We start from the raw sequence: 262,023 nt of genomic DNA, 5'->3' as shown, positions 1-262,023 counted from the left end.
CTATTCGATTAAATTCTTCCTGGATAACTTTATCAGAATATGAGTCTTAGGAAAGATACTGTACCAACCCTCAACAATTACATGCTTATAAAAATAAAGAAATCATGCTTCTGAAGCAATGTTTACAAACACTACCTATTCCCTGAGTGTTTGAAATGCATTGCTGTTCATAGACAGATATGTACCTTTTTTAGACTCAATTTAACAATCCAAACCCTTGTTAAACAAAATAAACTTTTCAAAAAAATTAATTCCTAAATTCCACAAAAAGTGCCCATAATCTTCTCAAACGTTCACAACACCGTAACACAAATTTGAGCTCTGAATTTATACCTTTGGCTCAGCCTCGTTCTCCTCCGTCGGATCCCAAGGTTTGGCATCGCCTTTCATGGTTCCTCTCTTCAGTTCTCCTGCCCTCTTCGTCAGTCCCTCAGCGGAAACTAGGCTCTGTAAAAGTCACAGAAACACTGGAGTTGATTTGGGCAAGGTGGCCCATGTCCCAAACGGGGAGGCGGATTTTGTTTAACTAAGACGCTGTCCGTCGGTGTCATAGAAGCTGCACTTTTTCGTGACTAAGTCAGCTACGCAATGTATATGATTGTAATAACTGGCTATTGAAAAATCAAAGCATAAGCCCTGTCACAGACAGCTGTGCCACCCCGTAAGATTGTTGGCATCAGAAAATACAGTATTAAAACCTGACTATGCAAAGGTCGCTCCTGTAAAACCCTAGTATTAACCACTTTATTATAGTTTACACGTGTGACATGCAGTCAAACACACCACAGACTAATAATACTTTTGTGTGCCGCACACCTACGGTGTCTAACACTGCAACCGCACATGCTGTACTACATTGACGCTGCAAAAGCTGAGGTTTGAATAAACTTTATCGACATTCACTGTTCACTACCCCTTAAATATCTTACTTGATTGAGCCCCATTACCAATTAAAAATGTGGATGACGTTGCACAGCGGTTATAAAAGACAAAAATGTTAATTATCCAAACTATTCCAGTTATTAGAGGATTCAAATACCTTACAGTTTGTGCAATTCTTCCTGACGAAATAAAATAATAATGTAATCCTGAAGGACAAGTTCTGGTTTTCTTGAATTAGGAAGAGGGCCTGATCACCTTTCTTTAGCCTTTCTCAAAGCTAAAGAAATATGACAAACCAAGCTTAAGCTCTCTACTGTAACAATAGACTCATGAGCTTCAGCTATGAGTCTGCTGACTCTGACCACTCCATCTAAAAGGGAACTTGCATTATGACAGACACGTCTACCTATTTATAATATAGGAAAATATTTGTGGAGTTTGGCAAATTTTATGTATCGGCTACACTAACAGGAATATGCTCGTCCAAACTACCATCATCCCTTACAGCTCTGTACTATACAAGGTGGAGTAGTTTTCTTACACCTTGGATGCAGGATGTTTATTCACATACAGTGATTTAATTTTTACATTTTTTTGTAAACATGATATCTTATTCGCATTGTATTGCATTGAATGTAATTTCATATATCTGTGCACCATTAAATGAACAAGATGCATGCCTGTAATTAGGAATAATCCTTGACTCGTCCTTGCAGTGCTGATCTGTGTCGGTAGTTACATCTCTCGCGCTCAGTTTGTAATTTGCACACAGGTAAATCTTCAGGTATTCCCATTCATAACGCAAATGTTCAGGTGACAATACCGCCATCACAAAGGATGACGCTCACTGCCACCCGCACTTTCCTCACCGTGCTGGAGTCCCACGCGGTCACTCCCTTGTGCCTGAAGGTCCTCATCGTGGCACACTGCATTGTGGGACGATAAACGGTCAAATCTCTCTCTCAATAACGCTCGGCCGCAAAATGATGGCGGTGGCGCTGTACGCGGTACTCCCAGACTCCCCGGTCTCCTACGCGCTTATACAGACTGCTGTCTCCGGCCAGGTCGCCGACGCAGTGCTAGAGGAGACTGCGCAACAACAACAGCTCACCAGCTGCTGTCATCGCCGTGAGCGTAAGGCCGTGCATCATAGGCCTTTGTGCCAAAAAAAACAATAATTCACCTGGATCCGTTTAAGCCGCGACACGTTTCGAGTTCTGCATCGTAATTGAAGCTTCTGTGTTGCGGCGTTTAAGTACTGTTTATTCATTTCCCTCAGAAAAAAAAAAGAGGTGACGTGGTTCTTGGCTGTGGCCAGCTCGAAGGCAGTCACCTGTAGGGAAGACCAGCAGCTGAATGCATTCACTGTCCCATGGCTCAAAAAGCTGAAATTTTAATATCATTGAGCCTGATTTTCCTTTCTGGGAGAGTTTTTATTTATTTATTTTATTTTATTTTTGAAGATTGACTGACAATTACCAGATTAAAGAGAAAATGGCAATTTACCAAATGTGGTAAATATAACAAATTACTAGCACGTTGGGTACACGTACTAATTTACCACACGCAGGTGTATACTACAATTAAAAAGGGAAACTGCTCCAGCTGTCTGATAATCCCTGTGATTCTGGTCTATGACGTAACTGTTTTCCAACTGGCCTCGAGTGATTTTGCTGAGGATCTGTCAGAAAACTGCTATGTTTCGTTGCCGACTCAGCAGAAGTCTGCGTTAGGTTTGGTGAGGACCGTTCCCTGCAAATCCAATCTTGCCGCGCGGGGTCAGGGCTGAAAATAGAAGTCTATGGTCTGAGACAGACGAGTACAGACACAGATTATACCGTTTAAAAAGTAAAAGTGAGTGTGAACGTGATATTAAGATCTCGGCAATGTCAAACATTGCCGTCTCATTTCTATCCAGAATCTGGAAATGACTGGTCGTTTTCTTTACTGAGTTTTGGATAATTGTTTTGAGACATCTCCATAATTTAATGCATTAGGTTTTAAGTAGATTGTTCTAAACCACCTGTTCATTTTGCGACAGATGTTATTGATACGTTTTAGCCACCCAAAAAAAAAAAAAGAAAATAGATAGGAAGTAAAATGCAGCTGTTGGTACTCCAAGCAGCTGCAGCAGTGGATGGGGTTAGGTCACACACTGCCAGACAAGGTAATGTAGCTCAGCTTAAAATACAGTGACTTTATCACAGGCATTATGGGCCTGCACAGGACGTGCACATTTTATCTTTTTTTTCGTCCCCTGTGGCGTACGTCTCGCTGAATGAAATTCGCAGCCGCCGATTCGGATTTGGCGAGCGCCCTGCCGCTACCTACGGCCTTTGAAGTTCAACACGGACCATCAGCTCACCTCACCTGAGGGGGGGGGGAGGACATGAAAAGAGTGGATTTTATGGATCAGGACACCAGCTGTCTCTGCTCTCGACATTAAAGTGCAGCTCCCAGCTGAATACGTGTCTGAATCTGTGCGTATCGCGGCCCAGCGAAAGCCGCGATTCAGTGCCGTCCCCGGGCCCTTAAAAGGCGATGGACTTAAAAGACCGCAACCTGAAATGTTCCGCTTGCCATGAGAGGATTTTTTTTTTTATGCTTCACTTTCAATTTTGTAGGGCAGCAGCGACTCTAAAAATCACAGTCAATGCAAACGGTGACTTCATGAACAGGTGGTGAAGGTCGGTTTGAGGAGATGACTGCATCTTTTGTCTGTTATTTTAAACTAGACTTAAGCTATTAATTTAGCCATAAGTTCATACATGACTAAACGTAACAATCCATGTGTCAGAATTGATTTTAAACTGGTCATCAGAAAGAAGTTTAAGATTAATTATTGCAGGCCTTATTTCAGTTTGTGTGTGTGTGCGTGCGGGCGTGCGTGCTTGCGTGCTTGCGTGAGTGTGTGTGTGTGCAAAAAGGCTTAAAATATACTTACACCAATCCTCAGTTATTTGAGTTCCCTTTTTTGCCATGTGTTCTCCTTGAATTCAGACACTAGACAGAGGAAGTGACTGCAGATTGTGCGTGAGAATCAGTCAGCATGTTATGGTGTGGTGGGAAAGTGGAAAATCAAGACAGACACAGCAACACAAAACCAAAGATATGACAATACAAGAGCGAATCAATACTATGCCATTTCATCACTGAGATTAGTAAATGTCAATGCAATGCAGTGGATCATATGAGCTTATAATGTTGTTTATGTGCAGTCTTCACCACTAGGTGGCCCTCTCCACATTGGCAAGTGTGAACCATTATGAGTATTCTGAACAGGAGATGCCCCAACAATCAACAACTTTATTTTCTTTACGTTATCTTTAATGAGGCATTGGTGTGCTTATTTTTTTAATGAGTAGGCCAGCATTAAAATCATATATTTTCACTCTCCATAAAGACAAATCTTGTCAAAGGTGTACACCCACAACGCGTTCAATTGCCCCGCAGATCTGAACACGCACTTGCTGTGTGTGCACTACCAATGATTAAATACACCGATGCATTCGCTGCCTGCAAGTCATGGTAAAATTGTACATCCTGAACATTTTTTTTTTTAAATGTTAAGACAGAGCAAAAAAAAAAAAACCTTTTCTTTGAGGAACTTGAGATAAAGCTGCTGTAAATTAAAATGAAAGCACTTTCATTCATCATTTCACTCTTGCCCTTTGAGAAGTGGCCTGACACACGGTAGATTAGACGGAACTTCGCACATAAAGGTTGCTCCGGATTGCTTTTTAGTGCTGCAATTTTGTCTTACGTCAGGTAGTTGTAATCACTAGTAATTTTACTTTCTTTATAATTTCTCCACTTTCGTAACTTAAAAAAAATAAAATTGCTAAGACTGGATGACTGTTAAAAAAAGAAATCTGAAATTCAAAAAGGTCCCTTCAGAAAAGATTTTTCATGCACTTCATTGAAAAAGGATGTCCCGGTGTTTCAGGAAAACAAAGCAAATATTATAGTCAGAAGCAGAACACACACTCTGGGAAGATCTGCTCCATCAAATATTCTGGTGGGAGAAATTAAAAAATAATATTTAATGCATTTTATTGCTCCACATAATTGATTGAGTGCCATCTTTATAGTACGGTTTACGGCCATTTTAAACATTTGTATAGCGAAGGTTTGACTTCAGTTTTCTCCCTGTCTTTTCTGTTTGATGTATCACACCCGAGTTTGAAAAGGCGCTATTATCTAGGGTGAAACCTTTTAATGAATAAAGCCTTGTTAAATACATTCAACTATTTGGCTTGCGAATACCTCAGCGTGTTTTTCACATTGACACTTCCAGTTTCCATGCTTCCTTTGAGACCACAACACATCAGTATGTGGGAAGATTTCCCGCTGCCTTTCAATCAAGAATAGATACATTGGCTTGTTGTTTTGTGAAAAAAAAAATTGAATGAATGCGTCATAATTATAATCACATTGGGAAATAAATAACTCCTGAAATGTATAATCAGAGGGAAAGATCACGCTGTTCGTGAATGATCATGAGAGAAACAATATTCTGATTAAGGGGACATATTCAGTCTTCAGGTATTAAGACATCAACAACAACAAAAATAACTAACGAAACATACTTGCAAACAAAGTCAAATGTTCAGCGTGAAATAAACTTCAACAGAATACACATATGGTTCCTATTGAACTCACATGTACTCTGTTATATATGGGGTGTGAGTGTGTGTGTGTGTATTATCAATAAAAGTGTTCTACCTGGTATTGCATCTGATTGGAACTGGTTGCTGTGCTCAGGTTAAAATTGCGCTTTCTGAAAACGACATTAGCGGTGGGTTTGGCGTTAAGGTGAAGGACAGTTGTGTTGAAGAGGACACCGTACCTGAGTGAAATATGGTGGATATTTGATGGGGGGATCTACTAGCCCTGGGGCTACCGAAGGTCAGGTGAATCGTGACCTCCAGTGAGTACCAAGACATTTTGCTTATTAAACTGCATGATGAATCTGGGGACCAAATAGATAGTTCTGGAATATTTAAAATGTATTCTCAGGGTCCTGTTCCTGCCTCTGAGCCGTTTCTTGACGCACCTGCTGCATAAACAACTATCCTGGAGTGTGTGTGCCAAACAACTTGCATTCTTGGGGGTCGGTGTCTCATACAAGTCTGTGGTATTGGCATTCTTGTGGTACAGTTTAAATGGAATTATTAATTTAAAAAATGCTGTTGAGCTAAAACATCATTATATCAACTAATATATAGGCTGTAGAATTCATAATTTGTAATTCAGAAATATAATCAGTAAAAGAATAATGATTAGTAGTACTTTCTAATTCCATTATTATAATTTAATAATTGAATGGAACTTATGTCCATTTTTTTTTCTGACACAGCTCGCATATTATTTGAATATATGCTACGTAGTCTTATCAAACACCAATGCCTCTTCTCCCTTTACCTTGTGTTCTGAATTTCACGTCTGATTCCATATCCTTCACTATCTCCTTGTTTGTTCTTCTCTGGTGGAACCTCCCTGGAACCAGGTCAGTAGGCCACGCAGATGACGCTATCTCTGAGAGACAACCACGTCATCCTATCACGTTGCCGGGGTAATGACCCCAAATCTTCCTTTGTTGTTGCTTGTCGACCTCTCCATAGTAATGGGCTATAGAAATGAGCAGCATGCCATTGGTTCTACGGTAGGGTAACGAGCATCTCATTGTAAAAAAAAAAAGAAGAAAGATAGTTTTTTAAATGCACGTACCTTAATGTATGAGTGCCTGCAGCTCCTATTAAAAATAAGTGGGAGAGTGAATGAAATAGCCTGGCAGGAAAGATGACAGAAATATCTTTAAGAGTCAATGTGCTGCATGCTGTATGACGCCACTCAAAAGAGATGAAAGAGGTCACCTAGCAACCAAACAGGCTCATCTTTTTGCAAATGCAGATTACTACCCGTGATAACAGTGGATGAGTGGAACTAGCCATCTTCACTACTCTTGCAGAAAAGCTAATTGATTTTTAATAATATCACACACACACACATCCTGTACAATCTTAGGCTGTTTACTCTTAATCCAGGTGGGTATCCCAGTGTATTGGAGAAATGGAAAATTAATGGTACAGTATTATCTACAGCAACAATGCAATTAAAAATGGACTCTTAATTACACTTCTGGGAGGAAGGAAATTCAAATAAGAGCCAGACAATACTTTTATGTGCTGTAATTCATTTAACAGGTTTTGTCTACTCATGAGGCACTGTTCTTTGTTTCAGACAGTATACACTTCACCAATGGCATGAAAAGTGATTGGTGCCAAACAACATGCACGCTACAAGACTTTATTTCTCCTTCCAAAATATTGCAGCGGGTCGATAAAAATAATCCTACTCTCAAATGTATTTACTGCTGTAAAATTTGCTGATATGTAGAAATGTGAGCTGTAGGTTAGCAGTAAGAATATAAGAAAAATAAATAAGGATAAATAATATGTGGCATCAAACTCATTATTGTTTTTTTTTTTTAAGTTGAGAGCAACATAGGTGATGAAGGACAAAGCAGCAATCTACTGTAGTAAAACTGTAGTTTTCTACTTGTGGAATAGGTCCCAGGAATGCATTAATGTGAATGTCTTTCATTAATTGAAACCACAAGGCAAGACAGGAAAGCAAGGGGTAATCAAACATGTTGATGATCTAAAATTCTATCAAGGGAGTTTATATTTATAAACACATTATGTTATATAATTTTAAATTTGCTGTTAGATTACAATTTAATTAAAATGTTTGAGAACTAAGTGGAAACTTCATATACAGCTATCATAAGTTCCGATGTGCCATCAAGTGATGTGTGTGTGTGTGTGTGTGTGTGTGTGCGTGTGTGTGTGTGCATTTAAGTTATGCAAATATGGGTAATTATGGAAGTGCCTGGTGTCTACTTTGTGGCTTGGTCACAGAACAATGGTTGCCGTAAATTGATTTTCTCGAGCTTGTCTTTGATGAATAACGTATTCCACGCTGATTCATTTGTATTCTAATTCGAGGGCACACAATCCATGGACCATCCATTAAGCCTCAAACTGCATTCATGTGGAGTTATTAAAACAGAACGTTTCCGCGTCCCTCTTCGCGGCCTACCCATTGTCATTTTGTTCATTTGTCCGCTTAATTACCAAAATTCCATTAATTGCCAATTAATTACTGTCCCGGTTGAATTATTGAAGTACTGGAACTTGCCAGATGAGCTCAGATTAATCGCCCAGCGATCTGAGAACATCCAACGTTCACCTCAAGCGCCAACATCCATATCACACTAAATGCAGAAATAAATAATTGAATCCTACTGCATATAACCTCTTGCAAACGCTCTTCGAAACAGATGTTGACAGCTCTTATGCAGAAAGACACTGTCTACATTACGTTCACACGTTGCGTGTGCATGCGATCACTTCCACTTGAACCAACGCGAGACAAGGAATTCAGGTACAAAATGCTATCGGGAGATAATTATGAAACCAGCATGAACCATCTGACATTTTTTTTGACCCCCACTCCCCATCCACCGACTGAATAAAAGACATGCAATTAAAATAAACATTCAATGTTCTCATATGCCACTCTAATATTAGATCACTAATGTAAAATTGATCTGTCATATTCAATATTTCAGAGCAATGCTGCATTGTCAGTAGTTGGACTACTTCTAAAATTAATTTATTGAATATTTATCAATCAAATTTCTTTACCGCTATTTCACTTGCTGAGTAAAACTGGTTGGACAAGGATATTTGGCACGAAATTACCATTCAGTTTGATTTGCGTTTCTTATTAGTGCGAATAGATAGCTAGCCTGTTGCAATATTTATATATTAATATTTATGAATATGCTTTTATCTAAGAATATATTTCCATCCAACCTGGCTGTTATCTGAAACATATTAACAATGTCACATCTCATAGCATGCTTGTGAAATACGAATGGGCCATATTAGATTTTTTTTTTTTTTTTTAATGACAGCAGTCATTTTATTTCTACGCATTTTTGAGGAATTCTATCCCTCTGTCACTCTGGGTATTAATATCTGTTTTTCGCTAACTGGTGAACGGGAGAGAGGATAATAACAAGGTGGCAGTCTTGATTAGCGTATCTTTCAGTCCCTATTATCAGCCAAGTAATTAGAATTGGATTGGGGTTCTCTACCATAAAGAATTATAATGAAATGTATTGACAGACCCTGACAAAGATGCAATTGTGCTCCTGACACACAGCTGGTATAGGACTTTATAGATCGGTGTTCACACACACACACACACACACATACTGTACATGTAAGTTTGTCTCAATGAAACTGCACATTCTACTTCTGAATTGGTAGCTGATTTATATATGATGTCAGAACAGTATGAGCTGCCACTATGCCTGATTGCGTCAAAGCCTGGAATAGTCCATAAATCCAGAATAATATGCCAAATCACAAGGACCTGATTTAAAAATGTAAATGCCTGATCTCATATGGAAAGGGCCCCAGCTATTCCTGAAATATCACCTCACTTCAGGTTGGAGCTAAAAATGACAAAGATGTGGCACAGACAAAATAGCAACAGGGCGGTTTGTCAGGTACTGATAACTGACAATTGACTATAGGGGCTTTTTTTCATGAAGTGTGACACTACTGACCATACATGGAGACGTCGGAACATTCAGAATAGAATTAAAGTTCATGTGACTGTCTTTGGAATCGAAGATGAGTACTGTACATGACGAGAGGCCTGTGACAGCCCTGTGATGTCAAAGGTAATTGCACGTGTGCGAATGATCGTAAACCCCCGTCAGCACCCTGCTCAAGAGGTTTCCCGGTCAATTTTCCACAATTTAGAGAAATGAGCGTCTGTCTATAATAATTTGGATCGAAAGAAAATGAGCCCTGCAAAAAAGCATGAGGCACAAAGTGTTCAAAATCGATGCATGAGAAAGAGAGAGAGAGAGAGAGAGAGAGAGAGAGAGAGAGAGAGAGAGACAGAGAGAGAGAGATAGCTGGCTTTGTCACTGGCATTTTTGATCAAAAGAATTCTCTGATAAAGTTATCAAGGAGGAATTTGATCCAGAGATCATTGGCTTGCTGTCTCTATTTTTGAACAAATGAATTTTCTGATAACTTTATCAAGGAGGGATTTAACCCGATAGACAGCTCATTGGCTCGCTGTCTCTGTTTTTAACAGCACATGGAGGAGAAACACAGACCAGCACTAAACACAGCACAGCCTGTGCCAAACCCTATGACTCCTGCCCATGTCCACCAAGGAGCCTACTTGCCTCCATCATAACCAAAGGAATTGGTTCACATCATGAGCTTCTCTGGTTGCTGAAAGAAAATGGTTCTCTGCTAAAAGGTTCTCTTAGTGAAAACTGATGCATGTTTGGGGCATTCATGTTGTTTCTGTATGTGTGCATGCGTGCGCGTGTGTGCATGTGCGTGTGTGCTGCGTGCGTGCGCGTGCGCGCGTGTGTGTGTGTGTGTGTGTGCGTGCATGCGTGTGTGTGTGTGTGTGTGTGTGTGTGTGTGTGTGTGTGTGTGCGTGCGTGTGTGTGTGCGTGTGTGTGTGTGTGTGCGTGTGTGTGTGTGTGCGTGTGTGCGTGCGAAGAGCAGGGCTCTAAATTTCTCCACCTCGTAGCTTGCTGACTGCGAGCCACACGAGATTCACACTCTGCTTATTCCATTTTTGGCTATGCACAGCTATCCAAACGACCGGACCTATTAACGAAACCCCTACAAATCACAGCTGAACTATAAACACGTTTTATGGAGAGAGCAGAGAGCATAAATCAGATGATTCCTGGATACCATCTTCCCAGGGTGCCTCTGGGTGCTCTCCCGCTGACACCTAACTGAAATGAAAGCATATTTAATTTTCCCTGCATAATCCCATTTATTACTCCGCAGTTTTCATGTATTGGCCGAAGAAATGCAGGCGTGGGGAAGGAGAAGGGGCGTTAACAAATGAGAAAAAAGCCTTCCTGGATCGCTCTGTTTGTTGGATAATAAAATTCCACAAATTAATGGCTAAACCGTGTTACGTATGACAAAGTGTATGGAAATCGGGACACTGATTGTCGTCCATCCGAAGGTTCATCACAGCAGTAATCATCCTGACACCATATCCCAACAAAACCAGATGTTTGTACTGTTACTTTACTAAAATTGATAAACTCCAAGGTGGAATATTCCAATTCTGAACATTATTTTATTTTATTTTATTTTATTTTATTTTATTTTATTTTATTTTATTTTATTGTAAATGCAGTCTTGCACAATCTGTGGTAAATCCTGAACAATAGTCAAAGTGTTTGGCTGTGGGACTGGAATATTGCAGGTTGAAATATTATACTAGCCGAGGGTTGCTGCTTTCTTCTCAAGCATGGAAATGAATCTCCGTTTTTTCAGTGAGGGGGTCCTGCTGAAAATGCACAGACTGCATATAAAACAATTTATTCTGTCAAAGACATCGTACATAACAGAGTCTGTGGGGCTAATGGAAAGCAAATGAGGAAATGCATTGCCAAGCTTTTCCCTCAAGTTCTGAAAAAACTAAAACTAAAACTAACTAACTAAATAAATAAATAAATAAATAAATAAATAAATTGCATGCGCTATACCCAAGGGGGACCCGTAGACTTTAATTTTCTTCCTAACACGTGAGGAGAACAGCTATGCAATTACTGGGTGATAATGGACCCTTTCATTTCACCAGCGTCTCTGGTAAAAAAAAGTCTTTCACTGTGCGCATGCTTTTGTCATGTAGCTGTAACACCAGCTGTCCTTTCCACAAAGGCTCGCTGTGCTTTAAAAACCAGGAGGTGAGGTCGCCAAGGAACTGCTGACCTCTCCAATAGACCTCTCACCATTCGATATCTGTCTACGATGTCATGAAGACTCTGTTGTCTTCTTGAACAAGGTGCCCCCCCGTAACATTGCCCCCTGCCCAAACAAAGCTTTTGTCTCCTCCTCACCGCGTTTCAATACCTTCAAGGGTGCGATGACATTTTTGGTGGCAGCTGTTGTCTTCTGCCTGGAAAAAAAGATTGATTGATTAACTTGTTTATCACTTCTCCTTTCAGCGTTGCCATTTTTTAAAAGCTAATGCAGTTCACCTGAGACTAAACAGGAGATTTCCACAGAGTATTTCAGGGCAAAGCGATGATTAAAAATGAACAAAGACACTAACCCTGTGAAATACATCCAATGAGTGAAATGGTTCCTCTCTAGCTTTGAAATATCAATTTTTCTTTTGCTCAGAAAAGCTACAACAACAACAACAACAACAACAACAATAATGATGATAATAATAATAATAATAATAATAATAATAATAATAGTAATAATAACAGCAAAAAAACCTCTTTGGAATTATACATCCACCCATACAGAGAGACTGCCTAATATTACAAACAACTACTGGCACCAAACACAGAAAAATGTGCAGAATACTTTCTCAAGCATGTCACGCTTACTCATATTTATATAAAATATATAGTTTTCTTACAAAATCTGAACCATTTTAACAACACGACTGTGTGGAGTGCAGTTTTGCCACAAATATTGTGTCGTAGTGCCTCAATAGCTTATTTTTACTGACTGCTTAAAAGATAATAACAAATCAATAACTACTAGATACTTTATCAAAGAGCCCCATGCAAAGTCTAATTTAGTCAGCAATATTTTCTGCAGCTGTGAATCAGAAAACAAAAAGCAGCAGGCTTCCTTTATGGAAAAGGATGTTTGTGTTAGTAATCCTGCCGGTGTTGCCCTGTGGACCGTTGCACATTTTATATTACATGAGTGTACCCACGTGGGTAGACTTCATCAGTGCACCATTAAGACACTGTGACCCACAGGCCCTGTTGTCTAAACGTGCTCAGCGAACCAAAAAAAAAAAAAAAAATGCCTGAGGATGACCAGAGAGGAAAGGATCAGAGGTAAAACAATAATGAAAAAGAGGAGAGAGAAGAAGAAGAGGAAGAAATGAACAGCCTCCCTTCAATTTCCTGGACAAAGTATTATACTTTCCCGAGATTCAAAAAGGAACGGTTATCCGAGAGTGACAGAGGAAAGCGAACCCTGCCATTTTTTAAGGCTTATCTGTGAATTGCACCTGTTGAAGAACAACCCATATCTGATCCCGAAGGAATTTCCTCTCGGATATTAGGAAATATGCTGAAAATGATGGGCACGGAAACCAAATTCAGGGTGTTTGTTCCTGAAAAATATTTCATAAAAAAAACAGTTACAGCAGTTAGACACATAAAGTGCCTGGCAGACGTGCATTCACTGGGTTTACAAAGGCCTGCAAAGAGACGTGAAAAAGTATTTGGACCCTTCCCGGTCTCCTCTATTACTGCATATGTGTCACACTGAATGGTTTTCAGATCTTTAGACAAAATGTAATATTAGACAAGGGGAACCTGAGTGAGTGCGTATTTTTTAAATTATAATTTAATTTACTTAATGAAAAAAGTTAACAAACACCCATATAACCCATGTGAAAATGTAATTGCTGCCTTAAATTTAATTACTAGTTGCGCCACTAATAACTGCAAGCAAACACATCCTATTATTTGATTCCAGTCTTTCACTTTCATTGTGGAAGAATTCCAGCACACTCTTCTTTGCAGATCTGCTTTAATTACACAATTTACACAAATCGGTAGGCTTTTGAGCATTAACTAGTTGTTTCAGATCCTGACACAGCATCTCTGTTGGGTTCAAGACAGGATTTGATTCTAAAGATATGAAACCATTCTGTGTGACATATATGCAATCACTTTTTTATATTACTGTATTTCAATGAGGATTTATACTACTACTACTACTACTATTACTTCTACTACCATTACTACTACTTCTACTACTAATAATAATAATAATAATGATAGTATTAGTCATTATCATCATGACAATCATTTTCAGACACACTAGTATTGAATACATTATGCAGTCTCTGTATTTTCAGAAAAAAAAGTCTGCTGTATCAATAGTCATAAAAGCCCCTAGACAGAAATGGAAGCTTTAGACTACATGCATTGTCACGGGTGATTGTGCACACAGCTGTCATGTTAGGGTTAGGGTTAGGGTTAGGAATAATCATCGAACACCTCCAAGCTCTCACCGCTGATTTGCCATAAAACGTTTCTATCTTGGGCATTTAGTTCTCTCTTACAGGGTTTTACTTTTATTAAGCCTTTTGTGAAATGAAACGCTATTTCATACTATTTTTTGAGTCAACATTCTTTCTAGTGAAAGAATATGAAACTATATGTTGGCCTTTTTATACCATAGTTGCAACACTTATTTATTCCTTATGCTTGTCCTGTTTCATTCTTTTTTTATATACACAAAACATTCCTACAACAAAAAAATAATTTTCACGATGTACTTAGGTTAGTGACAATGTAAACACACACACATACACACATACACATGCACACACACACACACACACACTCTCTCTCTCTCTCTCACACACACACACACACACAAACACACACACTCAGGATGGCTTCTATGCAAATTCCCACCTTCTCACTACGCGTAATGTCACCAGCCCCTGGGATAACCTGTTTTTCACTGACAGATTCACGAGTGAAATTTCAGCCTTTAATTGAGGGGAAAATAAGCTGTTCCTATCGCAGAAATCCCAAACATTCATTTACCATAAATGGCATTTATTTATTATTCATATGGGATATAATACGGCTTACGCTTTGAAGGGGGTAGGGGGTTATGTAATGTTCTTTTTTTCCCATTTTTTGTACATCCCTGTACATCTTAAAATAATGAAGATAACTTTGATTTCTACAGTATGCCTTTGAAAGCTGTTGAACTGCCTTTTTCTGATTTTTCTTCCACTGGGATAAATACAATATATGACTTTTTACTTTTGAGAGTCTTCGAATGTTTCCTCAATTCTGTTTCTTTTCATGAATAACTTGATAAAATATTTGCTATGAAGTTGATTTATTGACTCTAAATATTCATGTTAGAGTAGCAGGCTAATCAGATAAACCAGTCTTTGAGTTTGTCCATTCAATTTGCACGCAGCCATTTGCATGATTAATAAAGATTTAGTGACCGCACTGAATTGTGGGCAACATCCCAGATTGTTTTTTCCACCAGATGTACTGCCTACAGCAAAGTCTGAGTACGCTTTGTGTCAAACATTGTACAATGTAAAAAGTGGTTGAATTTATTCTTGAGACATTAAGGATCCTTTTTTAAAAATTTTATGGCATTCTGTCTGCCTCGTGCTACAGAATGAGCTTTGAAGCGGGAAGGCTGGAGAGGCAGTCTCTTAGAAGCCTGCATCTCATTTCTGAGCCGCTGTTTCGGCCTCCAGCTGAATGCATCATTGACATCTTTAAGTATCTAAGAAGGGGATCCATTCAGTTCTCAAGAACAGGCGTATATTAAATGATTCAATCAATGACAGCCTGCTGTAGTTTGATAAAACATTATTCAGTCCACCATGACTGATTTAGTACGAGAATTTGTTCACATAGCATCATTCACTTTTAAAGAAAGGAGTCCATATTGTGATTTTTAAAATTTTATTCTAAACATTATAGGTGTTGCATGTTCATTTAAATAAAATATTATTTAATGCCTGCAGAACAGATTGCCTCAGGTGACACACTCCCTCACCCCAGTGTGACTGTGTTACAGTATGTAAACTTATTTCTACAACTTACCTTTTCTATTTCTCATGTAGAGCTGCTACTTCACATTTTTGAAAATAAACAAGGAAGAAATCTTAGTTTCTGAGACAATTTACACACCTTTATTCAACAAATGTCTGAAACGACACGTAACATTAAGATCCACAGTGACACATTTACCGTACATACCGTAAAACTATTTAACACTGATTACAATGGAGCGATGCATGACAATTCAGTTAACGCATTGCTAACAACAACAATGTCATGTGATCAAGACAGGATTGGTTAGGTACAGCAGCCACGAGCTTGTGATGACCCCTTTCTCCTGAGACAAATGTAACAAGCCTTTACTTTTAAGGTCTTGTTAATCTCCTCTCCTCCTCCTGCGATGCTTGCTATTGACATACACCATTTTGACACAGAGAGTATTTAGTTACACACCCATTTTGTATACTGTAAAACTGAGACTTTGATTGTCCCAAATATCTTCTTCATATTTTCTTTCTGACCCTGTATGATTTAGGACCTACACCGGAAGCAAAAGCATCTTTTAAAAGAGAATATCTTGGGAGATCAATCCTCAGAAACTCAAAAGCTTAGGTTTGAAAGTGATGTTGCTTCACAAACCCACTCTGACGCAAACCAAAGCTCGTGGCAGCCAGCGAGCCGTGTTTCAGACTGGTGTTAAGGGATTATCTTATTTAAACACACGTATGCAGTCAGTTATTTTGCCTCACCGGGGAAAGCTTTATGAATCAGCCTTGGGTGAGGCGCATGCCTGTATTACAGCCAGACTAGAGATGCCTCATTCACGTGGGATGTTTCTGAGCGTCCTTAGCTGCAAAGATACTGCTCCTTATTACCCATGACAGTGCTATTGATTTCAAGTTCTGATTGGAAAAAAGCTGCAAAAAACCTCCATAAAAATGATTCAAACACAGCAATGAATAGTATTTTCATCACAGGAAACTGTTACTTTAGACATTACTTATGTACATGCACAATTTGTTTAAATGACCTTCTAATTATTATTCTCAATGAGATAACAAATATTAATACATTTTTTGCACATCACGTTTCAAAATATTGACAGATGTGAGAAGCGAATGAGCAAAGGAAAATAAGCTTGCTGACATGTCATACAACATGTTTCTTCAAGAACAATCCAAGACATGACCAGTGAACTGTTTGAATGAGTATCCAAGTACATGCAAAACATGATTTTACTATACATTCAATGTTGTAACAATACTTCCAAGAATATGGACTCAAAATAGCATCTATTTGCATAAATCAAAACCATATTATGTATATGATGCAAAAGACTTTCTTGTTCCTTCTCGTTGCTTCTGATTAATTCTACATATATATTTATGTACAATATAAACATGCTGACCATTACTTCTGTAGTATATGACCGATGGCAGCAAATAAAGAACAAATGTATTTGATACATTTTTTAATTAATATGTAAAATATGTAAATTCACATTTATTCAAAAATAAGTATTGTACATCTTCAAAATAGCTGAATTCTAACTTAATTCCTGGTGTGGTCCATGTCCATTTGCTCTGAACCACCCACTAAGATTAATTGATAAAGATTTGTATTCAATCAAGATTTTTGTGCATGTGTTCATTCATTCTTTCCCTCACAAACATAGTTTGATCGATTTAATCATCAACACAATTGACCAAGGAGAAAAAATAGGCACCTATCTTGGGTTAGTTTGGGCCATTGTACTGACAGCAAGAGCAATTTCCCAAGAATTGTTTCATTTTCTTTATCTTAGCATCCTGTTTTTGGCTCACACAAAAGACACTTAGAGGTGTCTTTATCGAAAATCCATAACGACATTTCATTGAATGATATGGAGTAAACAGCACTATGGGTTTTAGAATCACAGTAAAGACCTACAGCACACCAGAAATTGCACACAATTAACTGACAATAAAAGCAGTCTGTAGTATTTCTTTAAATGTTCTTGAATAGGGTACTTATTAAAAATATTACATCACATTGTTCACATTGCACTGAGGTAATGAATCATTAATAAAACATCTAGATATGAAATAAGCTGTACATATACTTCCCCTTTGGCTAGAATACATGCAAACTGTAAGTTTAAAAAATTCCAGTGAGAAAATAAGGGAAAATACTAAAATAGTGGCTTGTGATGGGGAACACCAAATGTGCTCTTAGCAGGTGAGAAAGATGCTTCTTCAAAACTCCATCTTAGGACCCAGTCCTGGTGTCCAGTTCTGGCTTCTCTTGAGCCGGTGATTATATTGCTGGACTTAAAACCTGCTTATTTGGAGTGATATAGTTGATAAAGGCTTTTGCCTCAGTCTACATGCAGTGCACGGTAGTCTTACGGTAGGACTGATGAGGTGTGTTAGAGACAGACCAGATGTAATCCGACCTTTTCTATATAATTCCAGTCATCTTGCAGTCTAAACATTAGTTCCATTCCACAAAATAATTAAATTACCTAGAATAATAGCTCATTGAAAATTTTGATATAGAAAATATGATACTACAGTTCTTTTTGTTGGGGGGGGGGGGGTGTTATTATTTGCATATTTAATTTCAAATCTAATCATGGATATACATATCTTAATCAGAACAGCGGCTGTTCAGTAAGCCAAACATGTACTCCTATTGCCAATCATTATGACAAGTTAACTTTTTTACATATCAGAATCTTACAATGTTCAATCAGACATTCAGTATCGTGCTGGGAGATCACAGAGAGGTTTGAGAGCTTCGTTTTTGAAGTTTTGCTTTTTTAATCCTTTACAACCATCACTTCCAAACACAGACACCTTTACCCCCTTTCTACTTTGGTCTTTATTTAATCCTTTACATTTATTTACTTTAATTTCATTTTGAAATTTAATCATTTGATTTTTTATCATTTTATTTTTTATCTCCAAGTTTTACTATGTTTCCACAGTTTCACCCACTGTGGGCTTTTATTTATTACTTATTTTTAGTTTCGTAACTTGACTTTGTAAGTTTTCTCCAACATGGGCATCTGCTTATTTATTATTTATTTATACTTTTTTTTTTATTTTTAAGTAACTGTTGAAGTCCAAATAGTTTAGCCCAGAAAGCATCAGTGTTCAGCTGCTATTATTATTATTATTATTATTATTATTATCATTATTATTATTATTATTACTATTAATTGAGGGAGGTTGAGGATATAGAAAGGGAAGCTGAACTGAAGGAAGGCTGGATATCCACCACACCAGCGGCCTAAACACCGCACCGCACCTCGCTCGTCTACCGGAGCCCAGCAGCCTAGGTGGATGACTCGTGAGGACCATCCCCCTCTCCCCTCCTCCCTCCACCTCAGCTCCGACCCTGCGCTCGTGGTGGGCTCATCCAACATTCAGTACATATTCATCCCTCAAGCACATACGCTTTGCTTTCCAGGGTGTCCAAGTCCAAGGCATTAATTCCAGAATGCCATCGCATCAGCGGGAACACCAATTGGCGTCCGCTCTATAGCCGTCAACGTGGGATTAAAATGACATCAGGCTTTAGGAATCGGAGAAACTCAAGGATGAGTTTCATCACTCTTAGTCATGCTCTCCTGGATTCTGGTAAACAGCGCACCACTGCAGTTATTACTCTGGCCAAGTAAAGTTCAGCCAAATCTGCCAACTTCACATCTGGTGAAAAGAACACTGTGGCCCTCCCAAGTTTACACCTTTTGGACAATTTCACTTTCAATAGGGAACTTTTTTAAGTAGATGGTCTATACCCCAACTCAGCTGGTTCCCATCTTTTAGCTATGAACATAGAGCTGACTTTAGACTTCAGCTAGTCATTCTGCATCTGACTGCCAGTGGGTACAATGTGTTCACATTAATTAAACATTTACTCCTTAACTCCCCATAGACGATATAAATATCATGCTCCTATGTGCAGAAATCTTTCTAATTTAATTGCAGTTCAAATGGTAACAGTCCATCTCCAGTCTGTGCTGCCTGTAAATTGTGTCAACAGTCTAACTGACCCCCTTACATTCAAAAGCAGAAACAAGGTTTAGGTTTATCACATATCAATGCCAGAAGCGTACGCAGTCATTCTTGTTTCTAAACGGATCTCGATGTCTTTATTATCACTGAACCCTGGCTAAAGAAAACTGATGATTTAATTGTAACTATAAATGTCTATGACATAAAACTAGTAAAGGAGGTGGTGTGGCCGTCTATATAAGGCGATGCTATTCAGTTACAGTCGTAAATTCCATCTCAGTGGCCAAATACTTTGAATTTGTTTCATTGAAGCTTGATGTGTGGTAAAATAACTATCGTTGTGATTGGGGTCTACAGACCTCCCTCAGCTTCAGCTTCAGCTGTGACAGTGTCGCCGTGCAAATGGGCAATTATTTCACATTGAAAGTAGTTGAACTGCAGCACAGCTACCTTGAAGAGAAATGTAGCTGGCAAAACTGCAGTTACTCAAAAAAGAGTAGTTCAAACTACTACTACCACTGTAAAAAAAAAAAAAAAAAAAAAAAAAAAAAAAAGATCAAATAATAGTCATTATCATGGTCCCCAGAAATGCTTTCTTTTTGCACTAGGGGAGAATTATACAGCTCATTAGGGAAAACCAGCAATGTATGGCAATTTTCTGTTGACTGATGGTAACCATAGTGGAGTGGTGTGCAACTCACTAATCAGGATTGCAGTATAAAGAGAGAGAGGAGGCGGTATTTGCTTAAACGGGTTTGGAAAAGAATACATTATAGGGCTAAAAGTAGTTGGACTTAACCTGTGGATAACCACGCCTCAAAATGACAAAAAAAGTAATTAACTACTTCAACTTCCAGACAAATTTGAATGTAGTTGAACTACTAACAAACTGCTGCAATATGTAATTAAAACTACTAATTTACCTAAATGTAGTTAACTCCCCAATTACAAGTAATGACTGTGACATCAGCTGGCAAATAAAATAGCAAATAAACACTTGTGTGCAATGGTCATCATCGTCATCCATGTTCTTGTTTTCTGTACACTAACACTGAAACACTGGGTATGTCCATTTTATACCCAGCAGTTTCTGAACACATGCACAACACACTTCACACAGCCTCATCTCCCCGGCGCGCACAGCTCCTTATCCGTGCGCTTATTCGCCGTGGGTTTGGCGAGGGAACCTTCCGGTCTTCAGGGGAACTCTTTAGCGGGAGCACCGCGAGGGCCGTAGAGGCCGGAGCTCCCAGAAGCCCTCAGGCCGCCGCCGGGGCAGCCGTTGGCGCCGCCGTGGAGGGACGGGCAGCTCTTCTGCCGCGCCTGGCGGGCGCCGGGGTTGTCCGCGTCGGAGGGGTCGAAGGTCGCGGCGGCGGCCACGCTGGACTCCAGGCGGGTGACGGTGTACATGCTGCTCTGGCGGGCGGGGTGGAAGCGCGCCATCTGGAGCTCCAGCTCGTCGTAGGTGGACACCTTGATGAAGGGGCACCAGCGGAACGCCCGCTTGAACCCGGCTCGGAATCTGAGAGAGAGAGAGAGGGGAGGAGAGAGAGAGGGGGGGAGAGAGAGGGGAGGAGAGAGAGAGGAGAGAGAGAGCGAGAGAGAGGAGGAGAGAGAGAGATAGTGGAGGGGGAGAGGGAGAGGGAGAGAGTGGGGGAGAGAGAGAAAGAGGGAGAGGGAGAGAGAGGGGGGGAGAGAGAGAGAGAGAGAGAGGGGAGGAGAGAGAGAGAGAGAGAGAGAGGGGGAGAGAGAGAGAGAGGGGGGGAGAGAGAGAGATAGTGGAGGGGGAGAGGGAGAGGGAGAGAGTGGGGGAGAGAGTGAGAAAGAGGGAGAGGGAGAGAGAGGGGGGGAGAGGAGAGAGAGAAAGAGAGAGATAGAGAATGAGAGAGAGAAAGATGGAGAGAGAGAGAGAGAGAGAATGAGAGAGAGAGAGAGAGAGAGAGAGAGAGAGAGAGCTGGCTTTGTAGCTGGCATTTATGATCAAATTAATTCTGATGAAGTCATCAAGGAGGAATTTGATCCAGTAGAGTGAGATCACCGTCTCTATTTTTGAACAAATTAATTTCCTGACATTTGAAACATACAGGGTGCATCCCACTGCTTTTCACTCCTCACCATCTTTCCTCCACTCCATCACTACCACTCGTCTCCCACCCGGAAGTATGTGGAGGAAAGGAACAGGAGGAGACGAGTTTGGAGGGAGGGAGGATACTAAGATGGGTTTCCGAGGGGAGGAGAAGACAGAAGAGGAAAGAAGGTTGCATTTGAGTATTGGGACGCACCCACATCTCAAATGGACAGGAAGAGCCTCTCACTTCCTCTCCAGGTTCATTAGGATCTGCGGTTAATCCCAACACTGGAGCTCAGTACAAAAGTACATTCAGAGCTTGAATTAAGAGGAAAATTGAAAGAAAATAATACTGTTTTCACTCCTCCGCTCAAGATAATTGAATTCCCCTGAGGCTGACTACACAAGCATTTGAGTTTCATAAAGTCATAGAACGCAAAGCAGGCTGCAGGGACACATTCTGTTTACTGAACTGCAGTGGAATTAATGCCGAAGATCTGTCGGTTCTCGCACAAGATATTCTAATCATGTTATTGTACGGTTTGGTGATCACATAACTCAAATTTAAAAAATATTCCACCTTCATTAGTACGAGTGGGGATTCATTACCAAATCAGCAACTCTCATGTAAAAAAGACATAACCAAAAAGTCTTTATGACACACATTCCTCCTCTTCAAAGTCATGCATAAGTGCCTTGTGAAGACATTACATAACAGTACATTAGAGGCATTTAGCAGATGATCTTATCCAGAGCGACATACACAACTTTTTACATTTTCATTGCATCCATTTACGCAGTTGGATACATACTGTAGCAATGCAGGTTAAGTACACTGCTCAAGGGTACAACGGCAGTGCCCTACCTGGGAATCGAACCTGTGACCTTTAGGCTACAAGACCAGCTCCTTACCCATTATACTACACTGCCCCCCGCAAGCTGAAGACCAGCTGTACCCACCTGCTGTTGACGCAGCAGTAGATGATGGGGTTGTACATGGTGGAGCTCATGGCCAGCCACATCACTGAGAGGTAGACCTGCTGGATGTACTTCCACTTGGTGAGCAGCTTGTTAAGTCCAGTGACGATGAAGTAGATGTGATAAGGCATCCAGCAAAATGCGAAGGTCAGCACCACGATGATCATCATCTTCACCACCTGCAACAGGTAAAATAATTAACAGAATTGTACATTACATGTACTATGTTATAGTTGAATTAACACTGGACATTTTACTGTGTGCGTACGTGATGCAGTAGTTGTGAACTTAAATAAATCTATTGATTTAACAGAACTAATTATTGTTTCAATTCTTGGTTCGTTGCGCACTGTTTTTTCAGGAACATGTATTGCTGACTTCATAGTAAGCTGCCAGGGATCTTTCCAATAACACCAAAAAAAAAATGTGACTTAAATGTCACATTAATTCATATTTGCATTATTGCGTGGGACATATAAAATAAATCAAACTTTGAGTCATCATGTCATATTAATATGCCTGAAAAGGATCTAATGAAATCTATTTCTTATGAAAGCCAAACATCTAAATGTGGTCGGGAAGAAGAAGAAGATTCCTTATGCAAGTCAGACATCCACATGAATTCGAAGCAGCGAAGCGTGGAGCCGTTGAGCACTGGAAAGGGTATTGGAATATTCTGTGTGCTGCATTTCTCCATCAAATGACCTCATCATTAATGTCCTCTCAGTCTGCATTTGCAAGTTTACTGATTTCATAATGTCACTCTCAGAAGCTGCATACCCGTCCAGAAAGAAGAAGAAGAAGAATAAGTTTTATTTTGATTCCACATATAGAGCCAAATCATTCAAATTTATTAGCTTTATTATTTTTAAATAATCTTTTTTTTTCAGAGCAGCCAGAATAATTTGGGCTTATACTCTGAAAATTTGGTGGCGAGTGTTAGGTCAACTCTTACAGAGCACATAAAGTCCCTGTTGGACTCATATGTACTCTGATAGAGCTGAATAAAAACTGCACATTTTACTGACTCACAATACTTACTCACAATAACAATAACCGAAGGAGACAGTGCGTGAAAGACTAACAAGGATTGATGTTCAACAATGCGCTCCACTTAATTATCAAGAGTGCTGAAATATAAATATTCTAAAAGTCTCATAAATTTTTAATATATTAAATATTCATAAGCAGCAGCTGGTGAATCCGACTAGAATGAATCATTTTGCTGTGAAGCGCTAAATATGATTATTTTATATGAAATGGCACTGATTAATGTGTAAATTATTTAAAATGTAAAAACAAACACAATAAAATAAATCATTAAAAAAAATAAAATATAAATTTAAAAAAATGACTTCCTTTGATTTTGTGGATGATAAGAAATAGCTTCCATAGCATATCACTATTTGAGTTTAGCCGAGGATAGATCTTATTCACCCTTTCTTTGAAGTCAGTGTCCACAGCTTGAAGGAGCCTGCTTTAAAGTTTTAAAACCGGCCCGCTCTGGTTCTAGTTTGAATTGCAGTCAGCTGAAGGCTGCAATGCGCAGAAAACTTGCATTAAAACTTTATTCCCGGGACAAACGTGTAAATTTTACATCAGTAGCACAAGTCTGGGCTTTAACAAATGTCCAGCTTTGGCAGGGGTAGGTGTTCAGCTGGGGGGTAACGCTGACTGCTGCAGTAATTCAAGCTTCCTGCTTCTTCTTCTTTTGATTTATATTTCAATCATTACATTTGGACTTCAATGCATTTTTGTTTCGAGCAAACAAATCAATAAGAGAACACATTTCTCCATCTGAAAAAATATTTTTTTCCTGGCTTTGCCTCGTCCATTTTACAAGAAACCGAGCCAGTTCCGCAGTATGCAAATTAGGAGGTAACACTTTCGTGCAACGGACTTTGCATATGAACATCTGTCGTAAGTAGTCATCCCTGCCAGTGTCTAGTTGATGTGACCAACCTCTCTTGGGCCTATATTACATTACAGGCATTTATCCAGAGCAGCACAATAGCTGAATGTATACTGAAGCAATGAGGTTATGTACCTCGCTCAAGGGTACAACAATGGTGCAACAACGGCAGTCGAACCTGTTACCACAGGGAAGCAAACCTGTGACTTTTAGGTTACCAGACCAGCTCAATACACATTATACTAGACAGCCGTCTATGCCCAAAATAAGTAGAGACTAACAATGTCAGGCGTTTATGCAACTTTGTATCACTTAACACAACCTCAAACCCTGCTTCAACAATCATAATCAGAAAATCTAGTTGTGTAATCATGTGTATGGTTTTATAACATTTCCAGGATTATTTATTATCCCAAAAAAAGTTGAAGGTGATAGGGAAAAGGTTAGGTACAGTGCATTGCCATTTAAACAGCCTGTATTGTCGTTTACATTGTTGTCAACTGCAAGCATGACTAAAAGAATGCTTTATGTGAAATTTGGTGAAAAAAAAAATGCAGAGGCTGGATGCATAAATGATGGATGGGTTGCTAAATATTTTAGCGTTGTGTCTTAGGCCCCACATCATGAGCTAATAAGATAAACCCTCAACAACCATATTAGCAGATATGAATAAAATATCAGCTGCATTATACTTTCATATGTGCATGTAAACAGGCTCAGCGTATATACATAAACAGTGGAGTCCGTAAGCATTTGCACAGTGACACAATTTTGATTCTTTTGGCTCTGCACTCCAGCACCCTGGATTTGAAGACTGTCAGCTTTAATTAAAGGGTATTTATGTTCACATCAGGTACATTCTTACTGTATTTTCGTTGTCTAGCTGCCCCTTCAAAACTGCAGGGTCAATGTTGTATATGGTTAATGATTATGTCTTTAGCAATGAAAAATAAAATAAAATCTACAGAAATAATCTAGTACATTATAAGCATTCATCTGACGCCAGAACAACACAACATTTCACATAGCATTTTACATTGCATCCATTTACACAGCTGGACATACAATGAAGCAATGCAGGTTAAGTACCTCGCTTAAGGGAACAACAGCAGTGTCCTACTTGGGAATCTAACCAGTGACCTTTAGGTTACAAGGCCAGCTCCTTACCCATTATACTACACTGCCGCCGATAGTACAAGCATGTATCACAGTAGTTCATGTTGTTCAAGCAACTGATGGTATTATGCCAACATTCTTGTTCAATCAACAAAATGCAATACTTTCTATCCATTTATTCCACATACCGAAGCAGGGTTGGCTTAGTCGGAGTTACTAACCCTAACCCTAACCCTAACCCTAGCATTAACCCTAACCCTAACCCTAACCCTAGCTGTAACCCTAACCCAAACCCTAGCTGTATCCCTAACCCTAAACCTAACCTTAACCCTAGCTGTAACCCTAACCCTAACGCAAGCTGTAACCCTAACCCTAACCCTAGCTGTAACCCTAACCCTAACCCTAGCAGTAACCGTAACCCTAGCCCTAGATGTAACCCTAACCCTACCCCTAACCCTAGCTCTAACCCTAACCCTAGCTGTAACTCGCACCCTAACTCTAACTCTAGCTGTAACCCTAACCCTAACCTTGACCTAGCTCTAACCTAAACCCTAGCTTTATCTCAAACCCTAACTCGAACTCTAGCTGTAACCCTAACCCTAACCCTAACACTATCTGTAATCCTAAGCCTAACCATAGCTGTATCCCTAACCCTAACCCTAGCTGTAACCCTAACCCTAGCTGTAAACCTAACACTAACCCTAACCCTAGCTGAAACCCTAACCCTAACCCTAACCCTAGCTGTAACCCTAACCCTAACTCTAGCTGTAACCCTAATCCTAACCCTAGCTGTAACCTTAACCCTAACCCTAACCCTAGCTGTAACCCTAACCCTAACCCTAACCCTAGATGAAACCGTAACCCTAACCCTAACCCTTTCTTTAACCCTATCACTAATCCTAGCTTTAACCCTAACCCTAACCCTAGCTGTAACCCTAACCCTAACCCTAGCTGTAACCCTAACCCTAATCATAACCCTAGCTGTAACCCTAACCCTAACCCAAGCTGTAAGCCTAACCCTAACCCTAGCTGTAACCCTAACCCTAACCCTAGCTGTATCCCTAACCCTAACCCTAGCTGTAACCCTAACCCTAACCATAACCCTAGCAGTAACCCTAACCCTAACCCAAGCTGTAACCCTAACCCTAACCCTAGCTGTAACCCTAACCCTAACCCTAAACCTAGCTGTATCCGTAAACCTAGCCCCAGCTGTAACCCTAGACCTAACCTTTATGCTAGCAGTAACCCTAACCCTAACCCTAGCTGTAACCCTAACCCTAACCCTAGCTCTAACCCTAACCCTAACCCTAACCCTAGCTCTAACCCTAACCCTAACCCTAGCTCTAACCCTAACCCTAACTCTAGCTATAACCCTAACCCTAACCCCAGCTGTAACCCTAACCCTAACCCTAACCCTAGCTGTAATCCTAACCCTAATATTAACCCTAGATGAATCCCTAACCCTAGCCTTAACCCTAAACCTTACTTTAACCCTATCCCTAATCCTAGCTTTAACCCTAACCCTAGCTGTAACCCTAACCCTAACCCTAACCCTAACTGTAACCCTAACCCTAACCCTAGCTGTATCCCTAGCCCTAACCCTAGCTGTAACCGTAACCCTAACCTTAACCCTAGCTGAAACCCTAACCCTAACCTGAATTGTAACCCTAACCCTAGCAGTAACCGTAACCCTAGCCCTAGATGTACCCCTAACCCTAACCCTAACCCCAGCTCTAAACTTAACCCCAGCTGTAACCCTAACCCTAACCCTAGCAATAACCCTAACCCTAACCCTAGCTGTAACCCTAACCCTAACCCTAACCCTAGCTGTAACCCTAACCCTAACCCTAGCTGTAACCCTAGCCCTAACCCTAACCCTAGCAGTAACCATAACCCTAGCCCTAGATGTTACCCTAACCCTAACCCTAACCCTAGCAGTAACCCCAACCCTAACCCTAGCTGTAACCCTAACCATAACCCTAGCTGTAAACCTAACCCTAACCCTAGCTGAAACCCTAACCCTAACCCTAACCCTAGCTGTAACCCTAACCCTAACTCTAGCTGTAACCCTAACCCTAACCCTAGCTGTAACCCTAACCCTAACCCTAACCCTAGCTGTAATCCTAACCCTAACCCTAGATGAAACCCTAACCCTAACCCTTGCTTTAACCCTAACCCTAACCCTAACCCTAACCCTAACCCTAGCTCTAACCCTAACCCTAACCCTAACCCTAGCTCTAACCCTAACCCTAACTCTAGCTGTAACCCTAACCCTAACCCTAGCTGTAACCCTAACCCTAACCCTAACCCTAGCTGTAACCCTAACCCTAATGCTAACCCTAGATGAATCCCTAATCCTAGCTTTAACCCTAACCCTTGCTTTAACCCTAGCTGTAACCCTAACCCAAACCCTAGCTGTATCCCTAACCCTAAACCTAACCTTAAGCCTAGCTGTAACCCTAACCCTAACGGAAGCTGTAACCCTAACCCTAACCCTAGCTGTAACCCTAACCCTAACCCTAGCAGTAACCGTAACCCTAGCCCTAGATGTAACCCTAACCCTACCCCTAACCCTAACCCTAACCCTAACCCTAGCTGTAACCCTAACCCTAACCCTAGCCCTAGATGTTACCCTAACCCGAACCCTAACCCTAGCAGTAACCCTAACCCTAACCCTTGCTGTAACCCTAACCCTAACCCTAGCTGTAACCCTAACCCTAACCCTAACCCTAGCAGTAACCGTAACCCTAGCCTTAGATGTAACCCTAACCCTAACGTTAACCCTAACCCTAACCCTAGCTGTATCCCTAACCCTAACCCTAGCTGTAACCCTAACCCTAACCCTAACCCAAGCTGTAAGCCTAACCCTAACCCTAGCTGTAACCCTAACCCTAACCCTAGCTGTATCCCTAACCCTAACCCTAGCTGTAACCCTAACCCTAATGCTAACCCTAGATGAATCCCTAATCCTAGCTTTAACCCTAACCCTTGCTTTAACCCTAGCTGTAACCCTAACCCAAACCCTAGCTGTATCCCTAACCCTAAACCTAACCTTAACCCTAGCTGTAACCCTAACCCTAACGCAAGCTGTAACCCTAACCCTAACCCTAGCTGTAACCCTAACCCTAACCCTAGCAGTAACCGTAACCCTAGCCCTAGATGTAACCCTAACCCTACCCCTAACCCTAGCTCTAACCCTAACCCTAGCTGTAACTCGCACCCTAACTCTAACTCTAGCTGTAACCCTAACCCTAACCTTGACCCTAGCTTTAACCTAAACCCTAGCTTTATCTCAAACCCTAACTCGAACTCTAGCTGTAACCCTAACCCTAACCCTAACACTATCTGTAATCCTAACCCTAACCATAGCTGTATCCCTAACCCTAACCCTAGCTGTAACCCTAACCCTAGCTGTAAACCTAACACTAACCCTAACCCTAGCTGAAACCCTAACCCTACCCTAACCCTAGCTGTAACCCTAACCCTAACTCTAGCTGTAACCCTAATCCTAACCCTAGCTGTAACCTTAACCCTAACCCTAACCCTAGCTGTAACCCTAACCCTAACCCTAACCCTAGATGAAACCCTAACCCTAACCCAAACCCTTTCTTTAACCCTATCACTAATCCTAGCTTTAACCGTAACCCGAACCCTAGCTGTAACCCTAACCCTAACCCTAGCTGTAACCCTAACCCTAATCATAACCCTAGCTGTAACCCTAACCCTAACCCAAGCTGTAAGCCTAACCCTAACCCTAGCTGTAACCCTAACCCTAACCCTAGCTGTATCCCTAACCCTAACCCTAGCTGTAACCCTAACCCTAACCATAACCCTAGCAGTAACCCTAACCCTAACCCAAGCTGTAACCCTAACCCTAACCCTAGCTGTAACCCTAACCCTAACCCTAAACCTAGCTGTATCCGTAAACCTAGCCCCAGCTGTAACCCTAGACCTAACCTTTATGCTAGCAGTAACCCTAACCCTAACCCTAGCTGTAACCCTAACCCTAACCCTAGCTCTAACCCTAACCCTAACCCTAACCCTAGCTCTAACCCTAACCCTAACCCTAGCTCTAACCCTAACCCTAACTCTAGCTGTAACCCTAACCCTAACCCCTGCTGTAACCCTAACCCTAACCCTAACCCTAGCTGTAATCCTAACCCTAATATTAACCCTAGATGAATCCCTAACCCTAGCCTTAACCCTAAACCTTACTTTAACCCTATCCCTAATCCTAGCTTTAACCCTAACCCTAGCTGTAACCCTAACCCTAACCCTAACCCTAACTGTAACCCTAACCCTAACCCTAGCTGTATCCCTAGCCCTAACCCTAGCTGTAACCGTAACCATAACCTTAACCCTAGCTGAAACCCTAACCCTAACCTGAACTGTAACCCTAACCCTAGCAGTAACCGTAACCCTAGCCCTAGATGTACCCCTAACCCTAACCCTAACCCCAGCTCTAAACTTAACCCCAGCTGTAACCCTAACCCTAACCCTAGCAATAACCCTAACCCTAACCCTAGCTGTAACCCTAACCCTAACCCTAACCCTAGCTGTAACCCTAACCCTAACCCTAGCTGTAACCCTAGCCCTAACCCTAACCCTAGCAGTAACCATAACCCTAGCCCTAGATTTTACCCTAACCCTAACCCTAACCCTAGCAGTAACCCCAACCCTAACCCTAGCTGTAACCCTAACCATAACCCTAGCTGTAAACCTAACCCTAACCCTAGCTGAAACCCTAACCCTAACCCTAACCCTAGCTGTAACCCTAACCCTAACTCTAGCTGTAACCCTAACCCTAACCCTAGCTGTAACCCTAACCCTAACCCTAACCCTAGCTGTAATCCTAACCCTAACCCTAGATGAAACCCTAACCCTAACCCTTGCTTTAACCCTAACCCTAACCCTAACCCTAACCCTAGCTCTAACCCTAACCCTAACCCTAACCCTAGCTCTAACCCTAACCCTAACTCTAGCTGTAACCCTAACCCTAACCCTAGCTGTAACCCTAACCCTAACCCTAACCCTAGCTGTAACCCTAACCCTAATGCTAACCCTAGATGAATCCCTAATCCTAGCTTTAACCCTAACCCTTGCTTTAACCCTAGCTGTAACCCTAACCCAAACCCTAGCTGTATCCCTAACCCTAAACCTAACCTTAAGCCTAGCTGTAACCCTAACCCTAACGCAAGCTGTAACCCTAACCCTAACCCTAGCTGTAACCCTAACCCTAACCCTAGCAGTAACCGTAACCCTAGCCCTAGATGTAACCCTAACCCTACCCCTAACCCTAACCCTAACCCTAACCCTAGCTGTAACCCTAACCCTAACCCTAGCCCTAGATGTTACCCTAACCCTAACCCTAACCCTAGCAGTAACCCTAACCCTAACTCTTGCTGTAACCCTAACCCTAACCCTAGCTGTAACCCTAACCCTAACCCTAACCCTAGCAGTAACCGTAACCCTAGCCTTAGATGTAACCCTAACCCTAACGTTAACCCTAACCCTAACCCTAGCTGTATACCTAACCCTAACCCTAGCTGTAACCCTAACCCTAACCCTAACCCAAGCTGTAAGCCTAACCCTAACCCTAGCTGTAACCCTAACCCTAACCCTAGCTGTATCCCTAACCCTAACCCTAGCTGTAACCCTAACACTAACCATAACCCTAGCAGTAACCCTAACCATAACCCAAGCTGTAATCCTAACCCTAACCCTAGCTGTAACCCTAACCCTAACCCTAAACCTAGCTGTATCCGTAAACCTAGCCCCAGCTGTAACCCTAGACCTAACCTTTATGCTAGCAGTAACCCTAACCCTAACCCTAGCTGTAACCCTAACCCTAACCCTAGCTCTAACCCTAACCCTAACCCTAACCCTAGCTCTAACCCTAACCCTAACCCTAACTCTAGCTGTAACCCTAACCCTAACCCCAGCTGTAACCCTAACCCTAACCCTCACCCTAGCTGTAATCCTAACCCTAATGCTAACCCTAGATGAATCCCTAACCATAGCCTTAACCCTAAACCTTACTTTAACCCTATCCCTAATCCTAGCTTTAACCCTAACCCTAGCTGTAACCCTAACCCTAACCCTAACCCTAACTGTATCCCTAGCCCTAACCCTAGCTGTAACCGTAACCCTAACCTTAACCCTAGCTGAAACCCTAACCCTAACCTGAACTGTAACCCTAACCCTAGCAGTAACCGTAACCCTAGCCCTAGATGTACCCCTAACCCTAACGCTAACCCCAGCTCTAAACTTAACCCCAGCTGTAACCCTAACCCTAACCCTAGCAATAACCCTAACCCTAAACCTAGCTGTAACCCTAACCCTAACCCTAACCCTAGCTGTAACCCTAACCCTAACCCTAGCTGTAACCCTAGCCCTAACCCTAACCCTAGCAGTAACCATAACCCTAGCCCTAGATGTTACCCTAACCCTAACCCTAACCCTAGCAGTAACCCCAACCCTAACCCTAGCTGTAACCCTAACCATAACCCTAGCTGTAAACCTAACCCTAACCCTAGCTGAAACCCTAACCCTAACCCTAACCCTAGCTGTAACCCTAACCCTAACTCTAGCTGTAACCCTAACCCTAACCCTAGCTGTAACCCTAACCCTAACCCTAACCCTAGCTGTAATCCTAACCCTAACCCTAGATGAAACCCTAACCCTAACCCTAGCTGTAACCCTAACCCTAACCCTAACCCTAACCCTAACCCTAGCTCTAACCCTAACCCTAACCCTAACCCTAGCTCTAACTCTAACCCTAACTCTAGCTGTAACCCTAACCCTAACCCTAGCTGTAACCCTAACCCTAACCCTAACCCTAGCTGTAACCCTAACCCTAATGCTAACCCTAGATGAATCCCTAATCCTAGCTTTAACCCTAACCCTTGCTTTAACCCTAGCTGTAACCCTAACCCAAACCCTAGCTGTATCCCTAACCCTAAACCTAACCTTAAGCCTAGCTGTAACCCTAACCCTAACGCAAGCTGTAACCCTAACCCTAACCCTAGCTGTAACCCTAACCCTAACCCTAGCAGTTACCGTAACCCTAGCCCTAGATGTAACCCTAACCCTACCCCTAACCCTAACCCTAGCTGTAACCCTAACCCTAACCCTAGCCCTAGATGTTACCCTAACCCTAACCCTAACCCTAGCAGTAACCCTAACCCTAACCCTTGCTGTAACCCTAACCCTAACCCTAGCTGTAACCCTAACCCTAACCCTAACCCTAGCAGTAACCGTAACCCTAGCCTTAGATGTAACCCTAACCCTAACGTTAACCCTAACCCTAACCCTAGCTGTATCCCTAACCCTAACCCTAGCTGTAACCCTAACCCTAACCCTAACCCAAGCTGTAAGCCTAACCCTAACCCTAGCTGTAACCCTAACCCTAACCCTAGCTGTATCCCTAACCCTAACCCTAGCTGTAACCCTAACCCTAACCATAACCCTAGCAGTAACCGTAACCATAACCCAAGCTGTAATCCTAACCCTAACCCTAAACCTAGCTGTATCCGTAAACCTAGCCCCAGCTGTAACCCTAGACCTAACCTTTATGCTAGCAGTAACCCTAACCCTAACCCTAGCTGTAACCCGAACCCTAACCCTAGCTCTAACCCTAACCCTAACCCTAACCCTAGCTCTAACCCTAACCCTAACCCTAGCTCTAACCCTAATCCTAACTCTAGCTGTAACCCTAACCCTAACCCCAGCTGTAACCCTAACCCTAACCCTCACCCTAGCTGTAATCCTAACCCTAATGCTAACCCTAGATGAATCCCTAACCCTAGCCTTAACCCTAAACCTTACTTTAACCCTATCCCTAATCCTAGCTTTAACCCAAACCCTAGCTGTAACCCTAACCCTAACCCTAACCCTAACTGTAACCCTAACCCTAACCCTAGCTGTATCCCTAGCCCTAACCCTAGCTGTAACCGTAACCCTAACCTTAACCCTAGCTGAAACTCTAACCCTAACCTGAACTGTAACCCTAACCCTAACCCTAACCCTAGCAGTAACCGTAACCCTAGCCCTAGATGTACCCCTAACCCTAACCCTAACCCCAGCTCTAAACTTAACCCCAGCTGTAACCCTAACCCTAACCCTAGCAATAACCCTAACCCTAACCCTAGCTGTAACCCTAACCCTAACCCTAACCCTAGCTGTAACCCTAACCCTAACCCTAGCTGTAACCCTAGCCCTAACCCTAACCCTAGCAGTAACCATAACCCTAGCCCTAGATGTTACCCTAACCCTAACCCTAACCCTAACCCTAGCAGTAACCCCAACCCTAACCCTAGCTGTAACCCTAACCATAACCCTAGCTGTAAACCTAACCCTAACCCTAGCTGAAACCCTAACCCTAACCCTAACCCTAGCTGTAACCCTAACCCTAACTCTAGCTGTAACCCTAACCCTAACCCTAGCTGTAACCCTAACCCTAACCCTAACCCTAGCTGTAACCCTAACCCTAACCCTAGATGAAACCCTAACCCTAACCCTTGCTTTAACCCTAACCCTAACCCTAACCCTAACCCTAACCCTAGCTCTAACCCTAACCCTAACCCTAACCCTAGCTCTAACCCTAACCCTAACTCTAGCTGTAACCCTAACCCTAACCCTAGCTGTAACCCTAACCCTAACCCTAACCCTAGCTGTAACCCTAACCCTAATGCTAACCCTAGAAGAATCCCTAATCCTAGCATTAACCCTAACCCTTGCTTTAACCCTAGCTGTAACCCTAACCCAAACCCTAGCTGTATCCCTAACCCTAAACCTAACCTTAAGCCTAGCTGTAACCCTAACCCTAACGCAAGCTGTAACCCTAACCCTAACCCTAGCTGTAACCCTAACCCTAACCCTAGCAGTAACCGTAACCCTAGCCCTAGATGTAACCCTAACCTTACCCCTAACCCTAACCCTAACCCTAACCCTAGCTGTAACCCTAACCCTAACGCAAGCTGTAACCCTAACCCTAACCCTAGCTGTAACCCTAACCCTAACCCTAGCAGTAACCGTAACCCTAGCCCTAGATGTAACCCTAACCTTACCCCTAACCCTAACCCTAACCCTAACCCTAGCTGTAACCCTAACCCTAACCCTAGCCCTAGATGTTACCCTAACCCTAACCCTAACCCTAGCAGTAACCCTAACCCTAACCCTTGCTGTAACCCTAACCCTAACCCTAGCTGTAACCCTAACCCTAACCCTAACCCTAGCAGTAACCGTAACCCTAGCCTTAGATGTAACCCTAACCCTAACCTTAACCCTAACCCTAACCCTAGCTGTATCCCTAACACTAACCCTAGCTGTAACCCTAACCCTAACCCTAACCCTAGCTGTAAACCTAACCCTAACCCTTGCTGTAACCCTAACCCTAACCCTAGCTGTATCCCTAACCCTAAACCTAACCTTAACCCTAGCTGTAACCCTAACCCTAACCCTAACCCTAGCTGTAACCCTAACCCTAACCCTAGATGAAACCCTAACCCTAACCCTTGCTTTAACCCTAACCCTAACCCTAACCCTTACCCTAACCCTAGCTCTAACCCTAACCCTAACCCGAACCCTAGCTCTAACCCTAACCCTAACCCTAGCTCTAACCCTAACCCTAACTCTAGCTGTAACCCTAACCCTAACCCTAGCTGTAACCCTAACCCTAACCCTAACCCTAGCTGTAACCCTAACCCTAATGCTAACCCTAGATGAATCCCTAATCCTAGCTTTAACCCTAACCCTTGCTTTAACCCTAGCTGTAACCCTAACCCAAACCCTAGCTGTATCCCTAACCCTAAACCTAACCTTAACCCTAGCTGTAACCCTAACCCTAACGCAAGCTGTAACCCTAACCCTAACCCTAGCTGTATCCCTAACCCTAACCCTAGCAGTAACCGTAACCCTAGCCCTAGATGTAACCCTAACCTTACCCCTAACCCTAACCCTAACCCTAACCCTAGCTGTAACCCTAACCCTAACGCAAGCTGTAACCCTAACCCTAACCCTAGCTGTAACCCTAACCCTAACCCTAGCAGTAACCGTAACCCTAGCCCTAGATGTAACCCTAACCTTACCCCTAACCCTAACCCTAACCCTAACCCTAGCTGTAACCCTAACCCTAACCCTAGCCCTAGATGTTACCCTAACCCTAACCCTAACCCTAGCAGTAACCCTAACCCTAACCCTTGCTGTAACCCTAACCCTAACCCTAGCTGTAACCCTAACCCTAACCCTAACCCTAGCAGTAACCGTAACCCTAGCCTTAGATGTAACCCTAACCCTAACCTTAACCCTAACCCTAACCCTAGCTGTATCCCTAACACTAACCCTAGCTGTAACCCTAACCCTAACCCTAACCCTAGCTGTAAACCTAACCCTAACCCTTTCTGTAACCCTAACCCTAACCCTAGCTGTAACCCTAACCCTAACCCTAGCCCTAGCTGTATCCCTAACCCTAAACCTAGCTGTAACCCTAACCCTAACCCTAACCCTAGCTGTATCCCTAACCCTAACCCTAGCTGTAACCCTAACCCTATCCCTAACCCTAGCTGTAAACCTAACCCTAACCCTAACCCTAGCTCTAACCCTAACCCTAACCCGAACCCTAGCTCTAACCCTAACCCTAACCCTAGCTCTAACCCTAACCCTAACTCTAGCTGTAACCCTAACCCTAACCCTAGCTGTAACCCTAACCCTAACCCTAACCCTAGCTGTAACCCTAACCCTAATGCTAACCCTAGATGAATCCCTAATCCTAGCATTAACCCTAACCCTTGCTTTAACCCTAGCTGTAACCCTAACCCAAACCCTAGCTGTATCCCTAACCCTAAACCTAACCTTAACCCTAGCTGTAACCCTAACCCTAACGCAAGCTGTAACCCTAACCCTAACCCTAGCTGTAACCCTAACCCTAACCCTAGCAGTAACCGTAACCCTAGCCCTAGATGTAACCCTAAGCCTACCCCTAACCCTAACCCTAACCCTAACCTTAGCTGTAACCCTAACCCTAACCCTAGCTGTAACCCTAACCCTAACCCTTGCCCTAGATGTTACCCTAACCCTAACCCTAACCCTAGCAGTAACCCTAACCCTAACCCTTGCTGTAACCCTAACCCTAACCCTAGCTGTAACCCTAACCCTAACCCTAGCCCTAGATGTTACCCTAACCCTAACCCTAACCCTAGCAGTAACCCTAACCCTAACCCTTGCTGTAACCCTAACCCTAACCCTAGCTGTAACCCTAACCCTAACCCTAACCCTAACCCTAGCAGTAACCGTAACCCTAGCCTTAGATGTAACCCTAACCCTAACCTTAACCCTAACCCTAACCCTTGCTGTATCCTTAACCCTAACCCTAGCTGTAACCCTAACACTAACCCTAACCCTAGCTGTAAACCTAACCCTAACCCTAACCCTTGCTGTAACCCTAACCCTAACCCTAACCCTAACCCTAGCTGTAACCCTAACCCTAACCCGAGCCCTAGCTGTATCCCTAACCCTAAACCTAGCTGTAACCCTAACCCTAACCCTAACCCTAGCTGTATCCCTAACCCTAACCCTAGCTGTAACCCTAACCCTATCCCTAACCCTAGCTGTAAACCTAACCCTAACCCTAACCCTAGCTGTAACCCTAACCCTAACCCTAACCCTAGCAGTAACCCTAACCCTAACCCTAACCCTTGCTGTAACCCTAACCCTAACCCTAACCCTAACCCTAGCTGTAACCCTAACCCTAACCCGAGCCCTAGCTGTATCCCTAACCCTAAACCTAGCTGTAACCCTAACCCTAACCCTAACCCTAGCTGTATCCCTAACCCTAACCCTAGCTGTAACCCTAACCCTAACCCTAACCCTAGCTGTAAACCTAACCCTAACCCTAACCCTAACCCTAGCAGTAACCCTAACCCTAACCCTAACCCTTGCTGTAACCCTAACCCTAACCCTAACCCTAACCCTTGCTGTAACCCTAACCCTAACCCGAGCCCTAGCTGTATCCCTAACCCTAAACCTAGCTGTAACCCTAACCCTAACCCTAACCCTAGCTGTATCCCTAACCCTAACCCTTGCTGTAACCCTAACCCTAACCCTAGTTGTAACCCTAACCCTAACCCTAACCCTAGCAGTAACCGTAACCCTAGCCTTAGATGTAACCCTAACCCTAACCTTAACCCTAACCCTAACCCTAGCTGTATCCCTAACCCTAACCCTAGCTGTAACCCTAACCCTAACCCTAACCCTAGCTGTAAACCTAACCCTAACCCTAACCCTTGCTGTAACCCTAACCCTAACCCTAACCCTAACCCTAGCTGTAACCCTAACCCTAACCCGAGCCCTAGCTGTATCCCTAACCCTAAACCTAGCTGTAACCCTAACCCTAACCCTAACCCTAGCTGTATCCCTAACCCTAACCCTAGCTGTAACCCTAACCCTATCCCTAACCCTAGCTGTAAACCTAACCCTAACCCTAACCCTAGCTGTAACCCTAACCCTAACCCTAACCCTAGCAGTAACCCTAACCCTAACCCTAGCTGTAACTCTAACCCTAACCCTAGCTGTTACCCTAACCCTAACCCTAGCTGCAACCCTAACCCTAACCCTAACCCTAGATGTAACCCTAACCCTAACCATAACCCTAGCTGTAACCCTAACCTTAACCCTAACCCTAGATGAAACCCTAACCCTAACCCTAACCCTTGCTTTTACCCTATCCCTAATCCTATCTTTAACCCTAACCCTAACCCAAGCTGTAACCCTAACCCTAACCCTAGCTGTAACCCTAACCCTAACCCTAACCCTAGCAGTAACCGTAACCCTAGCCCTAGATGTAACTCTAACCCTAACCTTAACCCTAGCTCTAACCCTAACCCTAGCTGTAACTCTAACCCTAACTCTAACTCTAGCTGTTACCCTAACCCTAACCTTAACCCTAGCTCTAACCCTAACCCTAGCTGTAACTCTAACCCTAACTCTAACTCTAGCTGTAACCCTAACCCTAACCCTAACCATAGATAAAACCCTAACCCTAACCCTAACCCTAACCCTAGCTGTAACCCTAACCCTTACCCTAACCCTAGCTGTAAACCTAACCCTAACCCTAACCCTAGCTGTAACCCTAACCCTAACCCTAACCCTAGTAGTAACCCTAACCCTAACCCTAACCCTAGCTGTAACCCTAGCCCTAACCCTAGCTGTAACTCTAACCCTAACCCTAGCTGTTACCCTAACCCTAAACCTAACCTTAGCTGTAACCTTAACCCTAACCCTAACCCTAGCTGTAACCCTAACCCTAACCCAAGCTGTAATGCTAACCCTAACCCTAACCCTAGCTGTAAACCTAACCCTAACCCTAGCTATAACCCTATCCCTAACCGTAGCTGTAACACTAACCATAGCTCTAACCCTAACCCTAGCTGTACCCCTAACCCTAGCAACTGCATACAACACCCTAGCATCCACCTAGAACTCCATAGCAACCACCTTGAAACTTCCTAGCAACTGCCTTGAACTCCATAGCAACCACCTTGAAACTTCCTAGCAACTGCCTTGAACTCCATACAAACATCTAGCAAAACCCTAGCAACTGCCTAGAACTCCATACAACCACCTAGCAGAACCCTAGCAACCACCTTGAACTCCATAGCAACCAACTAGCAATACCCTAGCAACCACTTTGGACACCCAAGCAACCACCTAGAACACCCTAGCAACTGCCTAGAATTCCATAGCAACCACCTAGCACACCCTTGCAACTGCCTAGAAATCCATAGCAACCAGCTAGCAACACCCCAGCAACCACCTAGAACACCTTAGCAACTGTCTTGAACTCCATAGCAACCACCTAGCAACACCATAGCAACCACCTAGATCACCCTAGCAACCGCATATAGTGAGTAAAACACTGAGATACCATATTTTGATGAAGAGTTCATTTAGCTCCTTATATATGTGTCACAAATCAACTCGTTGCCATGATGTTATAGCACATACACAGTACTCTGTCTCTGCTCATACTACAGACACTGTTTGCTCTGTTCAGCACAAAGTTGACTTTGCATTGGCAGCAACCACACTTCACAATTTCTGCAGGAATTGTCTAGTTATTATAATTTTTCACTTCTTACCTTCCTCTTTGCTGTAAGCTGCCCATGGTAATTTTTATTTGTATCTCCTGGAATCTCCCCTCCCCACAAAGTTATTCCAATGATGGTGTAGGCGATTCCCATCACCACTAGGGGCAGTACATATACCAGTACAGTCACAATGATGTGGTACCTGCACAAACAAGAGAGAACATCATAGGAAAACTTTATACATGCTAATGAGCATAAAGGGAATTGAAAAAGAAAATATTTAGCACAAATATTTATGGGTTCATTAAACACGTATAAATTATGGCACAGCACATTAAAGTAAGTGCTGTTAGTTTGGATTTTTATTATTAAGCTTCTTTAGACTCTAGAGTGCCTGGTTTATCCCCCTGTATTATACGCCTGACAAAAGCAGTGCAGTTCTGAACGATAACCCCGCCCACTTTTTATGATGTAACCACCATTTTCTAGCAAATCACACAAACATTTGGGTTCAGTCAGGGTAGAGGTTGAAGAGAGAGAGAGAGAGAGAGAGGTGTCTGTAAAACGTCACACTTCTACAAACCTCCCCCTGAAAATCTCATCAATTTCTCAGTCAGCACATGCCCACTGTGTCTGACTCTGCTACAGTAAGGGTTCTTCTCAGATGTTGAGAGGATTTTGGAGTTTTCCAGCTGTCTGGGTTCTGAGACTATGGCTTCTACGCAGCCATGGCTGCTAAAACAACTGCAGCGTCCGCAAACCTCTGCAGGGTTTTAGGGTAGTGACCATTTTAAAGCGATCTGGCAAGAGTACTTTTTTTTTCTTTTATTTTCCTTTTTTTTTTAGAATGTTTGTTTAGTGGAAAGCGTGACATTTTACACTGACAATTTTCAGCAGCATCCTTTATCCCCCTCGGTTGCAAAGGAGAAAAATCAGAAACGCGCGCCCTCCAGTTCCTGAACATTCTGTACCGCCGCTCGGGGAAAGGACAGACTTCAGAGAAGAAGAAGAAGAAGAAGAAGGGAGAGAAGGAGGAAGAGAAGGAGGGAGATGCTCACATGAAGGAGTCCTCTGAAGATCGGGGCCAGTTCACGAAGCACAGCGTCCTCCGGGGGATGGTCGTGGTGGTGGAGTAGAAGCAGAGGGGGAAGGCCAGCACGATGGCCAGTGACCAGATGCAGACGATGACCACCCGGGTCGCCTTCGCCGACAGCCTGGGTTGCAGAGGGTGGATGAAGGCCATGTACCTTCACAGCGCGGACAAAAGCGCCATTAAGATCGTTTTCGCTTTCTCAAAAGGACAAAGAAATAATTATAATAATAATAATAGTCATTTTGAAAAATGCTGTCGTGGTTGTGATTCCCCTCGATTTTCTTTTCTAGTTTTGTTGAAAAATACATGATATTAAACCTTCAGCAGCCAAATTGGTTTTCAGTAAGATATTAAATTAGACCTAAATTTTGTACATTTTCTTGGCTATTGTAGTTACTCGGTATGAAGTGATGAAAACATGCCCTGCCATTCTGGCTACAAATATCCCTTCCCCTTCTCATTCAAGCAAAGCAGGCATGTTCACAGCTCAAGAACCAGAACATGCCTCATTCTATGCTAGGTAGTATAGTCCTATGCATTCACGTCATTCACAATAGAAAATATACATTTTAATTCACATGCTGGCCTTCAATTCACAAAACAAAAACTACATCATGAGTTTCAAACTTTTTAATGTGTTCCTTCAAAACAAATAGCACTTAAAATTATTTCATCATATTCACATTATGGACACTCTTAAGCATCGGGCATTACTGTATAAAAGGTTGCATTTTATACAGTGCAGTCTGTATGTATTTGGATAATGTCATAATTTTTGTTGTTTTGGTTCTGCACTACTGCACATTGGATTTGAAATGAAACAGTGAGGTCAAAGGGCAAACTGTCAGCTTTAACTTGTGTTTACATCCATGTGTCAGTGTTTACATCCAAATCATGTGAACTTTGTAGGAACTACAGCCCTTTTTATACATAGGTAGATACTGCAGCATTGGTTAGATGGATCACAGTTATAGCATTATGTAATGAAACTAATTAATGAAGGAGAAAGTGGAGTTTAAAAAATCTTTGTGAATTATTCGATTTCTATATTATAGGCTAAAGGGTGATTTTTGCAATTCAAGTAGTTTTTTAAGCATATCTTAAAAATATTGATATATTGTTTGAATTAAATATAGCCGCACAGCCACAAGGACCTCCATAAGCACTGGAACCCTCAGAAATGGAGAACAATTTAAACCACAGAGCCATTTATTATAATGCCAGCAAGGCTCATTTCAATTTAAATTTCAATGTGAGAGAGAGAGAGGGAGGGAGGGGGGGAGAAGGGAGAGAGAGAGAGAGAGAGAGAGAGAGAGAGGAAAGGAGGGAGGGAGACAGAGAAAGAGAGAGCTTCACATCACTTCCTTCATCATGAAATATGACGATGGCATTTCAAAAGCACCAAAAGTTGATCAATCTGCTGAACCACCCCTGCTTTTTGCCTTACTGTAATTATTCCTCCTGACAAATGGGTATACTGTATAAACAAAAGGAAATGGATGGATATATACATATATACTGTATATAAATACATACATACATACATATCATGCAAGGTTTATTAGCATGATAATGATGATGATGATGATGATGATGGTGATGATGATGATGATGATGATGATGATTATGATTATTATTATTATTATTATTATTATTATTATTATTATACTACATCTGGATATAAGCCAACTGATAAAGAAAATGTCGAATTATAAATGTCAAGAAAAATTATTTCACACAATATTACGCGTTGCCTGTAGGGGTACGATATCAATTGACGGATTAGATAACATGTTCGAGACTTTGCGTCTTCTAACTAAAAGCTGCACACTACCCAGAGTTTTACATTTCTGGACATCTTCGTAATAATGCAATGTAATGCATATCATCGTGACAGAGATTTTATGTTTCAATAAAACATTATGGAGAAACAGAATGTCTTACCTGTCAACGGCTATGGCTGTCATTGAATATATGCTGGAAAAGACAGCGGTGACAGGAAAGAAGTTGTGGAACTTGCAGTAAGAGTCACCAAAGTACCATTCACCATTTACAGCGTATATGAAATTAATAAGAGTGTTAAAGGCAGCCTTTGAAGCATCAGAAAAAGCCAAATTAAGCAGAAAGTAGTTGGTGACAGTGCGCATTCGCTTGTGTGCCAGGATTATCCAAATCACAATCAGGTTTCCGAAGACCGCCACGACTAATACGAAGCTGTAGGCGACTGACCACAAGGCGATTCGCCACGGCGGCTGAACAAACTGATTGGTAAAATTCCCCGTCACATTAGATCCATTACTTGGCGATGACATTTTAGAATATAGTTCAGGTTTCAAGGTGTATAAAGAGAATGTGAGCACCGGAGTGTCTGGCGCTGTTTCTGGCGATGCGCAAAACTGGAGAACACGCACTCCGTAGCGTACAGCAGGTGTCGGGTAAGAGAATCCTGAGCACAGAATTATTAAGAACAATCCGTCTACCGTGGTAGGTGGTATATCTGATGAATCCCATTTAGTTGCAGAAATGGCACCTTGCGCAAGATCAGCCTCTGAAGGCTGGGTATTACGCTTCTGTTCGCAAAAGGGCAATCCAAAACGGTGAGCCCACCCACTCAAGTGCGAAAGCACACCACTACTAGCCCACTGCTCCACTAGGATTGCGTTTTGCAGTTTGCCTGTAACGACTTCTCTTGTTTAACCATGCGCGTTACTACTCAAAAAGTCTGTGAATTGGCATCACTAATTGAAACCTAATTTCACATAGTTTCGGAGATGATCGAAGTTGAAGTAATCGCAGGCCACCGTCAAAAGGATATTTATATATATACGTACTAGTGGGATGTCTGCTTAATTACTACAACTACTTCACACTCTTTAATCATGTTTAATTCACTGACAAATAAAAAATAAAAAGCAGTCACTGGTGCTCATGACGAAAAAAATCTGGAAAAATTACAAATCAGTCTAAAAGGTGCTCATTGAAAAAAGGGCAGAAATACAAAAAAATACATAAAAATATAAAACTAGCATAGAAGAATGCTATGGGGAATTGGTGTAGAATTGGCCTAACTACAATAAAGTTCAAGTTTTTGAACTTGAAAAGCCATTTTAATGCATTGCTTTTTCTTACCAGAATGCCTTGCCATTTATTGATGTAAGGTCATACTCATGCACTGTGGCATTTTTCTATGCCACGGTTTCTTATTTATTTTGTAGGGTTTGTATATTGCTTCAATATATTTGTATATAACTTTCAAGATCAATTTCATACGCCTGTGAACAAGGAATTGTTATTCTGATCTAGTCTGCATTCCTGCACTGGAATAGCAGCTGCTGAATTTCAAGCAGACTTAAACATTCTATTATGCACCTCTTCTCTTTTTGCAGAAATCAAAACTGAAGACAGAAAACTCCAATTTGTCACCATCTACTGGAAAGGAAAAGAACATGAAAAAAGTAAAATCGATTTGTTAAGAGGGAGACATTCATCAACTTGTTTCAGTGATAAATGTGCTGGGAGATTGTTTTTGCTTTCAAGGGCAGAACCACAGATGGTTGGGATCCAGGACTGGAACTCTGGAAAACTGTCTCTCCATGAATTGGACCCAGAGGCCAGGCAGAACAGAGCTGGGCCCGTAATCAGAGTGAGCTCAACAAGACTTCTCTGGGTCGCTGAGGTCCTAGAGCTGGCCTCACATATTTAACTGTGCAGGGCGGAGAAACGGTTTTCAATCAAGCCAATCTTTCTTTTTCAGAGTGGGATGCACTATTAGATTGTCGCAAAATATGTCAAGAAGGCAATATTTTATGCATGAAATAAAAATAAAAATTTTAAAAGGCTAAAAATATATAAAAAATATATATTTTAAGCAGCATTGGGGGAAATAAATTGGCAATCAAGTGTCAATTGAATATTATGTCTGACTAGAAAGTGGAATATTTCTCATTAGTAAGGGAGTGCCCTCACAGGTTAAAAGGGACTTCTTGTGTGTATATTATTTTTCTTGGACGACAAAGGGTGTGGCATCGCAGACTGCATTTTGCCATGAAAAACAGAATAACCAGCCATTATATGTTTAGTTGCATTTTGCTGGGAGGTACAAATCAGAGAAGGACTAAAAATGAGAAAATAATAGTTGGCTTACCTGACATGCATGCATTTTAGGTGCGCTCCTGCAGGTGCCCTTGACGAAGGCACTGGCCTCAGAACTGGAGTTGGCCCCTGGGCGCAGCACAAGAGAGGCAGCTGCCCACTGCTCCTAAGTAACTAGGGGTCAAATGCAGAGGACAAATTACCCCACGGGGTTCAATAAAGTATATATTTTATCTTATCTTATCTTATCTTATCTTATCTGACCACATCAATGCCAGAACTTTCTGAACCAATCAGATTGGAGGACACCAGTCTCAATTATCATAACTTCCCTTTCCTGGCTCTTCAGAAGCTGTAAGTAAATGAGTGTATCATTTTATGTAAAATAAGTTTTAAAATATTAGGGAAAATAACATTCCATAAAACAATTATGTACCAGAAAACATGCCATGTTATCATGTGAGACTAAACAGCAAAAGATTCAGCAACAGTGCATTGCACGTGGTATGTTTAACCAAGTTCAAAAGGAATCAGTTTATTTATTTATTCATTCACTTGCTTTTTTTTTGCTTGAAGGTAGAGTTATGATCAGAAATAGGCTACCAGATGTCAATAGTGAGAATGGGTTTTCACAAATAAATAGCTTATCTTCTCCCGCAAAGTGGTTTCCAGCTGTGTCAATTTTAATATTTCCCACGGGACCTCATCTTGTGATACTATTGAAATAGCGAAATAAGATGGGGGTAAAGACCACAAATTCAATTTATCCAAAATGGAGATAGGTCGTTGTTTTGGCCATTTTATAATCGAGTGTAGTGATGACAAGAGGAAAAAAAGCAAATGTTGATAATCCGCAGTCAATTGTATTGTGCCAGATAATAAACAAATCTCCTTTTTTTCATTATGGAAAGCAAAACTTCAAACATAAACAACTTTAAAACTGAAAGGAGGATTGTCAAAAAAGGCTTTCTCTTACAGGGTGCTAATCCTTGAGCTGTTGGCTAATTAATTTGTTATGAATATTGATGAATATTCTGTGTACTAGAATGCTGCTTTTACCATATCTTGCAGTGCATTGCATGGCATTAGTGTTCAATACTTGGTCCTTTTTTCCAAGCAAATCTTCACAAAGAGAACCGAAATATGTAAACCTTTTTAAACAATCTCTTTTTAAGGTTAAACTTTTTTTTTTTTTGCTGCCTGTCTTTTCATTTTTATGCATTTTGTAAACGTATTTTTCGGCATATTATCGCTTATTGCTTTGTGATGATAGCTTTTAGCAGTTTGAATCACTGTATTTCTCAGCTCATTTGTTCAGCTCTGTTTATTCCCTGCACTTGTAATAGTTTTGCCACCGCTTGCAAATTAAAGGCATCATGGAGTAGGATGTAACTGCCATAAATCGATTGTTGGACAGCCTTCTTCAAAGTATAGAAGCTTTTTTAACAGCATTGCTTTATATTGTCGAATATTGCTCGGGCACATTTGGGCTTCAGTCTGGCAGCCATAGATTCTCCATTGTTGAGTGTGAATAATGAAGGCTGGGGAGTCTGTAGGAAAACAACACAGCGACTGATTCAAATCTGCATTCCTAATGTCGAAAGCGAGCCCCAGCTGTCCTGTGTGGTCAATAAATAGTCGCGAATTGTGCTATCGGAAACTCAGTTTTCATCAGCCAGTGTGACAGTGCCTTCTGGCAACCCACGGCTCCAGTGACAGTGATCCCGTCCTTCTCTTTCAGACTTACAAACTCAGAGGAGGAAAGTTACTTTTCTGCTTCGTTCACTAAATATGGACTTCCTGTGTAGGCAAGATGAAGTGATTTAAAGACATTTTTTAAAGTTTGTTTTGTCTGAAGGAGGGTGACATAGTGGTAAGAGGTTTTCTCAGTAAGAAAGCTTATGTTGTCAGGTTATAAAACACAGTACCAATAAGTTGGTATCCTGTGGTTAATTGATTAAAACAAAACACCTGCATACATACCGGACCACCATGACCAGAATTGCCCACCCGTTACTGCTTTGATGCCTCATGTTATTTGGGGCTTTTTTGCATGCTGTCCCTAATTCCACACGCTGATGATTTCCACTCTACCTCTGGGCAGGTCTTTCCGTCACAAACGCAACAGCAACTTTGCATTTTCTCTTCAAAACCCATATTAATTGACAGCCAAAACTATGAAGATTACATAGCTGTCATTTTCAATTTCACTAGGCTAGAATTTCGACCAGCTACTGCGTTGCATTTCCATTAAGTATTTTGTAGTATTTCCTTTATACGGATAATATCATTTTTGTAAGCTTATTTGATCTACATTTTACTATGAACAAAACTTGATGGCTGGCAGTAATTTGTCAAAAAAGAAGGACAACAGAGTATTCATGAATGAAGAATTAATGAGGTAACAGTGAACATTGTAAGGTTTCGCTCTAGTCAGTGGCGTAGGTTTCGTTTGAACATTGGGGGGGACACATTAAGCGGGGGGGTCTGGTGGTCCTCCCCCAGGAAATTTTGAGTGTTAAACACTTCATTTCCTGCATTCTGGTGAATTTTTTATGCACCAATTTGTGCCTTTTCTGTATCAATTCATGGTGGAAATGTCTTTATTTATGTAAAGGAAAACACAAACTTCAGTTTTTATTGGGGGGGACAAATGCACGTGTTCTAAATATTGAGGGGGATGTATCCCCTGCGACCCCCAAAATCTACGCCTATGGCTGTAGTTAGCCATAGGCGTAGACGTTGGTCTCACCGCAGAGAAGCAACAGGGAATGGAAAAAAATTAAAAATAAAATTAAAATTAAAAAAACAAGTTTAAAAAGCTTCTCATTTTGACTTTAAGGCTTCAGGCACTGAAACCGTGTACTTCAGCAACCTGGCACAGGTCACTACACAGCATGGTTGTCATGGTTACTTTGCTCTTGTTTAGCATAAGTTCCATGTTACACTGTCTTTCAGACCAAACACTGGTGTTGTGCAACCACACCCTAAAATGTTTAGCGATACAAGAAGAAGAAAAAAAAAAACTAAACAATAGGGTAGTTTCACATTATCTCTCTCCTCACCTGTGGACCTAACACATTATTATCGTAAATGAACCACTCAATATTCCTGCAGTCAAAGTTCTCAACAGCTCAACATCAGAAGGAACATTGGCGGATGGTGACATCACACCAGCTAATGTGTGAATATGTGTGAATATGATCTGGGATTTCCTTTCTGGTAGTGCTAGTGCAGAGTCACAGAACCAGCCAGGTCTTCCGTTTAATTTACCAACTTGCTAAAAACACAGTAGCTCGATATCAATGGTTTTTTAGGGAGTGACTTTGATCCCAGCACATATAGCAGGAACAGATATTAAACTAGTGCCGGTACTCATCTTGTTGATAAAAGAAAGCAGCCAGGAAAGGTAAATCTAGCCATGGGCTGTGCTTGAAAATGCCAAACTGTGGCTCCGTAATACGAGTGTCTAAAAAAATCAGCGTCTCACAGATGACCTTTAACCCCTCAAGAAAACTCCTTTTCTGCAGAGGTAACCCAGGGTTCCTGACCACCCTGTGGTTTTGAGAGTTCAGCATTATACAGACGAAACCATTTAATCATTACATTACAGTACATTAGAGGCATTTAACATTTAACACTCTTATCCAGAGTGACAGAACTTTATACTGTGCATAGCATTTACCTCGCGTCCATTTATACAACTGGATATATACAGAAGCAATGTAGGTTAAGTACCTTGCTCAAGGGTACAACTGCAGTGTTCTACCCAGGAATTGAACCTGTGACCTTTAGGTTACAGAAACGATTCCTTACCCATTATACTACACTGCAAACCCACCATTCCCATCCGCTTGATACTGTGAGAAAGTCATGGCACCAAACCATGGCCTGAATCTTAGTCAGGTCTGCACCATCCTCAGCCTGTGATCCTCAGGCGTCTAGCTATTCACACACCCACTATCTACCGCGTTTCATCCATACTGGTGAATATTTGATTAGTAAACCTCACTTTTTTTTTGGAGGTGGGACACAAAACAAGACTTGCATTGTGGAAACCCTGTGACCCAATCACAACTTGAATGGCCGAATCTCAGAGAAATCACTAGCGGAAGAAACGCCAAGACTACAGTAAAGCATATGAATCCCTGAACGGTGTGTGTGTGAAAGAACTACTTCCCGCAGGTGAAAAATTGAAGTGGTGATACAATTAAGTGAGAGGACTTGCATTCTGCCAAGAGAGGAATGACCCTGTGGAAACATGGCTGGTCCCCGAACACAGGCTTAACAGAAGCAACGCAAAGCCTAAGAGTAACCGAATCCCTGAACTGAGGGTGTGTGAGGGCACCTTTACCCCCACCGGCAGAGCAGAAAACAGGTGTTAAATAAAGCAGGGACTATCCTAAAACTAGAAGCGGGAATACAAATAATTGAGACGACTCGCGTACTGCATAGATAGGAATGACCCTACGGTATCAAGAAAGATAGATCCACAAATTTATATTTTAACAGGATCAATACTAAGACTAAAAACTAAAAGAATCACTGAACTGCAGCAGCGTAGGTGAAGTATTTTCAGCGAAAGGAAAACTACGGTTAAATAAAAAACCCTGAAGCTTAATCAAAAAATGATACACGAATCGAATAATAACCCTGCTTTCATTTTCGAGACTTCCTAAGGCGGCTGAAATTATTTTCTGACGGCTCAAGCAGCATTAAGCGTCAGGAGACATCTTGGCCCGCCGATTCGGAGGAAAATTAACAGGTAGGAGCCTCAGCGATCTACCTCCAGTGAAAGGAGAAACACCCATGTGCATCTCGTCCAGCATTTCTGACACCCTATTTCTGCTGCAATTTTCATGTTCTGTAATGAACAATCAGGACTGACAGGATATGTTCTGATTTTACTGGGGGGGGGGGGGCGGAGGGGCGGCATCGGGGGCACCCCACAATCAGGACTGGCAGGATACGCTTTGATTTTACTGGGAGGGGGGGTGTGGGGGGGCATGAGGGGCACCCCCTAAATAATAAAAAGCATGCAATCACAAAAGCAAAAGACATGCTGCAGCAGTCAGACTGTGTCCTGCTGTGTACGGTGCATGTGTGACATTACAAATGAGGAGCAAAAATTGATTTGAGATTCAGAGTCAAGTCACGCATGTATGCTTTGTAATTACTTGTAGTTACTTTGTTTTTTTTCTTAAAACCGAAGTAGGGCAATTAAACCAAAACAACATTATGGTATTATAAAGAAGCAAGAGGAACAAGACATAACTGCATCAGCAGATAATTGGAATGACCAGTAACACATTTCCTTTTCCTGATGTGATGATGTTTAAATTTACCTTTGTCTGTGTCACTTGCAATGAGCATTGAGCTGAAGGAAAATTTCCATTTTATTTTATATTTAATGGACAATGTTTTTTTCTATTCTATTCTAAAATAAATATAAATAATATTCATAGATTATTATTATTATTAATTAATGACCATTATCAGTTCATTTTTACAGGCTAGCACAGAGGCGGGCAATGTGGGCTGTGGGCTCATTCTCTGGTTTTAATGCTGACTTTTGGCCTCAGTTACATAATTATCCCTAACCTTTGTGCAAGCTGACATTTCAGCTGCATTTCTTGATAAGTGCACGAATGACAGCTGAAGGCGTTCTACTGTGAACTGACCCAGGAGTGAGCCGGAGTCGGGGTCAGGCAGCCAATTAGCTCGTTTAGCCAGGGTAACCGGTGGAAACAAAAACCAGCCGGCCCTCCAGGACCGGAACAGGACCCACCCATGGGTGTAGTGCAATGCTAGTTTTTGTTTGTTTGAATTTTAACAAGCTGTTACTTTTTTTTATTAATTATGTGCTTTTCATGTCTAGGGGGGTTCATTTACATAATAGTGCTTAAGATGGTAAGCAATACCTATAAATATAAAAACCACCCAATTAAGAAAAATCAACAGTTTGTTAAAATCCTGGGATTGGTTGGAACAAAAACCAGCATACACAGGGGGTTCCCAGGACCAAGGTTGGGAACCACTGGTCTAGTGTGTTTGGACAAGAGTCAAGACCCCAAAATGGTAACATACTGCCACCAAGTGGTAGTCTTTGTGTAGTGTACCTCAGGGAAAAATTTGTTAAAGAAAACATGTCCTTTCTGTTATTCACACAAAATACATAATTTCATTGTTCATATATACCTTTTTTCAAATATAAATTTCTTAATAATGATTATTATCAAGACAGTTGTGTTCACAAAGTTTATTATTTGATAGAAATTAAGTCTGGTATGCTTGCCATAAATGCACCTGCTTATACATTTTGCCTTTTCAAATCAGATTGTCATTTACAATTGAAATAATAACAAAACTGTAAAAATACCAAAGTCATGTTTGAGACTAAAACAGTTCATGTGCGCACATACAAAAAGCAGTATAAAAATACTTTAGAAAATTACAAACAACAAGTCTTTACATGGAATGTTACACTGAAACATTTAAGCATAAGAGTACGCATGTACTCATCGATACAGACATACACAAACACACACACACATACAGAAACACACCCAGGTACACGCCCACACCCACACGCACACACACTCACGTGCCCACAAGTGCACACGACACAGGTACTAATATCAACATCGTCTCTTTGAAGAGAAGAATAGTAGTTTCCACACAAGTACGTGCTGTATACACACAGAAGTAACAAAAAAGCATTTAGACTTTGGCGTAAGCCATCCAGTTGTCTTGGGCACACATAGCATTGCTGCTAACGTCGCGTACGGATTTTCAAACACAACTGAATGAATGTACTAGATGGATAATGAAACTTTGATTAAAACATTTCTATTTGCAATACTGCCGATAGCTGCACTGGTGGTGAATACTGAGACATGTGATACACTTCTGAAAATTGGCACTCACAGTTCTAATAAAGAATTAGCTATGCTGTGCTACTAAACTAGCTTATCTCACCTTTGCTTGATATAAACTTTGTTCGCTTGCTTAGCTTCTACAATTATAATTTTGTACAATCTGTTATATACTGTATGTGCATGACCAAAGGGATGAATTCATAATGTATATATTTGGTCATTCAATGGTTCATATGTAAGACCCCAATATGCAGACTTATCTGTAGTCATTGTCTGTTGTTTTGCCTGTCCTTTAAAGCAATACGTGGGTGTTATACAAACAGATTCAAAGACACCAAGCAACACTTCATGTGCAGGTTGTCTAAAATGTAAAAAAAATAAAATTTAAATACAAATATTTACGTATTACTGAAAAAAAGGTGCAAAGACAATATACTTTAGAGCTAGTCTGTTCACACACTGAGTCCATTTTCTGCTGAAACATTTTTCCTTCTATGAGCAATTCTAACAAACGTAGGAAGTCCATTCTGATATTTAAATATGTGATATTGATCTTTAAATGTAAAACATTTGACCTAAAAACAGCATGTTCCGATTTTCTATCGCAAAAGAGTTCTCATCTGTCAAGATAATAAGCAATGAAAATGTAATTTCAGTAGTTTTCTCAAATTATTACTGTTTGGGGGGGGGGGGGGGGGGGGGGGGTTGTACTGAAAAGCTGACATATTTGTGAATGAAGACATGTCATGAAACACTGCATTTAATATGAACTAATAAGAAGTCAATGTGCTATTTCATTTATGAATCTGGGATTCAGATACACTCAGGCTCAGAGGCAGATAGCAGCTATTTACGTGTAAAAAAAAATGATAACAGTCACTCAACTGTGTGCAAAAGAGAAACAAATGGCACATATTTATCATTTTGTCTTCATAAAGGCTTTCAGAAGGTCTCCTATATTACTATACATTTTATGCTAGACCAAAATTAAGCCAAAAGTACCCCTCTGTCCAGGGGTTATTAAAAATCAAAACTGTTTTTGTACTTTTATGTAATATGATACCCAGAAAAAAAATGTAAAAATCAACATTTTAGGATAAATTAGCTTTACTAAGAGTACCTGACTCTTTAAAAAAAATGTCTCCACACATACAAGATTACCTGTAGCCATGAATCTAGTGTGTATTTGTATAAAGTTTGTGGTGATCATTCTGACATAAAATGTCTTGTGTATCCTCCAAATGGATGAAACATGTTGTTGGTTGAGGTTAGTTGAGCTTCCCTCATTCACTGTAAAGTGTGAAAGGTTTTATACAAACATAAATAATAATTTAATTATTGTTATCATTATCATTATCTGTGTTTAGCATGTACACGGTGTGTGACAGTTTTAACATTGTGATTTAAAACACAGGATACACGCTTCACTTCTATTCCCTGTTAGAGCGGGACCTCTTTCACAATTTTATGCCTTGGTGTAAATGTCGCGCTAAATTAAGTTTCTGAATTGGAAAACCGTCATTTACATATTCTTGTGCTTCCTCCTTTTGCCTTTTCTTGATTCAATGACTCACTCACACCCACACACATGCACGCGCACACGCATAATGCACACATGCACACACAGACAAACACACATCCTGTTTATATCCTGTTTATATATAGTATGCATGTGTGTGTGTGTGTGTGCGTGGGTAGGTGGGTGTGATGTGTGGGTGTGCGTGTGTGCATAAGTGTGTGTGCGTGGGTAGGTGGGTGTGGTGCGTGGGTGTGCGTGTGTGGGTAGGTGGGTGTGGTGTGTGGGTGTGCGTGTGTGTGCGTGTGTGGGTAGGTGGGTGTGGTGTGTGTGCATACGCGTGTGTGTGTGCGTGGGTAGGTGGGTGTGGTGTGTGGGTGTGTGTGCGTGGGTAGGTGGGTGTGTGTGCATGGGTGTGCGTGTGTGCATACGCGTGTGTGTGTGCGTGGGTAGGTGGGTGTGGTGCGTGTGACTCAGTCACAGGGAGACAGCAGCCCAGACGCTGCCGTACTGTGGAATGCACGACAGGTCTGATGCATTTACACAGCTGGCTCGCAGCGTTCAGAGAGACAGAACAACGACTAAGACGACCAGAGCGTCCGGCGGGCGTTTCCTCCTGGAATGGCCTCGGAACACAGTGACGGGGATCGCGCAAGTCCCGAAATCTCCCCTTCCTGGGAACAACCAGAGGAGAGCCGCACCCTAACTTTCGGGGTTCCGCCCCTCTCTTACCAGCAACCCTGCCTTCAGGCCCACAGAGGAGGGGGACAGCGATCTCCCGGCCGGTTCCGCTCACGTCCCCTTCGACCCGCGCCTAAAGAAAGAGAGCGGGAAGCGACGGACCTCCCCGGCGCCGCGCGGCCCGGCTAGGTGAGCTGGAACGTGTGCAGGTAGATCTGTCTCTCGATCCACTCCACAAAGTGGGTCACGTTGCTGTAGACGCCGGGCCCCAGGACTTTGGAGAAGCAGACGGACCCCCAGGAGGTGAGCCCGTACAGACTCCAGCGCCCCCCCGGCTCCTGGCACACGAGCGGCCCCCCACTGTCCCCCTACAGCACAACATGGAACACGTTATACAAGCAGCCATCTTGGTTTCCTTCCACTATACAAAAAAAAAACATATTTTTTATTTTATGAAACAATCTTGAAGCACTGGTTTTGTTATTGCTGGCTGTGTAAAAAGCTAACATGGTAGTTAACCGAGTGTATATTTTTTCGTTAAGTGTGCTTAGTGACTAAAACTGATTTTTCTAAATTGAATTAATCAATTAATCTCCCTAACACAATGTTAAGAAGCTTTGTGTTACTTGCCGATTGATTAGTCAGATTTTTGGCATGCTTCTTAATCAAGGAAAATGAATAAAAACAGGTTGAGACCAATAACCTGATTAAAGGAAAGATTTCCAGCCCAGCTATTTTCAGTTCACCAACTACTGCTTGCTGGGAGTCAATGTATAATTAACAATTTGGACTATCATCAAATGTTTCAGCCAAAGTGACTTTAAGGGACAAAATGTGGCTTGTTGGTGTTTGGTCCTACTGCTGCTGATGGCTTGGATATAAATTTTGTTCTCTTATTTTTTACATTTTACTGTCAAATATTCCATAAGCAGGAACGGTTGCATTCGGTACAGCTGTCTCCACAGTGGGTGTGTGAAAACCAGCACCTGCCGTCTGTGCATCTCAGATGAAATTATATATGGGGAGAGTAGGAGGAAGGGGAGCCGTCTGTCAGAGGAAGAGTGCGTGCACAGGAAAAGGGTAAAAAAAGGATAATTCATGAATACGGTATTTTGGTACTTATAGACTGTACCTTGGCTGTGGATAAACACCCCAATCAGAAGAACAGCACACAAGCTGAATGTGACACATTGTGTATGAAATACTGTTTCAATAATTTTGCTTCCACAAGAGGGCACTATTGAAACTATATTTACAGTTCTGAGTTTGAACAAATTAGAAGCGTTTTTTTTTTTTTTTTTTAACAGTCAATGGGTGAGTCACATTAAAAAAAAGTGCTCACCATGCAGGAGTCCACAGTCCCTGACTCGTACCCGGCGCACAGCATCCGGGAGGTGATGGTCTTCATGTCAAAGTAAGACTGACACTGGTCCAGGGAGATGATCCTCACTTCCCCCTCCTGCAGCTTGAATGGCACTAACCACAGAGGAAGAAACAGAAACAGGAAGTCAGACACTCCCACTTGGAGGGGCGGAGCGAAGAGGTCGCCGTGGTTACACAGGCAGACAAGTTCTCAAACTCACTCCGGTTGCCCATGTGACCCCAGCCTGTGATGTAGCAGTAGGTGTCGGGTTTGGGCAGCTGACCCCGGTGGGGGAGACAGACCGGGCGTACGTAGCTGGTCTCCTCCACCTCGCGGTCCAGCTCCACCACGCTGATGTCGTAGTCCACCACGGCGCGGTTGTAGCGCGGGTGAACGATCACGTTCTTCACCTTCCTGGTCTGCATGAAGGGCGACGGGTGGTCCAGGTTGTTGATTCCAGAGACCACCTTCCACACATCCGCGCTCTCCCGGCTGAGGGATGGTTTGTTTAGAGACAAGAGTTACACTTCCAACTGAGAGTACCGACAGAGGGTACATTCCAACAGAACTCACACACAGTAAGAAAGTGATACATAATTCAGGAGATTTAGGATTACTGACATGCACTCCATGCTTGATTAGAAAGGAAAAAGCATGTTCAAAGATGTGACTGACATCTATTGTCTAATCACAAAACATTTATGGAACCTCATGATAGAGTATAGATTATGTTACCATTATTATTATTATTATTATTATTGTTGTTGTTGTTATTATTTCTTTGACTCTGTGAAGTTGCCTTTTTGGCTCTTTCAGGGCTGTAAAATGTATTTTTTTAACTCTGGGAGGCACACGGACACTAGCAGGCGACTCACCCTTCGAAGCAGTGCGCCACCGTAAGTGCCCACTTCCGGCCAATCAGCACGCAGCCGCAGATGTGCCCGCTTGGGTCGCTCTGCAGCGAGCACTGCCACGGCCAGCGCCCCGGCCGGCTCGTTCGCCCGCCCAGAATCCGCTTCGACATGCGCGCTGCCGGGCGACGCCCACAGTCTGGGGGGGGGGGAGGGGAGAGGGGGAGAGAGGGAGGGGGAGGGAGAGAGAGGGGGGGAGAGAGGGAGAGAGGGAGGGGGAGGGAGAGAGAGAGGGAGTGTGGGAGACAGAGAGAGAGTGAGAGATAGAGAGAGAGAGACCATTTTATCGACTCATACATCACAATGGGAATTTTTATGCACTAACTTTTTTCAGTCCTGCTTGATTTATTTAATTGGTACACAAGATTTTGTTCATTAAGTTCAGATATCCATTCTGGGACTCATGCAAAACTCCAATCGCATTTATATAGTTGTTCTTGTAGACAGTGTTGACACACACACACAAACACATATGCACACACACACACACACACTCACACACACTTACCTTCTTTGGAGCAATGGAGGGATACTTTCGTACGTGAATGACACGGGTGTCTATAAAAAAAGAAGGAATTTTTTCATTTTTCCATGATGAACACAGTCTGAATCTGACACTTAGCACATACATAAATCTCTTTATTCTCTTTAGTGCACTCTTTGCATTCCTCAGGGAAAAGCATTAGCATGCAGGCAGTTTTACAGGACATTACCGATGAACGAGGGGCATAAAACGCCAACGTTTGTTTAAAAATGTGAGAATGGGACAGTAAAAAAGGAGGAATGCCAGACCAACACTTTTTATGTGCAAGGCCAGAAAGACTCACAGAATTTGTTAGGCCTTTAAGTTGTGAGGTCACAAACATGTCATCAGAATGTTCTTAGCTGGATGTTCTAATGCTGATGTCACAATCACTGCTGGTGACTGCTGGTGAGTGGAGTTCTAGAATGCTGACTTAAGAATTTTGAATTTTAAAAAAACATTCCAAACAAACCTACTCTTCAAAAGGGTTAAAGGCACAAAGCACAGCTCTCACTGCTGCTGCATTAGTGCTCTGCACTGGGGTTCAGGTGCGAGGACCCTACCCTCTCTTCTCCAGCATGGCTTGCAGCGCCGACCCATTCTTCTGCAACCAATCAGGACGCACGTGGAGCCACCGCCTGCGACCCGGCTGGCTGGGCTCATCCAATAGCATCTCAGCGGCAGTCGGGACTCTGGAAAGCAGCAACGCACACAAGAGGGCCCACATGACAAGGGTGCGCACATCTTCCCTGTGAAGACTGGAGCACTGAAGCTAGCGTACCCAACTCAAACAGAAAAAGAGGAAAAACACACAAAGGAGTTCAGCGTGACTGCACTCGAAAACCTTCTCATGATGTCAGACCTGGGTGAAATACGTATTTGTTTTGGATTCAAGCGCTTTCCTAGGCTTCACTGATCTTGTAGCGGCCGCCATCGTGACCACACACAGCATGCAGGGCTCCACCCAGTTAGCAGCAGGTGCTCTGCCAGCTACTGACCTTACCCTAAACCCATCTGCCCGCAGGCCAGCCGACTCAGCGCCGGATGCCAGTCGTCCGCGCACACCTGGTACTCCGACGCCGTCCTGCGCACGGTCAGCGCCGCGGAGCTGCCATTGGACAGGGACACTGCGGAGACAGAAAAAAACGGCCAATCAGCAACCAGGGAGGAACGCCAACAATCACAGGCCCGCACAGGTACAGGTCTGTACATGTAGGCCGGGGTTACTATGAATGAAAGGCTGCGGGTGTTCCAGGTGGGTGTTTACGGAGAAGGTCCTATGCGTCAGAAATTAGCGGTTTGTTGCCATGGATACAGTGGACTTAAGAATGCGATCTATAACGTCGAAAATTATTTTTAAGTCATTTTAACAATTTAATAATGCTTCCTGGTTAGCTGTTTTGAAAAATGTTCAGACATTTTTTAAAAGCTATAGCCAGTAACAAAACATATCTGATTAAAATAACGCGTTTCACGGTTTCTGTTCACTGCCTGCAGTAGCTAGTCGTATTGAAATGCTGCCCCCTGGTGGCCGTTCTTACCGCAGTCCCACTCATCAGAGCTGTCGGAGCAGTGCTTTCTCCCGTCGCACCACAGCGTGCGGTGGACACACTCGTGATTGTTGCACGCGAGCTCATTATCATCGCAGATAGCTGCGGGATTAAAACACACAGAGTACAGCGCAATTAATAAGACATCTGAAAACCTATCCATGCAGAAACTCCCTTTATCAACTCAGCGTGTATTCACCAGTGACACTAAGGTTATTTTATACAGACAGAAAAGCTTCCTATGCTCTGAAATTTAAGTTCAAGTTAAATACGACTTAAATATGACCGTGTGTGTGTGTGTGTGCATGTGTGAGTCTGTGTGTGTGTGTGTGCATTCGTGTGTGTGTGTGTGTGTGTGCACGTACATGTGGCGTCTAATCAGAGATACCTCCCTCAAGCTAACCAGCCTGGGTGTGCACCCTCACTGGTACAGCAAGCCCCAGGACTTTAGTGAATGTGACATCCCGCCAGGCTTCAGGGCCACAGAGCGCGGGGGGCACCGTGTGTGACCTCGCCCGCGGCTCCCTCCCCACGGACGCACACTCACTGCAGTTCCTCTCGTCCGCTAGGTCCGGGCAGTCTGGGAATCCGTCGCAGATCATTGTGTGCTTGATGCAGGCTTTGTTGCTGGGGCATTCCCACAATCCCCTCTCCTTACAACCTGGTAACAGGGAAAGGTCAGTGAATGCTCTGTCCTCTTGCAGGCAAAAAAAAAAATGGACGTGTGGTCTCTCTGTGACTCACATTTCTCAATAATTCAGAAGCATTCAGTTGCTTTTCATCGCCAAGCATAAAAACCAAAAACCAAGCATAGCAACCTGCAATGATTTAAATTAAAATTAAGTTAAAATTTTGTTAAATTAAGGTTATTTGTTCAGACGCTGCTGCTGAAACAGTCGCCCCACGTGCAGCTACTCCTGAAGGAACAGGGTGACATTGGCCCCCAGCAGACCGCGTTCAAGAAGGAGAAAATGTGCCGCTCTCCTGCGTATTAGCATTAGCGAGCGGAGAGCGAAGCCGGCCGCTTAGCATTCTACGAGCACCAGGCGTCCTCTGATAATATCATTAGTCTGGGTCAATTCAATTCTGAGTCGGCGCAGTCCGGTGTGACTGTCTGGAGAACTTTCTTGTCAAAGATGATTTGTGTCTCTCCCAAAAGACGCCCTGGGAAAGTATCACGGTGCCTTCGTAAAGTAAACCGTAAATCTATTTACACAAACAATAAATCCTATTATAGAAACTCAACTGCCCCCCGCCCCCCATCCCCCACCCCCCGGGCAGGGTCAACTATTCTCTGTTTCAAGATATGCTGGGACCCATTCTAATTTCTCTCATTTGTCTCGTCCCGTCTTGTTGGCCCCATGCAGGAACAAAACGAAAAGACACGAGACAAGGTGAACCGGCAGCTGGAGAAGAGAAATGATGAGACGAGCCAAACCCTCCCCCCACCCCCGCCAGAATGTGACACGGCAGTCTGCTCTCTCACCGCAGTGCTCTTCATCGCTGTCATCGTCGCAGTCCATCCGTCCGTCACATCTCTTGGAGGACAGGACACACCTCCCCGACCGGCACTTGAAGTGACTCGGGGAGCACTCTGTTCACACACACAGACAGCATCGAGATCAGAGGGGGGCGGGGCAGTTCCAGCTCGGGAGGGGCATTAACACAGCGTCACTGTAAATGAGTAAGCATGCTCAGTCAACCTACCCTGTACAAATAACGGGTTAAAATAAAACACATTAAATAAATAAAATTACATTATGCTAAGGCAGTTGTGGACAATTCCGATTCCTCAAGTCCACTTAGCTAAGTCTAGCCAAACGCTTGTAACTCTAGAGTTTTATCTAAACTGCAAAAACTACTGACAAAGGCACAACAGCTTGTTGTGTTTTTGTTTCTTTCGTTTGTTCTGAATATGCTGAAATAACCACGTAGCCCTTCTTGATGAATAGAGACACAATCAACATCTTCGTTTGCAGAGACTGAACTGCGCTTGTTAGCACCTGCTTTATCCTTGATAGCGCAGACAGCGAGATCTTTCTCACCCTAAATACATCCACGTATCTGAGCACCTGCCATGTATTGTGGCATTTTCACACATCATGACAGCTTGATAAAGCCAAGAATAAAAAAAGAAGGAAGTCAGCAAGTTACTCCGGATTCGTAGAACATGAATAGGAGAACACAGGCCATTTGGTGAACGTTGAACAAAAACAAAGGAGAAAAGTAGATCAGTAAATTTTACTGTTTACTGTGGTCTAGTACGTTAGGCTAAAACAGCACTAATTATGCTAACCTTCGCATCCCACAACACATTTAGAAAATGTGTGCTTTCATTTGGTGGATTCATAATCCCCTTTTTTTTCCTTTTAGAACCTTTGTCTCTTTCTCCTTAGCCAAAGTCATTTTGAAGAGGTAAACAGAAAAGGGGATGGGCGGCAGTGTAGTATAATGGGTAAGGAAAAGGTCCCAGGTACAATTGCCGGGTAGGACATCGCCGTTGTACCCTTGAGCAAGGTATTTGACCTGCATTGCTTCAGTATATATCCAGCTGTATAAATGAATGCAATTTAAATGCTGTGTAAAAATGCTGTGTAAGTCGCTCTGGATTAAAGTGTCGGCCAAATGCCTGTAATGTAATGTAATGTAATGCTTCAGCTGTCACACATTTTGGCAGCTGACCGGCGTAATTTGGTGGTCACCCAGTAGAACATAAAACACTGACCGTCTACGTCCGGGTCGGGCAGCAGACAGGTAGTGTTCCCCTGGCCGTCCTCGGGGAACTGCGTGCAGTCAGTGTCCTCGGGCCACTGCAATCCCACAATGCCGAGCACGGACTCGCACCGCTCCTTGGAGTTTCGGCACAGAGACCTGAACACAGACGGACACACAACATGGCGACTTCCTGTGTGCAACCGCAGACACTTTACAAACCGCTAAAACTGAATACGTCTATGGTTTTCTACAGTTACTATAGCAACAAAAACCCAATATATTTTTAGCTATCAACTGCAGAATTTAAGGTTTTTTAAGGTTGTTTTTAAATGAGTAAATTTAATCAGGGCGGCACATCATCATTGGGATAATTAATTGTTTGACCAACACACTGTATAAAAAACACACCACGCTTTCCTACTGAACGGTGGAGAAGACACAATGTTCTCGTTTTTTGTCAATTTCTCCCACTCTAATTCTTCCCCTGTTAATTTATGCTCTTTTCAGCCACTGCTAAATCAACAGCTCTTAAAAGTAGCCAATTAATTTATATTCGGAACAGTTATGTTAACATGGCAATGGCAGGTTTGTCCAAAATAGCAAGTATTTGTACAAAATGAATTTTAAATTATATGTATCCATAAATATAAGCACACAATGCATAAACGAGCAGATAAAAATGTGCATGGTTCAGGTGGACACAGTGGTCATTACATTACAGGCATTTAGCAGACCCTCTTATCCAGAGCGACTTACATTGTATCCAATTATACAGCCGGAGCAATGCAAGTTAGGTACCTTGCTCAAGGGTACAATGGCAGTGTCCTACCGGGGAATCGAACCTGTGACCTTTAGGTTACAAGACCAACTCCTTGGCCATTACACCACACTGCCGCCCCAAATGATCAATAATGAGTCACAGCAGTTGTAAAAAAAAGAGCTACTGTACCGGCAAGGAGGTACTTTCTGATGGCTCTCCGGGTCGCACTTGGGCACCAGGATGGTGCAGGCGAAGAACATGAGGTACTTGTAGCAGTTGGTCTGGACCAGAGCCGGGAAGAGAGAAGACTCCCAGCTGATGGACGTCTCCTTCTGGGTCTGGTGGCCCAGGTAGTTGGGGAAGCTGGTGGTGTTGTAAGGCAGATTCATACAGAGCTCCAGCGTGATGGGCTCACACTGACCTGGAGAGACAAACGCAAACCGGGGTCAACTGGGGGGTGGAGAAGTGCGTCCTGTAAAACAGTATTTATGACATTAAATCACATACCAGGCAACCTTGTCCAGGGTGACGTGAATAGCTTATGTTTGTGCATTTTACTACGCGTTTGCCCAGCCGGATGTTTAGCTGAAGCAATTCCAGTTAAGTGGATTGTCCAAGGGTAAAATGGCTGTGACCGAGCTGGAATGTGAACTCGCAACCTCCCGAGTCACAAGCCCGGAACCTAAATCATTGCGCTACACAGCACAGGTTCCTGGCTGTTGCAAACGTCTGACCCACTGCTAACACCTTTCTTACAGAACAAATCTGTAATTTGCCAATAGACTTTTGATGCTGTACAAGAGCAAAATACCTAACAATCAAACTTAAAAAAGCCAAATGCTTTTGAAGTTCTCACGGCTCTGTTGTAGCACATTTGGGGACTTATTTGTCCTCACAGGCAATCCAGTTTTTTTTTTTATTCAAATGTTGAGAAAGAGTCGCCAATTTTGGAGTCACACTTACTACAGTTGGAGCCGTTGGTGCGGCTGTCACAGGGAGTATTTCCATGGCAACCGTGAGTACATGTGGTGGAGATGCAGCTCGGTTGTCCAGGACTACATGTGCTCTGGCCTGTAAAAAGATTCCTTTTGAGATTTGTGCCGAAATAACAGCGAATAGATCCGAAGACACGCGGATTCTAATCAGGGTAGCATATTAGCAGTTGCTGAATATAACACGTTCATATTTCATAGGCGGCATGGCATGATCCAGCCCCAAATATGTAACATGAAAAGCTGTATTTGGATTCAGACTAAATGTTTCAAGCCCCATTGTCACTACCGTTTTTTCAGCCTTCGAAAAGCAATAAATCATTATGGTACACAAACAAACAGAGCTTTCCACATAATTTTAAGGGCCAGAAGTCGTGGGACCATTAATGTTCTCAAAACCAGCACTGCACACAAAACAAGCTTTTTCTCATCAACTGGAGGAGGTTTGCTTTTTTTAGGTGTTCAGTACGTCATTGAATCAATCAATTCTGCATGTCAGTATTTGATACCATGACATGTAAAGTTTTAAATATCTGTCCAGATTTTAAAATAATAATCTTCAAAAACATTCAAGATTTATGCACTTACAGATACATGGACAGGACCCTGCTCCCCCAACTTTGGGAAAACATGTTTTCCCAAAAGAAAAAAAAACCTTAAAAAAACTTTCCTGTTTGTCTCCCCCCACCCCCACCGAAAGGCTGAAATGAGATCTACATCCTTGTACACCAGGGGTGGCCAACCCAGGTCCTGGAGAGATGCAGGGTCTGCCGGTTTTTGTTTGTCGCTCTGCACTTAATCGATCAATTAAAGCAGCCCATTTCACAGTTAACTCACCTCGCCTGGTTTCTTTGGCCTAAGTGGTTATTTGTTATTTGTGGTGAAAACAAAAAACAGCAGACCCTGCAGCTCCCCAGGACCAGGGGTGGCCACAGCTGTTGTACACAGTATATTGACTATCTACCACTTTAGGAAAGACTCAAATTAAAAACAGTCAGGTGAGGGCTATTGAGAAGAATCAGTCGTGGATTTCTCTGACGTAACTCAAGCGTTCAGGCACAGTAGTGACCCAACGCGTGGAGTGCCCCGAGACAGTCAGGCGTTGCGCTCACTCTGATGCTGGGTGCAGTTGCCTTCGTCGCTGCCGTCCTTGCAGTCTTCCTCTCCGTCGCAGACGAAGGCGGTGGGGATGCACTGGCCGCTGCGGCACTCGTGGAGACCCTGGCTCTTACACGCTGGGGAAAAACCAAGAGGAGCAAAGTCCAATCAAATCAAAATGTATTTATATAGCGCATTTCACCAACAATTGTCACAATATACTTCACAGACAACCCTGGCCTAAACCCCCACAGGAGCAAGCCTATAGCAACAGTGGCAAGGAAAAACTCCCTGTGTCAGATGGGAAAGCAGGTCATCTCACCAAAATAGATTATGGCTTATGAAATATTACTTATGTTAAGATATAAATGTATGTGGCCTTTATTCTAAGGGGTGCTACATACATTTAAAACAAGAACTACTTGGATTCAGTTGATGAAACTTTTCAGAGCTCTGCAAGTAAAGCACACAGCAGGCTGGTGGTTTGCCGATCACATGATTAGGGTTAATCACATGACTGTGCAGAACGCGTGTGACTCACAGCAGTTGACCTCGTCGCTCTTGTCGATGCAGTCGTGGTCTCCGTCGCACAGCCAGTCTCGGGTGACGCACCGCCCGTCCCCACACCTGTGCTCCTTGGCCGGGTCGCACACTGAAACGCAGCCCTCAGATGTCAGCCAGAGACAGCTCTGAATGCTTTCACAGCCTAAAATACCTATGGAGATGTATATTTAAGTAATGCACAAACCATAAAACTCTCCATACACCCACAGAACAGATGTGGCAGATGTAAAAAAAAAAGAAAAAAAAAAAAAAAAAAAAAAAAGAAAAGGAAAGAAAAGGTATTTTCAGGGTGCATAAAAGTACCTTGGCTGTGGAGGCATAATATAATATTCTCATTTCTGTTTTTTATCTGCAGAATAAGGGAGCTGGTTATCAGAAAATAGTACCGGTACCAGCTATTAGGATCACCCTAAGATTGCAAATCAATAATCACTTAAACTTATGTAAAAGGAAAAATTTAAAAAGTTGACAAATGAGAACTGCGATAAAGAAACAATACTCAAAAACAATAGTCAAAAGAATGCGCGGTTGTGATAATAACAATGACCCTGCCGCAGAATGGCAGTCGTGTGAGCAGCCAGCGTTCCCGAAATGCCGTTTCCGCGCAACTGTCGCCTGTCTCCGCGGCTTTCGTCCACGTGCGCACAGCCCAACGTCAGCCAGGGGGCGCCGAGCGTGACTCACTCCCGCGCCACGTCCGCTGTGACTCAGGAGACCGTCGCTACAACTGCCTGGGATTAAGGCCTAGAGCCTGGGCGCCCAGGGTCCCATTCCCTTGCTGTGTCGCACGCTGAGCATTGTGGGAGTTGCAGTCCTACAGCAGCCACTGTAAGGTCAGGAGGTCGTGGGAAGCTTCTAGAATTATCTAAAATATCCTATATTGCATACAAAAAAACTGTCTGGGCCAATCCAAAACATGAGAAATAAAACATTGAAAAAACAGAAACTGAACTACCCTTATAAAATGAGATCCTATCACCTTATTGAGACATTAATACACAGTGAAAGGGTTGTATGTGGACGAGAACGAAACAGTGGGCGCTACTGTAGTTCTACAATCAATTTCTCAAGGTCTATGTTTTTTCGACCCACGCTGTGCTCAGTTAGCAGGTCAAATGTAAGACCTATTACAGCAGGCTGGAGGTGGGCAGGGCCTGGATTTCTAACCGTAGGCGATGGGACTGTCGCATCCGTCAAAAATAGACCACAGTTGTCTATTTCAGAAATGCGATGGACAGGCGTGCGGGGGACTGGAAAGCACCACAGCCCCACGTAGACCGCCTTTCCCGTAGTCGTAATGGAATGCTCTGTGCTTTCATCTGTTCCACATGCCATTTTGAACGAGTGCGCAGTTGTGTATGGACTGTGGAGCGTCGCTAGGCTGTGGAGAGAGGACTGGAGAAACCGTGCACGAGGATAGGCTTTCAAACGTGAGTAGCAGAACGAACGTGGGAGGAGTGGGAAGCTGTTAGCAGGCTGAAGCGTTGTTGTTAGATAACAAAGCTCGGGTGCCGGGGAAACAATGGGCATCCCTCTCCGGCTCCTCACGCCCAACGGTTTCTCCCCCCCCCCCCGCCACCCCCCCAGCCCCCACCGGAAAGTTCCGGAATAATCGCTCATCCCGGAGGATGAGGATGATCAGCGGGGGTCGACCACGTGCCGTGCCGGAAAGACGTGGGCAAGGTGGGGGTTGGGGGATTGAGAGAGGGGAGGGGACGGGGGATGGGGGGGGGTGAGAGAAATGACACTCGCCGCAGTTCTGTTGGGGGATTGGGGGAGGGGTGGCGGGGGCTGGGTAATGAGGCTCACCGCAGTTTAGTTGGGGGATTGGGATTTGGGGAGAAACGAGACTCACCGCAGTTCTGCTCGTCGCTCAGGTCTCCACAGTCGTCGTACCCGTCGCACACGAACCCGTGGCCCAGGCAGCGCCCCGTCCCGCACCGAAACTGGTCGGCCTCGCAAGCTGGAGACAGAGGAAGAGCATGGCGGGGGGTTAGCTGCACGCGCGGGGGGGGGGGGGGGGGGGGGGGCTAACTTGGCTCCAGGGCCCTGCGCATGTTAAAAACCGGCTTCGCCTCGCCTCGCTCCCTGAATGAGGGGCTGAGGGAGAGAGGGAGCGGTGTTGACTCATCCACGGCATTATGCTCGCATCTCAAAGAATTCACTTGAAGCAGAACCCAGCAAAACACAGAAGCCTCTCTTAGCAACCGTGAGAAAAAGAAAATAAAATGGTGGCTTTCAAAGATGAGTAACCCCTTTTAAGGGTTGACTTGGGGACCGTATACATTTGATGTGGACTCAGTTACTGCCAGCGAGTGGGTTTTGTAACGCTGGACAGAGCTGGAAAGGAAAACTGCAGCACAATTCCTGTCCAATATCAAAGAATCGCTCTTTATTTCAATGCCCACTTCCTCTGAAATAGAAGAACACCAATAATTTCCTTCTCCTCTTCCTCGTCCTCTCGGAGAAGAAGAAGCCGCTTGGCAGCAGCTGCCGCGAAACGCTGAAATCCAATCGCGGCAGACATTAAGACCGTCGGCACGGAAACGCAGCGGGCCGTGTGCCACGGAGATCTGTCAGTTCTGAATTTAAGACAGTACAGTAGGACGGGACGCCGAGGACGTGGAGCGTTGCTATTTTAATACGCCCTTGAGGGTCGGGGCACTCGTACGCCATTTTAACTGGATTTACCGGGCGCCTGAATCCTCTCGTTAATCAGACGGAAGAGCTCGCAGGAGCACTGGCATCGTAAATACTGCCTGTAATCGTGTGACAAACCGAATCCCTCGCATCTCCCGATACCGGCACTCCGCCGGCACTCCACCGGCGCTAATTAAAGGAAGACACATTTCTCAGGCAGCGTTCTGTCTGCCGAAGACGAGCCGGAAAAAAGTATCAGGACTAATTATTTCCCCTCAGACTGGCTTGTCCGAAAAACTTGGCTTCCCTTAGAGGGCAGGGGTGCGTAACTACGACCCATCCCATACCGGTGTTTGCACTGATTCAGATGGTGACGGAGTTAACGGGTTGAGATTTTCGGCAGTGAATAAGGTCCCGCTCAGTCCAGAACATTCCGGCAGGGGCAGGAGACAGGCTCTGACTTGCTCCCCCCCCTGGCTTTAGTCAGGGAGGGGTGACCTCGGTGCTTGACTTTTTCACACCAGCGTCAGGGATGATATTTGCAGTCTGGCAGAGGCATCCAGGGGTGCGGGGGGGTGGAGGGGGTTGGGGTGGGGGTGGGTGGGGACAGGGGTTTAAGGTCTAATCTTCAGAAACGAAGCTCAAGATCTGCAATGCCAGGTCAGAGCTCAGCACCGCCACAGTCGACTGGCGCGCGCGCGCGGGGGGGGGGGGGGGGGGGGCAATTGCAAAATAATTATTAACAATTACAGAGTGGAAAAATGGCATGCGCCTCTGGGTGACAGGAAAATTGGGATTTGATTCTAATGTCAACTTATCAATCGCAGAGCTGTCAGGACCGAGTCCCATCACAACGCCACAATCACACAAAAACAATGGCGCGTTCGCAGCGTGTCATTTGGGTTGTGTCACATGAAGCCCAAAGAATGGAGGGAAGAACGTCAACCCATATGAACCTGGTGTTCATCAATTTATGTTTTTAATTACCAGGGTTCTAGATACTGAAAACCTTTTGGTTCTCAAACTCGGTCCTGGAGGACGAGTGTATGCTGGTTTTCTTTCCAACTGTAATCTGGGGTCCCCAGTCTTATCCAGAAAGGGCTAGTGTGGGTGCACACACCTGATTCTGCTCATCAACCACTAGAGTCCGCACTGGCCCTTTCTGGATAAGGCATTTAGTCGTAATATTAACTTGGTTTTTTGCAGTGTGGATGACACCTGGTGAACTCCCCGGGTTAAGCTGGGATATAGAAGGAGCCGTTGTCATGGAGACAGGATGGGGAGGGCACAAGGATGGGGATGGGGGGGTGGGGGGGGGTACACTTACTGCACTCTGCCTCATCGCTCCAGTCGTCACAGTCGTTGTACCCGTTGCACACCAGCTTCCTGGGGATGCAGATTCCTGTCGAGCACAGGAAGTGATCTCGTCCTCCACACAGAGCTGGAGAATTAAAACCGACAGCAACAACAAACACACCATTTATATTTATGGGCCACTTCACCCTGCCAAAGCAGACAATAAAAAGATTAAATCAATTATAATAGATTTGTTTTTTTTTTAGCAGCGTAACCTGCCCACATGATATCCATGGTTTTGCAAGATAAACGGAATGAATCACAAACAATATGAATCATTGTTTAAACCCAGCACAAAACACAATTAACACATTAACAGTGCTGACTCCATGTAACCTCAGTTCTGCATCTTTTTTTAGCCAGTAGTAAACAACAAGGAATTTTTTTTCTGTTTGAGGTTTTCTTTGAGGTCTAAAATGCACTGCCATCAATCTACAGTTGCTATGACTAGTCACCAGCTAAAAAATGATATTAACCTAGAGGTTAATTTGTGTTCTGCGACTGACTGTGCACGTTCTGAATTGTTCTTTAAAGCTTTGTTGTGCGTGCAGCGTGGGGTGGTATCTTTCAGTTTAAGAGCCAAGAAAACACATAATAATTACATATAAGGAAATCAAAAAGAAAAAGATGAAATTTTTATATTAATTGTATGGATATAAGCTGCACGTAACTATTTTTTTTTTAACTAACAGGGATGCTAATACAGATACTTTCAAGTACATTAAATATTCTAAAAAATATAACCCCAAATTGAACTGAAGCACAATGAGACACTTGTGCTAATTCGCGGGTACGCAGCCGTGACGTCACCCGTCAGAAAAAGGAAAACAGAAATTTAAAAACACAAACAAACAGGCGGGTGGCACAGGACCGAGAGAGCGGTGTGTCCAAGGCCGCTACCCACAATCCCAAAGCCGCGGGAACGCCGCGGTCTGGCGCTCTGACGTCAACGGGCCGCTCCTGAAGGCAGCCGACAGATTTTGCGGTGGAAAAACAAACCGGTTAATTCAGTAAAGGCTGGCGTACCTTTCCGCCTTTCCCTCCGCCTGTAAGCACCACCGCTGGACACATGGCTAAGGCACGCGAAGGTAGCTTTATTTTGCTAACTTCCCTTTGCTGAAAACCTGGAGCGCTTCCAAACATTTAGCGTTCAGATAACGCTTTATTGCTACCGCACTGAAATTGCCTTTGAGTGTCGCCCATGGCGATGTGGGTACAGTGTGGGAGAATGCGAGAATGCCATAGAAATGTTTGATATGAAAGACCGATCGGAGACACAGCAGAATGGGTCCTCAGATGGTATCGCTGTACTCGGTTGATTTGAGTTGGCCAATTTCCGACATTTTTTTTTTACCCCCTCTTTCTCGACCAGCTGGCAATCTGTTATCTAAAGACCCTTTTGGAACAAGGGGCCGTTTGTAGTCAGGCCAGATTTTAATACCTCAGTATGGTCATAAGTGTGTTAGTACATGACCTCAGGTCTGGGCCTAACCACAGCACACCCCGACACAGCGGGGCCTACTCAAGCAGGAGCTTTTCCACACATTGTAGCGGTTACTCTAAGTGCTCGTTCGTGGGAAGGTGCTGGACAGACGCACGTTCATGGCCACCGCCCATTCCCGCCATTCACCGGTCTTAACGGGTTTAATAGTCTTTTACCCAACGCCGTGCTCAATCAGGCACTCACAGAAGAGCAGTCAGGCACTCACAGATGGGAAGTTGGGCACTCGCAGACAGGAAGTCGGGCACTCACAGACAGGAAGTCGGGTACTCACAGACAGGAAGTCGGGCACTCACAGACAGCAAGTCGGGTACTCACAGACAGGAAGTCGGGCACTCACAGACAGGAAGTCAGGCACGCACGGGTCTTACCTTTGTCGTGTTTGGGGCTGTAGCAGACCGCGGCGGTGGCACCTCTGTCCGACGCGGCCGAGCCGTTGGTGAACTGGGAGCAGCGCAGGAAGTCGGGCCAGGACGCGTTGAACATCTGGAGCACGGGCTCGCACCCCTCCCGCGCCGCCTCGCAGAAGGACATGCAGGGGAACACCAGCCGCCTTCGTGCAGGAACAACGGGAGAGCGGTCAGCGGTGGGGGGTGGGGGGGCGGGGGGGGAGGGGGGAGGGGGTTGTGTGCCCACGGATGGCGAGACTAATCACACACGATGAGTCAGCGGGGTCACACAAGGCTTTTAGCAGCACGTTTCTACGGATTATTGTGGGTGTGAGCAGGTATAAGTAAAAATATGTGTATGTGCACGTGAGCAGGGTTTATTATTCTCCTCAATTGTTGCCATTGTCACGGGTGTTCCAGCAGTTTTGGTAACCATCTTAGCACACAACTCTGTCAAACGTTCATCTAAATGGAAATTATTTAGACTGACTGTAGTTGATTTAGGATACACGTGCACATAGAAAGCGCAGTGCTCAAAAAAATATTCACGACAGCGCTTTGTCCAGTGGCCGTCGACGTGTGGACCTTGGGTGTGGGTTTGCAGCGCTGGGGAATCCCGGGCGCTGTACGGGAGTCTGAACGCGCCGCGCCGCGCGTCTTCCCCGGGCGCTAACGGGGGCACGCGTTTCAGTGACTCACTGCGTTATTTTCAGCGAGCGCAAAGCTCCTCTTGGACGGCAGTTCTGCTTGATGGCCAAAAAACCAGTGGAGCCCCCCCCCCCCCCCCGCCCCCCTCGCTCACAATGAGGCACGCGGCTCAAGTGTGATTAAAATATTATCAGGTTCTGCTTCCGCGATTAGCCACAAGCCGGGGTTTTAACCGCGTCGCAAAAAATACGCATCTGAGAATTACAGGGAGCAAGCCTTTTGGACTTCCCATTAGAGAAATGGAATACACTGCAATATATTGCATACATGTGAACTATTTTTGAAAAATGTATGGATAAATCCAACTTACAGCACAGTATTGTAGTATATTTAAATACCAGAAAATGGCAATAACTGGTATATTTCCCATAAATTGTTGTGAAGTGAGTACAATATCTTGATAATGAGCAGTGAATTAATTTTTTTGTTATTAATGTCTTTCACATTTCAGGCTGCCACCAAATTCCTCTCTTAAATCAGCATATCTCCTTCTGGGTGGGGGGGTGGAGCGGCGGTCACATGACCTCTCCTCAACAAGGGGCCAAAGGCCAAGCGGGAGGGGGGGGGGGGGGGAGGTTGGGGGTCAAGGGTCACCTATTTGCATACCTTTCCTCGCCCTCGCTGATGCATTCTGGGAGGGCTAGGCTGCAGCCAAACAGCATGATGTGGCGGTAGCAGCTGAGGCGGTAGAGATAGCTGAAGAACTTGAGGAACATCTCCACCTCAATGCTCTTCACGATGGCACTGCTGGACGACTGGCTGGTCTGGTTGTAGGGCAGCATGTGGCACTGGCTCTCGCTGACGTCCGAACAGGCATCTGGAAGCCACAGGAAAACCATTAAAAGGCCGCCATTTCATGAATGCGCATTGCTTCCCCAGCAGGGCACTCATCCGAGAACCACAGAGTGCTAGGTTAACATGAGCAGAGAAGATGCTAGGAAGCCAATGTCAATATCAAATGTCATAAAAAGCAACTCAGGCTGCAAGTCAGCAGCCAGACCGCCCTGTATATTTCTCCTGCCTGGTGGGGTAAGCTAAGTAGGGCTGGGCTCAGATACTGCTTGGATGGGAGACCTGACAAAACTAGCTCAGTGCTGGAAGTGGCATTAGTGGGTAGGCAGTCTTCCCCAAAGACAAGGAGAGGAAAGAAACCAATGCCTCAGTGAAACCATGGGAACGCCGTGCTGTAGGAATTAGACAGCCAAGATCCTGACTTTACTGGTCATCAAAGATCTCCAAGCATTCTCGACAAAGAGATTGGGTTGCCTAGTATCAAACAAATGTGTGGGAAGCACCCTGGCCCAGAATGGCAGGTGTTCATGAAGTTCACAGATTAGTGGCAGTTCAGGTGTGTTTGCCCCTTCACTTTAAAGCATTTTTGAGAGACTGAGAAGAAATAAAATGAAATATGACAATTAGGCTTTTCTTCCTTAACTTAGCACTGTCATGAAACACTGTATTTTTTAAGCAAAATCATTTAGTGGGTAAACAAAATATCTATAACATCATGCACCTCTTGCAAATGCACTGGAATGTCAGTTCAAAGCGACAGCATTCTTGTAAGATTACAATACTTACAGGCTTAAGAATTTAATACAACATAGTTTGCCTCTGCTTGGTAATGTAATTCAGTTCATCATATCAGTGCACACTACAGAGTTAATGGTCCTTGGAAATGCCTTCTTTTTGTTCATTTGCATAAGCATCTCCACCCAGTGCAAGACGTATGAGCAAACCATTAAAACACATTCCTGAACCACTGCGTCTGTTCAATTGACCGTGATAATGGTTCTTCCCAGTGGATTGCAGCTATGAAATCCAATGATTCATTCTTCAGATCATAACAGAACACAGAAAATCTCTTTGAACATTTACCCTGTATGGGGCAAAGTGTTAGATGTGATTCATCTATCCATTTTTTCATTAAAAACAAAACTGCCTTTTTAAATGCTAGTGCACTGCTTTGAGCCAGACCACAGACATATATAAATAAAATTCAGTCCATACAACAGATTGCAAACAACACTGAAAACACAACTAAATCATTAACTGTACACACTTCTGATCTGTATTGATTTGATTAATCCTGTCAGCAGGCCCGAAGCAAAAGAAAGTAAAACACAAATGGAGCGCTTAAAAATGTGACAGTTCTGACTTTCTAACCGCTCCTGTAAATTTCATCTAAAAGGAAGCTTTAGCTCTCTCACAAGTAGCAGTTAGCGCCTAGCCTGACGGGTTCATTGTAATTCTCCGGATATTTCGCTGCCCTCAGAGCAGGGAATGATTCAGGAATATTTGCGCTGTGATTTATCTTTATGGCGCTTGGACCGGCCCGTGGAAGCAGCCTGTTCTTCCCTTCACCAAGGGGGGGGGGGGGGGGGGGGGGGGGGGGGGGGGGGGGGGGGGGGGGGGGGGGGTCAGCGCTGGAGGACAACGCGGGGGTGCTGTATCAGGATTCCAGTCACTCCCGCTTTGCAAAGGACACACGCTGAAACCGTGCAATGATAACTGCGCCGGCCGTAGCTTCCATTAGCCGAGCAGAACAAACACAAAACGGAAATCAAATTTAAGGCAAGAGGAAGGATTAAAATGGCAAAGAGTAACTGTATTTTTTTTATTTCTTTCTTAAAGTCAGATAGAAGAAATGCCACATTCAATTAATTCAATTTCATTCCTTTTTTTTCCCCCATTCCAACCTTCCATAGATGTGTAAACACACAACAGGGAAAATGTATGGCATTATTATTGCAGTACCATTGGGAAAGATCCATGTTTTTACTAGCAAGGCCAAAGAAAGAAACTGAACTGTTCTTTTGCTCCCCGGGTCTAGGTTTAAAAAATGCACATACGCAGTCTTGGTCGTTAAGGCCTCAAATTTGTGCAGGTAAGGCGAGAGCAGCGATACGCTGGAATGTGCCTGAGGGCTAACCCGGCTAATTCGGCCTGCGCCCCCCCGGCCATACCCCAGGCCCTTACCCTGGTCCACAGAGGGGGTGACTCTGTCCCGGGGGGTGGCCAGTGCCGGTGGACCCAGCGTGGACAGGGAGGTCACCCACTCCGGGGTGCTGGTGGATGCGTCTCGGGGTGGGGGGGTCAGCGGGGGGTCAGAGGTCGTCCGGGAAGAGTCGTCGGGGCGGGGCTTCCAGCGACCCCAGCCCTGGGCGGTCTGGTCACGGCCGGCGTCCAGCGACGCGGACTGCGTGCTAGGCTCCGCCCCAACCCTCGCGGTCGCCCCCGGCGATGCCGTGTTGAGCAGGGTGAAGGGAACACCGGTGGTGAGGGCACCTTCGCTGGTCGACAGCGTCTCGCTGCTCTCCAGGATTCCATTTCCGATTATACCTGCATTCACATCAGGGGATTCAGCGCTTTTATTTATTATTTCATTTTATCATTTTATAAACATTTATGTACTGCTTATGAAGGAGATAAGAAGCTCTTATGAAGGGCTATTCATAGAAAGTGATGCCCTAGAGCAGGGCTGCCCAATCCTGTAACTGGAGATCTACCGTCCTGCAGGTCTTCACTCTAACCCTAACAAAGCACTCCTCATTCAAACAGCTAGAGCAAGGCTGCCCAAACCTGTTCCTGGAGATCTACCATCCTGTAGGTTTTCATTCCGACCTTAACCTCATTCTTCAGCCAGCGACCAGATTAGAGCTGCAAAGTAAACCTACAGGACAGTTCATCTCCAGGAACAAGATAGGGCAGCCCTGTTATAAAGCATTAGCTAAAATCAATTCAAGAAACAAACAGCTGTAAACAACAGTACACAAGTGCTTACTTTCAGTTCCCCCAATAACCTACCACATAAAGCCAGACCAGGGATATTAAAAGTGCACGTATACATTTTTGTACGGACGTGTCTAAATATAAATATTCCGACAGCTGTGTCTAAAAACACCAGTGACCAGAACAAGACTTATAAATACCACGCCATGCGTGCCTGAAAAAAAAAAGAAAAGAAAGAGGAGCCCTGACTGACAGCATCTGTTGAATTACTCACTGTTCTGGAAGGCGGTGTATTTATTTGTTTTGTAATGACGAATTTGAGTTTGTCCAATTAAAAAAATATATGTAAAAAATGTACTGCCTTTATGTCCTCAACATGCCTCATAACAGACACTTACAAATGGAACAACATTTTATTATTTTATTATTATAAGCTATTATGACTTGGGGGGGGGAGGGGGGGTAGTTGTTTACAAAAGCAGATAAGAGAGCCCACATTCAAAACAAAAAATATATATATCATAGGTATCTTGGCAACATAGTTCCTTTTCAGCTCTTTGTTGTGGGCACTGAAGAAAAATATGTTTTGGCCTCAGCTACTCTCAGTGTTTTTACAACGCCCTGTTGTCTGCACAACAGACGTGCACTTTCTGTCACTGTATCCTACTTCGTAAGTCTGATAGCAAAGGTGAACTGGAGGACTGGTCAGTCCTTCATTCTAGTGCTGACAGTAATCAGTCTTCCAGTCACTGGCATATGCCCCTTCCACAAAACGACAAAATAGAGAAAATAGGAGGTAATCAGACAGCTAACGGCCAACTGTGACAGGTTGATAAAGATGCATGACTCATGGGGGGGGGGGGGGGGTGAAGGGTTCAAATCTCTTCAGGGAAAGTGAAGCTGTACCTTCGAGAAAGGTATCCATTTCAATCCGGAATGCTGAGTCAACAAGAAGGTTACAGGGGAAACGGGACAGAGCTCAGACAAGAATTAACCCTTTGAAGAGTAGGATTTTCTTTTCTTTTTTTTGGAATGTTCTTTTCAAAATTTCAAGTCAGTGTTCTAGAACTCCACGGCTTAGAGCTGCCAGTATTGATTGCTACATCAGCATTAGAATGTTCAGTTAAGAACATTCTAATCACATATTTTGTGCTCTCACGCCTTAAAGGGTTAAACAAGTCCCACATTGGAAACACTCACACACCCTTTTGACCGCTGCCATTTCGCGGGATGTGTGTGTGTGTGTTCCTATGAAAACAGTGCTTTTCTCAGGGAGACAAATCAGTGAGGAGCTTATAGTTTCCATACATGATTGGCTGAACTGGCTGCGATAAAGGGAAGTGGGCACTGCTCTTTCAGCAGAACAGGAATGCGGCCCAAACAGCAGGACGTGCCTTTAGATGTCCAGACCCACACCCTCCAGGGAGTCTGTTTGGGCTTTTTTGTAGTTTTTTTTATTTTTTATTCCACTAAACTGACCTCCCACCGCCTTCCTCTTAAGACCCACAGCTGCGGAGCTGTAAAACCATCCATGTTTACGGCCCACCTAAGAAAAATGTTAGCTTGCATTCCTGTAGCATGGCAATAGCCAAAACAGAATGACTTCAAACATATATTTTCTTTATACATAGATGTCAAGACTAGAGAAATGTGGTGCATTATTATTATTATTATTATTATTATTATTATTAGAACAAATGTAAAAGGGGTGTGATGATAGATTACTTTTTGAAAGCTGTTGGATGTTGAGTGGGGACGCAGAGCATGCTGTGCAGTAAAATGTTTGTGCTCCATGTACTGAGCAATGGAGATGCCTTTTGGTTCCAGCTTTAGGAGCCACTTGTTTGCCCTGCGGATAAGGGCTGTTGATGCCTCCTTCTGAAGCACTTGTTTTTGCTGGGCAGGGACGCACTCACGGGCCAGTGCGGAATTTGTTGTGGTGCCAGCAGTGACTAAACTAGCGTACAGCTGGCCACAGCATTTCACAAGGGCAGAGAGGGAGAGTTTTATTTGACAGGGGTTTCGTTTGTCCCGTCTTACTGAACAAGGGCGGCTCCTCCGGTTGATAAGGCGTCTGCCGTCTCCCTGTGGCAAAAAGCACACGCCACTGCAATTTCAAACGACCGCACACTCTGCATTGTCAAAGTAAAACATTCCACTGCGACATATCCCGTCTGAACGAAAGAGCATGATTTAGACGTGTGTGTGCCCGGCAGAACTCCAGACACCTGAGGTGTCCATTTATGGCCTAAAGCCTAATAAACACACAGTTCCTCGAGTGCTGACTTGTGTCCAACAACACATACAGCAGACTGGTGGTCTGAAGAAATGTGTCCTTGTTTCAGAGAGAAAGAAAAAGGCCTGTCGCTTTTGAAGTATGCCATGCATAGAATCTTCAAGGGAGAAGAGGACACATTTCATCTCGGGCAATTTTGGTACATTTGGGCAGAGAAATACAAACAACAGAAGCATTGTTTGCCACTATTGTAAGAGAACACATTTGGTGTGAAAGGGTCTTATCCTAATGTGATGGGAAACAACAGATGCCCTGGTCTGTATTAATGGGCCATGGAAAGCACATGTCAACAGGCCAGTCATTACACTGCTCGTGTCTGTAACCAAATATAACCTTAGCGCTACACAAACTGGCCACAGTGAACAACCGAAAACACCCTCTTAAAAGTCGGCAAGATGAAGTCGAACGCAGTACTCCACGGATAAAGAAGGACGATTATACAGAAAGCTCAAGATTCTTTGTTTTAAAAAAAAAGAAAAAAGAAAATAAAGCTTGACTAATTTCATCCTCGTGTTGTTAATTCTCCCGAGGTCGCTTTTAATCTGCCAATGCTTCGATCCGCGTTGCCGTGGGAATACAAATGGCCGCCTCCTCGTTTTGTAAGTTTTGTGTGTATGCCGCGAGTGAGTCACACGCTTCTGCTGACATAATTAGATATCTGGAGCTTATATTCAAAGCCTGCGAGTCAATGCCATCTGTGGATGACAGCAAAGGAAATGGGGGAGGGGGGGGGGAAAAGTTTCTTCTGCATAATAATGACACACAGAGGAAATGACAAATATGGTCATTAGCAATGTCATTTTCGTCTAACATGTAGCGCTGAATGCCAAAAAAAAAAAAAAAAAAAACGCTTTTACAATATGAAGCATGTGAAATGCATTCGCAGAGGAATGTTTGCTTCTTTCTGTCTCTACACAGCTTTGAAACTCATGCCCTGTCTTTGTGAGACACGCCCACCTACCTCCGCACTGATCCAGCTGAAATCGAGCAGGATAAAGACATTTAAATACACCCTCTCTGAAGCTACGAAGTGCCCATGCCTGCCAAACTATATTTATAAATGCAGCTCACAATATCTAATTAAGACCAAAAAAGACTCGCACGCAATTGATTTAATTATAAGCTGTCAGAGCACACCAGTGTGTTAAATTAATGCTTACAACCATCTGAGATTCTCGCCCTATTTTTTATTTATTTTTATATTTTGTTTACCATCTGCAGATTCCTGACCATGAAACAGAGAAAAGGATTAACCCACAGTATGGAAAACAAAAGATGAAGAAGAGTCACACATTGCATGTGGTTATTTTTGGTCATTTCTGTCTATAAAAAAGCAAGTTAAATTTAATTTGGTTCAGAAGCAGCTGAGTCCAATTTTGCATACACAATGTGCACATGCTCCACATTGACCTGTAATTCACTGAGTGCTTGAAAAGAAAATACAACAGTTGATTGATTATATGACGTATTGAGTATGATACAGTACGATTCTAAGTCTACATGTTATTACACAATGTCTCTGCTCTGAACTTCGCCAATGATTGTTACCCCAGTGTCATAAATATGAATAGTCAAAACACTGTTCCCTGGGGAAAAATATTTCAGTTTCCCCCAGAGAACATGGAGCAGTTTTCAGTTAAATACTGGAACACACTAACAACAGCAAGTGATCACATTAAAGATTCAAATTTTGTTTGCTGGTGTTGATGTTTTTTTTTCTTTTTTTTAAGAATATGATTGACTTCTACGGTTGAATGACCCTTCTTCCAAAGCCAGAGATGGATTTGGAATATAAAATCCTGCAAATTCTCTGCCACCCACCAGAGAGTAGGAGGGGGGAAAAGAGAATGACTCCAGCATATGACAAAGCAACATAACGCTGGTGATATTTCAGTGAAAACGCGCGCCACATCTCAATGCACTCACTTCCTGACGCACCACACGTTTTTGTTCTTTCAAAGAAAGGATGCTTTTTTTCGGTTTCTTACGTTTGAATGTACGCCACATATTTTGCTTCATAATTTTATTAAAACCAGGAATTGGAAATTTCACACTATATAAACTCACGTGTGGCATTAAGTGCATAATGTGCATTTTACTTGATTAGCCAAACCTATAGATCGGACATTCATTGACAAACTTAAAGCACAGCAATGTTAGTATCACAGTACTGTTAATGTACTGTAGTTTTGCACGTACACAAATATGAACTTGTTGAAATGTCTACCCCACAGACACATCACAAGACTCATTCCAAGGCATTCAGTTTTCCAAACTTTGACGTACATCTAATCCAAAGGTATTTCCTCCACCTTCGTTTCTTCACACAAGATGTATTGAGAGGTGTCACTATAAAACTAGCCATACAGTCAAGACCTTCCCATTTCCTTCACATGATACCATTCATGCTGCTTTGATTGTGCTCTCTGCTGCAAACTGTAACACGGAAAGCAAGCTATAAAAAAATTTATGAAAATCCCTCTCTCCTTCATCATAAGTTATAGCAGTGAGTAGAGATACCGACCAAGAGATACACATGTATAATGAGAGGAATATGTAAGTCAGGGCTGCTTACCCACAAAAGCCAGGAGGATGACCAGCAAGCAGATGAGGGCACAAATGCAGGGGATCAGGATGAACAGGAGGAGCCGGAGGTACTTGGTAGATCCCAGCTTTTGAGAACAAGCATCCCCCATATTGTCTTCATCTGTCCCCAACACCTGTTTCAGGCAGGTTGCAAACACTCAAACCAAGGAGATGATCACACAACTATCAGCTGCAAAGCAGGGTTTAAAACAAACTCTGATTGTGCCCAGGGACGTTAAACGTGATACATTACGATGACAGGCTAAGATCCCTTAGGCTACCCGTGCTCTATTTTAATACAGTGAGGCTAATTCAGTCAAGTTAGGACGCGACGGGGGGACGGGGGGGACGGGGGACGGGGGGGTGCGAAATTATACAAAACTTCATTTGTGAACAACGGCAATCGAATACAGAATTAAGTCGCAATGTGTTAAGACCCATGAAAAAAAACAATTATAAGGACCCCGAAGAGCTGAAGCATGAACCTCAGTGGTTCCTTTAGATAGATTACTGTACGACAAAGTTACTGGCACAGAAAACAAATAATGATACCAACATGTCAACAACATTATTATTAATAATAATAATAATAATAATAATAATAAAATTGAGCAAGTGGAAAAATCACTTACGATTAGACAGCTTACCTGGCAGCAATGCCACAGCAACAAACCTTTACTCTTTCACGCGTTTTTATTAGAACAACCTTCAATAACGCACCGTAGCGTTTAAGCGATAGGCTAACGTGGTTATAGTTTTAAAACTTACATTGAAGGAGACTTTTGGGAAGCAGTAAAGGGCATGATTCGGATTTCAGCAGAAGGCAACCAGTGCCTCTCTATCTCTGATAACGAGTTTTAAGAGAGATGTTCCTAACGTTGTCAAAGCTGAGCGGTATGCCGCAGGGTCCTAGAGCGAGCATTGCATATGTAACAGTGCTATTTCGCATCTCTTGATGTTTTTTTATCTTATTTATTTATTTTTATATATGTAAATAAACCCCATTGTAGGCCAACTATGAAATTACGTTGGCGACTGAACACTCTCCCCACAGTGTGCATCATCATACTGTTAAGGATAGAATTTATTTATAGATAAGGCCCTAGGTGAGCTACTAACATGACCAACGTAAGTGGATTGTTTCCTGTCGTTTTCAACACCAGGGCAAATCATGGTAAAACACCTGATGACACAGCTGATGGGGTTAGGTACCCTCGTCCTGTATAGCCTACAGATCATTTACACTGACGAAAAATATAACAAATATCTTTGAAACAACTTGCATATAAAGAATTCGCTAATGAGACAGGTAGGACGTCACGATTCAACATTTAGCGCAATACAACATGCAATTGCACGCTTGACGCGTGCTGCTATGCGGTCCCTACCATAGACACATGCCTATGGTCCCTACAACCTGTGCGTTTGCGCTAGGACCCAGTACCATAGTACCACGGTCCCCTGCGTCCTGTGAGACCCGTCTCGCCGTCTATTTTTAAACAGGTATTTTTCACTTCAGACTTTCCATTCCAATGACAGTGGCACTATACAGCATGAGGGTCTGAAATCTCATCTTGGGAAGAGGAATATTTTTAGCTCGTGGAGGGGAATCGGAGCTCGTGTCTCCGCTAGGTGTGAGGTGGTGGTACAGTGAGGAGACGAAGCTCCACGCCCCCCCCCCCCCCCCCCCCCCCCTGTTTAAAATAGCTTCACACAATTCAAAACAATTCACCGGATTTAACCTTCCGAGCTATGGGACTTTCGGAAACACAATATGCTGTTAATGAACTACTACGTCAGCAAAGAGAGACACATAGGAATGCAAACGCATGCATCTCTATGGCTGTGGGTTTCATTTTACCGTGTGCCACTGAAATAAACTTTTAAAAACTTTCCGCTAACGTTGAATTTCCATTCAGAAATACAGAGCTATACATTATCATTCATAACAAGAAAACACTCGGAACCAAATTCTTAAAAATGAAAACGGAATAAACCTGGCAAAATCATTGCTCAGTTTGAGAGAGTTTAAGAATTCAGTCATTGTAAATTGATGTGGTCAAAGCCGCCAACGAAACAGCGATTATCGGCCCTTTAGAGGTTTAAAAACAATTTATAAAACCAAAATAACTAGATGTCACAATTTTATTTATAATTCTTCAAAACACGAAAATACACAACCGTATAAACGTATAAAACAAACTGGCCAAAGCTTAGAAAATAAAATACACAAAATATAAACACCACCAAATAGTTTACCACTTCTAGTCTGTGAAACTGATTCCTATAGGCTACTGTACGCAGAAAAGTAGATTCTTGTAAAGAAAAAAAAAGTTATAGAAAGCCCCATGTCAATCATTTAGTGAAGAAGCTGACCGATGTGACATAATGAATATGTGGAAAATGTATTGCATGATCTTACCGCGCTATTGAGACCGACGTGTGGGCATTGCTCTCCAGAGTCCTGAGAAAACTGTTGCATTGATAACATGACAAGGCGGCTCTCGTCAATGCATTTCGCTCCCGCTTTCCCCCTGCCCTCCCGCGTCATGAGATTTCAGGGGACTGGGTATCTGCAAATATACCACAATTTGCACTCTGCCGGTTCATGAGGCTCGCGGGGGTCTCTTTCTCGTGCATTATCCTAAACTCCACCCTCGCAGGACAATTTCAGACCCAACCCACATATTTTGCCAACATTCTTCTATTATTGTGTGTGGGGGGGGGGGGGGGGGGGGAGGGGGGGGGGGGGGGGAGGGGTAAATAAATAAACTCTAAAAAGTGTAACCTGTTAGCGTCTTTGAAAATCGCATACATCGAGAAATAAGTACGTACCACTGGTCACAAAAAAATGTTTTCCGCTAATAACTATCCTCCCCACCCAAAAGTTGAGCAAGTGGGGGGGAGGGAAATTATAAATAAAATAAAAAGTAAGATTTACTAGGACCTTAATAATTCTTAATTCCCTGAACAGTTGAGTTTATGTTAAGAAAGCGGTGTGTGACCACAATTAAAACCAAAAAAAAAAAACAAACAAAAAAAACCGAGGACCAAGAACTCAGGCTTAGACTTGTTTTATTAACCCCCAGAGATAAGATACATTTCTAAACAGCCAACATTTCAGTCAGTGTTCCTCTCTCTCCGTTTTTACAAAAAAATGATAACAGCTCCAATGGATAAGCTGCAAAAAAAAAGTAAAAATTTTAAACAATTTTACCAAACAATTACAGGGAATAAAATATCATTATGCTCCCATATCAAGCAGACTGACACATGTCACTCAAACTGAAAAGTTGATGGCAGTGAAAGATTTTATGAAATGCTGCCAAGTTCACAAACTGTCTCCAGGTATGCCAAGTGGAGATGCAGAACTTCCGAGTAATTCATTAAAGTGAAAATTAGTCAGCTGGGTTGCGAGTACATGGTCTTAATTAAAACACTCCACATTTCATAGATCAGCACTCAAGGGGGTAGGTACAATATAACAACACTGTGTGTGCTTAGAGAAAGAAAAAAAGTAATTCAATTCAATCAAGGTTTAAGTCAGTAAATCTACTCACAAAACAATTAATGTAAACTCAATATAATGGATATTCTTCATAAGGTCAGCTCAGCATTACAATGTTTTTTCTTGATTTGGCCTAGTACTCCACAAATTTAGATATGTAATTAAAGCACATATTTAATACATTTTGGTTTCACCATGTAGAAATTACAGGGCCTATCAGGGCACCAAAAAAAAAAAGACTTCACAGGTGTTCCTGATTAGTATTGTGTTCAATTACTTCCTTATTGCAGGCATAAGAGTGTGTTCAGTATTCAATCTTGATTTTAGGCTTGCGATTGCTTTTGGAGTCTGTTACTGGTGTTTGTCAACATTTGGATCAGGGTTGTGCCAAGGCATGAAAGTCAAGGAAGTCATTATAAGGCTGAGAGAAAAAGAAAAAAAGTCAAGAGACATTGGCCAAACCTTAGGCTTACCAAAATCAACCGCTAGGAAAATAGTTAAGAATTAAAAAGAGCACTGATAAGCTCAGTAATCGCAAAGGGCCTGGCAGGCTAAGGAAGACCTCTACAGCTGATAACCGAAGAATGCTCACCCACAGTGAACACCCATCCAACAGATCAGAAACACTCTTCAGGAGGGCAGGCATGGATGTGTTAGTGCCTACTGCCCCCAGAAGACTCAGGAAAACTGCAGGAAATGTGACAAAGTACTAAAAATACTTTCATTTATAAAGCATTAATATGTCCCAAACATGCTGATGCCCTGAAATAGGGGGACCATTTATGAAAAGGGCTGTAATTTCTACAGGGTGAAATTACGTGAAGTGTATAAAATACTCTTAAATAAAAGCTGAGAATGTGCACCTTAATCACATGTCTATCGCTTCATTACAAATCTAAAATTATGGAGTACAGAGCCAAATAAATAATAATAATAATAATAATTTTGTCTGTATCTATAAGAAATATAATACCATGTCACCTAACTAATTTCTTAGTTTCATGTTATCTATTCAGATAACTTCTACTTGACAAGGTGGAAGTACTCTTTACAATCAAATAAACATAATGAATGAATATCAGAAATAACAAAAAAGGAGTTTATCCAGAACATCGTTTCGTCTCTCTCCTCATAGTCATTAAAATGATCACACAGATTGGTTTTTAAAGATGCACTTGACATCATCAGCGCTCGCTATGTTGGTTTTCCAGCCTGATGCATCCAGAGGGGCTTATTGCATATGCTACAGTACCCTAATGGAGACCCTGGATCTAACACAATAGCACGATACGATACGTTTCATCCAGCCGGGTACCCCGAGGCCTCCCAGGACGGCGACTCTAAGGAGCACGCGTCCGAGGGTGGCGCGGGACAGGAAGCAGGAAGTGATGTTTAGCTGGTCTGAAGTAGATAGAACGTGGCCACGGCCAGAAGAGCGCCACACACTGGCACCATGAGGAACTTCTTGTACTTCTGCCAGGCGCTCTCCTCAGCCTCCACCTCCGCGGTTCGGCGGCCTTTCTTACGACGGCCCTTCTGCCTCTTCTCAAAGGCCTCCAGCTCCGCCTGCACCGCAAACACACACACGCACACAAACAGAGACACACACACACACACACACAAACACAGGGACACACACACACACGCACACAAACAGAGACACACACACACACACACAAACACAGGGACACACACACACACGCACACAAACAGAAACACACACACACGCACACAAACACAGAGACACACACACACGCACAGAGACACACACACGCAAACACACACACGCACACACGCACAGAGACACACACACGCAAACACACACACGCACACAAACACAGACACACACACACGAACGCACATGCACACACACACACACACGCAAACACACACACGCACACAAACACAGAGACACACACACACACGAACGCACACGCACACAAACACAGAGACACACACACACACGCACACAGACACAGAGACACACACACACGCACAGAGACACACACACACGCACAGAGACACACACACACTTAACAGCTTCCATTGCCTGCTCTGTCCCTCCTGCCCTCCTCCTCCTGTACCCCTCTAGAAGGACCCGTCTGACCAACTCCACCTCCTCCACCACCTCCCACCGCCCACCTCCCTCCTCCTCCCTTCCCCTCCCTCACAGCGTGGAATGCTAGTTAATTTCATTTGATAAAAACGCAAAGTGAAGTGTTTGGGGAAGGGCACTGGCAGGGGAGCTGCTAAATTAGAAGGCGGGGAACTCGCGTGACAATGCCGATTGGTGGAGGTTTACACAACCCACCGAGTCACGAAAACTCAGCAAGGCTGAAGTTCAGCTTTTCCACTTTCATTTCAGATTTATTTCAAAAAATGAAATAAATGGAAATGAAATAATGGAGGCATTCCAATTGGTTAAAAAAACATTTTTAAAGTATACTTTAGTTTTCCGTTTCAGACATTAGTGATTATTATGCTGAAACGCTGCTTTTGAAGAACCGAATGGCAGTTTTACAGTTAGGGATGGCTTCACAGTGGTTAGAGTTGGGCACGTTACAGCATTCTGTAGCACTAGCCTCCAAACAGCTGGATGGCGCCTTTAGAGGGATTTCTGTGTCAGCGAAACGAGCAGAGGGATCAGTTCAGTCAGGGGAACCGCTTCAGAAAGCCCCAGCAGCTCCCTGCCACGCCGCTGCTTCCACAAACAGGCACGGGAAAGAAAACTGTGTATCCTTTTACCGATTCCCACCGAGGAAGGAGGGGAAAAAAAAACACACACATCTGGCATTCCCTGAAAGCACGGGTCACTCACAGCCACTGCTACCAATGCGGCCTGCTGGCCTGCCCACAGGGCCAAAGCAACAGGCCCAGTGCTACTTTTAAAACAAGTTTCAGTCGACAGAACCTGCGGTGGAATCTGGCGATGTGGACTTATTGGCTGGGATCGGCCGGGTATGAAAACTATGGTCAGCGCGACAGGCCAATATGACAACGCAACAGGACCCTGCCAGAGGGGTCAGGCGTTTGAGGCAACACTGATGTCGTAAATCATGGGAAAACGTCACGCGAAACTCAATAGATCTGCGGCCTCATGCACTTTGCTCTATAATAAAGCAAGCCGAAATATTTCGTTATACAAATAAAGACATCGGTACCCTCCAACGTCTTCCGTTAATGTGGAAACTTGGTTGCTGTGTACTTTTGTGCTATAATGATGAATACTGTAACACATTTATATACTTGCTTACTGTAAAAGTAGAGATGCTGAAATTATATATTTATATACATCATACAATAGACTCTATATATGTTTCCTTAGGTGATAATAATAAGGTTTTCTTACAAATCTACTGACAGTTTTGCCATGATTAATCTGAATTTCAAAAGGGAGAAATCTGTCTACTTAATCTGAACATAAACAGTCGGTCCGCAATTAGGGCTGTGGGTATGACAGATCCTGCATACCACAGGCTTAAAGCGGATTCAACACTCAAACACGACGGCAGCAACGCAAGCGCTTGCGTGCACCGAATTTTCCATGAGCATTTTCTTTCCACCGCTCAGTTAAAGTGGACAGTACTTTAAAAAAAAAAAAAAAAGGAAATAGCCTTCTCCGAGTTTGTTCTGTGTAACACTGAGGAGGGACAGGAGACTAAGATTTTAGCCACAGACGTGAAACTCACTTGCTGCTTCTTCCGCTCTTCCTCAAGCAAGGCCTTTTCTTCAGCTTCTTTTATCTGTCGAGAAAATATCGTTTAAATTGTGGAAACGTTAAGACGAGCAGCCTCTCGGCCTATCAGATCCTCTCGGCCTATCAGAGCCTCCGGGCCTGTCAGAGCCTCTCGGCCTATCAGAGCCTCCAGGCCTGTCAGAGCCTCTCGGCCTATCAGAGCCTCCAGGCCTGTCAGAGCCTCTCGGCCTATCAGAGCCTCCGGGCCTGTCAGAGCCTCTCGGCCTATCAGAGCCTCTCGGCCTGTCAGAGCCTCTCGGCCTATCAGAGCCTCTCGGCCTGTCAGAGCCTCTCGGCCTGTCAGAGCCTCTCGAAGCCCGTCGAGCTCGTTACCCTCACACGTCCGAGCCCACCGCCAGGCCGCGAACCCGTGAGCCACAGGAGAGCTCGCGCTTTTAACCCCAGCCAATCAGAGACCGGCATCAGTGACACGTGCACACGGAGGTGAACAGGTTTACCTCCAACGCCTTTTTCTGCAGCTCTCTGCACACCTCGTCGCACGCGACCGACGGCTGGTCCTGGCGCACCTTCGAGCACGGGTACTCCTACGGGAAACGCACAGGCGGAGAAACATCAGACTCTTACGCACACGGAGCGACCTTGGCCAGCCGCCCCGCAGGTACGTACAGAAGCCCTTATGCCTCAGGCGGGGATTTCCAGCATTTCCTGCGGGGGACTGAACTGATCTGGGGTCACTTAATCACATGGTGTTCACCTTATTATGTGATAAACCATTTACCAGAAAAAATAAACACAAAAAACAACAGTGCCACCAAATAAAAAGCGAAACATAACTGGATACCTTTTTAATACGCTTGCACGGGCATTTCAGCTTGACCTTCTGGTTGCAGGTCTCCACACAGTCACCTGGGTGACATATCTCCCGGCAACGGTGGCCACAGGTGAGCTGAAAGGTAAGAGAATAACATGCTAGGTGGAGACTTAACACCAAGACCCCCCACCCACACGTGTTTAATATAAAGGCCAGGCCAGCTTCTGTGGAGAGGACATGTGCAGAACACTGTTGCCAATATCCAATCAGCACTGGCTTTAGTGATACCACATGATACCACTGCTTACACTGGCATGACTGCCAACCTTGATTACAGAAGGGAGCAAATTAAAGGGCTCATTTCAAATGGTCCTGCACTGGAGAACCAAACCAATACTGAAAAACATGCACATCAGGTATGCTTTAGCAGCTGGATGCAGAGTAAAGTAATACAGACAACCAATCACATCACAGAAAAGAAAAAACAAAAGGGGAGGGGGGGGGATCTGCAGAAAATCTGGTGCCATGTGTTTGGAATCAGACGCAGGAGCTGATCTGAGTTACTGTGGCACAACAGCCCATTGTACTCACCAGAGAAAAATCACAACTCTACTTTCTCTGAAGCTGCTCACATCTTGCAGCCATGAGGGCAAACATGACTGGAGCCTTGTTTCCCGTAATATTCATTTCATCTGATCTTACATGTTGTGTGCGATACTTTTCAGGAACTATTAACCACCGCTAGCCTTAAAGACTTAAGTGAGCGTAATGGACCTAAATTATTGAGAATTCGGGGACAGGATTGTTTGTACTGTGTGTGTGTGTGTGCAAGTGCATGTGTGTGTTTGTGTGAGAGTGTGTTTGTGCGTGTGAGAGCATGTGTGTGTGTGAGAGAGTGAATGTGCGTGCATGTGTGTGTGTGTGTGTGTGTGGGCTCTTGATTAATCCAACACTACCCTGCTTCCTCTCTTCATGGACCCACATTTTTACCGTGTAATTTAAAAATATTTAGTTTCGACAAAGGAACACACTCCAGTCCAGAAATGTGGCAGTGGAATTAATGACCAGCATACAGTCAGATTACCTGGCACTATCAGCACACTGACACTGTAAGACGGGACAGTGTGTGAAATGAATGCGAGCCAGTTAGAACAGACAGATGAATGTACTGCATTTCCTTCACTTCGTTATACATTTGGCAATTTCACTCAAATTATACTGTGCACAGTGGAATACCTTCCAAGAATCTTCCAGGATAATAATATTTAGTGGGAACCTCGTCTACAGAAGGAAGTAACAGAAAGGGGTCTGATGGGGAGACAGCTGAACCTTCATTTTCCTTACACAGGTCGGGGAGGGGGGGGGGGGCACTGAAACATGTCCCGTGAGAACGGTGGGAACGTAAGCAAATATGTGCTGACTGGGGTCTGGAAACACGCATCATAAATAGACCAGCGCAACGAGTTCAGACCTCCCCCCCCTCACCCCTACAAACCTGCTTGGGACACTGGTTATTACAGGAGCCCAGGAGTCTCCTTGAGTCTTCATCAGTCGTGGTCAACTTCCTGAAGACAGAGAGGACAAACGAGGACAGCGTCAGGCGCAACGCAGTGCTCATGTTTTATTCAGGAGATGTTTCATCACACAGACACCGTTTGGGCTCAGCCAAACACCCACACCGCCGTCCCCACAGAAACACCTCCAGAGATCTGCATATTAACGCCGCCCGTGTGGGAAATACTGAGCTGCGCAAACAGGCCCCCGGGACGCGTTCGCACACACTGAGCGCTCTCTCACAAAACCCCAAAACCGGCAAAAGCAGCGGCAAGTCTAGCAGTGTGTGGTGCTGGGTCGTGTAGGACGCTGGGTTGTGTGCAGCGCTTGGTTGTGTAATGTGCAGGGTTGTGTGTAGGGTGCTAGGCAGTGTGTGGGGCTCTGGGTTGCATGGGGAGCTGGGTTGTGTGCGGCAGCTGGGTTGGGTGTGTGGCGCTGGGCTGTGTGTGGGCCGCTGGGTCATGCACAGGCTGTGCTGGGTTGTGTGCGGAGCTGGGCCATGTGTGGGGCGCTGGGTTGTGTGTGGCCCTGGGCCGTGCTGAGTTGTGTGTGGGCCGCTGGGTCATGCACAGGCTGTGCTGGGTTGTGTGTGGGTGGCGCTGGGTTGTGTGTGGCCCTGGGCCGTGCTGGGTTGTGTGTGGGCCGCTGGGTTGCGCGGATGGCGTTCAGACTCACAGGCACTCGATGAACAGGGTGGTGATTTTGCAGTGGCATTTGAGCCGGACCATCTGGGTGCAGGGCGGGCAGGCCGCAGGGTGGCAGGGCAGGGGGCACGGGTGCGGGCATCCCGAGGGGCGGGGGTGAACGCAGCCCTCCTCACACCGCGGGCACTCCTTCCCCGCCTGAGGAGGAGGAAGAGGAGGAGGAGGAGGAGGAGGAGGAGGAGAGAGAGAGCATGACCACCGGAAGACTGACACAGAGCGGTCACAGTGGAGACAGGAGGCCAGGCAGCTCCCAGAATGCACCGCAACAAACAACAACCAAGCGTATATATGCCCAGCATTTAAGCACTGAACACGTTTAACGGAAGCAATTTCATCCACGTTTACAAAACCAGGGTTCTGTTAGTTCTGACTGATGCACTGTTTTTTTTTTTGATGAGGCTCATGTTTTATTCTCACTGCTATCCTCCGTGCGGTCTGGGGAAAAGCTCCGCCCATCAAAATAGTGTCTCAAACCTGGCCAGCTAAGGGAAACTTTCGATTGTGCCTGACTGGAATATCGCCTGAGACCCAAAAGAGCGACTGGAGCATTCTGTTCCGCTCTGGAGGGGGAGCGGGGGGGTGTTCCTGATGGTTAAGGGGCGGGGGGGGGGGGGGGGTTGGGGTTCCTGATGATTGCGAGCCGGATGCGTGCGATTCCAGTTCCATGACGACCAGAGTTAATCTCGGCGCCCCAAATCCGGTCCTTCCGCTCGCCATCCTCCTGCCGATGTCCGGCGGTCCAATCACGGTCGAGACGCTTGCGATCTCGCCACCTAGCTGCCTCCGGTGGGGCCGGGGGGGGCGAGCTGTAATTTCAGAAGGTGTGGGGGCTCGGCCGGACTGCTCGGACAGAACCACGTGGTGGGTGTAATGACTTTCCCTCCTGGAACGCCATCTCACAGGAATATTCCACAGTGTCTTTTTCCACTCGATGGGTGGGGGGGGACACTGTCGTGCAATGAACTGCCAAAATAGCTCTACAGGTAACAACCACCAAACAGACTCCAGTCAGAACTGAGCATTGTGTTCATGTGTTCTCTCTGACTGGCTTGGTGACTGGTTAAGTGACAGAACATTATTCCATTTTCTCTTCATTGATGACTGAGTCGCAAGGCAACATTCGATGATTCTATACATATATACGTGTGTGTGTGTGTCTGTGTGTGCGTGTGTGAAAAATGTAACTCTCCAGTCATTACGTTACCTGGCTTGTAAAATTAAACCGGGAAACATCACCGTAAGTGCTGACAGTCCTTTTTTAAGCGCAACGTCGGAGGTGTTTTTCCAACAGGTCCCCTGGCAGGGTCACATTTTCTCATAATCAGAGAACGTCTCTGTAAGTACTGCCACCCACTCCTGAGCTCTGATACGGCAGAGCTAGCACCGCACAGGCGATACGGCACGGCTCCACGCGGCTCGGCTCGGACGTGTCGGGCGAAGGCGACGCCGCAGACGAGGCGGGGCCGCTGGATAAGACGGGGCCAGGCGCCGTTAAAACATGGCGTCCCCTCCTGACACGTTCTAAATCGGGAAGGCGAGGCCTGCGTTGGGTCTGGAGCTATTTGAGCGGAGTTATTTCCTCAGCAACCTCGTGTTTGTGTCAGAGAGACGGACCCGTCCCCCCCCCACCTCAGGAGACGACAGGGGGACGCAGGGGCGAACCCGTCGAGCCGCAGCGGACCCCGCCAGCGCTGAAAACTTCAGCACAACGAAGACGATCAGATCGGCGGGGAGGCCGCGGAAGCTAGCAATACGGTTTCTGAAACCAGACTGCGCACCGATTCAAAACGCACGACTTTTCAAAACCAATAAAACAGCCCCAAATGTGACGTGAACAGAACAGGGACTGGGAGCAAGCTATGAAACTGGAATAAACAAGCATATTGTTTCTTTTACATAAAGTGCATAATGTTCTTGGTTCTCCAGATTAAAGACAGGCGTCTGTAGAGGCACATTGTCTTAATTCCCCCTTTGTTAGAAGGGGATTGAAACTGAGGGAGGCCCATAGGGCTGACGCCATGGCGACGGCGGGGTTATTCGGGCGCGGGACGCTACCTGCTGCGGGTCGCCCGTCCCGTCGGGCGGGGTGACTCTGTGGCACTGCCGGCTGCAGGCGTGGTTCCCGCAGGCCAGGAGCCGCCCGCACGGCCTGCCGCAGGAGAAGGGCCCACGAGCGTGACACGGGACAGGGGACACCTGCAACAGAACCCTGAGCGTGAGGGGGGGGGGGACACCTGCAACAGAACCGTGAGCGTGAGGGGGGGGGGACACCTGCAACAGAACCGTGAGCGTGAGGGGGGGGGGGGGGACACCTGCAACAGAACCATGAGCGTGAGGGGGGGACACCTGCAACAGAACCGTGAGCGTGAGGGACACACACAGACACACCTGCAACAGAACCATGAGCGTGAGGGGGGGGGGGGGACACCTGCAACAGAACCATGAAAGTGAGCGGGGACACCTGCAACTCAAGGGCTGTGAGTGCACATGCACATGCACACGCACTCACACACAGACACTCACACACAGACACTCACACTCACACTCACACTCACACTCACACTCACACTCACACTCACACTCTCTCACACACACACACACACACACACACACACACACACACACACACACACACACACACAAACACACAAACACACACACACACACACACACACACACACACACACACACACACACACACACACAGACACAGACACAGACAAGGACACCCTGGCGCAGCACTGAAAGCACACACACACGCGGAGCTGTGCTGGTTTTGCTGTGTGTGGTTATGACTCCTTATGACAGTGGTTTTCACAGCCTGTGTAAACAGGTTGAGACAGAGGACGCTGCGCCTTCCCAGGCCACCAGAGAGAGAGAGGACATGGAAGGTGAGCGGGTCCACAGTGCTGGATCCTTCTACAACGTCCCTGGCAACTGCTTACCGACTTAAACCCAAAGGCCTTTAAAAGAGCAACGACAAAAAAGTTCATTTTTCCATGTCGGACGGCAGCTTTTACCGAAATTTGTTTTCTTTTTTTTACAGCGCTATCAACCTTCAGCAACAGGCAGCAGGGGCATTAGACCTTCCATTCCAGGGATGCTGCACTCTGGCCAATCGCGCGCTGCCATTGGGAACAGGGGCATGTGACAGGTTAAACAGTAGCAGTCAGGGGGCCTCCAGTGGCGCAGCCCATAGAGCGCTTTCCTCATGCTCGTTGCGAGCCGCGGTGTCTGCGGTTCGAGTCCGACCGCCGACCTTTGTCACACATCTCTCCCTCTCTCGCCTCCTAGCTCTTCCTGTCTCTCTGCACTATCCTGTCTAATAAAGCTGAAAAAAGCTCCCAGGAAAAAAAAAGTATCAGTCAGTCACATACTGTCCTTCCCACAAAAAAGGGCTGGTGACAGCCCTTCTGTGTCCGACTAATTAAGCCTTCAGTGAAGTAAAACAAGCCCCCATCGTTCTTTATTAACTTCTGAATGTTTGAACCTTGCACTGACCCCGCCCAGATGCTGAAATCTAGGACACTGCAGCTGTGGGAAAGTTTCTAGCTGACGCACATTAAGTGCGCGTACGTGCTGAAGAAGCACTAAGGGGTTTTCATGCCCAAAAGAAAACACCACTTCTAATTCAACCCTTCAGGTCGCCCTGACGAGAGAGCACTTAATGTTCTGCAGAGTCTTCATGCCGATCCTGTTTGCTCTGTCGTCTTGGATACCAAGATGGATTTGATGGAGTTTAATGGATAATTCTTATATATCCATAAAACTATAAAAATGGTTGGCTGGACCAGGCAGAAGAAACCAATCTGGGTCTACTCATGAGGGTAGAAACGTATCACATCAGGATAATGCTTTCTACAGTGCTGCATTCTAGCCCGTAACTACAAATCCTCAAATGCAGACTGTTATGCATAGCTGGCAACACATCACTGACAGACGGGTTCAAGTTCCAGGCCAATCTATTGCCACTTGTTTGACAGAACAGACAGTTAATCTGAGCTAAATGCCGTTAATCAAGAGGTGAGACCCAGGAACCCAGTTAAACCCTTTTCCACCTCCTGGATATGCAAGAGGCTAGATGTTCGATGGAAGTGACTCATCTTCAGTAGATTTCCTCCGATCTGCTCCAAGCGTGGGGATTAGGAGGACTGGAGGGCCAAACTGGAGGAGCACCGTGCCCAAGAATCCCCATTTTCTGCTTCCACTTTTACTGAGGTCCCATGTGCTTACAATTAAAATGCACGTATCAAAGCAAAAGATTCAAAACTGACCAAAACACAAGGCACTTCTGCAGCCCAACTCCGTCCCCTGGAGATGACATTTCAGATTCACGAACGCGATCGGAACAAAAAAAAAAAAAAAAAGCCGAATCTACTGTTATGCGGGCGGCTGCTCGTTGATGAAAAGCCTGAAAGGCGGGCGGTGACCTTTCTCTTATCGGAGGCACGCGCAGCAGACCTCGCTCGCTATCTCCGCCGCTGCATTGTGGCGCTGTCGGCGGGCCGTGGCGAGGGCGAGGGACGGCTCGCGGCCCCTCGGCGAACCGGCGGCGTGGGGATCTTATCGCCGCGCTCCCCTTTGACTCCTCATCACCACGCGCTGCCGCTGCCGCCACTGCACTTCAGCCCGGACGCCTTCCCCAGCGCCGCACGAGGCTCAGCACAGCCAGGCCTCACACCTCCATGGGGGGGTGGGGGGGGCGGGGGGGGCTACGCAGTGTCCCCACCTCCATTTTAGGGTTTATCAATCAACATCACTGCATGTTCAGCACGGGCTATCAAAAGAGCGAAGCCAATGTCAGCTACGGCAGCATTAGTTTGGCCAAAAACAAACTCGGACCTCAAACACTTCCACTGTCTTCGGAAACTTTTCCCAAGAAAATGGGCAATTTGTAGTTGAAAGCCTTCAATAAACAGCATGGGGGTAACAGCATTCCGAAGGTTCAACTTGATGAGACTCTCCTGCCAACTAGCCTTACAGTACGCCCCTCTGAAAACAAGTTACGTGTACGAAACGCGTACGATTAGACTTACTAGGTAAAAAAAGGAGAAGGAAAACAGCCTTCTGAACATTAATACATGGAATGTTTACAGCAAAAGCTGGAACATGTTAAAAACCTCAGCACAGGGAAAAAAGAAGGAGAAAAAAAACAGACATTAAACATGTACATTTACGCTACGACAGCCAGGTTTAATTACAGATATCCGGAGGAGAAAAAGACGAGAGAAGAGCACAGTTTATTGAATTATCTTTAAACAGTTTGGCAGACAGACTACTTTTACAGCTTCAGCTAGCGAGCGAGTGAGTGAGTGAGAGAGAGGGAGGGAGAGAAAGCGATGGACATTCCAGAGGGATAAGGCAAACCTGGCCGTCCGCTGAGCGCATGCTACATCGTGCTAACGGTACGCCACACGGCCAGGCGTTACAGAGCCTGCTTATGATGACATCTGCAGAGCGCAAGGCAATCGCTGCTTTTGTCTTGTAGTTCAAAGACTTGCTTTTTCTTTCTAAGTCATCTAAAAAGACACTAAGCGCGTATTAAAGCCTGCACGTGAAAAAGTACGCTCACAAAAACTATGTGAACGATTCTCCAACGTCAGCGGCTGAATCTGACGGACTGTGAATGTTTGACATTTACAGAGATCTTTGCATGGTTCCACGCGTCAGCGACTTCCCTCAAAGCTGCACCTAAAGAAGCTGTGTTTACATTAGACCCGCAGTGCAGCCCCGCGTGCGGACCGGGTCTGAAGGAGGCCCTGTTAAACGGTCCCTGTGCTGCCCTGTGCTGCCCTGTGCTGCCCTGTGGTTGGGATTGTTTTGACAGTGCTGACTGGATGGCTCTCGCACACGCACGCACGCACGCACACACACACTCTCTCTCTCTCTCTCACACACACACACTCTCTCTCTCTCTCTCGCACACACGCACGTACACACACATACTCTCTCTCTCTCTCTCACGCGCACACACTCTCGCAAACACACAGGCACGCACGCACACACGTGCACACATACACACACTAACTCTCTCACACACACACACACACACACACACACACACACACACACACACACACACACACACACACACACACACCACACACACACACACACACACACACACACACACACACACACACACACACACACACACACACACACACACACACACACACACACACACACACACACACACACACACACACACACACGTCCTCGGACTCACCTCGTGTTTCCCAAGACAGGCCCTGTGGAGAGAAAACACAAAGGCTGCTTTAGCTCACGGCAGGGGGCATTTCTGCACAGCCCACACAAGGAGCGCACACACACGCGCACACACACACACAGATACACACAGATACACACACACAGAAGCGCAAACATGAACGCCCGCACACACACAAACGCACATGCGCACACACGCGCATGTACACGTGCACGCGCGCACACACACAAAAAAAAAATAAAACAAAACGGAAGACTCTACTGATGAGTAAGACAGCGATGCATATGACAGCCCACACAGTGAGAGGAATCACACTGAGGTCCTGGCAACACCTTAACATAAACGCCTAATCAAAACAGCCATTGTGCTCTCTGTATAAAAAGCTGGAGTGGTCTTTATTTGTGTTATTCGTGACTTCACAAGTGAGACGTGGGATGCCGTGTTTTGATTCGCCTTTCTCCTCTCCAGTAAAACGGCGCTTTCTCTCCCCCCCCCCTCCCCCCCCCCCCCCCCCGAGGGCGTAGCGGTCAGAACCGAAGCCAGGACTCCATCTGCTCTACGCCGCCCCCGCCAGAAATGTCACCTCTCCTGCGGTGACTTTTTAAGGTGGCGCTTATCGCACGACGGTAATGAGAGCCCCCGGTAATCTCGCTTCTCGCGCTGAGAAACACCGCCAACGTGCACCAGGACAGAGTCGAGAGCGCTGCACCGAATCCTCACAGCTTGGGCAAGGTAGAGGGACAGGACAGCAGCTCGTCTCTTCTAAAATGTCTCCTGAATTTCCCTCCCTGCAGTCAGGCCCAAAATACTGCTTCTCACCCAAAAGGACCTGAACTGGGAACTGAGATGACAAAGCTGTTTTTGCAGCAGATAATGTTCTTTCCACTGCCATGCACAGCTGTAAAATTAAACACCTGCACCTCAGTAGTTCCAGTAGTAGTTGTGGCGTGTGGTGAACACATTTGAATTCCATATTTGCACGTTAATGTAATGGCAGTATTAATGTGTTCGCTCTACAGGCTGCAGGCCTAGAAAGCAAGGGACGTGCTAACGGCTAACGCAGAGGCTGCCCTGTGAAAGGGGATACAGGTGAGCTGGGGGGGGGGTCACTCACGTGGGTATGGGCACCAGGCAGGGGGGGCAGGGAAGGGCTTTGCAGACGAAGGCCGGCTCTGACGGCTGCTCCCACGGACCCGCGAGCTGGGCCTAAAACAGAGGCAGCGTGAGCTCACTGTACACTATGACATCACCAGCATGAGCTCACTCTATACCGTATGACATCACCAGCCAACCAGAGGTCACTCTACACCGCATGACATCACTATGGCTAGAGACACATCAACACTGCCCGTGCTGACGGTAAAGCAGAGCTCTAGCAACTCAATTCCATTTGTTCAGCGCTTTTCACTGTGGAAGCCAAAAGACCAAAAGAACATGATGTTTCCGAATGACAGTGTGGAAGATTATGAGAAGAGGTGATTTGTACACACGACAATAATGTTTAACCAACACATTCCGTAATCATGTGACTGATGCAAAAACAAAAACATCTGAACTAAAGAGTTGAAAATACAGGAAAATTGTGCTGACGATTGTTTTGAAGAAACTGGACTATGTACCCTGTTTTTAAACTTGTTTTTTACCCATTTGACCAGTTTGCATGAAGCTGCGCATTTGACTGCATACTAAAAGGTATTTTTTCCTGCTTGGCAGAGTGCCAGCTGATCTCCTTCGGGGATTGTACCTCTCTATGCTGCACAAATAAACATTGTGGATTTAGAAACTACCCTAAACTCAGTGTTCATTCAGCAGGACATTACAAAGGGCTTTGGCACAAAGCAGCTCTAAAGATCAGGGACTGAAGCCCCCCTAGAACAGCCCTGGGCTGACAGGGGGCAGGGGAAATCTCCCAGGCTGGTAACAGGAAGAAACCCAGAGCAGAACCTGACTCAGAGAGGGGGGGGGGGGGGGGCAACTGCTGCTGGCTGGTACCGGTTAATTGGGAAAAGGCTGGTTACATAATAAATGTATAATAAAGAGGAAAATGACACATGAAAGTCAAACAAAGGCCGAGCAGAGTGCAGAGTCAGCACACGCTCAGTGAAAACAGGCGCACCTCGCCTTCAACTCCGACCACTTCAGGTACTCAAGTTCTATTGGCTGAGAGAAGTTAAGAGTCACACTCGTTCGCGGTTAACCCAACAGGAACGCGGCCAGCGGCCCTCAGGACAGGCGGGTAGCGTGCGCGGTCCGTGCGTGTGACACTGCGACCCCGCCCCTCCCCCTTACCCTGTCGGCCGTCTTCACCATGACCTCGTCGTGGCAGGGGGCGGGGCAGGCGTGCCCGCAGGCGCCCAGGGCGCGCCGGCAGGGCAGGCGGCAGGGCGGGCAGGCCCCGGGGTGGCAGCGGTGCCCCTCGCGGACGGGGTGGTGACACGTGGGCGGCGTCCTGTGCGGGAACGAGAGGCAGAGAGGCGTTCTGAGGACACGGTGGTCACCGCGGCGACCGGGACGCCAGCATCCCCCCCCCCCCACAGCAGCACAAGCGCCCCCCCGCCCTGCCCACCCCCCCCCGGCCCGCCCCAGCAGCACGGGCACTCCCCCGCCCCGCCCCCCCCGGCCCGCCCCAGCAGCACGGGCACTCCCCCGCCCGCCGCCGCGCCTCGCGTGATGAACGATGAACCCGTAAAGATGGGGCGATAAATCACACCGTCACTCGGGACATTTTAAGGGCGGCCTGTCTCCCCCACAGCGCTGCCCTTGGGACGCGCGCCGGCCCACAATGCCTCTAATTATCCGCCGGATCCGCGGCCGAGGGCACGGCAACCTTCAGGAACCACAGCTCCTCTTCCTCACTAAGCCAGCAGCCCTGGATTCCCTAAAAATCGATGCACAGTGAATTTCTCTCTCATTGTCTTGTTTTGCTTAAAAACCGTATTATTCTTATTCGGGCTATACAAGGTCGGGGCGGTACGGGGGTGTGGCGGTACGGGGGTGGGGCGGTACGGGGGTGGGGCGGTACGGGGGTCAGGTGGTATGTGGGTGGGGCGATACAGGGGTGTGGAGGTACGGGGGTGGGGGGATACGAGTTTGGGGCGATACAGGGGTGTGGCGGTAGGGGGGTCAGGTGGTATGTGGGTGGGGCGATACGGGTTTGGGGCGGTACGGGGGTGGGGCGGTACGGGGGTCAGGTGGTATGTGGGTGGGGCGATACAGGGGTGTGGAGGTACGGGGGTGGGGGGATACGGGTTTGGGGCGATACAGGGGTGTGGCGGTACGGGGGTCAGGTGGTGTGTGGGTGGGACCCACGCCAGGCCGGAGCCTCACCTGCACAGCTCCTTGCAGCGGGGGGGCTTGGTGCTCCTCTCTCGCCCGCACGGCACCATCAAGGCCGTGGAGCCGCACTGGCACTTCACCTCCACCGTCTCCGGGCACGGGTAGCAGCTGCCTGTCAAAGCAAACCAATCAGCATCTGAGGAGTGAGGTTACAAAGGCCTGATTGGAATGCTCTCAACTGAATATTCCAATGATGATGTCACAATCACTGCTGGGAACTGAGAGCAGGGGAGTTCTAGAACACTGACTCAGAATTATGAAAAAAATCTTACAAGAAAATCTATTCCTCAAAGGGTTAATAAACCTGTCAATCAAAGCTCATTCCAGGTTCACTCGACCATATGAACCCAAAGTAACCCAAAGTGACCCAAACACAATGCGAATATACAAAGTTGGCTGTAGGGTCACCTATCACACCATCAGAAATAACCCTCGAAACTGAGCTAGTTATTCAAGTGTGTATCCATTTTCCCCTTTAAATGTATTCATTTTTATTTCATTGAAATGTTCACGACAAAGGTGATTTCACCAATATCCCTACAATCAATAACCCTTTAAATATTGCCACCAAATTCAGAGAAACATAATGTGGAAGATTATAACCCAGGAAACATCAATGTTAATATCAAATATTAATGTACAAGTGGCATTTTGTTAGCTGGGAACAAAACATTTCTTTAACAGTTTGCCCTTTCACACATCTACAGACCTGACAGAGAAGAGAATGGGTTAGCCCCGTGGTCCACCATCCTAACAATTAACAATCCTTTTCATTTTGCCAGAGAAGCCATCTAGTTCAGGCAAGCACAGCAAAAGGTCAATAAATTAAATATCACATGAAATATAAATGAGCCAGTCCTATTCATACTTTTCCCTTTATCTGCAAACTGAATATTCATCGCGACTCTGGGAAGCAATCCATTATTTACGGTTTTTGTCCGAGAAGCAACAGCAAACCAAAACACCGAAGATAGGAATCGCCGTTGTCTAGACGGGTCTCAACGTCCGACCCCCGGACTTCTATCTTCTCAAAGAAAGGATCCAGAACAATCAAGACATGTGATGCCTATCTTGAAAAATCAGAGAACCTTTATTCTTATACTTTAATACAGGGCCGTCCATGTCTTCATGTTAACCAGCACGAGAGTGGAACACTAGCCTCACTTCCGCGCTGAAACCCTGGCCCAAATCCCGCGCAATCCGCCGCTAACTGTGCCAGATTAGCGCTCTCTGCCAGCTGGCCCGCTCGGGGCGGGACGGGGGACTTCCGCCGGCCTTCAGCGGGACCGGCCAACGAGGACAGAGGTTGGCGTCCCGGGGCGACGGAGCCGAAGCTCTGCGGGGCGTGGCCGTCTCTTGACCTATCGGCTTCCGGCGCTTTCTGGGCCGCCGTTCAAACCAGCAGGTGGGGGCCGGTCGGGACGGGGACGGGCCCAGAGCCAAACCCCCCCAAAAAACCCCCAAAAAAACCAGTCCCTGAAGTGTGACAATGCACACTGCAGGAAGCATGTCTGATGCAGCCGCCTGGTGACAGACAGAAGTGCATGCCCAACACACCCGCCATCTTACCCTGGTGACAGACAGACGGGCACACCCGCCATCTTACCCTGGTGACAGACAGACGGGCACACCCGCCATCTTACCCTGGTGACAGACAGACGGGCACACCCGCCATCTTACCCTGGTGACAGACAGACGGGCACACCCGCCATCTTACCCTGGTGACAGACAGACGGGCACACCCGCCATCTTACCCTGGTGACAGACAGACGGGCACTTGTGGTTCCTGCAGCCCAGGGTTCGTCCGCAGTTGAGGTCACATGGGGGGCAGTTCCCGGGGCAGCACTGCAGAACACAAACACAGTGAGTGCACTCACACCCACACGCCCCTGCTCAATCACTTCCCAGGTTCAGGCGGCACTGTAAATCAGAGAAGCTGCATTTAATTAGCCGGAAAAGCCTACAGACACAAGGCCTGAGAGAACAGTCTCTATGTCAACAGACAAGCCTGTTTAATAATAATAATAATAATAACTGTACACACAGGCAGATGATCAGGGGTTGACATAAGTGGTGTGTAAATACACATGCACAGCAAAAAGATTAGAATGTGCTGCAATTTCACGTCATAACGAAAAGCCCACCAAAAATAGCCACATAATCCATGTATATATCCAGATATTTACTGAAGCAGTTCAGTCAACAGGACGCCAGCAAACACCCTGTTTACTGTGTGTGGCACAGACCCAGCATCTGAAGGCTGCAGACGCAGTGCCCCAACTGGGAATCAAACCTGCAACCCCTGAGCTGCTGAGCTGATTTCCTCTGCACTGCCACCCCTCAGTGCCGGGCGCTTCCCAGAGAAGGGCGCAGTCATGCCACACTGCCAGCCCTCAGTGCCGGGCGCTTCCCAGAGACGGGCACAGTCATGCCACACTGCCACGGCGTCCCGCTCACTCACCTTCCTCTTGCACTGGTGGCGCTGGCAGCCGCGGGTCTTGGCGCACTTGGACTCGCAGAGGTACTCCCTGTGGCACGGCATGCGCCTGGTGTACCTCCCGCAGCGGCACTGCTTCTCCACCTCCTGCGCGGGGAAAACGTGCACATTTACTGCATTAAGCACATCAACCGCATTTACTGCATCAACCGCATAAACTACATTAACCACATTAACAGCATAAACTGCATTAGACGCATAAACTACATTAACCACATTAACGGCATGAACTACATTAGACGCATTAACTACATTAACAACGACAAAAACCTGACTCCAGAGGAAGACATGCAATGCATCATCAGCATCATTGCATGAGAGGTACTCCTGTAAAGTGCCGTACAAGAGGAAGGGGCCTCAAAATAACGCAGCCGAGCAGAACCGCAAACACAAACTTTCACAAACAACACCAGAGAAAACTGTCCAGTGTTTTACACTCAGGTGTTTGACGGCTGTATACAAACAGATGATATTAACAGCTCAGTTTTTGAAGGTTCGAGGAGCAAACAGCCATTCCATTGTAAGCTCTAAGAAACTCTTTACAGTATGCTCTCAGTACTTTTCAAACATTTCCACATACAATGAAGACCGAGGCCAAATGGGTACTCAGGTTGTTTACAGGTTTATTACAATTTAACAACAGTTTGAGATCTGAGAACAGCATCCCTGTAATTAAATATACAATGAAACACACAGTCCTGAGGCAGGCATCTTGATGGTGGCGATTATTTGACCGTAACTTAGCCTCTCCAGCTCTAGGGGTTTTTATGACCCTATTAAACGCACTCTAAGTCCAGCTGGCTGAAAGCATCCATCCAATGAGTAACTTGTAAAATATAAGTCTTAAGAAAAAAAAAGGCTGGTGTAAAAAGCAGGCGCTCAGGGATATTGCACCGCCTAGTGGTTTGAGATAAAAGTGCGCTGTATAACTGCTGCGAAGCAGAGATGCATGCTCCATGGGGAGGAACGAGGGGGAGGAAAAAGGTATAAAATAAATCACTACCCTCAAATAATGAGGGTGAATGAACAACCAGAGGGTCACTGTTCACCTTAAGAGCAGATTGTTAATGAACAAAATGTTTTTTAACGCGGTTTCCAAACTTTTTCAGCCTGTGGACCCGCAAGGCTGAGTCTCAAAGTCTCAGGGACCGCCACACATCGCCAGGGCAACAACACCGTGCGTTCCATTATGACTGACTGCAAGTGCTGGGGACCGGCGGCCATGATGCTATTAGGGACCGGCGGCCATGATGTTATTAGGGACTGGCGCCGGTGCACAGACCAGCGTTTGGGTCCCACGGCTCTAACAGAAATCCGTCGATCAGAAAGTTTTTTTTTTTTTTTTAACTCTCACCTGTCTGCAGGTCTCGCACGCCCCCCGGTGGCAGCGCATGGAACAGGTGTGGAGCCCGCAGTCCAGGTCTCTGTCGCAGGTGTCGCCGCACGTCGGCACTTCCTCCGTGCAGGGCAGCGAGCACTCTAAACGCAGCGGGGTCACAGACAGGATCAGGGTCACAAGCAGGGGTCACAGGCAAGGTCACACGCAGGGTCACACTCAAGGTCACACGCCTGCCCTCACTGTTACTCTCATTTCTTAAACACCAGACTCTCCTGATACGACTCACTCCGAGAAAGAGCGCCATCCTCATTCAATCATGACACATGAAGGAAACAGCTGATATTTACACCACACCTTTTGGGTCATGGGACAGACTTTTAAAATGGTGTCTTTCAAAAAAGCACTTGAAATGAAGGCCGTTGAAAACTGAATAACAAGGTACAAGAGTTTAATGATATCATGCCTGCAGCGTAAGAGTGAAGGAAATAGTGAAATAGCAAAATAAAGGCATTTCAGAGGGAGGAAAATGTCCCAGAATGCTTAGCACTTACTGTATTTCCCACAGGGGCAGGCCCGGTTTCCGGAGCGAGGACACTCCCCACAGCGTCCGGAGTGGCACACCTGCTCACAGGTGTGGTTTCCACACGCTAGGGGTCTCCCACACACCTGGAGAGAAACGGGGGGGGGGGGGGGGGCAGGTGAGCTTTTCCTCAAACGGCAGCAGTTTTGGAGAAGAGAAAACTAAAAATACCACTACTGCTGCGATATAACTGGCATATGATACCCCTCCCCCACCGAAAAATGCTTTTCTTAAACCCAAAAGACCCGTTCCAGGTTCACCTAAAGGGTCCAAACCATGCAGCCTGATCAGGGTCCTGAATGTGTACTAATACCAAAACAAAACAGCTATGCGATACGCACACATAGTCAGCGTTTGTGTGCTGCTGTTTGTTTCAGGTAATTATTCTGTCATTTTAATCTGTCGGAAACCTGGTGAGGCCACTAAATTAACAGAGAGACTGTCAACAGTTCAGCAAACATGGTGGAGATGCGAAGAGAGAAGGAGAGGTTGGCACGGGGGGGGGGGGGGGGGGGGGGTGTTGGTGGGGGTGTGTGTTACCTGTTGGCAGTGCCAGACAGGACTGGCACACAGTCTCTCAGACACCTCCCCGCCACAGACACAGCGCTGAATACTGATCCTGGGGCACGGATCACAGTCACCTGAGGACAGGGGGAGGGGGGGGGGGGGGCAAAGGGAGGGAGGAGGAGAGGAAGAGAGAGAGGGAGAGACCAGGGGGAGGGGGAGGGGGAGGAGAGAGGGAGGGACGGAGGAAGAGAGGGAGAGAGAGACACAGGGAGAAAGTGAGAGAGAGAGATAAATAGCTTGTTAAATAGCACACCCGAGACTGCATCCCCATCAGGTGAAATACAGAAAGGCAATTATTAAATATCAAAGTGTTCTGTTCCAGCCTGAATCCTATCAGACTGACTAAGCAGTCCATTCTGTTGTTATTTTTAAGTATACTCTGAGACATGCATGTCAGGGACAATTACAGTAATGCACAGAAAATGCCTAGTGTAAATGGAACTTATCTTACACTCCCACAGAAGTCCCTGTGTGCAACTGGAACACACAGTGCTGCATCTAACATGTTAACCAGGAGAGTCTGCTGCTCGGACACACATTGCAGGCGAGTTCATTGCTCTCTCTGATATGAGTACCAGGACAGGTTCACATTCTGACACGTGTAACAGTACAGTTCAGTATTCTGACTCCACCGTGTGCCACGTGGCCCAGCTCACCTGCATGGCAGGAGTCCTGGCAAGGGTGCTGCCCGCAGGGGAGCACTCTGCCACAGCGCTGCTGGCACGACCAGGCCTTGGCACTGCATCGCCGTGGCACCGGCGTGGCCTTCCTACACAGACACGTGACGGACACCATCTTAGGGCAGGGCGGGCAAGGGCCTAACGCACAGGGGAGAGAGAGAGAGAGAGAGATACACTTGATGCAGGTACAGGCCTACGGGCCGGCTGGTCCATCCGTGGGGCCGAGAGCTCCACTCGAGAGCCGACTCATAAGCACAGGATCACAAATAAACATCTACATAAACCCTGCCATTTAATCCAGGGTAAATCCAGCAATACAACATTCCTGAATCTGAGCGGTCAAACTGCATAAGCACATAGCATGATCCAACACCCAGGTTTCTAATGCACATGATCTGAAGTTTTTCCCCACCCACACACACACATGCATGCCAATCATTGATGGTTACCTGGGTGACAGAGCAGCAGGCACCTGTGGCCGCAGGCCGGCTTGTACTCCCGGTCGCACACCTGGCCGCAGGAGTGAGGCAGCAGCCAGGGGTCGAAGGGCGGGTCCTGCACCTTCTCGCAGTAGCAGTAGTAGCGCCTGGGCGTCTGCTGAGGCTTGTACTCACAGCGGCACTTTGGGCTGGCCACAGGGAGGGGAACAAAGGGTTAAACACAGCTGGTCTTCAGTAACGCAGCGTGCGCCATTTTACATGTTCGTCTGCGAGGAGACCGGGGCGGGGGGGGGGGGGGGGGGGGGGTCTCACCATGGCCACGGGTGCTCCTTCGTCCCGAAGTCTTCGTCCGTTACCGAGGAAACGAGGAATACGCTGTCCTTGGCCCACTTCTGAATGCAGGAGATGTGGAAGATGCAGTAGCATCCCGAGCAGCTCCACACCTACGGTAGTGAAGACATCACGTGATTACCGGAAAAAAAAAAAACCAACAGCAGAATCACACCTCTATCAAATAAAACACATCAGATGTGCTGAACATCTGGGGGTTCCGGTTCCTTCCGTGCATAAAGCCTGGTGTAAACACTTTTAGCGGTTTGGATGCTGTACCGCCTGATTCCTCTTCACTGAGGCGATGCAGATGAGACAGGTGATGGCGCCGGACTGAAAGGCCTCGTTCAGGTACTGCCGGGTGCGCTCCAAGTCCGTCGCGTCTCCGCCTGAGAACGAACCACACGCAAAATACAGCCCACTGACAGCAACTTCACGGTCGGCGAAAACAACAGCTCGTTCGCTCACTGGAGCCCCAGAAACGTGAGCCCAGCCGCACCTGTCTGATGGGTGTAGGAGGTGAACGTGGAGGCTACAATCTTCACGCGCTTTCCATTCTGCTCTTCGTCCCCCTCTTCGTCGTCTTCATCCGAGGAAGAGAACTGGCTGTCGGCAAGCCTCTGGGCCTTCGCCTGATTGGCCTTCCGGATCTCCTCGAACTTGGACTGATTGGACAGCTCTGTCGGATAAATAAGATTGGCGCATGAGATTGGCAGTCATCAGAACATTCTAGAGACTTTTCTGAAGTGAAATAAGACCAGAATCCTTGACCTCTCTTTGGCGGGGGTTCTGGTCCTCTTGATGAGGTCACTCCTCTCCCAATCTGTGGGCAGGGACCACTGTCCAATCTGACGGGCTGCTGGGCACCCCTCTCTCTCTGGGACCTGTTGGCATCAGTGTCCGGTTGGGTTTGGCCCCTACCCCGAACCCGGCCCCTCCCTTTGCCTTGCTGACGCCAGGCTGGCTCCATAACTGCGCCTGCAAATATCAGAGAAAAGCATGAACACGATTAGTGTTCATCAGCGTCCCCTCCTACGTGTTGGTTAGAAAGAGTCTACTGATGTACTGTACGGTCACGTTTTAACATTTTTAAGTAGATTTAGTTACTCTCACATGACAGAAGCATACTATATGAAGAGGAGTGCGTTTCACCTTCAAATGTCAAGCTAATATAGACAGTGCCTTTCCAACTTCTGCAAAAACACTAGTGCTGTAACCCAATGCCACTGCAGGAATGTGTCTCCCTCGATTTGAAAAATAATTTGCTACCTCTTGATTAGCTAGCTAATACGTGCAAAATCTAACTGCATACTGCGTCGGGAAAGATTGTACTAAAATGTAAAAAAATCTAATTAATACACAAATTACCCTGGGGTTATTGGGGGATCAATACCTATTACTATTTGGTCTTGACTGTCAGCCAAGACAAGGTTTACTTTCTCGTCAACCCCAAACTCACAAATTAGAAGTTATAGCAGACCAACTGGTTAACCATACAGTTGTGGTGGCTAGCAAACGTCAATATTGCTAAACGTTAATTTAGTGCAAGCTATCTCAGAACACACGCTGTAGCTAAAAAAACTGTGCGATTAATAGGCCAATTTGTGTAGCTAGTTAGTAACGGCAGCCCGTTTGCTAGCAAAACATTACTGCATGAAATAACGTTAATTTAATATCTCATCGAGCACTAGTCTCTATACTTTGTTCAGCTAGCTAGCTAGTCTAGCTAGTATACTTTATTTTAGCCTGCTTCAACAGCTGACCGGTTGTGATTTACTGTAGCTGACATTACAGTAGTAGCTACTGTCAACTGACGAGATAACTACCTGGAAGCTAATAAATTAAGTAAGTAGCCAAGCAAGCAATACAGTAAGCCAACCTGCCTATTAACTAACGTTAGCCTGCTAACTGGACTAACATTTGGACTGCAAGCTAACGTTAGCTAGCTAGCAAACGCTAGGTTATTAATACAAGCTCGTCTGCAAGCATAGCAGATGATGGCCAAATTAACAGTGTTCAAACTTAGCCAATATCATATATCGTGACTTGTCGAAATTGTCACTTCGTCCTGGAGGATGGCATCATTCAATATTACCGCAAATTATTTACAAATTCAAATTCCCATTCAAGAAAATACCTACCAGACTTTTTTACTATACACTCATCGGGGAACCTTCTTTTGCCATGCGCAGACTTCAAATGCGGAAAATGAATCCTGGGATTAGAAGTCCTTACAGCAAGTCCTGTACTGTGAAAATCATATACTGAAAACTACAACCCCCGATGTACACAGGTCCACACACCTGCAACGTGTCAGACTCTGGAACGTTTCTGCAAAGAACGCTTCGTAACCAGCTAATGCTCAAATCAAATGTGTCTCCGTAGCTAGTATGTTATGGGGGTGCTATTGACTCTTAAATAAATACATTGTATGGAACTTCCATAAATAAATTTAGATTCAGAAATATATTGGGTCACAAATAAATATAATTTCTTCGTAAATAAATGTAACTTGTTCACAAATAAATGCAGCTGGTTCACAAATAAATGTGTCTGGTTCATCAAAATGTTTTTGCACTCTCAAACGACCCCTACCGATCCCTACCGATAAATGACTCAGTGAGCATTTTGGTTTTATGTGGATTAATTGAGGAATTATGTAATCAATGAACTGTTTTTCTTTTCTTCACAAAGTTTGTTGTGGCTTATTCATTATGCATGCCCATTTGTCTTGCTTATAAATGTCTGCCAATGAAACATACAAAGAATATTAATGGATTAACTTTAGGCGTGAAAACAATCAAATGGTGTGCCGTGACTGCTGTATAAGCCATTGCCACCTTTTACATCAACAGTTAATGAAAAAAAAAGAAACATTCAATTGATGCAATGAAAGCTTACATATACATCCATAATTCATAATTTATTTACTTTATTTGGAAAGTTGAATAAAAATGGACTGAGGTGTTGCATGTGGAAAATAACGAGATGTACCTAAATAAATGCTATGAGGAAAACATGATGGCGTAATGAGGAAAATGGCTGAGTAAAATAAGAAATATATATATAAGTGAATATTGTGAGGAAAAAAAAGTGATCAGGGCAAAGTTACAGTAGTGTATGGTGTGCGTTCATATGCTTATGGAAGATTTAAAAATAAATACGTGATACATTTTACATCATAAAAATAATATTTTTCTTTTCCACTGGTTGTGATGCTCAACGTCCAGATAGCATGTTTGATAAATATCAGGCTATCTCTGCATTCATTCTCACTCGTATTCTGTTATTTTGAACAGCTCTTGTTAGTCCCGTGAATGAACTGTCCACAGTACACATCCTTCTTCCTTTTCAGTGGTCCCTGTAAAATAACCCTTCAACTCTGCAAAATACAGCATTATTTTTTTTTACACACTGATGTACTGAATACATTTTACATTCTCACATTAAGAGCAGCACAAGAAAAAAGTTCTCAGGAGATTCAGCTATGCACGGCTACTACTTCTTCTCTTCCTCCTTTGTCTCTCCCTCTTTTTTCTCTTCTGGCTTTTCTCCCTCCTTTTTCTCTTCCTCCTTTGTCTCTGTCTTCTGATCCTCTGCCGCCGTTCCGCGAGTCGCTGCCTCCCGGGCCGCCATCTCGGAGAAGACCACGCCTCCGGCGTCGGTGATCTTCCTCTCCAGCTTGGTGACGCGCTGCTTCAGCTTCATCTGCAGGGCGTCGTGCTCGGCCAGCAGCCGCGCGAACTTCGTCTGGAGGAGGTCCAGGGTGCCCGTCATCTTCGTCACCTTCTCCTCCATCTCCTTGGGGTCGGGTCCCTGGGCGGCGATTTCCAGGTCCAGCAGCCCGTCCTTCATCAGGATCTGCCGCCCCTTCTCCTCCAGCATGGCCTTGGCCTCGGGGTACTCCGTCAGCGCCTCCATCAGGTCGTCCTTGGAGAGGCAGAAGAGGTCGGAGTAGCCGAGGCTGCGGATGTTGGCGGTTCGGCGGTTTCCCGCCTTGCTGCCCTTGATGTTCAGGATGCTGATCTCGCCGAAGTAGCTCCCGTCGCTGAGCACCACGAACTGCTTGATGCCGTCGTCCGCCACCACCGCCAGCTTCCCCTCCTTGATGATGTACATCTCTCTGCCGATGTCGCCTTTCTTGCAGATGTAGTCCCCCGGACTGAAGACCTGAGGGCGCAGCTTCAACACCAGCTCCACCAGCAGGCCCGCCTCGCAGTCGGCGAAGATGCGCACCTTCTTCAGCGTGTCCAGGTGGACGTTGATGGCCACTTCGGCCCGTAGCTTGTCAGGGAGGAATTTGAGCACCTCCCTCTCGTCCAGGGCCTTCTTGTTGGTCCACAGGTAGTCGAACCACTTGATGACCCTCTTCTCGAGGTCCTTGCTGACCTTCCGGAAGCTCATGTACTGCTTGATGGCGTCAATCCTGGCCTGGAAGTCGGCCCGGGCGGCGTTCATGTTGGAGATCATGGAGCCGACGTTACCGACGATGGTAGCGAAAATCAGCACGCCCATCAAGAAATCGATGACCACGAACAAGTACTCCGAGTTCTCAGCGGGTGGAGGGGTTTCACCGATGGTGGTCAGGGTCAGGGTCGACCAGTACATGCTGTATGCGTACTTCCTGATCAGGCGCCCAAACTCGGGGTCAGAAACATTGGGATAGACGAACGGGTCTGCTCCGAACCCAATGGCCTTCGAGAAGGAGAAGTAGAAACAGGCGTTCCAGTGGATGATGATCACGATGTACATGACGAGGTTGGAGATCCGGAAGACGTTAGGGAAGTTGGTCCTCGTCTCTGTCCTCTGGAAGAACTCGAACATGCGATTCACTCGAAGCAACTTGTTGAGACGGATTTCCGGGTATTCGAGTCCGTAGTATAAGTAGAAAACGTCAGTTGGTACCATAGAACCCAGATCTAATTTGAATTGCAGGCTGTCCATGTATCGGTCTCTGAGCTTTTTCTCATCTTTGACCAACAGGCCTTGCTCCAGATATCCTAGATGGAGGACAGGAAAAACAGCAATACTGAAGGTAATTCAGACTATAAATCATTTATTATTATTAATAATAATAATAATAATAATAATAATAATAATAATAATAATAATAATAATAATAAAATATTTGCCAGTTTTCAGTAAATTTGTCTAGGAGACTTGTCTGAACATTGGAACTATATTTATCCCAAAAAAGACTGCTATGCTGGCAGCAGAGGCTACCCAATGTTATCATATCAGAGGGTAGTGTGTTATTCTGTGTGCCATCTTTAACTCCTGCCAAATAACTCACCTGTTCTGGTCCTGAATGCCATGTCAGCCAGATACAATAAGTCTGATGCAAAGTCCATGATGAACCAAAAGGTCAAGTAGTCATTCTGCAACTCTTCAAAACATGCTCTGCATGGATACAGTAATACAGTGTTAGTGTTCATACACACACACACACACACACACACAAATGCGATATCACATCATTGATATGTTCCTGCATTTCTGCACTTGAGAATGCCAATCTCAATTGAATGACTAGAAGCTACTCTGTGTCAAGTGCTGCAACAGGTATTATACACAGAAGAGCTCAAACACTGTGCAAAATATACACAGTAAGGAAAACGCGGAAGGTTCCATTTTGCTGTCATACTTAATTGCTGATCATTTTAAGTGATCGATAGGATTCCCAATAAAGAGCTTGAGCAGGCTCATGAATCATATGAAGGCCTCAATAGGCCACATACGATTGTTCTTTTTCACGTTACCTGGCGATGATCAAGGTCCAGTTGTACATCACAGGTATGGTGATGACCAAGAGCCAGTTGTAGTACATGTTGCCCGCTGGGTCGATCACAAAGATTTCCTTGGGCCTGCCACGTACACATGCACAAATACATTCATTAGCAAAACACACTCATTTATTAATGCATTTTCATAGTTAAATAAGATCCACACAGTACAATTATTAGTGTTTATTTAACTCCATCATAGTTTATATGAGCCCAGATAAAAATGTACTCAGTGAGAATTGATTTAGTACTGAACATGTTACTGTGAAAATATTTCATTGAATCTCTCAAATTTTGTTTGTTTTTGTCTGTTGGAATTACTTTGCAGTTTAAATCTTCTTTAAAATTGTTGCTGTAAAAGTTAAGGATTGATGATCGCACAAGATTTATCCACATACTCTTCCTTTTTTTCTTTTTCTTTCTCTTTTTCTTTTTCTTTTTCTTTTTCCTTTTCCTTCTCTTTCTGCTTTTCCTTTTCTTTCTCTTCCTTCTTCTTTTTCTTTTCTTTCTTGTCTTTCTTTTCTTTTTTTCTGCAGGAAAAAAATGGGAATTCATGTGATTTATTTTTTTAACTGGTATTCTGAACTGAATGTGGCTTGCTATGGAAAAGATTTTGACTACAGTTATACATGATGTCTTACTCTTTTTTTTCTTTCTTCTCCTTTTTATTTTTCTTCTCATCTCTGTAAAAGAGTAGGGTGAATATGCAGTTTTAAACTTGCCATCTCTCTCAGTTGTTGTTATTTATTTGTATGTAATACATGATTTCAGTAGTTATTCGAATACAACCAGTGTTTCTAACAGAAAATTTGGATGTTTAGCCTTAAGTGTCAGTATCCACAGAAGTAACAGGCATGACTAGGCGATGTAAGAAGCAACTAGCGCCTGATTGATCAGCAGGAAACTCATTCACAGGAAGTTATCTCGTAAAGAACACTTCATGTCACCCGTCTAAAGGACCATTTTATAGCTTTCATACTTACTCCTCCTTGTTGTTGCTGTTGTTTACGTTGAATAGAATGGCAGGGCAGGGGCTCCGAACATCTCTGTGGTGGGGGGGAGGGGGGGGGGAGAAGAAATAAAATTGATGAATATATTTGTTGAGACCTCTTAGCGTTTGCTCAGGAAGTTAAGGTGCAAGCACATTGAGTCACAAACACGCAGAAGCCCAGTGCTCACGTTTTGTCTGCGCCATCTTGCTCGGGTCCAACACCCGTTGCCGGCAGGACAATCCGAGGGGGGATCAGGTGTGTGTGCTGTGTGTTAATCCTGGACATCTTCTGTCTCGGTTCCTACCAAACACAAACCGAGCCGAACCGTACCATGGGAGGTAAGGGCCTGCATAAGAGGCACAACACGTCACTGTACATTTCAGTATTAAATGGTGCCAATAATTTCATAACCCTTGTTTCAGAAACCGAATATATTTTTTAAAAAGTTAAAAAGAAGGGTATAGGGAGTGGACATTGCCACAGAATAATACTCAACGCATGCCCACTGATGTCATTATATGAACCAGTCTGTCCTTCTCCCTGACGACATGAGGACTGGGGACAGGTTATAATTAGGTGCAGTTGTCCCGGATTTGATTCTATCTACTTATTTAATTTGATCACACGTGGATTAATCGCAATTTTCAGCGTTTGTTTTGAGGCAAAATCACTTGTGGGAAAAGTTGTGGGTACAAGTACAAAGTACAATATAATTGCAGTATATAATAATAATAATGATGATGATGATGATGATGATGATGATGATGATGATTATTATTATTATTATTATTATTATTATTATTATTATTATTATATTGGTTTTAGAAATTTTTAAATAATAATAAAATAAACAATAACCCAGCTAAGCTAAGCTGCATTTATAAATATCAATAATTTACTTTTAGTTATGACAGAAAAAACAACCACTGTAAAATAGGCCTGCTTTAACATACAAATACTTCTAATACATCAAGAAAATGTGAACAGATGTGAAATAACTTCATATGTTATTAAATGTAAGATTAAATAAGCGAAAGGCTCACTCACCTAGAGCTAGCAGTCACCGTAATCCAGGTCCGTGTGGCTTTTACTGCCTCCTATTTGTCAAGATCCATTCCCGAATGCAAAGATACTCTGACGGACGATCATTTTCCCTGACAGACGCACACAGAATTTTTCAGTCTCCCCGAAAGTGTCACATTTGCTGATAATTTCCCATATTTGTTCCCCCAGCTTCAGAGCAGCGCTGTTGGTCTGTTAGAGGACTTAATTGGCCCTGAGTGTGATTTGAGGATTTGCAGATGGATCAAAATGGCCGTCGCAAAGTCCCAGTTAGCCCCACCTGGCCGAGAGCTCATGAATATGGATGAGGTGCTTTATGGGGCTGTGGTATGACAGGGCCACTGTGCTGGTGTGTATACATTTTAAACCATAATTCATATATCACAGCTATGTCACAACTGGGAGGAAACTGGAATCAGCTGTAACACCTCTGCTTTTCAAACCTGCAGCTAATGAGATTTATTTCTTTAAGAGTTAGAGTGAATGGACTTCTGGCTTGCAGACAGAGGAAAGTAATTAGTATTTTGTTTATTTTTTCATGACCACTGTAATGTCCTCCGCCTGCATTGTTTGTTTGTCATCGTTGTATTGGTACCTTGGAAGATGTTTTAGCCCTGTTAAATACTGATGGTGTCACCTGATGTTTGGCCACGCCCCCAAATCCAAATGTGTTTGTACTAAGTGCTGACATTGGGCACTATGTACTCATTCAAGTATATCCATCAGACAACCACGTCTGATTTCTAACGCCTTACTGCTCGTGTATAGTCTGGACACTCGTAGATCAGTGAACCTGAAACCAAAACAGGCCAGCATTTCTCCCATGTGAAGACAGATATGGGCACTGCTTTGATGGGCTTTTTGGGTCTGTGTGGATACAAGCATAGCAGGGAATATGTTCTGCAGTATAGAAGGCTGTCGGGCACGAAAGTCACATACGTGAGTGTATTTCACTAGAACTGTGCTAGGCTACTGGGTGAAATTGAGAATCACCAGTTTTTGGAGGTTTTTGGATTTTCGAGGCCTCCCTCACATCTACCCTCACTGCAGTTTCTCACCTGGGAGCCGGTTCACCTGCAACCCGGTTCACCTTGAGCCGTGAGCAGTGGAACAGCGAGGATTACTCCGTCGAGCCCAGCTTTCTCTCATTCTGCCCTGTCAGCATTACACCCTATCCCTTAATCCTATTAAAGAGAGCCTTTTGGGTTAACCTCAATCAGAACAGTGCTGGCCCTCTTCTCCACTCTATAACTGAGCTAGAACCAGGACGTTGCTGGTTTAAAAGCCTTATAAAGAAGTACAGGTACAGCACAGGTAAAGTAAGGGTTACTAACCTTAATCTCTTAAGGTTGATAGCCAGACATAAAATGATCAGTATGCACTGTAATACATGAATACATGTCACCTTGGCAGCTTACATCAACTGCTCTTGACACTGAAGAGAACAAGATAATCTGCTGTATGTGTAGTTTGTCTAAGCATTTCAGACACAAGGCAGCGTTCGCATAGTGTTGATTTTACCAGACAGCCAATCCCTGCTTGTCTGTTCTGACATCACGCTGTGAGAAACATCAATGCGGTGCTTCGCACAGTCACTTAAGGAATGAGCAGAGGCACAGCATGCAATCTCCCTAACTGCAGTGCAGATGTGATGATCACAGTTTGAATGGCTGCGTGTGGCAGGGCTTCTAGTGCATTCTCTCTAATGCTGCTTCTACACACAGCTGATGTCTTTAATGAATACCAAAGGGAGGGAGGAGGTACATTTTTTATAATTCATAAATATGTAAATGGTAGATGTTTGCATAACCACCATCATAATTCATGAATCCCTCCCCCCCCCCCCCCGCCCACATCAGCTGAGTCACTAAAGTACCTCATTAGGTTCTTAAGGTAACCTTTTATCGTAGGTGTGAAAAGTGTAAAAGCTCCCAGTTAGAACCTTGAACAGGATTGGATTCCCCTATGGAGACACAGAGCAGCCTTTATGAACCCTTTCTTCTGACTGTGAGTGGACTCTGCCAGGGCTGATCAGGGCAGTCAGTCATTAGGATAACTGTCCCCGTGGCAACAGGTCACATTTAGTTCCTCTCATAACTCACAAGCAAACTCATGATTGTGAGCCTGATAAAAAAAAGAAGTTTTTTAATTGTTATTTGCAGAGAATGGGAAATAGCATAGTTCCCATCCCTCCGTACCAAACAGTTGCCAAGCCAGTATGGTGGTTTCGTATTTTATTTTTTTATTAAATGCTGCGCTTCAAACTGTAGACATTCACTTGCAGCAGGCCAATAACATCAGGACAAAACAAAACAAAAACAAATAAAAACAGCTAAACGGATGCCCAGCATATGATCCAGCATATGTGAACTGTGGTAATCTTAAATAAGGAGTGTCAACAAAATAACGATTCCCTGCACTTTCTAAATGCGAGTGGAGTGCACCATCACACTAACGTACAGGTGGGTGAAAACCGAAAACGTCGCTAATAATTATCCGCTTCGGATTTGGCGGGATGGGACATTTGTGGGAACGGGGCGGGCCCTCTCTCCACAGGAGCCCGGTCCCGTTGCCGTGGAAACAGTCTCTTCCTCCCGTGCCCCCGCCGCCCGCCGAGAGGCAGCGGCGAATGCGTGGTGACCTCGCTGGGCTCCGGGGGGGGCGGCGTGGGGGGCATCTGCTGCCCGCCGAGGGTGGTCTCCTGCCTGTCGCAGGGTCTGAATGTGTTAACCCTGGCTGAGCTGGCTGCATTTCCTGCGTCAGCTGCATGTCCTGCACTTCCTGCACTTCCCGCATTTCCTGCATTTCCTGCACTTCCTGCATTTCCCGCATTTCCTGCATTTCCTCCACTTCCTGCATTTCCTGCATTTCCTGCGCCTGCTGCACTTCCTGCATTTCCTGCACTTCCTGTATTTCCTGCGCCGGCCTCCTGCTGTCCCTCCTGCTGGACGCCGGACGGCATCTCCGCCTCGGGCCCGTTCACCAGGACGGACTCCGTCTGGGACACCGTCGGCTCGGTGGGCGGGGAATTCCCTTGGTGGGCGGGGCCCGGCAATTCGGGGTTCTCCGGGTTGGGTAGGATGCCCTCGGGTCCAGGAGCCTCCTCGGTGGGCTCCTCTTCCTCGTTTTTAATGCCCATGTTGGGCCCCCCGGGAATCACGGGGCCCAGGCCGTTAATTATGATCTGAAATTCCAAAAGGAAGGAGAGCCATTGGGCAGGAACAGCATGCATTCTGCGTACACAACATTTCTTCTGTTAAATTATTCTGTGACTTAACTGGAAACGCCTAATAACTGTAATCATTTATTAATTGGCTTTCAGTTCACCCTTAATTCAGTCTAGCCTTATTACCCTGTTTTAAAAATTACGTTTTCCAGGTATCTATAGGAAGACAAAATTTAATAAATTTTTATATTTTTACTCACAGTTGGCTGATTTCCTTCCTCCGAACTTGACCCTCCCTGAAAGAAAATTATTGATGTGTCATAGCAATTTGTATTCTGGTATCCACAAATGATTTCATTATGACTTAATAAAATTTCTATAATGCTGAAGTTGGAGGTCCCAGGAGGCCACTTACTGCTTGTGTTTGCTGAATTACGATGCTGAAAAGCTGTGGAGGAACACACGCAAATGAGTGGCTGGATTCAGTCCGAGGCACAGAAACTGATAGCGAGTGACGTCCATTTTGTGGCATTTCAGTATAATTACCTGCGTCTGTATGTCAGTTTCTGCTAACGGGCCTGTTTGAGGTGTCGTGGGAAAGAATGTCTGTCCAGTCTGTAAGCACAACATTTCATCAGTTACACTTTAGCTGCTTTAGATCTGTTATAGATGCGTGGTGCTCAATACCCTCAAACAAGGTAATGAAATCCGATCTGTAAGAACAAGTCACATTTTATTTGTTTTCAAAAAAGTGTAGTCGTTAATTTTTGAGGCCAATGGCAAACTTACCACTCCATACTGCTGTGGAATGAATGATGGTAATGGCATAAAATTCAAACCTGGGAATACCTGTTAAAGGACATGAAAAAGGGACATGATTCTTAACATTTAAAGTCACTGGATGATCAAAGAGAACATAACGAAATAGAATTAAAACTGCGTTTTGAAAGAAAGAAAGAAAGAAAGGGAAATTACCTGCGTCTGTCTGTCTGGAGGGAGAAACTGGAGTTGCGGTGTATTCAGAAGGAATGGAAAATTTTCATATAAAGCAGTCAGAGGATCGAAGTTGAAGAACTGGAAAGGATTCAGTGAAAATAATGAGATTTGAGAGAAAAGGTAAAAAAAAAAAACATTTAATTACATTTGTGTACAGGTTGTTAAAAAGGAGGATTTCTTCAGTGGAGATTCAGCTCAGTGGTGAATACCTGCGGAGACATTTCCATTGGTAACTGGTAAACTGTGGGATCCTGGGCAAAACGTGGAAACAACAGTGATTGGCCGGCTGGTTTTTCAGGCGGAGCCTTTGTCCTTGCCTGAGCGGAGAGAATAGTGACATTTCAATTATTACCCTACTGTACTGGTTCACAAAATCATAGAAATATACAGCGGGCGTAGCTATGGTGATGAATTATGTTAGTAACTAATCATTGGACTCACTTTGCTTTTGTAAGGGGTACTTACTAACAAAATACTCCCTACTTTGCCCATTAAGGAGGTACTTACCGGCCTTGCGACAGCATTTCCAAGAAGACACATGATTAAAGCCATCGGCCTCATGGCATTCCACGCTACCTAATAAGGGAAAAATGAATCATTTTATTTTAGCACAATAAACATACAACATATTGCGTTAAATTACATATTCATTTTTCACCAAAAAGTTCTGAAATCAGGTTGTCACCTGTGTTGTAGCCTTTAGCCTCATAGCAACGGCTGCTGTGCAGAGCAGGAGTCAGAGCCGCAGTGTCGTTCTGAGTTTCTCTTGCGGGTTGCACCATTCCTGTCAGAATTTAAACTGCGTCCCTCCGGAAAAAAAAAAAAAGACCAATCACGTGAGCGTTGAGGAAATGTCTCACGTCTGTCAAAAGCTTACAGCTTTTCATTAGCAGGTTTTCGCTCCATGTGTCATGGCTGCTCATCCAGACACATTCACGTGTCATCATACTACACTACGTGTCATTATGCTAAGCTTTTCACGCTTTGAAGTTCCCAAAAATTCATCTTATTCCTTTGTGTATATATGGCACCACTTTTCTTGTATGTTTGTGTTTATCTTCATTTGCCCTTCTCTCCAGTGGTACAGTAGCTGAAGTATTTCCAGAAGCTAATGAAAAGTAAAATTTTTCCAGAAAAAAAAAAAGAAAAAGGATAAAGCCTGCGCTACTGACTTAAAGGAAAGTGATTTGTATGTTGTGAAGGTGTTTACAGAGCGATCTCCTTGTCAAGCGCTCTGCTTCCCCACCCAAGACAGGCCCACTGTGCAAACACTACAATTTCAGGTCTTTAAATCTCAGACACTCAGCCTGGAAGGCTAATCCTATGTGCAGCAAATTCTTTGTAGAGTGAAAAAAAAAAAAACTTCACATCTCATTTGTCGGTGGATCTATATGGAGACAGACAAATTGCACAAAATTCTGTAACTGTAGTAGTATGTTGTGATCCAGGAGCAGTGATGTAATTGCATTACATCTCAGCTTATCTCCCATCCCAGTATGTACAAGGATAACATGTTTTAGTGGAATTGAGAGCAGCTTTGAAATTAGCTCTGTTTCTAGCATGTGCACCTGGGGAGCCGGATACCTTAGGAACTCAATAAAGCAGCTCTATTGCTAACCCCACAGTTACTGACTCCCACCACTTCGAAAACAACTGTTGAGGTCATGGAGGGTCAGAGGCCTAGGTTCAACCGTAACAGCACACCAGACATTACGATGCAGTTAGCAGACAGCGTTAGCTTCAGTGGATTTAAAACAGATGAGTTTCAGTTTAACTCCTCAACCTCAGCTGGACCATAGCTGACATGAAGTTTTCCATTTTTTTCACATTTTGCTGAATTGGGGGAAATCTTCTTTGCTCAGTTAATTTGCGAGACACCATTTCTCCCCCGCTGACCTTATAGACAGTTTTAGAATCCAAAACTGTTTGGTGCGTAAACGTTTGGTACGCAACGTATATTCTTTTCATGACTTGGATCTGTACTCCGCAATTTTTGCAATCAAACAATTCACATGTGGTTTGGGTGCAGATTCTGAGATTTTATTAAAGGGTATTTTTTTGGTTTCATCGTGTAAAAATTACAGCGCATTTCGTACACAGTCCCTCAATTTCAGGGCAACATAATGTTTGGGACATAATATAATGCAAATGAAAGTTGCTGCTACTGTCAGCAGTTACATCATCAACAAAGATGAGTGAGCCAGTACCTGTGGCAGCCACACATGCCCGAACCATTACACCCCCACCACCATGTTTCACAGATGAGGGAGGGGTAGGGGGGTGCTTTGGATCTTGGGCTGTTCTTTTTGGCCTCCATATTTTGTTCTTTGCTCTCTTAGCTCTTGCCATCACTCTGATAGAAGGTCTCATCCGTCCACAAGACCTTTTTCCAGAACTCTGTTGGCTCTTATATGGTGCCATGGGGGACTTTGTATAAAAAAGTGCCATAATTTCTACAGGGTGAAACCAAAATTTGTTTAAAAGAAAACCTTTAATAAAATTTTAGAATGTGCACTTTGACCACATGTGCATTGTTTGATTACAAATCTAAAATTGTGGATTACAGACCCAAATCAAGAAATAATATGTCTTTGTTCTTCATTTGCTCTTCCTGTCCCCAGTTCGGAAAAGTGTAACTTTGTGTTACTATATTTACAGTACTGAAATGTGTGTTAATACAGGGGGAAATTCTGTCCCAACTGCAGTGGGGCAGTGTGGGCCTCCGTGAAGCCAAGCTAATTAACTGACATGCTCAATAATGTAAAGTTTCTCCTCAATGTCTTGTCTTATATTTTTCCCCACATGACAAACATCAATCATAAATGAAAGAAATCTATGACATACTATATATGAAAAGATGACCAAATATATTTATATTAAGCATATCAGTCAAGAATGAGCTCTGAGATCTCAAAATTGTTTAATCACAACTTGTCAGGAGTATATTAACAGTTTAATTTATATAAGAAACATTATTACAATAATGCAATTGTAATCACTATCATGTTATTACTATTAGCAAACTGAGATTATTAGTATTCACAAGATATTTATGAAACCCATTCTAATAATCATAACATTATATTTATGAAGTGTTTATTTATTTTATTTTTTTCATTTGCAGAGTACCCAAAGAACAGTACAGATTACAAGGACCACACAATTTATGAAACACCATGGAAACATCATGAAACCAAAAACAGAAACACCATAAAATCAAGGCTTAAAGCTAATTTTTAAGGATATTTTCACACGCATGTTTTCAGCATTCTGGGAACACTGAACTGTCCAAAAACATGTTGCAGTGGGGTCTGGCAGAAGGCATTCATTACCTCCCCACTGCCAGTGTTAGGCGCTGTCTCTGAGATTACAACCTCTCTGCTCAGCCCCTTCCTGGTCTGCATTAATCCAATAATGTATCTGTGCGAGTGCAGTCCAAATCAGACGTGTAATCACCAAGCAGAAGCGTGTGTCATGCTAGATTCTGCCTGTGTCCTCTACCTGCCTATCCTGACGAAGAGCGTAGAGCGTGTGACTCAAGTGGTCTGGTGTTTTTTTATTTATATTTTATGTAAGCAATAAAAAACATAACGGGTCTCAGATTGAGACGAGAAAGAGAGAGAAAGTGTGCGTGTGTGTGTGTGTGTGTGTGTGTGTGCGTGAGAGAGAGAGAGAGAGAGAGAGAGAGAGAGAGAGATTATCTTCATTTCACATACAAAACTACACACAAAACACGGTGATTGATACCAATATGTCCACAGGAAATTAAATGGATCTTTGTCACATTTCATATGTTCATGACATATATTTTTCTAACACCCTGGGGTGAAAACATGATGCAGTTAAAAATACAACTCTGCTTATTTTATTCATTATTCATTTATTCATTAATCTTAATCTCTGATTAATATTCATATAACTACCCTTAAGTACCTTACAACAGCATTGCTACACTGTTATGTACATGTGACATTTTTCAGACTCAGTTGTTTCTTTCTTTATTTATTTATTTAGACTGAAGGCAACACATGCTGAATGCTATTTATGTTTCAGCGTTGCAGACTCATTAACAATGTCAGCATCAGGTGCTTGGGCTATCAATATATATTAATATAAGCCTGAAAATGAGACGACTCAACAAAACAAAAACAAAAAATCGTATCTTCATATGTCTCCTCGTCCGCGGGATGGAGTTGTAGGGGCCGCCGTGGTGCTGGTTACTAGTGGCGGTAGTATCTCCGGTAACGGAACTGGCAAAATCTCTGGAAATGGAAACGGTGGCGGTAGCGGAACTGGAACGGGCTGGGGAATAAACCTTGGGAAGTACATCCAGGGCACCGCAAAATATTGGGGCGCGGGCCTCGAAATGTAGAATGTTGAAAGCCGGAGGACCCGCCCTCTCTGCAGAACAGAAACGAAGATTAAATTATAAACGTCGTATAATCAGTAGTTTCTTAAAATACTACTGTGCTGAGACAAAAAGCCTAGGCCAAAAATACAAAATTGAGGTATAGTGATTGCAACTAAATTCTTGTACCTAACATTTTACTTTTTTCAACAAAGAGCATTCTTGATGCTAGCAATTCCAGGGATTCATCTCATCTATTGTAAATGTTGAATTGAAAAGACAAGACTCTCCCCAGTTTTTTTTTTTTTTTTTTTTTTTGAATCTTCAATTTCCATGATTTTCCAGGGTACACTGCTTACTCACCTCTTCACTGTCAGAGTGTCTCCGACGTTGGCGGCCTGGAAGCTAACGGTGACAGAAACAGACGTAATTAATTTATATATCACTGCTTGGAAAGTAAATGACATAAATATTTTATAATGATCTAACGCTAGTTAGCTATCTTATATATTGTGTTATGATCCTGGACTACGACTAAGATATAATATTGTCTACTACCATCCACACATTCTGTAACCGTGACCTTTCTGTCTTTTTTCAGCTATAATCATAGTGCTATTTTACACACACATATTAATGACACACAAATTTTTTTTTACATATGTGTGAAAATGCCTCTGCTGTTGGTGTAATACTCACAACTCCAGGAAAACTCATCCCAAGTATTAAGAGGAAAAGAGCACTGGTCCTCATTCTGCCAGTAGTTTCATAACCCCTAAAAAAATCAGTCCAAGGTAAAGTGTGACTGCTCCTGCTCCATGGATTTTCAAGAATACTACGCTCACCATGGCCTTCTTGAATAAGATGTTGAGTGCTTTTTAGGTTTTTTTAAATTACATAATCTCACAAATGGGAGTAAATTCCTGGTAATTTGAATCATTTGTATTAATCAATAAATAATTTTGAAGATTAAAGGATTTCAAAGGCAATGCTCTCCATAGATCATAACACAAATACCATGTAATTCCTTGTAATCTAACTACACCAAATTATGGAACAGTATATTATAAATCAGAAAGTTTAGAGTACGCAGTTTAGTTTCCACGCAGTTCATCACAGTTCAAATAAACAGCAATTCCTTACCTCCGGTGTCTTCTAGGCAACAGTCCTGTTTTGATTGTACAAAAAAAAAATCCTAACAGATGATTATTTTTACTTTGGGGTAATCTGAACTACAGTTTTTGTATTTTTACGATTAAATAATTTATGGAGTAAGTTTTGGCATCTTAATGCTGAGCTGAAGAAAGTTTTCCTTCAGGTACGATTCCAGTCCCTGGTTGAAGTAGCTTGTACACAGAGTACTTGAACAAGAGCTGACAAGCCTCTGCCTCCAACGTTGATACCAGCTGTAGGAACAGTGGGGATTTACTCACACAGAAGATGTAACAGCCGAATAATTAGACATCTCCCTCTGTCTTGCAGGTGCAGTGTTAACACCAGGTATGTTTTCCTGCCTGTTAATGTGGCTTTATCAGTGTGTGGAGTATATCCCTTTTGGTCACTTTTGAGCATACGTCTGGTGTGGCAGACAGTTTAAGAGGCATGTGACTTGTGACATCAAATCACAGCATTAATCTAGCTGAGTGCTTTCATCAGCATGTGTTTGCATGTTTGTTTATTTGTTTGCTACTGTTCCTTCACATGTTCCATGATATACATAGAACATGTGCTATGTAAAGGGCTGCATCGACCTTCTCTTCCCTCAATATCAAATGTTTATCCAGTTAAACACTAGACTACTGTACACTGCCGCCACAGCAACATGAAAAATAATTCACATTTAATAATTATAAATAACATTTTGTTTTTTGGTGTGATGCATGAAGAGATTAAGCCCAAAGCCCAGTTAAAGTGTTAGAAGTGTGTTCACATTTACAGTGTGGAAATGTCACCACTTCAGCAGGAAGCAAACTATTATGTGAGTGACTTTTGGCTTCATCAGAATTCTAGTGTTTTATTGTAAAATATATATGATCCCTCTTGTGGATTTATATATCAGTTATATCAATTTCAGTAATTAGCAGGAGGAACAGACAGGAGTGTCACTGGGTCAAGGTTTAGCACGTGCCAGGGAACTGCATTCCGTCGCCTAAAAGGTAATAAGGTGATGGGACAGAGGTACGGCAGTTTAAAAAAATCCTGGTTACATAACCTCCTTCCCGGACAGCGGTGAGGAAGAGTGCCGCGTGTGCTGATGGTTGGTCGGCCCTTCCAGACTCAAAGCGGTGCGAGGCTTTATTGCAGTGTCATGTCTGTGTGACCGTGAGTGATGTGTCAGGCCTGTGGTGAAAGAGCTGCCCTCCTCAATGGCCAGCGCAGCCATTGTGCTTATTGTCTAGAACTTCAGAACCCATAATCCACCACAAGGATCAGATCGGTTAATTACACCAATCAGCGATGAGAAACCCGTGCAAAGCATTTGTCTCTGCTGCTGTCTCATTGTGAAATCTTTCTTTGTGCTATTTAAAGAAAAACTACATCAGCATTCTCCTTACACATAATGACCTTACACGTGTAACCTTTAGAGAAAAAAGCTTTTCAGATATTGAGGGATTCGGCCAATAGATGCACAACTACCTAAAATGTATTAAACACAGCAGTGTTATGTACATACATAGTTATGCTATGGTAAGTATGAATAAGCATTATTGTTGGATGAATGAATAAGTATTATTATTGTATGAGCTTTCATTATGAATAGCAAGCTAGTTACTGAAATGTTTAATAAATATGAAATTCATATATTTTAAAAGTTATTTTCAAAATTCTTTGTATTTTCATTGATGTGCTTTGTACTTAAATCATTGCTTAATAGTATGCCATTGACATCATTAATATTAAATATTTTTAACACTTACAGAAATACATTTTCAATTTTGTTTTCTTACAACACAAATTTTATCTCAAAAAATTATATTTGCTATATACAGTACTTTTTAAAAAAAAAGTTGTTTTATGAATTATACTGTATATGTATAATTAGAAGGCTTAATTATGTACAAATTTAAACTCTTTTAGATACTATAGTTATTGTATTTCAATTTTTTTTCTAATTTCTGTTCAGTGTGAATACTATTTGAAAGTATCTGTATGAATGCTTACTGTAAATATAAATGGATCAATCTCTTATTTCAAAATTTTATCTCAAAATAAGGGTTTTTAGATTGACTTAATTCAATATATTTCTAAAATAACTATTAGGTATATAGTATATAGATATATAGTGGCTATATAGAGTTTAACCTGTACATCTGCAGTGACATTCACAGTAAGATGCATGATTGCTATCAGCCTATACCTGTAATACCATCAGCAATGCAGAGACTCTTGACTTAGGGCTACTGGGTGGCTCATTCAGTTAAGGCACCATGCTGTGGTGCATGGACTAGTTCCACAGCACTAAAGGATGGTTTAACAAGACCAGGTCAAAACCTGGCTGGACCAGCCGACCAATGGTGTGACTGCATAACTCGGCCGACCAATGGTGTAAATTCATCACTCACTCAGTCACTCAGTCACAGACATTCACGTTTGTAGGGCTGGCCCCGCTGTTGCAGTCCAGCCAAAAATGACAGCAGTATATGATTGATTTTGAAAAAGCTTTTATTATACCCCATTTCAAACAGTATTCAAATTTAAAGGTTCGGTCCATAAGGCTCAGTACTCAGCACAAGCAGATATCATCCTGCTTCAGCCATTGGATAGAAATAATAATCCAATAAACACTTTTTGTGAAAGACAGATAGATACAACACTACAAGCTCACTATTTATCCTATGTCTTATTTTACTTCATCTTTTTACTATTTTACCCAACTAAACCCCAGTCTTTGTGTTTCCTAACAGAGATGTAAATATGCAGGACATATTGTACATATGGTAGAACATGTTGAGGCTGTTAGCTGTGGTGGTGGGGATGAGGGTGGTGAGCAGTAACATATTGTAGAGAAGCTGTTAGCCAGTGGTGGTGGGAGTGAGGGCGGTGAGCAGTAACAGGGTCAGCAGCAGTTCATCTTGGCCCGCTCCGAAGGGCGAAGTCCCAAGGGCCGGGTTCACCGAGGAAGGTATTTGGAAGGGGATAAATCTATTTATGTAATCCTACGAGGAAAAAAAGAAACAAAAAAAAAAAAAACACCAAAGAAAAAGCAAATGTATTTACTATTCTTTGTTTACATGCCTGTTATATTGACATATAGCATTAAGACAGACTTTCAGTTCTACAGGAAGGACAGGATACTCTTGGAAAAAGAGATATTCATCTCAGTGGGACTCTCCTGGGGGGTATTCCACGAAGCTGGCTATCTGAGTAAGCCTGTAAGGGTAAGGGGTAAGGGTTTTACTCAGTGCATAAGCCAGCCTTACTCAGTTAGCCAGCTTCGTGGAATACTCCTAATTGTGGATTATAAAACTTGTTCAGCACAATTGTATATTTCCCTGTGTTTGTTAAGCAGCCCTGCATTGCACTGACCTCATTGCTGCTGGAGCGTTTGGCACGTTCGGGAGACAGCTGTGAGAACGACACACATCAAACTCTGGATATTAATGTCAGAACACAGCACCGTACAACACTGACTGTGCATTAGCCCAATGCATTTTATCACACGTAGGTTACACTGGTGTTGAAGAGACTGTTTTCCTTTTTCGATTCCCTGGCTTTTGATTAGCTGCTGCAATACATATTTTTTTGCAGTAGCTATAGTAACAGAACAGAAGAAAAAAAAATGGAGAGAAAATGGAAAGGATATTGTTTTCGCTTACCGGAGCAGATGCGCAGAGTCCAAAAAGACACAGCAGGATGATTGTCCCCTTCATGATTTAAAGCTTTCCCTTCTGTTAAAATGATGGAAATTGAATAAAGAAGTTGAGTACATGAAACTGCTTTTCCCCCTCTTATGGTTCCTCAATAAACACCTCAGAAAATTAATTTGCTCCTGAAAATTAATTTGTGCCAACTGGAAAAATAATTTACTAATTGGGTCGCATTAGCGTGCTCCCAAAGTTTTCAGTTCAGGAGCGCTCGTCCTCCTTGGAAAGGACGTTGGTGCAGATCCCTGCAAAGACACACATTTTAATAACCAAGAGTTTTTTGCTTTTACCTGAAGTGATAGAGCAGCACAGGACAAATCAGCCAAAGGTAGATTTTGAATTTGAATCCAATGCGAGGGCCTTTTAAAGCATTTCTGATGAAAAAGGCAGCCAATCAGCTCTCACGACTGAAACACAATCCTTAAGACTTAATGGCATTATTTCTGTTTTGTAACCGAATCAGTTTGTCATAGCCACCACAAAAGAATGATACATTACTTTCACAATGCAGTGTTTCTCTGGATTTATGCATGTTTTGTGTACCTTCCTTCTGGAAGTGATGAATTTGTGAAATTCCTCTGCTTATTATGCAAGATGGATTAAGAGTATCATGGAAGATTTCAAAATAGACAAAAAGCTAACAACATCCTTTTCAATAGAGAATTTTGTATCGCAAGATAATATATTCACCAAATTTATTCAGATGTCTATATTTTCAATGCAATCTATAACTATTCTATCATAATTTGAAAGTGTAAATTGATGTATCGTAGTCAAAACGAAAGGATCACTTCGGCCAATGAAGCAATCAGACACTGCCCATAGGTTAAGATAAAGGCTCTGGCAAGGCTGTGACATCATTTGTTTGCTGATGCCAAATTTCATTCTAACTTACAACACCGCTCCATATTTGTCTAGATTAAACAAAAGAAGGATTTCAATTTTTGTAAGTTTTCTGATTGTGTATAACAGATAAAACTTGAAATAGATACTGTACTTGGAAAGTATTCAAGCCTATTTGTCTCATTCATACTATTGACTGTTTAGCAGAAAACCCATCCAGGGTGTATTCCTGCCTCTCACCAAATGCATGCTGGGATACGCTGGAATAGATAATGGATGGATGGATGGATAGATAGTACCTTTTATGCATTGTATTGTGATACATTGATAATCATAAACATTAAAAAGTATATTATTGATCATACTGACAGGTTTTGACAGTATATAATATACAGGATGCACCATTCAGTACCATACTGTACTAACTGTATAGCATCTGATTTTATTACAAATGATCACAAATCTCAAAAATTAAGACCAGGCTACTGCGTAGCTTCTGTAATATAACATATCTCATTTTCAACCTAAATCCCAGTTAAGAATGTAATTCCACAGCAGTTTGTTTGCTTCTTAAAAACACAGATCCGAGTGTTTTTTATCAGTTAATTCCCAGCATTTAAAACTCTCTTGCAGTATGACTCAAGTATCCCAGTGCTGGTGAGGAGCTTCCAAAAGACATGTTTGTGTTGTGAAATATTTCACATTTTGGGTTGTCAAGCATTTAATTATGTCAATGGTTGCCACATACAAATATTGAGTGGTTGCAACATGTGTAACATATGTAATGTTTTGTAAAGTGCATTTGTTCATTTGTCATAATTTTTTTTTGGACTTTTGATACATAGTTTTTTTATCATTTTGGACATTTGCGGCATTGTGTGGAATAAGACCGTATGGATGGTGTATGATATTCTGCGTGTAAGTCATAATTTTACAGAAATTCATGTTTATGGTCCTTTATAACAGCTTCTTTCTTTGTGCTCCCTCTGACAATCTGTTGCAGTCCCCAGTCACTTTTCATCTGCCATGTGTTCCAGTTGTTTACACACACAGATAATCAGTTTCACAACGGCCTGCTATGTACAGGAGGCTGTTGGTCAGTAGGAGACAGGTCTGAAGGTAGCTGAAATATTTTGACGGCTATGTACGGTAGACTAAGCAACTGTGTTACTCTGAAAATTACACCCTTTCATAACTATGTTTATCGTTCAGGAGATTCCTGTCTGCTACGTTACATTACTGCTATTTAAAGATGCCCTTTCAGGCCATTGCAACTCATGCAATTTTACATTTTATGCATCTGATTATATGCTGAAGCAATTCCAAACAAGGTTACACTGGCAATGCCCCCCAGGGAATGACCTCAGGACTGGTCCGAGGAGAAAACCAGCGGAGGACACAGTCCTAGCCGAAGGAGCAGGCGCATCCATGGTGATGCGTGGTCATAAATGTGTGGTCAGACATTGCTGCAGCGGTGACTATGTGAGGTCATGGGCAGGTGGGAGCTGGGTGGAGACCGGCCTAGGGACAGGCAAAAGGTTTATATATATACGGTGAGCATTTTAGTCCTGACTCTGAGACTGCAAGGAGCGGTGGTATAGCAGCCAAAAATATAAATATGGATATATTTTATAAGATATGAAGGTGCAAATATAATTTTCAAAATAGATAGCTGATGACATTTAAACTATTTGTAGATAATTTTATAGGTATGGAATTTTTTTTGTGTGAAATAATGCAATGATGTCACTATTATTATCATCATAAAATGTTTTGAATCATACTAAAACCTGCATAATTGCTCTAATAAAATGCATAATCTTGGTTTTTGCCTGCAGGGATTTATACATTTGTTCATTTCTCTTTGCCACTAGATGGAGGTATAGTCTGGATCTTGTGGGACAGGATGGCTGTAATTTTTCAATTAACCTCATCCAGAATTAAAACTAAAAACAAGCCTCCGGTTATATATTTCCATTACATTTGAAGGTGTACACATACATAATATGCATCTACATTATGAAATTTTAGTGCAATGATGCTAATTAGCTCCGAACACCTATCAGTAACCCCATTATCCAGCAGGGGGCAGCTGTGAGCTCAGACCAAACATAGAGGGCACAAGATAGGCCACAGAGATGGACACACATTGTTCAGTCATTTTGAGATATACAGCAATGTTTTAGTTACAGTAGCTGCATTGTCCACAGTGCCCATGAAAGACCATGTCTGGGTGTAGCACTACTTTTGATATCAAATAATCTTTCCCTCTACTCACACATCCATCATTCGAGTCAAAAAAAGAAGAAGATACTAAAAGACACATAAGGGTCATCATTTATTTTTTTTGATATCCACAAAGTGAGTATATTTCAAACTTCAAAAGATCATTTATCAAGGGCAGTTCACACCTTTCTTGTTATTCAACATAAAACTTTATTGCGTCCTTCAAAAATGTGCAAATGCACCACAATGTCATGTGTGTTTTTTTCTTGTACAAAAAGAACAAGCATTTCTCCAACAACATTGGGTTTAAAGAGATTATATTATTATTAAGGTTAAAATGAAGTCTTCATGCTGTTATTTCAGCTTCTGTGAAGGAGGAATACATCTCTCTGGCAAGCCTTCACATATTCTTCTGTGCTGTGAAGTTGTTTCAAAGGTACTTCCTATTATTTAGAGAGAGAGAAAAAAAATTTGGAATAGTTATGATGTCATGATGTAGTTTCATTTGTATTGCATCTTTGCCCTGTATTCATTGTGAATCACCTTGATAATAAACATTTCCGTTTACCATTTTCTCTTCCACTGCAATGTGTTTTCACAAAGCAATATGTAACAAAGCAATATGTAATAGAAAAGCTATGCAGTTGTCTCAACATTTTGAGTGACAGAGGAACAACGCATTTATATTTTAAAAAAGCTGTAAAGATGTAGAAAGAGTTGTGAACAAAGATAACAATCTCCACATTTAACGGGAAGCCCTCACCGTCAAAACTGCTGGAGGCTTAATCCATTTTAAGCAGTCTTGGAACAGGTTGCAGTTCAGTAGGAGCTGGGGTAGGGGCTATCTCCGAGGGGTCCTACAAGGAGGGAGTGAACAAAATGAAAACATCCCTACTTTTCCCTATGAAATTAGCCGTTAATCATCTGGAAAACAAAGCAAAACTGACATAAATTATGGTAATTTAAAGTCATGCCAGAAGTAAAATAAAGCCGTACCTCATTTCGTGCCCGTGCGCAGGCCCTCCCAGGAAACCTGAGAGGAAGTGCTCGCTGAAAATAGGTTAATGTGGGTATTAATATCCAGTAAAAGCAAACAAACGCAAAATGGAGTGCATTAACCCTTTAAGGAGTGAGGTCACAAATACGTGATTAGAATGCTCTTAACTGAACATTCAAATGCTGACGTCACAATCGCTGCTGGTATTTGAAGGCAGTCGAGTTCTAGAACACTGAATGAGAATTTTGAAAAAAAAAAAACACAATGCACAAAAAAACCTACTCTTCAAAGACATAAGCAAGTGAAGCGGTCACCACGTACCCTGTACCTCCTTATTGGCCCAGTCTCCGCAGGCCCAGGCTGCTGGTTGCCATTCCAAGGTCTGCCAGTCGTTTCCTGAGGAGCGACGTATGGAGGAGAGTCAATCGACGAGCAACGGGAGCGTCTGACACCGTTTCAGACCGGTGCTAAAACATTTGATCGTGCTGAGGAAAGTTTTGCGCTGCCCATCCATTTGGGATGGCAACATCCATGATTTCCAAATGGAAGAAAGCTGACAGGGTGCTCATTTAGGAGATTTTGTGGTGCTGAATCACTGCTGACTAGGAGTGTGGGAAACCTCACCATGACCTGCTGTTGAATGGGATTCACTCCTTGTGGAGTTCCCATGGGATTTTGCGGTTGCACACCCATGTAGTAAGGCTGTCCCTGTCAATCAGAGGGTTGGAAGGAGCCATTAGATTTCAGGTTTTACGATTAACTAAAAAGAGAATGCCGAATAAGAAAAGCATCTTTGCTCCTACCATCCCTTGCTGCTGGCCAGGACGCACTCCTTGCTGAACTCCAAAGTTATTTGGTGGCACAGATCCCTGGCAATTAAAAGATTGTAAGAGGTCATTATGCATATTCCTTTAAAATAGCATCATAATTTTTTTTTTCTTTAGAGCGCAAATTAATAAATTAATTTAAACAAAATTCAACTTAGAGAAATGGATCGGACGAGAAGGCGTTCTCCTTTAACAGCTTTGATAACTCTTTTAAAGAGTCATGTTTTACTTATTATGTTTTATTATTAATTTTTACCCCATTAGCAGGGAAACCAGGCTGTCTGGGGAACTGCTGCTGCTGCGGGTACCCCAGTTGGGGGTACCCCAGTTGCGGGTACCCCATCTGAGGGTACCCCAACTGAGGGTACCCAAACCTCGGGACAAAGGGGGACTGCAGGTATGTGGGGACCCCAGGAAAGACCTGCAAGGAGAATGTACAGTTTTTTTTTTGTTGTTTTTTAATTTTTTTTAAACAAAATAAAAAACAAAGTGTGACAGCTCGGATACGGAGGGAACACACTTGCAAATGCAATGCTTAACAAATGCAATGCTTAAACTTAAGACAGATATGGACTTAAGTCTAAAGAGTGCTTACCTGGGCAAACGGGGGCTGTGCAATCACACCCCCACCTGCGATCAGAGGGTTGATTCCGCCTACCGCTAGCCCGGGGTTAACTCCACCCAGGATTAGCCCGGGGTTCAGACCAGCCACCAGTCCGCCATTCAAGCCAGTGATCAGTGCTAATTTCTGACGGGAAGACAAGAAGACGGTCTTTAGGTCGTCTTTCTGTCACAGTCATGATTGCCATTTATTCAGCTTTGAGTTCCCTTGATGGGATCTGCAGTAACGTGGGCATGACAACGCATATGCTGTGATCAAACTCTTTCTTACCCTATCAGCATTGACCTAGGGATACAGGCACAAAGACAAAGTTGTATGCATCAGTTATTTTGTAATAACTCTTTCCGTATGTTAGTTCACATATTGCTTGGATGCTTTGGGCTTATACAGAGCGCATACTCACATGGAGAATGGTCGCAGCTAAGAAGATGAAGATGATGCACTTCATGATACAGTCTGACTGATGAAGACACAACATTGCAATGATAAAGATGTCAGCACTGCTTCCTTCATTTGCTAACTCTGATTCAGTCCCAATAAATTCCACAAAAATCATAATGTAAAGTTATAAATGAATCCATAATTGAATATAAAAAATCGAAATGCATGTCCAGTAAAGGCTGTTACCTTATTTCCAGTCTTTGCTGAAGTCCAGAATGGAGATATGTTGCGGACTGTGATACGATCACACCTTTTTATACAGTTGGCATTTTACTGTTGATGATTGACCAATACGTGCAGCTGTGGATCCAGACAAAGGCGTCTTTCAGAAGAAATCCCATTTGTCTCATTGGTAATTCCTCAAATTACCCCCTCTGCGCCTCTCCCCATCAGGGCAAGTAAATACGGTTAAGTAAATATGGTCATTGTATATGTGTGATGTGCTGTCGATGCAGGATGACAGAGTAAATTTGGGGCCATTGTGCACCTGACATCTCAGTGAGATTCGAGGCTTTGGTGCGAGTGACACGTCTGATGAGATCACTAGACCTCCTGTGACCCGCGTTCCGCAGAGCGAGTCGTCCATCGTTCAGAAGGTCAACAGCATTGTCTAGCCCACACAATGCCTCCCGAACGCGGGCATGTTCGGTGGGTGGGGCCCAATACTGAGGTATTCCCCCTGTTGTTGTAAGAGTGAGCGTGTACATTCACGGCGTGAGATCTGCGCGTGAATCGACTGAGGAATCTCGGCTACTTCCTGTGATGCGATCACCTCAGGATGTACCCACTTTTCCTCAGCCATTCACGCGTGGTTTTATGTCTGCCGGGGCATCTGGATATGCAGTGATTAGTGCAGAGATAAATAGCCCTTTTGGTGCCTGGAGGAATGCGTAATTATACGGTCTACGGTGGTTCGGGTTAGTGAAGTCAGAGAAAGGCTTCTGGTTCATAAGTTAATTATACACGTCTGCTAATGACCTCATTATTCCAGCCTCGGCACAGACATAACACACTTAATTGCCGAGATGTGGACAGTTAACTGCAAAACACCGGTTCAGTAGCTCAGTGATAGTATTACACACTCCATGTATAGTATATAGCTTCCTTGCACTATACGCAAAACCCTGTAAAATGCTAAAAGAAAATAGTGTACCAGGGACTTTTTTCATTCTCTTAAGAAATTTAAGGGAAACATGTTTAGAATACATGCCAAGTGATTATATGTGATTAACTGAGTGTCTTTGACACTATGCATTTGAATTACTAGTTTATTTCAGTGTGGAATCCAATAGATTTTCTATTTGTTACAGGATGTTCAAAATAAACTGCTGGTTGCATTCAGTGAACTCCATCCATTATCCATCCATTCATTATCTAACCTATTTATTCCTGGTCACGATCATGTGGGGGGACTGGAGCCTATCCCAGCATGCACTGGGTGACAGGTGGAACATGCCCTAGCCAGGTCGGCAATCATTCGCAGGACACACACACCATTCATTCACACACTCATACAGTATCTATGGCTCTCCAAGTAGCCTAGAGTAACCACACAGATATAGGGAGAACACACAAACTCCATGCAGGAAGGCCCAGGCCAGATTCTAACCCAGGACCTTCTTACTGTGAGGCAATAGTGCTATCTACTGTACCTCTGTGCTAATCTAATCAACACATCAAGTTCAAGTTAACATTATCCAGATTTCAGTGATTTAGAAAGGAATGCACCCAGCTATAAAGTTGTATTCAGGTTCCTGAGGCATGTGGCTATGGAACGAGCAAGCATTGAAGTAACAAACTAGTGTAATCATTGAGCTGAAAATGACAAACGTGGATGGTCACTAGCTGCTGATGCAACCCGATGTGAGCTTCCCCAGGTGTCTGGTGTTGGATTCTAGCCCCACCTGCTGGACATAAACAGCCAAGGATATGTGCAAACGAAATGTGGTCTGAGCGTAGCTTCCGAAGAAAGACATCACAGTCCACTCATTTGACACTCGCTATTGAAGAAACACAGACTATACTTATAATAAAACTGCAGCCTCCAGGTTCATCCAAGGCCGTGCGAGTGTATTTACATCAGCTATCTAATGTAGGTGTCAAAATGTCTCATAAGCATTGGCATAGTGTATTGCTCCCTGAATCAACAACTCAAGAGTACCTACACACTACTGAATACACACACACACACACACATATGCACACTCAGACATATGGGGAAACCTGCTGACACTTTGATGGCCTACTTTTTACCTCTAATGAGAAAAACAACTTGTGTGGATTCAGAAACTTCTGTGATAATGAGAAAACGGTCAGACAAGAGTTATTATTACCACTTTTATTGGTATGCCAGATGCCCATTTCCATGTCCATGAGTCACGCTTACTTATTACTTTATTACTAATTGCCATATTACTTTCATATTACATCAATATAGTCTTTCAGAGTAACTTTACATAGATTTGCCATCTGTACCACAAGGAAAGTAAACATTCTATAAACAATTGCAATGGACTGCAGAGGTAAAGGAATGGATTATTTTAAGGAATAATTGAAGTGTGATTGCATTGCGTCTCAGATTGTTTACTGAGAAATGTACTATAAAATGGATCTTAGAGTTTATTAAAACTTTCACTGCATCCACGTCTGTTGCCTTTGGACATACGCTGAAAAATATTGTATCAGTCCGCTTTCCACCCACGGCTCTGCCGCAGAGCCTACACAAACCACAGGGAAGCTGTCAAACGCTGCGGAAGAAAACATCTGTGAAATTTGAACTTCGGATTTAGAATGAGAGAGAGGGCTGCTGTTCTGAGCCTTTACCAAGAGATTTTTCAAGAAAATCTGTAGTTTTTGGCCAAAGAATGAACTAAAACTAAGAAGAAGAGTATAGTCAAGCCGCCCTTTTCGCTTACATGATTTTAAATAAACAATAACATTGCGTAAGAACAAGAAGTTTCGTATGCTCAGGATGAATATGAAATCACATCTTTTAGGTAACGTGAGTTCACAAAGCGCGAGGTCTCTGGGTACCCCGCAGTCTTGCGTTAGCTGTGTACGGCTGGGCCTTCTGTGACAGCCACATCCTACCGAGACGAAACCTCAGCCGTCCCGCCAGCATTCCACAGCTCGTCCTCGGGGATAAATTGCAGGATGTGAACGCCGCTCGCTTTGTAATTATCCCGGAAAGGCCCACATATTCCTTGATTTCGCCCAAATTTTTGCAATCAAGTCTTGGCCAAACGAGTTGGGAAAGGAAGGTTCCAACGTTTCATCGGCTTCCTCTTTTGAGCGCAGTCTTAGAATAAAGCGGGGAAAGGACTTCCGCAGAAATAGGGAGAGGCGCTGTGCGGTCTCGTCTAATTGTGCGAAAGAAATAAATCTCAGGGAACTGACAGAAGCGAGAGGCCGGAACATGAAATGTCAAAGGAAGTCAGTCGAGTGGACCAAATATGGTTTTCCGAGAAGCGGTATACAAGACGAAAATGTGTGTGTGTGTGTGTGTGTGTGTGTGTTATCTTTCGAAGGACATTTTCTGAAAAAAAGAACACAAGAAACATATGATCATTACCGTTTCACTCTTCCATAATTACATTAGATTAATTACACGGATTGCATATGGTGCATTTAAAAAGTTGCACTTTTATAGATACAGTCATTGTCCCTAATTTTGTTCAAGGCCATGACAGTACCCGGATTAAAATATCCCAGGGTCAATATCAGTTCTACAATGCCTCACACCACTTTCTCTTCAAATGCGACAAAAAAGACAAGAAAGTATAAGTTAATCAAAGTTGTGTGTGCATTTTCTGACAGGAGGCTATACTTTGTGGGTGGTGTGAGGTTTGAGAATGATGTGGTGGCATTGGTAGCGGTGTATACTATTTTACATGAAGCAGAGGCAGGGTGTATGCAAGTGTGTAAATTTGGAAAGCTAAACATTAACATTTTTTGAAAAGTTTCAATTACATGTATGTGGCAGCAATCATTTTCAAACCGCGTATGTTTCTTTTAAATTATACCTGATGACAGGAGGAAGTGTAGGCGTCGTACGCGAAGGTAGCATAAGAACAGGGCCGCAAGACAAACATAGTATAAAAGCTTGTGACCGTGTTCTCCTCTTACAGTACATAACTTTACTTTGGTTAAATAGGAGTCACCTCAACAGCATTTTGAAATACGTATTCAGACATAGAAGTATTTTATAAGCCAAAGAAACTAATTCCGCAAAGGTAAGAGTGTTCTTGAATACTCAGCGTGTTGGGTGACATGATTTATAACTGCAGATATGTATAGAGTGCTTTCCAAACAAATTGTGTGTGTAAACAATAGCACTTGTATTGTTTATGCATTAATTTTGATCATTAGCTGAATGACATTAGCTGAATATTTTACACAGGCATAACACGTCATTATGATTAAAATTGATTTTATTTATATGCATAATGCTTTGGTCTTTTTTTTAACTAAATGGTTTTCTTACTGAAGTTAATGTATTGGGATTTTCTGAATATTCATGTCTACCTGTACATATGGTAGAAGTTATGGAATTATGCAGTAATGTTCCTTTGGGAAAGTTAAGTACTCAAGCCGTTAGTGGTGATGAGATGCAAGACCTTTGTACTAATTCCAAAAAGCATGTTTTGGTGGTTTTAAGCTGCATACAAATATTCTCAGTCATTCTCAGTTTTTGTATTTTAGCATTCTAGATTGAGCTTGATTGTAACTTCACACAGGTGTCCAGAGTGTCGTTTTTATTAATATGTGCTTTTACAAGTATGTCCCAAATATATCAGTTAAATCACAAAGACAACTTAAATGTTCAACAGAAAATATTTATTTTATTTTATACTATTTATTTATTCATTCATTTATCAATTTATTTTATTTTTTGCAGGGTTGGGCACCATTATGAAGTCTGCTGTTTTATTCATTTGCAGTTTGGCTCTATGCACTGCTTGGCCTGTAAGTAGTGCATATATGACATGTTTTCCTTTGCTTTTAATAAAACTATATACTGGAAATAAAAACAAAACATGCTAATGCTACTATTGCTATTAGACTCAACACGAACAAGCTTTTGTGACGTTCAGTTTTTGTCTTGTGAAAAGTGTCTTACTTTGTTTTTCTAGACTTACCGGAGTAAGCGACAGTTGGAAAGTTCAGAGGAAACTCAGGTATTTAGTCATTAAGAATCTAGAGTGACCTCCCATGACTGTGTGTGTGTGTGCGTGTGTGTGTATGTGTGTGAGAGAGAGAGTATGTGTATCTGTGTGAATGTCAGAATAATCCATTATTATATGAGTGAAATTTACACATGTATGCAGACCCTGTATGAAGGCAGTGTGGTAATATGAAATATAGTTCTAAAGTTGTATTGATCTTTTGTAGGCTTACTAGAGCAAGTAGCAATTACTGGAAACTGAGCTATGTAGTCTTACGCATGCATGCACACACACACACACCCACACAAGAAAAACACATTTTCAGCTTTATTTCTCAATTGCTTTTGGCCTACTGTATCATATCTTTAATATCATATCTCCTTTAATACAGAATACTGCAGAAGGCAGCCATATTAGCACAGCAGAAGCCAATCTGCCAAGTGGATCATCTGATGTCAGTAACCACGGAAACTTTATGAATGGGAGCCCCGGAGATAGTCAACAACCCAGTATTGTAACTGTCAGTTTAACCGACTTGGAACACAATACAACAGCGGCCGTGATCAATGTCATCACCAGTGAGGAAGAGCTCAGTGGTTCAGCTAAACATCATGACAAAGAACTGAATCTGAACAATAGTACAACAAGCCATGGGAGCAATCAGATGTCAGTGTTTAGTGATGAGGATTTGCAAAGTGATGGCCCTGTGGTCACCCACAACTTGGCCTCTGTCACTGAGACAGGAAAAATAAATGAATCTGACTCAAGTTCTCGCAGTGAGACAGGAAGTAGCAGTGAATCTGACTCAAGTTCCAGCAGTGAAACAGGAAGTAGCAGTGAATCTGACTCAAGTTCCAGCAGTGAAACAGGAAATAGCAGTGAATCTGACTCAAGTTCTAGCAGTAATACAGGAAACAGAAGTGAATCTGACTCAAGTTCTAGCAGTGAAATAGGAAATAGCAGTGAATCTGACTCAAGTTCTAGCAGTGAAACAGGAAGTAGTAGTGAATCTGACTCAAGTTCCAGCAGTGAAACAGGAAGTAGAAGTGAATCTGACTCAAGTTCCAGCAGTGAAACAGGAAGTAGCAGTGAATCTGACTCAAGTTCCAGCAGTGAAACAGGAAGTAGCAGTGAATCTGACTCAAGTTCTCACAGTGAGACAGGAAATGACAGTGAATCTGACTCAAGTTCTAGCAGCAAAACAGGAAAAAGCAGTGAATCTGACTCCAGTTCTAGCATGAGTGAAAGCTGTGAATCTGATATAAGTTTGACTACTGAGACAGGCAAAAAGATTGAGTCAGACGAAAGTGATGACTCTTGTTCAGGCAGTGAGACGGACCAAAGCACAGCCGTAAGTTCTGACACCGAGGAGGGCACCAGCAGTGAATCGAGTCGTCGCTCAACCATTAGGAAAAAAGTCCCGGAAGCTTCTCTAAAGCCTTCTGTTGAGCCTGACACCCCAAGAAGAACGGCAGACAGCAGCAGTGACTCCTATTCTGTCTCTAGCAGTGAAGAGGGGGAAAACAGTGACTCCGCACTCCAGTTTAAGAGTGCTTTGAGAAGCCCACACTTTGTTTGGGTCAGTGTGGGCAGTGAAGTCCAAAACAATCCCAGCTCAGCGCTAAACTTAAGCAGCCATGGAAACAGCAGTGAAGATACTCAAAAGGTGGATTCACGCTCCAGTGCTAGCTCTAGCAGTGAATACAGTGCTAGCAGTGAAGACGCCTCTGGTGATGGTGATGAAGAGGATCGTAACAGTGATTCTGACTCGAGCTCGAGCAGTGAAGAAGACAGTAAAGGAAGCTTAAAAGACTCCAGTCCTAGCGCTGCTCCCGCTACCCAGGAGAATAACGACATCGGCGAAAACCGCGATGCTATCAGCGTGATTCAGCTAAGCAGTGCGTTAACCTCTAGCTCCAGCAGTGAAGGCCAGCTCAGCGAGTCCACCTCGAACTCCATCTCTTTGCCAAACCCCAGCGCGGAGTTCGCCGCTGGCTTTCTCATTACCTTAAGCAGCGAGTCCAGCTCTAGCAGCGAGGAAAGCCAGGACTCTGCCTCCAGTGCACCGAGTCCAAGTCCGCGCTCCATGCCCGACTCCAGCAGCGAAGAGAGTAAAAGCAGCGAGCCGAGCCCCGTCATCGCAAACACGGTGAGTCTGACCACCGAGCTCGGGTCCAGCTCCAGCAGCGCGGCTAGTTCAAGCGCGGAGTCTGGAAGCAAAGAGACAGACGGACACAAGCTCAGCTCCGGAACCGAAGCACGCCTAAGCAGCGATCGCGAATCTAGCCATAGCAGTAGCACCAAAGAGGCTAACAGCAACAGTGACTCCGGTTCTCGTTCCGAGGACAGCCAAACCAGCGTCTCGTTTTCCAGTTCCACCAGTAAGGAAGTGAAGCACAATGTGCCAAACTCCAGCTCTAGCTCTAGCGATGGCGGTAAAGACACCCAGTCCGGCGGTGAGGGGGGCAAACAGAACAAGGAGGAACACGCTAGGGCTGTGTCCAGTTATTCACTTGACACAGCCAGCGTCAGAACCTTTCTGAGACAGCTGAACCTGGATAAGGTGTTAAAGCTAAAACCCTTCCTGCCTGTGCTAATTACCCAGCGCAAACCTACAGGCCATCGGATGCTAACCAGCAGCAGCAGCAGTGAGAGCCTTAGCAGTAGCCAGAGTACGGACAACAGCGAGGAAAGCAAAAAATGAGATTAACAAAAATATCTGTGAGCTTGCTTGTCTCATTCTTGTAGATCAGTGTTATCTAAGTGCACGAGCACGTTGGAGCCAAGCCTTGAAACTTTAATGAAGGACAGTGAGTAAATAGGGTGGAAATGTTTATGTATTGATTATAAACCACAAATACCTCTGTAACAAAATTGCCCAACAGTATATAGCATTTAATGCTTGTATTCAGTCCAGGTGCTGGGCTGTTTGTTTGTAACTGTGAATAAGTATGTTATACCCATTTAAATTACTCTGTTCATAGTGTTGTGTAAGTATTAAAATTGTGCACTTTGTTGAATTTGTTACCTATAATTAAAATGTAATCAAGTTGAACACCTGACACATGATGGTATTCTCATGGTGTTTGGAATGTGCAATCTCTTATATGACAATACCTCAATACCAAAACCAACTGTGCATTTTAAATGTAGGCTACAGACAGTTCAAGTTTCATTTCTGTGACATAGCTAATGCACACATGTCCAATGTATAATACAGATATGAATAAACTTACTTTTGTTACTTTTTACCGTCAATATTTGTACCTGCACGATAATATATCTTGTTAATTTTGTATTAATGGAGATTCTTTGAAAGTAATTGGTTGTAAGAAATGGCTGCCTACCAACATTAGCTTATGAATCCCATCTGGGACTAAGGCTTGTATTCAAACAACATTTATCAATGACTGGCAAATAAATTCAAGAATGACTCTCCAGTGCATCCCTTTTTTCAATAATTTGCTGAGCATGAACTCCTTCAAGTCTCTCTGAAGAATACAAATGGATATTTGCATACCATTTTGAGCAAAAATGTAGGACAAATGTTAATTGAATCCAGGCCTTATTGTTCTTGTATATACTCCACTGTACCAATGTGGTACTTCTACCATTTGAACACTTTGGGGCCGCAAAAACATTTTTTGTATTGGGCCACCAATAGGATGGCAAATATGTTCCTACATATTTAATTTTGCCTTGTCACTCATAAGGTCAGTTTCTACATAAACCACGACAACAATAACTGCAACAACAAATATAGCACTCGAAAACAAGCTGCATCCAACAAATTATAGCCTAAAAGCCACATACATAAATAATTATCAAGTGAGGAAGTGACCGGGGAAGGGAGCTAGGGGTGGCTGTCTGCTTGACAGCATGGGGAATTATTGTGAAATTTTATCCTCATAGGACATGAAGCTCCTCCCACTCCTTCCTCTATTACGATGGAAACACACAGAAACAAACAAGTCGCAAAGAATCAGGGCATTTCCTAGTGCAAAGGAAAAAGGTGGTGACACATTTGAGAATAGTTGTATTTATTTGTAAGCCAAGTTGCACAAACTTGACTTTTTTGTATTTCTATTTTAATGGTAACCCAAAATCTTTCCTCTGGGTGTGGATGTTTTTATTTCTATGTTTGACTGAGCGTAGCATAAATACATTGGTCCCAGAATGCTTTTCAGTCACAAGGTGGCATGAGCTACCCAATTGTGATTGCTTTCTGGCATCTCACTTAACCATTTATACACAAGTTTTCATGTCATGCAAAGGTTAAATGAATATTGACAGAGGTCACAGATAATATTTAAACTTCAGTTTACTCATCATGTATTCACTTACATGGTATTCATACAAATATATCCCACTCACCACGGGCTGCCTCTTGTCCATTTAAACTTGTACTGAAACTCATTAATAGCGCACACCATACATGGTGCCTGTTCATTCCCAGAGGAGCGCTGGCTTCACAAGATGAGGTACAGTGTATCCTGCCAGCTGAATTTCTCCCTCCCTGGCAAATTTTACATTAACCAGCAGAACTAATGGTCACAGTCAGAACAGGGGTCAAGGGTCTCTGTATCATGGACTAATATGTTATCTATAGAACTGACCAGAAGTGAAGTGATCTATAGAATAACAAATGACACGGAATAAAAAATATATAATAATGTTATGGATTCCTTCTACCCAATAATAGGAACCACGTAAACAATTTGATAAACATACACATTCATTGCGCACTCGTTTGCAAAGAGAACAAGTGCTTTTTTTTCTTTTTTTGTCCCAGAAGTCAAAAAAGCATAACAAACAAACACATAAATCCACATGCCTCATGTGGCCGTACATCATGTAGCAATCGTTTAAAATTAGAGCGCTTTGCTAACGCAGCCGGGGGCCGAGGGGAATTGGGGAAGGCATCCTCAGACCACCAGGCTGTTGAGAACAGAGCTCTCTCTCCTATGACAGAGGGGAAGCGGAGGGAGGTCAGGGGTCATGATTCACACCATGGCTTCCAGCTGATAAACAAGTGGAAGCTGAATACTCCACATATAAACCTAGCCTCAGCTATCGCAACTGTTACGCGTGCAGAGGAAGCTTCACTTGGATTTTTATTTCAGTAGCAAGGCCTGTTGGGAGACCAAGATTACAACTGAAAGGTTTTCACTGGGATCTTGAATATGAGCGGGAAAAGGTAAGGATTAGTATACTTTTTTGCTGAAGGTAGTTAGGTGTCATGCTGGCAACCATTTTGAAACTTAATTTTAAAACCTGTTTTCACCGGATCTGGTAACAGCAGAGAAAACTGATTTCTTTCATTAGGATGAAGGTGATGCTTGTCGTTGTGTGCCTGTTAGGAGCAGTCTTTTCTAACCCGGTAGGTTTTCTCAATTAAGAAAAAAAATGATGATAATAAAATTAATGAATATATAAATAGAGAGAGAGATATATGAGAAAAAAGTAATATGTAAAAAAAATGTTTTCCTATTTGGTTCCTTGTATTACTGAGCAGATTTTTCAAAACAATATCTTCAGTGAAATTACAACAGAGGCGAACTCAGTGAGTACATCAATATTATTTTGTCACGTGTATTGTCTAAATACTTATGTTTGTTGCACATTTCTTTACTTTTACTGGAAAATGGATAGCCTTCTGCTTTTGGAGGAAGAAAGTGATAAAAAAGAAGAATAAGCTCACATCTCATCCCTTCATTATAGGTTTCTGAATTGCATTGTCCGTATGATTAGTACCCACACCACACTACTCATTTGTTTGGGAAAATAGATATCTCTTTCCTGCTGTAATACTGTTGGCAGTAGAGGTGCAGAACATTCATGTATGTAGGTCCATTCATTTATGAATGTTTCTATTGTTGCTCTTGTCATTATTCTATATATTTATATAATTCTGCTGTATAAACTGATTGTGATTTTTTTTTTTTACTTTATTATGTCTATCAAGATTGTCAATGCTACATTGGTTGGAGACAATGTTTCTGAAAATAAGGTGAATTAGTATTTTTTGATGATTACTAAATGATTACTTAGATGTTAAAGATTCTAGAGTCCATTATTTATTTAGAGTCTATTTATGACAGGATAGTTACTGATAATGAAAGTCAATCAATATTTCATTAAAATATTTTTGTTTGAGTTTGCTGATAAGTAAAAATAGACATTTTTGACAGTTTCTAGCTCATTTTAAAAACCCCATTCAAACGCACAGAAGATGCAGAACAGGTTCGTTTATAAGGCACCCGCCAGCTTTTTCTGATCGGCAATCACAGCTGATTGGCCACACCCACGTATGCACACCTGAAACCTGAAACCAATCAGACTGAGTAAGACAAGCCTGTTGAAGACATAACAATTTCAAACAACATGTTATGTTACTGAAATGCCGCGTGCATTCAAAACAGCTTTTCACGTTGAATGGTTAATTGATTTTTTTTGCTTCTTCGTTCGTTTGCGCAGATTGTCCGACTGGATGAGCCAGCCCCACAGACGAACACTGTGAGTAATTTCAGCTGAGGAAATGAGCCAGTTTCTGGGATTTATTTTGGGACAATTATTGTTGAAATTGACAAAAGCATTGGAAGATTTGTGGAAATTCACACTCATATATTCATTAGTATGTATTAATTTACTGTCAGTTGCAGACCCCAGCTCCAGTACCAAATTCCTCTTCGTCTGAGAGCTCTGAAAGTGTCGAGTCTGAGCCTGATGTAGGTACAGGAAAAACCTATGAACACAAGTACAATAAATAACATTATTAAGAGACTTACATTTTTACTAAATAAAGGAATTTTTTCCCACAGAGCTCTTCAGAAAATACATCTGAAGATACGGTAATATCAATGAAATATATCAGATGTGATTCAATGCATGAACCTTTATCCATATTTTTAGATCACCTTTAATACTCAGCAATGCTCAGCCGACTGTTCTGACTCAGCACAGAACTTATTTAGAATTTTAACTATACTCAAAATAATGTTGATAACTGCATGTTTTTTTTAAATCCAAAAACAGACATCTGAGTCAATCGAAACCACATCTGAGGACAAGTTGATCTTAAAATTTCATTAACCATCTGATATAGAGTTTACAAGCTTTTAGTAACCATGAAATACATTACTGTTAAAGTAATTACTGCTATAGTAATTTTCCATATTTTCTTATGCCTTCAACAGACATCAGAGGAGAGTGTACGCAATATTCTGGAAGTGGTAATGTTCAAAGCAAACTTTCATCTTCCAACTGTAAAGTATTGCATGCTACATTTTTCCCAGACAATAGTGTGGTGATATTATTACACAAAAATATTTCACACAAAAAAATATAGCGTGTCATTTTTCAAACAAAGCATGTATAGATGGTAAAAAATACCATTTGAAAACCTCTGAAAATACACAGAGATTAATGCTATACTGTAATTCTAGTTCAAGTTTAAATTCTAGTTTGTTAATTATTTATAGTTGCATGTGCAGTGCCTTGCTGCTGGACTGCAGACCTGTGGGACACAATCCGCTTCAGTATCACAAGACAGCTGCTTTAGCACTACTGCACGATAGAAACCAGCTCTGCACTGACCGGAGCACTGAACCTGTCCTTCTGTGTATATACCATTGCATTGCAAAATAGAGGGGGGATACAGTGTGTGCACCATGACAGATACTTAGGGGGTGCTGAAAATGTGTTTGAACAGCACACAATCACAGTGAGTGCTGTTAGTACATGCAGTTGTGTGCAGCCCATGAAAACTAGCAGAAACAAGACAGCACTACCACGTCCAAATGCATTTTGTGAATTATATTTTAGGTCGTAACATAGCAGCACTATACTTTTTCCCCCGGTAATTTGAACACTGGGTAGTTAATTCTGCAGAAAGAGGTAAAGATACGGCAAAGCAAAATATAATTTTTTCCGCCTAAATACAGTCTAAAGTGGTGCATGGTCCCAGCAATTTAGCATCATTTTGAATTCATTATCCTGAGGCTAAGCTACCCGGGCCTCCTGGGCGGGCTCGTCTCTGTGCTGCTGAGGCAGTTCTGACGCCTGCGTTTCGATTGGTCTGAACAGAGAGATCCTGACGGGAATGGCGATATGAGAGACGACAGCCGGGGCAGCGAGGAGGCCAATCGGAGGGTGAGCTAAGAGTCTAGACAATGGCTGAGAACCCTGGGATGCATCCCAGTCTCTTCCCTCCAAAACTACACGCACGACATTAATGGCCACCGGGGGCAGAGCAGCCATATGTTGGTCGGTGTTCCTCAGCTTAACCACACAGCAAATCCTCCCGCCCACGCGGCCGCCATGTTTTTGTCGGTGAAATACACTGGAGGAATGTGTACTAGTGATAACTCAAGGGACACGACTGGGAATTTAAAACTAGGGTTTTTTATAATGTATATAAAACAGGAAAAACAGCAACCTAGATCATCCATTCATTCATGCATCCATTATCTAAATCCGCTTATTCCTGGTTGGGTTCGCATGAGGTGCTGGATCCTATCCCAGCATGCATTGTGCAAGAGGTAGGAATTCACTCTGTACAGTTCGCCAGTCCATCACACAACCTATATCATGATTACATTCTTCAAACCCGATCGTTTTATTTTTGCCTTTTAGAAATGGATGCGGTTCTACGGGATTAACCTGAAGAGTGCGGAGGACAGCTCGATCAGCCGGGCGAGCAGCCCGGAGAGCAGCCCGGAGAGCAGCCCACAGAGCAGCCCGGAGAGCAGCCCAGAGAGCAGCCCGGAGAGCAGCCCAGAGAACAGCGACAGCTCTCAAAGCAACAGCTCCAACAGGAGGGCGACGCCACAGAGCTTGCTCCTCTACCTGTGCGCCGGCGGTGTGGACACGGTGGACTGCAGAAGCACTGAGTCCACTGAAGGGGAGGGCAAATTCGGAATCGGGGGTCCTTGATCACGCGTAGAAGGAAACTCGTTTGTGGTGATTGCCTCCTACGGAATGCCACAGATACGATAAACACGCACGTGCATTCACGCTCACACACGTGCACACGCACGCACACGCACAGCATGTCTTTAATAGACCGAGGATCAAAACTTCAGACACGTTTACAGAAAACGAAAAATGATATGGCACTAACAGATGATTTTTATTACCAGCGTACGCCTAAAGTTATTTCATTTTTTTAAAACAATGTTGCCGCAAGGTTATGAATAAAAGGCCTCTACATTGTTTTTTTTTGTTTTGTTTTTTGTTTTTTTTACCACCCTAAACCACAATGTTCCACCTACAGTTAATAGGTTTTTCCACATTAAAACCTGTTCCGAAGCCATGTCTGTGATCTGACGACATGTCTCGCTCATTTCCCACAAAGTTCTTGCACGTTGTTGAATAGTGTTCTTTTTTTCAATTTTGTTTTGTTTGAATTGTCTTGCCTCGTAATATTTATTGTATTGCCTGTTGTTACTCAGCTGGAGCTGAATGCACAACTATTGAGTCGCAAGTTAAGTTATCTAATCATTGTACTATACTATTATGCTGTACTATACATCACATATGTACTATACTGTATATAAATGAGCAAATAAATGTAGCTCCGCCCTCTCCCTCTGACTCACTGTGTGTCAGTCCTTGTGACTTGTGGCCATAGTTAGCATTAGCACAGCCAGGATTAGGTTCAGAACCTCAGCAGGACTTTGGTGCCACATCATACTTTTATATTTTAGAACTAAACCAAGTTGTTATTTTTTAAAATCCTTTTTCCACCTTTGAGAACGCCCAATCATATTCAGCAACTGTGGTCACTGCTGCAACACTCTTTATATTTAAACCACTATATTTAAACCAGTGGACTACTGCAAATGGCCCAGAAAATTTCACCACAATTTAATTGAAATGTATGCAGATGGATGTATGAGCGAGCATGCGAAGAAACTGCCACTAGCTGTTCCTAAATTTAGTCGCTGCTGAATTACATGGATCTCTTTGGCTGCAGCTCGGTGGGGTAAATAACATGGTTAGCAGTTATGCTGACATAAGCAATTAAGGGGACGATGTTATTGGTTATCCACTTGAAGAAAACTCGTATGGATAAGCTCTGGATTTTTTTTTTTTTTTTGGAAAGTTGTTTATCTTATTTAAAGAATTCTCCCCTAAAGCATCTTCCACATTATTGTGCATGCGAAAGTGTTGACTATTTGTGCAGATTGAGGTCATGTATCAAAATACGTGCAATATAATGAACTCAAAAAGCATTGTTTTAATTTAGTAATGCAGAGTGCAGAGGTGACCTTTGCATGGTCCCAATCTTCAGCATTTGATTCTGGAGAGAGAAAGTGATGAACTGCTTTATTCTGGCTTACCACAAGTACAACCTTCCTGCATCCTCAAACACATAATTCAGCCTGTATCTTATGATTAGCTGGGAAACGCACCTGAGTTTATTTATATTTGTACAGCTTGCAATGTTATGGTTTATTCATGATATGTGTGGGAAAAAAAGTCACTGTGCCACCCTATATTCCCAAAATACCATTTTGCAAGAAGGAAATGTTACACACCACTTATGATATTTTACATTGGTAATAATCTTGTGACCTCATATTATAAGCAAATGAATTCTTATCACCAGAAAACAAAGGACTGTACTTTTTTAAAACCATTTTATGGGCTATTTGTTTTGAAATCTGTCATTTTTCTGCAGAAAAAAAAAAAAAATCACAAATCATATAATAACAAGAACAAATCTACACTTTGTATCCAAGGACGCATTTTTTTTTCAGTGTACTGATTTAAATAATAGGGACAATGACAAATGAGGAAGCCACAGCTGTAGCACGGTACTGGGGTGTATTTATTTATTTACTTATTTATTTGTTTTACTCCCTGCAACAGCAATGCAGCAGTGCATACATCGAGGTCTAGGTCTCTGGCTAGTTTAATAATAGTTTAATAATAAACAGCCATCATTAAAACTTTTGAAAATCAACCATTTAATGTTTTTTTGTACATTTCCCAATTAGAATATGGAGTTATATTTCCCAAACACAATTGGATGTTGGCTTGTGTATCAGTGCACCCATTCACCTGCCAAACCACTGCCTCACCTGAGCTGTGTACCTGAGAACAGGCTGTGTAAACACACCCTCCCACTTCTCTCCGCAGGTAATTGTATACATTAAGTGGCCAAAACAGAAATTTCTGAGAAGGCACCATATTATGCGGACGGCGTGCGTGTCATTAGTCAGCCACAGCTGTATTTTAAGGTAAATATATCTTCAGGCCCAATGGGCGTGTAGTAATGCTACCACTTTGGGAGAAAGTTGGTCACACCTTGTGACATCACTACCATCGCAGTGTTTTGATTTTTTTTCGGCCTCGCCTGCGTCGGTTTAAATAGGCAACCACAGAGCACAGCCACCTCACCACAGGATTTTACCTCACACCCACAAACCACAACCTCACAGGTGGATATACCAGCATTTCCAAGGGACACCAAAAAGGTAAGGAGGCCAGTTAATACCATGTAAAGAACTATAAACCCACACAGATTCTATAGAAATTTCAAGAAATATTTTTTTTTTCTGGAATTACTGGAACAATTGCATGAGAATATTTGTCAATGTCTTTGAAAAAAATATTAATAACTGCAAGGCCACTGAGTGCTATATAACGCTGAGAGGAATGTGTGTAATATATTGCAGAAAATCCTGAAGTCATGGAAGCAACATTGCTGCTATTTTGTCTAGCAGGAACACTGTCTGCTCTCCCTGTAAGTACCAATGTTTAATAATGTTTTTACGGTAGATGTGGCAGTGTAGTATAATGGCTAGGAAACTGAGTTTATGGCTTTAAGGTTGGAGGCTGGTTTCCCCATTGGTTTCTCAGCTCTTGCACCCTTGTGCAAGCTACCTAACCAGAGCCAATGGGAAAAACCAAATGTATGCAAATGTAATCTGTATTGTTCTAGATAAGAGTGTCTTCTGAATTCTGAAAAGTCATGTCAAAAACAGAACTTCATTTTGTGATATATATACTGAAAGTAACGAGCGTAATTTGCATTACAGATACCACAAGAGGAGATCCTTTTCACAGTGAGTATGGGATGCACATGCCTTGCAGCTCTGCTTCATTCAGATTTTAAAGCATAGAACAAATGGTTATGACTGAAAACTAAAGCTAAGATTTTATCAATCTGCAAAATGCACCACTCGCAGCTGGTTGAAAGTGGAGAAGTTCATGAGGTTGTCAGTAATGTGGGTGTGTGTGTGTGTGTGTGTGTTTGTGTGTGTGTATATGTGATGGAAAATACAGATATTACCAATTCTGCAGTTGTTTCTCTGTTTCTGCATTTCTTTTTTAGGGTAGTGGTGATGGTGGCTTCTACAGCAATGCACCACAGGTATAAGCAGAACAAATGCACAAATGCAGGCCACTTTTGTTACTGTATTGATCATTCAACTATTGATCTATAATCAACACAAAAAACTGATCCCAGCTTGAATGCCATAAAAGTCTTCTTTTTGTTTCAGAACAATAGTGAAATAAGTCTGGTGCTCCTGGGCCTACCTGGAGAACCAGCAGGGAGTGGAGATGGAGGAATTCAAAGCAGCTCAGAGTCCAACAGCAGCTCATCTCAGAGCTCGAGCAGCAGCTCAGAGGAACAGTCCGGTTTTTACTCTGAGGAACACTTTGAAATTAAATACTTTGTGTCCTCGTATATTACTAACTATACACTCAACGTAAGTTCTATTAGCAGCGAAAACTTCACTGTTGGAGACGAAGTACTTGATGGCACAACGGCCCCTATAATAGAACATGATGCGAGTGCCATAGCTTACACGGACGTACTGACACACGGAGCAGAAAGCTTAGAAAGCCCTGTGAAAAGTCTTAGGCTTTCGAGAGATACGCGCCTTCAGAAGCGCAGTGCTGGCGAAGTGAAAGACGAAGCTAAAGACAGTGGAGATGTTTCTGATCCTGAGGCACTTGGTGACAAAACGGCAAACCGTGACACTGCCCCTTCCGCTGAACAGAAGGTGGACGACGAAAACGATGAAGGTATGCAGGGCGACGATCCATTCGATTTTAGTTTGAGCGCATCCAATGCTGTTGATGCCTTAATTGATTCTGGCACTCAGAGTGACTCCAAAAAGTCAAGTGGCCCTACCGATTCCAGTAAGTCTGGCAGTTCCAGTGATTCAAGTGATTCAAGTGATTCAAGTGGTTCTAGTGACTCAAGTGACTCCAGTAGCTCTAGTGATTCCAGTGATTCTAGTGACTCAAGTGACTCCAGTAGCTCTAGTGATTCTAGTGATTCTAGCGACTCAAGTGATTCCAGTAGCTCCAGTGATTCCAGTGATTCTAGCGACTCAAGTGACTCCAGTAGCTCGAGTGATTCAAGCGACTCAAGTGATTCCAGTAGCTCGAGTGATTCTAGCGACTCAAGTGACTCCAGTAGCTCGAGTGATTCTAGCGACTCAAGTGACTCCAGTAGCTCGAGTGATTCTAGCGACTCAAGTGATTCCAGTAGCTCGAGTGATTCTAGCGACTCAAGTGATTCCAGTAGCTCGAGTGATTCTAGCGACTCAAGTGACTCCAGTAGCTCTAGTGATTCTAGTGACTCAAGTGATTCCAGTAGCTCTAGTGATTCTAGTGATTCTAGTGACTCAAGTGATTCCAGTAGCTCTAGTGATTCTAGTGACTCAAGTGATTCCAGTAGCTCTAGTGATTCTAGTGACTCAAGTGATTCCAGTAGCTCTAGTGATTCTAGTGACTCAAGTGACTCCAGTAGCTCTAGTGATTCTAGTGATTCTAGCGACTCAAGTGATTCCAGTAGCTCGAGTGATTCTAGTGATTCTAGCGACTCTACTGATTCCAGTTCAAGTAGTGACTCCAGCAGTTCGAGTGAATCATGCAGCTCAAGTGATTCAAGCGATTCAAGTGATTCAAGTGATTCATCTGACTCATGCAAGACCAGCGACTCTAAAGATTCAGAAAGTGGCTCGGACAAGAACAGCAGTAGTCAGGAGAGCAAATGACCCAGACGGGGTCCTCAGAATGTTGTGCTAGAAGTCAAGTATTTCTTCTCTGTTTTATGTTGCATATTTTCCCTGCTTGTCATTTATTTCATTTTATTTCATTTTAAAAAATAGAATGGTTTTGAAGCCAGCTTGTGTGATACTACTGTTTTGATAAATGTAATATTTTATACATGTGTAATATTGTATGTTTGCTAAGAAAAGTAAATAAAGTGTCATATATAATAATGTGGACATATTCTATTTTTTTACATGGAGCCAATGGTGGACAGAAAACGTTTTTTTAATTAATTTTTGAAGATATAAATCAAATATTTAGGTAAAACAAAGTGTAAATGGTTAGCTGCGCAAAGTAACCAATCGGGAACATTGAAATGAATGGCATGATTTCACACCACACCGTTTCATAATTAGCTAATAAGCTGTGCTTACTGTTACAGCATTTACTCATAATTATAAATATCATAAATCATAAATATCCATTTTTATACCGTCCACATTATTTCTTTCCTTGAGCACATCACGTTGCCTGTGACAGGAAATGGTTCCAACCGAAAATAACATCAAACATACATTTCCTGAGGAATAATTTGGTAAAATACATAGCACAACTTCTGGAGGTTTAACCTGTTGCTTTGGAGACATGAGAAGTGGATTTCCTCGATTTAGATCAGGAAGCCCCGAATGCCCTGTACCTAGTACTGTAAAGCCAGAAAGTTGCCAGAAACTCATGCAACTATCTAAAATGTCCTTCTTCCAAGACACACATGCACACACACACACAAAAAAAACTGATTGGGCCAAAGGTTTTGTTTTTGACAATCACAAAGGTTTAAAATAATCTGAAATTATAATACTTTGGCAATAACAATGCTCTAAACACCTTTCGGTGTGCTTAATTTAAAGTAGGTCATCACAGTACAGACGCAAAATAAACACCACCCTCTTATAAACTACATAGTTTCCCTGTGGGGGCGTTTGTTGGTGCAGTCAGAATTACGCAGACTAATCACCCGGGTGACGTAAAATGTGGGCTCTGTTTAAATGAAATTGTTCCTTTGGGTATTGCTATTGTTCCGCGGGATTCAAAATTAAACAAAGATCTTGGAGACAGTATTTTAGCATTCGTTTTAAGTATTATTATTTTCAGACTTTTCACCTATATGCGCAACCAGGTAAGAATCATGCAAGCTATTTTATGCCCATATGGTATTTTAAAGGTAAAGTAAGAGCTTATTAAAAGTTTACTGATTATTTTTACATTTTATTATAGAATTATTATTATTATTATTATGATTATTATTATTATTATTACTACTACTACTACCACTACTACTACTATTTATATTGCCCTTTTTGACTTTCACTCATTTTAAACCTGGAGGAGATTCATAAAAGCTTTATTCTCTTGCAGATCAACACAATGAAACTTGCATTGTTTTGCATCTGCCTTCTAACATCAACCTTTGCTTCACCAGTACGTATAAAGCATATATTCTTAGTAATCAATCATTTGAGTGTTTATCAATTAAATCATTAACAAATAGGCTTAAATTGGTTGAAGGTACATAGGAGATGGGCAACCAGGTCGGACAGCTCAGAGGAAAGCGAGGTACGTGGGTCACCATCGCTTTGAATCTTTACGCTGTCGACTTTTCCCATATTGATTCTGCAAACATAATACATTCCATGGGCATCCAATACAAAGTCAGTTTTATTTTAAAGGTACTGAACACTGAAATGGGCATTTGTAATGTACAGATTGGTAATCTATCACTTTGTCATGAATAGAAATGTTTATTCATTTCCCTAACTGTTTTTTTCATTCTTGTATGCTGCTGAGTGTTATGAGTGCATTTTCAGTTAAATGTTTCCATGATGATTTACACATAGTTCCATATCACTCCCTTCCTGATCCTCCCAGTGTGTCTCTAATACTGTTTGTTCCTCTTTTATTTCCTGTAGAGTAATTATGGCACAGAGAGGAGCAACAATTCAGAAGTAACTTGTTTTTATGGTTTTCGGTTCTATTACTTTTTTTATGACACACTACACAATCTCACTATAAACTATTTTTAGCCTTGTAAATGCTGTACATACGATTGCAGTGTAATGTATGAGCTCCTGAATACTTCTGATATTTAACAGACTGAACTTCCACCACACAGCCACTCAAATATGTCCCGCGAAGACAGTAGTACTGCTGGTTCCCTTTTCTACCTGAGTTAATTGATTGGTTAATGCCCCTGGTTGGCCAGAGCTTCCACTCACCTGGAGTTGCAGGTCTAAATCAGTCCCTGATTAGAGAGCAAGAAGGAAAAAACAGCAATACTACTATATAGAAGATCAGTGGTGGACTTTTGAGATGATTTATATGTGAATGTATAAGACTGAGTAAGGACTTAGTAGAGGCTAACTCTTTATATCTTTCTACAGAGGGATTCCAGTGAATCAAGTGATGAAGAATGGAAGGTTGATGAAGGTGAAGAAGATGGAGAAGCAGATGGGGAAGAGGACAATGAGGATGAAGAGGGCAGAGAAGGAGAAGAGGTTGAGGAATATGAATATAATGAAAATGAAGAAGGAGAATATTACAAGAAGGGAAATGAAGATAGAGGGAAGGATGATAAAGATGATGATGATGATGATGATGAAGATGAAGAAGAAAATAAAGATGAGGGTGGAGATGAAGCAGGAGATGATGAAGAGGGAGAGTATGAGGAAGTAAAACAGGAAGGTGGAGATGAAGGAGGGGAAGAAGATGAAGATAAAGATGGTGGGGAACAAAAAGAAGATGATGGAGATGAGGAAGAAGAGGAGGATGATAAAGAAGAAAACAAAGAGGATGATGATGAAAGAGGGGAATATGATGAAGATGAGGATGAAGATGGGGATGATGAGGAAAACAAAGAGGAGGATGGTGATGAAGAAAGGGACGAAGATGAAGATGGTGAGGAAAAGAGGATGGTGGAGATGAACAATGGGAGGATGATGAAGATGATGATGGTGAGAAAAAAGAGGATGGTGGAAATGAAGGACAGGAGGAGGATGAAGATGAAGATGAAGATTATGGGGATGAAGAGGCAGTAAAAGTAGTCGTAAATGAAGGGGCGGGGATGAGAGGGAAGAGGATGAAGAGGGAGGCGAGGGTGAAGAAAAAAGTGAAGAGGAGGAGAGTGGAGAAAAGGATGGGGATGGAGAAGGAGAGAAAGGAGAGAGAATGGACAAATCACCATATCCAGGCGATTAATGCTCAGACAATAAATATTTTTGACATGAAGGAATGTAATATGAATGTCAAGAGTAATGCACCTTACTTAGAAAAAACTATTTATACAACTTCATCTTAATAGTATAGATTCTGTACAATAGCAATGAGATATAATTATAACATTTATTTTATACAGTCTCTTATAACTTGTAGTTACATAATTATGAGATTCATATTCCTTTTTTATATTTGTGTTTCCATGATTTTCATTTTGTATTCGCATTTAGTAAACTAAGAAATGTATGACTGAGACTTTCCAGTTCTATAAATGACTCTGAACTGCTTAATATATGGTTCCATTTCTTTCACAAACACCTAAATATGTGCATTGGAGCATATTATGGAAATTACATCCATAGTTACACATCTATGAACTATGCACTTCTTTCCTCAGTCATTTAGAAGCCATAGTTATATCAATTATACATTATGGGGGAGGAACTTCCAAAATTTTGAGCCATTATATGTGATGACCACATTTTAAAACAGATATTTATAGTATTGTAAACACTACCCCCAGTTATTTTTTTAAAAGACACACAGACAAAAAAAACGAAATTGTATTGCGTGTGTGAGTGAGTGCATGTGTGTATGTAAATACAAAAACCTGAAATTAGAGCAGTATATTCATCATAAACAGACCACAATGAACCTGCAACAGCCACAAGAGGGCATTGTATGTTCTGGTTTATACAGTAATACCCAGTACGACATGCACTGTAGATGATGTATATTTTTCCTGACAGAATTTTCTGTTACATAATTAGAGATAATACAGTCCTGAAAGTCTAAAATTGAAAGCTAAAACAAAATACTTAACAGAGAACCATAATATATGGGGTAGTAATAGCCTATGTGTACCCATTATGACATAAATTGTACTGCTTATCTTACAAAAAAAAATTATTATTTCTACATGAATAATTCTCTCATATACACTCACTCTCAATGTATTTGTCTTACATCACTCATTTTGTCCTGTTCTCTACTGTAAGATATTTTTTTACAATGTAGTCCTGGTGTGATATAACAGGATAGCAATGTCTGTTCATTGCATTTAGTTCCTACTGTGATCAGTCACACTTAATTGTCTAAGAAGGCCAATACTTCGATTTATTTATTTTATTTGTTTTATTCAGACAGCGATATGAAAGCAGAGACGGTAACGGGTAGAGAAGGATCACAGCTCAGAAACTATCGTTGTAGGAGATCAAGCACCTATGCATGCAGAGAGATACGTATACTGTTCGGTTCAAGCGTTGGCCGCCTTGCGAACTGAGCCACTTGTCCTGCCTTGGTTAATTTTGCCGGGAGATTACCCTGAGAATTAAAGAGACAAGGTCATTTTGCTTCATGACTCAAAAATGGCTCGGGGACAGCTTTCCTAGAAGCACATTCAGGGGTTTCTGTTTCTGCCTCTAGTCACTTATGACGCTATTTGAAGTTATGAAAGTTTTTTGTAATGTTTTACTAGGCTATAAGACCGGCAGTCCTCTGAGTCACAGCCGGGAAATAATCACACAAGATTCGCGAGAGGAATGAAATCTAAAACTGAAGTCAGGATAAGGAAGCAATACTGTACAGTCCTGAATGATTCAAACCCATTTTCCCACGTCTTGGAAAGCAAGCCCAACCCAGCTGCAGCACATTGGCCATTAATTAGTCGAAACACAAGAAATTAACAGGGAGGAGCAAATAAGACATCATCGTTTTTAATTGAACTGAAGTTTATTTTCTTACTACCAGCTAACATCTAGCTTTTCATAAATCTTACAATGTGAATACAACGTTCAAGTGATTGAGACATTAATGTAAAATACACTTTGTTAAACTATTAATAGCTCAAACAATGTTAATGTATTAATACAAAGTTGTGCAAAGACTGTAGCTAGGATAACGATTTTTTTTTAAACTGCATGACCAAAATATTTCCAAGACACAATGCGCAAGAAGCCTTTCGTACAGGCAGTTCAGTTTGTTGGTACGGGATTTCGAAATTGTTTTCAAGCGAATATGCCGGAAGCGATGTGCGCATGCGTAAAGTACGAAACTTTGTTTCAAGTAAGAGACAGAGGGGGAAAGGAAGGTAAAACGACGAGTTTAGGAGAGGTAGATCGTGTATTTAATGTTTCAAAACATTACCGTAAGCCTTTAATCAGCAAAAACGCAAAAAGGAGTATTCATTGAAGTATCCCAACCTTGTTAAGAAAGAAAAGTCCAAGAAAAGTACGCCGATTCATATGGGGGAAGTCCCCAGGAAATCCCCGAAAACGATGGAATAATTATTGTGAAATTGAATGCACCCTGCAGTTGACCTTCTAGAATAGATAGTCGGAGGATTTATGTTGTTGAGCCCACAGCAACCTACAACGTTTACTAAACCCACGAAGAATTAAAACGTCCGATTCTGATGGAATAGTGGACAGTGGCAATACAGCTAGCTGCCAGCGCGAAGGTTCTAGTTTTGGGGATACAGCCTAAACGATTTGCAATGGAAAACTTCAAGAAGGAAAATGAGACGCTGAAAGCCAAACTCCAGAGTTATACTACTTTAAATACTTTTTATCACGAAACGCGTCAGGAAATCGCTTCTCTAAAACAACAAATGGGCGTGAAGGATAATACTATTGCGGACCTCAAATCGAGACTGGGACGATACGAGAAAACAGCCGTTCATTTGGAAGGAGAAGAACCTCTTGTGTTTGGGCCCTCGAAATCTTTATTCGAGAATTTGTGCCAGGAAATCACCAAACATAAACAGAGATTAAAAGACGTGGAGACGCAATCTGCTCAACGAACGGAGGCTTACCAACTAGTGAGTACAATTGTTCTGGATGGCACTTCAGTATAACGTTAGCCTACGTCCCTGTGGTTGTTTTCTAAGAACTGACGTTCATGTCTGTTGACTTGCGATTTTACCAAAACAACGTTATGTGCTATACCCCATACCTGTGATGTTCCGCAAAAGCTGGCCCCACTCCGTGGCTGTCTTCTAGTACTGTCTCTACTCTATAGATTCCTAGTGCGTACATTTATTCCACGAGGCAGCACTCCATCTCTTTCTGAACTTGTAATTACACAAAAAAGGCAAATATGTCCTTCAAATTTAAGAGCACGAAGCGTGTTCTTGAGATCTCCGTTTAGAGATATGTGTCTGTGCTGTGCGGTTATGTTAAAAAATATATTTAACTATCGATAATATGCTTTTTCCAACGCTAATTGCGTAATTGGGCCTGCTGTGTATGACGCGCGCTCAGAGACAGAGGGGGATTTCTTTACAGAAGTGAGCCCGTTTCACTCTAATATACAGGCTCCAGTTCCTGTTCTTTCTCTTACTTCTTCCTGTAATATGCATAAGCAGTCGTGTGTCAGGACAGGGGTTAAATTTACCCAAAAACGTACAGATTAATTGTTGAAAACGTATCATCAGTAAAACAATAATAACCTAACAAATTAATTTGCCAATTGACAAAATTCCATTTTATGTAAATCCTTCGAATGCACAAGATAGTGCCTGGATAATTTGTGACCTGAGGTGGCATTCTTCTGACTTAAAAAAAGAATAAACACAAATGAAACAACCATGTGATCTCCTGCTCACCTGATCCAAATTGGCGGCTTGTAATGCAAGTGTTATTTTGAGCGCGGTGCAGGAGGAGAGCGGTGTGGGCGCAATTGTCGGTTCTTCCCCCCCCTCCCTCGCGATTATGCGAAATAAACGCTTCCTCGACACTGCGAGCCTGAACCCGCGGTTTTTGTGTGTGTGTGTGTTGAAGGAGATCGCGCAGCTGGAGCAGTTGCTGCGCGAGAAGGACCAGGAGCTCGCCAGGATCACGCGCTGGCCGCAGCACCAGAAGGACCTGGAGATCCAGCAGCTGCAGCGCTCGCTGGCGGAGAAGGAGCGTGTGCAGGCCACCAGGGCGGTGCTGTGCACCTCACTGGCTGAGGAGGCCGAGCAGCTGAGGACCCAGCTGGGGGCCACGGTGGGGGTATGCCAGGAGTTGCTGAGGAGGCTGGAGGGGAAGAAGCAAGAGGGGGGGTCAGAGGAGAGCCATGTTCACCCCCAGCCGTCAGGCGAGGTACATGACCAGCGAAACGCACCCCAGACACTCAGGGATACTGTTCGTTCTGCTACTGGATTTTCACCTGGATTCAATCAACATTTGCCCTTAAATATGACTAAATCTGCAAAAATTAGTTTGTACAGAAAATTTGAAGCACTAGCATTTTTCAAAAGTTAAGGACAAAAGTTAATTGCATACATAATTTAAAAAAAATAAGAATAAAAAGGAAAAAAATGTGGTGATATGCAATGTGTGTGGAAGTGGGCTGTTATTGCCAGTGATAAGTATAATGCACGTTCAAGTTCCTCTACTATGATCTCATGTACTCTGTTACTGTTAAATCAATACATTTTATTTCTCTCCATCAGTGTACAGAGTCTGCAAATGCTGCCCATCTGAATTCCCTGATGTGTAAACTACAAGAGGAAAACAAAGTGCTGAAACAAAGAGTGGCTTATGTAAGAAATTGAGCTTTCTCATCTGTTCTGTACCATTTAAGGTACATTTTTTTTCCTGTCCCGTTATTGTCACACTCCTCACCAGCTAAGGACCCACTTTCTTGAAAAAGAGACTTCAACGGGACTGACCAGGTTAAATAAAGGCTAATAAATACATAAAATAACACCATCAGCCTGTAACCGGACTCAAGCTTTTAAGGCTCATTTACACTTGCATGTAGATTTACAGCAGTTAACTAGTAAATTCATTCTGGCTTCTGAACCATTCTGTTGGGACGGAGATCAAATGCACATCTTGGGCTACAGCAGTTCAGAAAATGCTATTATGTATTACCGCTAAAGCTGGGTTCTAATGGTGTAGCTGAATAAACCGCGAATGTGAGCATGTGCGGGTGGAGTGACTGATCCTGGCCCCTCCCCCTCTGCAGGTGGAGAGCCTCAACGCTAAGTGGCAGAAGTATGACCTGAGCAGGGAGGAGTACGTTAAGGGCCTGTGCCAGAGGCTGAAGGGCTCGAGCCCGCTGGGGGGGAATCTGGGGCCGGCCGAACCCCCCATGATGCAGCAGGAGATCCTCAGGCTGAACCGGCAGCTGGAGGAGAAGATGGCGGAGTGCGCCAGGGCAGGACGGGAGCTGGAGGACGTCAGGAAGAGGGACGGGGAGCACATCCAGATGCTGGAGCATCAGGTACGTTAGCCGTGCGGCCGCGAGGAGCAGCTGCTCGTGCCTGGCTGAGCAAAGCTCGACGAGAAGGAAGCGGCGGCTCTCCTTTCTCACATGACAGAACGAGTTGAGCCTCGTCGGCGATGCCGTGGACGCAAAGTGGTCACTCAGATATTACGGCTAAATGCAGCTCGGCTTCTCCAGGCTGTCCTCAGGTCTTAGGGTTGCCATGACTCCAGGTTAAGGAGCGAATCACAGCATTACGATGGGAAAGCTGAACCACGGTTTAGTGACTGTAAAATTCAGTGTACTTAAACCTATGCAGTTACATACCGACATGTTGGCGATGGTGGTTTTTAGGCTAGTGTACTGTAGGTGATGGTAATGTTTTTTTAGGCTAGTGTACTGTAGGTGATGGTAACGTTTTTTGTAATATTTAGGTGCTCACCTATGTGGACGACTTCAAGAGCGAGCGTGCGGATCGGGAGCGAGCGCAGAGCAAGATCCAGGACCTGGAGGAGAAAGTGATGCAGCTGAAGCTGCAGCTCCGCGCGCAGGTAAGAGCCGACGCGTGCCGCCCCCCGGACGGAGCGGGCGGCCCCGAGTCCTCTCACGGCCAGCGGGAAGGCGTCGGGGATGCGTTCTAACGCCGCGCTTCCGGATCTTTTCGCAGGACGGGAAAGACGCGCCGGGCACCTGTAGGGTGCACGCCGGCTGCCGGAAGGCCACGCGCCCTCAGACGGACGCCATCGCCGCCGGCAACACCGCCCCCGCCGCCGCCGTCGCCGTCACCGAGCCGTCGGTGAGGAAGCCCGCCGACCAGCCGGGGAAGAAGCACGCGAGCGGGCAGCCGGTGCCGGGGTCCGTCCGGACCGAGTGCAGAGCCGGCACGGACCTGCAGTGCCCGCGGTGTCTGGTGACGTACGGCGAGGACCAGATCGCCGCCTTCCTCAAACACTGCTCCGAGTGCGCCAACTTGTGACAGGACAGAGCGGAGCAGGAAGCAGGAAGCGGAAAGCAGGAAGCGGGAACAGGAAGCCAGGAGCGGGAGAGCGTCCCAAAGCCGGAAGCTGGAAACAGGAAGCGGAATGCAGGAAGCGGAAGCAGGAAATGTGAACTCTGACGTGAAGCACTACACACCCAAAGCCCAGACACTGTGAAAAACCCAGGCTTGGGCCTGGCAGTTCTGCATATGAACTTACTGTGGGCAAAGGTTTCTGAAGCTACCCAGCTTCAGGGATTTCCGTCCTACTTAATTTATTTACATGAAAACATTTCTTTAAAAAAGTACAGCGTGTGTTGTTGTCATATTGAAAAAGCACGGATGTTTTCAGCCAATTTTTTTTTCTTTAATTTATTTATTTATAATGAATTATTTGTTTTTGGATTTTATCGTTTCTGTGACACTTTCTAGATTTATAGATTTTTTTGTTTAGCCAAAAAAAAAATTTATCAAATTTTTTTTTTTCCCCATTTACAACTCAAAACATAAATCATACATGTAACCTTAGCAACAGTGCCTTATTTGGTATGAAATGAGGTGACTTGTCTGCATATTAGTCGTAGGTTAATAATGTTGCATAACACCAATGCAGGCTGATGGCCCTCTGGTGCAGTACCCCCAGAGCAGAGCTTAAGTCATGTGTGTCTTACTCATCAGGCAGAACCTGGCAGTACCCTATGTCAGGTTATAACACTTCATATGTGCCTGTTCTGTATCTCTGCAGACTAAAGAAAAACCCATGCTGATTTTGGCGTACTGTATTTGGTTTGCAAGTGAAGAGTGTATTTATTCCTTCTAAAAAATGTACAAACTGTCTTAACTTGTCTTAATTATCTCTTGATGGTGCTATTTTTATGGTTATGGTGTAGATCGTGGCTGTTTTGTGTCCTCTTTTACGTCTGTAAAGCTACATGTTAATTTATGTTTCCTACAGCCAGTATTTAACAGGTTCTGATTGCCTTGTTGTGTATGCTTGCACAGACGTAGTAGGACCTAAGTGCCTTGCATTGAAATGTTCTGAAAGACTGATATTTATCATGTGTAATGTGTGACAGTATTATGTTGCGGTTACCTTTTCACTTTGCACTTTGTCTTCCTGTAAATGACACCAATGATCTTAATACTGCTGTGTCTGTTTGCATTGTACCACCAGGTGACAATAAAAATGTATTTTTTTACTGAACGTTGCCACTTTTAAGGGTGATAGTGTTTTGGCAAATGCAGTGTTAGTGAGGCAGTTTTGGGAAGTCCAGTACAGGGGCAGGATGATGACAGCAACAGTCTGTTTCCTGGCCCTGGAACTTTCAGGTCCCTTCCGGATGGATCCGGTTTTACCAACCGGCATTCTCAGCTGTCCATGTGGATTCATGCGGTTGGTAAAACAGGGACCAGGGAACAGAGGGAGGGTCACCCCAAATGAAAATTATTAGCCCGCAATTTGGTGAGACACAATAAAGGAAGGAGCTGGCCTGGATTTACTGCTTTGATGTCACAAAGCTGGGCGTGTCCATGGATCAGTGCGTCACTTCTGCTTTTCATTTCGCCTTTTGACGGGAATAACCAAAAAATAACAATTCAGTTTCTCGGTAGAATAAATGCCTCTGGTTTTCCGTGGTCATAAATTCAAATGTTCAAGCAATTGCTTAATTCAGGCGAACACTTTTGTTTTGAAGGCCTGTACTTCACTGGTTATTTGTACAATGAAAACTTCTTGATGGCAGCTCATGTCTCTATAATATTGTTAATAGCTGGTTTTAAAAAATGGATGGAGACAGTCTAATGTAAAAGAGCCCATTGAATACCAGGGGTATGTATGTTCCTCTGAGATCATATTGCATACTAAGAGTATTGGCTCACTTTGTTCATTCCGAGTTGCCTATGCCTGTGTTTTACAGGAATAACCCACCATAATTAGTATTTCCCCCTTTATTTTCATAACATTGAGTTATGAGTTTTACTGCAACTGGGGGGGTGGGGGGCTGAAATGAAACGCTAGCCTGTGGATCCAAGTTAAGGACAAGGCGCAGTGCAGTTATATTCAGTCTTTTTGATGCGATTGTGTTGAATCACAGATAGAAGGGGGGAAAAAAGAGTGCCTGTTTTAATAAGTCAGGGTATTGTAACCGTGTGAAAATGAATCATCGGAACCAAAAAAAAAAACACACAGTCGTCATTCTCAATATGACGGACCCCTCTCACCTACGCTACCCCCCCCTACATCGACGTTTGTGTGGGGTATGTAGGAAGATGCGTGGGCAAGCTTGGTTTTACTTAGACAGCTCACAATGACTCTAATTTCAGTATGTGTGTGTGACTAATGCCTCGCCAGTACCCACCATTTAAACGGAGTCCTCCCCAGCAGCGCCTCGAACCCATGGGGGAGGCATTCTGGGTAAAATGCAGAGAATATCCCCACCCCCCGATGTCCTTTAGGCTCGGAGGGGTTCCCCGGCCTTTGCGCCCGCACCCCCTTTCATCCGTAACTAAGCATGTCTTATGCTTTTAGCTGGAAACATTTAACCTGACAAATACACTGGCTGCGGGTAAAGTTTGAGATTCATTCACATTCAAATGTGAGCTATAATGTTGGATATTTCAGAGCTGTCAGACCCACAAACTTGGTTAATACATTAACAGAACCCATTTAAAGAAGCGGGGGGGGGGGGGGGGGGGGGGGGGGGGTGTTCATAAAAAGACGTGTACAAAATCACCCTGCCCCCCCAGAGCTAATGAAAAAGGACATTGCGACGTCATTCCTTAATTACCTTGTATGAATTTAAATACACAGCTCTGCAAACTCATGTTCCTTTTCGTTTCTTCCTGTAGGATTCATAGGAGTGGGAGATGCACGCACGCAGTAAACAGTCAAAGTGTAAATGTGACGCTCATTCCGGTGTCCATTAACCGTGGGGAAATTCCCATAAAACCGGGGATTCCCAAAAACGTGCTGGGATATGGAGTTTGGCTGCACTACACTTTATAGTTAAGAGTTGGGGGGTTATCATCACAATCGCTACTATTCTTGGCTAGTTTGTCTTTGAAAGGAATGAACGGGTCTTTCAACTGCCTGCGTTTCGGGTCGCATGCATTACTTTGGCGAATAATACGATTTGGAGCGAGCCAACGCATTTGTGGGTTTCCCCAAATCCCGCCCTCCTCACCCGTCCCGCCCCGTCTGCAGGTGATCCGCGACGACAAGATCTCCGAACTGATCGTCTGTTTTATCAGCTTCCCTGTCATCTCTCCTCTTCCCTCTAATTTTCAAATCGTCAACGGACGTTGTCTCCCTCATCGTCCGAATGCTGCCGTGCGGAAAGACAGAACTCAAGGCCAGGACACTGTGCTGATTACGTTCAAGTGCAGAGAGTGAGATCCAGGACATTGCAAGAGCACGCTGCCATACGTGTACCATGGGAGAAAGGAGAAGTGGTCTAAAGAATGGCAGCTACATCACAAACGAGTCAACTGACTCTTCCCTTTTAGTCTTCCCCTTTACAGAATGTTGACTATCCTGAACACTGTGTGAGAACTGTGCACTGGAGGCTTATTAAAGGCGATTGCCTCATACACCCCCACCCATTGCATTCAGATCCACAAAGCAAGGGAAGGGAATGGCTATCTGTTTCCTACAGGCGGCCATTTTGTGACGTGCAACAAGTGAACTTGGCTGGTGCTCGGCAAGGGAGGACAGACGAGGAACAAACCAGAAAACAACTGAACGACCCTCCCTTCACATGAAGCGTTGCATTGTGGGACTCTCTTCTTGTTGGAAACGTGCATTTTGTACCCTTGTTGGGAGGGAGGGAGGGAAAGAGGGACTGTACAGTAACTGCTCCGTCAGCTTTTATAAACCTTGAACTGAACGCCACTTGGTTTGGCTGCCATATTTCATCCTGGAATTTTGGGGATTCCCCCCTTGAATTAAGGGAAGAGAATGTCAGGAAGAAAGAATAAAACCCGGATTCAGGCGTACACCAGGTCTCCGGTCCACTCCCTTATCAGGATTCCCCATTTTCTCTGTCATTCCATGAGTGAAACAGCAACACAGATCGCAATTTGTATGAATGTGCTGGAGAGTATTTGAAAGCTGAGCGGTGAACTCCAGTGACACAGGAAAGTACCTTCCCCTGAAAAGCCTCACATGAACACCCACTGAAATTAAATAGTTGGTGCTAAAATTGAAATAAACCATGACTAAAACAATATAGCAGATAAAAAGTAGAAAGGATCAATATATAACCTTAGGTAAAATGTACAACCAATCAAAACCCTTGAATGAAAACTAGATACAGAAAGCTCTCTTACACCTGCACAAAGGAAGCAATTGGATTCACCTGACTAATCAGAAAGATCTGTGAACCCATTTGGGGTCCGGAAATGGGGGCGGGGGAGGGAACTAGGTATAAAAAGTGCTGTAATTTCTACATGGAAAAATCAAAATGTATGAAAATTCTCTTAAACAAAAGGTGAGAATGCACACTTTAGCCACATGTGAATTGTTTGATTACAAAAATAACTGTGGCGTACAGAGCCAAATCAAGAAACAATGACCTTTCCCCAAACATTAAGAAGCTCAGTGTATGTGTGTATGTATATATATATATATATATATAAATACCAGTTTCACTATTTTATGTGATGTGAACGTAGTTGTTCCACCACACGCCAGAGCTCTAAATGACAGGATGTGTCAAATAACACAGGAAGTATAAAGACGACAGATTCAGAAGCAAAAGTTCCCTTTCTGCGCGAGTAGGAGTCTTGTCAGACTGGACACATCAGGCCCAGGCACAGCTCCACTTAGAAGGCTCATCTGCTAATTCACCGCCATTTTTCAAGACCTTCGCCCCACCGTCGACGAGGGGCACTAAAAACGAAACCACTTCATGGCCCCGTACGTCAATATCCTGTATCGCTGCTGACGATTTTTGACAACACACGCTTCTAGGGTGAAATTAAAAAAAAAAAAAAGTTTCCGCTTATGGCACGAGAGTTTGAGAGAAGGCCTCAGCACGCGGGCATTTCTCTGTTTCTCTTAATCACTGCTTCCCATCAACACCAATCAGCCCATCGCACTGCTGACTGTAATCCGTTCACAGGGAAATATCACACGCGCTCGGTAAAACTGCAGCCGGGCCACTTCTTAAAACGGGAAGTTTTTATTTTTTCCTTTCCAGCGGTATCGCTGAGTTTCTTCCGCGGTCAGTGGCATGACTCAGACTTCCTGTACCGCTTCTGGGACCTAGCAACGCGTACCATGAAGGGTTACAGCGTGGTCCTTTCTGTATTTTGGCAAAGGGAAAGTCACATTTTCATCAGAAATGACTTTTTAAAACAGTATCTAGAGGGTATATATATATCTGTGTGTGGGTGTCTGTGTGTACTGAAGAGTAAAAGTGAAGTACCAGGCACTTCCATAAAATGCCCCCCATGGCTCGCTCAGTCAGAAAAGGACACGCTTGTGTCGACAGAGATTCACAGCGGGTGAAATGCCAGTCATTATGGACGCAGGGCGGTCACGTGACACGGAGATGGGGCAGAATATTTCGGCTAATGTTACCGGAACGCACTTCTTGCCGAGCCCCGAAACGTGATTCATGCCCCGGCCTCCGGTTTCGCCCGCAGTCCACGATTCAAACCGTCCCGTCATAACTTGTCATAACTTCAGTCACGGCTCGACGGTCATGGTTTCGCTATCCAGCGCGTCCCCTACGTCTTTACTACAAAGGGCTCCTCAGTCATCATGACAGTAAATAAGGAAACCATATCTGTATTCAGAGAAACGACCGTTGACTGTTGCAACTAAAAGGTTTGTGTGAAATGAGCATACCAGGACCTACCAAAGCCTTCAGCTCAAAATAGTGCTCCTCTTCCTCAGTGCAGGTTCCAGCATATTCCTCAAAGGCTCATTCCTTAAGCAGACCCTTAGGCTAATGGACGTGACATCCCTTATCAGCTGGAAAGTGAACAATAAAATCTAAGACAAGGCAAATCCTTCCATACGACTGTATTCCATCTTTCAAAAAAGAAAGACACAATTTAATATTACTTAACAATATGTTAAAAAAAGTAGCCGAGTCAGGCTTCAGTGTTAATCCAGTATACACTCTATAACAGGTCGACAGCGAGGCGTTTGTTCCTTTTCCATTTCATTTAGCATTTCTGATGTAAGCTGGCTAACAAATAAAAAAATAAAATAAAATAAAAAAGAAGAAAAATTGCATAACTTTTACAATTCAACATCAGGTTGTTAAACGGAACTGAAAAATAAAATGATCAAGTATTAGCCTTCCTTCCTTGCTGGATAGTGTTGATGAAAACGAATCCCTTTTCATGAGCGAAATGTCGGATGCACGTGTGACAGGGTCCACATAGATCACGGGCGTGAGAGAAAGCCTCTTTCACAGACCTCGGTCCTGAACGGCCATCATCCTTACCCAGACTGCACTGCACGGACCTGAGCTACCCGTCTTACAGTTCCTGGCTTCTCTCTAGCCTTTGTGGTGGACGACAAACTGAGCATTGGATCCATTTTTTGAGAGTAAAAGGGCTCCCCCTCTTTTGCCGTTTTGACTTTTGAAAAAACGATTAAGCATTTGGAGCTCTCTCTGCTTCGCCACGTGAGCCATTAATAGAGGACCACGTTCGGGATGCAAAGTTAAAAGCCAGGATTTTCACCAAGCCATGCATTTAACAAATCCCCATGTCAACTAGGAAAAAAAAAAAAAAACTAAACTAAACTAGTTGATCAAGAGGACTTGGACATCTACTGATAGGTAGTTATAGACATCCATCTACTCAGATGGATACGGATAGGTAGATATGATCCCTCAGTCCCTGGAGCCATAACACCAAGTGCAGTGAGGTTCTGTGGCAGCAGTTCTCTCACACCCCCTAGGGGGCGCCAGTGTGCCGTCCAGCACGGAGAAGGCTAGAGCTGCGGCGTTCCGGTGACGAAGCGAAGGAGGCGTGGCGGTCTTCGGGCATGGCCCCACAGTGAGAAGCGGCCGGGGGGGGTAAATATCCCCCCCGACAGACAACAAGCACACAAGCACACAAGCACACTCGTGTAAAAAGTGGTTCAGGAGTTTTGTTTCCACCCCCCAGTCGCGTTTAAAGGGGGGGTGGGAGTTCACAACGGCAGCAGCAGCATGGGCAGCGGCAGGAGCAGCAGGGGCGGGGTGGGGTGGGGCGGGGCTGGGCCGTAGCAGCCTGGAGGCCGCGGATAATAACACAGGAACAGGAAGTAGTCATTTGGCATGTAAGCCGGAGTGGAGCTCCGCCAATCACAGAGCATGTTGGTCACGACAAATAGAACAACCTCAATGGTGATTGGAGGATACTTTCCACCATACCATTAGGGGAAAAAGTATCCACCAATCACTGATGACTTTGTTCAATGACTGATTACCAACGTGCTCCATGATTGGTGGAGCTCCTCTCAGGTGACAGCAACGTCATAAGCCCGTTTTCCTATCCCTCCAGATACAGGCGTTTCTCGGCACAGCAGGGCCGGGTCATTAGCAGTCACGGTGATTTGGTTTTTCCCCCAAATTCCCAGTGTCTCGACCCGTCCGGCGCCGTCAGTGGGCTGCGAAGGTGGTCTTCTTCAGGCTGAAGTTGGACCAGTTGATTGACAGCCGTTGCCTGGTGAGCCGGGCCGAGTCCAAGCAGAACCTGCAGAGGGAGCACGGACGGACGGACAGACAGACAGAGAGGCGTTCAGCGAGCGGCACATGACGCCATTTCGGCTCTCACGAGCAGGGGCAAGGCGCTCGAGAAGCTGTCAAAACTGGTTTTCGATGACTCACGACCTTTCCACGGGCATGGCGCTCCCCTCAGCGAATGACGGAAGAGAAAATAAAAGCTGAATGAAGGAGGACTGCCTGTAAACGCACAGCAGGGAGGAGAGCGGGGGGAAACCTGCACTGCGTTTTTCAGAACTGTGCAGTCATCCGCTTACAGTACACACACACACACACACACACACACACACACGAGCACAACAAACATCAAACCCAGAAGCTGCTCAGTCACAACAAAACCCCGACTGTGAATCTGAAAGCGAGAGCAGGAGAGAGCAGGAGAGGCTCTCTCCGTAGCCCTGGGAAACGCGAGCTCGAAAATCAAAATCATTTTCACACCTTTTGAAATACTCCACCTCCCGCTCAGTTTCGTCGATCTCCTCGCTGTCCAGGTCGATGTCTTTGGGCAGGAACACGTCATCTGTGTCAGAAAACACTGCTTTCAGAAAACACGATAATGAAGGAGACCTATATAAATCGTATTTGCATATTTCGATCTCATTTGAATTTAACTTTTTTTAAAAATAACTTAACCCTCTGCTGTACAACCCGATGGTTCTGACTAACGTGAAAAGAGACGGTGTGATAAAAACACGAAGGGAAGTATAGAAACAGGATGAGCGGAACCCAGAGTCTTCGGCGCAGTGATGAAGACTCACCGATGGAGTTGCCGGTCTTTTCTTTCTTCTTCTTGTTCTTTTTGCTTTTGCTCTTGGGCTGCGGGGACTCGGAGTTGGCGGGTTTGTCGGCCGGCTGTGGCGGGTCGGTCGGCGCTGGTTCTGGTTCTGGTTCTGGTTCTGGCTCCGGCTGCGGGGCTGAACCCGGGTCCGGGTCGGCTCCGTCCTCCTGGGGTAGGGCGGGCGGGTTCTGCTCGCCGGGCCCGTCGCCCTGCTCCTCCGGCACAGGATCCCCGGCGGGCGGGGGTGCGGGCTCAGTCTGGGTCTGAGCGGGGCTGGTGGGCTTCAGATCGGGCTCCGGCAGTTTGGACGTCGTCTCCGTGCACTTCCTGGGCGCCGCTGGCGGTGGCTGCCGGGTTTTGGGTTTGCCCGCGGGCTCTCGGGGGGGGTCTCCAGGGGGGGCCGTCTCTCCGCAGCGGTCCGAGCCGAGCAGCCGCTGGAGCGGCGCCACGCCCTGCTCCTCCCCGCGCGCTCCCATGATGCTTTGCGCCATCTGGGCCTTGCTGTTCTTCAGGTTCTCCAGGGCGGTGCGGGCCGACTCCTGGAGGAGGCGGGGGCTCCGGGTGGCGGGCTCCGCCCCCTGCACCTCCCGCGCTCTCTCCTTCTTCTTCTTTTTTGCGTTCCGGAGCTGCTGGAGCTCCTGCAGCCGGAGCAACTCTCGTCTCAGGGCCTCCTCCTCCTCCTCCTCCCTCCGTCTCTGCTCCTCCTCCCTCTCACGCGCCTCCGCCTCCTGACGGGCCTTTTCCTCCATCTGCAAGACACACAACCGCACACTTAACCCTTAAAGGAGTGCGATTAGAATGTTCTTAACGGAACATTCTAATGCCGATGTCATAATCACTGCTAACTTCAACTTTCCAAAAACCTGCTCTTCAATGGGCTACATAGCTCGCCTGTTTTCGCTGATATTAGACCAGGAACCCATGAGGTTAACCCCCAAACCCCTTCACGCTTTTGAAAAGTGGCGCAGGGTCTTCGATGCCCGTGGCGGGTCGGGGGGGCGCCGGTTACCTTCTTCTGCTTGTGGCGGGCGCGCTTGGCGGCGCGGGAGCTGCTGATTGGCTTGGCGTCCTCGCTGTTGATGAACTGCAGCAGGTCCTCCACGTCGCGGTGGTCCTCCAGGCTCTCCCGCTCGCGCTCCGCCGGCGCCTCCTCCCTCTTGGGCTGCTCCTCCTTCCGCTTGGTCAGCCGCAGTCGCAGTTTCTCCCGCATCTCCGCGTAGTTCCGGCTCGTGGGCGCGGCGGGGGGCTGCGGGGGGGGGGGGGGGGGGTCCCAAACGGAAGATAAACTCAATAAAATATACTAACATATGTTCGTACTCACAAAACGGTGTGAGAATGGCCGCAGCTGGCTCCTGTAGGCCGGTAGGGGCTTGGGAAAACTGAACCTCTCTCTCTCTATTCTCTTTAACGTGCGCGTAAGTGCGTTTGGGAAATGGGAACTGCACAACGCAAAACACATTAAGTCACGGAACTGGCCATGCCAGCGTTGGTGATCGTGAGAAGGAAACGCGGCCTACCCCTCCGTGGCCGAAGAATTCGCAGTAGCAGCAGTCGCAGAACTTCCCCTCCTTCTGATTGGTGGAGGTGGAGGTGCTGGAGCTGTGCTCGGAGCAGCTGTCGTCGTCCTGGCTGTCCTCGCCGTCGTAGGGCTGGTGGTCGTAGCCGCCGCCGCCGCGGCCGTCGCAGTGGTGACCTTCACACTCGGGGTCACTGCCAAAGGTCAAACCACGCCCACGTCAGCAAAACTACGCCCCCGGCACGAGACACACAGCCTCCTTGTCCTACATTGTACTGCTTATCGATGATGAACCGGTGGACTGATTATTTGCAGGGGAGACACACACTGTAACTAAATCTAATCTCCACATCCCAATCCCTCAACGCAGACTTTACCACAGGGGATCAGAATGCACAGACCTACCTGCACACGCTAGGCGGGGCGCTGACTCCGCCCTCAGGGGGAGGGGCCAGGAGGTCAGCGGGGGAGGGGCAGAGGCCCGGACGGGCGTCCGTGAAGCCTGTCGCCGTGGCGCCGTTCTTCGAGAAGGGCGGCACTTCGGGGTGGGGCAGGTGGGGGGCGGAGCCGGGAAACGGAGCGGGGGCGGAGAGCGGGGGAAGAGGGGCGAGGCCAGTGGGGCTACCTCTCCTGTGGTCCTCTACACTGTGAAACACATCGCCTGGGAGACAGAACCACAGGGTCCTTCAGTTAAACAAACTATTCACTCTTTCTCCCTTTTCTGTGGCTTTTAAAAGGGTTGCTGCTATATCACACTGCAAAATCCATAATAATGGAACGGAAAACAATGGAACTGGTAAAATAAATGACAAACTACTTCTACACAGGCAACTAATGGGGAAAAACTGAAAATATTTGATAATTTGGGAACTATTTCACGCTAAACAAAAAGCAAACAACAGGCATAAACGGCGCCCCCGTCTGGCTGCTAGCCTCGGTACAGGGCCAGCAGCTCCGGGACGTTGGACAGTCCTCAGGCCCTCTTTACCTAGGAAAGTGGGCCTTTTAGACGAAACTTTGATCTGATTATTACTTGACTGGACGGTGGTGGCGGTGCAGCACACGGACGAGGTTGCCGACGACGTCGCCATCACCACCCTGTTGGCCTCCATGAAGGCATCCTGGAAGTTATACAGACACTTCTTCTTGGCGTGGTTCTTCCGCTCCTTGGTTTCCGTGGCGACTAGGGGCTCGCTGTTGCATGATGGGGGTTGTAGTTCCAGCCGGGAGGCCTCCGGAAGAGTCGGCCCCAGCGTGTCACCTTCCAAACAGAAAAAAAGGGAAGGAATTTTAGACGGAAAGTGAAAAGACCTGAGATGGCCGCGGCCCGGGTTCGGGTGCGGACGAGCGTGACAGCGCCCCCACCTGGCCGGGGGTCCGGGACGTACACGGCCGGGCTCCAGCTCTTCATGGTGGACTCCCAGATGTTCTCAAACTTGAGCGAGGGGGCGTGGAGGGGGGCGTGGAGCGAGCCGTTCCAGTCGCCGGCGCTCCCAAAACAGTTCTGGTAAACGTGCTCCTGCAGGCAGGTGCTGAAGGCTGGCGGCCCGCCCGCGTGGTTCAGCGTAGGGGCCGGCGGAAGGGTCTGGAACAAACAGAGCCGCCAAGAGAGCTTCACTTACAGGAGAGCAGCGTCACTGCCAGCTGTTTCAAACAACTGAGCGTACTTCAGACATACTCTGCGTCACTACGGGCTACTCCTGAACGCACAGCTGCTGGAAAACAAACCTAGCATAAACAGAAACCGATCAAGAGAGAATGTTTGAATTTTGTACGCTGAACTTGATCAAGGGTGACACCTTGTGGCGGAATCAGAAAAAGCAGGAGGACCGGGTTTGCGCTCCTGATCTAAACTCATTCTTCCAGATAAGTTTAACACTACGCAAAATTAAGTGTATAAGAGTAAATACCACATATAACAAACAGGATATAACCAAATCATTAATTATTACTCAATAATTCATTAGTTTACTTGACAGGGACGATGCACGTTAATAACATTTCTGTAAATCTGCCAGAGTTAGCCAGGGAGGCTAATTTTCAGCAGTCCCGGTACAACATTGTCTTCGGTTTGTGCGAGGAAATCGAAGTACCCGGAGGAAACCCGCGTGGACACGGGGAGAATGTGCAATTCGAACCCGGGTCCGAACCTCCTGCTAGCGAAGCGCCAGTGCTAACCACTGCGCCACCGTGCCGCCCAATTAGCTTCCGGATTCTTTACACTTCCACCAGCTGTCAGTCAAAGGCTCCGCCCCCTCACCTTGCTGTGGGGGAAGGCGGGGCCGGGGTAGAGGGAGGGGTGCAGCAGAGGCCGGGGCAGGTGCGCCATGTTCTGCAGGGGTAGGTGGCCGTGGATGTGGGGGTAGAGGTGCAGGGCGGGGTGCGAGGTCTTCTCCGGGAGGAACTGCTGGCCGAGGGGGGGTCGGCCGCCGGAGAGGACCGGGGGGGCCACGCCGCACGCGTCCTGTTTGCAGGCGTGACACTCGCACGCGTGCGGAAGCTGCTCGGCCTGTCGCGGCCAAACACAACAGAGAGAGCCCGTCACATGGTCATTTCAGCTTTACGTGTATGCTTTGGCAAGGCCCTGACAGTTTATTTAAATTTAGGACATTTTAAATATTTAAAATTTGGCTTTACAGTAGCAGGTATACGGCATTCAGTTGTTGAATATAATGAGGGCATGCTAGAGACATGTTTTGATGCACTTGTGTGTGGAACAGCCAGTGTGTGGAGACTTGCAGTGGGTGTAGGGTTAAGAATGGTTGCTTTATGGTGCTTTCAGATGCGTACACCAGTACCTGCTGGGTAGGGTAAGATGGAGGAGGGCTGGAGGAGTTATTTTCTGAAGAGAGCTCCCCCTGTGGTCCAGGAGGCTCACTGCAGCTTTCACGGTCCCCCTCCTCCTCTTCCTCCTCCTCGTCTTCCTCTGAAGAGCTGCTGCTACTGCTCACTCTGGGAGACTAGCGGAAGGAGAGTGGGGTTAGAGTCAGGGTCAGGGTCAGGGTCAGGGTCAGGGTCAGGGTCAGGGTCAGGTCACACCACCCACGGCGGGACACAGGAGCCAGAGAAACCCAGGCGTTCCTGCTTCTGAGACAGTGGAACAGCTCCTTAATGCGATAGAACCCGCACTATCGGCAGGGTTCTGCGAGGGTTCTTGGACTCAGGTAAACCACCATAAGCATGCATGGAAGAACGTGAATCCAACAAGCAAAGCGAAATGATTTTATTAACCTCCATTTCCGTCACTCCTCTCGGTCAGAATGTAAAACCGAAGCCGAAATCTGGTCAGGCACACGCAGGCCGGTTTTTAACCGAAAACGTGATCCACCCCCGAGGCGGCGCGCACGCCCACTGGCATCACGTGGCAGCGCAGGGAGACAAAGCGCAAGGCGGCGCAGAGCGGTAAGCCACACCGGTGACTCATTCACACCGGTGACTCAGCCACGGTGGCGTTTCCGACGCGTCTCGCAGAGGGGGACACACCTGGCCGTTCACCGCCGCGCTCTCCTCCCCGCCGCCGAGCTGCTCGCGGCCGCCGTTCACGCCGGTCGCCGCGTCCGCGTCGCCGTAGCCGCTCAGCGAGTAGACGTCCGCAAACATGGCCGACGGCGAATCATCGCTGCGGGAACAGGAAGAACAACTGCATTACCACAAGGGGGCGAGCAGGAGGCAACAGCGCCAATGCAGGAGACGCTGAGGTGAAGCTGAGGTATCTAGGCAACAGCTTTCCTCACACTCACTTCAAACAGGACTATACAATACAAAAGTATTACAGCTGTCTGAGGTAGTCAAATGTGTCCATTTTGGTACCACAAGCAGACAAAAGTAAACGGGAACCAACTTGCTGATAGAGGAGAAGTGTCATGCTCAAGATGACTCACAAGCAGGGGGCGCCCCCTCTGGTAGGGAGGATGAGGTGTGGGTGCTGGACAGTGACGGGGGAGCCGGAGCTGGAGTTGGAGCTGGCCGAGGACATGCTGGGGGGGTGCAGCTCGGACAGGAAGTCCGGGGCGGGCTTGGCGCCATGGAGACTGTCCGTCACGGAGGAGTCCACGATGCCGCAGGTCAGGATGTGCGAAAGGCTGCAGTCATCGCAAGTGCACCTACGGCAAGAGAGAAGGGTCAGCCTCGGAACGGACATCTGGGAGGGAAGCTCCAGACTCATCGCTAGCCCACTGCTTTGTGTCAATGTGAATGACCAACAAATTCTGCATTCAAGCACAAATTCAACTTTCTTGCATTAAAACAACACATTAGTACCTAAATAAGTAAATAAATAAAATAAATTCATGGTGACAGACCGCTAGAACTCATCAGATTGAGGGAGGGTTCAAAAATATATAACAGCTGTTGTATAATACATATAGTTAGACTGAACAGCGCCCCCTGCTGTACAAATACATTCATCGATGTTTCAGACACTAACAGCACAAGGTACGTGAAAGAGCTTCAATCTGTGTTCCCGTGTGTCAATGAACACTTTTACCAGAAAATGCCGCTAATTGGCTTATTTCTTTACATGTCAGTTATTGCCAGTGTTAAGATAAATGTATATGGGCAGAAACAATATTTCATGGACACGGCAGTGAGGGGGACTCACCTCCTTCGGTAGTTGCAGTTGGGGCAGTCTGGGATACTCAGCCTAGACGACAGCAGGTGTCGCATAGTGTCAGTGAAATGGTCTCCAGTGACAGGCTTCCTACTGCCTGATAACTGAAGTGAAAAACGAAAGACTTAGAACAGCAAGGAGGCAACCAAATATCAATAATGATCAAAAGGTAAAACTTACATCACTAGACCTATTCAACTTCTATTTGTCGGTTCTGTACGTCATGCACCAAAAGTCTCAATGAACCTGCTAAATATATAGCAGGTTCGTTGCTGTTATACAGCAAATATTACTGTGTCCAGTTGAGCAGTGCTACTAAACTTCATGCTGGATGAAGAGCTCACCTGGTCTTCAATAAACCTCCTTTGTTTAAAGAACTCCCAGTCTTCTTTCAGAAGTTGTTGTTTCGTTTTTAGTGGCATCTTGGAAAACAGACAATCAACAAATCAATTAATCATGCTGTAAATATAAAATATAAAAAACAACAAAAACAAGAGAATAGTGAACTACTCACATTTTTGCTTACCAACGATTTGTGTGGTTCCTTCTTTTGATGCGTGTGGTTCTGTCCTTCACCCTTAAAAAGTAACTGCCAAGCATACATAAGGTATCAACAAGGGTCTGTTACACTTCAAGCAATGATCTCACCCAGACAAATGAAGAACATAGCCATCAATTACACTGCAACCGGGGATAGTAAGATACAGAAACCATCATGGTGTAATGGTGTAACCTTCTATATAGAAACCCCAGAGGAGCTCCACCAGTCAAGGACTACATTAGTAATAGGAAACGTAAGAACAGTGATGGTGATTGGTGGACACTTTCGACAATACTCCTGGGGTCCCTTACGGTACCTACTGTACAATTATTGCTGAGTTCTAGTTGTTAATAGCAACATGCTCTGTGAATGGTGGAGCTTCTTTCTGGTTCCAATGTGAAAGGTGATGACAGTAAGGTCCCGCCCTCTTTAACCCTTTGAAGTGGAAGATCACACATCTTGTGTCTGGAATGTTCTTAACTGAACATTCTAATGCTGATGTCACTACTGGTAACTGAAAGTAATTGAGTTCTAGAACACTGGATTAGAAGTTTGAAAAAAAAAAAAACATTCCATAAAACCTGCTCTTCAAAGGGTTAATCATTCCTTCATCACAGGAGGGCAGTGCCTCACCTGCTCGTCGACGTAGTCATCGATCCTCTTCTCGCACTCTAGCCACTCCACGGCCACCACGTTCATCTCCCTGTCCAGCTGCTGGTAGCTCTCCAGCAGCGCGCTGTACATGTCCTCACTGTACGAGTCACAGGAGGCGGTCCCGTGCCTGGCCAATCAGACGCACAGACACAGGGGTTTGAGTTATGAGGGAACGCCAGCTCCCTGCCAAGTATTTAATGGAGCTTTATTGGCTGTGAAAAAAACGATCTGGTAAATGTCATCTCATTTGCCATCTTATATCACCTCATAGAGGATTCAGAAACACTTCCCACCTCTGCTGTTATCTCTCACTTGTCTAGGTTAGGGAAATGGGAATATTTATTATAGCAAGTTGACACAAGAAAAATTCCATTTGAAGGCTAAATCCTTAATCTTCCACAGTGTCATTTTGAATACCAAGTGAAGACTCAATTAGCAAAATACAGAGGAACACAATACTTCCATCTTGCTCCTATGAAAATATCTCCAAATCCCACATAAATTACCACATGGTTCTTATTATTTCTAATGAAGATTGACAGTCACCCCAAGCACGTTTTGATTTTTAAGTGCTATGCCTACCTTAGTTGTGCAACCAGAGACGGTAAACTGTTGTGCAAAAGAGGTTCAGAAAATACAATATTTTCAAAAAGGTGCTTGTTGTGCAGTTCCCATGTCACCTGGAACTTCTTCAGATGCTCATCTTCCTGCAAAGATTCACAGTGTCAAGGCCCTGGCAAAACGACTGTATTCTCATGTCATAATAAAGAAAAAAGTCAACAATGACAAGAACAAACTGACAGTTCCTTAATAGGAGCCAACCTGCAGTCTCAAATAACTATATAAAATAATGGTTCATTCATTCTTCTCGCGCACACGATCACTCACACACACACACACACACACACACACACACACACACACACACACACAGCAGAAGGCTCACCAGCGTGAGGAGGAAGCAGCTGATTGTGCGGGCAGCCTGGCAGAGGGTGCTGTACTCCTCCAGGAGCAGCGAGATGAACTGGTGCGCCTGGGGGGGGCCTTCCTCCGCCGACGTGACCTTTGACCCCGCCGACAGGTGCTTGAGGAGACGCACCTTCACCTCCAGCACGTACTCCCTGGCCTGCTGCTCCAGCCGCTGGTACAGCTGGTACGGGTCCCTCTTACACAGCCTGTGTCACACACACAGGACCCGGTCGGGTCTTTACACCGCTGCCTGAGCAGAACAAGGCCAAGCAGGCCGCGAAGAGCAGCCAAAAGGCCTCTCCAGGTGGAGGGGTAAAATGTGAGTTTAGGGAAGAGGGTACCTATCCACCAGGCCTTTCATCCCGTCCCGGTCTCCATCCTGAGGCTGGTCCTGGTCGTCGGCCAGCGGCGTTCCCGTTTGCCGGTAGATGTACCGGACCATGAAGCGCACTTCCGACCAGGACTTCTGCATCTCCCGCGATTCCCGCTCGGACTGGGCCGAGCTGTCCCTGAAAGACAGGGGTGAGAGCACGGGATCGTTCAGCAGGTCTAACCGGCCCGTGGCCCAGAGGAAAGGCTGGCTGAGCCAATCAGACTCATTCTCTGTTTGCCGTGCCCAGGAAACAGCTCTGCGATTGGCCACGGCCCGTCTCACCTCTGCTCGCTGCAGACCTCACAGTTGCACAGCGTCTCCACGGCGACGGGGGGCGGGGTCCGGGGCAGGGCTGGGGCGGGTTGCGCTTCTCCCGCGGACTCCCGCGGGGGCTCGCCGTTCCCCAAGGAAACGTGCGACAGGAAGTCCTGGTTCTGCACCCAGAGAGAGAGAGAGAGAGAGGAGGCACAGAGATAGAAAGAGGGAGGGAGAGAAAGAGAGAGAGAGATAGAAAGAGAAAGAGGGAGAGAGACACATGCTCAGTGCTGCAGGGATTTCTGCCCCAAATCCGTTTCATGTCACAAAAACCAGTTTGTTCACACAGCGAAGGCAGGGGAGGGAGGGGTGCTTTCTCCTTAAGGCAGGACAACATTTCAAAGGATCATGGGAAATTTTCCAGTTCTCTGCTCAAATTATGCCTTAGGTCAAGACCAACACAGAAGCAACTGTTCCAGTGAAGAAGTGGGACATCGTGTGAGCGAAGACAGGCACAAACACAAACAAGTGATTAAAGGGGCCAATCACAGACAGGCTACAAGCCTCAACACCAGAGCGTGTCATTGGCCACTTAACGCCATCTGTCAGACAAACAGAACCATGTGCTTTCTCATCTAACATAAGTCCAGGCTAATATCATCAAATTAAACCTGCAAAAATGCACACTGCTTCCCTGCAATGCACTCAGGGATAGTTCCAGTGTTAAAAGCCGTGTGATTGGTTAGCTCCCGATCCAGTGGGGGGCGAGAGGCCTTACCCCCACCGAAGGCTCGGGGGCGGAGCCTCGCTCCTCCGTCTCCACGGTGCGCCGGCAGTCGGGACACACCCACAGGGGCAGCGCGGCGCTGCTCCTCCCCGACGCGGACGGCGTCTCCGCCGACCCCGCCTCCGCGAACGAGCCGTCCGTCCGCTCCCTCCGGCACAGCAGACAGCGCCCCCCGGTGGTGTAGGGCGCCCTCTGACCCATCCCAAAGGTGAACGGCGTCTGAAACAGAGAGAGGGAACTTGTATGCACGGAGCACGGCCACGTGGTCCGTTTTCACTGACGTCATGGCAACGCACAGGGAAACGCCACAGCGCAGGAAAGGTGACGGACAGCTTGTGTCACGAAACACAACGGTTAAGAGATCCTCTGAGAAGAAAAAACATCTCAGCACAACCCACTTAAAATTTACGCCACGCTGAAGCTGGAAAAACCGTAGGCCCTAATTAAAATGGACCTGGCTGAATCCTGTTAATTACACGATAGGGAATGTCTCACCGTGACTTGAACAATAATTAGCCGTGCAGAGGGCACTGTACAGTATCTGCAGCTCGCCCAGTAATACTTCTGCAATTGGACCCCTGAAGCCATTTTACGCATCATAAAAATGTAAAAGGGAAAAACAAGAACATTATGACTAACACCTGCATGACAGTGGTAGTTACCTGAAGCACTCCAGAAAAGTCAGAATTCACCGGCCCTTCGGAAAACTGTGTACCATTCATCGAAACCTGAAGGACAAAATTTCCATTTTATGAAGCGATACATAGATTTGCATGACACACAAATCTTATAAACACAACCAACGACCACAGTGAACTGCAGTGAGATTATCAGCCCAGACCACAGGTCTCAAAGTCCAGCCCTGGGGGGCGGCAGTCTCTCCTGGTTTTTGTGATTTCATTTCAATCAGCAGCCAATGTAGGGCTTTGAAATGAGGTGTACAGACTCTTTAGCCAATCAGTGGCTTAGATTAAACACTTAAGTACAGGAGCACATCAAAACCCTGCAGATACAGGCACAGTGGCCCTCCAGGACTGCAGTTTGAGATCCCAGAGTGAGACGATCATATACAATTTTGGCAAAAACTGTAGCAGAACTGCACCACAATAAAAAGTCATGAGAAATCTATGCATCACCAACAAATTTAGTTTCAGAGGCTAGATACGCTGGGCGTGCCTTTTGCAGTTTCAATATAAATTATACAACACTTCCTAATTCTAAGAGGAACGATATTCCCCTTGTAGACCATGGGACAGTTCGAGCTTCTTCAGGTGTCCTGTGTAAAGTGCTGCAGCACCTCCACGCCACATTTAGGCCTCTGTGAAGCATCCCAGCTCATCTTACACAGTAACCTATTCTGAACAACTACACCCTTATTTTGTCTATAATCGATGGGCATATTTTACTAAGCAACTTGATAAAATACAAAAATTTTGTAGTGAAATTGGGTTTGTTTTCCCATGCAATGAATGCACAGATATTAAATTATTATAAAAGGATACTGTCACTATTCGCAACCTGCATTGTTAAATGAAGCAATACAAGCACAAAGAAATGGATCAGGAAAAAAAAAATCAATTGGATGGAATAAACCTTTTTTGCCTAGAGCATCCTATATCTCATAACCCCTAAACAGTGACTTTTAAGAAGGATTCAGCAAAACAGCAGGGCATTAAAGAATGTGGCATAAACAAAGTTGTTTGTTTAAGCACAAACATAACAGTATATCACCAGTTGTTTTACAAATATTTCACCCGTGGCTTGAATGTTGTGACACGTACTTTGAATACATGTGCAAAAACATGTTTTCAAATAGCTAACACTTTTCTGCTCCTTGTCCAAACACAACCAGCAGAACTAATGTGCCCATATTAGTCTCGCACAAGCACAATGACTGAAGCTGTCAGTGAATGCATTTGATTTCTGTCCACTGGGGAATGTTTTTACCAGCGCCAATCTTTTACCGTGAAGAATGACCTACAAGGTTGGTCCTCCACTTGTTGGTGTCAACAATGACCACTGCTTCCGCTGACCACTGGGTGTTCCCCACCTTGACGCTAGCCTGGGTGTGTCAGGAAATACTCAAGAGAAACTAGCCCCAAAACAAGTGTTTTATTTTTTTTTATGTGTGTGTGTGTGTGCGTGCGTTTCGTTATTTAGGAAAGCCATAAACTCGATGGGTGTGGCTCTCCGTATGACAGGAATGACATACGTTGGTTCGTAATAAGTTCTGGCACGGCAAGTCTTGAGATGATTATATGGAAACACTGACTGGCACACTTGCATTGATAATTAAACTAAACGCATATTAGCCAGCTAGCCATTACCTGTTCGCAGACGAATATTTTGCAGAAGGTTAAACGGTGCAAGACCACTGAGAAGTCACCCCCAGTTATGGAAGGGACAGAACTGTGAGTTAGATTCTTAGTTGGCCGTTCAGTGGCAGTGACACAATTCTGCACCCAAGCATCAGCTAGCTAGTTAACATGCTAGCAAATAACAACAGCTAGCTCGCAGCTAACCAGCGATTCTGCGCTCAGTGACACTTGATACGCATGTTGATGTTTTAAGTGGTCACTCAACACAAACAAGTCTCACGCTGACGTTAGCTGAGGAAACCTTGTGAGCCGATTTAGTTGATAAGCTAAACAAGTGAACTTCATAAACTTGTTAGCTAATTAGCTAGCTAACATCAGTGGACAGTTGATGACAACCAAGGCAAGGCCCAATTGATAATCTTAAATGCAAACTGTGTGCAGCTGACAAGCGAGTTCCTAATGTAACTAACTTACTAGAAAAACTGGTAAAGTTTACTCCACGTCAGTCGACATTGGACGACCACTGCTGTCTAGCATAGCTAGGTATTAACGGAGCAAGCTAGTTGGCTAACTAACTGAGCTAGCTAGCAAAACAAACAGCGATTACCCTAGCCAGGAGGCTAACTTAGCTAGCTAGATTTACCAAACTACTCCCTTGCTTTAGCAAGGCCTTGAAGGTGCATTAACTAGCTGGCTAATCAGAACATTACCGATGACGTATCCTCACCTCTCCGTTCAGGCCTGCGATGCTTCCCGTGTTACTGTTCCCAGCGCTTCCTGCTGTTAATAAGCCCATTATGGATTCAGGTGTTCCTGTGGCTTGTGGACTTCTCACCGCAGCTGGAACTCCGGCCTTGCCGCTATAGCTGGTAACGCTGCCGCTAATGATGCTACTGCTGCCACCGCCCCGCTTGCTTTTTCTGCGCTTGGCTCCTCGTTTAGCGTCGGTTGGGCTCATTTCACTATAAAAGTCACAGATGCCCTGCCGTCTGAAGGAGGATGCGATTCTGGCGGAATGTCAGGATGAAGCCCTTATCCGAACAAACCTTTTGACAGACTCCAAAATACTGAAGCCTGTCAGCACTTCCAGTACTGCCCAAGATCTTAGATCCAATATGGCCTGGTCTGCCCAACAGGAATGAGGTATGTGAAGTTACGTACATACACAAAGGGTGTGCGTGCACGGTATTCTGGGAAATTGTGTTTTTAAAGTACTGCAGACCAATGGTGCGTTTTGATTCTGTGAAGACAGCTCATTTTGTGGGTTTTCGTATTATTTCAGGTTTAATATATTATTTCGATTGGCCCAGACAGTTTTGTGCGCGACTAAGTTTTAGTTTACTTTCTTGATTTAGACCACAAAACCACCGAATGCCCTATAGCTACCCGCCACTCTAAAACCATTAGCCTAGATCGTCAAAAAACTGGAAACGGAAAGTAATGGAGAAAAAACTGACAAAATCAATCACATTGTATATTTTTCTGTTTAAAAAATCAGTCATTATTTTTTGAGTGAACAGGTATAATTTTGTCGGTAGTTATAGTTGAGTCAGTTTCATTAATATAAAAAAAAGTTATGAGAGTCTTGTGGTGCGTAGGCGCATAGGGATGAATAAAAACATATTTTAATTGTAAGCCCCCACAAGTAGGCCACAATGGATAAATGTGTTATTTCTCATTTTTAGTCCAGGCTTCATAAATTATGTTCAAACATAAGGAATTTTATTTTTATTTCTTATGTGGCTACTTATAGCAACGATAATTTGCTTAACTGCATAAAAATGCAATAATGCATTAATAAATAATACACAGAAAACATAACAGGCTAAAAAGTTAAAATTGCTCAGAGGGGTTATAGTGACAGGAATTATGTGATTAATTTGTTTGACACTGAAATACACATTATATTTACAATATCAATGCCTACCACATTAAATTTTGAGAGTACACATAGTACACACAATCATTCATCAATAGATGGCACTGTCTATCTACACCAAAAACAGGAGGCACTACCTAGCTGAAATATGTATTTTGCAAATAATAAGCTGTCTCTGTGGAATTAAATTGTTTTCTTCACAAAGACATTCAATGTTAATGTCTATGAGTATTTATGTTTCATACAGAAGGTGTGCTACTTTTTCTTTACACACTAATGTGCACAGTATTATGTTCATATTATTTCAGTCAAATTTTACCTATGGGCTCCCAAGCAATGTAAAGAAGTTAGTGGTTCCTTCTGGAAAAAAAAAAAATAGTATGCAAAGAGAGTTTTAATCTGCATTTGTTGTAGATATTATGTCACATCTGTTATATTTTGGCAAAATTCCAAAACCAAAGAGGCTCATTTTGGTCAGCTGTGAGTGATAAACCTATTATTCATTTTTGTGAAAAGTTAATATTCTTAGTGAAGCGTGTTGATTTCACTCAGAAACAGGACTGGTTTCGACCGCGCTTTCCTGGCCGCTCAACAGCGCGCGGCCCTCACAGTGCCGATCACGCGCCCATAGTAATTCACACGCCAGGAAGCGTAGCTGACACTGCCCTTAGAGCAATCATCGTAGTGGGGAGTACGAAAATTGTACACGGCGTAGCTGTAAATATCATGGGACACTGCTGGCTGCGTGGCAGGCAGCCCTGTCGGAAGAGGAGTCGCTAGACTAGAGGCATAATTCAGTAGTTTGATTGCCATTGTTCTTTCGGTCTTGGCTGGAGAATAAATGTGCCAAATAAACAACAACAAACAACAAACAACAACAAAAGTAGCTGAATAAAGAAAAATGCCCTTCGCAGTTTCTGGGTGTAGTTATGGAGCCACAATACGTAGCAGCCTATTTTGTAAAATGAACGTGTGGAGAGGTTTTGAGAGGCCTCTCGACTTTGTTTTGGTTCCTTGTTCTGTTTTTAGCTTCACGTTCGATAATGTCAGATCTCAGAACTGAGGTACTGGAGAGGTGGCACTCACAGGACCACGTACTGAGGCCAGGCCAGTCTGTCACCAGTCAGAATGTGTCTGTTAGGCGCTGTAAGAAAGCTAACTCGTCTTCACTCAAGCACTCATGATTGAAGAATCTTAACAAGGCAGAGTGACAGAAGCTGGTTTCAGAGGAAAACGTAAACCAGCGGGCTTTTTCTAGCCCAGAAAAAAAGGACCAGACATCAATTATTTGTGATTATTTGTTACCTCAGTGTCATGATGACGTCCAGCGATGTGGCCACACTATCCCAAATAGGAAAAAAAAAAAAAAAAAGATTTATCTTGCCAGTAGACCAGCTGGAGAATCAGCTGTCTGCAATAATCTTCCAGACAGATGAAGATTAACAACACATCATCATTTCAGACTCCACAGCTTCAAGTGACATTTGTATTTAAGCATTTCTTATATAAAGGTTCCTTTTATCTGTTTCACTGTGTGCAAATAACTGTAAGTGAAACATGTTTACTTTAATTGCGTCACATTAATCTAATAATTTGGGCACTTGAGTTATTGGTTCTAATGAATTGTAACTGTAATTAAATCTTAATGATTACTCATTGACTGGTGCTCCATATTAAGATAAAACCCACCAAACAAATAAAACATAATTCCTTTTTCTTATTGGCAGTGCATACTAACTGACAGTCACCAATTAACTTCAGCAGCCCTGCATGCTGTGCAGTCCTTTAAAATCATGTAATTTTAGGTCCCACTCAGGCTACAGGCATTTATATATTCCCTGATAACAATACTCGTACATACATTATGTAGTAGGGATTCAATAAACATTTGTACTTAACTTTGACTAACAATTAAAGGTAAGTTTTTTTTTTTTTCTTCTTCAGAACACATATTGATGAGTTCAGCCGCCATAAACCTCACAAAAGTTTGTAAAGAAAACGCATGATGCTTCTGTCTACTTGTAAGGTAAAGATGAGTGTTGATCATTCTGATAAGGCTGACATGAATTCAGACATAAAAAATGTTAAAGAACGACATCTGTGGTCTCTAAGATGCTTGTTAATTATTGCTGGTAATTCATGAACTGGTGTCCCATTTAAAAGGACATCCATGATCCCATGATAGACTGCTTGGAAATACAGAGTCATAATTTACCATACCATAATTTTCTCACATTAATATCCAATGCCATGGCAGTGATTGCTGGTTTCCATCACTTACAGTGCCGATATAAAACTCTGGCAGAGGCAATAAGACAGCTGCTTGCTTGGCGAGAGAGTGTAAATTTTGTTTCTGGCGTGCTCTGGATGTGGAATGTTTATGCGGTTGATATATGGCTCCATGAATCTTTATCCTTCTTATTTGTTGTATTACACTCATTGGACGCTGTTTGTCTGCGGTTTGCACATTCATCTTCTGGGGATTAGACTGTGTTCCTTTTATGTGTTTGTCATCCGAGATCCCCGCTTCCGCTAATAATGGTACATGCGGCAGTCTTTCTCTGTCAACAATGGCATCTGGAGAGAGCTGTACATAATCTCAAAGGCATCTGTATGCATCTTGTGATTGGCTACCGAAACAAGCTAGACTGCTGTCTTCTGGTCAGTGTCTGAGCCTAAAACCGTGTGTTTACCTCTTTTGTTTCATTTTTTTATCTTTGAAAGACAACTAGTGTATCCATGGTGATGAGCATGCACTGCTGTTTCAGAGAAGGCAACTCAGCAGACTATGTGACTGTCTAGCCAAAAGTCATCATAAAGAAGAAACTGGTTGATTGTTGTCTCTGGTCAGACAAGGACGTAGGACGTCAGCAAAGACTTGTACAGCGACTCCAGTTTAGGCCCGTGGTGCACCAGTGTGTTTACCAGAATGGCTTTCTTACATTTCAGCTGTTAAATACCTGACATTTTTTCAGCCAGCTAGGAAATATAAATATTTTATTGGCTTTTCCATCATGTCACACATATAGAACATGAAATGAACCATGAAAGCAATTTCTGGAACACAACAAGTTATACAATTAATTAGTTCACAAAATAGTTGAATTCCTCCCAAGTACCATATTGTATATCCACATATCTGTTTGGCAGTCTGCAAGCTGCAACATAAATTCACCAAAGTAGGGTGTTAGCTCACTATATTCTGTCAGTGTGGCCTGTATGTGTCATGGTATAGAATATATCAGAGTCAGGGAATGGCTTTTCTAAGGTCTGACAAAGTCCAGTTCTAAGTAGTCCAAAGCATAGCAAAGCACTGTGCTATAATCATTAAAACAGATTTGCTGTTTTATCATTTTTTAAGGAGACCAAACATGAATATGTTCGATGGTAATAAAGCTTAGCTGTTAAATACCTCTAATAAAAATGTTACATTTCCTGCCTCAGACAATGAGAGATGAGGTTTATAAAAAAATGATTGTTTAGTCCACCCATTATTTAAATCATACCCATTTACAAACTTGGAAGCCTCAGCAACGATTATTTAAGTGAGAATTAAAATAAGAATACTCTTTTTTTCTTTTCTTATTTTTATTATAGGCATGGGGTGTTCAGCTTTAGCTCCAGATGGATATGTGTGGCCATGCTGGGCCCTGCTTATCTGATTAGCTGCTGTCCTGTCGTTTCTTCAGAGAGATGATAAAACTCCCTCTCGTGGTGACAAAAAGCCCCCCCCCCCCACCCAGCTGCTTATCTATAAGGAACTCAGCATGTCATAAATGCAAACAGAATTCTCTTTCTGGATTTCTGTGGTGCAGAGAGAGAGAGAGAGAGAGAGAGAGAGAGAGAGAGAAAGAGAGAGGAAGGGGATGGGGGTGTGGACTGGTCAGATAAAATAGAAGCCACTTTATGGACAAGATACCCACATCCATTTATTTTGTATGCTACTCTCTAAAAATGACATATCCAACAGTACCAATATGTAAAGGCAGAGCTAATCACCCAAGGGTGTGTGTGCCAGGAAAGTCCCAGAACGTTATTAGACAAAAAACACTTCATTTCACAGCACTGTTGCATTTCTGTTTCAGTTGTTTTTCTGCTTTGTGTGTAGATTTGTTCCCTACTTGTGCGTACCACTCTAACAATATATCACCATAAGGGCACCATATATCCTTTCTATAGATTTTTCTAGATTACATTTATACAAGACCTTATTGAATTTCCCCAAATGTGTATTTCTAATAATTTTGGATGGAAAAAAATATCCTACTTACACTTGTCAAATAGACGGAAACCTGACTAATGTAATCTATGCCACATTTAATGACTTAATATTGAGAGAAGAATCATTTGATTTGATGTGCAAATGAAGATCTCTGTTTTGAGAGTTATCTTTCATCTACATCTGCAGGTCTTGGCTGTATACCTTTAATCTCCGTAAGTAGAAAACAGCGGTTAGCTTAATAAAGCGAGCACAAACTTTCCACACCACGTTAGCACGTGCTAGCCTCCTTTTGTCTTTTTGAATTCAAAAGGAACTACAACAACACCTTTACCGCAGCTCAATAAAGTCCAATTGATCCCCTCTTTGCCATCTGAACATTAACTTGACCTTCCCTATTGACATTTGTCTGAAATCTTGATGCAATCTGCTAGGGTCGGATCTTGCAAATAATGGGAGATGCTCGTGGCTTTTTTTGAACATGGTCCACGTAAACAGAGGAATTAATTAAGTTGGAGGGATGAGATGGCTATCACAGACAGGAGAAAGGCCAACCGACCGGACCGTAAACACAGTGGCAAACCCCAGCAGGACAGGGTCTTAATTACTCTGGCTTTTTCAAGCTGTGAATCAATCACTGTAATCCTATTTGACCTTGGCATTATTGTTTTCTTGATCTATGTAAGACTTACAAAAGCTAAATAAATAAATAAATAAATAAATAAATAAATAACCACACCCAGCAATTAATTCATTTTTATGTGAGTAGCCAATTACTTATCTCTCCTTTGGGTCACATGATTATGTACACCTTGGCGACATTTTAATTATGAACAAAGCAATTACATTTATATTACAAGAACATCGGTAGCAAAGAGGGAGCTTTAGGCTGACAGTACTTGCATGAGGGCAAGGGGAAAACGTAAACCAGTGTGAAAGTCTCTCTGGGGTTAATTAATTAAGCTAAACAAACACTATCTAAAATGGCACTGTATCACAAAGCGTAATTAAATGCTGTTACAGGGATTCAGTGTTAAAATGCATGTTCACTGGATGTGCTGAAACCAGAGTCGATACACTGTGTTACCACAGAACAAGGGCATTGTTCCATAAACACTGTTTGTGGCATTGCTCCAAATGCTAGAAGCCAGATCTGACAGCTCTTTAAAAAAAAAAAAAAAAAAATTTAATTGGCTATGCGGTAAATAGTAATCGTATTTATGGTCTATGGTAACAATAATTGCCTGCAATTATTATTGTCAACAATTATTGTGAATATCTATAGAAGTAGACCAGATTGCTGTAAAATTACCTTCGAAACATTGAATATGATGCAAGAAAGTAGAAACTAGATGCACATAGATGGTGCAGGCCAAAGAATGTTTTATGTCGTCATGGCAAATATATTAATTCCCTGTCAATCTTGAGGTGTACAGGAAATAACACACGAGCCCGTCGTCGTAATTTGCCTGGAAATATGAAAATTCAGCGGTGACATTTTAAGTTTCCGTCCACCGTACCACTTTGACACGAAAGCGCTCCCACTACAATTATTCTCAAAATGCCAGTTCTCTTCTCCGGAGCATCAGCGCAATTTCCATAGTTGGCAGAATCCAATATGGGGACTCCAGCATCTCTGATGTGCTTTACCGAGTCCGTCAAGATCCTTTGATTAATTAAGATTCCATTGGAAGGTCGGGCTTTGGCGTCGATGATCAATGCAACCTTTTCAGTCAAGGAAGAAAAGTTTGAGTCTACCCCTTTTGGGGTTAGTCATAAGCTCTCATTTCTGAAAGCGCAAGTACTCAAACCCTTGCTTCGGTTACGTTGTTATGCACATCAGAAGACCCTTTTCCATTAAACTGTAAAACTGTAAAAAAATGTAGATGAAGTATAAATGATTTCCAATGAAGAACAACAATGAATTACAACAATAATAGTCACTCCAGCTGATTTTGTTTGCTTAAGGAGTTGGAAATAACTGTTACAGTAAATACAAATAACACATACATCACCATCCACCCAGTTTCAAATAGGTTCTTGACAGTTGAGCAAGCCGACATTCAAATACCATGTTCCTGTCCTTTAAACTGTGCGTTTCAGTAAAAGACAGAGGATGTACTGTTTTCAGTGTCTCCCTTAGTTACCGTAGCTCACTGCAAAGACTGTCAAGATCCCTTATGAGATGTTGCTGAGATATGTGATGTAAACCGCATTACTGAGCCAAATTGGTTTGCTGGTATTGCCCAACAAGACTGGATTTTTTTTTTTTTTTTAATGCTCTTTTTCCAAAGATTCTCAGTCGCGGGTGTTGCCGGCATTAGCCAGCCCCTCTCGGTGCTCTGTCAAAGTGCTCTCGGCTAAAGGAATCATTCTCCTGCGCTGGAAATCAGAAGTGTCACCCTCATGCAGTCATTAGGTTAGACTGCCCCAGGGATGCTGGGAGTTCAATGGAAACAGCAAAACAAATAAACAAAAAACCACATTTGGGGGTGATAAATTTTGTAATGATAAAAAATAAAAACAAAAATTATTATTATTATTATTATTATTATTATTATTATTATAATAATCATAATAATACATTTTTATCTTTTTCTCTCTTTTTGTTTGTTTTGTCTGGTTCATATTGAATTTTTAACGATTGATTGCTGTCCCCACAGTTATGAGGTGGGGGAGCGGGGGGAGAGGGGGAGAGGGCTGTCCCTGCTCTGTTGCTGCTGTCAGCTGTTCCGGCTCCCTCCCACCGTCTGGCAGGACCTTGGACAGCACCAGTCCTGCGTGCAGGCCAGTTAACCGGAGATTGAGGCTGAAATGGTCCCAGGTGTAGTCCATTTTCTGCACTGGGCTTAATGTAAAGATACAGTCTGCTGTCCCTTGGGAGGGCGAGGGGGGTGACCTTGCTTGGTTCTGCTGTTGTTAGGTTGACTCTCCTTAATCTGCCAGGCCCTGTAGAAGCCACCTCCTCCTTCTCCTCTGCCTCTTCTTCTTCTTCTTCTTCTTCTTCTTCTGCTTCAGCTTCAGTTCTTTTCTGTTAGTCCTGTGGTTTGTTGGCTTGTCCATCTTCTTATAAGAAAAATGGCCTAAAGCCCTTGCTTTCAGCATTTTCCTCCACACTTGATTAAACAACAAACTAAAGGATTACTATCTGCTATGCAGTCTTGTTTTTAAATTGTCAAATTCATTCATTCATTCATGTCATGATTGTTCCACCTGACACCATGTCACAAACAGTCGGAGGGGAAGCAGGTGATCAGGTCCAAGCCAGTCATTTCAGTTCCCATTTGTAGAAGGCTGAACAGAAGAACAAAAAAAAAAACCTGATGGGAAACCATTTTAAATGCGACAGAAATCTTACCAGAGAAGGAAGCTCTACTCCGGTAGATTCCAGGCCTTGGGATCAGGCCGGTTTGTGTGTGGGATGCTCTGCAGTACTAAATTGGACATTGTGTACAATATGGCTGCATCTGGGCGTTGAGTAAAATAAGACGGGTATGGTTTAGGGCTAAAGAACGCGGGACGCAGGATGTGTTTCATGGAGAGAGGGGGAGGGAGGCGGCGTACCTGTTTGAAGGCAGAAGAAAGAAGAGCCAGGGGAAAGAGGGGGATTAAAGAGAGGGGGAGATGAAGGAGAGCGGATCGAGAGAGGGTGGGCGGTCAATACGTGAGGCGGCGGCGGAAGCTGGGAGGCCGCCGATTCGGCGAGCCGATTGGAGGGGAAGGTTTGGAGGCGCTCGCGGAACCCGGGCGAGAGAGCGGAGAGGAAGTGAGGTCACCTGCACGGGCGCTGGCTACCACGCAGCCAGGAAGCTGGAGAGCCCGCGGGCTCCTGGAGCCAGGGCGCTGTGATGTCATCAGCGCTGAGAGAACAGGAAGTGTGGGAGGAAGGGCTGAGCAAGCGAGGAGTGAGCTGATATCCAGTGCTGAATATCGTGGCTGTGGCTTGAAGCTGTTCGCCTATGAGACGCGCGTTTGAGGAATATGTTTAGAATGAGAAGCAAGTTTTGACTGAAGAGTCCAAAGAGTTTAATCAGAATTAGTAGCATGTTTAGTATGAGGGGTACAAAACATGCATTTAGTATTGTATTATGCATAAAGTTATTATGCAATTTGCTATGAGGAGTATGCTTCATTTCAGTTGAAGGTGTGTGTGAAATTTTAAAAAAGCATGGTGCATTCTATATCAATGCTTCACCATCAGTGGAGATAGGTAATGTCGTGCTCAAACACATGCAAACAAGTGCACACAAATAATTTTTTTTTACTCGTAGACAGTGCTGTCTTTTCTACAAAGTTTGCATTTGCATTTTCATTTCACAGCTAGAGAAGTGATGTACACTGAAGTTATCACTGCCATGTGACTGACAAATTAGCTAGAGTTAAGACGTTTTTTTATACTTTCAAAATACTTTGCTGATCAGGTTGTTTTTATATTCTGCAGTGTAAGCAGGGCATGCAATATGTAGTAGTTACTTTTAAATTTCCAATCCCCTTTCTAACACCTCATAAGAAATTAATCTCATGAATATGAATTATGAATGGGGAAACGGATTAGCAGGCCCGTACCGCAGGACCTTTGGCAGCCACCAGGGGGCTGTCTTGCACAGTGACATGGGGCCCACGCTAAGGGGGGTGGGGGGTGCAGGTGGCTGTGGTTTTCCGTAATTAAGCCCCATCGCCTTGGTGGGAGAAAGCGGTCTGGAGCGCACCCAGATAAATCCGAGGGTTAATAATGCGTTCATCACATAAACATGCCCCATAACCACCGGCTCCATTTATTTTTCTCCCCGCTGCTATTGATCTGGCGGAGTGATCCTAAACAGGGGGACCGGAAAGAGGGGGAAGAGATGGGCTGCATTAAAAAGCGTCTTATTCAGTGGGATGAGTGCGCCGTAATTTACAGCGCGGGCTCAACCGGTGAAGAGCGGGAGAATCCGCCATCCGAAATAACAACTGATCCTGCGCGGCAGAGTATTCCTGAAGGGTCACCCTGCGTTGCTGTAAAAGCATCCTATTACAGGTAATTGGCTGCCTAATGAATTGCACGGGTAGACCTTGGACTTCAGAAGGCCTGTGTGTGTGTGTGTTTGTGTGTGCATGCATGTGTGTGTGTGTGTGTGTGTGTGTGTGTGTGTGTGTGAGTGTGTGTTTATGTGTTTGTGTGGGCATGCATGTGTACATGTGTGGGATATGCTTAGCCCAGCACATACTCAAGGGCATTTACTCATTGTCTTTCTGTTTATATTTGCATTCTGTCATCCCTCTGATTGTACAGTCCTCTTATGGATGCTGCTTTGGGCATTCACTTATTTGCTTGCTTTCCTGGTCTCTTAAGCACACGGACTCAGAACAAGTATTGCTCTTTCACAAGCAAACAGAAAGATTAAATCGCTCTCTCCTATCCTCTAAAGCCCCCTCCCCCCAACAGACAGAGAATTGGGTGCACACACACACACACACACACGCACATACACACAAACACATACACACATACAGTACCCAAGTGTCCACAATGAGCTGATTCATAAACAGTGTTAGCATGTTTCCATCTAACACAGATATCAACTACAAACAATTACCTGAAGAATCCTCCCATCCAGCTGTTATTGATAAAGCTGTTGCATTTCATTTTCGCCGGGCTGCAATTTTTTTTTTGGAATTTCATTTATGAGGACAGTTTTATGTGGGATTGGTGATTTATCATCTCTTAAATGAGTTTGCTTTAGTGATGACAAAATAAATGCACAGAAAGACAGACCAGCTGTAAAGGTAAATCTTTTTCCTGCGATGTTTGCACATTTATGTTGTGTTCATGTACTTTTTGCTGCAATAGATCTCAAAAAAAGAATGTTTGTTTAAAGAAGCTTGAAGAAGAAAGTGTTAGCTGCTCTGCAGGGGGCCATTTGATGAAAATACAGTTTATTGGTGGTGGATATTGAAAAATATGCCTGTTCTGTCTCTTGTAGGAACATATCAGAGAAATAACAGTTTTTTTCAGAACTGTTGGCATTCAATGGTGTAGTCATGTTTTGGCTGTGATCCAAAACCTGTTACATTTAATGGCATATAATGTCACTGTAATTCTCTCGTTTGTTTGTTTGTGTGCATGTGTGTGCATGCGGGTGTGTGCGCATGTACATGTGCATGTGCATGTGCGTGTGTTTGTGTGTGTGTGTGTGTGCATGTGCATGTGCGTGTGTTTTTGTGTGTGTGTGTGCATGTGTGTGTGTGTGTGCGTGTGTGTGTGTGTGTGTGTGCATGTGTGTGTGTGTGTGCGTGTGTTTGTGTGTGTGTGTGTGTGTGTGTGTGTGTGTGCGTGTGTGCTATCACATCCATGAAGGTCCCACATGTCGAGGTGACTCGGACACATTAAAGGCGAAATGCAAATAAAAAGATGGCTGTTCTCTCCCAAATAGAGGAGCGAAGCCCAGCTCTGACGGATGGCTGCGGGACAGAATTAGGGCAGAGATTTCTTTCTTTATCACGGAGACCAGGGGGACTGAAATGAAGAAGGACAATGGGCCTTCCTTCAATCTGTGGGTTGATCATGGTATCCCTGATGGTTAAGCCTTAAAGACAGATGAGTTTGTCAGCTCTGATTTGTCAGTCGCCTGCTTCTAGAAATTAGCTTCAAGGATTGACGTCCTTTTTTTTTTGTTTTACAGCCAGACTATGTCCTTTATCTGAGGAGAATAATTGTGTCTGAGAACCATGGTAAAATGAACAAAAACATTCAGAAAAAAAACAACAAAAACTTTCAAGCCACATTTGTCTTAAGAATGAAGTGTTCTTGCTCTGTGTGAATGCCCTGTGGAACATTCTCCAAACAGAAAATTCAAGCTATTTCATTTCAATAAACAAATCACTTTGTTCTCACCAACATGCAGTACTTAGCCTACCTTCAATAACCACACATATACATATAAATATATTTTTTCTTTTTTGTAAAATGTCATACATACATGTATATACACACATACAGTACATACATGTATACATACACAGACATTGTATATTTTATGTTATGATGTTCTTTAATAGGGCATATTACGTTAATTAACATATCATGTTAATCCTCATAATTTTGCTATTCAGGTAAGTGCAGCACTGTTTACACTATTGTGCATTTCCAGATATGTGTACTTTGACTGGCCAAAAACCTTGAAACCCAAAAAAACATCATTAAGTAATACAGATAGATATTTAAATCCAAGGCTTTGGGCTGAACGAAGGCCAAAAAAGAAACATAAATCATAAGACCAGAAGCATAAATCACCATTTGTTTTGCACAGAATCCCACAAACTCTATGAAATTTCAAAAGATGGAAATGACCACCATATGCCTCAGACTGATGTGAAGGCCACTGGGTTTTCTCTGCAGACGGCAGGCTTTGTTACTGTGAGAAGAGAATATTTAGCTCACCCCTGGCACATACCTTTCTAGAAGGACACCTGTCACTTACAAATACTTTTGGTCCGGCTAATGAACCAAAAACATCCTGTATCATTTCAACATATCACCATAATGCCGCATAACGGAATCGTTTATTTTTTAATATTTAGCGGTACATGCATCTCTGTGTCACACCTTTCTTTAGATGTGAGTCATTTATGTTATGATGTCTGTCATAAATTACATTCATAATTTTTTTTTCTGCTTTGAACAAAACCTTCCACTTACGTCTGCAAGGTCTTATGTCATACTGCTTGCCATCGTGGGTCATAAATAAAACATGAGCAGACTTTGATGGCACATACTAAATCAAACCTGGCATGTGAAGGGCCATGTGCCTGCTCTATATGGGCACAGAAGGGCACTCCTCAGAGGAAATAACATGGCACAGATATTTCACTGTCGATTCCATTCACCGTTAATGGCGCCCGTCTACCGTATATATATGAGGATAGGAGCGATCGCACAACTCCTGACGTATGTCCCGTTCGCAAATTTAATTAGCGCTTAAAAACCAGCATTTAAACTCCGCAGGCATGCTTTCAGTAATGTTTGTATCCTCGTCCTTTGATTCATCTTCAAACGGCGCGGCGATATATCAGTCAAAGCCAAAAAGTAAATAAATAAATAAATAAAGTAAAGCGCCATCATACTCAAAACAGTCAAGTTTGGGATCAAAGCTGAATAAAGTTTCTTTTTTTTCTTTTTTTTTTTGCCTTTAATCAGAACCTGGTATGAGGGAGGCTAGGGACAATGAGAGAGCCTGCATTTTTTATCCACTTCTAACTCATTCCCCTTTTTCTCTGTGAGGAAGACACGATCGGGGCCGTGGATGGGAATTCTGGGGCCCCAGAAGGAATATTGCTCTGGGCCCCCCTTTTTTAATAAAGCAAATTTAACTTTTTTTAAAATCTGGGCCCCCCCCCCCCCCCCCCCCCCAAGCTGTGGGCCCCTAGAATCTTCATCACCTTTCACCTCACCAGCGATGGCCCTGAACATGAAAGCAAGGAATCATACATCAGGTTGGAAGGACCTTTTGCTAACGAATGCTCACAGACAGTATTCGGTAAGCTTTCAAGTAAATTCTCTGCCAAAAATCCGAGAAGGTATCGATGTCATGATCAGACGTGACATAGCAGCAGAACTGCAGGGTGAGGTTGAGCTTCATGCTCGTAGAAATTGAGATCTGTTTTCTCAGCCATAAACACCCAATACATTTGCATACACAGCCATAATTTCCACTAAAATGCATAAACGCTATTAAATTGCTATTAACAAGAAATACATCACGTTACCAGATTTTTGGTGCAATTGCCACAATGCATTTTAAATGTATGAAGAAAGGGAAAAGCATGAATGGCTCTTGTATGATGTGTCCATTTTATTTAAAAGACGCAACTATTATAGCAAATGCTGATTAGATTTATGAGGTACATTTCCTATCGTGATTCAAACTGCAAAAATTCAGCTTTCTCAAAACTATGCCGATGTATTTCTCGCCTTTTGTGAATAAGGGACAAAGGCTGAACATTCATCAGGATCATAACCTTAAAAAAGAAGCAAAAAAGAAGTCAATGCATTTCAGAATGTCAAGGAACTCACCAGCCGTGAATAGCAATAATAAAAATGATTGAAATAAGACAGCGTACTTCAGGTTTCAACCGAATGATTATTCAAAATAATCCAAACGTGAAGGTAATTTGTAAATTACCTGTAATTTTTTATTACCCAAAGGGGTAAGTGCATACCATCCTTCGCTATCTCTGTGTCTCATATGTATTATTCTTTAAGTGTCTGTGCTGTTTCGATTTTTTAACCTCCTCTCTGCACCAGTGATAATGGTGGGGCATGTATGACTGTTGATTCAGTCTGTTAAGCAGGCTGTGTAGAAAATCTGTTTAATAAAAAAATGGTGCTTTGTTCACATAGAAAATGGAATAACAGTAAGCTTCAATACAAACTAATCTTATCTTGATTGACCTGGGACTAATATATGTTATTCTTTATACTGTAAAATACAGATGGACTGGTCAATATAGTGCCTCAAAATGGCTAAACTATGGCTTAAAATCATAAATTCAAAATGGTGAGCTTTTTTTGCAGTTAAACAGCAATCAATCATTTCTGAAGAAATTCTATATGCGAAAGACCAGATATTTCATGTCTGAATGTATTACCCTCAGTACTTGTCCATGTCTGTCACAAGTCACGACTCCCAAGTGTAATTAGAATACAGACACTCCTTTATGAGTTTGGATATTGATCCAAGGTGCATACATGGCAGGCAAGCCTGAATCTAGCCAGCATATTGTACTCTTCTGGAAAATGTCAAATTCGCAGGCTGTGCATGTGATTCAATCAAAATACCATTATGAAAGATCTTTGACATCAGGTAGTTGAATGTTTTTTTTAATTATTATTACATAATTTATCCCAGATTGTAAGCTTGCACAAGATTGATATTGTAGGTTTATTGTAATTGTCCACCTATGTTCTCTAAAATTATTTGAAATTTCATCTTAGAATATTCACTGTGAGGTCTGTATCTGGAAATATAAGTTTGTTTTAGTCCTGCAAGAGCAGCTGTTATATCTGTGTTATATGTGGTGTTCTATAACACGTGAGTTTGTACTCGCACCGTTTTGATCTTTATGATCATTGTGATATATTTATCCTGCATTCTCTCTTTTTCTTTTTTTAATAGATCTAATATTTAACCTAAGAGAATTTCTGCAATAGAATAGACACCATTAGAGCCATTTTGAATTATATTTAGGGTGGGAAAAATCCAGTCCAATGCTTTGGCAGAAAATATTTTACACTGACAATAAAAAATAAACATTCTCGCATGTCTAGATTGATTTGGCCATGATCGTGATGCTTCACATGCATTTGTATATTTATTGAAGCGTGAGAAAGAAAAGAATTCTTTGCACCGTGAATCACTGACTTCATTTAGCTTTCTATTGACTTGGCAAGCAAAGCAGGCATTTTGCAAGGAGAGAGCTGGGATGAATCCCAATTATCATTTATTTCTCGTTTTTTCCAAGGTCAGCAGTTTTTTTTATGGTTCTGAGATGTGAAAATTGCATGAATGTAATTTATTCATTTATTTATTTATTTGGATCTTAGCTGAAGGTACAAAAACTCACCATTCGTTTGAGGTCATTGCATAAGCCTGAGTGTGTTATTTGAAACCCCAGGATATGCTGCAGACTGGGCTTGGGGGGGCTTCTCATAGCATGGGGGGGGGGGGGGGGGGGGGGGGGGTTCTGCTTCTGTTCACACCCCAGTACATATTCTGATTTATCCAGTGTTTAAATAATAATCAATACTGTTCCACTGTTCTAACACTTCCCCAGTCTTTTCACAGTGAATCACTCCCACGTATTCAGAAAAATTCTAACGAGATGCAGAAGTCCACACAGTACCCCACATTTTCAGTTTTGAACAGGTTATTAAAGTTGGCGTGTGCAACGTGTTATATGTTTGATTATGCATATTTTTGGATGTATGGTCAGAATTAAGCAGCAGAGGTCAGTAGTGATTGGGGAAATGAGTAGTATAGGTTCACGTAAATTAGCATAAATGCAATCACAACTTTTGCACTGCTTTTACAAAGCCTAAAATCGTTTGTTAGAAGCAGGACTGAAAATGCTGAGCGATACCATATCTTTTGGAAAATCTACCTATAGCGCATTCTTCAGCAGTCTGAGGGCATTGTTCAATCAAGGCATTGACCTGGATGCATTCAGAAGTTCCACGTTGTTCTTATCTTTCTTGAATCCTTTTTCCAAAAAAAGACAGTGTGGCACATTCATTTTAGTGATTACTGAAGTCACCAAACTGATCATTAACAATTAGTTAGAATGAAGTCAAGGTTTTGATCGACTCCAGGCCATTAATTCTGTTAACACGGTTCTGCTATTGCATTTAAGTTGCCTTACACTAAATTCATTTAAATTTATATATCTGTACTGAAAAAAGGGTGCAAAAAGAATTTTAAGATAGATTTACTTTTGATGTTTCAGTTGGAAGACAATATGTTGTACTCACTATTCTCAGTGATTAAACCAATCAATTTAAGATTATTGATTGTACAGTACAAAACAGAGGGAGAAACCAGTACTTTACCACCCTGTTTTAATCTCCTATGAGATTCTGTTAAAGCTTTTACAGTCACTGCACTTTGCTTCAAATGAATTTTTGCCATTTGGAAAGGTAGCTTATAAATGGAAACATAAATCTGTAATTAAACAGCGCTATGAAAAAAATACATAAATAATAATCAGGAGCGGGTTCCTGTCCATATCATTGGCCCTTCTCTGTCATTACAGCCAATGAGAGGAGTCATGGGTAGCATGGACGCTGCCGGATCAGTTTTAAAGGACGTCGTAATAACGGCTAATTCAATCGGGACCTGTTCTGTGGATGAGCGGGGGACACTCCAATCGAGTCGCGCAGCGCCAGGCTGCTGTAAATGACCGTGGTGTCTAAGGTCTGAAATAAATCGGATTGGAGGATCCTGTGACCTACAGCTTGGCACGGAAAATGAAGTGGACCCTCACGGAGGCTCGTTCGAAATGAAAATCTTTTGTTTTAGTCTGATTCTGGATGCACAAGTGGATTAAATATCACTTTCAAAATTTCAAGCATTTAAAAAGATGAAGACAAATCCTATAAAGTGTACTTTATGTAATGAAATCCTCTCCTACCACCCCCCCCCCCCCACCATGCATACACACACACAGACACACACAGGCACACAAACGCATGCACACACACACATGCACGCACACACACACAAACCCTGTACTGCATGCTAACCATCAATGATAAAAATGGAACAAGCTCCACTGACATAAAAAAGATGGAACATCTTTGTGAAAAGTATGTACTACACATTACTGCACATCACATTTCTTCCTTTAAGGTGGGGAAAGATGGAGAAAAGTTTTCCTTCTTCCTCTAATCGCTAACATGACAATTATATTCAGGCCTCGATTGCAGGAGCTCAGCTGGCATAGTCAGTTGGATCAATGAATTATTTGTGTCACAGAGCTCGGAATCGATGTTAAACAGGTAAACCTGGCATTCCGAATGCGGCATCCTGCGTAAACTGAGTCGCACGGGGTACGACTTGAGGCCTCTGAAGCAAATTAGAGAGTGGTTGTTCCGGTTTATTTTGTTCGTGATTGAAAGTACAGTAATTAATATGTCGCCATAGAGGTGCCCCGTGCGGGTCCTGACATGGCTGTCAGAAAAATAATGAGATTTTGCAGGCAGATGGGATTCTGCAGATAACAGGAGGAGAGCATGTGACTGCTGAGCTGTGTGGCTGGAGGGCTGAGGCGTGTCACATGACTCAGTATTACCCACAGTGCCACTTCCTGGCTGTGTACCGTGTGGAAGTGCTGAGAGGGACACACAATGCAGGTTTCACAGCGCAGCACATCTCACAGATGACCTGAATACCTCTTTTACCTGTGGGTTATGATCCATTGTTAAAAATCTGTGGAACCAACTGAACCTACAGGGCAGATTTAATGCAGCAAACATTCACACCACAGCGAGGTTCAATCAAGAGTTTTTGCTTTCAAATGTGACAGCAGTTATGTGTTGAATTAAGGTGCAAGGCCAGAACTTTGACCATGGCTTGAATCCATATGTATGTTTATTTTAGCTAATGTGCGTGCAGTGAATGAGAGAAAGAGAAGAGAGAGAAGAGAGAAGAGAGAGAAAGAGCGAGAGAGGAGAGAGAGAGAGAGAGAAGGGGAGGGTACCAGTGTGTACATATGTGTCAGTATGCTCAGATCACATGCCCAGAAATGATCAGAAAGCCCATTCAACATTTCAGTTATAACTGGCCAATATCTGTCTTTGCTTTGAACTTTTCTGAAGTATCTGCTTTTCTCTAAACTTGTGACCCCATATCTCACTGATTGATGATAGATGAACAAAAAAAAACGTGCCAGAATGCCTCTTTCATAATTGGCAACTCTTTCTGGCTGGATTCATGTTTTCAGAGCTGTAGAAGGCACTAGCTAACAGCACAGCATCTGCTGGTAGTACTACTAGCAAGTTTTCTCTAAAAGGAAACCAACGGTTATATTATTATAACAAAATCAGAACTTAACTAAAGCTACTTTCAGCAGGCAACATAATACATTTTCTATGAGAAGAGTATCAGCTTTATTGCAATGGTCCTCTTTGGTTAACATTCACCTAGATTTTACAGTAAGTATTTGTTAATTGTACAGTAATATTGTTGTGAAAACTACATAAATCATCTACAGTGTATTCTTAATTCAAGCAAAGCATTTTGAAATGTAATTTTTTTTTTACATTGAAATGGGGGGTAGAGTGGCATGGTGGTGCAGTGGGTAGCATTGTTGCCTCACTGCTAAAAGGTCCTGGGCTTTTCTGTGTGAAGTCTGCACATTCTCCCTGTGTCCACGTGGGTGTCCTCCCACAGTCCAAAGGCAGGTTAGGCTAATTGGAGACTATATATTGCCCATAGGTACGAGTGCATGGTGTATGTGCCCTGCGATAGATTGGCAACCTGTCCAAGGTGTATTCATGCCTCTCACCCAATGCACACTGGGATAGGCTCCAACACTATCTCCCCACCCCGTGACCCTGCTCAGGATAAGCAGGTATAGATAATGGATGGATGGAAATGGGGTAAATAACCCCAGGCAAATTTAAATATGATAAGCCCACTGCCAGCGCATTATGGGTAACTGGCATTCCCTTTCTCATTCACTTCCTCTCTCAGTCAGTCGGACGCTCATTTTCTCTCCCAAATGACTTGTTCATTCTGAACGCAGTGAAAAATACGCATCCTGACCTTGAACATAAAATTTACATTCGCCCTCTGCCATGTCTGCTTTGGGCCCCATGGCTAGCACTCTTAATAAGCTCTGCCAAATTGAGGTGACCTCACAATTTTAAAATAAATAAATAAGTATAAACAGAGGAAGTGCCTGGGTAATCAATACCTAATTCAGTGTCGTAAAGTAAATCCAGACACCCCCACCCCCCTTACCACCCCCACCACCCTCAATCTCCAAAACAGCCCTACCAAGAAAAGTCAGCTCCCACCTCCCGGGCACTGATTCCCCCTAATACAGTGATACAGATTGGAAATAAAGCACAGAGCCACAATTAACTGCCCTGGATGCGGGTGAGGCCTGGAGCCAGCCATCTGACTTGCAGAATTTAAACGAGCCTCACAGGCAAATGACTCCCTTACTGTTACATTTTTCAGCCTTAATAATGCATAAAATAAATAAATAAAAGGGACACAGCGAGGCAGCGTTGCTTCTCTCTGCTGCTCTGCTTTGCTTTTGCTTGGTATCACTTACTGTGTAAGCATTTGGAATAGTTACTTGCTTAATTGTTATTCTTCGGTGGCTGTTTCAGCGGCAATATGGCAATGCAAAAAAACTTTCTCCATTTTTTAATTTTCAGTTTATTTTATTTTTACTTGAATTGTCTTTGTTTAATGTTCATTGTGCTCTCTTCTTTGTATCTGAATTGTTTTCAAAATTATTATTTGTGTTAGAGTAGCCACATATGCTTCCCTATTTATGCATATAGCCTAAAGCAGTGGTAACCAACCCTGTTCCTGGAGATCTACCATCCTGTTTTCACTCCAACCCTAACAAAGCACACATCATTCAACCACAACAGATCTCATCGAGCTGCTAATTAGCAAAATCAGGTGTGCCAAATTAGGATTGGAATGAAAACCTACCGGACAGCAAATCACCAGAGACAGGGTTGGTTACCATTGGCCTATATTTCATTGGACAAATTACTTAAATCCGATGTTATGGACTTCAGTGTTGACCTGGAAAAATATATGAATATCATAATATAACAGATTATTCACACGAATGTAATTTAGACGTACTTTTCTCAACTTTTTAAAGATATGTTGCAGAGCCTTAATTGTGAATGTGATGAATGTGAGCTTTGATATTTAAATCGTGCTTTTAGTTGCCTACGAAAAAGCACTTGCTTACCATAGTAATGAGGTCTGATTGAAACCGAATGATTTTTTACTCAAGTGGCTGATGTTAGAGTTTTGTGTCCCTTCCAAATGTTTCGGAGGAGTATAGTCTGCAATAAATCTTCATGTCAACAGCTTAAAGCCTTTTCAAATTAAGCCTGAATAGTATTTATTTATTTTATTTTTTTTATAAATGTGAAAATTTGATATTTGTTGATAAGGATCAGAAGGACCATGTTCACATTTGACTAATGTGACAGTTGTAAGCTTTGGTCGGGATGAGCAATAATTCACCAAAATGACTTCAGTCAGTAGACTGCAGCCCATTGATACTGTATGGCCATAACATAGATTGACGAAATGTATGCATTTAAAATTAAAGGCAAAAGATTCTAATACACAATGGCTGTTGATAACTTTTTTACCAGCTTTTATAAAAAATATAGAATCACTGCCATTAACAGACAAACGATTGTCTGTGTTATGAGTAAAACACAGCTGACCCTAAACTATTTGTGTTGCTAGCTTATGTTTTGCTTATGTAAAAAAAAAAAAGAATTTATTTATTCATTATTTTGCATTCATTTTTTCAATTCCCCATGCAATAGCCATATTGAATCTCCTGTAGAATGTCTCATCTCAAGGGATTTTATTCTGTGCGTAATATTTGTGTAATTTAATGCAACACTTCAAGGTGATTCATGGACATCACCCAGATGGGTTTCCTTTCATAAATCTTTACAGTCTGGTCCTTTACCTTTACCTGTCCTAGATCAGGAAATCATTTTACATGCCGTACAGCTTACTGTTTAATTGAAGAACAAAGAAGCAGATCCAGCGTTCTCCTTTAAGAAGAAAACATAAGGAAATCAAAATGAATGAGAGACATACAGTGTGTGCTATTCTTTGAGGTGGGAGCTGTGAGTCACAGATTTTCCAGAGATAGACTTCTTAAATTAGGACAGAACAAGTCGTCATATGATACCTTGCCCTCTCAAAAGAGTTTTGTGCCAAGTTTATTTCATAACACTTCTGCTGAAAAAATGATGTCTTGCCACTTTCAAGATGTTGACAAACGCGGTTCAGAACTCATGATCCCAGAATCCAGATTTACTAATTATTTTACTTGTGATGTGTCTGTAATTAGAAAAGTATAAACCTGCCTGAACTGGTTTTTTTGTAAATCGTACATTTCGAAAGGCAATGTCAGGCTAAAACAGATCTCTGAGATTGTGTTCAGATGCATCACACCTAAGCCTAAAACTCCCGGTGCATGTCCTAATGACTCTCATATTTAAGCGTTTGTTTGCTCTCTGGCTCGAAAATGTTATTTTCAGTTTGCGGTTCAGCTCAAAGCTCCTGATGTCTCCCATTACTCAACAAGAGGCCCGTGTCTGAAGCCCGTGATCAAGAGATAGAAACTTGTCACTTTGACAAATGAGCTCAAAAAGAATCAGGAACCCATGACACACGAGAATAAACAAACCTGACGGAGGCAGAAAGCGCCACTTGCGGGAAACGCAACGCCGTGGATTCGCATATTCGTACACAAACATTACGAGGATGGATTCAGCGCTACCTTCCTCTCATATAAATTGCATATTCTATTTCGTTTAACAGGGGGATTTGCTTTTCCTAATAGAATAAGGAAGGAGGTGTTTTGTAGGTCAAACCACAGCCTAGTTATGATGATATGGTGGAGGAAGGCCTTATCTACCGAAAAATGAATAAATTTGAGCGTAAGGGGCCCGGCACTGAGACCTGTTATTTCATTCCTCAGGACGTCTCACGGGGTTTTATGTGCGATAAACCCCCAGTCAGCTCTTTTTTTGTTCCGAGGTGACAAAACAAAAATGACCCCATAAAAATTCAGTCTGTGATTTAATCATAAATTTAGGGCTCTTTTTTTTCCATCTTTGAATTTATGGTCCTTATAGACCCGGGCAATACATTACGTTAAACGGGTGATGGAAATGAGTGAAGACGAGGACAGTCCTTAGGTAAGCATCTGTTATACGCTCCACCCATTCGAACCCTTTCACTAATGCCATTCTTTTAAACCCGGATGACTGAGATTATGGTGATATATTCTGACATACAACTTTAATATGGAGTTCACTATATACGAGTCAGTTCATACATTTAATGCAAGTGTTTTCTATATTATTGCATATTGAAAACAGTTATTGGTACTGTACGTTGTTAATAAAACTCCAATAAAGCAATATGATTGAAATGACAGGAAGTATTTAATCATTTCCAAGTATGTAGTGCATTTAGGTCACCTCCATGTCAGTCTATTTCCTGCTGGTTTCTCTGTTAAATGTGAAACATTTAACTATACAGTAATGTTTAAAGTAATTCTGATATACACTGGTATTGTAACCTTCTGTTTGAATTGATAAATTCATGCTGTACCTTTTAACCAATTCTTAGGAATTGTGGGACTTCTGTCCACATTTAAATGACTAAATTCTGACAGTTTGCCAAAAATGTATTCAACTTGTGAATACATTTCTTCACTTGAACATCAGCTAAAATGGAAGCAGAGCCGCATTCATAGAAATGTTAAAATAATATAACTTTATATAAGTTATAATATATCCATTCTGCCCCATTGCAGGTCTATGCGTTTAATAAAAGGTGTAATTGAATTAATTCCTATTGTTTAGTCTTAAAATACAGTGTACTCGGTAGGCTTCTGCTCAAATTAACTTTTCATTGAATGGGTTATGCAGTAATGTCTTATGAAGTTGAATCCCGTAGAGTTCAATTAAATTGAGCATTTCAATTTCCTGTGTCATTTCACCACAAGATATCTGACAAGACTTCAGCAGGGATTTCAATTTTCCGATCTAATGAAAGAGAACTCAGCCAAAATACATAACGATATCATCTCACATTTGGGGATTAAGTCATATTACTTTGTAATAGAGATATATTAATGTAAGTATATTAATATAAGTAGAGTGGAGCTCAGCGAAATTGCACCAGTGGTATTACGGGATTAGAAAGAAAAAAAAAAAGAAATTCTGCTGGGGCCAGAATGAGGGTAATTATTGTAACCAGAAAGCTATTTTAAACCAGGTTTTAAAAAACATAATAGAATATAATGAAGTCATTGACAGGATTCTGGTGTAATATGAAAGACTTTTGCAGAGATGCATGGACCCATTTTTGCTGTGTTACCATTATTATATATATATGGTTCTTTTAGGTACCTGGTACTTAAGGGTACTTTAGGCAACCTGGCCATGCTGTTTTTGTGGCTAAGTAGTGGTTTATATCTTCCACCGTAGCCTCTGTAGTTCTGTTTTCGAAGTTTTCTGTGGACAGTAGTCTCTAACACATCCACGGCTGCCACCAGAAGAGTGTTTCTGATCGGTCAGGCAGGTGTTAGGGTTTTAAAATTTTTTTTATTTTGGTGAAAATTCATTGCTCATCAACTGTATTGGCCTACCAGGCCCTCCGTGATTACGAGCTCAATAGTGCTCACTTTCTTAGCCAAACGCAAAATTGGCAACGATACAAATCACAAGTATACACGAAATGAACATGCACCCTACACTCGTGTGTACTGTAGTCTACTACTGATTGTGAACGGCAGCAGAAAGAAGGTTTTCATTGGGTTAAACAGGTGAGGTGGGTTTAACCTGTTATGGTTCCTTAGGGTACCACAATATTAGCTCCTTCTGGCAACATGCTAAGAGTCCACAGTTTACCAAAAGGTGTCAGTAGTGGCAGATACATGCTTCCTCTGAGCAGCACTAGAGACTTGCCGTGGACCCTTATGTTTAACTATATTTCGGACCTCGCTTGCAAGGACACGTTGCGATTGGAGGTAATTATACATTGCCTACATTCGCAGGCAGACAGCGGTGTAGCCATCACGTGTGTGTTAGTATACGTGCTTGCAAAATAAACAACCGATGATAATCTGAAAATAAAATGAGAATCTTTGTAAATGTGCATTCATGTTCGTGCTGAGAAGTGTTAAATTGGTAAATATTTACAGTACACCATCAAATCAACATCTGGCTCAAGAGCTTAGGGTGTGTTTGGGATGGTTCTACTGGGTATAGATCCTTTATAGTTATGTTTTTTTAAATCCATCCATCTACCCCTCTAGACATATAACTCCCCGAGAACTTTCTTCTTCACTGGTTGTAATTTGATTTCGAGAGGGGAGAAATATTGTTTGAATATTGTTTTTTAGGCTAAAGCTGGCAATTTGTTCCTGTCTTAAATGCAATGCATGGAGACATTAATCATGGCTAGGGCATGCACGCTGCCTTCATAAGTAATGTTTTTCTCTGGTTCAACTGGCGAGACATACTAATATAGGCAAGGACAAGCGAAACAATTTAAAATTGTGTTTAGGTTCCAGAGTAAATGGGAAAAGGATGGAATAATGTATTCTCAATTACTCATGTGTCAGAATCTCTTGGTAAATATGGGCGCTCCCAAGGAAATTGAATTCAAATCTTACTCCAGGCCCACTCCCACCAACACACACACACACACACACACACGCACACACACACGCAATCTCAAACATTGGATCCATGGCCGATATGTATTATGAAAAAAATGCTAATTTTACAATTATATATATTTGCATTTTTGTTTACATTGAGGATTACTTTACACTCGACATATGCCATGTGTAATTTCAAAAATAATACTGAAAATCAATTTTTAATCTCTTTAAATCTAGTGTTCAATACCCAGTGAGGCGCATTTCAGAATTATCCTGAATTAACCACAGAAAAACTCTTGGTAAGGCTTCAACTAAATTGGAAATTGGAGGTTCACAAGCAGGATCCTTGAGAGGTAAACCTAGAAATTCCTACAACTCTTAAATGTTTAAAATATCTCCTATAAATATAAGAATGTATATAACAGAGCTGCATAAATTGAAGACATATACTGTAGCAGTGGAATGATCGACTCGCTGCAGCCTAGCAGGAGGGCTAACAAATCCAGCTAATTTGCAAATAGCTTTTAGAAAATGTGTTTCTAACAGGGACATTAAGGAAGCAAATCAATACACCATGAACTGCATGAGAGTAGCCTACCATGCACTGATTATGGAAAAAAAATTAACCAGTGCAAGCAACAGGTCATAATATGTGTTGAATATAGTGTTGCCTCTGCCACTACCCCGGTACTTTGCATTTTAATTTCACTGTTGATGCTACTCCATACTGAAATTGCAAGTGTGGCGAGCAGTTAAATGTTAATAAAATTAGTTATGCCCCATTGTGTTTGAGTACTGTTTCGTAGATCAGTGTAACTACGATATCTACAGTACATATACTGTCTCGGTCTGTGTATGTCCTTTTTTGTGTAGCTTCTTTTTATATGTCAAAGATCTGGATGTTAATATAATTCTCACTAGTTACAATCAGTCACAGAGTGGAGCCATCACACAGTAAAGTGTTCAGTGTTAATTAATCTCTGACGGAGGACATATGGTGCACTGCTAGAACAACTCTGCACCAGAACATGTCTGAGTAAACGCCAGACATGTTATTCTGAAGGTTCTCAAGTGTCTGTTCAGTGTGAGTTGTATAAAATCCCACCCGTCCACTTCCTCTTGAGTTAAAAATAACATTCCCATGCCTGGATTACAAAAAAACAACCAAAAAAATGCACACATATGCACTCCCTCTGCTATAAGAATAGTCATTCAACATGCAAGCCACTTTAGCAGTGCTCTCCACCTTGTCCTCTTTCCTAACTCTGTTTTACTGCCCTACAGTTAAAGTGCAGTCCACCAATCACCGGGCACTGGGGGAGATCCATTTTGAATGCACTGCAGCTAAATCACACGGGTAGGTTCAGTTCTTACAGTGGAAATACCCACATTCCTTCCCTAAATAAAGCAGACATGACTGCTGGATCACTGGAATCTGGTCAAATGTGGCAAAATGGCATGATGCAGGCTAGTTTGAGAAGTAATGATCTCAGATTGAGATTCTCATTGAAAATGCTTCTCTTTTTGTTTCCACACAAAATTCTGACTTGACTGTCACTGTCACCAGTAATGCTTTCAGCTCAGAAAGTCAGTAATTGTTTACGATCAACCGCAGGTTCTGCCTGACATGTTATTTAAGTACGTTTTTAAGGAACACCTTGGACTTCTGAAATTAGAGTGAAACTGAAATTAACATATCTAATGAAATCAAACAGTTTGTCTGCAGGGTAGCAAATATGAACCTGCATCAGTTTCCCCTGATGCGTACTATGCATAGCTCAAGCAACACAACAAAAATTGTGCCAAACCTCTTATTAACTTGGAAAATTTCTCAATTACAGGCCTTATGTTCCTCAATTTGATTCTGCTGCTCCAGCCAAATGTGTTTGCCATTTTGGGTCTACTGAGCACAGGTACTGATGCTGTTCAGTACAGCGTCCTGCGATCATATGCGCCAAAACCCCCAAAGTAGCCTACTGGAGCCTTCAGTGGGGGCCAAAGACCACAATGAAAAAATAAAAATCCTAATAAACACACAATATGAATAAATAAATAAGTAAATACATAAATAAATATGAGCATTGGCAAGAGCTGTAATACCTCAACATTTATAATGTCTAAAATACAAAACAAAAACAAAAAAGGAAAACGTTTGTTGGTTTCCTAGAGCAATTTTGTAATGTACATTCATTTAAAATGAGTTTGATTGGAATAATTTAATATACTTAGGATGGAAGAAAAACACGCTCTTCATTAGGCTGGGGAATCGATTGTTCACTCACTTTAAGCAAGAAAGACAGCAGGCTTGCCTCTCACGTCGGATTATTAAAATTGCATTGCTCAAAAAAAATTGACTGTTATCTGGGAAGTTCTCGACATGATGTTATTGAATGCGAGCAGAGATGCTTTTAGGCCGACGTTTAATTTGCAGCCTCGTATGAGGCTTGACTGAATGTCATACTTCATAAAATGCATGATACATTTTTTTTTTCACCATTTTTTCTACAGATTGTCCTTTTCACATTTCGGCAATATTTTCAGTTTTCACCTGTATTGCACCACCTCCCCAGAAACAGGGTCATTTTATAGATCTCATGAAGTTTTTGAGGACCTTTCTTTGGGTTTTTGGATACCAGGAAAGCACCCTGTGTTCACCGACTGCTGTGGCACAGATACTGACGAGCATTCACCTGCTGTGAAGATCTCACAATCTACCTGATATTATTTTACGATTGTGGGCAATAAATAGATGGCTAGCGTTAGCTGCTGTTATCACTTATGCAACAACAGGGAATGAGTGTACAGACAGGGACTGGACTGGGGGGATGATTATTTATCCTGTATATTTGAAGCAAGGGGGGGGGGGGAGTAATCACACACATCTGTGGCAATCAAACCTTAATACAGTTGCGCTCCAACATGGGGGGGGGGGGGAGGAAGCAGGTGGTAGGCATTAAAAAATATACCAAGGAGCTGAGTCACAATCAGAAAGAACAACTCCAGAACAGAAATCTGTAGCAACAGCATCAGCGGTACAGAATGGATTCATTTTTACAAAACCAATCCAATGATTTTGTGTCTGGTTCGTACGAACAGCTGTCTCAGCCGTGGTCGCGTAAGTCCCACGCAGCCATACCTTTGCAATCTCACAAATTTGTATTTTCTGTTTTATTTACAAGTTTTACAAAATCAATACCGAAACGGGTCGATAATGTAACCAAGTGATATAAAGCATTAAAACTACACCAGTTGCTAATTCACTTTAACAACAGACTAGAGGTGGATTTATGGGCTTAATATAATGGTAAACAGACAGACTGGGCAAGGTAAGGCAGTCCATTAAATCATCCAACATTTGCTTCTGTTGGCTCAACTGGTGCAAAGGTCTCCCTTCTTCACATCGTTGGCTGTACTGTACTTTTGTAGGACGGCCAGATCTTGGTAGCCTCTTAGGTTCTGCCACATTTTTCAGATTTTTTTGCAGTGGACTACAGTGAGCTCCTAAGAAGATTCATAGCTTTGACAATTTTTATTTCATTTAATGACCTTCTCCAGCTTTTTGACTTTCTGACTTTTGAGCTTTTTGAGAGGATTCAGGTTGTGAGATCTCACAGAGTCAGTGGTGCAGTCGAACAGCTCAGCACAGGTTCAGTTATAAATCAGCACAGGTGGACCTCATTAACTTTATTTGGTGTGACCTCTCATGATGTTACCATGGCCAAATTTGTGTTTTTAATAAAGAGGGGTGGCTAATTATCAATTAAGTCATTTGGTGCTTTTTATTTATTTTTTAAATCGCTAGTATTCTATGGCAGATTGCTATTAATAGGTTTTTTTTCGTGTAGTTTCAGTGAATATTGTTTTTAATTGTTTTAAACAGTTTTATTTTTATTTTTATGAGTTTTCTAAGAATCACAGTAAAGAATATTGTAACATTTGTGAAGCCATTATCCTGATTAGACCTTTATCCGCTCCTTGATGGTAACTGCTTTCCATCACATTTATTATTTGAGCATCTTTTTCTAAGCGAACCACACTTAAGAGCTCACATTTATTTTTGATAGACACAGAATCTGATACAGATTTATTTATTTATTATAGTTTACATTTTTACAAAAAAAGAGAAAAGAAATGAAGCAAAGTCTACCTTGATGAATATGAAATATGTTTTTCACAGGCATTGGGGATTCATTAATTCTGTTACACAAAACGTTGAGTGGTGGCTGGGGATGGGGGGGCAGGGGGGTAGCACGGGGCGGGGAGAGGTGGGGGGGCAGGGGTTGTTTTCCCGGGGGGACAGGGGCTGCTCTACATCATGCACAGAAGGGATGAAGGGATGAAGGGATGAAAAATGATACGCCGTTCGGTGGTGAACGGGAAAGCAATCGCGTGATGCCGCGGCTGTCTTTCAGTCCCTGTCTGACTAATAGCCAGATTTATTCGGGGGGGGGGCGGGGGGGCATGCATCGAGGGTTGGGGTGGGGGGATTGTAGGGGGGTAGGCATTTGTCATGGCATAAGCCTGAGAGTAAACAAGTGGGCAGGTGCAAGGAGGGGGTGGCACGCTACCCCCCCCCACACCCCTGTAGACATTTTATAGAGCGCCCTGTCCCATATGAGATGTGGCAAAACCTTTTTTCGAAACCTTGCCAACTTCAAAGCTCGCCAAATCAACTGTATTACTGTACGGTCCTAAAAGGAATGAATATACATGACCAGTTTTTTTTTTCAGTATTTGTATGTTTTTTTTACTAAGATGACAGCTTTCGTGAACAAAGCCTTCAGTGCAAGTTGCAAACTCAAATCAGCCAGAGGAAGTTCTGAAGCGCTGAGATGAGGCCAGATTTTGTTTTACAGCGTGCGCTCTCCCCAACACATAAAAATACAGTTACAGTGGAGGATTGCCGCCTGGTTTCATCACAGAGAAAGGCTTAACCTGCTGTGTGCACAGTAAAACACTCAGTGTTAAATCAACTCTTACAGAGTACAAATGGCCCCTGCTGGGCCCTGCTGACTTAACACTGAGCATTTCACAGTGCAGTAATGTGCCAAAGAATGCTTCCGTTTCAGCAGAGCAGTCTGGAGAAGTACAGCCTGCCCATTATTATTATTATTATTATTATTATTATTATTATTATTATTATTATTATTATTAATAATAATAATAAAGAGATGTGATAAGTAATGCGGGTACAAACACACACCAACTGATTGTGTTGGTTAACATTAGAGAATAGCTTTTACAGCCTTTTAATAAAAGCCAATAGAGGCCATACAAGCCAGATGTGTCCTTGCAGAAAAAGTTGATTCCGTCCTCAAAATCTTTCAGTTATTGTGAAAAACACCAAAGGAAGAAAAGTAAAATTCATATATTTATGGAGAAAGGATGGGTCAAAAAATCCTAATCACTTTTGACAAGATCCCTGAAAAATTGGTTGCAATTATTTAAAATTTATTTTAAAAATCCAATGAAGCGTCATTTAACATGCGCTTTCAATTGCTTCACACGTCACCCCATTATTGTGCATTTGGCATTCTTTAAACATTAGATAGCAGACACTGAACCTGAACAAAGCACAAATGTAGCTGTGCTGGGCCATTGGCGTATAAAATGGAAGCAGACAAGGTCGGAAGACACATAAGCATTTGAGCCAGAGCTTTGGGCTGGCTTGCATGACAACCAATCCATGACAACCAATATATTTTAACCTGAGGACTTCAAACAAGGAGGACAAGGAAGAGATGAGGGATGCAGGAACTGTAAAACACAAGGATCAGGGCTATTTCGTGCTAGCATTGATTGGTGCACAAGCTGGGTGGAATTGGCAGCTGTGATTCTCTCCAATGCAGTTTGAGATAGGTAACTCTGTATAGTCAAGCACTCGTTCCTTTGCCAACAACAACAAAACTGCATACTTCAGACATTCCTAATTTAAGCCATGCCATTGGTCACTACCTTTTCAGTTCATTGTGCTCAGAGACCTTCTTTTGGAACCCCCCCCCCCCCCCTCCGCCCCCAGCCTTACTTCAAAATCCAGTCCAATCAGCACCCTTGCATAGGCAATCAGTTTGGTCTGCTTTAAATTCTCTTTTCCCCCAAAATTCTCTAATCAGCTGAAATGGCCTTTTACAGCTCACAAGTACAGTATTTCATGAGTAGTTAATGCTTATTTCATCTTATTTCATACCGTGCATTAACGACACTGCAGTCCAGATAGTTTTCGCATTAAAACCTTTAGCACAGATGTAGGATAACCTCTGAAACAGATGAGCGGAGTTTTTTTTTTACACCTCATGTCATTAGGAAACATAGCGTGTTTATCGGAGTCGTTCTCCTCTAAGTACATTACAACCGATTAGTTTGAATTCTCGCTTGAGGATGGCATTGAGCCTTCCCGATATTCATAATTCTGTTTTTTCTTCTTTTCGCCACACATCACTTTTGCTCCCCACTGACTTCGTATGGAAGGCAAAACTCCAAAAAGCACAGGAGTGTAACATAATTATGGAAATAGCTTCCATGTTCATACTTTTCCCATATTCCTACTGACAGTTATTCCCTGCGTAATTCCATTCGCTGCCTTAAACTATGTAGGCCTAAATTTTTCCGTTCATTAGCATCACCTCTTAAATAAATATCCAGTATGCTCAGATCCTAAGGGTGATATCCATTAACATTTATCCAGGAATATGTTTTTAGGATGGCTTGAAAATGCTTTCTTCCTCTGGCCATTAACATAAATCATCATTTAACACAGGGCCCTCATATACAATTAGTAAACAGGGTGGGTGTTTGAAGTGGCAAATGAAAGAAAAAGGTATTGAGGGACTAGCTACTTGCAACACTGATAAGATGTGAGTTATAAACTGCATCTGCTCAGTTCAAACATTTAACATCATCATCAGCAGTGTCAACGCATGCAGGGGTTCTTTTGAATGCATTCTGCTTAATCAGTTCGCTTCAGCCAAGTGCTACCTTCCGTCATTGTGTCTTCTCCACCGTTGTTTGGAGAAATGTCCATGTCAGTAAAACACATCAAAGTGTTCATCAAAACACCTTTTTTCAGGTCTGTACATCTCCTGAATCTGCAGTTTTAGCAGTTTTATTTTATAAGCCCGTTATCACTTTTCTTTTATTATTTTTTTCTTTTTTCTTTTTTCTTTTTTTGCTTTGTCGTCGTGTAAAACTTGGCTTTGTTGCTATTTTCACTCTTTTAAACTTTTAGCTTATTCCGTTTTCTCCAACTCTCTTTTATTCAGCTTTTTCTCACCCTGCTTTACGTGCTCATTTTTATGCTGTTCTGTCTCTGGCGTGTCGTTATTACAGCTAACATAAATTGTTTTGAGCGTGCTATATAAAACACATTATTAATTTACATTCAAAGAGGCGTTTTTATTCTCTGTTTATTTTTAAAGTTAGTGAATGTTTTTTCCTTCTTCATCTTTCCTCCTCATTTCATTTTTATCCTTTCATGTTGTAAATTCTTCATAAAATTATTTTTCTCGTAGATTTTTATCTTAAGTCAGTGTTACAGAAGATTTGTTCAGCTGGTATTTTGACAGGTGGTTAGGCTTTTACCACAATGCATGCAGTATGAGTCATCTCTTAAGTCATTGCCCTTCAATATAAATGAAAGGCAAATAAAAAGACTGCAACCCGGAGCCTCTTTGATTCAACTGAAAACCCGCACAGGTTCCTACTATTTGAAAAAAAAAGGAATGCAAGAGGTTTTTTTGTCTTTTTTTCAACAGCATACAGAGATGTTGAAATTCAATCATTTATTCTTTAAGTCAATGCAGTGGGGGGGGATTAATTCAATTCATATGTTTTAATTATATTTATTAATTTCTCTTTTTTTCTTTCATTAAAAAAACAAATGCCCCTCCACTCTACAGGCAAATCTATGTCATGGCATCATATCATTTCAGCATACGCTGTTGATCAGTATTAAATCATTTTGATATGGTGCTATCTTTAATAATACTAGAGCTGAGGAGGACTAGAGAGCACAAATGCTTTCTCATGTAAGTACGATGACTGCGAGTTGTGTTGCCTGCACAGACAGACACATGGAACACCACGCATCCAGATATATTCAGCCAATCGCAGTGTCCTTGAGTCGAAGTTGAAAAGGCAGTACAAGGGATCTCGTGTTGTAAACACACACACTATTTTCCTCGGGCGGTGAAATGGCCTACCGTGTAGCTGAGCGCTCGGAACGGGTTGGGCAGGCGCCGGTGTCAAGGTCGCAGGTGCTTGTGAAGAAGGATGAGGCTGTTTTCGGGGGAGGGCAGAACGCGTCGGACGGAGGACCAGAGACGGCGAGCTGGTTCCATTTCCCGGCTAATCTCCTCACTGTCTCGCCGGGGATGAAAAGCTCTCCAAGCCACTCCCGTGAACCGGAGCGTGGACCGGGGGCTTCGCGCGTAAAGCATGAGATATAGACTCATTTGTAAGGTGAAGTTCGCTTACAGAGAGCGAGGGAGACACAAACGCAGCACATATTGTGGGGGATTGTGAGGCACACAGGTGTGAAATTAGGTTTTGTCCAACTTTGAAAAGATAAAAAAGCCGTTTTGTTTTGAAATTTCCCGTTAACGGTTTTAAATTACAAGGATTGTGTTGCAAGCTCTTGCATTGCTGCAGTCCTTGTGTTTGTTCAGGACAGCTGGGGTAGCTGTTACAGAACATACACTCTCAGAAATAGGTTCAGCGGGGGTACATTTTTGTTCTTTTAGGAACACATTTCCAAAATATACCCTGAAAGGTACAATAATGGCACTAATCAGTACCTTTCACAAGAAAAAAATGTGCAAATGAATTGTTACACTCATGTCTAGGCGTTCAATTTGTACCTTTTTAGATACTTTTTCATACCTTGTGTGTGTGCATTTGCTTTAGAGCTCGTGGTTACTTCATGACTGTACATTATTATTATTTTTCGTACCTGACATTTCAAAGGCAGAACCAACTGATTAAGCTGATTATTATTTTTCAAGGTATTGATCTTCAAGAGCCCTTTGCCAGCACATTTCTTTTTTCAAGCAACATCCAGATCATCAGTCTACCAATTATTTCCTTCAAATTTAATAAGCAGGTCGTTTGGTCGGACCTCAAGTAATTCATGGAGATTTCGGGTCAGGCTTATAAAAAAGCAAAATGTCAGGGGCACTAGGGGTCAGGGCACACAGAGAATAGACCGGACACACAGAGGAAATATTACAGCTAGCTACAAACCTGTCAGCTCTGGCACGGCATAAGGAAGCATGTATCCTATTGGACAAGTTTGTCAATAGTTAATCAAGATTACACAGAAACAATCATTCAATTTGATTCAGTTCAATACCAAGGAGAACAAAGAGTTGAAACTGACAGCGTAGAACAGAAAAGGGCACACATTTAGATAAGCCAAGTTGCCCTTTTGAAGCCAAGTGCTGCTAAATTAGCATATTCAAAGACGCCATGACAACCTCAACTCCGGTTTAAGGCAACTGGAAGCAAATGCCCAGAATGTAAGATACAATTTGTTCAAAAAGCTTATACATTTTTGTATTTATTCATTCATTTATTTCTGAACTGTAAAAGCGCTATAGTTGACTAGTCTCTGGGTCTGAAATATTTTATCAATGTGAGCTAAGTGGGGTGTTGTGGCTCCTAATAATTCCCGGTCACAAGTGGCTTGACATCAGTTCCTCTGGAGGACATTCTCATTAATGCAGATTTAATGTTTGGAGTATGTTTTTACAACATTCATATTTTTAGTGGCTGTGCAAGGGAATGCATACACTTCTCTAATAACATCACACTGTGCGTATAAATAGAGTAAAAGGACCACAGCACAGCAAAGGTCTGCCCAAGTTTAGCTCTTCGTGGTTCTCTCCCTGAGAAAAGAATAGGAAATGATAGACAATCAATCTGCTAATACGGTTTGTATGGAGAATGTGTCAGTGCTATTTGATGGTATTGCAGTGTCATTATCCTTCTCTTGAAATCCCCACCCATACTATATGAAATGTACGCTACCTTCTAGCTAGCTAGCTAGAATGGCCTTGTGGTTATCGGAAACCTAGAAGGCAAATTTCAAAGTGAGAGGATATTGAAATCACATATGAGGTTATTTTAGATTCTTAGACAGAATATTCTCCTAGCTATTAACAGTCTCTCACATACTTCATTGTAATGGGAGCAAACTACGTTGATAGTGAACTAGAGTTTCAAGTTAATTGGTGGATATTTATAAGCATGCATATACAGGTGAGCACAGACCAGCAATTATTTATATACTGTTCAAGGTGCTGCTTATAAATGTAGACATAACAAGAAAAGTCACACATTTTTAACCTGGATCCATGTTTTGACGGTTCTGTTTCTTTAAGAGAAAGTTTTTAGAAAAAGTTCTCGTTCTGTGAAGCTATCATTACTGGTAAGTCCGGCGGATTGATGAGTGAATTTTGGTACAGCGTGCCGCACAGTCCACTGCTCTTCGGGGATTTTTATTACTCAAATATTCTTGTTCGCAGCTGTCAGATAGCCTTGCCATTTCACCATCTGTAGAAAAAGTCTCTCTGCTCTCTCCGTTTCTGTGCACGGCCACTCGGCTGTCGTCTAGTTCTTATGTATTCCATTCACTGTCCAACCTCGTTATGAGAAGCAAATAAAACATATTTTGGTGATTTGCGGTGATTACATGGCATCTATTTTTTAGTTGTTGAGAATGTTAGATGCTGTTGACATTACAGCCCGGAGCACGTATTCTACACCACCTCTGCAAGACTGATGGAAGTATTGATTACCACAAAGTTTACCTGAAAAAAAAAACACTTTGAAAACTGTACAAGCATCAGGGACATCATTAGTCAGAACATGCTCTTTTCTTTGGTTGGTTTCCAGCAGGGTTAGGACCAAAGAATCATCTTTTTTTCTGTGTTGTTCTTGGTGATCAGTCAAGTTTGTGAACAAAAAAATGTTTCTGTTTTTTTTTAAAGATCAGAATTTTGTGTTTTGACTTATGTTTCTCAAGACCAGGGTTTACAAGCTTGTTTCTGTTTGATATTGTGGATTTTTAACGCACATGAAATTGTTAAAACATATTTTTGACTGATTTTGAATTATATATTAAATATATTTCACCCCTTCAGATATGCTTTTAATTTGGCTTGGAATTTTTGGCTTGGAATGTCAACCTGTCAACATGCCAGTGCCAGTTTCCTTTATAAAGTTTTAAAGATTGTTTAAGCGATGACATGAATACAATGGAGTGGGAAGTTCCCTTTCAGGAATATATCTTCACTCCAAAAATATATATATACATAAATAACAGGACAATGGCTGTATTGGCACAACACTGTCACTTCTGAAGTTTACTTATCAACTTTATTATAAAACCGATGTCATGCCCTTGGCATTGATAGGTTGTTATCTGGCCATATGCAGTAAAATGTTCAGCATTAAATCAATTCTTATTGAGTACATTTTATTTTCTGACATTACCTCCACAGTGGACTGAAATAACCCCATTACAGCTGAATTAGCTTAGCTGCATAGCGATGGGAAGGGATGAGACCAGGTTAGCATTAGCCGAAGCGTTTCCATTACCGTCCCCCCTCCCCCCCCCCCCCCACCCCCCCCCCCCCGGTTTCATTGCTTCTCCCAAAATTTGGGATTTAATGCCTCCATACCTTAACCAGTATGTGTGTACCTCATGCACCTTCATGCTAAACAGTATCATCTAAACCGTTCAGTTATGCACTCTCTCCCTAATACACCCCCATGCTTTTATTTATGTGAATGCTTGTGGATACTTTTATCTTCAAGTAAATCACACATTACCATCTGATAGTAATGACACAGATTATTTTGCATAATGCTTTTTTTCATTTTTTTCATGCTGGATGTTGTTAGCCTTTAAAAAAAATAAATTAAAAAAAAGACCTCTCACTTCAAGGGGTTTGCAGCATACATATTTTGGTTAAATCTGAAAATAAAACTCCTACAAACGTTCTGATTTGAAGCTGACGCGTGTTCAAATATTTTAGGTGTCAGAACTGCAGGTTGCGGCGTGGGTGGGTTTTAGCCCATGCGGCTAGGGGGCGGGAGGAGGCTCTGTCGAATCGCTGGATGGATCCCGCTCAGAAGCGGCACAGTCATCCCCCACAGCCTGGCGCTGAAAGTTTGGGGGAAAAAAACCCCGGATACATCACCCACATCTGCCTCCTGTTTAACGAGCCACAGGTGTGAGTATGAGGGGAGAGACTAGTCCTTCGGTGCGGTCTGCCTGTTCTCTGCGTGCCCTGCTGAAGGCTGTCTGCTCGTTCTGTTCTCTCCCACACACGCAACGCAAGGCCGATAAAGGAGGTCATTGTAGGATACACAGCAGATGTGGTACACAGCCCAGATAAAGATAGCGACGATCGCTACTGCTGTCTGCTGGACTGGGGTCAAGGCAGGGAACTCGCACTGTTCGATAGAGTGGAACTTGGGTAACACTTGCATGTTGCTCCAGATGGTGGTACTTAATCAGAGCACTCTCCGTGAGCACTACATAGCAGCTTGAAAAGCCCTGCATAGATATTCATAACCACTAATAGGCATATGAAACCTGCTACTTAGTATGAAATGATATGTCAATGTCACATTAGTCGTGACATAGCACAATATATGCCTATTCAGGGTTATTGACATAAGCACTTATGAAGGTTTATGTCATGGCCATAAAGGTGTTATGTAGTTACTATGAATGGGGATAGCTCTATATAGTTTTATGTCTATGCACTTATAGCTTAAGACTTAGCCATGGCTTTACTGTGTGAACTACACTTGTTTGTGGCTATGGATAGGCTGCATCTTTATGATAGAATTGTACTTTATCTGACCTGTGTCTGTATGTGTTCCAGCGACCTCCAGTATGCACCTGTTGTGTGTCGCTTTGAATAAAAGCATCTGCCAAGTAGAATGTAATATCATGCGTTTTGTTTCAAACTTTGTGAGAAACCCAAAATAAGTCTTTAAATCGCTACCAGACTCCCGGGTCCCCGCTCGTCCTTTACCTCATGTTCCCCAGTCTCAGAGACGACGCTCGCCTTGTGACCTATGAAAAATTGTCTCTTGTTTCGTGAAAAACAATTTCATCTACTCCCAGTAATCCATTTCCCCATAACATTTCAATTTAGGAACTTTAAATTGACAATAATTTGGATTTGCCAGGGTTCACATCCTGTGTCATTGGTTTTTTACTGGCTATACAAATGTTCTGGAAACTTTCAATAAAAAAAAAATTAAATAGTCCAACAACATTAATTCAGTCACAAAATGGTCTTGCATAAACGGACTACATTGTACGAAACATCTGCAGATTTTCAAACCAGCCAATAATTTATTAGACGCTATCAAAATTTAGCCTGTGCCACTGACAAAAGAGCTACTGTCCCCTAAGGGGAAACGCAGCCTGTTGGGTGGATCAGTTCACAGATATACTGGTTTTGAAACAGGGGATGTGTTCCGCGGTCGGGTATGAAATACTGGCCGTGTCTGACAGTGCCTACGGTGGGTGGCAGCTCTACAGGCTGGCACATCGTTTAGCCTGGCTGTCTGAATGCCTGCTCTGACAGACGGGGGCTTAGAGTCTGCGGGCCTCAAAGCGTTTGAAGGATGTTACACCAGGGAAGTGACTGGGGGGGTCTGGGGGTGTACCTCAGGGGCTTGTGGGGGTGGGGGGCAGGGGGTTGGGGGGGGGGTGCAAAGAAGTGGCAACTGGTAGCAAACAGTGGGGTTGGGGGGGGGGGGGTTCTTCAAACTATCTGATTTGAAGAAAGAAATGAGTTTAACATAAATGCATAAATTCAACAGTGCTACATCCAAGGTGTTTCATAGCTTTGTAGCCTGGGGCTAATTTATCTTGCTAAAAGGGCAAAGGAACTGCTTCCATCATACGTGAGATGAAAGTGAATGATGTTTATTTCGCCATTAGTTTTGATTATTATTCCATTTTGACAACATTTTATAGCATTTTAATTTGCTGTATTGTTATTTAGTTATAGATGGTATACAATAAAAGCTGCTTAATTCCACCAGCCTAGCTGTGTGGTAATAAAAGCAACTTGAATGGTCAGTGTAGACATTATCAGTTTAACAGTTTAACTGGTCCTAAAATGTATGCTTTGAGCATGGAAAGAAAACTTATAGGAGCAAAAAAAAAAAAAAAAAAAATCTGAGATGATATCAAGGAAAATATCTTTTCTGTCTGGAACCGAGCATGCGGCTTTAAATAAGGGGATTCCCGGGGGGGGTTTACCATGCAGGAGATGTATCCCAGAGTTCATATCAAATCCTAACTATTCCTCTCCTGACGATGGCCGGGAATCCCATGGGTCACATCTAATTGGCTGTTGGGTCAGCCGGTGAAGGACGGAATCACAACTTATGTGCAGCACGTACCGCGTGGAAAGCACAGAACGACTGGCGATTACATAAAGAAGAAGAATGGGGAAATGTAAGTCACATTTTTATAAGTGTTATATGCTTATAAATATGTGCATTTCTCTACTATTAACTAATGCAATTGTAATCATTTTGTGACACATGCTAATGTTGGCATTGATAGAATTTTGAAAATTACTTTCAAATATATAAGTGTCAACAAAAGTATCCAAACCAAAGTCATATGTAAGGGTTAGTGGTCTCTATTTTAAGTGAGAAATTGTAATTAATGTTTCATTCATTTGCACAAATCAACAGTAAATAAGTGAGATCTTAAAACATACAACAGTGCTGTGCTTCAAATGATTTAACTACATGTATTTAAGATTCATGTTCCATCTATAGCTTTCAAATTAGATTTGTTGAATGCATATTGCAACTAGCTGCTACATATTTTTGACTTAAACATATCTAGTCTACTACATAACTACTACAATCTCTATAATGCAATACCACACACAATAATAAGCTAGAGTCACTGGGCTATCTGGACTGTGCTGTACCAAACAGGTTTCTGTACATCTCATTATCTGCAGTGCGGCGTCCCCGCAGATGTAAACTGCGACCGTAAATTTGGCTATTTGAAGCCTGCGTAGGAATTACTGCACGGCTCGGGGCCAGAGTCCCGGAGAGGCGGTCTGTAAACTCCAAAACCGACAATTCGTTCCCTCAGAGGTCTCGATACATCACCGGAGGGGCTGAGATGAATCCGACTGCCCTCAGCCACTCAGATGCATGCTGAGCGCTCGAGGTCTAGTTCATAAATTGTTTCTCAGAAACTTTTTAAAGAAGAAGAAGAAGAAGACTAGGAAGAAGAAGAAGAAGAAGAAGAAGAAGAGGAAGGAGAAGAAGAAAGAGAAGAGGAAGAAGAGAAGGAAGAAGAAGAGGATGAAGAAGAAGGAGAAGATATAGAAGAAAAAGAATAAGAAGAAGAAATAATATCCAAACAATTGCAAGTGAAGAGAAATATCACTTGACCTTTGCATATTAGGAAGTCGACAGGGTGACATACAGACTTTACAAGCCTCTGCCAGGAATAGAAGTTCTGGAACGATAGTGCTGGCATTTTATTGCTGATCTTAAAAAGTTTGTACATTTGTTTGTTTGCTTCCCTTCCCTGAATAAAATGTATGTGTCGGCTAGCCAGTTCTACAAATGTCTTCAAGGAATGGATTGCATTTTACTGACAGCAAAAACTTTGAAGTTAAAAGTAAATACATGCCCTCCCAAGTTGCTTTGGCTGTGAAGCCAAGAGAAACAATTCAAGAGCAAAGATTAGCGTGAAATATAAATGACTTGCATGGTAGCTTTAGATTTGCCAAATGAATGAGGTTGTGGTTAACTCAATAGTACAAAAAATCACTTTCCTCTTGCACAGATTATTATCTATGATATATTATTGTTGAAAATAACTTGAATGTCATCACATTTTGCAATGCGACATGCAGGCCGAGAAAGGTGCAACTTGAAAATGAAACATCCACCGCCATTTTCTTTACCTTCTGCATCGCACCTTATCCTGAGATCAACAGCACGGCCAAAAAAAGGACGGTCAGTGTTTCTTAGTCGCAGCGAAAAGGGCTCGGCAGAACCTTCCGGGTGCCGAGCGCGTGTTCTATACGGCGGGATCAACCGCGTTTCTCTATTCGCGCGAAAACGTCGCCGAATGACAATGAGGCTTTCAGGAGCCGGGACCCGCATCCGTTCACCTTGCCGGCAGCACTTTGCATGGGCACCTTTGTACTCAGCCGCCATTCCGGCTCCTGGAGGAGGAGGATGAGGGCGGGTGGGGGTTTGGGGGGGGTTTGGGGGGGGGGGGGGGGGGGGGGGGGGGTTCCGCTTACCGTTTGTTCAGCCACAGAGGTAAAAAGGAAACGGGCCCCCTCTGATGAAGCAGCAGGCCCCCAACCCAACGCCTCCAGGGTGGGATGCTGTCAGCATACAACAGTATTACGGCTGGGATGATGCTGCTGTTCTTTACCGCTCGATGTGCAGTTGCTGCGTGTCAGATTGATAGGATACTAATTCAGAGATGTACAATTTGGACAACTTACCTGCAATTTGATATTCACACCTAAGTGCTACAGTAGTAGGTGGTGAACAGTATTTTAACTTTTATCATTTTTATTGTTTTTGTCGGTGGCTTTAATGTATTTATACTGTATGATGGATGCCAGGGAAGCTGGGACATTATTCTTCAAAATAATAATCACATTGGGTCACTGATTATTATAATTTCTTGTTGTATGTCTTACTCTTATATTGTTTTGTTTAAACTTCAGTAAGAGAGGAAAAAAAGTTTATCTCCCTTTTCTTGGAAAATATCAAACTCCAAAGACCCGTTGTCTTACGTTACATGAAAGAACATAATGGACAAAACAAAATAGCATAGTGCACATAATCACATAATGGACGGAATTAATCTTCCAAAGATAAATCAGAGCAATCGGAGTGAGCCAGACAGAAATATGTGACTCCTTGTTTTTCTCAACATGGCAGTGGCTGTCACTGACAGAAGGAGCAGTAGACAGTGTTCTGTGGTTCTGCTCAGCAGCAGGAGTGGTGGATGAAGGCCAGATGTCTCAATGTTGCTTAGAGAGAGGAGAGCTCATAGAGACATGCAGCCTGGCAGGCATCGGCTGTGCGGTTCTGTGCGAGAAACGCACCGGAGAAGAGGAAGAGGGAAAGGTGAAGCACCTTGGGCAAAAAACATCTGGAGGAGAGAAAGAGAATGTCTCTCTCTCACACACGCACACACACACACACACATGCACACACACACACACACACACACACACACACACACACGCACACAGACGCACACACACACACACAGAGTTTCTGTTTGCACTGCTTTTGCATTCCCTGTTACACAAAGCTACTCAATTGTAACAGATCTGCACGCTGATGACTTTAATTGCATACAATTACGCACGGTCTGTTTACACGTGTGCCTGAAATGGAATATTTTTGACTCATCACTTTGACTCTCAAGGACTTAAATCACATTCAGGAAATAAAATGGGAAATAAATTAAAAAAACTTTTCCCCTGAGCAGATCACAAAACATGAATTTCTCGATTTTGGGGAAAAAAATATGTATTATTCTCAACTTCTTTCAGTGGAATTTTCACAGCTTAACAATCCATCCACTTGCACAATGTCAACTGGATAACCTTCATAATTTTGTCAGACACACATTTTTTCCACTTTGCTAGCTTTAACCATGTGTCCATAAAACCACATGAACGCAATAAAACACAGAGAGTGAAACAAAGAGGATAAAGAGGATCAAACAATCTTATGGTTACGGAACTAAATTCCCATTGGTTGGTATATAGAATCAATCATCGGATCACAAGTGGCTCTATGGACAGACATTTCTGTGAAAGGCAACAAACTTAATTATTTTCCTCACATCCCGGTCCTTGGAGCAAAGCTCAGTGTTACCTGGTGAGAATTATGACTTTTATAGATTAGCCCCTTCGCTCTGCACTATGGATGCTAATCCGTTTTATGCGCAGTTACACAATATCAATTTTGCGAGAGTGATTGATTGATTCGGATAAGTTATCCGTCTTCTTGATGAATACAGAGAAATTTCCCTCCGGCAGAACAGGGGGAGTTAGTGTATATTGATCCTCCATATTTAATGTATAAAAAATGCTGTGTTTATGACAGAAAGCAACTATGTGAATCCATGGAACAGGCTTTGAGCCTGTACTGTATATACAATATATACGCATAATGTTTCAACAGCATGTCTGTGTTTGAGTAATACCGCAGTGTTGATGGTATTAATATATTGGTTATATTTCATTATTGCGTGCTGATTCATTATTTTAACGGCTCTTTTGATTGTTTTCCTGAAAACATGTCCACATCCTGCAGGGACTCCCAGTGTCCCCAGACATCCGGCTGAAGCGTTTGAGAAACCTGGCGATCTGTGTTTAACATAATGTTGCATAGAAACGCCTCATTTGAATGATTCATTCGAGCCATTTCGGCTCACCGCGGACACATTCTCGCCGTACATCTCCAATTTCGCATCATTCCATGCAGTGAACCGTGCCTGAAAATGTACCCACTTTGCTATATCGCCATAAAAAAAAAGAAAAAAAGAAAAAAGATAATATAATATCGTGCGAGCACTGAAGCAGATCCCAGGACATGGGAAACATTTAACTCGTTTGACTCTGGGAATGAAAAGAGATGAGGAGAGAGAGAAGAGAGGAAAGAAGAGAGGAATATGCATGTCTTCCTCAGGGGAAGTACTTGTGAAGGGATACGTCAGGGTGAGATCCCTGTTTGCTGCAGGATCACTCCGAAAAGCACAGACAGACCACCGCCCCACCCCCATGCATCCTCCACCCCCATGCACGTGCATGTAATAAGAAAATAATAATAGACCAGGGGCCGTAAACAGGTTATCTAATTCGGCATCGGCTTCGAGCGGTTTGAGGAGAACACAGATGGAGCTGATGGGCCTCTTGTAAAAGGAGATGATTTATAAGCCACTTCTGATATTTAACTCACTCCTCCTCTCGTCAGGAACGGGAGCATTGATCAGCTGCGCCGTAAAAAAAATCCAAGGCCTGCGTAAAAAAAAAAGGGCATTATTAATACAGCGGGCTGTTTCATCGTCCGAGGTCTCTGTGCTGTGGGGGCTGGCCACACCCCAGAAAAACGAGGACAAAAATGAAACTCACGCAGGCCTGTCCACGTACTCATTACAATTTTACAAGGGTACATATCGGCCTGGAGATGGCAAAGGTTGGTTTTATAAAATGAAGAATGGTCGCCATACGTTATTTTTATCAGGGTACTGTTCGAAATATAATGTTAACAATTACAAGAAAAATGGCAGTGAAAGGAGATATTGAAAGGAACAGGAAATAGCTGTGGGAGATTATCTGTATGATGTATTTTGTTCTGTAAAACTCCGCCAGCTCTTAGATGGTATCAAAGACCGAAAGTCAGAATAAGGAGGAATTCAAGAAGCTTACTGTACATTTCACAGTTGACAGAAGATCGTCCATTTTAGAACTAATTTCCAGAGAGGTGTTCTGTGTGGGATTGCGACTGATCACGCACCAGCACCTCTAGATTCTAGACATTTCAAATTAATATTCCGTTGAAGTAATTTGTAACGTGGTGATGCGAGCCAAGCTGTACGGGGTCGCACGCACAACACAAGAAGAGAAGAACAGGGAAGCCATCGCAGGTAAACTGCAACATGGCACTCTCCTGAGCATCGCATTGAGGGGATAAAAAAAAAAAAAAAGGACGCATTTGCCTTGGAGAAGTTTGACAGGCAGATAACCACTGTCGCTGCTTGACAGCGGAGAAAGGTTCGGTGACAGACTGACGGAAACGGAATCTGTTCTGCGTGAGCAGACGACACCTGAGGGAAGCTTTAATTACGGTTGTCAAAACACGGAAACGGACGGACACGGATAACGTTAATCCGGCACTCGTTTTTTTTCTTTTTTTTTTTTGACGGGATCGCAGAGACACAAATGCATGACATGATAGAAATGCGCTTCTGGAGACTTGCAACAAAGAAGCTTTTTTTTGTTTTTTTTTTTTCCCTCCTCTACGATAGGCTGATCTTCAGATCAGAGCTTGGCCTACCTATGGTGGTGATACTATTCCCCAGATGATATACCCCAGGGTGAAACAGACAACACAGGAATTGTTTAGTGGACCACAGTTCATTTTTTAACCCAACAAAATCAATCTTAACTCTGCTTCCCCCCCCCCCCATGACTTCCATTAGAAGAATACCTTTTTGCATTTGCTTCTGCACAGAATCCTGTTGATGCTGTCTCATAGCTCGGTGAAGAACAGCATACAGTCTATCCACATGCAGGGAGTTTCTTTCTGATCACATCTCCTGAAGTGCACTCGTGAAGTTTGTAGCTTAGTGGAAGGCAAATCGTCCTCTTGAAAAATTGAAAAAATACTGGTGAATTCATAACACAGAGAAGGTTTGCTTGTGGATTGCCTCAATCATGACAAGCATAAGGAATTCAGAATTGCCATTCCTGATACTAGTTGGACATCTCATAACATAACAAGTGTACAGTACTCATAACAAGTGTACAGTACTCATAACAAGTGTACAGTACTCATAACAAGTGTACAGTACTCATAACAGGTGTGCAGTACTGCTTGGTGTATGACTCTGGAAGGTGAGAGGGATTGCCTGTTCCCCATTGTGTTGTCCCATGTCTGGCTCATATATAGCAGGAACTAGCTCAGAAGCTGTAAGTTCAACAAGTCCTTGTTCAAGTCTTCTTGAGTACTTGTGCGATGAAATTAATGTGTGTGTAATGTACCATTACTTGTTCTCCTCTCTCTTAATCTCTCAAGGGCATCTAATGGGTTTTTATTTATTTATTTCTTTTGTCAGTGAATTGGGTCTGTGTTTATTTTGGGTAACTCTTAGACCTTTTCAAAAATGGACTCGCTCTCATCATTGACAAAATAGCCTGTGTGTGTGTGTGAGAGAGAGAGAGAGAGAGAGAGAGCACATAGCTGTGTGTGTGTGTTTGTGTTTGTTTTGGAATATAAAAGTTTATGGAATATCTGACTGTGACACTGTTTTCTCCTGCTAATTGGGAAAGCTTGATGAAAGTACTTTAGTTACCTTCGAAAACACTTTTGCATATTGGTTCCTGGGGTTATACACACTAACTGATTATATGAAGTGTCTTGTTGCGATTTAATGCAATAGCAGTTCATTCAGGCAGAAAATTAACTGTCTAAAGCACACCACATTGTAGAGAAGTTTGGACATATTTTTCTTTTCAAAAAGAATTGTACAACCTTTTCAAATCTGTTTAAGTAACTGAAACTTATATTGTAACATCCAGCTAATTTTTTTTTTTCTGAAAACAAAAATTGCACAGCAGACATGCAAAAGCATTCCTTAAATCATGAGCTTTCAAAGCTGAACCTGAGAAGCTGGCTTTCATTCTTCTCTTAACTGCAGCACCTGAATAGAAACGAGTGGCTAATTGTTCTTAATTAGACACTTAATGCCTTGTGAAGGTCACATTATGTCAAAGATAGCTATATATTCCCTGAAGAATAAATATTCCGGATTAACACTACTCCAGGACTGTAAATCAGTCAGATGCTTTAATTTTCTGTAATGTACTGTGATGATTTCTTACGAAAGAGGTTCCATAATTCATTACATGTTCCTTAGCAAGAGGTTACAGTTAATTGTTTTGCGGACTGACAGGTGAAATCACTGAGGTGCTAATTGCTGAAAGTGGTGTTAACTGGTCACTACAACTATTTGTGAAAAATTAAATTCAATGAGTTCAATGAGAGCCCAAATGGCAATGAGCCAAAACTGCATTATGTTCAAATAAGTGAAAAAAAATTGGACTTCAACACATGAATTCAACAACCTTAATGGAGCAAGATATTGGCTCTGACAAAAAAGCCAGTATTACACAACGGGTCCCCAGAACCACTGCCTTATATGATAGGGAAATGAAAGCTGAAGTTTTTATATATATATCCAATAAATGGCACAAAGAATACCAGTGTTTTATTTCAGAATATATATTTTTTTAAATCAACAATAATTGTTCGTCGATCCCTAAGCGAGAATATGGAATGCAGATGACCTGATATGGCACAGATTAAGCTTTAATTATTTTTATATGGGCAATGAAACTCTGTCCCTGAACACACCAGCAAGTCAAAATCAATATTCCGAGCCTTTTCTGAGCCTTTTTCATCGCAATGAAGAACATTAAAAAGACAACAGTTCACCTGTTATTCCTAAAATCGTAGCCATTCAGTCTCTGAAATAACCCCCTTGTTGGATTCTCTACTTCCAAAAAAACTGTGATGGGAAGTAGAGAATCCAACAAGGAACAACAATCCAATCAGGAAATTATTTCACGAGTTAGTCAGTTGGGCAGATTTGCCTATTCTGGAAACAGAATTTGCCCATGGGCCTAGGATCAACACATCTTAGTGGCATAGCAGTGTGCTGAAAAGACTGCAATTCTGCCTCTGTAATGCTGAAACAGTGTTTTAAAACATTGTTGACACTGTGCCCCAGACTACTGGCAAGCTTTGGTCGAGACATTGTGTATGGATATACACAGTTGGCATACTTCGGCAGGAAGTAGTCTTCGAAGAAACAGTGCACAACAAGGTCTGAGCACATTTGTGAGTAAGCGTGGCATCATATTTGGAAAGAGATGCTGCTCTTTAGTTTTTGTTTTTTTTTTGTGTAAATTTTTGGCACTTTGAGTGCCACATACGTTGGCACAGCTGAGGTCTGTTGTATCAGGGAGAGCTGCAGCAGCTGCATCTAGACATCTCATCAAATCTCAGCGAACCTACCCAGAGGGATAGATAGCACCCTGGTTAAGTTGTAAATATAGTTTTATTTCACTTTTGGGTGAACTGGCCTTTTAAGGCCATTCCTCACTCATACAGATCCTCTGGGAAAAAAATAAAAAATATCCATCACTGCACAGGTAATTAATTTTATTTATCTTTTTCTACCTGATCCAAAGTGAAAACTGCCACACTGGTATCACTTCCTCCTCTCGGCTTTCACAGAAAACCTCCCATAGAAATTCTACACAGACCCAGTCCCATTTCCTATTGGTGGGTGGACATTCTTCAAAGTGTTCTTCACTGATCAAAAGTAATGACATCACAAGGGCTACTGTACAGAGGTTTTTGAGGATCTCATATCATTCAATGGGAAGCACATCGTTTAGTAGCCTTGGCTAAATGAAGTACTGCCACGTTTAATGATCTGGGTCACTGTAAGCCCACATTGCGCTATGCATTCAAAGTGTCTCATTAGAATATATCAGTGGGGTATGATTATGATTCTTGATGAGTAGTCATTATTACAGTATTACAGTTTCTCATTTCGCAGGCTTGTCTTTGCAGTGAGGGTTTATCAGGGACAACGCATGCAACGAATAGTAGAAAATATACTGTACGATAATATTAATTTCATACTGAATTAAAAACTCATTAAAATATCATTTTAAAATAAACCACAACGTACTAGTACAAAAAAATGATAGATATCTCCGATGTAATTCTCGGCATTAACTTTAGTTTCGTCTGATTGAAGGGACACATTTTCAATTCAGAAAACCTGAAAAAATATAGGTGTAACAAACTGAAGTAAAATTTTAAATTTATCCAATGAATCATATTGCTTCAGTGTGTTGTAGCACTTCAAACGGGCAGAGTCCGAAGGATTCCCATGGCACAGTGTGACTGGGCTATACACATTTTGATTTCAATCTGGAAACTCCGCAATATGTTGTCTGCCAGTGGATACTGCTCTAATGTCACACAGCCATAATTAAAGTAAGACACTTCAACGCGTTGGGTTCTTCTTGGTTTGTAATCGGTTTATCGACAAACTGCCAATGACACAGTACATTGAGCCACTAAATACAGCTCAGCCATAACACTAATGCATGTGTATACAACTCTCTCTCTCTCTCTGTTTCTGTTTTTCTCCCTCCCCCTCCCCTCTCTCTCTCTCTGTTTCTGTTTTTCTCCCTCCCCCCACCCCCCCCCCCCCCCCCCCCCTCTCATATACAATTCTTTCAATACAATTACTTTGTCTGAGAATTATACAAAATACATAACAGGCTGAGACCTTGTTCTGGAGCACTGGAAATCAAATCACTGAGGCAGTCACTGGGCCAGTAAATCATTGTATTCGGTGTGTGAGATTGCATTGTTGTGATTTGGGCTATTATGACAGATTCAGTTGTGTGAATATCCTCCGTTTGGCTATTCAACTCCTACTTTTCTTAGTCCAATAGAAATAAATCACGAACAACTTTACTTGTAAATCACTTGGGACAGCTAACTCCAAAAGGTCATTTCACTTGTAATTACAACTAATTAAAATGTGCCAAAGAGATGGATCTGAAATTTATCACTACTCATTAAACGTGTAAAGGCTCAGTTAATTGGATATCAACCCCTGTAACTCACTTTCCTGTTAGCTGCGTTGTGAATTGCCGTAGCAAGTCATAAATGGTTTATTGTATTGCCACAGTGGGTATTTTTATTCAAGGTAGTTACGTCTACTGTATAATTAACATCTGCTGATGTGTTGTAATAATAGTCAGTTATATTTTACATGTATTGCATAACCATTCCAAGAAGCTCAAAATCCTGAATGTTTGTCAAACCAGGACATTATTTTTTTTTTCAGTCATGGCAAATGACTTTGGGAGTTTTGTATCCTTTTTAGAACATTGTTGAGTCAAGATTCCAATCTAAAATATGACATGTGGAAAGCTCATACAAAACTGCCAACTGTGGTTTCAGCATAATGGTTTGAGGAGCTAAGAAAACCCGGACCTTGGATTACAATGACATTTTAGAAATGGTGTGCTTCCAACTTTGTGGCAACAGTTTGGGGAAGGCCCTTTCCTGTTTCAGCATGACAAGTTGAGGTCCATAAAGAAATGTGTTGCCGAGTTTGGTGTGAAAGAACTTGAATGGCCTGCACAGAGCCCTGACTTCAACCCCATGCTCCAACACCTTTGGGATGAACTGGAACGCCGACTGCACTGCGAGCCAGGCCTTATCGCCCAACATCAGTGCCTGACCTCACTAATGCTCTTGTGGCTCAATGGAAGCGAATCCCCGCAGCCATGTTCCAAAATCTAGTGGAAAGCCTTCTCAGAACAGTAGAGGCAGGTACAGCATATATACATACTGCAATCCGGCTTTATGACCTGCTATTATGACTGACAACAGCTGTTGCACGTATCACGATTTATTGAGCCAAGAGGACTAGGCTAAGACATCCAAAAGTCATCATCCATTGAAAGTCTCTCCTCCCCGTCTGGCAAGAGAGTTCAGCTGAAATATTAACTAAATCTGATGAACTGGGAGTGACGGTTTATGCGGTGTGATGTGAACAATATCAGGGACCAAACTGGTGCCGTTCAGCAAGCTCTAAAATGAACTTTGTGGGGAAAAAGAAAACATTTGAACTTACCTGTAAACCAAAGCAAAGCTCAAATGCAGATTGAGTCAAGGTTCGGGTATACACAGAAGCGAAGAGAGCAGCTTTTTTTAAATCTTTCCATTTTTTAACTTTTTTTTTTTTTTTTTTATGGTCGTTGTTTCCTAACAGGCAACACGGAAATCTTTTCCAAACGTGTCGGATTGTGTTTTGCACGTATCATAGCATAGCTCCGTGTCCTGGGGGCATCTTGTTCTGCACACCATCCAGCCGATTTCGGGCTCCAAGAGCCAATCCGCCTTCAGCTTTCAGAACTGAATCTCACCCCAGTGTGGAAAAGGGGAGGGAGGGGGCACGTCTTCATTTTCATCGCTTTTAAAACGCTTCTGTGTGCTGCTGTGTATTTCCTGCCTTCTGCATTACCTTTATAGAAGACAAGTAGTAACAGAGAAGCCCAGTACAAATATTACATTTTATGCTAGTTTTGATCTGCCTTCTTTCAGACAAGTACCAGACCTTTCGTGGTTTTGTCATAAACGGACAATGCACTGTGAAGTGCGATGGTCATTTTTTACGAAGTGGCACTTGATAACTTGAGAAAACAGTCACAAGACCCATTAATGTGGCCTCATAAATGTATGAAGCCATGCAATTTTCAACATTTTTTTATTATTATTACTACAATTTTTTACTCACACAGCTGTGTATACAAGACACAAGTCATTCCTGCAAAAAGCCAGTTCAGCCTCAGAGAGCACCCAGAAAATAACAGCTTATAAATAAAATAAATAACGTTACCCAGAACAGGCGTGCAGCCAAAGAGGACAATCGTTCATTCCAAAGATACAAGAACAGTTGAGGAAAGCACTCGCATACAGAGAGACTTACGCTGCTTGCATTCTTTACATACAGATAATGCACTGGAGGAATTCAGGTTAAGTCATTTACTCAAGGTTGCCATGGCAGTGACCCACCCGGAAATGAAACGTCCAACCTCAGATACATCAGCACAGTCCACCACCAGTCTGAAAATAAAAAAAGGTGGAGTGTAGCTACCGTACATGTATTTTTGAATAGAAACCAAAAATACCACTCACTTTGCGCCGATTGGAGTCATAAGTTCATTTTTTTGTCAAGATCATGGCAATGCTGCTCAAATACAAGTCAAGATGAATAATCGCGGATCTAATTGAATTGCCAAAAAAAGCCTCCGTGTGTGCGACGGGTTTTAAGCGCAAACCTTAAAGGCTTCTTTGGTGCACGGCCCTGCGGAGGACATGTATGATTACGTTTCACCTTCCTGACTGAGACAAATGGCTGGGGTGGGAGCTCTGCGTAACGCGCGGAAAGACTTTGCGGATGGAAATGTCAAATTAGTCCCGGGATAGAGGAGGCTGGGGGCTTCGAGCTGACACCCGTCCCGATAAGTAAGTGCGCCTTACCCCCGCCCCCTTGGCGGTATTTAGCATACAGAACTTAACCCTCGTGACTCAGGTAGACGATGGCAGTGACCCCGCCCAACTCTCAACAGGTTTCTGCGACGGGCTCGTTACCGCGGTTACTGGGGTATTTCTGGAGCTAATTAGGACCGCAGCTCCCATGATTCCCTGGCTGTTGCCCCGTTCCACCGGGGGGAGGCGGCCGCCGTAATGAAGAATAATGAGCGCATTGACTCGGCTTCACCTGCGTTTCTCGCAGGAAATCAAAGAGCCTCCGTTTTTTATCTGTGCTTCCGAGTTTCCGTCGGTTGGCAAACAAGGGGAAATCGATCTGGACGTGTGTGTGTGAGTGTGTGTGTGTGTGTGTACATCCATGTGAGTGTGTGTGAGTGCATGTGTGCATGCGTGTGTGTGAATGTGAGTCTGTGTGTGTATATATATGTGGGTGTGTGTGTGTGTATGAGAGTGAAAGAGAGATACACATGCATCAGTGATGTCATGTTATCCATTGCTACACAGATGAGAGCTGAAAAGACGGAGTCTCTTTACTGAAATAGAATCGATTTCTTTCCAGAACTGTTGAAAGTATGAAACTAATGCTAAGAACAATAATCACACGTACATACGTACGCACGCTCACACACACACACACACACACACACACACACACAGGCACACATACACACACACACACACACACACATACACACACACACACACACACACACAGGCACACATACACACACACACACATCCTGTGCACACACACACACACACACACACACACACAGGCACACATACACACACACACACACACACAATCCCAGTTTCACCACTCATCACAACTTGGAATAAAAGGACAAACAGAGAACACGATGCAGCTGTAGAAGAATATGCAATTGAGGCTACAGCCTTGTCATGTAAAAAAAGCTGACAGAAAGGAGCTGGTTCCTGGGTGACCTCAGCAGTCACCTCAATGTGACATTTGCAGCTTAAAGGTACACTTTATCTGTTTGTGTGCAGTGCCAATTCATCTTCATAAGTTTTGATTTCTGACACATTACGGTCTATCTTCGGAACACGGGCCGGATGTATTACCAGAGTGGTGTGAATTTGCTCCTGCCCCAGCCTGACATTACAGATCCTAATATAGATATCATTTTATTCCAGGGATGTACTTGTCTAATATATTCTACCTCTGGGCATTCTTCCCCAAAGAGGTACAGGCAATTGAAATTCAATAGCTCGCCACCTCAAAAAAAGCTTCAACCGAACATATAACACTAAAAATGCCCACGGGTATCGCTGTCACTGAAAGAGAGATGAGGCCAGCCATTTAGTTATTCATTTTTACAACGGAGCATATTTTTATTCACAAAATTAGCGAGCCACTGCCAAGCAAGATCCATCTCTTGTGACTGGGAGCACGATATGTTTGCTGGTAACCTGCTGTTCTTAAACAGATTTTTACTGCAAATAAATACATTTGCATTCGGCGATAGTGGCATTAATATTCACACAAATATACACTGCATCTTCTGGTATGTGTTTACAATATCAATTAACTTGCCTGAGCCAGCAAGAATCTGCATTTAAAAAGACAAACAAAAGACACAGTAGAAGATACTCCATGAGGCACAAATTCTCACAATACATATTTCCTAGATTTTATTTTATTTTTTTCAAAGGGGCACACAAGCTTAATTTAAAAGCACTCTGAGTTTCATGTAAGGAGATCCAAATTATGTATAGATACACGTTTTAGATTATGGGTTTTCCTACACATAATGTTTCAGAGCCTGTCCTCATTGGAGAAACTCTAAAGCATTACTATTTCTGATTTCAGAAATTTCATTTCGCTACGAGGTTTATTTCAGTGCTTATCAAATCCCTTTACAAGCAGTCGTGATTCCAATCCAGTTATTGTGGATGTCTGCATGTTTTTGTGCTTTTTCAAGGTAGTCGGCGTTATTGATATTTGGTCGTTTTTGTGCCTGCCTTTATACAGTATATTAATAATGGGTTCTTTGATCTGGGGGCAAATTTAATCTTGAAAAGGAGAATGATGTGAGCACTGTCTGATACAAGCAGACAGTTCCATTGTGGAGAAATCCTGATAATTCAAAAAAGAGGAGACATATAATCTGTATGGTTATAATAGAAAGTGAAATTTATTCATAGTCGTGTGCCTTGCCTTGCTATCAAAACATACACCACATGCATATAACAGACATCATTCAATTAAAAAAACTCCCAAAAAACAATGTTAGTCTATATTCCTTTAATCCATTAGGGTGCAAGATTACAGATATGTGATTAAAATGTTTTTAACTGATTATTCTAATGCTGAGATAACATTCACTGCTGGTAAAAGGAAGCGGTGGAGTTCTAGAACACTGACTCAGAATTTTGAAAAAACATTCCAAAATAGCTATCCTCAAAGAGTTAACTCTGTTCTGTTCCTATCTCACTAGGCTTGATGTAATGGCCACTGCATTACATTTGCAGAGCAGTGGATTTACAACGGTCCTCCATTTACAGTGAGCTGCACTGTACGTTGAACAATGGCATAATTCCATCAGTTAGTTTTTGTGAGCTGTTGTAGTTCAGTATTTGCATGTGTACAATAACCTGAGGTTACGTGAATGCATGAACACAAAAGCATAAATAAGCTACTTCTACTTTAGAAGTAAACAAATGTGTTAGCTGTTACTGTTTTTCATTTCTTTTTTTGCTTTCATTATTTTTCTCCTGTTTTGTAACTGTGACTCTTTGTAACGCCCCCGTGTCCCAACCAAAATGGCGGCGATCTGAAACTGAGGTGCCTGCAGTCACTTCTGCATGCGTTAGCCTCTCAGCCTAGTGGCCCGCTGAGGGCAGGAGGGCTGTAACCCAACTGGGGATAAAAGTATAGGCAGCCTATTTGTCACTGATGACAGCGGCTGATAACCTGTGAGCATTTGGAACATTTTTTGGGAGGACCCAGTGGAGCAGGAACCGAAGCGACAATTGCCGAGTCGAACTCACCGCATCCCCGGTGGGTGTGACGCAGTCCTGTTTCGTGCCCCTCCGTCACAGACCCCCGGTCATAGCCTGCTAACAGCCATGGGGCAAAAGGGGTCGGCCTTAAACCTGCAATATCTAGGTCAAAAAGGGGGCCGGCCTACAACTCATTATGTCCTACACTCAGGACATCCAGTTACTTCTCTTCATAACTTAATCAGCAGTTGCGTTGCCCTTATCTTTATAGAGAGTCAGGCTCCAGGTGTGAAAAGGTGTACCAACGCAGCATAGATGAGATGAACACTTTCTTTCGAGATGAGCGGGAAGTCCTGCCACACCCTGACTGTAAACCGGTCTGAAGGTGACCGGGCGCGAAGCTTTCATTAAGCAATTATCCATATGTTAGCACATCACAGCAAATCTGCCCTATCAAGTCTCACCATAGAGATGGTGATCTGCAGAAGGAATGCTGTGAGCGTGTCCTAAAACGTTGATTTGAAAATGTATGCTTCATCGGAGTTCCTGAGTGAGAAATGTCACTGATTATGTGCCTGCTCTGGATGACCGGATGCAGAAATGGAACATACCTCTTGCAGGAAGAAAAATGGGAAAACTGCTGAGAACTGGAAAAAAAAAAAAAAAACTTTTTCCAATAATGGAGGGAATTGCATGTACCGAGTTTGTCTGTGAACCACTTCCTGTTGCTATGAACGCTGCACATGAAAAAAGACGAACAGAATCCTGAAAAGAAGCATGCCATCATTGTTTCCAAACAATGTGATGCCAAGAATAAGAAGGCACTCATATGTTATATATGATTTATGTGGTTTCTATAGCATCTGTATGCTTTGTCCTTAAGTGTGTGTGTGTGTGTGTGTGTGTGTGTGTGTTCTGATGTCTCTACTTGACCTACTTTCCCAATAGCCTAACTTATACAACCCAACACATTGTCTACTGTAAAATATCTAGGCCTAATTGTGCTGTGTGTGTAGGTGTGTGTGCACCAGAGGGTGAGAGGGAGCCCGTAAAATTTTTTTACACAAGGGGCCCATCATGCCTTTTGACTCATTTTGGATAGGAAGCTTTGGCTTTGCGTATGTGTGTGTGTGTGTATGTGTGTGTTTGTGTGCACATGTACGCATGCATGTATGTTTTCCAGTTTCAATGCCATCTCAGGAACGTAAATAGCCTGCTTTGCCCAATATGACTCACATCCATTGCTAAAAAAAAAAAAGGACAAAGCACACAAGTTATGTTAAGCCTAGGTTTGCAGTTAGTCTAGAGAGATACTTTATACAGCAACCACAGCATCTTTGTTACTCTGTGGAGCAGCAGAATATGAACTTCCATGTTACTGTTTGACTATAGGAGGCTTCGATAGGGAAACATGCTGACATAACATAAGGTATAGTAATATTTCATATGGGATGCTTTGACAGCAATTATGGCATAAAAAGTCACAATGTAGCAATATTGAAAGGTATTTCATGGCTTAAGATGAATTTTTACTAAACCCGTGGGGCTGGGGGTGGGGGGGACGTTGGTCACTTATAATGAATTTATTCCAAGTTTATGGATTTCTAGCATAGATTTTTATAGGGCCTGCTAAGATGGATTCGCCTTTGGGTTCTAATGTACTGCACATGACCCCAGAGTGAACGTTAAACCCACTCTGTCAGAAGCATAATTCCGGCAATTTAGCTCGCACAATATTAGCGGCCATAAAAAGCTGCGGAGGAAGCTTATGTGACAGTAGGGATAAAAGGGGAAGAGAATTGACACTAAAGTAAACAAACAGATGTGCATTATATCTCATTTATGCGGTCTTGTGGACCCACATGCAGGAGACCTAGCCGCAGAAAATATGAGCCTTTTTTTGTATTAGCTTAATTTTAAATGGGTACGAGTGGCAAAGATTTACTAGTGTGCTTCAGTTTTGGTTGAGCAATTTGAGGTTTGAGGAAAAAAGTTTTATTGTTATTTTCGAGGCATTGTCTTCAAGTGCAAATATTTCAGAGTATACATGTTTAGCTCGTCCCTGGGAAAGGTCACGGACGTTTCATAAATACATTCCTGCATAAATACGTCCTCTGCTGCACCATAACTCCGCATCCTCCCTGTCCTTTTAATGATGTCCCATTATGGCCAATGAGATCATTCTGAATTGATAAGTACCTGCATTTCTAATGGGAGTGTATATCCATTGATGGGGGAGTCACTATGAGGTCAAGATGATTCCTTGTCCAATTATTGATTATGACCAAGGTAAATCGTTGAATTCTGTGTTGTCGGTGTCAAGTGAACTTTAGGAAGTTTGGTAAAACAGGGCGTCTAATCTGTTTATTCCATTAAAGGCAAGTTTATAGCCAAGACAATCCAGGTTTAAATCTAAGTTGTGTTGTTAGCCAGCAGTCTTGCCGCAATTGCAGAAAAACTGAGTTACTCTTCCTACCATCTACAACAGAGGTGGGCAAAGAGGGCCGTGTCCGTTTCTGGTTTCCATAGTGACGACAGGACTTAATTACTTAATCATCCCTAGCATCTACACCATCTGACATTTTAGCTACATTTCTTGATCAGTGTATGTAGACTGTTCTTGTGTCTCTAAATGAAATGTTTTGCTGTGATCTAATCTGCTAGTGAACCAGTGTTGCTGTATACAACCAATTTGTATACTCAACTCATTTATCCTGAGTAATTAGTAGAAACAAAAACCTGGATATACACCCGGCCTCCGGGACCAGAATTGCCCACCCATGATCTAGATCCTCCCACAAAAAGCAATTCTCCATCAGGCCTTGGGAATGTGATGTTGTTCACATCCCACACTGCCAAGTCCTGGAGAACAGGCTGCCTTTTACAGAGAACACTGCAACGGTTACTCAGAGCTGCCGAATCGCTCCCTACAACAAACCCACAGGCTCTGTTCATATGCCACCCGGCTTAGTGCACAGCCGCACAGGGTTTTAACAGACAGAGAACAAGCTGGTCACCTCTCTGTCAGAGTTTAACAGGTAGGTGTCTTTGATGGCAGACATCAACCATCGCCAACAAAAGGGGTTTGATTACAATGACGCAGACCTGTGACCTTGTGGACAACAAGTTCATCCCTCCTTTGCTACGAAATGAACACCAGTATTAAGCCAGGCCTCAATCAAAGGCAGGTTAAGGTGCATTCACGACAAAATCCTCCCCAAAGTCAAACGCGGCTTTGCAAAGCTGCCACCACTGGACTCTCACTTCCTCTCTCACCAACCCCCATCACCGTTCGGGCTGCGTGAAGTTCATGATTTAACACATTGTCTACTGTAAAATATCTCGGCCTAATTGTGGTGTGTGTGTACGTGTGTGTGTGTGTGTGTGTATGTGCACCTGAGGGTGACAGAGGGAACATAAAAACTTATTTCACAGGCCCATCAGAACCAGCATCCACCACTGGTCACACCCTTTAACCCATTTTGAATAGGAAGCTTTGGCTTCACATTTGTAACACTTTCCCAAAATGAAAATAAAAAAAAACGAGCTACCACTGACCGGGCTCCCTACACCACTGCAGTCCAGTCTTACTCTAAGGCTAGTAGCATGCGCACACTGTGCTGTGATCCTCATTGTGTCAGTATGGGTGGCACAGCGGCACTTAAAACTGTTTTATTTCCCTCCCACGTGTGATTAAACAGTCATTTGTGCGACCAGATGTCCGTGTTCAACACAGTTCAGGAGCAAATTCCATGAGTTTTTTCGGTGGCATGACAGTGGCAAACAGCATTTATTTATTTAGTTGTATTGTGTTTACTGTACAAACTAACGACATCTCAGGTTTGTTCAGGAGTCACCTGTATAGCTCATAGAAGTGCTGCTACTGCTGATTGGTACTGTAAAGACCTTTTAATATATAACATTCTCTATTTATAGTGGCTGTGTAGTAGTAGAAGAACAGTGAAACTTTGTTGATTTGCTGATGTGAGTACTTTGGTTATCTGCTTTACAACTGCTTGGGGATATGCCTCAGCCTGGATCAGCTAGCTTTAGGGCTTGCTAGGAGGGGAAAAAAATCCTCAGAAACTGGTCTGGAGCCAAGTCATCTGTCTGTGTCTTTAAGTCTGCATTGAATTGTTTTCGGTGAGGGGACTGAAACGTTTTGTTTCTAACTGTACCAGACTTGGCAATATTTTCAACCGAGAGAGAAATTTCATACAGTGTCATATCTCTCATCTTGGACTCTGTAATCTTTTAATAACTCGAATATAGCTCTTATAAAATGCCACAATTTCATGCTTTAAATCTAATCTTATCACTCCGTGAATCTCCCCTGTCTATATTTGATTAGACCAGCAGACATAAGACAGCCCTTGCAGTTGGGCAGACAATTTTAAGGTTAGCCAGTCAATTTTGAAGGCATTGATTGAAGCCTAATCTTAGCAAAGAACAAGTGGGGAGAAGGTTTTTTTTTTTTTTTTTTGATTACAACCCAAACGGTGAGTTATTTTGCCAAGGAACCAAGTGTGCACGTCTTATCACAGTACAGACAGACTCCTGCAGTATTGATTTGAACAGCAACAGCTGGTTTTTTCCATCGCATTCATCTCGTGTCTAAAGGATTTCAAAATGAGTTATTCCTCTTTTAAATGAACTGAATCTCTTTAAATCTTCTGTAATTTTTTTTTTCACCAAGTACTTGAAGGTAAAATACTAATAGGATGCATAAAGTGTTTTGCAGACCTCAAAAGATAAATCATTGATATTCTCTTTGGAAAGTGACCAGTTTTTATTTGGTGACATTCCCAAAGCTATGTGCTTGTGTCTTTTTTAATCCTCCAAATGTCACTGTATGCTTCTGTAAGAATGAAAGAACACATTGTTTTCCAGTTGATACATTTAACTTGGTACAACTTTACTTTGCAAATAAAAAAAAAATGAAAAAGCCAACTATATTAGGGGCTTTTTGGCAAATGACATCCTCAGAATTAAATAATTAAACCTTGTATTATAAATGGCTTAGTCTACTGACATGAAAGATGTGAACAGTGCATTCCCCTGTTGCTTCTTTAGATTCACACCTTACTATAATTTTATTAATTATGGCACTGGCATTTAGTGAAATATTTTCTGAATCTGCAGAAATATGTAGTTCCAGTAATATTAAAATGAAATGATGGTTTGATGTGATGTTAAGATTTATGAATAGTTTGATTTTTAACAGTGTGCCAGGTAACTCCTTTCCTTGTGGTCATATACTGTATATTTCAGCATTATTATTGCAGCCATAATTCAACGTGTATAAAAATAGTTTTAGTTTTACATGATCATATACGGTAGCAGGACAGCCAGAACGTATTTTATTGATTAAAACGGATGCATAAACATAGCTGAACTTGCATTCTCAGTGATCAGGAGTGAAACAGAAATGTTTCCAAATGAACCTCCCATAGTACATAGATTTAATGAATTAATTTGTTAAATGGAAGGGCAACTAAGTGATCAAGGTTTCATTGAGTGATGACACAATGTATTCAGACAACAGAGCAGATACCAGAAGGTGGCTGAGGCTTCACCTCCTTAGGTTTTGAACTTAAGGAGGTGGTTTTCCCAAATCTTTACATCTGTCATGCTTCTTGGTGGATATGGTGCATCTTTTCAAACAGAAAATTACTGGTACTAGAGAAAATACAATTTACAGTTGCCCACTCTAGTCAACATTAAAAAAATATACATTTCTTTAGATTTTAGGCTTTTACATTGAATGTGAAATATCGGTTAATGGTGTCTTGCTATTGCAAGATACTCATTAAAATGCCTCAGCACCTCTCAATCAAAATAGTGCATTTTATGTGTCTAACCCATTATATTAGAAAAATGGCATAAAATGTGAAGCTTCAAAACAAAATTACTCAAACCCCCCTCCCCCCCAAGTTTAGCATAAACGCTACTGCAAGTAGGAAATTGATTAGCTCTTTTTATGAAGTGAAAGTCATGCCGAACAGTTTATGGCAGGAAAAAGAAACTCAATCATCTTTTCCAAGGACCTTATTTTATTGTCTCCAGCAGCACAAACAGATCTTCTGTTCAGACAAAGCCAGCCATTGCCTTGGCTCTCTGAAAACATGCTTGCAGTTTAGACCGACTTTGTGAAATATGTTTTCGTATTTTCCCTTTCAAAATGCTTTAGGACAGGGCTGCACAACTCTGTTCCTGGAGAGCTACCTGCATGTTTTCATTTCAACCCTAATTTGGCTCACCTGATTCTACTAATTAGCAGCTCAACGAGATCTCAAGTTGTTGAATGAGGTGTGCTTTGTTTGGGTTGGAGTGAAAACCTACAGGATTCCCTTCGGGAACAGGGCTGGGCAGCCCTACTTTTGGTAGTTTGTGTACGGGTTTGTTAAGCACAGACTACAGCACTGGCCTCCAACTCTGATGGTTGGTTTACGATTACATCACACACGAGCAACGCATTTTCAATTTTTGAACAGATTCCCCATTATTAAAACTGAACGTCTTAACACAATGAAAATGTCAGAAGAATAGAGCAGATAAAGAAACTCAATTTCAGCAGCTCAGCAAGTGGAATAAAATTTCGTATTCAGAGGGCGAAGCATTGAAAGCTCACGGCTTCTTCCTGGGATGCTCAGTCAGTGAATGTGTGATCCTGTATCTTCTTCACGTGTCTTCAGGCAAACGCTTTTGTTACTTCCTGTAAACGTCACCGTTAGTGTTTTCCAGAACATCACACGGTAAGATTCGTATAAAGTGTCGCATATTCATCAGTTAAATAGAAACTAGAATAGAAAATTTATTATATTTTAGTAGAAACAGTAGTGCTGGGAAACACTTTGTCTTACAATAACACATTGTGGTCTAAGGAACCTGATATATGTGCACAATCTAATCAATAATTATTTTCGCAGTGTATCTACAAAACCTAAAATGTGCAATAAAGCTTTTATCAAATGGGCTCCCATTAGAAATGTTACGGATACATCCACTGTTCAGGCCTTTGGTAATTAGGACTCAGAGCTGCAATTACCAAGCACCGGATTAAAACTTGTTTAAAACTCGTTATTTTACACATTTTTCAGATGTTGGAGTTCAGTGAGGTACCGGTCAACGAGCGGATGACAGTTATTTTGAAAAAAGAAAAAAAAGAAAAGATGAGCACAGATGGCGATCTCGTCTGAAAACCTGTCGAGTTCCAAAGGCTAAAAAATGATAAGATGGCATCTGACTAATTCTGTCAGTCCCTTGGGATGAGCCACCTGCAGTCACTGCAGGCCCAGACGAAACTGATTGGACCGTTCCAAGCCACTCGCGCGGATAGAAAGAACCAAATGCAAACTTACTACTGCAATATTGATGTTATTAGAAATGCAATCTAATAATGAGAAACAGAAACGTTTATATATAGTATTCTTCTGTAAACTGGAGCCATTACTTTCCATACATCACACATCAGTGACACAGATATGGCCTTATTCACATAATACCGTTAAAGCATCTAATTATTTGTCTTACTTTTTTTTCTTTTCTTTTTTTTTGCATGTGGAAGCTGAGGAACTCACAAAACCAGCTCTGGAAAACCGTGGTGTCTGTTTATCGGGATTGGGAAGTATAGCCTACTTTGGAAACGGTGACCTTGAGCCAAAGACGTTGGCTGCATGTGAATCCGGGCACATGAATGTTGATTTTCCGGTATTCCGTTTATTTATTTAGCATGCAGTGCGTGATAAAGAGAGCTGCACGGGCGTGAGTAAGATGGTGGAAGAAAGAAAAAGAAAAAAAATGGCTGCTCTGTGTTAATGCTGAAAATGCAATCAAACAGAATATGATCAGTCTTTAAACCACACAACGGCGGCGGATTTGCCGGTTGCTACTCGCCGTCCGTGAGAGATCTTTCATCTTTGGTCAAAGCGGCGGTCTTTGCAGCATCCTGTGCGTTATTGTGAACGGAATAAAGAGGAGACAGGGGGACGTATGGGGGGGTGAAAGGGCCAGGGCATGCGGGCCACTGCAGTGCACTTCACTTAGAGCTGAAGATGTTCCCTCAAAACCGCCAAACCCTCAGCGGAACCCGCCATGAAATATATTCGGTCACGGACACACAACATCGTTGTGGTGTTGTTGAGATGTTTTGATTTGAGATGGAATAGCATTTATAGATACAGCAAGAGTCCAGCAACAAGCTTCTACTGGCATTGCAGTAGCTACTGTGCTATACTGTGCTGAAATGTTCCTTTCCCTTTAGAGATTTTGCCTTTATTGAACTTGAAAACATTTTTATAACGCCGGTTTCAAAGTGCCTTCCAAAGGTCAGGTACAGTCTCAGTATTAGCTACCCGTGGGTGACTTTTAATATTCTGAATTGTAATTCCCAAGTTAAAAATAGTTTTTTTTAACTAGTAACTGCAAAAGTTACGTAGGGACAGTTATGAAAGGAAGATACAGAGTAGAATAGATAGACAGAGGGAAGTAAGGGTCAGAGAGGAACGAAAAAATCATTATACGAAAACATAATAGTGAGACAAAGTACACAATGTATTTTTCCATTTGGAGAGACAGAGGAAAAAGCTATTTTCTTTTTACTGAAGTTTCGATTTTTCTGTTATCCTTCGTAAATATTTTATTCTGTTTTCTGAAAGCACTTTAGTCAGTCACCTGGCTTGTCTTTTTTAATGATTTCCATATTTCCATGCTGAGTTGACATTGGCCATTTGAAACAGTTTTCAGGAGACCATACCAGAGTGCATTTCACAATGCCAAAAAAAAGCACTAGTAAGCTCAAGATTTTACCTTAAAACCTTTCATTTCAAACTGATCAAACGGTAGACATCTCAACACAGCAGTTCCATGAAAAAAGAAATGCGACCAAAAATCATATGGAACATGAACAACTTTTTTCTAAAAGGCACTTTGACAAATTTCTAATGCCTTCCAGTTTTGCTGACTCTTTTTCTGATGCATCATTGGATGATGCATAATATTATTTGTATTATATGCATTTAGTGAGCCTTTCCAAAAAGTCATTTGATTATTTTTCTGTTAAACATTAATCATTTTTGATCAACATAACTCCATGACGGTCCATTGATGGAGGACAACAAAAAGCGCATTGTTTAGAGTTTTCAATGCACACAAAGCAGAGGCTTGACAATCGCTCCATACCAGTGTTTATTTAATTACAATGATTGACCTGGAGATGGAACTAATTTGACATTTTTGGAGACGTCCCAGATTCCATCAAACAAAATCAATTCTCATTTCTTACAGACATCAAGTCATAATTTCCTGTCTCATTAGATTTGGCTGCCACTGAAGATCTGAAATTAGCTTACTTAAAAAACACAGGAACAGACATATAAACCAGCATTTAGGCTTTATGTTTAATGAAAATATGCAAAGAAATAAACAATTGATACATAATAGATGAAGTGTACTGCAAACTAGGTTCAGAGAGAATATTTCTTGCACCTCTTTTCATCGCCGAAATCAATATTTCATTATTACTGATGATTTTCATGACTGCATTACAAATGCTTTCACTCTTCTACAAATACGTAAATGTAGCTGAAAGCAATAATCCACAGAAGATTCTAGATTCAAGGAATGTTTTCTATGTATAATTACAATTAATATTACAGCTTAATTATAGTTAATATTAGAGGATTTGTTTATTTGTGATGCTCACCGATACAGTCCTGATACAGATATTTTCTTATTTTATCCGTTCTTGTGTCCTTTCTTAGTACGGTAGGCCAAACAGGTCAAAAATATGTGAAATTGACATCTGGAATCACACATAGTAAAGGTGTTGTCAACATGTTGTTTGCATGTTCTCAACGCCTTGATAACATGTTGTTAATATGTTGATTTTTCACACATTAACAACATGTCAACGCGTTGAGAACACGCAAAAAAACATGTTGACAATGCATGATTCCAGACGTCAATTTGACATATTTTTGGCCCTTCTGGCCAACCATACTTGGAAAGGATGCAAGGAAAGGACGCAAAGATGGATAAAATAGCTGACTGGAATGAGCCCCTTGAATTTGAATAACTTAAAAAAATATATATTGCTGTACTCCAAAACCAAGAGGCTGGTATGGGATTTTCTGAAGCCACTGCAATCAAAACATTGCAGTACCTTAATCATCTCAATTAATCATTCAATAAGCACACGGGTGTCCAATCTTAGGCAGGCCAGTGCTTATTATTTATATCTATCCCAGCACTAATAGACCTGATTCAACAAATTAACTATCGTGGTCTTCATTCAAGAAACTTATTAGTTGAATAAGGTGTTTTAGTGCTGAATTAGAACAAAAATCTGTACCAATAGGACACTTCAAGAAATAAGACTGAACACCTCTGGGTGCCAACAACTCCTTAATTATTTAATTGGCTACAGTCCTTTGACTAAATAGCAGTGATTGCAGTGATTAGACAAAACATTTCTGCAGTTTAGCAAGAGAAGCACTCACTGACCAGGAACCATAGTTCCGTAAAAATGAGAAAATGTGGATGCTTTTTAAAAGAACACAAAAGCAAACATACAATGCAGTCATGCATGGATGCTGTAGCTCCTTAGTTCACTGTTTTCAAATACAATTTGGCTCACCTTTGCAGTAAGGGACCACACAAATCTGACTCATAAATCTGACTCATAAAGGCATAAATTTCCCTCTTTGCACATTTATGCCTTTATGAGTCAGATTTGTGTGGTACCCCCAGATTTAAATTAAACTTAAACTGCATAGTGTTCACAACGACAACGGTTATATTGTGAAATCTGAAGGCGAACATTTCACACAGAGACAAAAAGAAATAGCAAGTGAATTATTCATTGAACCTAAAATCGAATTTAGGGACCAGAAAGTGCAAAGCTTCACGAAAAAATAGGTCACAGACAAAAAAAGTAAAAAGGAAGCTTTAAACAAATAAATAAAAAAGATCAGATGTGTAAAAAGGTGAATGAAGGAGAAAGAGCATTGCTTTTAACATTTTCACACAAAGTATTTCCAAGAAAATCTGTCTTCAATAGATTTCCGAACATAATTTCAAGGCTTTATCCCACGCCTCATTCTAAAACTCACCAACTACTATCAACCTATCCTCAGAAAGGTATCCTGAGGATTTTTACCATTTACCTTTTTTTGGGAGGGGGAGAATGTTCCACTCTGGCAAGCCTGAAACACATGTATCTTTGTGCCCAAAAAAGGGAATCTGTGTTGAATGCGCAGAGATCTGTTATAGACATCTTACTGGATGGTATGTTGTCCATATTCTGTGCATGGTCTGCATGGGTAAGGTCTTGGATAAACCACAGATGACCTGGGGGTGTGGGGGACGGGGGGGGGGGGGGGGGGGGACGGGCCCTGTTTCATGAAGCAGGATTACTGAGTTAGCTGGATAACTGCACTGAGTAAAACCCGGAGCTCCCCCAAATCTGGAACATGTACTGAAGCAAAACGAGCTTGAACTTTTTAACTCGAAAGATTGCTTTCCCTCCAATTTAGAGTAAAGAACCTCCAGCTGTGTTCGGTGCCCATGAAATGCAAACAATACTACACTACACAGTGTAATACAAATCCGATAAACTACCGTACATATTGTCTGGATGAACTTAGTCAATCGAATAGGTGATACATTTTTAAAAAAATAGGTAATACATTAATACATTGTATAGTGAATTAAATGAAAACACACCAGTGCTTAAATAATATAATTTTGTTGGAGACATACACCATCTCACTCACCCTTCCCCTTTTTTTTTTTTACTGAAAGCAAACATACCCCAAAGGTATGTTGAGGTACAGGAAAGCCGAGGGGGTGACATCGTACAAAAAACATCTCTCCCCTGACCCTTGCGATGAGGAAATGGTGTGCTTTCCCATGGGACCTTCAGCCGTGCCAAGGGCAACCGACTGGCACAAATATTTATCCTTAGTGTGGGGCCCAGATATCACACCAGAGCGGATGGGACCCCATCCGCACACTCGAGCACTACCTTATCAAGATGAATCAACCAGCGGGCCCCTTGCCATTTTAGGACAATAACAGTTGTTTTCATTGTTTATGGTATTTTCTTTTACAAATATCATCCAAAAATAAAAAAAATTGAAATTATAAACAAGACAATGTTTGGTGACAAGGACAGTCACAATCCGTTTCTCAGCCACCTTCGAGAATATCCAGCTGTCATAAATAAATTAATCTGCTGAAAAATACATGGACAGCTGTTATGGTTATTTTATCCCACATGCTTTTGACAGCTGTCATTTTTTAATAATTAGTATAATTATTACCTTCACAACATAATTTAAAAAAAAAAAATAGAAACAGAAATGTGTCAAAAGTTGGTGTAATGCCTACAACGTCTCCAGGCGTGCTGCTATATTAGCTCCTTCATTGTTCAGAGTAAAATAGAAATGCTATTGATCAGTAGCCTACGACTTAAATCACTTCAATTGTGTGTGTGGATTACCTGTTTTGCTCATTCACCCTTTCAAAAAAAATTTAATTCACGTAAAATGAAAAAGACAGTAACCTAACATATGAGTCATACTGTCACGAATATGACAGAGAGATTTTAATCCTTATATGAAGAGTAGGCTATTTTTTCCATACGTGATCCTTCAGTTGCAGCACACCGGAGACTTTAATTGCACATTTTCAATGTAAACATGCCCATTGGAAAACTGATTTGACAGCAGCTGGCGTAGGCGGTACACCCAACGACGCTCTGGGGTGGGGCTTCTAGCTGCGTTTCGGATAACTACATTAATAGCGGCTTCGTATGAAAGAATGTAATTGTCTGCACGGTCTGCAGACCCAACTCTGCAGAAAGCGTTCGAACGAGCGCACAGTCAGGTGTTTTCGACATGACACCACAACCAAACAGATCAACTCAGTGGGCACGGATCGATTCAGTAGGAGCGCCACTGTGATATTTTTTCTTAGTTGTAAAGGGGATTTGCGAACGTAGGCCTTCTTCACGCAATTTGTCTGGGGTTCTGCTTTGTGGAGGCGCGTGTCAGAAAGTGCAATTGAACAATATAGACACTTTACTACACCACAATGACATTAGAATAATGTTACCATTTGCAATATTTCATAATTTAAGAGAGAAAAAAACACTTGGTTATCACCTAGGCTACTGGTTTGGTTCGCCTCTCTCTCGTCATACCCGTACATCACTCCAAAGTCATTACAAAATATTGCCATCCCTTATCCACCTCTGTAAAACAGGCTGCTATTTCGAGGCAGTAGCTGTTCTGCTGCTGGTCCTGACGACAACGAGAATAACTGCCGTGAGGTTTGCGCGCTGCCCACTGGACTCCGCTAGCTTTTAATAGATCAGCAAGCTTTCAGAATGTTTCCATGCTAATGTGTTGTACACGTGGTTCACAGCTACAATATCTGAACTGTGGCGTCCTATCGAAGGCAAAGTGCGAACGGGAGTCCTACTCGGTCTTTGTGTGCGAGAAATGCGAAGCATAAAGAATTCGCCCGTGCGGTTTAGCCTATTGAGAACATAGATCGAACTCTGTTTCCTCGATGTATGTGAACGAGGGCTTGTCCTGCGATAGCCTCGTGCACAGCAAAATTGGTGTTTGCCAGCATGAACGATGAGGAAACGATAATCTAACGACAACCGGCGCTGATGCCACAACATGCAAATCAGGTTCCACGGTAAGTCATTTTAATGTTATATTATGAAGCATTGTGTTTGTTTATAACTGCGTGTTTATTTGTTGATTCATGCCTCCGTTAGATTCTGTCGCGTGATAATTCGGTTTGGTGGGTGAAACTATGAACGACACTAAAACTGGATTATTCCGAGTCTATTCAATTCGTACGGCAACATACTTGCTGTGAACAACGAAGAGTAGGCTACTCAGTTTAGATAGTAAATTGTTCACCGCGCAAACAGTCACCTGTTAAATTATTAAATGTAGGTTTCGTGATTCTTCAAGATAACGTCGTTTCTGTCAGGCACTGACATTGGAAATAATGCATCATTGATTTTGCTCACTGTGCTTCCAGGTGAAAGTTTGCCAACTGTTCCTGAGGACTGCGCTCAAATAACCGATCTAACAATTAAGAGGACATCACATTCTGAAGACGGGAACCGTATTTAAAGTGGGGATTTTATCTCAACGTCGTGCTTTCGCAATGAAGAGAAGGCAGAAGCGAGTGCTACAGTTTACCTTTCTATTCATGGTGGCATTGATTTTCTTGCCAAACATTGGTCTGTGGTCCTTATACAAAGACAAGCGGCAGATCAAGTCACCGGAGACGGGTGAGCAGGTATGGTCCAAAGCAAAATGCCCACACTTTACAGACATGGCGTGAATCGACTGAGATACGTATGATGCGGTGTCTTGACAACGTTTCATTAAGTTAGTCTCACGTATAACAGTTTATTCACAACCACTAAAACACATAACGACAGTGATCTGTGCACGTGTTCTTTGATTTGCCAAACTGAGAGTTGACGAGCCACACTGCATGGAAGGCATCTGTCATTGTCGATGCCATTCTCCCGTTTTGTAATATATACATTTGTATAAATGAATTCATTAATAACTTATTAGCCACGTGAACCGAGTATTTTTTCCAAAAAAAACCTTTAAGGGCGGATCATGTAGCCTACCGCCTGTTTCTATATTTGCGAGTCAGAATCTCAGAAGCAATTATTTGTTTCCCCGTAATGTGGGCTACTTTTCAAGAAGTCTATGGTAGGTAAGTGTTGGCCGGTATTTTGTAATAAATAAAATGAATACAATATAATATGTCATTGTAGGATCCAGGTCTATCCTAAAATTGATTAAATACGCCTGGAATATGTTTTACACACAGAAAAAATGTTCGGGGTAAAATCTGAATACTTTTACAGTAACTGAGCGTGTTCTAGAGCACACCCAAGAACACTGTTAAAATGGATTCAACGCTATCAGAACGGATTTAAACGCTAATTTAGCCTTGTATTAGCCTATTCAATGTGTACGTTTCAGTAAATCACATAAAATCAGATGTGGTTATGTATGTGTTTATTTTAACTGAAAGTTTGTAAAACAAAGATTGACTAAGTTCATCCAGACAGTATGTACGGTAGTTTATCAGATTTGTATTAGGCTACACTGTGTAGTACAGCGTTGTGTTTGCATTTCATGGCCACTGAACACAGCTGGGGGGAGTTCTTTAATCTAAATGGGAGGGAAAGCAATCTTTCAAGTTAAATGATTTTAAATGAATAACTGATGTCTAGAGTTTCAAAGGCTCGCTGTTGATGGTCCTTCAGAGTCCCAGCACAGCTGCTTATGGGAAACGAGCGAGCTGACATAAGCACTGGCACGAGACAAACTATATTGCCTGTAAAATGTGCCGTTGACTGACCTTTTGGGGCTATCCATTTCAGTGTCATTGGTGGCTACAGTGACCTGGAATAAACTTAAATAAAATTCAGCTATATCAAGCGTAGTATATTGTAGCTATATCATATATTTCATTTTCGTATTGTCCAGCTCATTGTTTTTTTTTTATTGCAGTAAAAATAAACCTTTCTGTTACCTGAACATTGAAAATAAGCTCTTCTGATTCCCTGGGTGGAGAAGATGGCAGCATTAGTCGAACAGCTTCAGTGGGAGGCATCACAGCTGAGTTATGCCAGCTCAACTGATTTTACACTCATTCAGCCAAGACTGTCACTTTACAATGTGTAATGTGAATTTGGATGTGAATGTAACTGTGGCAAAATGCTGGCTCTAATTAAGAAAGTATTAAAGTGTGGTTCATTTTCTTCTCTTATTGTGTTTGAAGTGTCCAGTTAAATACCAATATGGATTGCAGTGTAATTTTGAACCTGAAAATCTAACTACTGTTGCATTAGCCTACTTAATGAGTAGGGACAACTTTTTATTCACATGCTCAGTGAGGAGCTGCAATCCGTATGGGATTGTTTCTAAAAATGATTATGATTTACTTTCACAGAAAATATACATATGTTGTGTCCGTCATTTAGTTTGCGTTATGTTATTGTTGTGCTTGGTGGATTGTTCCATAGTTCACTTTTATAGGCTGTGGGATAGTGGCGTTTCCTTCTGAACGTCTCTTGAAAATACCAGCCCTCGCACTGTTCCTGAGAATGAAAAGGACTGCTATTCACACTCTTCCCACATCCAGATCAATATGATTGCATAAAAATGTGAGTCGCACTAAAACGTGATTTTAAAAAAAGAATAGGGTGGCCTGGTTTGGATGATCCAAACGTTTTTCCGGAATGGACAGCTAATGAGGATATTTTTGGGGCGGTTTTAGTCTGTTGTCAGCATATTTTCAGGTGAACTAGCACGGGCGCTACAGTGAAGGTCTGAATACTTGCAAAATGGAGAGTAACTACACCCAGGACTGTGCAAGGTTTCTGAATTTTTTTAAATGCAGCCAACTGATAATGAAAGTGTGGTCTGGTCTTAAAACATATTGTACCATTATCAGGCAGTGCTTTAAACAATACTTTAAACAATTGGTGAGCTGGTTTACCAGCTGGCATAGGAGTTTATTTAGCTGACTTGCTTTCTCAAGTGGCGGGACACCGTTCGAGGTGATACCAAAAATATGTATAGCGACGTGCATCATTTTCTGTTCTCTGCTTGGTATCTTTTTCGGCTAGAAACCAAACGACTGTCTAACAGGCGAAGTAAAATACCTTGCTAATTAGGCCTATTAGCAATCTAGGGCATAGCTAACTTACCATTCAAAGCTAATGGCTGACTAAAACTGTCATTACTGTTACATAGTTTGTAAAACATTCCTTGCGGGTAAAATTAGAATTACTAGACCGTATGCAGCAAAAAGCTCTGCTGAAATTCTACAAGTCAGCGAGTTGTTCCTGATATGGCGTCAGCTTTGAAAATCTGAAAAATGTCTGCCTTCACAAATCATCACAGTTATATTGTAGGTGCCAGTGGAGTCTGCAGAGACTTCCCTATCTCAAATCACATCCTGGTGCTACTGAACAGACTCGCACTTCGCCATTTCTCTTCACAGATGGTTTCGTGCCTACACTCTGCACTCATTTGACCAGTCTGATAAACATTTTGGAATGAGTCAACTTGTTTCGGGTTAGAATTTTTCTTTAGCACGAGCAGTTGTTTAGTGAAATGATTTTACTTCTTTCTTTTTTTTCCCCCATTCAGCTGCATTATTGGATTTTGTGTTGGTGATAATTGTGAACGTAGGCGCTGATTTGGCTTCGACGTCGTGAATGTTTGTTACAGTCGCGTGATTTGCTAACATAAACCACACGCACAATAACTGACATTTATTTGAGTGAGGAGGACACTTCAAACCACTGAAGGAACAGTTACCAGCGAGATAACTGCTTCGGCTGCTAATAGCGGAGTCGTTGGCTTGGTTACTAAAGAAATTCAGGAGTCTACTCCAGCCAACTAGCTGGCTGGCTAGCACACTGAAAACATTAGCCACACATCTTGTGCTACTAACACTAGCCAAACGTAAGGGAAAGTTGAGACCGACCTCCATTCCAGAATTCAACCACTGTATCCATTCCTCACATTAGCACCTGTTTAAGAATGTAACCAACCATTGGGGGGGGGGGGGGGGGGGGGTCAGCCTTCGGACCACTTGCCTGAGTTGTAAACTCCAGCTATGCGCACTACAATTGACCCGCTCAGTTCACGTACAACAGAATTCATTATCATACAAAAAAGAATTAGAATGAAATTGGGCGTGGACTTAAAGTTCATGAATCTGATTACTTTTCAAGCATTTCCAAAAAAAAAAATTTAAGTACTTTTTTCCATGTTACCAAACTCTAAAGCTCCACGGAATTATATATCAATAAAACACCCAGGTCCTGTACCTCAGTACCAATTCAATTTAATCTTGAACGGAGGTTCTCGAGATCATAGGTCATTAAAGCAATGGAATTTAAATGCATTTAAGGGAACTGTTTGTATCCTCTGATGCAGAGAAAAACAAATCAATATGGCAATTATTCACACAGGTTACACGATTGAATTTAAATAAGTTCAGTTCCAGCTATCATTGTGTGAGATGGTGTTTATTAGTGTGTTGGGTCAATAAACAAAAACCCTGTAAAATATGTATGAACTATAAATGAATGATAATCAATCTGGGAGATAGTGGAACATGTTGATTCACACTGATCCTCCTCAGTCCTATTATTTCTTTATTTGCAGCAGTGCTTCTATTTTTTAATTCTCCTCAATTTAATTGACTTTTGCACAGTGAATGTATGTAACAATGAACAATGCCTTTGATTTTAATAGGTCAGTAGGTTCAAATAACTTTGCTGGAACCACAAAAATGATGCAGATTGTATTGATATCTGGCTGCCCAAGTTTGAACCCCCTTAATATGGTGACTGTGAACTTTGTGTGAATCTGTACATTCTCAACAGAATATATGTATGTTTTTTATGGAACTCTGCACAAGTGGGGAAAAAAAATGTCACTGGTCACAACAGAGGCCATTTTCCAGATTAATTCCCTGGCAGAGTACACTGCCAGTTCCCCTTGCAATGATATTGGATCCAAACCAAATGTTTACCGATCAGCAGACTAAGCTTGTATGAAAAAGCTTGCAAAAAAAAACAAAAAAACATTAACCTGTGTTTCCGTATCACAGACGTTAGAATGTCATAAGCGTTAAAATATCACGAATACTAGGCCGTCTCCTGACATGCAGCAACATGGCCTGTTTTCTGATTGGTCCACGGCCAGCTGCTTCTACGATAACCTCCCTGCTCAGGTGCCACAATGTGATGTCTGAGAGGAAGGCAATGAATGAAGGGTCCATGTTGAATCCAGGATGAACCTCCGTCAACACATTTGTGTATATACATATATACAGGCGTTTGCAGCACTTATCCAGAGTGACTTGCATAACTTTTTACATTGCATCCATTTATACAGCTGGATATATATTGAAGCAATGCAGGTCAATTACCTTGCTCAAGGGTACAATGGCAGTGTCTTACCTGAGAACCTGCGACCTTTAGGTTACAAGACCAACTCCTTACCCATTATACTACACTGCCGCCCTGTTGATTAAGGCTGAAGACTATACACTTTGCTCAAGTGTCATGTCATACTAGCCTGGCAACTGCCAACAAACATTATACTGGGGGAGTCTCCCTCGATGTCTTTAAGTCTTTATTTTTAATTGAGATGTTGAAATATGTTGTTCATGTGGTTGCAACCTACAGTGATTCGTATTCTTCAAAAAGCATCGAGAAAAACATTTTTCAGTACAAATATCAAATACACAGGCTGCCTTTGAATGGAACTGAATCGAATCTGTCGGTGAGATATTGCTCTTTGTGGCGTTATAATGGTGGATGTCCTTGCAGAGTTGAACTCGGGGGACCCTAAAAAGGGGGTGCTGGAGGCTGTTTTGGAGATCCGTCGGGTCTCCAGGCTCCTACGCTCGATGGCAGGCCCTCGATGGCCTTGTAGCATTGTCTAGTTCCGGAATGTTCCCTTGAATTTGTAAGCAGCCCGGGAACTGGTCTACTCTTTTGGTTTGGTTGAGTTACTGGAGCTGCTGCATTTTGCTTCTTGTGATGTGATTTTTTGAGGGGGGGGGGGGGGGGGGGGGGGGGGGGGGGCGGGGGCGGGGGGGACCCCCGGTGTACACTATAACCTCTGTGTTATAGAATTCCCTTCTGGGACAGTGAACTTTACAGTGAGCAGGGCAACCTTGGTCCTCTGATTGACAGATATTGCTTGAGCAAATTGCTTGGAAAACATTCTCCCATTGGATCTGAGGGAGATAGACAGGTTTTTACCCATTACGTTGTAGGTCCCCGACAGCATTCCTTATGATCTTAAAGAGTTCCCGTAGGTCACGATTTGAAGTGTCTGCATTACACAGAATATTGCACTTACCTCTGTTTGCACCCTGGTAACCAACAGTTCCATCACGTTTATCCTTGTAGAAGTGCGCTTGGTGGCAAAAGCTTTATAGACTTACTCACAAGACCATATTGGTGAGCAGATATGGATTGTTAACTGCTGTGCATAACTTGTTTGGAGAACTTGAAAACAGGGTTTAATAGGTCTCCATTGAAACAAAGCTCTGCATATATCGAAACACTCAGTTCAGCCTCAATTAGGTATTGCTTACATTACAGTGTGAAAAAAGAAATAAACATATGAATTGACTTCAAGAATTGTAAGATGAAGGATCTGCCCTCACAATGGAAGCATGGATAAGCAAAGCGTTAGGCTCGCTGGTTTCTCTCCAAGCTTTATTGGGTATTAGCATAATGCACAACAGCCACCACAAGGCAAATTAAGTGCTTGCAGCTGCATGTCGATCCTGCGGATGCTTTCGGGTCATGTCCTGAACTCTTGGGTCGGGAATTACGAAAGGGTGGGTGGGGTGGAGAGATGCGGGATGGAGAGATGGAGGAGTGAGAGATGCAGGATGGAGAGATGGAGGAGTGAGAGATGCAGGATGGAGAGATGCTGAGGGGGTGGCTGATTCCTGGAAAGAGGAACGGGTAGGCGGGATGGAGAGATGCTGATGATGTTTTACCACACAGAGAAACAAATGTGTATTTTTCAGTGCTGAAAAAAATAAATTAAAAAATTACAAGAATGACCAGGTGGTAGGCAGGAGGAAGGCTCTGTAATTATTTGGGTAAGTCTGATTTCTTTTTGGAAGAAAACGGCTGCACTTTCTTTGTCTCTCTCTCAAAAAAAAAAAAAAAAAAAAACCCAAACCAGTGATGTTTCCCTTTTTTGCCCAGCAGCTAACTGTGAGGGTCTTTTATCTGACTGTTAGTTAAACATGATGTGGAGAGACCAGGCGGAAGCTATCTGGGGAGCGGTATAAACCACAAGCTAATGGTTGAAATGGCAGAACGTGGGTAAATGTTTCCAATTTGAATTTATTTGCATGGAAACAGCCCAGGAGAGATGTGAGTGCATAAAAAGAAATAACTTTCTAGTTTCTTTACTTAATGTGATACGATAATGCTTGCATCAGTGGCCTGGGTTTCAGTCTAAATGTGCAAGCCCGGAGGGGGGTGGGATGGGTGGGCGGGGGAGTTGTGTCGCTGGGAAATGTTTGAAAGTTAGCGCTTCTCGCTGTCACAGTCTGGTGACTTTGAGAGGGAAAATTTATGGAAAAAGAAGCGTGCCGGAATTGACTTCGCGCAAGCCGTTTTAATTTGTTTCATGAACTGAAATACCAGCTCCTATCAGTGCGACAGCCATTTTAATCACCAAGATTATTTTAGCTTTTCATCTTTGGGATTTTTTTTTACACTGACCTGCCTAAATAAATTTACGTAAATGTAAATTGCATGTTGTAAAAACAGCCATCCCGTGGGTTTCCTCCAGGTTCTCTGGTTTCCTCCCACAGTTCAAAGACATGCAGGTAGGCTAATTGGAGAGTCTAAATTGCCCACAGGTGTGAATGATCAGTAAGTGGAGTGTGTGCCCGGCGATAGATTGGAGCCCTGTCCAGTTTGTATTCCTGCCTCTCTCCCAATGCATGCTGGGATAGGCTCCAGCAAACCCCTGCGAGCCAGACCAGGAATAAGCAGTTATAGCCTATATAATGGATGGATTAAAAACAGCCATATACTGTATTTATATTTTCAACTAGTTCTAGTGATATCTTAGATTAAAAAGAGGCAATGACTCTCATACTTCTAATGTTTCACCATTTACATGCAGGTCACCATCTTCCCAGTAATATGATTGATTCACTTGATTATCGAAAATGCAAAAAAAAAATATTTATGTTTTATGAGCCAAGTACACAAAGGGTATAGCTCACAGGGGGGGTGCCAAATTAAATCATATTTATTTTTTAAGCAACATGAATTGGCATTTCAGTCAGGCTGAATTTCTGTAGCTACGTAATATCCTGTGTAGAAGTCTAAGAAAACACCTCATTTATTTAAAAGAAAAGAAAGCAGATACTTAAGTTTTTTTTTTGAGCGAAACGAGCCAAGATCTTTTCTTGGACCTCTGGAAGCTGCTGTATGAAGATGATCAATCTCGCATGGCTCTACGGAGCAGACTATTTATTTTGCAACTTCACAGGGTTCGTGAACACTTGCAATTTCGGTAAACTCGGGCATAATGATTTGTGATTATGCTCTAAAATATGTCCCTTTACTGGAGAGTGTGGACATTTTCTTGAAATAGAGGATTTATCTTCTGTGATACAAAAGTGGAGTCATTACTTTGTTTTATCCTTATGGGCCGGACCAGTGGGACACTTTCGGAGACAGATAGCGTGGGACATAGCATGGCTGACACTATTTTTCATCTTAATTGCTGTTCTTGCGTAAGGATGATTAACTTGTTTTGCACCCATGTGTACTATTAAAACAAGGACTAGCCTGTTTTCAAAACTCGCTTTTCACTGATGCGAGGTGGAATGGATACCAGAGTTCACAAAGCTTTTCTTTTCTGGTTCCATCCTCTTGAATGCAAACCTTTTGTAAAATGTATTTAATGTAGCAGAACCAACCAAAAAGATCACACCCCTGACAGTAGAAAATGGCGCATCAGCAAGAGCCAATAATCAATGCAGGAAAACCAAAGGGACAGAGAAGTAGAGGCACTGCCCCCCCTCCAGGCACTGAGGACTGCAACCGATGACTAATCAATAAAATCAAAGTCCTGACACACAACTGCCGATCATCACACGAACGCAACCCATGTACTGTAGCCATCAATACGCTTTCATCATAACTGCAGAATGGAGGCCCACAACCCACCAGTCTTCCATAGGTAGGGTCTCCAGGGCCTTGTAATACTGGCACAGGTGTACAAATAAAAAGTTCTGAACCTGTGTCGGGGCCTCGAATTTCTCCACTACAGAATTTATCCATTTTCTTTACTGCTTGCTGTAATCCGCCATCTATAATATGATTGCGATCTATATTTATGACCATGGCTCAGATGAATGCTTGATGCTGATTGGCTCATAAGAATGTGTGTATATTATGTATGCTGCTTGGTAAAAATCCCTCTCACTTTCATAACCATCCCATGATGTGCATATATATCATGACAGCTACACAGCTTGGGGTGGTTTGTTATTAGTCTCTTATCCCTTCATAAAATATGCATATGTTGTGCTGTTTACTACGACATTGATTTTATTAAGGCAGGGTTTATTAAGAGACTGAACTGCTGTAACAGGATATCAGTTCAGAAGAGATTAAAAATGTATTGTGGACTGTTTCAAGTGTGCAACTTCTCCAGTTACATTCATTCAGCATCAACAAGTGGGCTGTAAGGTAGAAATGGATTATTGGGATTTTATGTGAATACTGTCAGCCACAAAAACTGGAGAGAAAGCAACTTGGTCTCATGACCTTTCACATCAGGAGCTTGACATCTGACCCAAGTGATGTGAAGGGCAGGAGACCCAGATGGTATACATCAAACAGCACGTCATATTTTGTCACACCTTATGTTGTACATATTGTCTCCTAGTGGCAAAAAGGGGCCTCAGCTTGTCTCATGAATGGTGTGCCGTGATGGATGGTGGAGCTGAAATAAAAACGCTTTGCCTGTGTGTGTGGAAGCCCTTCGGTTGTGTAGGAGGGCCTCTGGGGTGCGGGGACTTCACACAGCTTTGTCCTCTGTGTGGATTTCCTGCCGCCAATAGTTTGGCGAGCTGCTAATTCGCTAATTCGGTACGAGATAATTCCGCGGCGGGGCTGTAGTGCTAATTGAAGCAGAAGGAGAGAAATGGAGATATTTGTGTGTCATTTCGGGTTGGAGTCTTTCACTCAGCCAATGAGC

General features: G+C 43.1%; 9 protein-coding genes and 1 long non-coding RNA gene across 16 annotated transcripts in view; 4 read left to right on the top strand and 6 right to left on the bottom strand.

Annotated features, from left to right (window-relative positions):
- Nucleotides 1-20,081: 20,081 nt before the first annotated feature.
- On the bottom strand, nucleotides 20,082-43,408 carry LOC118231427 (neuromedin-K receptor-like). Of its 2 annotated transcripts, none has more exons than XM_035425225.1 (5): nucleotides 42,747-43,408; nucleotides 40,768-40,956; nucleotides 39,761-39,911; nucleotides 22,580-22,776; nucleotides 20,082-21,073 (listed from the first exon to the last, which is right to left on the bottom strand). In XM_035425225.1, the coding sequence occupies exons 1-5, from the start codon at nucleotides 43,112-43,114 to the stop codon at nucleotides 20,749-20,751; spliced, it is 1,230 nt and encodes a 409-aa protein (XP_035281116.1). In that variant the 5' UTR covers nucleotides 43,115-43,408; the 3' UTR covers nucleotides 20,082-20,748. The 2 variants fall into 2 exon arrangements, with proteins under 2 accessions (XP_035281116.1, XP_035281115.1); XM_035425224.1 differs by having other exon boundaries at nucleotides 40,768-40,923; nucleotides 42,747-43,226.
- Nucleotides 43,409-53,675: 10,267 nt separating this feature from the next.
- corin (corin, serine peptidase) lies at nucleotides 53,676-82,253 on the bottom strand. Of its 5 annotated transcripts, none has more exons than XM_035424542.1 (22): nucleotides 82,073-82,252; nucleotides 79,640-79,784; nucleotides 74,016-74,378; nucleotides 71,646-71,856; nucleotides 70,314-70,495; nucleotides 68,413-68,526; nucleotides 66,301-66,408; nucleotides 64,423-64,533; nucleotides 63,896-64,018; nucleotides 62,755-62,862; nucleotides 61,981-62,212; nucleotides 61,042-61,187; nucleotides 59,803-59,910; nucleotides 58,864-58,977; nucleotides 58,308-58,418; nucleotides 57,770-57,893; nucleotides 57,330-57,458; nucleotides 56,752-56,801; nucleotides 56,208-56,382; nucleotides 55,553-55,824; nucleotides 55,312-55,445; nucleotides 53,676-54,337 (listed from the first exon to the last, which is right to left on the bottom strand). In XM_035424542.1, the coding sequence occupies exons 1-22, from the start codon at nucleotides 82,199-82,201 to the stop codon at nucleotides 54,155-54,157; spliced, it is 3,372 nt and encodes a 1,123-aa protein (XP_035280433.1). In that variant the 5' UTR covers nucleotides 82,202-82,252; the 3' UTR covers nucleotides 53,676-54,154. The 5 variants fall into 5 exon arrangements, with proteins under 5 accessions (XP_035280433.1, XP_035280436.1, XP_035280435.1 ...); XM_035424545.1 differs by lacking the exon at nucleotides 82,073-82,252 and adding an exon at nucleotides 80,283-80,593; XM_035424544.1 differs by lacking the exon at nucleotides 82,073-82,252 and adding an exon at nucleotides 80,298-80,593.
- Nucleotides 82,254-82,708: 455 nt separating this feature from the next.
- nfxl1 (nuclear transcription factor, X-box binding-like 1) lies at nucleotides 82,709-108,100 on the bottom strand. The gene is made up of 23 exons (XM_035427413.1): nucleotides 108,064-108,100; nucleotides 106,694-106,900; nucleotides 106,422-106,601; nucleotides 106,202-106,311; nucleotides 105,905-106,035; nucleotides 105,602-105,780; nucleotides 105,129-105,290; nucleotides 104,446-104,546; nucleotides 103,877-103,991; nucleotides 103,341-103,465; nucleotides 101,951-102,073; nucleotides 101,244-101,334; nucleotides 99,481-99,601; nucleotides 98,443-98,602; nucleotides 97,268-97,359; nucleotides 96,154-96,175; nucleotides 91,980-92,120; nucleotides 89,896-90,062; nucleotides 89,162-89,231; nucleotides 87,697-87,801; nucleotides 87,353-87,439; nucleotides 86,848-86,901; nucleotides 82,709-84,724 (listed from the first exon to the last, which is right to left on the bottom strand). The coding sequence occupies exons 2-23, from the start codon at nucleotides 106,890-106,892 to the stop codon at nucleotides 84,551-84,553; spliced, it is 2,709 nt and encodes a 902-aa protein (XP_035283304.1). The 5' UTR covers nucleotides 106,893-106,900; nucleotides 108,064-108,100; the 3' UTR covers nucleotides 82,709-84,550.
- Nucleotides 108,101-108,834: 734 nt separating this feature from the next.
- On the bottom strand, nucleotides 108,835-113,951 carry cnga1b (cyclic nucleotide gated channel subunit alpha 1b). The gene is made up of 8 exons (XM_035427265.1): nucleotides 113,745-113,951; nucleotides 112,885-113,043; nucleotides 112,689-112,751; nucleotides 112,347-112,388; nucleotides 112,104-112,235; nucleotides 111,682-111,786; nucleotides 111,216-111,322; nucleotides 108,835-110,922 (listed from the first exon to the last, which is right to left on the bottom strand). Exons 2-8 carry the CDS (start codon nucleotides 112,980-112,982, stop codon nucleotides 109,421-109,423), a joined length of 2,049 nt encoding a protein of 682 aa, XP_035283156.1. The 5' UTR covers nucleotides 112,983-113,043; nucleotides 113,745-113,951; the 3' UTR covers nucleotides 108,835-109,420.
- A 16,345-nt stretch (nucleotides 113,952-130,296) lies between these two features.
- On the bottom strand, nucleotides 130,297-140,409 carry scpp9 (secretory calcium-binding phosphoprotein 9). Its single transcript, XM_035426847.1, has 9 exons — nucleotides 140,263-140,409; nucleotides 132,623-132,775; nucleotides 132,284-132,448; nucleotides 132,004-132,069; nucleotides 131,825-131,908; nucleotides 131,522-131,596; nucleotides 131,200-131,253; nucleotides 130,967-131,060; nucleotides 130,297-130,646 (listed from the first exon to the last, which is right to left on the bottom strand). The coding sequence occupies exons 1-8, from the start codon at nucleotides 140,392-140,394 to the stop codon at nucleotides 130,986-130,988; spliced, it is 804 nt and encodes a 267-aa protein (XP_035282738.1). The 5' UTR covers nucleotides 140,395-140,409; the 3' UTR covers nucleotides 130,297-130,646; nucleotides 130,967-130,985.
- Nucleotides 140,410-144,656: 4,247 nt separating this feature from the next.
- Nucleotides 144,657-147,861, top strand: LOC118232169 (inactive protein tyrosine kinase pTKL-like). Of its 2 annotated transcripts, XM_035426849.1 has the most exons (6): nucleotides 144,657-144,771; nucleotides 144,912-144,983; nucleotides 145,077-145,106; nucleotides 145,452-145,487; nucleotides 146,341-146,406; nucleotides 146,890-147,861. In XM_035426849.1, the coding sequence occupies exons 5-6, from the start codon at nucleotides 146,365-146,367 to the stop codon at nucleotides 147,187-147,189; spliced, it is 342 nt and encodes a 113-aa protein (XP_035282740.1). In that variant the 5' UTR covers nucleotides 144,657-144,771; nucleotides 144,912-144,983; nucleotides 145,077-145,106; nucleotides 145,452-145,487; nucleotides 146,341-146,364; the 3' UTR covers nucleotides 147,190-147,861. The 2 variants fall into 2 exon arrangements, with proteins under 2 accessions (XP_035282740.1, XP_035282739.1); XM_035426848.1 differs by lacking the exons at nucleotides 144,657-144,771; nucleotides 144,912-144,983; nucleotides 145,077-145,106 and having other exon boundaries at nucleotides 145,280-145,487.
- A 9,743-nt stretch (nucleotides 147,862-157,604) lies between these two features.
- LOC118232167 (TNFAIP3-interacting protein 2-like) lies at nucleotides 157,605-162,921 on the top strand. The gene is made up of 6 exons (XM_035426845.1): nucleotides 157,605-158,362; nucleotides 159,324-159,626; nucleotides 159,980-160,069; nucleotides 160,498-160,755; nucleotides 161,172-161,288; nucleotides 161,405-162,921. The coding sequence occupies exons 1-6, from the start codon at nucleotides 158,039-158,041 to the stop codon at nucleotides 161,711-161,713; spliced, it is 1,401 nt and encodes a 466-aa protein (XP_035282736.1). The 5' UTR covers nucleotides 157,605-158,038; the 3' UTR covers nucleotides 161,714-162,921.
- Nucleotides 162,922-167,726: 4,805 nt separating this feature from the next.
- Nucleotides 167,727-183,371, bottom strand: LOC118232276 (protein FAM193A-like). The gene is made up of 23 exons (XM_035427137.1): nucleotides 182,968-183,371; nucleotides 180,585-180,650; nucleotides 179,914-180,141; nucleotides 179,163-179,314; nucleotides 178,849-179,016; nucleotides 178,485-178,713; nucleotides 178,121-178,245; nucleotides 177,518-177,665; nucleotides 176,858-176,932; nucleotides 176,688-176,765; nucleotides 176,335-176,447; nucleotides 175,616-175,837; nucleotides 175,218-175,374; nucleotides 174,533-174,694; nucleotides 173,995-174,243; nucleotides 173,100-173,319; nucleotides 172,723-172,995; nucleotides 172,140-172,395; nucleotides 171,736-171,928; nucleotides 171,228-171,464; nucleotides 170,199-170,967; nucleotides 169,879-169,960; nucleotides 167,727-169,411 (listed from the first exon to the last, which is right to left on the bottom strand). Exons 1-23 carry the CDS (start codon nucleotides 183,196-183,198, stop codon nucleotides 169,318-169,320), a joined length of 4,527 nt encoding a protein of 1,508 aa, XP_035283028.1. The 5' UTR covers nucleotides 183,199-183,371; the 3' UTR covers nucleotides 167,727-169,317.
- Nucleotides 183,372-250,975: 67,604 nt separating this feature from the next.
- Nucleotides 250,976-262,023, top strand: part of LOC118231189 (polypeptide N-acetylgalactosaminyltransferase-like 6) — a 148,596-nt gene continuing 137,548 nt past the window's right edge. The window contains exons 1-2 of the mRNA XM_035424788.1: nucleotides 250,976-251,890; nucleotides 252,245-252,508. Of these exons, the coding sequence (XP_035280679.1) occupies nucleotides 252,374-252,508 (135 nt within the window). The 5' untranslated portion in view covers nucleotides 250,976-251,890; nucleotides 252,245-252,373. The remainder of the gene's footprint in view (nucleotides 251,891-252,244; nucleotides 252,509-262,023) is intronic.
- On the top strand, nucleotides 252,517-254,217 carry LOC118231190. Its single transcript, XR_004766018.1, has 2 exons — nucleotides 252,517-252,943; nucleotides 253,750-254,217. It is a non-coding gene; the product is annotated as an uncharacterized LOC118231190 (long non-coding RNA).

Source organism: Anguilla anguilla, chromosome 7 (assembly GCF_013347855.1).
Source record: "Anguilla anguilla isolate fAngAng1 chromosome 7, fAngAng1.pri, whole genome shotgun sequence".
Classification (NCBI taxonomy): Eukaryota; Metazoa; Chordata; class Actinopteri; order Anguilliformes; family Anguillidae; genus Anguilla; species Anguilla anguilla.
The sequence above is the reverse complement of the archived record's forward strand: the minus strand, read 5'-3'. Positions and strand labels throughout refer to the sequence as shown.

Coding starts and splice junctions, on each gene's coding strand:
- LOC118231427 (XM_035425225.1), bottom strand. CDS start 43,114: ATGTCATCGCCAAGTAATGGATCTAATGTGACGGGGAATTTTACCAAT. Junction 40,957..42,746: donor ACAGCCATAGCCGTTGACAG/GTAAGACATTCT, acceptor CGCGCTGTGAAG/GTACATGGCCTTCATCCACC. Junction 39,912..40,767: donor TCTTCAGAGGACTCCTTCAT/GTGAGCATCTCC, acceptor TTGTTTGTGCAG/GTACCACATCATTGTGACTG.
- corin (XM_035424542.1), bottom strand. CDS start 82,201: ATGACGCGGGAGGGCAGGGGGAAAGCGGGAGCGAAATGCATTGACGAG. Junction 57,459..57,769: donor TGCGGGCAGATGGGTTTAGG/GTAAGGTCAGTA, acceptor GCTGCTTTCCAG/AGTCCCGACTGCCGCTGAGA. Junction 55,446..55,552: donor GGGTCACATGGGCAACCGGA/GTGAGTTTGAGA, acceptor CTCTGTGGTTAG/TGCCATTCAAGCTGCAGGAG.
- nfxl1 (XM_035427413.1), bottom strand. CDS start 106,892: ATGGAGCCAGCCTGGCGTCAGCAAGGCAAAGGGAGGGGCCGGGTTCGG. Junction 105,291..105,601: donor CCTGCTGCTCTGTCACCCAG/GTAACCATCAAT, acceptor CCTGTGCGTTAG/GCCCTTGCCCGCCCTGCCCT. Junction 87,802..89,161: donor ATAACCAGTGTCCCAAGCAG/GTTTGTAGGGGT, acceptor CTTACCTTTCAG/CTCACCTGTGGCCACCGTTG.
- cnga1b (XM_035427265.1), bottom strand. CDS start 112,982: ATGTCCAGGATTAACACACAGCACACACACCTGATCCCCCCTCGGATT. Junction 112,389..112,688: donor AACAGCAACAACAAGGAGGA/GTAAGTATGAAA, acceptor ACTCTTTTACAG/AGATGAGAAGAAAAATAAAA. Junction 111,787..112,103: donor GAAAAAGAAAAAAAGGAAGA/GTATGTGGATAA, acceptor TGTACGTGGCAG/GCCCAAGGAAATCTTTGTGA.
- scpp9 (XM_035426847.1), bottom strand. CDS start 140,394: ATGACGGGGCTCGGCTCGCTGCTTTTACTCTCTTCGCTGCTGGAGTCG. Junction 132,449..132,622: donor CACAGCCCCCGTTTGCCCAG/GTAAGCACTCTT, acceptor TTCTCCTTGCAG/GTCTTTCCTGGGGTCCCCAC. Junction 131,909..132,003: donor CTGGCCAGCAGCAAGGGATG/GTAGGAGCAAAG, acceptor TCTGATTGACAG/GGACAGCCTTACTACATGGG.
- LOC118232169 (XM_035426848.1), top strand. CDS start 145,383: ATGAAATACATTACTGTTAAAGTAATTACTGCTATAGTAATTTTCCAT. Junction 145,488..146,340: donor TACGCAATATTCTGGAAGTG/GTAATGTTCAAA, acceptor TGGTCTGAACAG/AGAGATCCTGACGGGAATGG. Junction 146,407..146,889: donor GCGAGGAGGCCAATCGGAGG/GTGAGCTAAGAG, acceptor TTTGCCTTTTAG/AAATGGATGCGGTTCTACGG.
- LOC118232167 (XM_035426845.1), top strand. CDS start 158,039: ATGGAAAACTTCAAGAAGGAAAATGAGACGCTGAAAGCCAAACTCCAG. Junction 158,363..159,323: donor GAACGGAGGCTTACCAACTA/GTGAGTACAATT, acceptor TGTGTGTTGAAG/GAGATCGCGCAGCTGGAGCA. Junction 161,289..161,404: donor AGCTGCAGCTCCGCGCGCAG/GTAAGAGCCGAC, acceptor ATCTTTTCGCAG/GACGGGAAAGACGCGCCGGG.
- LOC118232276 (XM_035427137.1), bottom strand. CDS start 183,198: ATGAGCCCAACCGACGCTAAACGAGGAGCCAAGCGCAGAAAAAGCAAG. Junction 176,933..177,517: donor ATGACTACGTCGACGAGCAG/GTGAGGCACTGC, acceptor TATGCTTGGCAG/TTACTTTTTAAGGGTGAAGG. Junction 175,838..176,334: donor AACTGCAACTACCGAAGGAG/GTGAGTCCCCCT, acceptor CTCTTGCCGTAG/GTGCACTTGCGATGACTGCA.